The sequence below is a fragment of the Muscardinus avellanarius genome (genome assembly GCF_963383645.1).
Source record: "Muscardinus avellanarius genome assembly, chromosome: 2".
NCBI classification, from domain to species: domain Eukaryota; kingdom Metazoa; phylum Chordata; class Mammalia; order Rodentia; family Gliridae; genus Muscardinus; species Muscardinus avellanarius.
The window spans coordinates 178,702,377-178,990,734 of record NC_137787.1 but is presented as its reverse complement, the minus strand read 5'-3'; the positions used below and the strand labels follow the sequence as shown (position 1 = coordinate 178,990,734).

At 33.8% G+C, this 288,358-nt stretch overlaps 2 pseudogenes across 2 annotated transcripts; one reads left to right on the top strand and one right to left on the bottom strand.

Annotated features, from left to right (window-relative positions):
* The first annotated feature begins 60,788 nt into the window (after positions 1 to 60,788).
* On the top strand, positions 60,789 to 159,350 carry LOC308258874 (peptidyl-prolyl cis-trans isomerase FKBP3-like; annotated as a pseudogene). Its single transcript has 3 exons — positions 60,789 to 61,081; positions 63,805 to 63,901; positions 158,652 to 159,350. The product of its transcript is annotated as a peptidyl-prolyl cis-trans isomerase FKBP3-like (transcript).
* An 11,657-nt stretch (positions 159,351 to 171,007) lies between these two features.
* Positions 171,008 to 281,518, bottom strand: LOC308258873 (small ribosomal subunit protein eS6-like; annotated as a pseudogene). Its single transcript has 3 exons — positions 280,735 to 281,518; positions 199,697 to 199,932; positions 171,008 to 171,221 (listed from the first exon to the last, which is right to left on the bottom strand). The product of its transcript is annotated as a small ribosomal subunit protein eS6-like (transcript).
* Positions 281,519 to 288,358: the final 6,840 nt, after the last annotated feature.

The following is a 288,358-nucleotide window of genomic DNA, read 5'->3' as shown; positions in this document are numbered from 1 at the left end:
ATAAAAAGCATGAAATTTTGTTATCACTAATAAATATAATAATATATTCATTCCTGTTGATTTATAAAAGTAAGAGTAAATACATTTCATATAAAACCTAACTTGACCCCTTGGTTTTAAATATTTTTCACCTGTTAAAGTTTGACTTTTGTTCATATATAGTGACAGAAATAAAAATAATATTTTTATCTTGCTTGTTTTCTTTCTTCTTCTGCAGAATTTATACTATTTTTGCATTAAGTATTTTAGAATAAAAGTAAAAGAAAGTCAATAAATTAGCATCAGGAGAATAAAAATAATATTATTAATTTTTGTGTTTTGTTTCATATTAAATGGTGATGCCTGCAATGTGGTGTTTTCAAAAGACCATAGCTTACTACTTTACTTATATGATAAAGTAAATGATTAAAGTCATTTGGAAAATGATTTATTATTAAAGGAGATGGATTCCTGTTATGGTTTGAAAATAGGTCATTCCCCAGAAAATCTTAGGTACTGTCAATGTGCCAGTATTCAGAAGTAAATAATTAGAACACATACACTCTAACCTACTCAACTGGCTAGTCTATTTGAATTATTAATAATTCAGACTACTGGGTGCTAATTGTAGGCAAATAGTTACGACTAGAGACTATAGGTCATAGGGAGGTCATGGCTTTAAACTAAATTTGTTTTTGTTTTCTTCAACTATCTACTTTTTGGCAGTCATGGGCTGGGCAGTTGTCCTTTGACATGCCCTGCTGCCATAATACTTTTGTATTGGAGCTGGCTATTCATGGGCAGAACCTCTAAAATTGGGATCCAAATAAACTTTTGTTCCCATAAGTTGTTCTTGTCAGGATTTTTTAGTTTCAGCAAAAACAACGACAAAAATAAATCTACTAATATATAGCTCCCTAAGAAAAATATGAGTTTGCTGTACTACTTCAAAATATTTTTGTTATAAAAATAAAAAATAGTTTAAACATAGAAAATTAAGCATAAATAGCAAATAATCTAATTGCTCATGAACCATAAATGCATTCATAGTAATAAGTGCACCTAAAAAGTGAGTTGTGGCACAAGAACTTGGATTCAATAAGATAAATTAAATATATAGTAAGACAAATGTTAAATTGATTGTAGCAACACATAACTTGATGAAATAAACAATATTATTATTTTAGATAGAAACAAAGTCATAACTGAAGCACATCTGGGCTGAGAGCTATCTTTTTTAAAATTGGTTTCCATTTCTGGGAAGATGGTGATGAAGGGCAGCAGCACATACCAGTCCTGCTGACACCCAATCTCCATTGCCTCAAAAATAGTGTTCTACAAAGCCAGAAAATACTATCAGTAGAGGAATAAAAATGATAAATACAAGAGACAAGGAAAAAAGGTTAGAAAACTGACCAGAAAGCAGAAATGAAACCTGTTCACCTTCTTGGTGGTAGGTACCACAGAGGCACCATTTTGTCTAAAAGCACTGAATTCCAGAGACAAAAAGGAAAACAAGGACCTGAAGTGAGCAGCTACAGATCAATAGGGTTGTAAACCATCGGTTCTTTCTGTGCAAACACCGGCTAGAACTTCCATCAGTGGCAGGTAAGCCTACCACGACCTCCAGGACCTCCTTCGCTCTGGAGCAAAGCTCAACACCAGAAAAGAAACATGCTCACCTCATGGCTGAGAGAGCCAGGGCATCGCAGCAGCCCCATCTTGCCTCACTTCACCTGACTCCATGGATGATTAGGAAAGCATACCAGTACCTGAAGTAAGCTGCAGTTCTTCAAAATTGTAAGCCATCAGTTCTCAATGTGCAAACACTGGCTACAACTTGTTGCAATGGCAGGCAAGCTCACCACACCCTCCAGAGATCCAGACCAGTGCACACCAAAATCATAAGTGAAGCTGAGGTTTCCACAGAATGACCAATGCAACATCCCCAGGGACTTGCACACCTGAGAAAGACTCAGAGAATCAGACTAACAGCAGGAAAGGTGCCGGTGACACTCAGTATCTGCAGAGAAAGACTGATAGAGGCCCTGTATGCTGAATAATCATTTATTTATAAAGTTGCATTAATTTCTTGTTTAGACAAGATCAGAGAAAAAGTTTCCCACGCCACATAATAGTCACACAGAAGCCAAGAAGAGATTCTTAAAGGCAACAAAAACAAAATACCAAGAGACATTCAGAGGTAAACAAATTAGAATCACTCCTGACTTCCCAAACCAAGGCATGGAATGGAAGGGCCTGAAGTAGCATATTCCAAAATCTGAAAAAAATGAACAACTTTTAGCCCAAAATTTTCTATCTAGTAAAATTATCTCTCATAGTAGATGGGAAAATAAAAATCTTACATGACAAAGAGAAGCTGAAGGAATTTGTGTCTTTAAGACCAGCACTAGAGAAAATACTCAAAGAGATTAACCACAAAGAAAAATAAATAATACATGCCAGAACCAGAGAAACAATAATTTTCATCCAGCAGACAACTAAGCAAAGAAGAACAAACACTGTTTTAAACAGAAGTTAAATTTCAACATGTTAGAAATTAAAAATCATTTTTCAATAATCACACTGAACATAAATGGCCTCAATCCCCAATTTATAAAAACCCATAAAGTAGAAAAATGGATTAAAAATCAGAATCCATCTCTCTGCTGCCTGCAAGAAACATACCTTTCAAGTAAAGATAGTAAAAAACTTAAGATCAAAGGAGAGAGGAAGGTAGTTCATGCCAGTGAAGCTTGAAGACAAACAGGAGTAGCAACTATGATACCAAACAAGTTAGACTTTAAGCCCAAGCTTACAAAAAGAAACAAATCAGGTCATCTTTTACTTGTAAAAGGAGCAATCTGGCAAGAGAAAATAAATAAAAATTTATGCCCCAAACACAGGTGCAGCTACTTTCATAAACCAAACTCTTTGTGACAGTAAATCACACATAAATCCCAATACAATAATACTGGAAGAATTCAACACCCCTCTCACACCATAAGACCAATCTTCTAGACAAATGGTCAGTAAAGATGCCTCAGACCTAAAGAACACCATTAATCAAATGGACCTGTTGGACAAATATACATTATTCTACACAACTAGAGCAGAGTTCACATTTTTTTTCAGCTGCACATGGAAGCTTTTCTAAAATAGGTGAATCCTGGGCCACAAATCAAGCACTAGAAAATTTTAAAAATATGATGTATTTCCTCTGTCTTTACAGACCATAATGAAATGAAACTAGAAATCAACCAGAGAACCACATAAAAATGTGGAAACTGAACAACACACTGCTGAAGAAAGAATGGGTCATAGAAGAAGTAAGGAGTGAAATCAATACATTTCTAAAAACAGGCAAAAATAGAGATACAACATATCAAAATAAAACTTTTAAGGCAGCATTAAGAGAAAAATTCATAGCACTGAATGTTCCCATAAGAAAAACAGAAAATCAATAAATAACCTAATGAAACATATCAAATCCCTTGAAAAACAGGAACAACTTAACACCAAAGCCAGTAGAAAACAGGAAATTATTAAAATCATAACAGAAATCAACGAGGTAGAGAATAAAAAAATACAAAATATTAGCCAGGCGTGGTGGCGCACACTTGTAATTGCCGCACTTGGGAGGTGGAGACAGGAGGATCTCTCTGGTTTGAAGCCAGCCTTTCTGGCTTAAGAAACCGTGTTTCCAAATAAAAATATAAAATGGTCCTGGGAGTGTAGCCTGGAGGTAGAAAGGTTTCCAGGAACCCCAGTATCACAAAAAAAAAAAAATCTTAAAATATACAAAAAAATCAACAAAAACAAACAAAAGCTGGTCTTTCAAATAAATAAACAAAATAGACAAACCACTATCCAACCTTACCGAGAGAGAGAGAGAGAGAGAGAGAGAGAGAGAGAGAGAGAGAATGAATTAAGCCAAATTACAAAGATAAGAGATTAAAAAGGAAACATCAATACTGATGAGTATAGATATCCAGAGGATTATCAGAAACTATTTTGAAAATCATAATCCAACAAAATGGAAAATCTGGAGAAAATTAACCACGTTTTAGATAAATATAATCTGCCTAAACTGAGTCAAGAAGATATAGAAAATTTAAACTAAACATTATCAATCAAAGAGGTTGAAACAGCAATAAAGAGCTTACCATCAAAAAAAAGCTAAGGACCAGATAGTTTTCCAAAATGTTATAAAATCTTTATAGAAGAGCTAATTCCAATACACCTCAAATTATTTTATGAAATAGAAAAACTGAAACTTTCCAAACACATTCTATGAAACCATTATCATATTAATATTCAAACAAATAAAAACAGTTCAAGGAAAAAAAAATGACAGGCCTATATTTTTAATGAACTGGGATGAAAAACTATTAAACACTATTAAACAAAATACTAGTGATTCACATTCAAAACCACATTAATAAAAATCGTATAACTTGAGCAGGTAGCGTTCACCCCAGGGATGCAAAGCTGGTTCAACTTACAAAACTCAATCCATGTAATTCATCATATAAACATAACCAAAGACAAAAATTACATGATCATTTCAATAGATGCTGAAAAAGCATTTGATAAAAATCTAACATTTATTTATGCTAAAAGTACTGCAGAGAATAAAAATAGAAGGAACATACTTCAGTATCACAAAAGGCAATCTGTAATAAGCCCAGAGCCAACATCCTATTAAGTCAAGAAATACTTTGAGAATTCCCCCCTAAAAACAGGAACTAGCTGAGCATGGTGGTGCAGACAGGAGAAACACACAGGTTTGAAGCCAGCCTCTCTGGCTTAAGAGACCCTGTTTCGAAAGAAAAAAAAAAAAAAAATATATATATATATATATATATATATAATATTATATAATATTATATTATATTATATTTATTATGCATATATTATATACATATACATATAATATACATATATATATATATATATATATATATATATATATATATATATATATATATATATGATAGGTCTGGGAGTGTAGCCCAGAGGTAGAAGAGTTTCCAGGAACCCCAGTACTACACAGAAAAGCAGGAACTAGACAAGAATGTCCATTATCACCACTTCTTTTCAATATAGTATTTGTCTCAAGCCAGAGCAATAAGGCAAGAAAAGAAAATCAAAAGATTACAGATAGAAAAAGAACTCAAACTTTTACTATTTGCAAACGACATGATAATATTCTGAGAAGACCCAACAAAATCAACCAAAAGGCTTATAAAACTGGTTGACAAATTCAGCAAAGTGTCTAGATAATAAATCAATCTTAAAAAATCAGAAGCTTTTCTGTACACCAGCCATAAATCCACTGAAAAGAAAATTCAGAAAACATGACAGGATTTTCAAAAAAATATATTTAGAAATAAACTTAACCAAGGCGTTTAAAGACCTTTACAAAGAAAATTATAAAACATTGAAAAAAGAAATCAAATAAAACCTTAGAAGATGGAAACTAATGCATGTGTTCCTATGTTCATAGCTGCACAATTTACCGTTGCCAAACTATGGAACCAGCCAATATGTCCATCAGCATGATGAATGGATTACAAAACTGTGAAATATATACACAATGGAATTTTACTCAGCCATAAAGAAAAACACAATTACATAATTTACAGGGAAATTAATGGAACTGGAGGATATTATGCTAAGTGAGATTAGTCAGTCACAAAAAAATTTAAAAAACTGGATGTTTTCTCTAATATGTGAAAGCTAGAAAAAAATGGGGGTATAGCCTGGAAATAGAAGTCCCTGGATTCTGTCCCCAGTACCACACACACATGTACACAAAACAAAACAAAGCAAAACAAAAACAGCTGAAGTTATCTAAATTATTTGCAATTTTTATACGTTTTTTTAGGGAGGACTTTTTATGTTTCATGAAATGCGTAGCTTATAAGTGCAGATATTTCTTGTGGTGGTGGTGGTGTTAATAATGTTCTCATTTCTATAAGCTATTAAAAATAATTTGGTTAATTTGGGTAGCAAAGGCTGAAAACTTTAAAAATTAGTCTGTAAACTTTTACAACTTAAAATATAAAATAAACATTATTGTAAAGATTTACTAATTTCTAGCACATATTTTAGTTAAATATGGAATATTGTAAAGCACAATACACTGTCAAACATATAGTCATCATTCAATAAAATATCTAATCAAAGAACTTTACCCAGTGTCAAATTAAAAACAAAAATGATTCCCAATATATTATATAATTTTATTCAGTTACCATTGCTATAGTAGTAATACTACATGAAATAAAATATAACCAATTAGAAGTTTGTCACATAACAAACTGTATGATACATAATAATTTGGATAATGACATACAATAATAGAAAGAGGAAAACAAAACTACTTCTTTGTAAAATTATGTGTCAATATAGTCGTGTGTGTGTGTGTGTGTGTGTGTGTGTGTGTGTGTGTGTTACTAGGGTTCCTGGAAATCCTTCTACCTCCAGGCTACACTTCCAGACCTATTTTTATCCTTTTTAATTTGGAAACAGAGTCTCTTAAACCAGAATGGCTGGCTTTGAACCTGCGAGATCCTTCTGTCTCCGCCTCCCAAGAGCAGGGATTACAAGTGTGCATCATCAATATAGTCTTTAATACAGGAATTTTCTAGTACTGGAATAATAAATAATGTTTTAGGTATATTTCAAAAACTACATGGGAAAAATATGTGCATGAGCAACATTTAATGATTCTAATATTTGTGAAATTATTTTAAAATCGCATTAGGAAGAGACAGGTGTGGTAACACATGCTTGTAATCCCAGTGCTTGGGAGGCAGAGACAGGAGGATCACACTAGTTCAAATCCAGATGTGGTGGTTTAAGAGACCCTGTTTCCAAATAAAAATATGAAAAAAATAGGTCTGGGAGTGTAGCCCAGAGGTAGAAAGGTTTCCAGGAACCCCAGTACCACCAAAAATAAAAAAATAAAAAAAAATAAAAATTGCATTAGGGAGATAATCATATAACCATATCATATTAACATGTTTTTAAGTTTTCTAATAATAGCAGCCAACAATTTAAATAGAAGTCAGAACAAGTTTAGATATTTTTATTCTTATTTCTGGGTATTTTGATACTTGGTAATTAAATTGACAACTATATATGGCTAGTCAAAATAATCAATGAGAAAGAGGCATGAGATTAAGAAATTTACAGGCATATAAATTGATTGGAAAGTTAGAGAAAAATGTTCCATATCAATGACCAATAAGTCACAAAGAAATGCTGAGAGACCCGGAAGCCACAATGTAGTAGAAGCTGCTACAAGAATGGCAGTCTATGGACCTCTCAGCAAGTTGCACCAGGCACTATCAGAAGTGATGCACTTTGCTTCAGGCATAAAAACAAAAACAAAAAAACACCAGTCACTTTTTCTTTAAAGCAAGAGGAATAAAGAAAATACTTTTTCAGGCAGATTATGGCACGCTGTACCAGAACCTTAGAGATCTTTGAAGAAACAGTGAATTAGGAGATAAAATAGGATAAATCACTTAATCCTTCTGCATGTTCTGCTAATGATTAAAATGTAAATGGATGGAGTTTTTTCACTTTACTATAATCCAGACATAATTTTAAGTGGGAGAAGAAAAAACGAACTGGAGAGGACAACTAGAAAAAAAAAATCTGTCTTTACTCCATTAATCCAAACTCTGTGCTTTTCCATAAATGTCAAAACCATGTAAAGTGGGAGCATCATTGGTATTAAGTGTGATATAAAATAAGTCAAGGGTTTCTCTTAGAACACCATAAGAAATTTGATAGGTTTAAAACTTCAGATTTTCCTTGATATGCCAGCTAATGATTTTGATTCTGCATCTTCTGATACTAGAAAAGTTTATAACAGAATTATCCTAATCTATTACATCACTTAGAATCACTCTATTTCAAATGTCATAATTTAAAACTAGTGCCGGGCGTGGTGGCGCACGCTTGTAATCCCCACGCTTGGGAGGCTGAGACAGGAGGATCGCACAGGTTTGAAGCCAGCCTCAGCTACTTAGTGAGGCTTTCAGCAACTTAGTGAGACCCTTTTTCCAAATAAAGTATAAAAAAAGGTCTGGGAGTATAGCCCGGAGATAGAAACCCTCTGGGTTCCACCCCTAGTACCACCAAAAAAAAAAAAAAAAAAAAAACCAAAAAACAAAAAACAAAACAAAACAAAACAAAAAACTAATACTGACCTTGCTTGTTTTAACTCTTGAAAATGTCTCAGTTTGCAAGGTGAAGTACAGGGTAGCTATGGGCTTACAGTGTTTCTTGTGGGTTCCATGTTTTGGAGGAAAGAGTGCAGTAAAATACAAGTCAACTTATTAATAAATGTGAGTTTTGCTCCCAGTGTGTGTGTGTGTGTGCATGTGTGTTAAAGTAAAATATACAGCATGATGTTTTGGTTTAGTAGCAGGTTAAAAAAAAATTCTTGAAAAGCAGCAGAAATATAGGAGAGATTATGAAGCTGAGACAATCAAGAAAAAAAATAACTAATGATTATTTTATTTCTACAATAGCAGTTAAAAAGCACAGACAATAGACCTGGCACTTTCCTGAGAACTTTAATGGAAGTTTATCATTTAACCTTCATGTTAATTCTGAGTGATAGGTACTGTTAGTGATAGGTAATGGTAGGTACTGATAGGTTAGTGATAGGTACTGATAGTTATTTTATACAAAAAAAAAAACCCATCAAGTGAATCACTTTATGTGATTATCCAACTTTACACCATTAACAGACAACATGTTAATGCATAGTCTTTACAATAGTTTCAGCTTTTTTTTTTTTTTTTTTTTTTTTTATGGTACTGAGGTTCCTGGAAACCCTTCTACCTCTTGGCTACAGTACCAGAACTATTTTATATTTTTATTTGGAAACAGGGTCTCTTAAACCAGCGCGGCTGTCTTTGAACCTGCGCGATCCTCCTGTCTCTACCACCTCCCAAGCGCGGGGATTACGAGTGTGCCACCACGCCCGCCCATACAATTTTAAAGATATTCTCTCAAGCAGTGCTTTGCAATACGTATTCAACAAAAATAAAAATGTTCCTCTATATTACTCAGAATGGGGATCACTTGCTACATTCAATAACTGAACAATTAAAACATGAATGAAGAATGGAAATTTAACTATTTGAGAGCCAGGCATGGTGATGCATGCTTGTAAATCCCAGCATTCGGGAGGCTAAAACAGGAGAATCGCGGTTTGCAGACAGCTTCAATTACTTTGTGATGCTCTCCACAACTTAATGAGACCCTGTTTCAAAATAAAGAATAAGAAAATAGGGCAGGGGTGTAGCTTTGAGGTCAAAAATATATGTTTGTTTGCTACATACATAACATTTTGTAAAAGTGGATAAAAAGGAGGTTAAGTTGTATTACTGTCTAATAAATTTCATGTAAATAATTAGTCAAATTTTTTCTATTGTGTGAATTTCAGAATAAACAAAAAATGTAACTGCCACATTCGTTAAACATAAAAATGTAGCAGAGCTTGGTGGCACACACTTGTAATCCCAGCATTCAGGAGGTTAAGACCGGAAATGGTAGTTCATGGACAGCCTCAGCTACTTAGTAAGGCTCTTTGCAATTCAGTGGAACTTTGTTTTAAAAATTAAAAAAAGACTAAAAAATTTGGCTAGAGGTATAGCTCAGAGGTACAATGCCTTTGGGTTTCATCCCCAGTACAAAAGAAAAAATAAACATAGAAAAGATACACAATTTCATAGTTAACATTGCAGACTGACTATTTCAGTAGTGCTAAAAATAATGAACCATTACAGTAGTGTTGTCATATAATAAAATTTTATGCAGAACAAAAAATAAAATTACTGGTACAAACAAAAATTTGGTAAAAAATATTCTAAGTTATAGAAGCAAAGTATAATAGACTACTTTCTATATGGCTCCATTTATGTAAATTACAAAATGAGTAAAAATTAGTGTAATATAGATCTCAATACATTTAAGAAATAATGGATGATAAATTACCAACCTTGGTCAAAATATAAACTTGAACAGAGAGAAAGTTATTCAATCCAAATTAAACAGGTACAAAAGAAGATAACCAGGCACAACACAATCATATTAACATTCAAAATTCAACCACTGTGAATTGTATGCTTTAAAATAATTTTGTTATTTACATTTTATTTCATTTTGAAAAAATTGTATTTATCCATGTAAATAAACTATAAATAATAATGACAATAATATAATTCTAATGTAGAGAAAACATTTCAAAATTTCAACATTTACTAATGTTAGAAATTCTCAGCAAAATGCAATAGAAAGGAACTCCCACCTGATAAAGATGTTTTATAAAAATTTCTCAATTAGTAAAATAATAATTTATAAAAAATTAAAGCTGGGCATGGTGGCACACACTTGTAATCTCCATGCTTGGAGGGTGGAGACAGAAGGATCGTGCTGATTTGAAGCCAGTCCCGTTGGCTTAAGAGACCTTGTTTCCAAATAAAAATATAAAATAGGTCTGGGAGTGTAGCTCGGAGGTAGAAAGATTTCCAGGAACCACAGTACCATAAAAAAATAAATAAATAAATCTTATCCTAAATTGAAAAAATTGCTTTATCTGTGTTTATGCTATATGCATTTGAAGTGCATAAGAAATTTAAAAAAATAGAAGTTGAAGAGAAAAGTAAAAAATTTCTCATTTGCACGTAAACTTTTCATTTATACAAAAATAAAAATAAAAATTATTATTATTATTATTATTATTATTATTATTAATTTTTTGTGAAACTGCAAATTGAACACAGGGATATTTTACCTGCAAGCTACACTCTCAGCCCTATATTTTATTCTGTTTTTTTTTTTTTTTTTTTTTTTTTAGTGGGTCTGGGGATGAAACCCAGGGGCATTCAACCTCCGAGCTACACCTCCTAACCTATGTTTTATTCTTTATTTTGAAACTGGGTCTCACTGAGTTGCAGAGGGCCTCACTAAGTAGCTGAGGCTATCTGCAAACTGAGATCCCTTCGCCACCATACCCGGCTTATTCTTTTTTTTTTAAATAGATTCTCCCTGAGTTGTGAAGGGCCTCACTAATTAACTGAAACTGGCTGTGAACATGCTATCCTCCTGTCTCAGCCTCCCAAGCACTGGGATTACAATTGTGTGCCATCACACCTTCCTAGGAAATTAAACTAACAAAATTTTAGATTAGTAGGTTTACTGTGTATAGGACAAATAGACATATATATATATATATATATATATATATATATATTTATATTAGCCAAATGTTATAAATTATGATTTGGTAAACTAATATAAAATACTATAGAAAAACTATTAAATAAAAGCATAAAACATTGAAAATTTGTATATTAAAATCTGAAAAATATGCCAGGCCTGGTGGTGCACGCTTGTAATCCACGCCCTTGAGAGGTGGAGACAGGAGGATCATGCAGGTTCAAAGCCAGACATGTTGGTTTAAGAGACCCTGTTTCCAAATAAAATATAAAATAGGTCTGGGAGTGTAGACTGGAGGTAGAAGGGTTCCATCCCCAGTACCACACACACACAAAAAGACATAATTTGAGAGATGCACTATACTGATTTGATTGTAAGAATACATAGCATCAATGGTTATTGAATGAAGATGTAATGGCAATTAAATGTAGGGGGTCATCCAGATATGGTGACACACACTTGTAATCTAAGCATTTGGCAAGCAGAGACAGGAAGATTATGGTTTAAGTCCAGCCTCAGATACTTAGTGAGGCCCTTTTAAACTCAATGAGACCCTGTTTTAAAGTTAATAAAAATAGAGCTGGGATTGTATCAGAGGTTAGAATGCCCCTGGGTTTTATCCCCAGTACCACAAAAAAATAAAATAAAATAAAATAAAATAAAATAAAATAAAAATATAAATGGAAGGTGTATAATCTTACCAAAAAGTGGTTTTGGAGCAATGGTAAAGCCACATGCAAAAACAAGAATAGGGCTTCTTTTTTCCTCCATTTAAACATTAACCTACAATATATCACAGTTCTAGATCAATATTTTATATTCTGCACTAATTGACCTTTTTTCAATACTCCTTTAATTCCAAAGAACACTTAACATTATCTAGAGACACTTTTGTTATTACAATGAGAAAGGAGTGCTACTAGCATATATTCTTTATAGATAGAGTTACTAAACAGTAATGAAGAATAATAAATAGGATAAGAAATAATTATTTATAAAAATATTAAGAATCCTAAGGCTTTGGACCCTTGCCCAAGGTCTAAGATAGAAAACAATCAAACTTACAGGAAAAAAAAATCATAAGACAATGTCTTGGTTACATTGCGTTAAGTGATGAAAATTTAACTGAATAATAAACTTAAACAATAAATAGTTTTGTATTTCATAAAAAAATTTACATTTTCAATATTCATTGCTGAGAAACCAGAAAAAGAAACTACTGGTTATGGGGAAAATATTTTTAAATTTTTTTGTCAATGGAATTTTGTAAAAAATAATTTGAACACCAAGCTAACCAAAAAATATGTATGCTCAACATCAGTATTTACTGGAGAAAGCCTATTTAAAATAAAAATGCAATATCATTGTATATCACATATTTAAATACTAAAAATATCAACTGCTAACAAGCATGTGAAGCAACTGGGACTTTTATGTGTAGTTGTTGGGGATATAAGTGGTCACAATTTTCTATAGAAATATGATAATTTCTATAAGATGTGATCATTTCTTTTTGTGGTATTGAAGATTGAACCAAGGGGTGTTCTCCCTCTGAGATAGACCCCAGATCTATTTTATTTATTTCGAAACAAGGTCATGCGAAGTTACCAAATTTTTCCTCAAACTTGTATTCTTTTTTTCTCATCCTTCCAAATACTGGGATTAGAGGACTTTGCAACTGAAACCAGCTCTGAAAATGTTAAGAATATATTTTTTCATATATTTAATCCATTTCAGTGATACTTGTATAAATGAAAACAATTAAAACATAAAAGTTTATAGCATTTATATAGCCACAAGATAGAAACCACCCAAATTTTCATGAGTTGGTGAAATGCAGTGGTCCTCCTCGTTCATAAGAACACAGTACTGTTGCATATAACAGCACAAATAATCAAGATCCTAGTGCTGAATGAAGATACAAATACAGTGTATAACTCTAATTTTGATTACAGTAGATTATTGTGGCTAAGTACATTTAATGCTAATGAACACAATTTGATAAAGAGAAACATCTTTGTAATGGTTTTCTGTCTTTCCAATTTTTTTTTTTTTTTTTTTTGTGTGTGTGTGTGTGTGTGTGTGTGTGTGTGTGTGTTTAGCACTGGAGATTAAACCCCAGGTCATTCTACCACTGAGCTACAACCCCAGCCCGTTTTATGTTTCTTGGGAAAATGGTCTCTCTAAGTTTCAGAGGGCCTCACTAAATTGCTGAGGATGGCCTTGAACAAGTGATCCTCCTGTTTCAGCCTCCAAAATACTGGGATTACAAGTGTTTACCACCACTCCCAGATTATGTATCTATTTTAGCTTTAATCAAATAGTTATAATGCAACCTAAAAACACCAAATTCTAGCATAAATACAGATACATGCATATTTTTCTATTATAAATAGGCAATTATATCACTAATTACAATTTTAATTCAAATGATAAAAATAAATATTTTTTCTTGAAATCAACGTTTCCAGTTAATCTAGAATGTAATGTATTAGTGATGCCTCTTAAATGTAAATTTATTCTTTATTATAAGCTATGAGCTATAAAAGGATTTCTTCTTATAATTGTAATTTGGAAACAGAATAAACACAATTAAATAAATTGATAAATAAAATGAAAGTACTGAGACATAATTAGATAACATATTTAAGAATTTATGAAGATTATATTGATGAAATAATGGACCCCAGAAATCAAAGATACTTTTTTCTCTATCAGTTGTTTAATGTCCTATACTTTGAGAAATCCCAATATGCATGCAGCACTTTGAAAAATGTAAATTATATTAAAATATAAAGAAATTATCATAATTTACCTTTAGTTGCTCGCTCTTATTCCTACATGAGATTTTATTATAACATCGTGAATGCTTAAACTTGTTTTTTCTATGAAGTATTATTGTCTCTTGACAAAAAATAGTAAAATGTAAATAAGGATCATATAAAAATCTTCAAATGGCTAGTAAAATAAATTTTAGGAGTTTCCATAATCAGTGTTTTAAAATACATTTTTAATAACATGAGGCAATTTAAATTCAACTCTCTTCCTAAATATACATATTATTTACAACAAAATATATCATATATTAATTGATATTTATTCATTTAGCATTAAGTATAATGTTTGTTGTGGGTTTCAGTGTAAATTCCTTTACATGTAATAAAGAAAATTCCTTTTTAATCATTAAGTTGCTAAAATTTTTTTCATTAAATGTAGAAATCACTTCCATTGACATCGTGTACATATATGAGTCGATCAATGTCAACTTAAATATTCTGCCTAGAGCCAGGCGCATTACAAGAGATATCTTTAAGGTTTAAGAGATAATTAAGCTTTTGTTTTATTTGAGTCATGTTTTATTATTTTTATAGTGAGTTCTTACCAATATTATTAATTAAAAGGAATGCACACTGGAGTTAAAAGGAGTGCACACTAGGAGTAGCACTTACTAGAAGGTTCATAGGTTCACAGAAATGTAATATAAAATATTCAGAGTGTATAAAATAGATTTTTTGATGCATTTATTAAACTATATTTGGAAAATCCCAAGTGTCAGGTTCTGATTACATTGGAAAAACATAAATATAAACACAAATATGTTTTTTTGCTTAGTTATGTGATATATGAAGCTATTTTACCTATAGTGATATAATGTAATAATTACATGCAAATAAATTGAGTTGGCACATAAATTTTTATGGTTTCATAATATATAAGAAGAATGAAAAGAATGCAAAAACCTTACCAAGGTTAATTAAAGAAAATCTACAACTAAATTAGATAATATTAAGCAATTTATGTTCAAATATGCTCCCAAAAGAACAAGGAATAATTTGTACAAAACATAATTAATTAGTTCTGCTTCTGGACATTTTGTTGTCATGCTTTTATTTTGAAGATACTTTTCAATAATACAAAACAATTTTTGCATCGATACCTTCAGCAGATAAGAAATATGTTGTGAGCATTCTGGAGGTCATTATTTCCAAATTGCAAAGAATCAAGGAATGATTACCCAGGTACAAGAGTGCTTGATAACACAATCAAGAATTTACATAATTCATTCTGATCTCTTTATCCAGAAAGATGTAATGATAGCATGCAGTAGGGAGATAAATTATGGAAAATTGTCTGCTTACAGCTTCATACATATTTAAAAGAAAGATTATTTTTCTGATAAATCAGGCTTTGTGTTTTCAAGGCCATTTTTGCAAAGTTATTATGTTCCTGTTACAAACATTTAAGGGTTGCCTTGTTCTCCTAAATGTCCATAGATATAAGTATGTTAAGTATGTTTTATAAATATAATTTTACAAAACATGTGCATGCTTATATATGAATATAGATAAATAATAATATATAACATATAATAATTTTTAATTTAAAATTATCACTTGTAATTTTCAAAGCTAAAATAAAATATACTTTTAAATATTTTTATAAATGATCTTTAATTATTATTAAAATTGCATTATTATCCTCCATAAAAAACACAGTGATGATTTTAATGTCAATTCAAGTTTAGACTGGTATAAACAGATGATTATTTCTATTTTAATTCTAACTATAACAGTAGAAGCCTTTGTTATTTCAAGTTAGCTATTTCTTTATCTCAGTGGGAACTATCAAATTAAATATAACTTCAACTTTTAGCAATGCAACCCCACATTTATTGATATAATTACTATTTCACGAAAAGTAACAAAATATTATTTCTCATAGATCTTTATCAAATGTCAAATATTAAAAATATTCAGTAAGTTAATTATAATACAATACTTCTACTGAACAGTTCCACATAAATGCATGTTTTTGATATTTCTTTTTTTACACTTGATATTTTAAAATGTATTTTATAATTTTTTAAAAATATAAAAACATAAAAAATTATTTCCAGATAAAATTACTAAATAATAGTGGTTAAAAGAGTTTAAAATTTTATTTTATTCTTAAAACATGTTAAAACATGTTAGTTGTTCTCAAAATATTCACATTGCTCCCTAATTACTCTCTAGTCATATCAGCTTCTGCTTTTGTTTATTTGGGTACATGAAAAGAATACCTAAAAATTTTTATTAACCAGAAATATTTTAGACAATCTTTATTAACCAGAAATATTTCAGATAGTTTCAGATTATTCAGTTTTTCTCATCTCTTCCAATTATAAATCACATTAACTATTCTATCCTTTTAATGTTCTATGTCATGGTCTTGTCCATTAAATAAATCAGTGTTTATTACTTAGTTCTCCAGTATCCTGGCATTTTCAAATGTGTAGCATTTCAACTAAATATATATTTTCAAGTAAATATTCTTGCAAAATTCTCATTCTTCAACATGCTATCATGATGTTGTTCATGAAGTAATTTTTCGTCTAGTTAATATGACAACTGGCAAATTAAGGCTGAAGGTTCTTTTTTCTTTAGTCCACTTAATTCTTCACATTTGTGTTAGAGTGGTACAGAAACACAGAAAAAAAGATGAGAGAGAGAGAGAGAGAGAGAGAGAGAGAGAGAGAGAGAGAGAGAGAGAAGAAGAAGAAGAAGAAGAAGAAGAAGAAGAAGAAGAAGAAGAAGAAGAAGAAGAAGAAGAAGAAGAAGAAGAAGTAGTAGTGGAGGAGGAGGAGGAGGAGGAGGAGGAGGAGGAGGAGGAGGAGGAGGAGGAGGAGAGGGAGGAGAGGAGAGGAGAGGAGAGGAGAGGAGAGGAGAGGAGAGGAGAGGAGAGGAGAGGAGAAAGGGAAAAATATGAAAGGGGATTTTCTTTTTAGGTGAACTAGCTTATGAAGTTATGGAGGCTAATAAGTCCTACTGAGGAGGTAGAAAGGAAATAGGTAGATAGGGAAAAGTCCTCAGTAGAAAAAGCTAATTTCCTGAGTTTCCTGAGGGGTGACAAATACCTGAAATTTCAAAGGCTCAGAGATAAGAAGGCCAGAGCTTCACAAAGTCGTCTGTTTACTAATCAACAAACCCACAGAGCAAGTCTGGCATTCCTGAAAGGAGACCCTTCAAAGGACTTGCAAATACCCTATGCAAATCCTGAGAGCTGCTTCCCAGTATTCCCAAAAGTCACCCTAACCAAAAGCAGACTTGCAAGCGGTGGACAATGACCCTTGGGGATCAGCAATTGGAACTTTCCCTCTCAGGACCCCCTCCCCTTTTGGGGAGCTGTTCTCTCTCACAGGTCATGTTGGCCCTGAGAGAAGGCAGAGTGCATCTGAGGGCACGTGGCTCAGGCAACTCTTGAGTAGTGACCTGAAGGCCTCTGCTGGACATCAAGGCTGGCCAGGCCCCTAGGGGTGACCTGCACCTCTCTTCTGGCAGATCACGTGGACTCTGGGAGAAAGTAGTTTGCAACTGACGGGCACTTGGTTCGGGCAACACTCGGGTAGTGACCCTGAAGGCAGCTACTGGACCCTGGAGTTCCGACCACCCCTTTGGGGTGTCCAGCCACTTTTCTCTATTCCCTTCTGGCAGATCGCGTGGACTCTGGAAGAAAGCAGCCTGCACCTGAAGGCAATTCGGCTTGGGCTACTCTCAAGTATTGTCCTGAAGGCAGCTGCTGTACTCAGAGTTTCAGCCCCTTTTGGGGTGTTCAGCCACCCTCTCCCAATTCCCTGCTGCTTCCAATACACCTTTTACTCCCCTTCCTGAGGTCTGCGGGTGGCATTCTTCGCTCACTGTAGACAAGAATCCGGTAAGGAATTGTCTAGTTCCTTCTTAGGAAACTCTGTTTCATCTCGAGGAAACACCAGGTTTCCTCTCAAGAAACCCCTGTTTCACTACATCAGGAATTTTGCAAACTAAAGACACTGGATGGTGGTAGTTTCTTAGTCCAATTCCCAAAACTCATGAACCAGGAAAGTCAATGGTACATTTTTATTTCTAAGTCATTTCCTTAAGAGAGACATTGTCAACATGGCCCACATTATTATTTGAGACAATAGTGCATCAATAAAATATAAAACAAAAATTTTACATTAAAATTGTTTTCTATAAATAAAGACATGTTTCTCCTTTCTAATCTATATGCTTTTCTAAAGATTTTTTTATTGACTTATTACTTTGGCTAATACAAAGAGGTGCTGAATACAAGTCATCAGAACAGATCTATCTGGTGTGTTTCTGATCTTGAAAATTGTCATTTCATTATGGAATATTGTTGGTGTTATGTTTTCTTAAAACACTCACTCTGGTTAAAATGTTTCTTTCCAATTTTTGTATACCAAGTGTGGGGAGCCATTAAGTACTTCTCCATGTCCTTGGTCTTTGTGGGGAACCATTAAGGTCTTCCCCTTATCTTTACTAAAAGAGTACTTCTGACTGTCCTTGGCCCAGAGTCAACAAGGTATGTTGTCATGCAATTAACTTTCAGAACAATCTGGGGCTATTGTTTAGTCTGCTAGATAAAATTAGGTTTGTGTTGTACCAGAGTATTGTTTGACTTACCTATGATGTATGTACTATGTACTTGTCTGTCTTGAATTCCTGTGTAACTGAAGCTCAAAACTGTATAAATAACCACAAAAGAATAAACCAAGGGTCGGCTGAGTAGAGACTGGTGGCCCTCCCATGCTTGAATTCTTCAATCCTCACTCCTGTCTTCAGAACCCATACTTTTGCCGGCTGGCTGCAGCAACCAAGAGTTTTAAAATGATTTGATATAAAATTTTGTCAAATAATTCTACTACATTTATTGAGATGCTTATTTGTTTGTTTCTTTTCTAACATGTTAATCTTGTCAATTACTTTGACTTGGTTTTCATATTTCAAGACAATTTATCAATCTAGACTAAATTTCTACTTTTTCTGATACATTCATTATATACGTAATTGTAATTGATTTTCTAAAATGTTTTAAGAACTAAATTTAATTTTTATATCTATTTTTAGTGGATTGTGATCTGTGTATTCTTGTAAAACTTTACAAAGATTCTCATGAAATCAGTTACTCTTACCTTCAACTTGTGCAGTTTTTATACTTCTTCAAATTTCTACAAATTTCTGCATACAATATTTTTAAATGCTTGCTAAATTTATCAATGAAACTATCTCAGCTTGTGTAAGTAACACCACGAAATGAAACTACATATTAGAATGTGACACCAAATTTTATGTTCTAAAATGTTCTATGTCTATATTATATATCTTACTACTTTGTATGTGCTGCTTGATAATATAATACATATTTGACAGATGAGTTTCTTTAACTCTGATCTTGGTTATCAAATACATCTATTGTGTTTGCTGCCATTAATTTTATATGTACTTTGAAATTTCTGCTTATCTACTTCATTGTTTCTACTTTTATTGGAAAATCATAATTGTATACATTTATGCAGTATAATGTAAATTTTGATAAATTTTAAAAAGGTGGAATAATTAAAACAAGCAATTCAGCATATTTATCATTTTGCATATCTACCATTTTTTTTTCTGTGGGTCAGGGGATGAAAGACAGGGGCATTCAACCTCTGAGCTACAGCCCCTGTCCTATTTTTCTTTTTCCAATGGGATACTTGACTTTTGGAAAATTCTTCTTCTTCTTCTTCTTCTTCTTCTTCTTCTTCTTCTTCTTCTTCTTCTTCTTCTTATTATTATTATTATTATTATTATGCAGTACTGGGGGTAGAATCCAGGAGCTATACCCCCAGTCCTATGTTTTTATTCTTTATTTTTAAACAGGGTCTCACTGAGTTGCAAAGGACCCACTAAGAATGGTGAGGCTGGCTGTGAACCACAATTTTTTCTGTCTTTTATATCAGTTCAGTAACAATTATTGTATAACTAGCATGTATCAAATATTATGCTCTTACATTAAGAGTAAAGAAATTAATAATATATTGACCCTGTCTTGCAAAGTTTAAATTTTCATACAGTACCTCTCATCAGCAAGGAAAACTGGTAAGTGGTCTATATACACTAACAATTTCACTTAGAGATGTTTTCTCTGATTATGACTAATGTTGAATGTGTTTTTACATGTTTGATGATAATTCTTATTTCCTCTTATGGCAAGTTTCCATATCTTTTGTTCATTTTGTAGAGTTATTCTGCAGATTTTAATTTGAATGTAGAATTTTGCATAGCCATTATAGAAATCTTTTTTCAATAATCAAATTTTGTGAATAAAGACAAGTTTATGCTTTGCCTTTGGATATTATAGAATGTTTTGATTAAAATTTTTAATTTTGGGCTGGGTGTGATGACACACACTTGTGATCCCTGTCCTATTTTTTTTTTTTTTTGAAACAGAGTGTCACTAAGTTGCAGAGGTCCTCACTTAGTAGCTGAGACTGTCCGTGAACTGCAATCCTCCAGTCTCAGCCTCCCAAATGCTGGAATTATAAAATTATGGCCATGCCCGGCCATATCTACCATTTTTGTAGTTGAAAATTTGAAATTACCCTCTTAGTTATTTTATATTTTATAATACATTAATATTATCATTATTATTTGTGTATATACTGGATTTTCTTTATACACTAATTTGTTGATGGATACTTTGGTTGCTTTCATATCTTAGGTATAATGAATATGAGAGTGCAGACATCACTGTGAAATATTTATTTCACTTCCTTTGGATGGCTATCAAAGTGCAGATACTGGGTCTAATGAGATTTCTAGTTATATGTTTTGGAGAAAATTCCATAATGTCTACACTAATTTTCATTTTCATTAACAGTGTACATGACTTCCTTTTTTGGCATCCTTTCCAACACTTATTATCTTTAATTATTTGTATTAAAGCTATTTTAACAGGTATCTGGTGATGAGTCACTGTAAATTTAATTTGCATTTTCATAAGGATTAGTGGCACTTATAGTTTTTTCATATCTGTTTGCTATTTTATGTCTTCTGTGGAAAAATGACTATTCAAATTTTTGCCTATTTTTAATTGTGTCATTTATTTTAGTGCTGTTGAGTTAAATTTTTATATACTTTGAATATTACTTTCTTATTGGATAGTGGGTAACCAACTATTGTCTCCCATTTCATGGGTTTATTCACTTAGTTGACTTTTTTCTTTGCTGTGCAAAAGCTATATTTTTCAGTTTTTATGATCACAAAATAAGATATCCTGTACATGCAACAATCACAATTTCTAGTCATTTTTCTACACCACATGACACAAAGGTCTGTTAAGCAGTGTAGAATTTGAATATAACATCATTATAGAATTAAAATAAGCCCATACACTGAACAGTATAAACAGAGAAAAGTCAGAAGCTGTTAACTTTAATGCAATCCCATCTGCCTATTTTTGCTTTATTGACTGTGCTTTTAAGGTACTTTTATTGACACATAATAATTGTACATATGTACTAGGCACAATGCAATGATTTCATTCATTTAAGCAGATGAAATCAGGCACATTCAGGGTGATATGGCCATAGACAAGCATTGAATCCTGAACAAATTAAGGTAATTAGTATACCTATCACCTTAAAATTTTAATTTTTATGAAATCAGAATATCCAAAAGATACCTACATTTCTATATTTATCATAGCACTATTAGCAATTACCATTGAAGGACAAAATGATAAAATGTGATATATATATATGCACATATATATATATATATCATATAATCTTATGTAATCATACAAAGACTAAAGTCCTATCATAAGCTGCAGTATAGACAAATTTGTAGGATAATATGTTAAGTGAAATAAGCCCAACATAGACATAGAAAAATAAGCAGGGAATACTCTTCCACTACATGTGGAATCTGAAAAAAAGTGATCTTGCAGTCAACAGTAGAAAAATGATTACCAAAGTTTAGGGAGAGAAGGGGTAAAAAAGTAAGAGGAAAGTTGGTCAACAGTATTTTGACTGCTGATTATCAGTCCGTTTTATAATTTATCCCTTTCCACCCCACAAATTACTACCATATACCTGTTGAGGATTTATTAATGTTTTAATCTATAGAATATAACAATTAAATTTTTATACCAGTTCATATAATTATGAACATAAATTTTTCTATGATCTATTTTTAAATTTAACCAGAAATATGTCATGATTTTTATATGTTAAATTCCTATATAGAATTTTAAAATTATTCTAAGTACTTGTGAATTTTTATAATAACCTAGTCATCTAAAATATTTATTTTCCTATGGGTAGTAAAGAAAATAAAATTGAAAATTATCTCTCCAAAGTGTTTATAGTATATTTATAAGTTTGAGATATTGATTATAGTAGGTTTTCTAGGAATTATTCATCATAGGTATCACCATTATATATTTAAATACTGGTAGCATTTCTTTTAATCATATTTCTTGTTATTGACCTTAAAGAGTATTCTGATGCAATTCTGCATAACAAGTGATAGCAGAAATATTTACCTCAGTCCTGAGAGAAGGCTTCATATCTCACCATTAATTATCATGTTTGTACTAAGTTTTTTCCCTAAAGATATTCTTCTCATTAGGAGAAAGTTACTTATTTTTATAATTTAAAATAATTATATAAAATTTATTTTAAACTTTAATATGCATTTATTTATATGATCATAAGATTTTATATATTTTAAATGTGGTTAATTACAGTGCATTTAAAATTTAAAAATCACATTTTCATTTTCAGAATGACTAAGCCTATTTCTGCTGCAATTTTCTTTTGATGTACTTCCGAATTTCTCTTGCCTGTGTTTTAAAGAAATTTTCCATTCATCTCATGAATGAGATTAACTGATAGTTTCCATTCTCAGAATATTTTTGCCAAGTGAAAATGATGTTAGTCTTTATAAAACAGGTGGGAAATTTTCCTTATCCCATCATCTAGAATGATTTGTGTAAAAAATGATTATTATTAAAATTTGAAAGAATTCACCAGTGTAGCCATCTGGCCTGAGCTTTCTCTTTTGTTTGTTTGTCCTGGTTTGCTCCTTATTTTGTGGGACTGGTTCTATGTTACATTTGCCATGTCTTCAGTATCTGTAAGAATCTATTTTATTCTGTTTCAGTTTCACCAAGTTCTGACTTAACAAGGGTAAATCTACATTGTTTAAATTTTGCAATTAGTCAATCTATATACATTTCTAAGACTTTTAATTTACTTTTAGCATTTTCTTTCATAATGACAATGTATTTTTTCTGATGGTTATTAAATTAGGCCTTAGGCAATGATTTCATACATGTTTTTTATTCTTCATATTTTACTGAACCATACCTAGGTAGATCTTAATGAGAAATGTGATTCTTACGGGCCCAATGTACAATGTATTATTACAAATCATTTTCTATTTATCATTAAGCTGATTATATAATTACTTATGATCATGAACAAAGACCTAAAGTGCTTATAGTACTGGTTAATCTTATTAATTAAAACTCTAGTATACACTTCAATTAAGCAGTAATAGAGTGAAAGAGAAGAAAGTGAATGCCATGAGGCTGCAAGGTATCTAGAAGTGTGTCTTCTAGCATTGACGGATTTAAAATTGACACTAGCAGACAAGTTGCAATGTGCAACGAGAAAAAAATAAAAAAAAATACCTCATTTCTTTTTTCTATGCTTCATTAGATTTTAATAAATTCCAATAAAAGCATCAAATAGCTTTTTTGTATATTTAAAACTGTACTGGTATACTATACCACTTTGTGTATATAAATCACACTTTTGAATATTTGCTTCAATTTATTCAGTGAACCCTATTTTAGTTTTTGTTCATAGCTGTTCATTTTTATTTGATATCATTTCTTATACTCAAAATACACTAGTTATTATTTTAATCATATCTACATTTTATAATATACTACCAAAGTAGTAGAAACAACAATGCTAAAAAAACTTTAACTTTTATACATACTTTATCAATCTTTTTATGTGTTAAGCAAGTTTTTTGCAAAGAAAACATTATGCTATACTTGCAAAAACAGCAAAATGTGTCAAAAAGATGCAATAAAATTTCTGCATGATTTAACATCTAATAGAAAGGAAAAAGAAAATGATAATTATTTTAGATATCATAGGAGAAGCAGCACGCTGAAACCTGAAGAAAATATTTGCTGGGAACATTCAGTTCAATAGTTTTCTTCAACTCACTGGTTTAAGTTAAATTTGATCTCTTGTGTAAACAGAATCTTCCGAGATAAAACATTTATATTTAGCTTTTTATAGAAATTGGATATTAAAGTAATTTAATTTTTTTACCTTCTTTGCAATATTAGATAAAATACACATTAATTTTATATTTATGATAAATATTTCAATCATATATATTTCATAGATAAACTGGGTCAATTAAATGTGCTTCCTGATTACTCTTCTGTATTAATTTCTTGGTAATATAATGAGATGATATTATTTCTTTTAACAGTCACATCTTACCTGGAAGAGAGGATAAAATTTCCTAAAATAACTTTTAAATGATTTCTGTCTTAATGTAATTGCTCCTGTAAACGTAATGCCTGCTAGTTTATTGATCACAATTATAATGTGCTTTTTATACTCCTACACTGTTGACTACCCTTCACTGGTACATTAACTCAAACCATTTAAAACTCATTTTCTTTTCCCTTAACTCTATCCTAATAAAATCTAACAAAGTTATGAGTTCTTCTTTAATATCCTTCCTTACCAAACACGATTACTGATATTGCATAGTAGTTAAGTGCATGGGCTTATGGGACCTGAGGAATCTAGGTTTTCATTTAAATGCTACTATTTTAAAATGTGGTAAGATTAGTAATTTAAATTTAGTTAAACTTCACAGCATTAGATAACCATATTTCTAAAATGGTAATTAAAGAATATCATGCTTCATTTTATATACAATATGTATATCATGTAAAAGTTATTTCGTATAGTTCAAAACTTAGTGACTTTGCTTCTAGATGATGTGGTAGGTCATTAATATGTATATATTTGGACCTCTAAGTAATATTATAGTATTTGATAATTTTTACTGCCTAGAGAACTAAAACAACATCTACCTTTTTCTTAATATGTTCCCTTTCTGTTTCTGTCATTTAAACTTATAAATTAAGATTTTTCTTGCAAGTGATAAGACAAAATAAATATTTATCAAATAGCTTACCTATAAATGTTGAAAGGTCCTAAAAAACTAAAAGTTTTAAAACTAAAAGTTTAAAAGTTATCTAAATTATTATTTTTAAAGAAAATGCAAAGAGCCCTTAGGAAAGTTCTATATCCATGAAACTCAAAAAGTTGATTTCTTAGTTTTCTCATGAAGATGAGTAACTGGAAAACTTTTGCAAATATTTGCATTAGATGTTCATCAAGAGGTGAATGGTTTACAATATTATGGGATATATACACAATGGAATTCTAGTCAGTTATAAAAATGAGCAAAATTATGTCATTTGTAGAGAAAACAGATATAATTGGAGAGCAGTATACCAAGTGAGAGTAGTCAGTCACAGAAAAATAAAGTTTTGAATCTTTTCCTTCATATGTGGAAGCCAGGGGAAAATTCTAAGACAGGAGAAACTCCAGACAAAGAAGAAACTTTAGTGGATTCAAAGAAGGGACCTAACTGAAGGATATTGGAAGAAGGAGGAAAACTTAAACCTATCAAAGCCAATCACTGTGTTGAGAATGGGAAGGTGGGAAGGGAGAAGGAGTAAGTGGGGACTAGAGGAGGGGTTAATTCGTACTGTGTACATATGTCTGAACTGCATCAAGAAGTAAAATTAAAAGGCACCAGTAAAGAATAAAAATAAGAATAATTTTAAAATAAATGGAAACCAAACTACCAAATTAATGCATGTGTATCTATGTTAATAGCTGCACGATTCACAATTTTCCAAACTCTGGAACCAGCCAAGATGTCCATCAACAGATGAATGGATTCCCAAACTGTGGGGTATGTATACAATGGAAAGGTACTCAGCCTTAAAGAAAAACACAGTTATGTCATTTACAGGTAAATGGATGGAACCAAAGAACATTATGCTAAGTGAGATTAGTCAATAACAAAAAAATAAGAAATTAAATGTTCCTCCTAATATGCAGGAGCTAGGGAGAAAATGGGTCATAGGAGGAACTCTAGACAAAAAAAAAAAAGAGATACTATAGATGAGCAAATAAGGCGAACTAATTGAGGGGATGGATGGGTGGAAGAGGGAAATTTACTCATGTTTATGATGTACTTTAACCAACATATCAATGTCAATCACATGAGAGAAGGAAAGGGGAGGGAATGTGGCAGGAATTGGATAGGGGCTAATTGGGGGATGTGTGCAAGTGTGCCTTCTCCATTTTGTACTCCATTAAGATCTATGACTACAATAAACCAATGAAAAACTTTTAAAAAAGAAGATGCGCGCGCATGGGCGCACGCACACACACACACACACACACACACACACACACACACACACACAGAAGAACAAACTAATCTACGGTGATAATGACTTCATACAAACTAAAAAAAATCTGAAAAAATATTTTGACAGTTAATTATCAATTATTGAGTACACCAATAATAAGTGTTGGTCAACTATTAGTTATTTTATTTGAAAATACCCCAAATTCAGTCTCAGTTTATTCTTTGTGGCCATATCAAAGCACCATTGATTGCATAATTTATAAATAATACAGTTCTGAAAGCTGGGAAGTTCAAAATCAAGAAGTTGCTTCTGATGGGTGCATTCTTGTATCATCATTCCATGGTGAAAGATAGACAAGGAAGAGGATAACATGAAAAGAAAATAAAACTAAAAATATCCTTTTATCAAAAACTCATTACACAATAACTGACTTACTACCATAATAAAGACTTTAGTCGACTCGTGAAGGCAGAAACTTCAGAAATAATAATTTTTTAAAGGTCCCAACTTGCAACACCATGTACTGAAGAATAAGTTTTTAGACAGGAACTTGGGGGGACACATTCAAACTACAGTTCTCATTTATTCTGAGGCTCTCGAAATTAGAACATGTGCCAAGCTTAAAATACTCTGTCTTATTCTCACTAAAAGAAGCTGTCATCACTTATCTAAACATAAAATGCAATCAAGAAATAGTTTAAATTAGAAATGAAAATTACCCTTCCCATCCTTTCTAGATTCTGTCCCTTTCTCATTTGTCCAACTTCATGTTCTGTCTTTTGTTTAATTTCTTGGAGAAAGGATTTTAGCCATCACATCTTTGAAATTATTAGAAACAATTACATGTGGGAAGACTCAAAACCTGAGTAGTGAAACCTTCCTTGATGTTAACTTTTATAAGTATATCAGGGCTGAATAAACTAAAATAATATTTATCTATGCATTTCTTTTCAGTCAGTAAGATCTATGACTCTAGTGAGGTTTTTTGTTCATTTTAGCTTCTTGAATAATCACAGATTACTACTGGACAATTTTAACATGATTACACAGAGACTAGGTTGGCATTAGATTCAACAGTCATGAATGAGAGGCTGTAAGACACATGTACTCTAGATACTTGCCCTTTGTTTTTTATTTATTTATTTATTTATTTATTTATTTATTTATTTATTTATTTATTGGTGTTACTGGGGTTCCTGGAAACCCTTCTACCTCCAGGCTACACTCCCAGACCTATTTTTATACTTTTTTATTTAGAAACAGAGCCTCTTAAGCCATTGCGGCTGACTTCAAACCTGCGCGATCCTCCTGTCTCTGCCTTCCAAACTCAGGGATTACAAGTGTGCGCCACCACGCCCGGCTGCCCTTTGTTTTAAAGGACATTGTTTCTCATGGAAAACTGCAGGTTCGTGGCCAATCTCAACATTTATTAATAAGTCACTCACCAATTTAGCCAAATCTTATTTCAATTAAAAACGATTAAATAGGGCTGGAAATATTCCTTGGAAGTGGAAGGCTCCTGGGTTCATTTTTCAGTATGAAAAAAAGCATGACTACCAAAACATTGATTTATGTGTTCATTCTGTTCATTTTTCCTTTGAAGATTATGTATTCATAGACATCAACTCAATATACAACACCAACACTTAAATTTATATTTATAAGAATTAAAGTATACCATATTTATTAGCTTTATTTTTAATACTAATGCCAAAAATTATTTTAAGTTAATTTTAAAAACAAGTTTATTCTCTCTATAATTGCATGGTTAATATTAAATATTACTTTATTTAATTAATTTTTGTAACTGTTAATTGGGTAAGCTTTGGTTGTATGTAAATGATAATATTTCAGTGACATAAGCAATGATATTTATTTCTTAGATTTTATAAAAAATGATATTTATTTCTTACATTTTACTTTTTGCTGGTGTTATAATCCAGGCTGGGCTTAGTTAGACGTAATTTCAAGAGAAATGGATTCAAGTTTGCTTCAAGAGCCTATGATTATCTTCCATAGTAATAGACGTAGATTTTTTTTTCTTGTAGCTGTGAGAGAAGACAAGGAAACACCCAAGTGCATTTTTAGTGTCTGCCTGTGTGTGTTTCTATAACATTTCCTGAGTCAAAGCTAGTTACATGCCTGAATCCAGCTTCAACAAAAGATGGCAGGACACTGCTTCCACCAGAAAGAGGATGAGGAAAGGGAGTGTTACTTATTGAAATGCAGTCAAGCCAATCATAACTTTAAAAAAGACTTATAACAGTTTCATAGTGTTGTTTGGAGAACAAGAGTTTCAGAAGTTCTCTGAGAATGTAAAGTACTAAAGGATAAATATGGGAGCCACTATTGACAACTGCTTGGTTCAGAACAAAACAGAAATACTTTAGTCATTTTCCTAAGTATATTAGTTTAAACAATTGCAACTTGAGGACATATAAAGTATGGTGAGATGATTATTTTCTTAATGGAAATAGAGCATAAATTTATTGTAGTTGTTTATGTTGTTAACAATTTTGTAAATAATAACCAACAATATTGGGTATGAAACTGAATAAAATTCTGATTTAAGACAATAAAATAGGTAGGTAAATAGACTCTTGCTATCAATATGATACTGTAAAATAAGACTCAAGTGCATGCTTGAAATTTATTTTTAATGTTAATTTTGTAATATCAGTTTCTGGACTAAATTGTATAAAATGTAGTATAATGAATTTTGACTTTTGACTGTTAATAGAAAGGTATATTTATGAAGGTACTCATGTTGCTAGATATTTGCAGTCACTTTTAACTTTGATTTATATTTTCTTGTTTCTTGTTTAATATGAAGTAATACTTTAAAGCCAAATGATCATTTTTGCTTTAGAATTATTGAAGTATATCTTCTGATATGATAGCCAATATATATTATAGCCATAGGCTATGATATTTTTATTCATAGTGCATTGTATTTTAGTAGTAAATAAAACATTCTCCAGGCCCTAGACCTAATATTTATATCTCACAATTCTCTAAATGAAAACTAAATTATGTAAATTATGTTCATATTTTTAAAAACTCAAAATATATAGATTTTTAATATCCATACTTTATAATCTTCTGTGTCTGTGAATCATTATGGTTTTTTTTTTTTGGTGGTACTGGGGGTAGAACCCAGAGGCTTTCTACCTCCGAGCTATACTCCCAGACCTATTTTATATTTTTTTATTTGGAAACAGGGTCTCACTAAGTTGCTGAGAGCCCCACTAAGTAGCTGAGGCTGACTTTGAACCTGTGCGATCCTCTTGTCTCAGCCTCCCAAGTGTGAGGATTACAATTGTGAGTCACCACACCTGGCAGAATCATTAAGTTTTAAAATGGAATAATTTCATTTAGTATACTGTTTTCCAGTTTTATACATTTTCCTGCAAATCACACATTTTTTCTTCTTTACGGCTTAGTAGAATTCCAGTGTACATATTCCATAGTTTTATAAGCAATTAATCTGTTCATGAACATCTCAACTGGTTCTTTAGTTTGGCAATTGTGAATTATGCAGCTATAAGCATAGGTATATATGTATTACGATGATAGCTTGGTTTTCATTCTTTTGGGTAGATACTCAGAAGTGCTATAGTTGGGTCAAATTGTAGGTTCATTCTCTTTCTTCTGAGGAACCTCTAGACTGTTTTTCAAAGTGATTACACTAATTTGCAATCCCATCAACAGTGTATCAGAGTTCCCACCTTTCCATTTTCTCATGAGCATTTGTTATTATTTGTGTTTTTAATGATTGCCCTTCTCTTTGGTGCTAAGTAAAATTTCAGGGTAGCTTTGATTTGCATCTCTTTGCTTTGATTTGCTAAAACAGACACATAGACCAATGGAATAGAATACAAGATTGACAAACAAATCCACACACTTATAGCCAATTGATACTTGATAAAGAGCCAAAAACATACACTGGAAAAGAGATAGTCATGTCAAAAAATCAGGAACCTCAAGAGAGAGCTGACAGAATTGGAGCTCTTTGCCAGTTACTCCTCTGACAGAGGGCTAATATTCAGAGAACTCAAGAAACTCATCATCCAAAAAAAACCAAACACAATTTAATCAACAATTGACAAGCAAGCTAAACAGGTATTTCACAAAAAAATACAAATGGACAATAAATTTATAAAAATGATAAATTCTTATGATTGGTGTTTTTGGTGATACTGGGGATGGAACCTGTCAGGAGCCTTCTACCTCTAGGCTACACTCCCAGACCTATTTTATATTTTATTTGGAAACAGGGTTGCTTAAACCAGCTGAGGCTGGCTTTGAACCTGCAAGATCCTCCTGTCTCAGCCTACCAAGCTCAGGAATTACAAGCGTGCACCACCATGCCCGGCTTTATGAAATTTTTAATGAAGAAGGCTATTTTTAAACATGGGAGAAGAAGAAAAAAGCTACATATAAAATGTACAAAAATCTTACTGAGCAAAATGAGTTAAACTGAGGTCTTCTATTTCCAAATTGTTATTATAATCCGGATATATTAAGAACATACATGTAAATTTTATTTTTATGAATTACCTATATATCTAAAAAGGAGCATTATTATATTTTCCTATCTAACCAGAAATTGTTCTCTCAAAGAAATTCCTTCTAACCCTTGAGAATAAGTTTTGAGGAGGTTAGAATCAATTATTTACATGGTTAACTGACTTAATATATGATCTATGTGCTATAATATATACTCACAAATTACTAATAATGAAGAAATAAGACAATCATGTAATTCATAAGATTAGAGAAGTCACTGAGAATCTTGTTCTGAAATCAGGACCATAATATGCATATAGGAGCCACAGGCATAAACTCAAATACATGGGATGGATTTAAAATGCTGACTTTAATTCCGCAAGAAATTATGACTCAATAGGCAGGAAAGGTCTCTAAGTTTTTAGTTGTTAGGGTGGTGATGACTTCCTCATTCTCCTCCTCCTCTCTCTTTTTTCTTTTCTATGCTACCATATTGTTGTTTGGTATGTCTTGCCCAGAAGTTCAATTTATCCCATGCTGTAAAATGAGACAGAAAAGCCGAGCATGTTGGCGCACGCTTGTAATACCTGCTCTTGGGAGGCAAAGACAGGAGGATCGTGTAGGTTCATAGCCAGCCTCGCCTGGCTTAAGAGACCGGCTCCAAATAAAAATATAAAAATGGGTCTGGGAGTGTATCCCGGAGGTAGAAGGGTTTCCAGGAACCCCAGTACCACCAAAAAAAAAAAAAAAAAAAAAAAGAGAGAGAGAGAGAGAGAGACAGGTAAGATAAATGAGATTATTTGATTTCAACTTTGTTACAAAATTGCCATAAGTAACTTACTTGAAATGTATATCCATGAAAACAAGCTATGAGTTACTTAATAAATTTAATTGTAATTTTATTTGCAAGTGCTGAGTGTGAATACTTCACATAAAGCAAAACAAAGCAAAACTAAATTCAAGACGTGCATTGGTCCAAATGACCCATCTTGTCAAAGAAGGAAAACATTCCTTCACACATTTAATATGTTCGTCAATTTAATTGTCTGCAACTCTAGAAACTTCAGATTAATTTTAATATATGAACTTTCTGTAATCATTTTTCAAACAGTTGGATGTATCACCAGGATTTAATTTTCAGCTATTCCCTTCTGTAGCCCATTTTCAATTAGTTGTGTCCCACCATAATTATGCTTCATAATATCTAGCTCTGGTTCTACCTGTCAGACTCCTAAATGGGCATTTATGCCTATACTCAATTTTCCACATCAATTTCTCCTCCAGTGGTGGAATTTTCTTTTTATTATGGGCAATGTTTTTTTTTTTTTATTTCAGTCAATTTCTTTCAAATGTTAATATTCAACTTCTAATTAATAAAATTTTCTATCAGAAAATTAAAATGATACTCTTAAAGCTAAAGCATATTTTTACATCTGCTAATTCATCTTTCTTAGCTCCCCCATTTGCTGTTACCAGTTTGGTGTGTTTATACACAAATTTTTCCTTATGTGTACATAGTTCAATGTAGAAATCCATACAACTAGTGTTTTTGTTGCCTTTGTTTGGACAATTCAGATCATATTTTAAATTCAATCTATCCTTTGGTTATTGGTATATATTTTAAATATATCTTTTAATGCATATAATATATATATGCAAATGTATTTATGTATTGCAACATATGAGTGTATCCTAAATCTGCCCAGTCATTTTCTAATTATGCACATATATGCTTTCTTATCTTTCCACCGGTCAAAAAAATTGTTTTCCAGCCGGTTGTGGTGGTGCACGCTTGTAATCCCCACGTTTGGGAGGCTGAGACAAGAGGATCGCACAGGTTCGAAGCCAGCCTCGCTGGCTTAAGAAACCCTCCCTGTTTCCAAATAAAAATATAAAATAGGTCTGGGAGTGTAGCCCGGAGAAGGGTTTCCAGGAATACCAGAACCACACACACAAAAAAAAGTTTCCCTGGACATTTGTATACACACTGTATCATGCATAGAAACAAATATTACACAATAAACTAAGAAATAAAAGGGCTTAACAAGTAAAATATAAATATTTGTACAATAATAATAATTTTAATCTACTTTCTATAGACAAATTTCTATATCTACTTTGAACAATATTAAGTGCTAATGGTTAAAAACATTTAATGATGTTTTGATCTACATTTTCCTCTTATTAATGAGGCAATAAAACATTTATTTATTTATTTATTCATTCACTTGTTTATATTGTGATACTGAAGATCGAATCCAGGAGTCATTCCATCTCTGAGTTACACACTTAGAATTTTTCTATTTTTTTTCTGTTTTTTAACAGAATTTCATTAGGTTGCTGAATGTCTCCCTAAATTGCTGAGGCTGTCCTTGAACCTGCACTATTCCTGTCTCAGCCTTCCAGAAACTGGGATTACAGGCATGCGGCCCCCACACCTGGTTCATGATGCAGTGTCTTACTAATAATTTTCTCATTTTTTCCCTTGAACTCACATTTATAATTCTTTTTCAATTATTTAAATGAGTTGCTTTTATGTATTTGCTTTGTAGGAAATAAATACATTGTGCCTGGATATCAATTCTCTTAAAAAATTGTCAAGCCCGGTGTGGTGGTGCACGCTTGTAATCCCCACACTTGGGAGGCAGAGACAGGAGGATCGTGCAGGTTCGAAGCCAGCCTTGCTGGCTTAAGAGACCATGTTTTCAAATAAAAATATAAAAATAGGTCTGGGAGTATAGCCTGGAGGTAGAAGGGTTTCCAGGAACCCCAGTACCACCAAAATAAATAAATAAATAAATAAATAAACAAACAAATAAATAAATAAATAGCCAATGTTTACTCTTAGCATATTGCTTACCTTTTAACAATGATTTTGTGAATTGGAATATTAATTTTCATGGAACTGAGTTTAAAAGCTTTTGTGACATTAGCTTTTATAACTTATTAATTTTATATATTGCAGGATCACAAATATTGCATACTAATTTATTCTAACTATTTTAAAAATTTATTCAATACTTTAGAACCAAATGCTTTTGTTCAAATTTTCATATGTTAATGCTTTGTGGAATTTTTTAATAAAAATAATTTCTCATTGTTTAGCTTTGCTAATATATAAATTTTGAATTGTAGTAATAAATAAGAAGTTAATTGTAGTGATTAAGTGCCTTACTAGAGAAAAATGACTCATTTGAAATTATATGTGGCAAATGATACATATTGCATGTTAATTTTTAAATTTTTATGACATTTTACTCCTGATAAATTATAAATTTAAAATAAATTGAAATATATTTCTATATAATTTATAAGTGTCTAATCTGTACCACCATTACATTACATATGCAAATAAAGAAATCTAAATAAAAAAAAGTGAAACAATATAGTTCTAGACAAAGAGAGGAATTAAGGCGGCCAAATCATGAAAGGCCAAGTATTTAAAAATAATATCTAGTCATATGTGACTGCCAATGCTAAACCACACCTGAGTTTTCAAAAAATTAGAAAAGCCTTTATTACTCATATAAAATATACTATAAAATGCAATTTTAAATAGGTAATATTTTCCACAAAAGTCTTGGTAGATAAATACAATTGAATGAACACATATATATGTTTTCCCATTATCTAAATCATACTAATATGTCCACGTGTAGTTATAATTTTATAAATTTTATATTTTGTAATATAAAAATTATAAACATTGTCATAATTTATTTATATATATAAATAGCAAATAATTTAGCAAACACATACTATATAATAGAGATATGTCACATGCTATAAAAGCCAAGCTTAATTTTTAATAAAACTTGCAGATTTTATGTGATATATATATATAGTATAATATATAATCATATATAAATTATATATTTAAATGATTAAATAGAACCTGCCTTTCAGAAGAAAATATGAACATGGAAGATAGGTTAAGAATAGCAAATCACATTGGTTGATCATGGTCTAGAAAACAGTAACAACTTAGGTAGCAGCCACTTATTAACAGCAATAAAACTAATTATTAAAATCACATCAGAAAATACAGAAAAATTCTATTCAACAGAAAGAAATGTTTTTATTTTTTCTTAATAATTACACAATCCTTTGTCAATTATATTTGTATTTGTTTAAAAAATAATAAATATAAGTCTGCAAAATTTTAAGCTATATGTTGGGTGACTAAAGCTTCTTATGGGAAGTAATACTTTGTGTTATTTTTATAGTTTATCAGTAGATAAGAATGTAGATAAGAATGTAATTAACAAGAGACCATTTGTTGCTCAACTCTGCTTCATACTAAATACATCTATTAAGATACATATAAAACAATAGCAATCATTTTTGAAAAGTATATTTGTCAAGCACAATATAAATTTAAGTTTTATAAATACAAAGCTCTTTAATGTCATTTTAATTCAAAAGCCAAAATGTTAAAAGTCTGCTAGGCATTTGAGAATGGCATGCAAGATATAAGTGAGAAAAATTGAATTATTAAGCAATCACTTTAAACTATACAATCTACTTATTCAATCTTAAAATAATTTTAGCAGTAGTTTTAGCCACTAACTAGATTAATTTAAATTATATTAAATAATTGTAGGTAGAGAAAGGACCTAATATTAAAATGCATTTTTAAGGAATATGAAACAAGTATGAGAAAATATAAAAAATAAGTTTATTATATACTGTCATCAAAATACTGGCTTTAAGTATTGATGAAATATAATGATTTCATACTTTTCTTGGTGCATTACATTCTCACATTATAATGTGTTTCAAAGTAATCGTAACCTGCATACACTTTCATTTAAGTAATCAGAAATACAGTGGGCATTTACTAAGAGATATGTCTCATATTCAGTTTGAAATAATCATGATGAATTATCCCTCTACCATTATGTGCATATCTGAGAAAATCAATGTCAATCTCAATATCTCCTATGACAAATAGGGAGAAAGCTGGGAGAAAGGTTTCAACTGCTATGTGCATATATGTAACTATTACTAATGAGCTGCATTAAAATGTGAGACTACAATGCCCCAATGAAAGAATAAAAATTTAGAAAATTGAAGTCATATTAATTATAATGCAGAATCATATATTAAGTATAGAATTATGAGAATTTTAGCTTTCATTTATAATTATATACTTACCTTCACATTTCAAAATGGCTAAATGAGTTTTAAAAACTGCGTTTCTACCAGGCTTGGTGGCGCATGCTTGTAATTCCCGCGCTTGGGAGGCGAAGACAGGAGGATAGCACAGGTTCAAAGCCAGCCTTGCTGGCTTAAGAGATCCTGTTTCAAAATTTAAAAAAATATAAAATAGGTCTGGGAGTGTAGCCCAGAGGGAGAAGGGTTCCATCTCCAGTACCACCAAAAAATATATTAAAACAAACAAACAAACAAATACCCACAAAAAAACTGGGTTTCTAATTTTCTCGTTTTTTTTTTTTCCCTTCGGGTTTGGAGATGGAACCCAGGGGCATTTGACCTCCGAGATACACCCCCTGCCCTATTTTTTTTTTTTTTAATTTTTTATTTTGAAACCAGGTCTCACTGAGTTGCAGAGGGCCTCGCTAAGTAGCTGAGGCTGGCCACGAACCACGATCCTCTGGTCTCAGCCTCCCTAATGATGGGATTACAAGCATGCGCCACCACACCTAGCTTTCTCAAGTATTTGAGTGTCAAATTATGATTTACACAAATCAAAGACATTCCCAGCCCCAAGCTTCACCAATAGTTGTGTGTGTGTGTGTGTGTGTGTGTGTGTGTGTGTGTGTGTGTGTGTGTGTGTTTGGTACTGGGGATTAAACATAGGGGAATTATACTTAGAGTTACATCTCCAGACCTATTTTCATTTTATTTTTTAAGAGTGTATAACTAGATTTCTGAGAATCTTAGGAATTTTCTGAGGCTGTCCTCAAACCTGTGATGCTCCTATCTCAGCCTCCCGAGTAGTGGGATTACAGGCATTTGCAACCACAACTGGCTCCCAGTAGTTATGTAGGAGAGAAAATAACTACAAGCCACAGGTGAAAAGCAGATTAAAATGACTTACTATTTCATCACCACCATTTTTTCTTGTATTGGGATGCTCTCTGATATAGATTTAAGATGTGAGGTTCCAACTTTTTGTACAAAGTTATATGTCTATGATTAGATATCTCAATTTTTTACTCAGATTGTTCAATTGCATCAGTAGGGTTTTCCAAGTAGCCATGCCTAAGCAAATGAGGTACTGTGAAACTATAGTCAATAAATTGAAAATTATTATTTATTTACCAGAATTTTTTCATTTATACATACATAGGAATACAAGGCGAGTTCAGTACTATTATTAGTAGTAGTCCAGATATGACTTAAGAGTAAATAGATAAGATAAATATCTTTTAACCATTTATATCCCAGTGCATTAGAATTGTGGTTTTAAAAAAAAGCATTGGTAGTATCTGTCAAGGTTCTCCAGAGAAATACAAAAGCTTCCAGTAGTTTACAGAAATTGAGATTTTCTGGACAGAATTTTTCAAGAATATAGAATTACCTTTTTTTCTGATTTTCTAGCCTCCTGGCCTATACTAAGATTTTCTGATTTGCCAATCCTCACAATATGTGAACCCATTTCTTAAAATAAATCACTTCTGTAGAAAACTGTTAACCACCTCTACAAAATGTCTTCAAAGAAAATCCTAGATGATGCGTAATTACATAAGCAGGTAAAAAAGCACAACTTAGTCTTGTTCACAGAACTCGACAGAACAGAGTATGGACTCTATACAATTAGAAATGACTACTGTATTTGAGAATTTACTCTGATTCTGAAAAATCAACTCTCCTTGATAATGCATTTTAGTTGATAAGTCTGACATGGTCATGTGATTCATAAACTAAATTCAGATGCAATCAATTGCAAATATCTGTGTTCAATTGCATCAGTAGGGTTTTCCAAAAACCATTTCCAAAATGTGGAAATTATGCGAGGATGCATAGCCAATCATAAAAAAATTACTTGGAACTTAAGAGAATGGAAAGAAAAACTAAATAAAAAGTGACAAAATTTTGAGGGTATGAAAAGTACATTACAAGGATAGAATGTGAAGTAATATAATTTAATTCTTTAAAATAGAGAAATAGAGGCTTCATATATACATATTAATTTAGGGTATGAATGTCCTCAAAGAACATGTTCAAATTTCTTTTTTACATAGACCTGGCCTTTTAGAAATTTCTGAAATTCTTTTATAATTCAATATGCACTAACATGGTTATTCTTTTTTAAATGTTTCCAACTTCTGTGCTACACTTTGATGTTGCTTTGTATATATGGAAATAATTCCACATGCACGCATATATAGACCATAAACTTGGTGGAAACAATACTTGTGACTGAATACCAACAAGATTGAGAAATAGTCTTATTCTACTGTGTACAGAATTACTGTCAATCCATTTGGATAATTTTCTGGCTTCTTCAGACAAATGTGATTTTAATTCATTAAAAGCTACCAGAATTTCATCATCTGAAGAGTGCCAATAGTGAAAAATGATGGATTTTTTAAACTGAAGTATTTATCCTCACAGATGGCTTTAAAGAAGGATGTTTTACTTTATTTTAAAGCATAATAAATTCTGGATTTCCAAGAGAAGAAATCTGAGAAATATAGGAAATGATGAATCAGTTCTAGAAAGTTGGAGGAAAACAAAGTTCTTAGAAAAGGGGTTATGAAGCTGGGAGTGGTGGTATGTGACTGTAATCCCAGTACTTGGGAGACTGAGACAGAAGGTTCACAGGTTTTAAGGTCAGCCTCAGCAAGTAGTGAGACTCTCATCAGTCAAGCAAGACCATGTTTAAAAAATAAAAATAGGGTTGGAAGAGTAGATTAGGATATGCCTTGGCTCATTACCCAGTACCACAATTTTTTTAAAAAAGGAAAGAAAGGATGTTACAGTGAGAAAAGATGAAATTCCTTCACGACAAAGTTGAAGAGGGATTCAGTTATGAGAAGTGTGTCTCAGCAAAGGCACTTAATAAATTCACTGTGAACCAGAAACATTCTGGGGAAGACTGGGCTGGGGTTGGTGTCAGAACAATACCTTGCAAGAAGTGAGAATATGTTTGGGAAAGAGGACTTAATGTTATGAAGACATTTCATGTTAGTAAAGAGAAGAAAAACAGTAACAACAAACACAAATAATGCAGAAAACACTGAATTAGGAAATAAAACAGAGAAGTGAGAAAAAAAGAGAAAAGAGAAAGACTACTAATGTGATTTCCACATTAGTTAAAAATCATTAGATAGGTGTCACATATTCTCTTATTAATTATTCTCATACTGTTCTTTTGTCTATTTCCTTTGCCTCTCCACTTACATAAATGTCTGGCACTTTATCAATAGCATTTAGAAATAGCTGCTGCTCATGTTGAATTTTATTTAATGAGAGTGAATAGACATATCTATGCTTATGACATTTTACTCACTAAATATAAAAATAATAGAGCATATTACAAATGCCATCACTGAATGAGTAATTAAGAAATAATTGGTTTAGACCAATTTTGGAAGTTTTTTTTATATATTTTGTTGGTGCATTATAGTCAAACATCTTAGTGGAATACAAGACTTGTGAGGTTATACAAGCACACATCATCCAGTTAGCCTTTATCCAATCCCAATCCTATTCCCTCCCCCTCCCTCAATCCCATGCTTGATTTAGTGATTAACTTTGATATATTTGTTTATGTACATCATATGCTTTAAAGAGATTCCATCTTCCCCCATCACATCCCCCCTGATTGGTCACCTTAATTGCTCCTCCATAGGGCCCTTTCTTCAACTAGATTTCCTCCTATTACCCATTTCTTCCTAGTTTTTGCATATTAGGGAAAATATCTGATTCTTTATTTTCTGTAAAATTTCTCTGTGTATGCCACATTGTAAGTTCCGATCTCACTCTTGAAGGCTCTGGCACTGGCTGGGTCACCCGGCAGACTCTGGTCCCGGCCTCGCTGACTCTAAAACTGGCCTTGCCTCACAGAAGGCTCCAATCCCAGCCTCGCTGGCCCTGGCACCAGCCTCACCCCTTAGCAGGCTCCAATCCCAGCCTCGGAGACCCCAGCACCGGCCTTGCCTCAGCGCAGGCTCTGATCCCGGCCTCAGAGGCCCTGGCACTGGCCTCACCTCTCAGCAGGATCTGATCCTGGCCTCCTCCCTGGCCCCGGCACTGACCTCACCCCTGGGCAGGCTCCGATCCTGGCCTTACCACTTGGCAGGTTCTGATCCCAGCCTCGGCGGCCCCAGCACTGCCCTTGCCACATGGCAGGCAGGCTCCAATCCTTGCCTCGCTGGCCCCAGCACCAGCCTCACCCCTGGGCATGCTCCAATCCCAGCCTCGGAGGCCCAAGCACAGGCCTTGCTTCAAGGCTGGCTCCAATCCCAGACTTGCTGGCCCCAGCACAGGCCTCACCACATGGCAGGCTCCTATCCCCGCCTTAGAGGCCCAGCACTGTCCTTATTGTGCATTGGGCTCCTGTCTCTGTCACTATGAGCAGGTCATCTACAGATGTTCCCTTTTTTCTCCCCCCCCCCTTTTTTTTTTTTTTTTTGGTGGTACCCTGGACACTCTTCTACCTCCAGGTTACACTCCCAGACCTATTTTTCTTTAATATATTTTTATTTGGAAACAGGATCTCTTAAACCAGCAAGGTTGGCTTTGAACCTGCATGATCCTCCTATCTCCACCTCCCAAGCGTGGGGATTACAAGCGTGTGCCACCATACTGGGAATTCTTCCATTTTCTTAATTTCTTTTTTTTTTTTTTAATATGAGAAAGCAGCACATGTCTTTTGCAAAAACTGGGAGCCCAAATACCTAGTGGCAATTAATTTTGTCTTCCCTCCAAAGGCAGAGGTCCACAGCTTCACTTCGGAGAGCAGGCTCTGCTGCTTCTTGTGCACCCTGGTCTTCTGTTCTGCACAGAGAACTGTGGTGGCCCTGAGGCCTGGTGTTTCCTAAAACACGCAGTGTGGCAGCCCATCTTGACTATGCAGGGCTCCCTTTGATGTCCCCCAAACTCTTTTACCACTTAGCATGTTGTCCAGAATTCCCGAGCTTGTGTTGCAGGAACAGTCTACTTTTGGGGAGATTTCCTTAAAAGTTCAAGGTGGATTGGACTGGATCTGTCTGCCCCCTCAAATACTGGTCACCACCACCTCTGCTGCCGACACTGCCATCTCAGTTCTCTCCTGAACACCTTTCCCCCACTGTATGATTTCCAGAACTCCTGAGCATGTGTGGCAGTAGCAGTCTAATTTTGAGGACATTTATTTAAAATTTTAAAGTGGGTTGGATTGAATCTCTGCCTCTACCAAATACTGACCACTGCTGCTGCTGGCACAGCCATCTCGGTTCTCTTCCGAGCACCTTATTCACAAAGCATGTTTTCCCAAATTTCCAAGCATGTGTGGTGGTAGCATTCTGCCTTTGGGGTGATTTCTTCAAAGAATCAAGGTGGATTGAATCAGATCTCTGCCTCCCCCAGATACTGGCCACCTACATTGCTACTGCCTCCACCATCTCAATTCTCTCCCAAACATTTTTCCCACACAGCATGTTGTCAAGAATTCCTGAGCATGTGCAGTGGTAGCATTCTACCCTTGGGGCGATTTCTTCAAAAGATCGAGGTAGATTGGATCTGATTTCTACCTCTCCCAAATACTAGCCTCCGCCGCCTCTGCCACCACCACCACCACCACCATAGCTTCCGCCAATTTGCCTCTCCCAAATCATGGCCTCTGCCACCCCTCCCCTGCCACCATCATCTTCCTCCTGGTTCTCTGCTGAGCTCCTTCCTTACATGGTATGAAGTCTAGAATTCTTAAGCATGTGTGGCAGGAGCAATCCCCCTTTGCAGAGATTTTTTTCCCCAAAAGTTTAAGGTGGATTCGTTAGGATTTGTTGGCATCTACTGAATCCTGGCTGCTGCTGCCACCATCTTGGCCCCTCTCCAATAATTTTTTTTAAGAGAAGACAGAATGTGTGTTTTGAAGAGATTGTGAGATCTAGCACTCAGCAGCAATAAATTTTATCTCTCCTCCATAAGTGGAAGCCACAGCCTCACCATGTAGAGCAGGATCTGTTGTTCTGAGCAGATCCCAGCCCCCAGCACAGCATAGAGGAATGTGGGAGCCAGGCATGCTGAGCTCTCTGGGATGCGCGACTGGGCTTCCTGCCCGGCACTGCTGGGCTCACTCTACCACTCTCGGATCATTTTTCTTACAAGGTATGTTGTTAAGCGTTCCCCCGCATGCACAGCTGAAGCAGTCTTTTCTCTAATCTCTTCTGGGATGTTCTTCCAAAAATTATTGTTCTTGCTTGGCAGGCGCCTTTTTGTCATCTTGCTTCTAATTCCGATTATCCATTCTCTCTCCTGTATTCTAGATAAGAAGTCACAGCTGGAAATGTCTCCTTAAGTTGTCCCACTCAGATATTAAACCAAAATCTGATGTCCATGGGTTGTCTTAGGAATGCATGTCCTTATCGGTGGCTGCGGTTGCCACTGCAACCGTAGCTGTCGCCATCTTTCTCTCTGCAATATTTAAAAATAATAATATATTATAAACCTCTAAATACTGAGATTCCATAAAAATGCATTCTATTTTTATAAGAATTTAGTCACTTATAGTTAAAAAATATAAAAATGATGGTATCTTATGAATGTGTATCCTTGATAATTAATTTTTAAGCTGTTATGCCATCATTAACTTTTTTAATTTATCAAATTATTTTAAATTTTGTTTAAATTATGCATTATCAAGTGGAGACAATGAGTAATTTATTCATATTGCTTTATATCACAGACAAAATTCAATTAAATTAATGTATTTTAAGAAAAATAAACTATTAGAAATCAATAAATTTTAATTTTTTTTGTGAATTCTTAAACAATGGTTCAATGTAGAGAAGATGTATATGTAATTCAAGTATCTATTCCTATTAATGTAAAAGTAAATTGAAATTTTGGCTGTCTCATACACTGGGGCTTTAGAGATACTTGCTAAATAATTTCATTTATCATTAGCCATCTTTAAGTTTCTCTTAGTATCATAGGCCAATATAGTGGAGAAAGATTGTGTGTGTGTGTGTGTGTGTGTGTGTGTGTGTGTGTGTGTGTGTGAGTGAGAGAGAGAGAAAGAGAGAGAGAGAGAGAGAGAGAGAGAGAGAGAGACAGATAGACAGACAGACAGACAGACAGACAGACAGACAGACACTGGGGATGGAACCCAGGGGCATTCTACCTCTGAGCTAAAACCCCAGCCCTATTTTTTATTCTTTATTTTGAAAGAGTCTCAATAAGTTGCAATGGGTCTCACTAAGTAGCTGAGGCTGTCTGTGAATTGTGATCTTACTCTCTCAACCTCTCAAATGCTGGGATTACAAGCATATGCCACCATGCCCTCCTCAGTGGGGGGATTTATAATAAAATAAGATTTTAAAGAAAATAGAAAAACTCTATTCTTAGTTCAAAAGAAACAATAGAGACTGATAATAAATACCTTGAATTTCACTTCATATAAACTCTCACAGTAGACTGCCATAAACAGGAATTCAATTGTCCCTTACAAATGATACATGGATTAAAGAAACTGCATTTATTAAGAGCTTCTTCTAACAACTACATAATTGTTCAAAATACATAAATCTTAGTTAGGACAGAGTCTGAGAAGTATATTTGTTTTTAATCCCACACTAATGTGACTAACTTAAAACTAATACTAACAGTTCATAACAGTTCATGCTTGCTTCTATGGTTCAGAGAATTTTGTTGTTGTTGTTGTTAACAAATATAAGGCATTTAATGTTAAAGTAGCTTAGAAAAAAGGAAAAAATATGCAGGACATAACTTTGTCATATTTCCTGTTGATATTTCCAGGAGGAAGAAATAAATATTTACTACTTTCAATTTTATAGCATTATATAATTAATAAAGTATTTGTATAATTTTATCATGTTGAAAATTTAGTTAGCCTATTTATTGATCTTTCAGGCTTAAAAAGATAGAGATGAATTTACTTAAAGAAAATTCAATCAATATTTAGAGACATAGTTGCAGAGTTCAGTGGAATTGAATAAAATGATGAAACTCTCCAGGTGCATATACTAAAGATACTAAAGTTAAAACATAAACCATATTTACTTAATATTTCTATGAAACATTTTTAAATTGAGAAAAATCCATGTATAAGATAAAACAAACTTAGTTAAAATTTACTTTTAAATGGGTGCATAGAGACTTTTAAGAAATATAAAATTTATAGTCAAATATTTAGGTATTATATTTATTTTTCTTTTTAATTTTTATTATTGTGGTGTGTGTGTGGTGTGTAGTAGTAGTAGTAGTAGTAGTAGTAGTAGTAGTAGTAGTAGTAGTGGTGGCAGCAGTAGTAGTAGTAGTGGCAGCAGTAATACCAGAGATTGAAGCCAGGAGATTCTATGTCTGAGGAACATATCAGCCCATTTTTTTTTTTTTTTGAAACAGGGTCCTACTAAGTTATTGAGGCTTGCCTCAAATCTGGTATTTTTTTGTCTTATTCTCCCAATACTGGGATTATAAACCACTATGCTATCATATTTATTTGAAAAATAGTTGTCTAATGGAATTATAAAATTAACTAGTTCAATTCTAGTTTGCAAGCTATGTAAGATTCTATTTGTATAAAGAGAATAGAAAATAGTTCAGAATTAAGTGAGAAATTCATAGGATCATATAAAAAAGTTAATAAAATTCTGGTAAAAATGGAAATATGTGTTATATAATATTAAATAGGTACTATTCAAATTTTGCTTTAAGTAGTATCTAACCAAAATTTTCTTAGGTAGCTCATTACCATAAGAGAGTTTGATCCTGATAAAACATAACAATTTAATGAAACCAATGAATTAATCGGTGTCTGAGAAGATGTGCAATAATTACAAGAGTAAGATGTGGTTGACTTGAAAGCTTTAAGATATAAAAACAGGAAGACATGAGAGGTGAACAAGTAGGCAACTGAAACAAGTAAGCCAGCATGTTCATGGAGTTGAATGGTTTCAGAACAATGAATGCCTTAGCTTCTCAATGAAACAGAAATTTATTATATTTTTTCATTGCTTGCATGTTTTCATTATTAGTTATACAAAATTTTCTACCTTGTTTTTTATTTTATAACTTAATCACCTTAAATTTAGAAAGAAAAAAATTATAATCACCTAATCTTAAATTTACAAATAATTTAGGAAAGCGCAAAAGACAGAAGCAAAAACAAAGGAAACATACAAAGATGTAATGCCTAAGATTTTTTTTTGTCCAAAGGGAATTGAAAAGACTTATTTTCCAGAATTAATAGAACATCAAAAAGAGTCTAAAATCAGCCAGATAAGGGAATTAATCTAAAAATGACTAGGACACAAGATTTTTGAATGTCCATAGTACATTTCAAATAAGATCGTGATAAGATGTACAAAAGGTAAAGAAAGTTTAGGTTTTGCACATAATAATGAAATTACTTTTTTGTAAAATAATCTTTTTAATTAATATGTATAATACAGGAAACAAAAACAAAAGAAGCAAAGAACAAAGTTTTCCAGTCACAAGCAGCTTACTTGGTCATGGCCTTACAAAAATTCTGTGTATACATACACAACATCTTATTTGTGTGATCAAGATCATAGTATGTATTGTGTTTTGCCACATATCAATCAACAATATTCTCAATTTAAAACCTCAAAGCTACAAGAGTATTTGTGATAACAAAGATATAGTGCACCGACTTAATTGGGGAACAAAAGAATTTTTTTAAAAAAATAGAAATAGTGACAGGCCTTTAGATAGACATATTGTCAGAGTGACTATTAAAATATTGCATTTTATTACTTTTTATTGGTGCATTGTAGTCATACATCTTAATGGGGTACTTTTAAAGATATGTATAAAACAATGTTTTTCAAATTATCAAAACATTCCATCTTAACACCTTATTTTTTATTGGTGCAGTAGAATCTTCCATCATAATGTGAGTCATGTTGACAATGGCATATATTTACACAGTACTTTGTGCCCCCCCCCCTTTTCCTTTCCCTCCTTCCCAATACTGAGTGTCCAGGTTAACAATGTTATATTCACATATATACAAAGAGTTGCAGGTAACATTTCCATTAATGGACCTCTTCCTTCTTCCTCCTCTACGCTTCTTCTCTAGTTCCACTGAGGATCTCCTATATTTTCTGGAGTTCCTCTGGTATCTCAAATACCCACTAGCTGGAGTATATTAGAGTTCTTGGCTAATCTCACTTAACATAAGGTTCTCCAGGTCTTTCCATCTTCTTATGAATGACATGATTTTGTTCCTCTTTATTGCTGAATGTAGTTTTGATTTGCATCTCCCTGATAGCTAGTGATGCTAAACATCTTTCCATGTATCTTTTGGCCATCTGTATCTCTTTTTTTATGAAGTGTCTAGTTGTTTGAGGTTTTTGTATATTCTGGATATTAACCCTCTATTAGAATGGTAGCTGGTAAAGATCTTCTCCCATTCTGTGGCTTTCTCTTTAGATCCTTGATGGTTTCCTTTGATGAGCAGAAAGATTTTTAGTTTGATGCCATCTCATGTGTTAATTCTTGCTTTAATTTCCTGTGTTCTGGAGGTCTTGTTAAGGAAGTTACTATCTGTGTCTATGTGTTGAAACTATGCCCTCCTCTAATAACTTCACAATCTCTGGTTTAATTTCTAGGTTTTTGATCCTTCTCAAGTTGATTCCTGTGCACAGTGAGAGGTAAGATTTTATATGAGGCATGCTTACTTGCTAATATAAGAAAAGATATCTTAGAATGATGATCATAGATGCAATAAGGAGAAAGAGTAAAACATTTATTTTAAAAGCCTTGTCTAAAACCAATGATGATACTAAATTTTATGATATACACATATAATAATCATATTATTGGACATATATTGATTTCTTGGTATGTTAATATGTGACTTATAGTGTTAAGTATGGATTTATTTAATAAGTACTTAGCACTATTTAAAGGCATCAGGTTGGGGCAGATTAGAGTTCTTTAAAAGAAAGAAGAGGTAGTGATCTTTACCAACTTTCCAGACATTTTGTAAGTAGATATTGACTTTAACTAGTAGGTATCAAAGTGTCATCAGGTAAAAATATAAATAAAAATTTTCAACACTATTTAAGTAGCTGGGCATGGTGATGCTTGCTTGTGATCCCAGCATTCAAGAGGTGGAGACCAGAGGATCATGATTTGCAGACAGCCTCTGCTACTTAGCAAGACCCTTTGCAACTCAGTGAGACTCTGTTTCAAAAATACAAAAGAATAAAAAAAATAGGGATGGGGTATAGCTTGAAGGTAAAATGTTCCTGGGTTCCATCCATAGTACTGCAAAATAAATTATTTGAATTTTTTATAGAGCTTGGCCAGTGCATTTAAGAAATCTATCGGATGGTTTTATATTTCAGAAAACTTGGTGGTAATAATGAATTTAAATTTGTCAAACAAAAATTGGGAAGAAATTTAAGTACTGAGTGATCAGATTAAAAAGGACAGCTTTCAGGTAAATAAGTCAATGTGGTCAATCCATCTGTGATGATTCATTGGAGCTTATCAAAGTTGGGTTCCCACCCTCCAAAGAAAACTAGCAGACAGCAGAGTTACTTCTGAGCTATGAAACAGAGTAGCACTAAGTTGCTGGAGGACTTGTCAGGTTTCTGAGTTTGGCCTGGAATCTGAGGTCCTTCTGTATCAGCCTCCCAAATACTAGGATGACAGGCATATACCAACATGCCCAGCTCTCTCTTTATATTTTAAAAATAAAGCTTACAGTTTTTTTGTGTGTGAAATGTGTTTCTTGTAAACTTGAGACTATGAGAATAATAACATAGAAGGGAAAAATTATTTAAATTTTTCTAAAGTACATATCTATAAAATGAGAAGTTAAGCCGGGCATGGTGGTGCACACTTGTAATCCCCGCACTTGGGAGGTGGAGACAGGAGGATCATGCATGTTCGAAGCCAGCCGTGCTGACTTAAGAAACCCTGTTTCCAAATAAAAAAGTATAAAAATAGGTCTGGAAGTGTAGCCCGGAGGTAGAAGGTTTTCCAGGAACCCCAGTACCACATAAATAAATAAATAAATAAATAAATAAATAAATAAATAAATAAATAAGAAGTTAAATAAGAAATCTGTCAGTATTTCAGAGAATCTGAAAGAAACTAAGTTCACCTTGGTCATAATCTATGTGTACTTCAAAGAATCTGGTATTAACTGAAATATATTTAACCAATAGAGAAAGATAGTAGAAGTTTTGGAACTTTTCATGCCTACTCTTTATATTTATACTTATTTTGGGGGGGGGGATGGAACAAGATGGTGTTACCTGTTCAGTATGATGAGTGAGACATAAAGGAGAAATTTAAGGTTCTATTTTTCTATAATATATAATCTAGTGAAGTTCATAGGCCATGGTCTGTATTTTGAACAACAATTTGAACAGTCTTGGAAGTTGTCTAGGTATCTTTTAAGTCTATCTTAATTGATAAAACATCATCCAGTTTCCATTACTTTTTAGCCTCAAATGATATCATATGTTTTGCCTTAACTTTCTTAAAAGTGTCTCTTCATATTCAATTAAATGAATATCATTTTTAAATGTAATATTTTAATCAAAGCTTTGGGTGTATAGAAAATTTTGTTGATTGCAAAATATTAAAAAGGAAGATAGTTTTCTCTTAAATCTGTGAAAATTATCATGCTAATAATATTGATACAAAAATACTACACAAGAAGCTCTAAATTATCAAGAGGCCAAGAAAAAAGAAAACAAGTGAGACAATTGTTTTGCCTCTATTTATGAAAGCATTGTTTATTATTGTTATGTTAAACAACTTTGAATAGTAAAGAGAAAGATGTTATCCAGGCATGGTGGTGAATTCTTGTAATTGCAGCATTTGGGAGGCTGAGACAGGAAGATCACAATTTACGGACAGCCTCAGCTACTAGCGAGGCACTTTGCAACTCAGTGAGACCCTGTTTCAAAATAAAAAGAATAAAAAATTGGACTGGGAGTGTCACTCAGTGATAGAATGCTCCTTGGTTCCATCCCAGTACTGTGAGAGAGAGAGAGAGAGAGAGAGAGAGAGAGAGAGAGAGAGAGAGAGAGAGAGAGATGTATCTTGTATCAGAAATAAATATTATTTCAAAAGTAACAATCATTTTTCTTCAATTATAGTATATTTATTGTACATTTAACATTTGCTCAGAGTATCTGGGCATGCATATAATCCCAGTACTTAGGACAAAATAATTGCAAATTCAATGCCAGTGTGCATTACAGTAACATAACAAGACTCTGTCTCAAAATCAAAAAATAATAAAATAGGGATAGATGTAGCTCAGAAGTGAAACATCACTGGGTTCCATTCCAAGTAACACACACACACACACACACACACACACACACACACACACACACTGCTTAGACAAAAGATTTTAAGTGCCGGGCGTGGTGGCGCAAACTTGTAATCCCAGTGCTTGGAAGAGGAGACAGGAGGATCGCTCATGTTTGAAGCCAGCTTAAGAGACCCTGTTTCCAAATAAAAATATAAAAAACAGGTGTCTAAGAGTGTAGCCTGGAGGTAGAAGGGTTTTCAGGAACCCCAGTGCCACCAAAAAAAAAAAAAAAGATTTTAAGTAATCTTATCACAAAAATAAATGTGTTTATGAGAGTTAATACATATGTCAAATAGTTTTATTCAGTCATTTTATAATATATACATATATCAAAACATCTGGCTATATAATATGAATATACATAATTTTCTTCTTAAGTATTTTATAAAAATATATTAATACAATTTTATAACAGAGATGAATCCACAAATAAAAACATGTCATAAAATATGCTGGATTTAAATTAAACTTTGGTTAAATATTTATTTATTGATCTATTTATATATTTTGTTACTGAAGACTGAACTCAGGGGTATTCTACCTCTGAGTTACTCTTCAGGCCTGTTTTATTGTTTAATTTTAAAACAGAGTCTCATTAAGTTGCTGAGATTCTCGTGCATTAGTCTCCTGGAGTATTTATTCTAATAGTTTTGGGATAGTAAAAGAATAAGATTAACTGGCTCAATTCTACTTTGTTATCTATCTAAGATTCTATTTGTATAATTTTGAACATGGTCACACTAAGAAAATAAAGATGACCTCATCCTATGATACTCCTGTCTCAACTTTCCAAGTACTGAGGTGACAGGAGCATGCCACCATGCCCTGCAGGTTAATATTTTTAAATAACTGAGTTTATTATTCATAGCATTAGATTACTATTATCTAATATAAGACAAACAAGCTTAAGAATTATGATAAAAATAAGCACTATTGATAAGAAGGATATTGACATATTTTTATGAAATACCTATATAACATATGAGTCATAAAATGTTTATATTAATGATATTTAATTCCTATGCCTTTCACTTAGAAAGGCGAAAGCAACACATCTGGATTGAGGATGCTTAAAAAATACTTATTAATAATGATATAAGAATCAATTACTTCTAGAAACTCTCTTATTAAAAAGTAAAATATAAAGTTCATTGTTCAAGTCTTTACACTCTTAAACAATGAAGAACACCTTAAATTCAATACATAACACAGGAAATTATACCAATAAGTCACAAAATCTTTCATTCAGAGTATAGAAAAATTTTAAAAAACATGCAAAAATATGAACAAAAACAATATTTCAATTCAGTTGCCCATTTCTTGATTGGGTTGTTTGTTTTGCTATAGACACCTCACATTAGAAGAGATACAAATGGCCAATAGATACATGAAAAATGTTCAACATCCTTAGCCATCAGAAAGATGCAAATCAAAACTATGCTGAGATTCCATCTAACCTCTAACCTCAATCAAAGTTTCAAGCAAAAGAAGTCAAATAACAACAAATGCTGGGGAGGATGTGGGCAAAGAGGTATTCTTTTACACTGTCTAAGGGAGTGCAAACTAGCTTAGCCACTATAAAGATCAGTGTGGAGATTCCTTAGAAAACTGGGAATGAATTCACCATGTGATCTGGCTATACTGCTCCTGGGTATCTTTCCAAAGTGGTTGAAATCTGAGAACTACAGTAACATATGCATACCCATGTTCATAGCAGCACAATTCGTAATAGCCAAAATATCAAACCAACCTAGGTCTCCATCAACAGATGAATGGATTGCAAAATTATGGGAGACACACACAATGAAATTTTACTCAGCAGTAAACAACAAAATCATGTCATTCGCAAGAAGATGGAAAGACCTGAAGAACATTATGTTAAGTGAGATCAGCCAAGCACAAAAAGAGAAGGGACATATGTTTTCTCTAATATGCCGAAACTAAAGAGTACTGGGGATACCAGAGGGACTCCAGATAATGGAGGGGAAACCTCAGCAAAGCTAGAATGGGAGGTGAAAGGATGCAGGAAGAGGAGTCTTCCCCAGCATGAGAGTTTAGTTGGGAAGACTTTCTCTCCTAATGAGGATGAGGTGTGAAATAAGATATTGACAATATTAGTGTATGGAACCTATTAGAAATAAGAAAGTAGGATATTAGAATTAAGGTAGGACCCTTGTAGAAGTAAGAGAGTAGAATATAGAATTGAAATATAGAAGTAAGGTAAGATTGGAAACAGAATTAAGATCTGTGAGCCCAGATGCCCGGAGGCCCACCTTGTTTGTCGGACAAGGTCTCTGTCCCTGCCGAGCCCAATATCTCTGAGCTAGATCAACTCTCTCCCTCCCAGCCTCCTGAACAAGAAAATACTAACTTGCCCTCCAGGCAGATTCCTCAGCACAGAGGTCAGCCTGGCCTAGCCAAGGTGAGGGGGAAAGGCAGTCCCTCCTGGGACTGGGATTTTCCAGTCCAGGTTTGGAGAGGTCCTCCTCCATCCCCCCAACCCTGGGGTGCCAGGGCCGGGGCCAGGACCCAAGCCCAGACCCTCTGGAGGGATCTGGGTGCCAAGGCCTGTGTGGGCAATGGCAGGGATACCGAGTATTCCTGGCTCACAGGAACAGAGTCCAGACCCCGGCTAAAGGGCAAGTCTGAGGGATCAGGAAGAGAAGGGCAGAAGGAAAGGGCCAGGCGGGTCTAGGACAGCAGGCCTAGCCCAGGGAGTGGAGCAGGCTGCGGGTCAGGACAGCCTGGCCTCGCCCTTCCACTACTCCTTTGACGGCACAAAGCAGGGACCCCCGTGGACCACCATGGGCCACTGCCTTGGACCTGACCCCTGATTTCTGGCCAGGCTTCCCTGGTACTGTTAAGAATGGCTTTAGAGAATTAAGACATTGAGATGTAGGAATGTTCAGCAGGTCCCCCACAGGTCCCTGTGGGAAGGCCCCAGCGTGCACGGCCCTGTGCGGGGACAGAGCGGCTCCCGACCGGGCCCAGGGTGGCCGCAGGGCAGTATGTTGGGAATACACAGGAGGCCACATGTGGGCCTTCCTCGCCCGCTCTCATTGTAACTTGTAAGTCCCGGTCTTTCTTTAATAACTGCCCGCTCAAGTTCTGACTTCTGTACAACTGCTTATGTATATGTTCAACATTTGTTAGGTAGTAGTCTTTCTCGTTTCAAACTTGCTTGGTGTTTAAAGAATATTAGAACTTGCGTTTTAGGAAAAGTAGTTCTTCCTAAATTACAAGCCTATACCTGCCTGGAAACATCTGCATTCCACACAATTGGCCAGAGGTGATCCTAGTGAAGGAGCACATACCATAAGGGAGATAAGCAGTCTCTGGCAGGCTCAGACTCTGGGCAGGCTCCGACTTCTGGCGGGCTCAACATTATTGGTTGTACTTGCTTGTCCTTGTATCTGATTGGTTGTATTCTAAGTTTGGCGGGCTCTGGTGGGTGTATCCACTCCCTCCTGGGGCTATAAAGCCAGACCCCGAAGTGAGCCCTGGGTCGAATTCCGACCCGCTTTCCTTGCTGTCTACTGAGGTTAACGGTAGCTCGGCCAGAGCAGTCTTGCCCTGGTAGCCGCTGGGCAATTCCTCGATTGACAGTCAAGCTAGTGGAGGAATTTTGACCACTGGCTAGCCAGTAAAGAGCTGCAGCACAATAAAACTCTGCCTGTGTATCACATCCTTGGTGTGTTCTTCGTTATTTGGGTAAGAGGGGGTGCATCTCAGACCCTAACATCTGGGGGCTCATCCAGGATCGCCCCTTCCCCATCTAGCGAATGACCCTAAGGGCAGGAGTTTAACTACGACGGACCTCAGGTAACGAGACGTCATGTAAGACCTGGGAAGAGACAGAGGAAAAGGCGGGGGCAACGGGACGCCGTATAAGGCCCTTGTGACCTCTGTCACCCCTCAGGCGACAAGACATCGTGTAAGACCTGAGGAGGAGGAAGAAGGCTTAGGCAACGAGACGTCGTGGAAGGCCTAGGTGACCTCCATAGGAGACTTTTCAAGTCTCGTTGGAGAGAGGATTCTTGTGGAATCCCCTGAGCTAGCAACGAAGTCCTCCTGGCAAACGAAGAAGTTATCGAGCTGATCGATCTGCCGCCGGCGAAGTGGACACCATTTGGCCTCATCCAGGATCCTAGTAGTAAGTGTGTGAATGTGAAAAGGACCGGTCCATGGGAAATATTTTCATTTTAAAAGAAAAAATCAGATTGTCATTTTATTAATATATATTTGATAATAAAGTTCTTCTTGAAAATCTTCTTAATAAATTGTATTCAACTTCTCAAAACTCTTCAAAGTAAATTTCATTCAGCTTTAACCAGAAAAAAAATAAAACTGTCTTTCAAAACATCTTCTATAGCTACTTAATGTCCACTCTGGTTTTACATATTATTTTACCTGATTTTGTAATGCACAGTCTTGTTAAAGCATAAGTATTATTATTTTTAACAAAAAATTTCCTGTGAAGGTTGCAAATAAAGTTATTTCTTTCTGATATAGGTACTCTTATTCACATTCATTGGCTAAAACTTTTTTTTTTTTTTTTTTTTTTTGGTGGTACTGGGGTTCCTGAAAGCCCTTCTACCTCCGAGCTACACTCCCAGACCTATTTTTTATATTTTATTTGGAAACAGGGTCTCCTAAACCAGCATGCATGGCTGACTTCAAACCTGCGCGATCCTCCTGTCTCTGCCTCCCAAGCGCGGGGATTACAAGCGTGCGCCACCACACCCGGCTATGGCTAAAACTTTTAAGAAGCATAGTTTACCTTTCTTGGAGTAAATAAAAAGATGATTAATTGTAAACTATCATACACTATCATTGTGTAACAGACTAGAAAATTTTATGAATATACATCTCAAAAACATTTATAAATATACACGTCCTTTTATTAGACTCTATTAGGTAAAAAATTGAACAAAAACATTATCAGGCAAAAATATTTGTACTGTATACAAATAAGACATAAACAATGCATCATTTTATTAATATCACAAGATTTACATAGACAAATGAAAATACATATTGTATTTCTTAAAATAATTTGCAATTTTATAAAAGAATACATACATTATATTATATATATATTATATAATATATATATTATATATATATTTGATGGTACTGAGGTTCCTGTAAACCCTTCTACCTCCGGGCTACACTTCCATATCTATTTTTTTTTATATTTTTATTTGAAAACAGGGTCTCTTAAGCCAGCGGGACTGGCTTCGAACCTGCTCGATCCTCCTGTCTCTGCTCCCAAGCACGGGGATTACAAGTGTGTGCCACCATTCCTGGCATAAGAATATTTAAAATATCTACTTAGCTTAGGAGGCTGAGACAGGAGGATTCCAGGTCTGCAGCCAGCCTCAGTAACTTAGTGAATGTACTTAAAACTCTGAACTATATCATGATGGATGACTACAATGCACCAATCAAAGCATATTTTAATAAAATAAAATAGGTCTTGAGATATAATTCAGAGGTAGAATGTCCCTGGACCCAATCTTCAGTAAAACATAAAATAGTAATTGTAAAATAAATAAATAAATAAATAAATAAATAAATAAAAACTTTAAATTCTTGTTAGCTTCAGTTGATACAAATTCTCCAAAGCAAATTGCATGTTAAATATATTTAATGCTTTTATAGCTATAGCTTTCATGTTTGTCTTAGGAATGGATGTTTATACCAAACTATATGTAATTACCATATAATTTAAATAAAATTTTTGAAAATGATTTTAGAAAAAGTAAAACAAAGATGATTAACTATCCATTGTTTCATGTTAATTTAATATCAGGATTTACAGATGTTTCTATGATTTAAAAATAATAATATAAGGGCACTGCAAAATCTTCAAAAATATTGTTTAACATAATTGTTTAATTTTCACAAAATAAGACCAGCCAAATTTTCTACAAAGAATTCCTTTAATTTATGTTGTCATCAAGTTACAAATGAATCCCATAGGAAATATTAGAATTAATATTTTTCAAGTTTACTGCTGAGATGTTCATAAGCCATATCTAATAGTCTGTCTTGGGAATAATTACTGGTAATGGGTATTCAAAGGAAATTATTACCTGCTGCTATGAATTAGGAGTGCTACAGGTAGCGATCATCTATTGGGATGGTACTGTTGAGGAGGTAGAAAGGAAATAGGCAGATAGGGAAAAGGCCTCGGTAGAAAAAAGTTAATATCCTGAGTTTCCTGAGTTTCCTGAGGGGCGACAAATGCCTGAAACTCCAAAGGCTCAGAGATAAGAAGGATCAGAGCTTCACAAAGCCATCTGTTTACTAATCAACAAACCCACAGAGCAATTCTGGCATTCCTGAAAGGAGACCCTTCAAAGGACTTGCAAATACCCTATGTAAATTCTCCTTGGAAGTCACCCTAACCAAAAATGGATTTGCAAGCAGTCAGGCCTTTGCCTTACTTGATGGCAAAGGGAGACTTTCCCGCTCTGGACCCCCTACCCTTTTGGGGAGCTGTTCTCTCTCTCACAAGTCGTGTTGGCCCTGAAAGAAAGCAGAGTGCATCTGAGGGCACATGGCTTGGGCAACTCCCGAGTAGTGACCTGAAGGCCTCTGCTGGACATCATGGCTGGCCAGTCCCCTAGGGGTGACCTGCACCTCTTTTCTGGCAGATTGTGTGGGCTACTGGACCCCGGAGTTCTGACCGCCCCTTTAGGGTGTTCAGCCACTTTTCTCTATTCCCTTCTGGCAGATCGCATGGACGCTGGAAGAAAGCAGCCTACACCTAAAGGCAATTTGGCTTGGGCTACTCTCAAGTATTGTCCTGAAGGCAGCTGCTGGACCCAGAGTTCTAGCCCCTTTGGGGGTGTTCAGCCACTCTCCCCCCATTCCCTGAGGCTTCCAATAAACCTTTTACTCCCCTTCCTGAGGTCTGCGGGTGTCATTCTTTGCTCACCGTAGACAAGAACCCCCCGTTTCACTGTGAGGATTATAGTCAGAGTCAAGACTGCTTTTCCCTGGTTTGAGGAGATACTGTTTATGAATATTTCAAACATAAATTGATCACTTAAAATAATGACCTACATATTTGGGGGCAAAATAAAATTGTGTGTACATAAAGCAAAGTATAAATTTAGCCTGTAACATGTGAAAATGAAAGAATATGAAGATATTTCATATATCTTTTTAGGAAGATATCTGAGTAAATATAAACTACTATAAATGAGGTCACATTGTATATTACAGGTTGCCTAATTTATTTTCTCATGGAATTAATATAATTATTAGAATATTGTACTTATTAGTTGTTCCCAGATGTACATTTCCATATGCATATAAATAACACTATTGTTTTAATTTTAAGAATCTTGCAATTCATCACATTGAGAAAAATTGTAATATGTACTATTAATATTAAATTGCCAAAATGTATTCTATGGCTCAAAATACAAAACTCTACAAATACTAGTTTTCCAGTTCTTGCTTCTCAATTTAAAATACCTACCTTGCACCTTTATACTTTACTTCACTATAGACACCAGAGAAAATAAGATTTTGAATATTATCAATTTATATTAAGAGTATTTTCACTGATCCTAAATCAACTTTTCAAATAATTCTATGATTAAAAAATTCTTGGGAGAAGATATTTTAGCCAAAAATCAGGCCCTTCTACCAGTTTAAATCAGATAAAATTATCTGTTAGAATATTTTTATGACCACTGCTTGGGAGGCGGAGAAAGGAGGATCATGCTGGTTTGAAGCCAGCCTCAATGGCTTAAGAGATCCTGTTTCCAGATAAGAATCCTTAGTGGAGTGAAAGAGAGGACCTAAATGAGGGAGTCAGGAGGGAGGAGGACCACTTGAAGAGGTAAACCCTTCAGAGGACATGATGTACATGCACAATTATCAAAGCCAATCACTGTGTTGAATATGGGAAAGTGATAAGAAAGAGGGAGTGAGGCAGAAACTGGGGTTTTACAAGTGCTGTGTGCATGTAGGCCTCTATCACCCTGAACTTCATCATGATGTGTAATTACAATGTTCCAATACAGGAGAAGGAAGGCAGAAAATAGAGAAGAATAAAAGAGTAAAAGAAAAGGAGAAAGAAAAGAAGAAAGAAAAGAGAGAAAGAGAACAAAAGAGTCAAAGAGTGGTCCCTATAAAATGACATCCCTAAGCTTTAGTTATTAACTACTTCTAAAACTTTCTCTAGCACTGTAAATCTTTTCTGGATAGACTAAAGAACAATTCATTATTGTCAAATAATGATGCCACTCTTTTTAATTCTATATAATGACAATCATATAATATTATTAATGATTTCCTTCAACCTCTCTGAAGCTTTCTCCTATTAGAGAGCTGAGAAGTATTTGGTGACACATCATGTCTTTCCTTCAGAAGTGATGATTTTTTGATTTTGCTGGCTCCTGCAGATTTAACCAGTAGCCACAGTTGACCTTTATCTCAATGTAGAGCTCCCTCCTCATCCATAGTGACACATACAATGTTGGTAATCATTTTCTTTAGAAATCATTTTAGTCTGTCAAAAGGGCAGACATAAAGAGTAGGCACAAGCTCCCTTAGGAATACTTAGAGGTTGCAGGGACTGCCTTTCAGACTATTCAACCTTTTACTTACAAAGGCTGCTTTTGGACTGAAAGTCTCCCACCAACTGTATCAAAGAGGTGATGAAACAATGCCTTCTGTCAGTCATTTCCTTGCAGTGTTGAAGAGACCACCCATTAGGAGCTGACTGAAAAACAAATCTGTGGGGAGAATGTCACTTATGTAGGTTTCCCCCCCAAAAAATTAACTAAGAATTTGCAGTTTATATTAGCTAAATATTTTATATGCCCAAATTGTGGAAGAGACGTGATATCGTAAGAAGAACTGATTATGGCTTAAATTCAAAGAAAATTTATTCTTCCAATATCTAATTTAAAATATTTTTATTTAATATTATATATTCTATGCCTATTTTATAGTTTTGTTTGTACTTCTGGGTCCCTACATTATACCCATCCTATTTTCTGCAAATTTGAGATTTTATTTAATTTAAGATCTGTTTTTCTTAGATATTAAATTTATTTTAAACTGCATAAAAAGAAATTGTTAGGAAGAAATATTACTATCAAGAAAGAAAATGATGTGAGAAAAAATTCTGTTTGGATTAGAGAAAGGTACTATATATAGTTTCCTTTCAATTAATTAAGCACACTAGAAAACAAGAAAGGTGAAAACATAAATTATATATTGTGCTCATATATAGTGTTCCTAGACATATTTATATGAAATAAGTTTCACTTATTTTGATGTTGTCATCAAATCAAAGATATTTTGATGAATCTTCAGTCTACAATTGAAAGTTTTATCTTTGTGTGCAAAGCCAGAATACTCTGCCACTGAACAACAACAACATCACATGAACATTTTTTTTTTTTTGGAGGGGGAGGATTTTAAAACAGAATGTATTTGACATTCTCCTGACTCAACCTCCCAAGTAGCTCAGATTATAGATGTGGGACACTGCACCCACCCAAGTGAAGGTTTTATTTTGTATATAGAAAGACTATGTCTGAAATAAAATTTCAAGTAATATGCACAAAATGAATTATGTTGAAGGAGAATCATGTTGCTAGTATAGGACAGAATTTAAAAAGCTTATGAAGTGAGAAGAGCAGAAAGTTTTCTGTGTGAGTTTGAATTCAAGATTTCAGCTAGGCATGGTGGTACACACCTGTAATACTAGTACTTGAGATACTGATACAGGAGGATTGTGGGTTCAAAGCCAGCCTCAGCAACTTTTCAAGAATTTCAGCAAGTTGGTGAGACCCTGTTTCCAAATAAAAAATAAAATAAAAATAAAATAGGGCTGGGTAGGTAGCTTAAACACTCCTGGTTCAATCCTAGCAATACACACAAAAAAGTGTCCAATGACTAAGATTAAATTTTAATTCAATAGCATTGATGAACTACACTAATTGAATCGATTTTTTTCTATAATTGCCATTAATGGACAAATAAATTAAATTTCACTTCTTTGGAGAATGTGCTGTGATTAACAATGATGAATATATTGCATTGTTAAGAATCCACAAAGGTGCCACATAAACAGATCAGAATTATTTCACTTGGAATTCTGACTAGCATTTTTACAAGTCAATATAGATGATATTAGAAAACTGATTTACTAGTAAGTATTAAAACAAGCCATTTTAATAGAGAATTTCATAGTCAATTATAGTGGTTAAATAATCACCCAAGGCCAAACCTTGTCAACAAGGGTCATGTAACAATAGGACATTTTTTCTGTCTTTAACAACTTCACAGCCACATGGGAAAACCAATACAGACGGAGAGAAATGCAATGTAATTTAACAACTTCTTTATAAGAAGTAAATGTTAGAAAAATATTTTCTAGACTCTATTTTGTTTGGGAATTCTCAGAGAATTACAGATCACATACACAGTAGTGTCTACTTTTCTTATAGTTATCCAATAAAGTTCAAGAAAAAATACATATAAGATTATTTTATATATTTTCTAGCCAATCAATTTGAATCAGATGCTACATTAATCCATATTATATTAAATTTTGGCTCTAGTACATCATGCTTACATGAACCATATCTGTCATATTTCAAATAAATAATAATCAGCAATCTTATTTATATGCAGTTGTTACAATCGTAAGTGTACCAGTATTGGGAAAAGGCTTCAAAATGTATTAATGTACCAGTATTGGGAAAGATTTTCAATTTTCAAAATATATCTTTAGAAAAAAGGCCAGAAGATTTAAGGAAAGGGGTGCAGGTTACCAGGCCAAGGCAAAGGTAATTTTCAGGCCAAGGGTAATTAGCAAGAGAATAGAAGGAGCCCAAAAGCCTAGGCCTTTTTACATTTCTAAAAGAGACAACTTTTTCAAGGATGGGGGAGGGATCCCAAACTCCAGATAAGCAACTTAACACGTTTTGGTGTGTAACAAAAGATGTGGCGTCTGTGCTGGAGACAGAGCAGGTCATCTATACATCAAAAGACCTGCTGCAGAGATTTAGTCAGGTCAGAAGACTGGCTATAAAATACTTTGAATCCAGGAATTGTCGGTGACTTCATTTTGGGTCACCCCCTATACTATCCTGATAATATAGGGCTGTAACTGTCTTTTGTATTTCTATCTTTGTAATAATAAACTCATTTAAGTTTGTAGCAAGAGATTGGTTTAGTGTATATCCATCCTAGTTCTGGATAAGGACCCATGGTTATGGGAACAGTTTTCAAGAGCCTAACAGAGGTACCCTGGAACAATTCTCCCCCAAATCATAACAGTTTGGTGCCCACATGCAGCTCTCTATCTTTGGAGCAAACGGCGGTTCTAGCTGATGGTGGTCTTATTACCACTGCACCCAAAAGGTATGTGCCTTCCTGGAGCAATAAAGAGTTTCCCCAGAATGACTGTTGGTCATCCGGTGTCTGGGAGGCAATTCTGGTTCATGGGGACCGACCCTCCTCAGCCAAGGAACTAGCCCATGGTCAAACCCTCTTCAGGAAGTAAGCCCTTTAAATAGCATAGGTCAGGCAAGAAGGGATTCCAGGCCCTCCTCAAGATTATGGGGGACCTGCGTTTTCCCACTATTGTCTTGTTAGGTTGAAATGAGTGCCCATCCATTCTGCCCCTATTAAATATGGGACACTCTTTTAACAAGCCCTACAAACAGTTAAATCTGAAAAAAATACCCATAATACATCTCAAGAAAAATCCAGCCAGCCAGCAAGTAGTCTCTGCTAGATAACATCCAGGCATGCCTGCTAGGTGAATGGCTGCACCCTGTAGGCATTACCAGGATTGCATTCATCTGGTAGATTACACAAGAAAGCCCTCCAGTATGCATAATAAAGTCCTCAGGGAAGGAAAAGCTCAGTAGGGAGCCACTCACAACCTGTCATCAGCCTGGGATTCTTATTCCCACCAAAGTTGTGGAATATTTTCAAGGAGGCAAATTAATAAGATTTTTCAGAACTGCAATATTTTCTTCTGAAGAACCTCATCCAGATAGGGTGGGGGATCCATGGGGGGAAAAGCTAGGAGGGACAGGGTTAAGAGTGGCAAAAACCCATGCCCATAATACACTCCTGGTGGACTGTGAGGCCACTCTCACCATGTCCGTGCACACAGGCACCCAGCTGGATGCCCCCGGCTGGGCCACTCAGTTTCATAGGTGTATAGGAAAGGAGGGAGACCTTCTGCTTACTCTCCAATCACACCCTCTCTCTCTCTTGGATGTGGTCTCAGAAATCCAAACTGGAAGCCAGAAAAATAAAGTTCATATTTTTTCTGCACTCAAGCCCAGCCACAGTAAAGCTGGGCCATCCTAGGTACCACACCAGCAGCCTGGGATCCTAAGGGTTTTAATGCCGCCAGATTAGCCTTCAATCTGCTCTACCTACTGGCCTCCTGTAAAAAATGGGGAGGGAGAGTTAAAGTTTGATCTGTCCATAAGCACTTTATGGGCAGAGCTAAAAAATACCACTAACCTCAACCAATAGTTTCTGGCATTCAGGTTATTCAGTTCTTTCCTGGTAGAAGGGAAGGCCATCCTCAGACAAATTTTTAACTCAGTCCACTACTGCAGGCTGCCAATTTAGTTTATAATAATAGGGACTTGAAAAGGGAGGGACAAAAGGACAAACGCTATAAAAGAATTCTGGCTGAGCGCTATTCCCACAAAAGCCTGAGCTCAAGTCTGTTTTAAGTATGGAGAACAAGGTCATCTCCGGAGTAAATACCCACAACCAGGAGCCAAAAAAGGCCCTGAAAGGTCCTGCTCATGGTGCAATGGGGACCATTTAAAGTCTGAGCACCCCCAGGTCCGGAGGGTCCTGGGGTCCCCAGAGCCAGGTTCTCAGTGATAAATTAGAGGGCCATTCCTCCAGGCTCCCACCACTCGAGTTAAGACTAAAGATTATGCAATCACGGTGAGATCTCAGACCAAGGCCAGATGTAAGGTGTTACCCTTTTCTCCAGGCCCAAGATCCAAACATTTAGCTAGGGTGAGGGGCATATCAGGCCAGCCCCTAAAGCATTTCTTTACTCAGTATTCAGCCTGCTTCTGGGGTGACCTCCAATTCTCCCCTTCTTAGTTATACTAGAGATTCTGGCTCCTCTGTTAAAAAGAAGATATAATCTTAGAAAACCAACTGTTCTTTTCTTTCTCTTTTGCTGGATGCACTAAAGTTACTGCTCAAAGCTTTTTTTTTTTTTTTAATTATCTTCAACCAATATTAGCTAAAATTTAAACTCCTAAAAAGCAGTTCAGACTGTCATAAAAATTAGACCTCTGTAAGGTGTGATTAAATACAATATACATTGATTTTAAAGTTCTTTTTCTTTGACAAAATTAATGTTTTAAGACACTAGTGATGCTTATCTAATGGCTTAGATTATCTGTGGTAATTTATAATACAGTTATTAAGTTATGTGATCAAATATAATATGCATTGTCTTTAGTTTTATTCCTTTTATAGCATTAATGTTTGGGTGCTAGTGATGTTTACCTAATGTCTTAACTTTCAATGGTAATCTGTAATTTAATTACTAACTTGGGAAAATGTAAAATGCAATGCCTTAAAATGCTCTTAACTTTATAAGGTTTTAAATAATTGGTAAGTCTTTTATATGGATTTTTAGCTGTTGGTATAAGAACAACATTGTAAAATGGTATTGTTTTGGGTTCAGCTTGTACATAAGAACAAAAGACTGATGTAAAAAGTGGGTGAGTGTAAAGTTTTTGGTAGATACAAAGAAAGAAAATTTTGTAACAAAAGAAAGCATTTTGTATAAAGTAAGGTTCATCCTAAGATTGTCCCAAATGGGGAAAAAAGGACCAGAATAAAAATCAGAGAGTTAAAGCAAGTCATAAAACATTTGTAGTATTTTTTTTTTGCATGTGATAAAGATGGCTTTATTAGTTAAAAGACAGTAGGTTTCTAGTAAGCCTATGGCTTATTTATTTCCAGGAGGAAAGTGCTAAAGTTTAACAACAGTGGAGCACTATGGATAGTAAGGGCAGGTGGTTTACTTCTGACAATAAAATCTGGATACCTCAAAGTCTGCAATGAAAAATACTTAAAACTCTCCATTGGATGCATCATTTGGGGAGAGATGGTTCTTTAAGACTGGCTTCAATATTGTTTACTGGAGAACAGTTACAGGAGACTATGAGTGGTATCATAAAAGGATGTGAAATTTGCCTCAGAATTAATCCCCAAAATAGCTTGTTAAGTCCACCAGGTGGGCGATCTAGAGGCACATATCCAGGGGAAGATTGGCAGATTGATTTCACTCATATGAATGGTGGAAAAAGGCACCAGGTAATGTTAGTGCTGGTCGATACTTTTACGGGATGAGTAGAAGCTTTTGCTTATAGATCAGAAAAGGCCCAGGAAGTCATAATAGTACTACTCCAAGAAATTATTCTCCACTTTGGAGTTCCCTGCTCATTATAGAGTGACAATGGACCAGTGTTGAAATTGGAAGTCATCTAAGGTATCACCCAGGTTCTGGGGGTAGATTTCAACTTACAGTGTGCCTGGAATCCCCAGTCCTTGGGAAAAATAGAAAGGGCAAAAGGGATTTTAAAATGACACCTTCTCAAATTAACCCTGGAGGTGCAAGCCCCCTGTTGGCAATTACTCCCAGTGGCCCTGATAAAAATTCTCAATATTCCTGGTCAATTAAATCTCACTCCCTTTGAAAAGTTGTATGGGAGATCTTTTCTGACTTGGGACATAGTCCTGGATATAGAATCTCAAGTATTAACAGACAGTGTTATCCAATTGGCAGCGTATCAAGTTTTAAATAAACTCCAAACAATGCCAGAGGGAAAGTGGGAATCTTTGTTTTATCCGGATGACCTGGTACTAATCAAATCCATAGAAAAAAAGAAAACCCCTGGATAGGCCCATATCCTGTTATTATTTCTACCCCCACTGCTATTAAGGTACCTGGCACTGATTCATGGATAAATCATATTAGAATTAAAAAGTGGATAGCAGAAGACCTGTCACCTGCTCCAGCTTTGACCTCTGAAGCTCCAGATATCACCCCAAAATATTCCTATGAGCCACTAGAGGGACTCAGACTTCATTTTAAGAAGACACCTCCCCATAAGTAGTCACAATTAAGTGGGACAATTTAGTATGGCTCTTTCCCCACAGGAATTCCATAGGTTTTTCCTGGGTGTTACCCACGAGCTCACTTTGTTTCCTCATAGCCCCCTAAATACTACTGAACAACTCTTACAGGTGCTCCATGAGGAGTGGCTCCAGGAAACTTTCCAGGATTATACAGGCACTCTAATTTGTATCTTTTCACTCTTCCTGATTATACTCATTTTTCTTAATTAATTAAACAATGAGGCTGTTTATTTTAGGCCTTTTCCCAATTGTTATATATTCATTCGCTGAAGGATGCTATCTTACGGCCTCCAGCTACAGCAGTGACACAGCAGTGATAGGAGATTCTTTAATTTTACAGTGTTGGACAAGTTGAAGTCTCTCCATAGGACCCATAATATGGGTAAAGATTCAAAAACAATACTTTCTTATACTGCCCACCAGTCTAATTTAAAAATTTAACAGATAAGTCAAAGCCTTCTATTCCAATTTCTCTATTATTCTGCCTCAAGCCACTCTACTATATACTGGCATCTATAGGTGCATTGAAATTTAAAAATAGTACCCTAATGATATAACATATAAAGAACCATGTAAAATCTTTATTCAAATTATTCCAAAGACTATTTCAGATCTCCACAGTATGAATTTCTGGATTCACATGGTGCAAAATATACTAAATACATCCCACTTTTGTATTTTTAAGCCTAAGTCAGCAAAACAGGGTTTAACTTCTCATTTAATTGGTTTAGGTCTAACAGAACAGGATATCAAAAGACAAACAAACCTTAATCTAACATCCTTTTTAGGTTTTCATGGTTATAATTCTCATAGAAAAGTTCAAACAATGGTAGACTCCATTCCAACCTCGATAATTGTCCCTGGAGACTGTTTACATGTGGGACCTGTGCCATGTAATCTCAAATACAATCATACTACAGACAGTCTGGTCCCAGCATCGGACTTACATCTGCCCTTAAGCTGGTCAGTTTTCTGTTTTAATTTTTCTTATTCTATCATTCCTGCAGGCTTCCAAAGTGGCTGTTATGTTGGCAAACTCAGGATGATTTTACCTACTCCACCATTATCCCCCCATTTACAAGTTACTCATTCCCTTCCTTCTTTACCTCCTGATTGTAATGATAATTTACATCTTTGGCCCTCAGGTGTTGTTGCAGGATTATCTGTCACTTCACTAGCCATCCCTCAATTAATGTTAGGTGTTAGGTGCCTATATGTGAATTAATCAACTTGCCTGTTTATTCACTAAGACAGTTAATGATTCAGCCTTAGCTTTGGCAGCTATCAATAGAGAACTTGGTAAAGTATGCCAAGCCACTCTGGAAAATAGAGCAATAACTGATTATTTGCTCTTGCTCCAACATCTGGGGTGTCAAGAATTCCCTGGAATGTGTTGTTTAACATCACTGATAAATCAAAAAAGGTAACCAATTTAATGTCAGATGTGTAAAAACAATTAAAACATATTCAGCAATATGAATTTTTTTGGAGATGGTTCATCATGGATGGCATGGCTCCTGCCCTTTTTAATTCCCTTTATTCTTCTCTTTTTCATTTTGCTTTTTGAGCCATGCCTGCTAAGCTGTATTTTGAATTTTGTTTCTCGTAGGCTTGAAGCTTCAAACTTCAGATGGTGTTACAAATGGAACCAAAGATGAACATTTATGAAAGCCCTTTGGACTGCCATAAAGACTTAAGACACTCATCTGACTCTCTCAATGCCAAGCTGCATTCATGTATCTTAAAATCAGGCCCTCTTATGTCATCCCTGTTCAGCTTGAAGAAGTTAAGACTGAGTCGGCATCCTTAATTTTTTTTGGCTATAGGTGACACACATAGTAAAAATGGGGGGGAGGGATTGATGAGGATTGAATTTATGTTAATTGTTAATAAGAATTTTAAAACTCAAACTATGTTTCCTATGTTTATCTTTGGCCTGACAGGTGTCAGGAAGTTACTAGAAAGAGTGGGGAATGTACCAGTATTGGGAAGGGCTTCAAAATGTATTAATGTACCAGTATTGGGAAATATTTTCAATTTTCAAAATATATCTTGAGAAAAAAAGGCCAGGTGATTCAAGGAAAGGGCTGCAGATTTCCAAGCACCAAGGGTAATTAGCGAGAGACTAGGAGGAGAGCAAAAGCCTAGGGCATTTTTACATTTCTAAGAGAGACAAACTTCCTCAAGGATGTAGGGGATTCCCAGACTCCAGATAAGCAACTTAACACATTTTGGAGTGTAACAAGAGGTGTGTGTGCCTGTGCTGGAGACAGAGCAGGTCATCTATACTTTAAAAGACCTGCCAGGGAGATGTAGTCAGGTCAGAAAACTGGCTATAAAATACTCTGTATCCAGGAATTGTTGGTGACTTCATTTCAGGCCACCCCCTATACTATGCCAACATAGTATAGAGCTTTAACTGTCTTCTGTATTTCTATCTTTGAAATAATAAACTTGTTAAAGAGTGTAGCAAGATTTTGGGCTAGTGTATATCTATCCTAGTTCTGGACAAGGACCCGGGGTTATGGGAACAGATTTTGAGAGCCTAATAGAGGTACCCAGGAATGGTTCACCCAAAAACTATAACAGGCTGGGCGTAGTAGTGCTCGCTTGTAATCCCCGTGCTTGGGAGGTGGAGACAGGAGTATGGCGCAGACTCAGAGCCAGCCTTGCTGGCTTAAAAGACCCTGTTTCCAAATAAAAATATAAAAAATAGCCGGGTGTGGTGGCGCACACTTGTAATCCCCACACTTGGGAGGCAGAGACAGGAGGATCGCGCAGGTTTGAAGCCAGCCGCGCTGGCTTAGGAGACCCTGTTTCCAAATAAAAAAAATGTAAAAATAGGTCTGGGAGTGTAGCCCGGAGGTAGAAGGGATTCCAGGAACCCCAGTACCACCAAAAAAAGAAAAAGAAAAAAAATATAAAAAATAGGTGTCTGGGAGTGTAACCCAGAGGTAGTAGGGTTTCCAGGAACCCCAATACCACCACCAAAAAAAAAAAAAAAAAAAAAACCAAACAAACATAACAGTAAGCAAATTGCCTTGATAGAAAAATAATATGTAAATTCTATATATGTAATAGTAATTATACTCTTGCATAATATTCTATTCATTTTACTCATATATTTATGTATTCATCTCAATATATTAAACTGTTACAATATATAAACACTCTCTATATACAGGATAAAAATTTATTCCTGATAGATATGGCATTTATTTATAATATGTAAAAGGTATTAAAGAGGCCTAACTAGAAGTATATAAAATCAACTTCTTTTGATGGAGTTATATACAAACTGTGAACATTCAGACATGTGACAAGGAAAAAATTCACCTTTCAAAAATATTCATTTCTTGGCCTGGAGTTGTGGCGCATGCTTGTAATCCCCGCGCTTGGGAGGCAGAGACAGGAGGATCGCGCAGGTTCGAAGCCAGCCGCGCACGCTGGTTTAGGAGACACTGTTTCTAAATAAAAATATAAAATAGGTCTGGGAATGTAGCCCGGAGGTAGAAGGGCTTCCAGGAACCCCAGTACCACCACCAAAAACAACAACAACAAAAAAATCATTTCTTGTTCTATAATGTCTTGGCTTTAGGTAAAGTATCTAAGAGTATTGTATCCTTATTAATCTGTACCACAGAGACAGTGATTGAATCCATTCAAGTTGGTATTGCAGCATTTAATTAAGGCAAACATCAAAAAAAAACTTCAAGAAAAATTAATAAGAACATTCTGCAATATTGATTTTTTGTTTGGAAGCCCTTCTACCTCCAGGCTACATTCCCAGACCTATTTTATATTTTTATTTAGAAACAGGGTCTCCTAAGCCAGGGCGCGCGGCTGGCTTCAAACCTACGCGAAACCTCCTGTCTCCGCTTCCCAAGAGCGGGGATTACAAGTGTGCGCCACCACGCCCAGATTTGCAATATTGATTTTAATAATATATCTCACATGGTAGATTCAGCATATACAAAACAGTATTCAGGTCATTTTGTTTTAATATAAGCAGGTTTTTAAAACATAATTAAGTTCCAAATATTGTTTGGGGCATCGCTATATAAGCTTTTTATGGATGTCCTATATTTTATCTGTCATGAGTACCCCATGGTATCTGAATCAGTTAAGCTGAAAGGATTATATACTACCTGGGTCTGCCTTAAAAATCCAAGTGGCTTTTTTTTTTTAAACTTTTTGTATTTCCTTTGGTCCAAGTCACTAATCCACTTAGAGAAGAATAATGGTAGTGCCTAGACTTTTCATGCCCCACAAATAAATCCAGAAAACTTCTAACAATCATAACAATTATGAGCTAAGAACTGATGTTAACATGAATAATTCCCATGGCCAAAGTGAAATAATTTATCTCTTACAACCTAAAAAGAAAGTGGATTTTTTTTACCACATGATTCTCAGGATAGGTATAACAACCATCAGGGTACATCTAAGAAATGAGTGAGTTACCATTTCAAGAAAATTTAAGGAGTAAGTAAGCATTCCTACATTTTGTAGATCTTTACAATCATCAAAGACCTAGTGAGATGTTTCTTTAAAGACCTGAAATTTTTTATGACCATTCCTAATATGCTAATTCTTATGTTTTCAAGAGGAAGAGAAGTTAATATCTCGTTTCTATACATAATATATAGACCAGGAGTGTTAATATTACCCCCTAAATGAAAGGGTGATTTCTAACTTTCAGAATTCAGAAAGTGAGGAATAACAACAAAGACACAGTTTGACAATATCTCCTACGTGGGCTTTTGGAAATCTGGTAGTCCTTATGGTTGGTTCTCAGTGTAGATTTAATAATTGAGTTTAATCCTGATTTTTAGAGAGACCTTGCACCCTATATCGTTTCTGCACATATTCATCCAGTTGGTATATTTGCACCATTGAATGGTGTATAAAGGGCTTGAAAGGTATGTAGGGTAGAGGTTCAGGAACAGGAACAATCATTTCATTTCTCTAAAAGGTTTCTTTGGAAAGTGTAATAGAATGGTGAATAAACCATGATCAGAATTGTGTCACAGGAGATGAAAAATTTAATGGCCATAAAAAGTTAAAGCCTATAAACATCATTTTAAGAACTGATCCAGGATATTTTTAATTGAACGGATTGCGAAATTATGGGAAATATATACAATGAAATTCTAGTCAGCTATAAAGAAGAACAGGATTATGTCATTCACAAGAAGATGAAAAAATGTGGAGAACATTATGTTAAGTGAGATCAGCCAAGCACAAAAAGAGAAGGGACATATGTTTTCTCTAATATGCCCAAAATACAGACTATTAGAAATACCAGAGGGATTCCAGATAATGGAGAGGAAGCCTCAGCAAAGCTAAAATGAAAGGATACAAAGAAGGCTGAGGTTGATTAATGGAGGAGCTACATTCAAATATGTGTAAAAGTATGAATGTAGCATGGTCAACCTGGACACTCATTGTTGGGAGGGGGAAAGGAAGAGTGTGGGGGGAGAGGGCACCAAGCACAGTCTGAATGTATGCCATTTTCACATAAAAATAAAAAAAAATTAATTTTAAAATAAAATGGTAACATTGAATGACAAATATCATTGATGCCTCCATCTTCAGTGTACCTCCTAGGTTCTCAGGTACTGCCTCTCTACAGAGTTATTGTTTTCACTCTAATCACAGAATTGGTTTGTCTTATTAGCTAAAATTTAAACTTTTTTGCAAGAATCCTGTATTTGCATCTAGAAAATTGTTCAAGTGTTCAGAAGAGAGGAGGGAAGTATTAGGAATTAAACCCAGGACCATATGTACACTAGAAAACTACAACTGGGTTACATTTAAAGGCTCAAAATCTAAATCTTTTGTCTAAACATATTTGTTACAATTTTTTAAATAAAAACTATTATAAAATTGACACAGATGCATTATGACGAGAGAAAGGTGACTTGGTGAACAGTATATTGAGAAAAGTTATTTTTATTAACTAAGACTGTAATCAGGGCCAAGCATGAATACCCCCATTACAGAGACAGAGACTGTAGGATTATGGTTTACAGACAAGCTCAGCTACCTAGCGAGGCCCTTCACAACTCAGTGAGAATCTGTTTCAAAATTAAAGGACTAAACAATAGGACTAGGAGTGTAGCTCAGAGATAAAATGTCCCTTGGTTTCATCCTCAGTACTGTAAAAAAAAAAAAAAAAAAAAAAAAAAGACTGTAATCAGTTCATCAAAAGAATCAAGGAATCGAGGAGCAGAACCAGAATCATTAGGAACCCCTACTCTTTATTTGGCAAGGTTGCCACCATTAAGACATAACACTCTGGCCATTTTGAGTATTGTCATTTAAAGGAAAAGATATTACTGGACTTACAGTTAATGGAAACCCAAAATTTCAGAATTGATTTAGGTATATTTTTATTGCTTTTGTTCTGATATTAACTAAAAATAGGCCTACAAGATTTTTTTGGTTGATTTTTGAATAATAAGTAGCATGAAGGTACTTCAAAATCTGTATATCAAACCATTTTGAAGTGATAGTTCTTGTGCAAAGCACACCATTGTCAGCCTGAAAATGACTTTAATTGCTGAAAATATGACTGATTAGTTTAAAGGACTACAATGATGTGAGTTAAGTTGGATTAAATGACTAAATGACACTATAACCTAAAAATAGGTCTATTGAAATGAGCTTAAGAAGATGTCAAAGTATACAGGAAGAGAGAAAGCCACGTGATGTGGTCTCCCAAATTTGGGGATGCTCCTGTAACAAAAGTGACTAAAAGAATGAGAAACTGACTTAGTGGGATTTAAATAATTCTAATATTCAGTTTGCCACCCTGGAAAATTTCCATAACACTTATGCTGAATCAGATGATAATTTAAGTGATGTTATCATGAAAATGTGGTATCCAAATCAATATGAAATCCTCAAGTGATTTTTGGCAGGTGTTAAAAATCTCATACAGCATTTGAATGGTGAATAATCAAAAACTAGAGTCCTTTATCTGTTGTCAGTACGTAACGATGAATCTGTTTCCATGCCTGGCACTATGTTAAATCTATAGAGCAATAGTAGCCATGTGAGAATTCTAAGCTTAATAGCTAATCTTATGCTGGATATTCTCATTGGAAAATGAGGTCTTATTTTGGAAAAGTATATGATGACACAGATGGTTAAATTAGAAGTCACAATTTGTTTATAAATTTGTGGTCACAGAGAGGATGGATTTAGTCTGCCAGACAGTCTGTAGTTTTCCAAGTGGCAGAACAAATAACTAAGAATGTCACTACAGTCCAAAAATCAATAAAAATATGATGAGTCTTATATCAAAGGGTTAATGTTTAGTGCTATGAAAATGATCTTGTGTTTTGCCCACTGAGGAGTGTTGTTCTTATACATGCTTTATTCTGCAAAACTGGCTTTGAGATTAAATGTTCACAGCAACATGGTGGACATAATTAGGATTCAATTTAAGTAAACCAACAGTACATCATACTGAGATATTTAGAGAACTTGTGGAAGTCAAGGACTACTTTGATTCGAAGGATTGCTTCATGTAGTATAATATTTTCACCAAAAGGCTAATCATGTTTATACAATGCTAATGCTAATGGGCTGCTCTTTGCTCAACCAAATTGACTACTGAAGATTTTTGCCTACTTAAAACTTTATGTGAAGTAGCAGGGAAATTACTACTGATGTGATTGTTTAAGTTTGGGGAATTCCTCAACTCAACAACCCTAACTACATTACTTTTTTTTTTTTTTTTTCCAGTCCTGGAAATGAAACCCAGGGCCATTCTACCTTTGAGCTATACCCCAGCCCTAGTTTTTTATTCTTTATTTTGAAACAGGGTCTTAATGAGTTGCAAAGGTCCTTAATAAGTAGCTGAGGCTGTCTATGAACCACAATTCTCTTGTCTCAGCCTCCCAAATGCTGGAATTACAAGCATGTGCCACCACACCCAGCTAACTATGTTATTTTTCTGGTGTGTCTTTGTGATTGTTCTCATTGGTTAACTTGGGCTTGGTTCATTCAACAATGAAAATTTTTTCAGACTTTCCTTTATTTAGAGACATTTGCTACTATATTTTTATAATAGCATTTTAAAAAATTTTTCACCTAGTTTTAACATACAGACAGAGGAATTTGCCTTGATAGCTGGTTTTTTGTTTAGAATTTCTTAGATTTCTTTGGGTCAGCCTCTCATTTTCTAGTGGGTGACTTTTTTATAATAAGGAGAGATTCATTTTTTAATTTGTTTCTCACAATGTTCTTCTGTCTGAAAGCTATATCTGTTAAGGCCAAACCTTACTTAAAGAAGCAATTGTCCATTAAGATAACTCTAAGAACTTTTATTATTATGTTATTTACTGGTTCGTCACGTTTCTCCTCACTCAACCTTCACCACTGAATACAATACAACTTATCCCTGTGTATAACAGCTGACACCTACACAGTGAGCTAAACCTATCAAAATCCACAAAGATACAAACTTAAGAACCTGAAATGAGGGGAAGGAGGAAAAACAAGGAAGCAATAAGATCCCACAACCCAACAGTAACAGAACCTGACAACACAGAAATGCAGAGATTGCCACAAGGACAAATCAAATATTTAACAGTAGAAATAATAAAGAATTTCAAAAAGAACTCACAGAAAGCCTGAAAGAAATAAAGTAACAAACAAAGAATCTGACACCCTGAACTGGAATCAGAAAGAAGCTCTGAAGGAAGTGAAGGACACAATCACTGAAGTGAAGCTATCAATACAAACTATAAACAATAGATTAGACCACATGGGAAACAGAAACTTTTTATTAAAAAATGATCACTCCAAAAACAAACATGTAATATATAATTTAGAAAAAAATGTTGACAGCATAAATTGGACACCAAAGAGATATGGGCCCATTTTAAAAGACCTAACCTAAGAATAACAGGCATAAAAGAGGGAACAGAAGTTTCAACCAAAAGGATCAACAATCTCTTCAAAGAAGTAATATCAGAACATTTCCAAACATTAAAAGAGGTCAATACAAGCTACATAAAATTTAGAGAACCTTCTTTAAAACAAGATCAGAGAAGAGGGTCACTATGCCACAAAATAGTTATATCTAAATAGATTCAAATTGTAGAAAATTTTGACTTATACAAAGGCCTTCCTATTGTTCTTTGTTATTGTTTCTGCGGATTGAATTCAGGGGCATTTTACCATTGAGCTATACCCTCAGCCCTTTCTGTTTCCTAGGCCTTAAATCAGGAAAGATCTTGCTAATTTGCTAAATCTGGTTTCAAAGCTGAGATCTTTGTGTCTCAGACTTCTAAGTATTGGAATTACAGAAATGCATTACCACTGCCTGGCTTCACTTTCTTCTCTTCTCTTCTCTTCTCTTCTCTTCTCTTCTCTTCTCTTCTCTTCTCTTCTCTTCTCCTTCACAAAAAATGCAAGTCCTTTCCCCTTATCTACCAAAGATTCAAAGGCTATTAAGTTTTTGCATTTTTTGTCTCTAGAGTAGAAATTCCCCTCTCTTTACATCTTTGGAGGTACAATTCTCTATGTTGAATTTTTTTATTTTTTATTTTTGGTGGCACTGAGGGTGTAACCCAATGGTTTTTCTACCTCCGGGATATACCCCCAGACCTATTTTATACTTTATTTGAAAAGAGGGTCTCACTAAGTTGCTGAGAGCCTCACTAAGTACCTGAGGCTGGCTTTTGCCATCCTCCTGTCTCAGCCTTCCTCAGTGTGGCGGTACATGCCAGATTCTAAGTTGATATCTTTTTAATAGATAAAATAAAAATATCAGTATTTATTTTGGTGAGGATTTGATGCTGACCACAATATTGGTGAGGAAAGCTCCACCAATGAAAGAATAGGAAATAACAAACAGGGTACTATTTAGGCAAAGTTGCTTTATATAGTTTCTAGCAATTGTCTCATGGCCACCTTCTCAATTTTTCTCACTAAAAGCCTTTAATTTGAAGCACAGTGCATTGTCCTGTGAACCATACCATTCTCTAGCAGTATTTACCACCATTCCCATTTCAATAATTTCCTTTTAACTGCCTCACAAGGCCTTCACTCTTTCTCTTCTAGAACGTCATGTCCCTTAAGCATCTCATCCCTGTTACAAAATTATCAAGAAATATTAGTGGTCTAAAATTTTAACCTAAATATAAATTAACAAGTGAGACTGCCACAGCTTAATCCAGAATAGCAGAAGGCATACACGCTCCAGGCCAGGGACAAAGAGTTTCATCATTTATGAACATCACTGTACTTGTATCAGTTAGTTCCTCTTGTCCCACCCTTCTTCAATCTCAAGAGGCTAACACAGATGTCTCTAGAGCTTTGTTTGTGAATGGAGTGGATTATGGGAGAGGGACTCTGAGTTTAGTAAACCTGAAAATGCTGTAATGTCTGTGAGCGTGTTGGATGTTTTTCAGAAAGAAGACATCTTTTACTAGACAGTAAATATGTCTGTCGGCTCTTCATGCCACAGGGAGTCATTAAGTCAGTTTTCCACGATTCTTTGCTATAAAACTTTTTTTTCACTTGGAATAAACATTTGATGTTGTATGGAAACAAAGGTTCAGTATGTATAGAAACAATAAAAATAAAAAAATTAATAAAAAAATCATTTCAGAGCAGATTTCAATGTGAATATATATGCTATACAGCAATATTAATGATTTGTCAAAATTTTATTATGTATTAATGTGCATGTGTTAGCATAAAATTACTGTTTAGTTTTAGCACTTTTAGTATCTTTGTTTATACCAGAATCATAGCCTAGATCTTATCTTCAGTTTGGAACAAGACATTATTATGATTAAGACTTCAAAATAAATTATGTCTCTCTGGCACATACACACAAACACAGAAAAGATCAGTGAGCAGTTGTGTCCTATTACTGTTTACATCTTCTTTAGCATGCCAATTTTATTTTTCCTCAGATTTTACAAATAAGCTTCATATTTTAGCAAATATAAAAGTTTGAAATGTAGCTCTGATAATTGTTTAAAAATGGCAAGTTAATCTATGCTATTAAAATAAATTAACATTGCTTTAATGGGTAGGAAGAAAGAGAGCTAATAGCTTTCTTATAATTATAAAAATATGTTGAGAAATTTAAAAATGGATATTGTTTGATAAATTTGTATATGACATGTACTAGACTATATAATTTCAGTGTTTTAATTTTTAATTTAGCTGTTACTCCTTTACTTTAAAATTAGTGTACTAAAGTAGAGAGAGATCATACAAATTAGAAAATGCAGTTTGCTTAACTCCAGAGGGTATGTAGTAATGCTTTTCTAATGCATATCAATATGAGAAATTTTTCATGATTTGTGTAAATGTTGAATGTTATTATTGTTTAAAAATAAGTTTTTTCGCCGGGAGTGGTGGCACATGCTTGTAATCCCCGCGCTTGGGAGGCAGAGACAGGAGGATCGCGCAGGTTCAAAGCCAGCCGCGCGCGCTGGCTTAGGAGACCCTGTTTCAAAATAAAATGTAAAAATAGGTCTGGGAGTGTAGCCCGTAGGTAGAAGGGCTTCCAGGAACCCCAGTACCACAAAAAAAAAAAGTTATTTAACATTTAAATATTTATTAATTTTAAACAATTCTATTCCATGTTAATACTTTTTCATTTAATATGCAAAAAATTACACATCATAAGTTTAAAAATGTGAGAGCCAATTTATTGAACAACTTGTAGTATATTAAACTGACGAGAAGACCTATTTCAAGTTAATTAATGCAAAATTCAGAAGCAGCATTTAATGTACATACATCTGCAAATTCAGACCCTGTGCCATTCAAGTTAATTTACTGATACAGAGATTCTTCTCAGCAAGGATCAAGTATGCCTCTACTTCTGTTAGCTGAGCAAAGAGGAAAAGAGAGGAAACATAGGTTCTGGGCAAGTGCCCCTTTACTTGATTAGATATCCTCAGAGAAATACTAGACAGATATTTCAAAAGTGTCTATTATATAATCTTAATATAATAGATAAAAAATTATGCAAAAATAGAACAAAGTGTCACTGACAGAAGTATCCTATAAAATGAAAATACATATCTTTAGAAAAAATTTTACATGTTATTTTTCTACTATTGTAGGATGGAAGCTTGTTTCAAAAGTGATTTTGTATTAATGAAAAAAAATAACCTGAAAGATGCTTTGAATGTCTAGCAAAGATGAATGAATGACTGTGTATCCATGATCTTAGGATGCCCTCATGCTGCCACTAAATCAATTGCAATGTTTATATTTCTATTTTATAAAAATAATATTTTAAATTTATTTAAAACAGAATCAAGTAACTTCAATGGACTTACCTTTTCTCTTAAAAGGTAATATTTAACTTAATTTTACAAATAGACAAATATAATAACTCTCATGTAGATATAACTATAATATATATGTGTATATATACATATATAGACAGAAACCATCTATGAGTACATAAACATGGGTAAATATTTTTCTCTTCAATTTAGGCTAAAACTTACTATGTAAATATCCAGCCATTAGACTTGTAAGAGGCAGCCAGGGCAATATTATTTCTGTAACCATATTATCTAAGTTCAAATTAATTTTTATTGTTATTTAATATGTTTTGGACAACATGTTTTATCTATTTTTGTCTGAGTTTTTTTTTTCATAAGCTGTGAGGATACTGATATCTATCTGAAAGGTGGAAATTAGGTACTGGTTTGTTGTTAAATCATATTATAAAATAATAATTTTAAGTCTTTTAGAACATTGTCTTATCTTGATTATTTCCCCATGTTTTAGTTTCTATAATGAGACTTATGACATGGCAGATACTAGGAAAAGATTTGTGAAACAATAAATTTTTCAATTTTATTTTTAATTGACATAAAATTATATTTGTAGAATAGTTCATATTTCATATATGCCCTGTGTTTTAAGAAAGTATTTATTCCTGATGTCCCTAATTATTTGTAAATGAAAAAATTGTTTACTATAAAGGCCTTTTTTTGTGCATCTGTAGTTTAAGAAAGTATTTATTCCTGATGTCTCCAACTATTTGTAAATTAATAAACTGCTCACCACAAAGGCCGTGTGTGTGTGTGTGTGTGTGTGTGTGTGTGTGTGTGTGTGTTTCTGGGGATGGAACCCAGGGGCATTCTACCTCCAAGCTACACGTCCAGTCCTGTTTTTATTTTTTTTATTTTGAAACAGGGTCTCACTGAAAGGGCATCAGTATGTAGCTGAGGCTGTCCACTTACCGCTATCCTCTGGTCTCAGCCTCCCAAATGTTGGGATTACAAGCATATGCCACCACACCCAACTAAAGGCTATTTCTATTTTATTTTATTTTTTTTTTGGGGGGGTGGGTCTAAGATGGAACTCAGGGGCATTTGACCTCCGAGCTAAAGCCCCTGCCCTATTTTATTCTTTATTTTTTGAAACAGGACCTTACTAAGTTACTGAGGGTCTTACAAACTAGCTGAGGCTGTCCACAAACCATAATCCTCCAGTCTCAGCCTCCAAAATGCTGGGATTATGAACATATGCCACTATGCATGGCTTAAAGGCTATTTCTAATCAGAGTAATTTTGTTTATTTTTTCAGTTGTCTTTTTCTTCCTTTCATTGAGATTGACATATTTAGTAATACAAATATAATAAAATTATGTGCTTATATCTAATAATATTTATATGTTTGTACACATACTTGGATGTAGCTGTAATTAATAAAATTATGAGGCAAATAACATACTGAACAATTTTGCTGAAATTATTAAAATGCATTCCAGTACTTATTTATTTAGTGATACTGGAGAGTAAACACAGCTACAACCCTTGCCCTTTTCTATTTTTAATTTTGAAACAGGATCTGGCTATATTACTAATTTCTTTCTCAAACATGAAATTCTCCCCTCTCAGCCTCCCAAGTAATGGGATTATAGGCATGTGCCATGGCATCCCACCACAGTCCAGCATTTGACACATACTCATTGTTTTTTTGTGCTTGATACCATAGAATTATCTCAAAATTCATATTATGGTTTTTATTGAACATACACATATATAAGGAATAATATCAATGATAGGTTTTAATATCTTTCTTTCAGAAAAATGACTAAAATCAAGTAAAATTACCAATACTTTGCCTGCTGGCATCATGACTACAGGTATCGTATAGACATCATCTGACCGCTAATTTATCTTATTCATTGTTCTATAATTATTATTTGAAAAAAGATGTATTTTAACACAATATTGGACTAATCTTAACTTATAATGCACTTCAAGTTAATATTGATTTACTTGTAATGAGCAGCTAAAACAAAAAATCCAAGAAAGAAAGGTCATAACATGTTTGGATATATTTTTGAAGCTTCATTCAAAGAAGATCGCATCAAATTATTCATATTCAAATACATTTGAATAAAATTATCTTCTTAGATTATCTTATAAATATTAAATTTTCTCATTTAATAGAAAACATTCTAAAATGTAAGTCCAATTTTGATTGATCATAGCAGACATTGAGAATCATCTGGGTCTGTGTTTTACTACACAGACATGATTCTCAATGGTTAAGCATATTGCCTCATGTTGCCAGAAATGTCTCTAATTCACTCCACATCCAAGTATCACTGCCTTGACCACAGTGTCATGTATTCTTGGTTCCCAGTGGCTATCTTGATAAATAGTGCAAAGCCAAGAACTGAGAGTCTATAAACTTTTAGCAGATGAAATATTCATATAGAGGCAGGACAGAGGACCTAAAAACTGGAAGGGTTAAAAAAGGCCATCTGAATATAGAATGAAAAAAGAGAAGAAAAAGAGAAGGTTAGTAAGGCCTTGGTATAACAATGACCATGGTGTGCTATGGAAATCAAAACAGAACTTAAGTCCCTCTTGTGGTCTATATTATTAGGAAAATTTGTTTGAACAAGGGTGGGCAGAGGTGAGTAGCCAAGTGTGCCAGGATATGTAGAGCCCACCAGACCACACAACAACAATTCAAATTAAAGATTGAAATTGGGCAAAAGACATCAGTTTCCAAGATCTAATTCTGAACTTCACAAAAGATCAGATGGGAAACCTCAATAAGTTTTAAAATTTTACCTCCTAAAAACTGTAACAGTTATTCTTTTTCAGGGACCCATCACCCTGTGTGAGGGGAGATTTTTTTTTTTTTCAATGATTTAAACTTTCATATTTATATACCCTTCGTTAGTCATTAGATTTATTTATCAAAATCCACTGGACAGGAATCCAATAAAAAGAGACACACCATATCATTTATTTTCACACCCAAGATGTGACCATGAGGAAAAGACACAGTGAAGGAAGTGTTTGGTTACAATTGTCATTTATAGAAATTAATTACTCTGAATGATAATGAGAAGTTACCCTTTCTTTCAGGGCTATGGATATTTTCTGTGTTCTCTAGTGTCACCACTCTTATCTTCTTGAATTTATGTTTATGAAGTACAGCTATGCTTGTAGATCTTTGATATCCTATGCTCAAACTCTTTCTTTTCTATGTTCCAGAAATTTTATAAATTCTGTTTTTGAAAAAGAATAGAAATTATGCCACAAAAAATATTGTCTTGCTCTAGAACATTAGGAGCCTCTGCTGTGGCTCCATCATAAAAGCAGGTCATTCAGAGCACAAGCCAACCATACCCACCACTGATCCAAAGCACCTTTAGATGTGTTACAAAGCCCAGATTCCAGGGGAGCTGTACTGAAGCATACACCTCTTGCAGAGCCTAAACTTAACTGTGAAACTCACTCAGATCCTGATGCTCCCAAGTAATTCATTCAATGAGTCCCAAGATTATTCCAAAGTTTGCTTTATGCTCCTTAAAAGTCAAAAGAGCAAAGAAATGCATGGGCATCAAAAAAAAAAAAAAAGTGAAAGAAAGTGCATTGTTGTATTGTTAAGCTGAAGCTGTGGAATGTTGTGGAATGCTGAAGCAGGAACCATAATAAAGGGTGGATGTAGACTATCTGCTGGGTGTAGACATTATCATTCCTTTTCCAACCAATTACATTACTTTCAGCTGCTGCATTGCATGGAGACATTTTTATCCACATAAATTTCTATTCACAAATATTCTATGAAAAAATTTCTTTATGTCATTTTAGAATTGTGCTTCTGTACCACACTTTTAAATTATCATTTTATATTATTGTACTTTAATTCATTAAAATTGGATAGTTTTTTGAAAGTTAGATATAAGCTCATCATACATTTTTAATTGTAGATATCTTTTTTTAACTAATGAGTGACCCTTACTCTTATATAAAGTATTTTTTTCACTTTTGCTTGTCTCATTTAAGTTACTATCAAAAAGTATGTATTTTTATGTTTTTTGTTTTTCAGATAAAATTGATGTAATATAAAATTAGCTATTTTAAAGTATATAATTCTTTGCATTCATATTGCTTTGCACACACCACCTTCATCAGGTCCTAAAACATATTGTTCACCCCAGAAGAAAACTCTATATTCACTTGGCAGTCACATTCTATTTTTCTTACCCCCTGGAAAACATCTATCTATTTCCTCTCTCTATGCATTTACTTATTCTGAATATATCAGATAAATGAAATCATATATGATATTTTATGTGTGTCATGTGTGGGAGGGGAGTACTAGAGATTGAACCCAAGATGCACATCTGCAACCCTTCTGTCTCAGTCTCCCAAGAACTTGGATTCCAAACATGCACCACTATGACTGGCTCTTATGTCTGACTTGATACTTCAAGTTTCATTCATGTTGTAGGATTTATCAATACTCTATTACTTATGATAGGTTGTTTGACCTTTTAACTATTAAAAATAGCAGTATTATGAATATTCATAAGCAAGTATTTGTTTGAGTACCTGCTTAATTCTGTTAGGTATATACCTAGAAATAAATTTTCTGGACCATATGGTAATTCCTTGTATAACCCCTTAAAGAACTATCAGGTTGCTTTCTGTGGCAGCTACATCATTTTTCATTAAAACCAGCAACATAACAAGGTTTCAATTTTCTACATCTTTACCAATACTTGTTATTTTTCACTGATCTGATAATAGCCATCTTAGGGAGCGCTAAGTGCTATCTTACAGTTTTAACCAAGTATGTATTTTTGACCAACACAGTCTTTTGAAATAGGGTGATGGCCTCAGCAAAAATAACTCTATTTAGTGGACTTTTAGAGTGACTAAAAGATTCTTTTTGGAAAATAAATATGATTTTAAAACGAATCATCAGCAAATGTGGGAAGAGCAACTATTTCTTGAATAATTTTTTTTTTTTTTTTTTTTTTTTTGGTGGTACTGGGGTTCCTGGAAGCCCTTCTACCTCCGGGCTACACTCCCAGACCTATTTTATACTTTTTTTATTTTTGGAAACAGGGTCTCTTAGCCAACGCAGCTGACTTCGAACCTGCGCGATCCTCCTGTCTCTGCCTCCCAAGCGCGGGGATTACAAGCGTGCGCCACCACGCCCGGCGAATAATTTTGATATGAATTATCAGATAGAGTAATTATCATATTTGCACAGATTTGCTGTTATAGTTTGGTTATATACTATTTCACAACAGTTACAAACATCTCAGTCATTACAACTCTTAGTTTTTCAAGACGAATATGGGTACATGTTGGGGAGTAATATTGTACTAAAATAGAAATTTGCCTTTAAGTCTCAGATGTCCCAATTCCCTTTATTGCTATTGTGCCACAATCATCAATGTTTAGAATACTTGTTTTGGCATGAAATAACTAGCAGCAGAAAGCACAGCTTCCCCATTAAACTACCTGTACCTGCCATAATTTCCCCAAAGTGTTTTATTTTTTAATCTATGTCTAAAATGGCTTTTTTTTGTGAATGTAGTTTTAAATGTAACACAAAATATAATACAATGCTTACACTTTTTCACTGAAGACAGAGGCATGTCTAACTTTTATTAATGCTTTTATTTATTTAATTCATACTTATGAATTAAAACAATAAAATATGTGAAAACCATTGCACTAATTTGTTTATTTGTTTTCCATTAGTAACTCCCAAGACATATCATTTATGATTTTAATCTTCTACTGAAATATCTCCAAATTTCAGTGGGGTAATTGACAAGAACAAATCAATATTTAATTGAGCTGATACACTTAAACCCTTAAATGCATTCTTAAGTTTTTTTGAACTCTAATTATATTTAATATTGTCTACTTATTATGCATTCAAGATCATTTCTACACAATATCTACAAAAATTTCAAGCTAGTATCCAGCCATTTTAAATTAAAGTGCTCATTGCTTCCAGATTCATGACCCTGGGCAATTTGGTTAACCTTTTTAGAGTTCAATTACTTCATCTATAATATGATTATCTATCTCATGAAATTGTAAGACTTAAATGCACCAATTCATACAAACTGCTTGGAACTGTGCCTGGGATATAGTAAGCTCTGTAATATTGTTAAAGAACTTTAAAATGCAAAGAATATGGAAGGCAAGAATGTATTTGGAGAGTGCATCCCTGCCTCTCCCAAGAGATCTGCCTGGCACCACCATCACCTTCCACCTGGAATCTCAAAAGCATTCTCCTTCATTTCTGATGACATACATGTCCTCTATTCCCAGTGTGGTATCTACCTTGTAGCCAGATTTATTCTTGTAAAAGCATAAATTTATCTCTTTTTATTAAATGCCTCCAATAGCTTCCTATAAGCCTATAATTGAATCAAACATCTTCATTACATTTCTCAAAATGTGAAACAAACTGGCACCCTTCTCCTTCCTGAGTTAATCCATTTTACCCCGCTGCTGGAGGCAGTTACAGTCACACAGGCTACCTCTTCTTGCACCAACCTTGCCAATTACCTGCTGATTTTAGTTTTTTATATTTGTTACCTCTTTCTACTTTTAGAATTTCTAAAAGCCCATTTTTTGCCTTTTGTGTATGTGTTCGCTTTACATAATCAAAACCCAAAGTCATTTTCTCAAAAAGATCTTCAAGGTAAACACTTTAAAAAAATATTATCCCAACTCAACAGTCTCTACTTGAATTTTTCTTTTTCAATACTATCTATCACTTGAGATTATTCTGTTTGATTATTTGTTTATTGCCAATTTACTGCTGCAAGCCAAACATGAGAGGGAGAGCAATATCTTATTATATTATTGCTTATGTTAGTCATCTTTGAATTGCTGTGAAAAAACAACCTTAAAAACATTAAAGGAAGTCAGATTTATTTTGGCTCACTATATTTCAGAGGTGTCTGGCCATGGTCAGCTGACTCTATTGCTATAGGTCTATGGTGAAGCAAAGTACTATGGTGAAAAGGGTGAAGGGTGTGATGGAGTGAAGTTGCTGACCTCATGGCTACTGAGAGGCAAGAGATGGATGAGAGTAGCCAGTTACAAGATACAGTCCCCAAGAAACCAACCCTTCATTCAAGTCCCTTCTGCTATAGCTCACACTACCTCTCAGTAATCCACTCAACTGTCAATGAATTAATCCACTTATGATATTAAAGTACTTAGAATCCAAACACCTCTCTAAAGCCTCATCTCTGAACATTGCTGCTCTGATGACAAAGTTTTCTACATATGAACTTTCAGGGAATGTTTCGCTTCAAACTAGAACATTGTTAATACCTAAAAGAATGACTTTTACATGGGAGCTCAATAATGATTTTTTTTCTAGTTTTTGTTTTGTTTTTGTGGTACTGGGGGGTGGAACCCAGGGGTTTTCTACCTCTGGGCTATATTCCCAGACCTATTTTATACTTTTTTTTTTTTTTTTGGTACTGGGGTTCGTGGAAACCCTTCTATCTCCGGGTTACACTCCCAGACTCATATTATATAGCTTTTTGAAAACAGGGTATCTTAACCCAGCGAGACCGAATCTGTGCAATCCTCCTGTCTCCGCCTCCCAAGCGCGGGAATTACAAGCTTGCACCACCATGCCCAGTTTATTTTATACTTTATTTGGAAACAGGATCTCACTAAGTTGCTGAGAGCTTCACTAAGTAACTGAGGCTGGCTTCAAACCTGTGCGATCCTCTGGTCTCAGCCTCCCAAGCATGGAGATTACAACTGTGCGCCACCACACCTAACAGTAATAATTATTTTAAAAATTAAATTTTTTACCTATTTAAAAACAATCCTAAACTTGATTATAATTTCCACAGGTAGAAATAATTTTAATCAGATTTTATAATATAAGGAAATATCTTTCAAATATGGTATTTTATTACTGGCAAAAAAAATCACATTTATTAGCAGTTCAGAAAAAAGAAATTAAATTGAATCTAAACATCCTTTTTTCCCTCACATAAATTAAAAATGAAAAATGAAAATTAAAGCTACATGAAATATGATTTATTCTCTATTGGATTTATGAAAAATCAATATATATCAACAGACATACCTAATGAACTGAGAGAAAATAAATACATGTCACTTCTGGGAATGCAAAAATTTTTAATCCTTGTGAAAAAAAATTTTTTTACATCTCACAAAATTATGACCAAACATTTTTACTTGTCAAGCTAAGCCAAACATACTACCATAAAAATTTGAAATGGATATACATAGCTTCATCAAAATCACCTGTATCATATTGTTAAAAATAGATGTATAATGTATGGTGCATTTCTTCTTTTTTTTTTTTTTTTTTTTTTTTGCAGGTCTGGGGATGGAACCCACGGCATTTGACCTCTGAGCTACACCCCCTGCCCTGTTTTTTTTATTCTTTATTTTGAAACCGGGTCTCACTGAGTTGCAGAGGGCCTCACTAAGTAGCTGAGGCTGTCCGCCAACGGCGATCCTCCAGGTCTCAGCCTCCCAAATGCTGGGATTACAAGCGTGCGCCACCACGCCCGGCTGGTGCATTTCTTATGATAGATTATACCTATAATAAAAGGAAGTATATTTAGATACTACTATAAACATCCTATTAGAATATTTTATTAAGTGGTCAAAGGATATTATAATTAAAGAAAATTTTGTTGGGCTCTAATATTAAGAAATGCAAGCTATATAGAAAATTTAAAAATGTTTGGCTTAGTGATGACTTTGATATATTTGTGAATGTGCATCATATACATTAGGGAATTTCCCTCTTCCCCTCTCTTATCCCCATCAGGTAGGACACCTTTTTTGGTTATCTATGGTTTCTCCTTCTTTGGCTTGAGTTCCTCCCATGGCCCGTTTTTCTCCTTAGCTTCTACATATTAGGGAGAATATCTGATTTTTTACTTTTGGGGACTGACTAATCTCACTTAGAATAATATTCTCCAGTTCCATCCATTTCCCTGTAAATGATATAATTGTGTTCTTCTTTATGGCTGAGTAAATTTCCATTATGTATATAACCCATAGTTTTGTAATCCATTTATATAGCCATAAATTTTTATTTGGTTTCTGTCTTCAAAGTATATTAGCTTTTGTAACTTATAGACTATGCCTTAAATTCTGTCCCCTTATTAATCACGTATTCCCAGGCAGAGTGGTGCATGCCTTTAATCGCAGTACAGGAAGGTGAAATAGAAAGATCACAGGTTTGAAGTAGTCTCAGTCGTTAGTGAGGTCTCTGCAACTGAGTGAGACTTTGTTTCATAAATATTAAGTAGGGCTGAGGATGTTACATGGAGGTAAAATGGATCTGGGTTCAATTCTTAGTACCACAATCATCATCATCATTATTATCACCATCTTGACTATCATCAACCGTAAATGGTCTTCACTCTAAAGGAAGCTTGGATCCATGCTTTCTATATTGTTACTTTACTTAACGTAATTTGATATTTAATTATAGGACTACTAACAAATTTAATTGCTCTATTGACATTGACATTCTGGTTTAATAACTTTATCTTGTCATAAAGCCAAACTTGCAGGTTTGGTTTTGTTTTTCCCTTGTAGTCAATCTGTAATATTACCTGACTCATAGCTACTTTTCTGTAAAATTTTGGTTTTTAAAACTTAGGTATAAAATCACTATTACCTTTATAATTGATATTGTGATATAAGCAGAAGACAGATGTTCTACACTATTGAAGCAAATAAATGTTAAATGTTTTACTTTTTTTTTTTTTTTTGCGGGTCTGGGAATGGACCCAGGGACATTCTACCTCCCAGCTACACCCTCTGCCCTATTTTTTATTCTTTATTTTGAAACTGAGTGTCGCTGAGTTGCAGAGGCCCTCACTAAGTAGCTGAGGCTTTTCGTGAACCGTGACCCTCCTGTCTCAGCCTCCTGAATGCTGGGATTACAAGTGTGAGCCACCACAGCCGGCTTTTAAATTTTTTCAAGTAAGAAAATTTGATGGGCCCAGCTTGGTGGCATACGCTTGTAATCCCCATGCTTGGGAGGCGGAGACAGGAGGATCACGCTGGTTCGAAGCCAGCCTTGCTGGTTTAAGAGATCTGTTGTTTCCAAATAAAAAAATATAAAATAGTTCTGGGAGTGTAGCCCGGAGGCAGAAGGGCTTCCAGAACCACCAAAAAAAAAAAAAAAAAAAAAAGAAAGAAAGAAAGAAAGAAAGAAAGAAAGAAAGAAAGAAAGAAAATTTGATGGAATTTTGCATCATTAAACTCAGTTAATGTGATAAAAAATATTAGTTCTGCATATAGCTAAAGTCCAAAATATTGGTTTAGTTAGTAGTTTTATTCATCAAAAAAAATTTACGTGCTGTTTTTTCTTGTTGTTCAACTTTTGATAAAGTTATTCAAGTTTGTTTGTTTACCAAGAATTATAAATATGTCCTCCTAGTTTAAAAATTTATAACCTTGAAAAGCTGACTTCAGATATTAAGCAATGCGCCGGGCGTGGTGGCGCACGCTTGTAATCCCCGCGCTTGGGAGGCAGAGACAGGAAGATCGCGCAGGTTCGAATCCAGCAGCGCAGGCTTAAGAGACCCTGTTTCCAAAAATAAAAAAGCATAAAAGAGGTCTGGGAGTGTAGCCCAAAGTACCACCAAAAAAAAAAACAAAAAACAAAAAAAACCCCAAATATTAAGCAATGCTATCTATTATATACTTTTAAAACACAATAAACATCAATATCATATTTTGGATGATTTGATTGATTCCATAAATAAAAACAGAAATAACATTTATATGTTTTACCTCCTTCTTTTACATTCAAAAAATGTGGTCAAAGGATACATTTTGATAGTATGATACCATGTGATATAGTCATGAAGTTTTGACTAGTATATATTGCAGAGATTAAAATATCAAAAAACTTAACTCATGACATTTATAAAGAAATATGTAAAAATAGAAATATGTACAAGAGTATTATTCATTATTAATAAAAAAGAAAATTTTGTAAATTGGGAATATGTTGCTACTCTCAGAGAACATTATGTTAAATGAAATAATCCAGGCACCAAAAAAACAAATATATCATGATCACACTTATATGTGCAATCTAAAAAGGTTGTTTTCATAGAAGTAGAGAGTAAACTAGTAGATATAATTCTATGAGATAGTGGTGGGGGGATAGGGTAGATTAGGCAAATATTGATCAAATATGCAAAATTTTAGTTAGAAGAGATAAATTCATGATATCTATTGTATAGCATACTGTTAAAATTTGAGAATTAAAAATGTCACTTGTCCCCCACTTAATCATTCAACAAAATTTCATGATTACAAAGTCATGAACAGAAAAAAGCCTTAGAACTCTACCAAATGAGTCATATATGAACTAGTAAGATAGTAAACCATTTTATAAATGTTTAAAAAAACATTATGAACTTAATAGAATACTAAAGTGTTATTTTGGAATGAAAATATATATTTATCTATTGAAGAAAAAATAGAATTAAATTTTATAAAGTGGAATAAAAGTGTCCCAAATTATATATATAACACACACACATATATACATATATTTACATATATATAGGCACATACATGTATATGTATATACATATTTATGCACATATATGTATATATACATTTCCTCCTATACACCTAAAAAGAAAATTAAGGCAAAAATGAGATAAGAATATATAATTATATTACTTTCATAATGGTTACAAAATATAAATGGAAGTTAGAGATATTACAACATTGAAATTGATTACAGTCAGATTGCTTAAAATCTATATTTATCAGGAATACATAGCTTTAATGCAAGATGGCCTGAAGCCATGCTTGGTGGCAAAGGTTTGTAATCCCACTACTTGGGAGTCTGAGGCAGGAGGATCACAGTTTCACAGCCAGCCTCAGCTACTTAATCAGGTCCTCCACAACTTAGTGAGACAATTTCAAAATAAAGAATAAAAAATAGAGCTGGGGTGTAGCTTGGAATTAGAATGCCCTTGAATTCAATCCCCAGTACTCCAGAAGGAAAGAAAGAAAGTCTGAAACATTAGACTCATTATTTAAAATTTGACTTTCCAAACTGGAATTTAACTACTTAATTCATAATTGGAGTTTATGGTTAAAAAATAGAACAGCCAACATTACATATTCATGAAACACATATGCAAAAATAACACTAATATTTATGTAAACTTGAATCATTGTGTGTAGTTTTTATGGTTAGCAATAGAACAAATCTTGAAGAGTTCATGTATTAAGTTTCAGAGTTGATATAATTGACTCATAAAGGTTGTAATATTTTCAGTAGATAAATCCATTGTAATGAATTTACTAGTTGGTAACCGAGGCCAGTAGATTATGGTTGGAGAAGGTGGGTCCCTAAGGGTGTGGCCTTAAAGTCTGTGTTTTTGTCTTTGAATCTCCTTGCTTGCTCAACATTCTCTTACTTCTAGTCTCCATGATGTGAATAGTAGAGCCTTGCTCTCCCCTGTCTGCTTCCATCGCCCTGCCCTGAGCTGTAACATTTACAATCTACGCCATCTTAGCTCTTTGGGTTTCTCTTATATGCAACTTGAGAGTCTCTATTAACAATTACATGTGTTCAAAGAGTGGTGTTCAGGAAGGCATTCATATTATCCTTCGTTATCCTCATTTATTAAAGCGAATCTTCACATAGATATTGCGGTGTTAACTATCCTTTAACTGCACTTATTACTTTTTACAGTAGACTCAGTCCACTATGACAAGATGGCAGCCACAATCCTATAATCATATTAATACCTTTTCCATCTCTGTCTCAGTGCCAGCTATGAGAGTTCTGTGCTTAAAATTTCTTTAAAAAGGTATAATTTAACTGCAAATAATACATTTATGTGGCAACTTCCAGGTACAGCATTTTGGGGATCTTCACAGAATGCCTAAATTAAGGTCATTGTCTTAATTGTCACCTACCAAAGACTGAACACTACAAAGTCCCTGGGACCTGGCCATTGCTGCCCACCATGAGATTCCATCGCGTCAGCCATCCCTTGGAGAACCTACGCAGTTGGCTGGGACCGTGCCAGGTCTGCTCTGTGTATGAGGTCGCTGCTGTTCACATCGGCTTCTTTCACATTTTTTCACATTCTTTCACATGCATGAGTTACTTCGCTACAACCTTTTACTCTTCTAGTTCCATCTCAGTATCTGCTTACTGAGAAAAGAATCTGGCTTAATAACTAAAACTTGTGTAAGAGCAGAGCCCAGGTTTGTAGAAGGAAGTAAAACATTTAGATAAAACATTTCACATATTTATAGGGGCATTAGCTCCCTTTAAATCCTCCCATTACTTTGTGTGTTCTGGTTTGAAGCAACTCATCTGATGGAAGAGCAGTCCAACATGAAAGAAAAGAGATTATTTCCAGGTGGCAACCCGTATTATTTTTGCAGTAGATGGTTCTAATATTTTATAAGGCTGCAGTTTTTGGGTGAAGGATTAATATGTCAGAGGCAATTCTGTGCAGGCATCATGCCAATATGCACAGACATAGCATGATGCTGAAGACTGACAGAGAAAGGGCAAGAAAAGCAAATTCAGGTCCATAATAGTTTTTGTCACATGGTTGCTGGCTAGAGTCTTTAGATGTGTGCAATAATAGAATTCCAGAATGGGTTTTTGCTACAGTTTAATTGTATATACAGGTGGTATTGCACAGGTCAAATGCAATCAAGAGAAATTCATAGTGGCTGCATGGATGAAAGCATATATTCCTTTCCCACATTCAGTAAGAGGTTGAAAACATCATCACTCAGCTTCAGGATTGAGGTGGTCTGTGTTTGATCAGCATATTTAGAGAAATTAAATCACCAATATATCTTAGACTTCTAATCCAGACATTTTCCTAATTCATAAAACAATCAAGTATTTCATTCAAAGTTGTTCATGGATTGTGTTATTACCTCAGAACATTTTCTTTCCTGGCAATGCAAATGAGTCCTACAATTCAAACTGTTAGATTACTAATCATGCATGCCCTCCATAAAGAAAAATATAAATTTTTCATGCTTGCTCAATTGCGTATTGAAAACTTTATATTGTTTGAGAGGAGGTTTGAAGGCTGAGAGAAAGTGAGTGTCCTGAATATCTTTTTCATGTATTGCCAATCTGCTCTGGCTTAGTTGGGGCCCTGAATGTATAAATTGTATTTGAATTCAGAACTTACATGGCATGAATTATTTCTAAATACTATAAGGTATAGTATAGCATAAAGTTTTCTGATGAATGAGTTATAAAATCAGACTGCCTATGATCTAATTATAGATCAGACAGGGCATGTTACTTATTTTTTGTGTGTAATTCCCTTATGTTTAAAATGGGTATGATAATACTATTTACCTTACAAAGATTATATATTCTGCAATCAGATATGTAAAATGTAAAATTGGCCATAGAAATTATGTTTATCACCAAGTATATACTCAATGGGTTTAGCTTTTGTTAAGGAGACCCTGACATATATTAAATATATTCAAATAAACTATCACATGTATTTTAAATAACCTGAATAAGATAATCAATGATAGTTAAGGCATTACATATTTAAAATATAGGAATAAGCTGAGCATATAAGCATAAGCCTAGAATACCAGTGACTCAGGAGGCTGAAGCAGAAAGTCATGAGTTTGAGGACAGCCTGGGCTACTTATTGTGACCCTGTCTCAAAATAAAAAAATGAAAGCAGCCAGGAATGTAAATCTTTGGTAGAGCACCCCTGACTTTGAGCGTAAGGACTAAAAATATTGACTAAAATAATAATAAAGTATTAATTAAGTACTGATTACTATTCTCTAGATATAGTAAATAAAATGCAAGTAGCCAAGTAATTAAAAATGTCAATAATAGCAACAAAAACCTTGAAACTGAAAAAGGTTGATTATTTATTGAAAGCTGCTATATTTACTCATAGTCACACTCATGCAAAGTAAAACCAAGAGGATGATATTATACTTACCAGAATAGGAACATTTTTACACCCTGATATTTTAAGTGATAATGAGGGTAGCAAACAATGGAATTTTTTTTCTTTTACTTTTGAAGGAAATGTAAAATGGTTCAGCTAGTTTGAAAAGCAATTTGGTAATATCTATTAATGGAGATCTGTATGTGTCCTAAGACAGTGATTTCACTCCTGAGCAAAGGAACAAAAGAAATTCTTTTACCCATTTATATGAGAATATGCTTGCAAAAATGTTCATATAAGTATATATTCAGGACATGATTCTCTGTGGGGAGTAGGAACCAGGACATGATTCTCTGTGGGGAGTAGGAACCACAGGTGGAGGATGTAATTGGGAAGTGATATTGACAAGAAGGGCCAGCTCTGAGGTTATGATTTTATTTCTTCAACTGGATGTTGGGTATATGGTTAGCTTCTTCTATATTATTAATAGCTGCATATAGTCTTTCATTCTGTAAAATATTTTAATTAAAAGAAAAGTTATGGCTTTCATAAAAGAAGTATGTAAGGACTGTAAAACATTACCTATAAATATTTAGAAGCTAATAAATATTAAGGAGTTAACAAAGGAAATGAAAAAATGAAAGCCCAATCATGCTGCACAGAAACTTGATTATTGCCTGTATTTCAGAAAGTATAATATATACTTTAGCTAAATTCAAAAATACAAGGTTTCCTTCAACTCCCACTTTTTAACTTCATTGAGAAAAAAGAAAAGTGACTTTGAATATCATGAAAAACAAAAGTTTCTTAGAACTAGATAGAAACTATAAATGACTCACTTACTGGTTGCTTTGAAAATCATAACAGAAGCTTGTGATTACCATAGGCAATTCACAATGAAACATGGGAGGTTGGCGCTGGGAGAGAGGAGAGTTTGGGTTTATTCAGCAGAGTATCAGAGTTTGTAATATAGCAATTCTAGAGATCTTCAAGGGACCTTCTTGAGAAGAAAGGTTAGACATTATTAGATTAAGACACCATGAAAATATACTGCGTGTCCTGTGCAAGTCCATTGTGCTTTTGCAAGGAAGCTTTTACCACAATCATAGCAAGTCTGTTGGATTATGGTGACTATTACTTGTCATTGCAGTAACATCATCGACAAAAAAAGATTATATTGAATTACAATGTAAATCTTAAGGCTTCTGGTTCAGCCAGGCGTGGTGGCACAAGCTTGTAATCCCCGCGCTTAGGAGGCGGAGACAGGAGGATTGCGCAGGTTGGAAGCCAGCCTTGCTGGCTTAAGAGACCCTGTTTCCAAATAAAGTTATAAAATAGGTCTGCGAGTGTAGACCGGAGATAGAAGGGTTTCCAGGAACCCCAGGATAAAAAAAAAAAAAAAAAAAAAAAAAAAGCTTTTGCTTGGAAATGACAGAAACATTTTTGTCAATAATTCAATCATAAACCTTATCATGTAATTTTATTAATTTCAAATGAGCACAAATATGCAAATCTAACATGTGCCTGGATTAAGAATCAACATCAAACAACAACCTTAATGACACCACATGTATAATAAATTCACTCTCAGATTTGAGAAGTGCAACAAGGCCCAGAGTGATAGCTCATGCCTGTAATCCCAGTACTTGAGAGACTGAGACAGGAAGATCTCAGGTTTGAGGCCAGATTCAGCAATTTAGAAAGACCTTAAGCAATTTAATGAGATCATGTTTCGAAATAAAAATTGAAGGGACTAGAGTCTAGCTCAACAGAAGAATGCTTCTGGGTTTGATTTCTAGTGCAAAAAAAAAAGAGATGCAATAAATACATATCTTTTTGCTCCCTATCTTTTCAACAGTCCACTACCTAAGATTTACATTTGTTTCTGTTTTGGGGACACATAAAACTGATCACAAATGCAAAATTTACCCAGACAGTTTATACTGTTAGTTTAGTATAAACCATTAAAACCGGTCATCACTTCAGCCCCAAACATTTTATTCCTTTTCTGTCAAGCATATAGCTATGTTCTGGAAGATGAAGAACCCTTGTGAATCTACAGAATGGAATGTGAGGAAAGAGCCCCAAAGAGTGGCGATCTACAATAGAAGTAAAAGACGAGGCAAAATATATGCTAAGAAAAATGAAATTATGTTAAAGACCTTCAGGCAAAAGTTATTTTGTTATCTTTTAATAATTCAGCAAATGTTTAATTATTAAAATTATAGATTTATGGAATGTTCAAAAAATATAATTGTACTTGAATAAAAAGTTTCCCATGACTCTTTAAAAAGTCAAATTAACTCAGCATTTGATATTACATTTTTCTATGTATATACCTCTACGTATGCATTATAATTTCATTATATCATATATAGAAAATAACATTTTTGGCTTTAAACATTTATTATTTTAACATAGAAAGATAACAAAAGTATCAGCACCCAATTGAGATAATATGATAAGATTGAAAAACAATAAATGAAGCAAGTTTAAGTGCCTCTATGACTATTGTTGCGCAAAGCAAACAATAAGACACTGTACTATCTAGGCATTAAAAATTTTATTTTCTTTGGCTCTTAACTTAGATGGTAAATTATTATAAATTTGTGCATTTAAGAATTAGTTACTATTACTGCAAGAATCATAATGAAACAAAGTCAAACCTGATTTTAACAACTGTTAGAACTAAAGCTTATAAAAATGAAGGTTATAAACACTGTTGTAACTGTTCATAATTCAAGATTCAGATTTCATTTATTATAATATCATCCTTAGTTTTATAAAGACACATAATTTTTTAAAGTATCTTCTTACTCTGGTAGCAATATAGATGTTATTTGTGTTTCATCAGGAAACATAAATGCTTAATACATAATTAGTTTAACAATGTTTTTGAGAAGTGCAATGTAGAAAATGTAAGTAATAATATAACATTGAGGTAGTTACCACAGAAAACAGATGCCACTACTAAGGTTGAAAAAAAGGGAAGAAATTGGATTTCTATAATTTTATTTCAGAAGGATGTACTCATTGTGATTGAATTCAGACTCCTGAGGGCTGTATATTGTTTAGTTCATGCAAATATATACATTGTAGAAGGAAGCAGCCCTGTAGAACTAGCACTCAGATCTAGGATGACGGTGTGCTCCTGGAATTCAGATCATCAGAAAACAGCAGTGAATGGCAGATGCTGGTCCATTCGGAGCTGAGAATTGGGTCCCTGAAAAGCTGGAGCCCAGTTCTCTGTGGAGGAAGTTAAAAAAACTTGTTCCACTGAGGGAGAAAATGTGCCAAATGGAACTCGCTACTGCTGTGGAATAAAGAAATTTAGCTAAAAGGATACAAGCAAGGAAATAAATTTAATATAAAGCGTTTGTCTTTGTAAGCCAGTCATTTAGTCTCCTTCTACAATTTCTAGTGACAATGCTCTATGAAGAAGTCTCTTGACAAAGGAAAAGTATGAGGTGCTGCATCCCAGCCTGAAAAGCAACAGGACAAAACACTCAAAGGTAGTTTTGAGCAAAAATGTAAATTGCAAATTCCCCATTTTTCAATTAAAAACTTATGTTCTTAACTGATGCTTAAGAGCATAGCCCGTATATATTTGTGAAATATCAGGTGATGTTTCTAGACATGTATTTATCATATAATATTTATATTAAATTAAATGCATCTATTTGCTCAAATACTTTTCTTTATGTGAAAATGTTCAACATATTTTTGGGGCTTTAAAATATATAGTGAATTATAATTTTCTATAGACACCCTACTGTAGAGTAGTTTTTCTTTATCCTATATAACTATATTTTTACCCATTGCTCAATCTTTCTTTGATCCTTCATGTAGCCTACTCGCCCCAGCTTCTGAGAAACACCATTCTACTGTCAATTCCCATATTATCAAATTTTTCTTTTATGTTTTACATATGAGTGAAATCATATGATAACCATCTAATGTCATTTTCTTAGATTTATATTCAGTAGTCGGGTTGCTGGATCATCAGAATGTTAAATTTTTAATTATTTGAAAAAATGGTATAATGTTTTTCATAATGATTGTGTTATTTTGTGTTTCCATCAATAGTTTACAAGATTTATTTTCTTCTACAAGTTCACCAGAAATTGTTAAATTTAATCTTTTTTATAATAGTCATTTTTTTCTGTAGTGCAATGCTGTCTCGCTGTGATTTTGATTCTTTATCTGCTAATTAGTGATGTTGAGCATTTTTTATACCTTTTGGTCATTTGTATGTCTTCTTTGTTTGATAAATGTCAATATAGTTCTGTTGCCCATTTGAATTTTTATTGAGATTTGGAGTTTTGAATATGTTCTTGATATCAATATCTTGTCAGATATATACACTACAAATATTTCTTCTGTTCAGTAGGTTGACTCCGCGCTCAGTTGATCGTTTTGTTGGCTTTGCAGAAACTTTTATGTGTGATAGAATCCTACAAGTGTGGTTTTGCTTTTCTTTACTGTGGCTTTGAGGTCTTTTCCAAAATCTCCTGGCTTGCTGTAATGATTTAAAATATTTCTTCTGTGTTTTCTTTAAGTAATTTCATAGTTTTAGTTGTGATACGAAAGTCTTTAATATTTATAGAATTGATTTTTGTAACATGAGAAATAGGGGTAAATTTCATACTTATACCTGTTCGACAGCCAATTTTTCCTGTGCTATCTACTGAATAGGTTGTATTTTTTCCAATACATGTTCTTATGAGTTTTGTTAAAAATCAATTGACTATAGATACATATGGCTGCTCTTAGGCTATTGGGTTACATTTCTTTCTTTAACAAGACTAGATTTAGGTTGGTCTTTTTTAAATCACCAATATGCAGTAATTGTTTGAGTATTTCTACATATTTAGTGTAGATATTGATTCTCCAAAATAATTTTAGGCATGGCTTTTCTTTGGACTTCATTTGCAGGTAATGTCTGATTACATCTCTTCATTTTCAGTCTGTGAATGTCCTTAAAGATGAAATGCATTTTCTTTAAGCAGCATATAATAGGGACTTATATTTATATCATTTAGTTTTTCTAAGTATTTTAATTGGACATTTTAAACAATTTAAGGTAATTATCGGTAGGTAATATTTTGTAAAACAAATGTTACAATTTGTTTTCTAGATGTATTATAGTTTCTTCCTTTTCTACAGTCTTCTTTCATGGCTATTCAGTTTACTCGAGAAGTGTGCTTTGAGTCCTTCTTATTTTTATACATATTCTGGTTGTGATGTCTTCTGTTGTTTTTTTAGTCTCAGTATGTGAATTTTTTAATGCAAAGATTTCTGTTTGTTTAAAATGTTTGTCTCTATCTCTGTAGTGTTACTTTGTTAGACTAGGAAGCCTTTTTCTGTGTTTTATTGAAGCTCACAGAATTTACTTATGACACTCACTTTAAAAACTTCCATTAAAAATTTCACTTATATCAGTTACTATACAGTCAGTTTCTGGTGCCTTTTCTTTTTGACTGTTAAATGAAGTCCTGATTTCCTAAATGTCCTTAGTGTTTGTTGGTATGTTAGATTATTTGCTTATTGATAGATTGGGCATTTATTCCGATTTTTATATTGTGACTTTGTTTGTGTCTGACTTGCTAGAAATTCCAAAGAGGCAGCTTTTGCCTCTGGTCCTGAAGTCCGTGTTACATTTAAGCACTGGTCCTAAGTCAGGTGTGCTGCAAATTGGTTATTGGTGTGTTGTCCCTTTTTCAGGATTAGGTTGCTACCCAAATCTAGGTTTGCCTTACTATAATATATATATTTTTTTTTAATTTTTTTTTTTTTTGGTGGTACTGGGGTTCCTGGAAGCCCTTCTACCTCCGGGCTACACTCCCAGACCTATTTTATATTTTTGAAACAGGGTCTCTTAAACCAGCGTAGCTGGCTTCGAACCTGCGCGATCCTCCTGTCTCCGCCTCCCAAGCGCGGGGATTACAAGCGTGCGCCACCACGCCCGGCTATATATTCTTTTTAAATAATCCAAATATTAAGAGTTTAATGATGGATGATGAACATCTCATGTTCTCAGTAACTTAACAAAATATTCTATAAGTACAATAACTTTATTAGTAATTTTAGACCAAAGAACACATTTAAACATGAAACATTATGACATATATACTGATGCCCCATATTTGGTGTTGACTAAAAATACATTGAATCTGGTATTTAACTCACATTATTTGAATTTCTGTAATAATAATTAGTTTTAAGAACCCTGTGTTAATACTAGGCAAGAAAAGTTCAACAGTTATGAGTACCACTAAACTCTAAGATAAGTTTTTTCATTCTTGGTTATAATCTTTGAAATACTGAATGATAAATTTTATTTTTCTTATAAATCTAAGTAAATGGGTTACAATATGCAAATTTGGTTTTCAAGATAATTATACAAGATATAAATCATATTATTTGCCATACAAATAGATTATGCAGAAACATATTCAGTTGTATATAAGAATATAAAGATATGCTTATCAGCATGTCAATAAGATTCATTCAGTATTACAAAGCATTAGTTTCATGGTGCGGTGGTTAATTATTTGACATTCATTTAAATTTTCTTACTGGACAATCAAATATTGAAGAAAGACCAAATGGAAAATGCTATTATTATAGAATCTAAACTTATAAACTCTTTTATAAACTGAATAAAGAATATATTGTGACTTACATGAAAAGTGAATAACTTATTATCAAATTTTAGTTCAATGAAACATGTTGAGATAAAGCAATTATTTTAGTCAAATTTTACTATTTTAATTTTAATATATATGATATTTTCTTTTTTTTCCTATAGTACATAGCACACACATTTTTAGCTAAGGAGCATATTCATTCTAAGCATTCTCAAGCGCAAAACCTTATTATGCGTTAGTAATTAAATGATTCTAATGGTTCACAGATGACAAATTAATGTAGCATCTGTCCATTTTTACGACGACCATTAATGCAGCTTAATTGTTGGTTAGTTTCATTACTCATTAAAGATAATTTGTGAAAGATTTTTATAATCAAGACTATCATGAGCAGGATGTGCATAAGATCATATTTAAGCTGGGTATTTCTGTACCTAATAATTAAATAGTTTCAGTGTGCTCAAAATCTATTAATTAACATCTATTAATAAAATTTACTTTCTAAGAGTGTCCATTTAGGTAATAGCTTTATAATAGTTCATTTATAGCTTGAAGAGAAGTAATGCTTTATCAATAAATAAATCTATCTATAAATGTATCAGTAATTTTCTTCTTTCTTTCTTTATTTTTTTTGCGGTACTGGGGATGGAACCCAGGGGCATTCTACCTCTGAGCGATATCTCCAGCCCTATATTTTATTCTTTATTTTGCAACAGAGTCTCACTGAGTTGCAAAGGGCCTCACTAAGTAGCTGAGACTGGCTTCGAACTTGCACGATTCTCCTGTCTCAGCCCCCCAAATGCTGGGATTACAAGCGTGCACCACCACACCTGGCTATGTATCTGTAAGTTTACATAATGATATTTCATTTCAGATAAAATGAAGCAAAATTATAAAAACACCAATATACAAATTTGTAAGGATATATCAAAAGAAGGATTATAAAAACACAAAATAAGGTGGACTAGAGAATAAATATATTCAGAATCATGACATAAATTAAAGACCATATATTATTTATTTGGGATAACCTATTCTTTATTTATAACTAATATGTTTTTTTAATTTTTAAAGGTCCGCAAGAAATATATATATATCCTAAAATTTATTGCAACAACATTGATGAAATATGAAATATCAGGATGGAATACCAGGATATAGACTTAATCTAGTGTCTGAAATATCCAAACATAATACAACCAAGTAAGATCTTTAATAGGAAGGACATAGGAAACAAGCAAGGTGATGGTATACTTATTCAAATGTAATACCTTCAGAAAATTTCCTGAATGTTGATCAGGAAGGGAAAACCTAGTAAAGGTCAGTAAATACCCTAAGTAGAGAAGATAGAACTGAGAAGAGCTGAGGCATCTAGAATTCATGGGACAGAATAATGGAGAGAAGACAGGTGCACACCAAGAGAAACTGAACCATGTTCAGGCCACCCAGTATTCAATGGAGTGTTGATGAAAATAAGTGTGAGATAGCAACTTGAGGCTGAATAAGGGAAACATGAATTAGAATTAGTTTCCCAAACTAATTCTAGTTTGGGTATGATGCCTGTTTCCAATAGCCAATCAGAAAAACCTTATGATTTAGATGAGCAAGAAGCTCAAAAAATTCCTAAAACAGGTTATATTAAGAAAACTCTATTAGCTGAATGTGGTGCCATATACCTATAATCCCAGAACTTGGGATGATGAGACAAGAATATCACAGTCTTGAGGCTAATTTCAGTGTTCAGTGATTTAGTGAGATATTGATTCAAAATTAAAAAATAAAAATTACTATGATGGGAATATAGCTCAAAGTTAGAATGTCCCTGGGTTCAATTCTCAGTACAGAGAGAGAGAGAGAGAGAGAGAGAGAGAGAGAGAGAGAGAGAGAGGAGGGAGAATTGTACCAAAATACATCATAAGTAAACACTAAATAGTAGTATTAAAGAAAAATGCCAGGCATGGTGGTGCACTTGTAATCCCCGTGCTTGGGCGGCTGAGACAGGAGGATCATGCAGGTTCGAAGCCAGCCTCAGCTGGCTTAAGAGACCCTGTTTCCAAATAAAAATATAAAATAGGTCTGGGAGTGTAGCCCGGAGGTAGAAGGCCCCTGGTTTCCATCCCAAGTCCCACCAAAAAAAAAAAAAAAAAAAAAAAAAAAACAAACAAACAAAAAAACTATTAAAAGCGGCCTAAGTAAAAAAAAAGGAAAAAAAAACTTCACTAAGGTAATGGTGGGTAAATTATTTGTTTACAATTCCCCATGGTAAGAGTTATATTAATCAAGAAGTACTGCATGTAGAGAAATGTACTCCTTATGACCCCTTTGAGCTGCAGATATAAGAGACTTATGATTTTGTTGATTGGAATTTTTCACAAAAGAAGGCAGCTTCCAGCTAAAGGGGTCTTTTCAGAATTGAAATCTTTGCTTTCATGATGCAAATAACTCATTAGCTTGTGAATTAGGTCTTTTAAAAACAAAAAATGCCAAGACAAAGGCACCCTTTGATTATCTGTCATGACAATGTAATTCTTATGTTGGATGGCAATAATTTATAGAAATGTTTGTGTTTGCCTAGAAGTAGATGGTCATCCTAAACACACCATTTTGGAAAGAGAGCTAGTATTGTCATCTATAATTCTACTTAGAAGTCATTTCCCAGGATGCCCATGACAATGGATCATATAAATGTCAACATACAGAAATTTCTTTGAATATTCACAAGGTTATATTATCTACTTGGCTTGAGCATATCTTTAGAGATTGCTTAGGATATCTGATAGGCAGCTGAGTAACAATAGATCCTTTTAACCAGAACCAGCTGAAATGTCATCAACTTAGAGGACTGGTATATTGCTGTGAAAAATGTCAAGAAAAGCATAGTTACTGTGTATTGTTACTTGGAAGACAGAAGGACAATTAAAATAAACTTAGGCTAGACAGTAATATGTTAATGCCACCTTTATTTCTTTGGAAAACAAACTTCTTTGATTTCTTAGCAGAGGATCTTCAAAAGAACAGTTATGAAATCAATGGAGCACAGTATGTACATTGATTTGTGCCAGTGAAGCTACTTTTCCAGCAGATACAACAGTAAGGGACAATACTTGTGTTTATAACAATCACCATCATCTTCTTTGACTTGTCTGGATTTTTCATAGAACCAACAGGTGAAGAATAAGAACACACTGTGGAGAGAAGAAATAGCATCATTAAAGAGCTCTGTGGTAGCCATCTTTTGTAGACAAAGGCTGATGAGAAGAGATACTATTACAAAGCTGAGTTTTCTGATAGTAATGGGCAAGATAAGATCCAAAAAATAATAAGGGCCAGGTGGTGGTGCTTAATCAAATGCAACCAGGCAAATCTAATTATTGTAATGAGAAGAGCTATAAAACTCACAGTTAGGAAGGCTTGACCCACAAAAATGTATAAAGCTATCTAGTGAAATATAGAGTTCCCAGGGGTGAGAGATATGGGCACTCAAAAAGGATAATGTTCTGTGTAACAACCCAAATCAATCCAGGATGGGTGATCAAAAGGTAGTAGGTAGTCTCACCAATAAACTGTCATAATCTTTCACCCTATTTTCATACTTGAACCAATTTTTGTCTTAATATAATTTAATTGGTGCATTATGTTCACACATCATAATGTAAATCATACTGATAGTGATATACATAAATATAGTACTTGGTGTGCTTTCCCTCAGCTCCCTCTTCATCCCCTCTCTTTCATACACGTACTGAGATTTTCATTGGTGTTCTCACATATGCACATAAAGCCAATGGTAGTAATTTCTTTAATGATCCTCACTCATCCTCTTCGCTATCTCCATCCCACCTTCCAGGCTCCACTGAAGTTTCTGGAGTTGCCCTGGTATCACAGCCCAGAAACCTATCAATTAAAAAGAAGGCTGGGTCTCTATGAGAATGGATGTAGAAACAATAGTGAAAATACACAATAATAATTCTGTAATTCTTTCATAAAAATGGATCATAGCCTTTTACTTATGTAAACATTTAGCAAGAGAAACAAAATGTTAAACCATAAAAAAAGTGGAACATCATTAACAACCAGAGATGAAATAAATACTACTCTGAGATTTTCACCTAACTCCAACTAGAATGGCAATCATTAAAAAACACAAACAACATCAAATGCTGACAAGGATGTGAGGAAGTGGGAACTCTTAATGCATTTTTGGTGGAATTGCAAATTAGTGCAATTACTTTGGAAAAGAGTATGGAGGATCCTCAGAAGAATGGTAATGAACTTCCCATATAATCTAGAAATACCACTTGTGGATATCTACCCAAAAGAATGGAAATCAAACTACTAAACTAATGCATGCATATCTGTATTCATAGGTGCACAGTTCACTATTGCCAAACAATGGAACCAGCCAAGATGTCCATTGACAGATGAATGGATTACAAACCTATGGGATATGTACACAGTGGTATTTTTTTTTTTTTTGGTGGTACTGGGGTTCCTGGAAGCCCTTAAACCTCCGGGCTACACTCCCAGACCTATTTTTACATTTTTTATTTGGAAACAGGGTCTCCTAAGCCAGCGCGTGCGGCTGGCTTCGAACCTGCGCGATCCTCCTGTCTCTGCCTTCCAAGCGCGGGGATTACAAGTGTGCGCCACCACGCCCGGGTACACGGTGGAATTTTACTCAACCATAAAGAAAAACACAATTATGTCATTTCAGTGAAATGGATAGAACTGGAGAACATTATGCTAAGTGAGATTAGTCAGTCACAAAAAATAATAAATCAGATGCTATCCATAATATGTGGAAGCTAGGGAGAAAATGGGTCAAAGGAGGAACTTTAGACAACGGAGAAACTATAGATGAGCAACTAAGGTGACCTAACTGAGGGATATGGGATGGGGAAAGAGGAAAATTCCCTAATGTACATTCACAAACATATCAAAGTCAATCACTAAGCCAAACATGAAAAGGAGGGAGAGGGGAGGGTATGGGGTGGAAATTGGGGAAGGGCTAATTGAGTGATGTGTGCATGTATGCTTCTACCTTCATGTACTCCATTGAGATGTATGACTACAATGCACCAATAAAAAATCACTGGAACATGTAAAAAAAACTGTTGATAATAATAACTGGTAAGCATCATTATGGATTCCTTGTCATAAATGGGAGAGCCCAGTGTCAAGGCAAAAAATTGAAGTATAATTCCAGGTCTCATTCACCATGAGGGCACTGTGTTGATAACACAATTGGTGAGAATTTTCTTAGTGTTTGACTATGTAGCTGAAATGGACATTCCTGGGACAAATAGAATCTCCACAATGGCTCCTTTGTGTGTTGCTTTAGAGTTATTATGGTAGAGAAGATGTAGTGAAACCTAGTGAAACTGAATCCTCTTGTTATGACTATAAAAAGAACAGTTCTATCTTTAGAGAAAGGTGGTGATTACTGCCTGTTAATAGTATCTTATATCAGTACGACAATTCCTTTCAGATTCTCCTACAATATCACTTTGGTAGCAAGATTAATGTAATAGATCCATGAGGAGAATAGTAGACTCTCACATATCCAATGGTTTCTAAACCTACTGACAGCTGTGTTGCCAGGTGTCTTTGTGCAGCTGGTTAACACAGCCTCTGGTACATGGCGCATGGCAATTACATTATTATTTTCTATTACTATCAGACAAAAGAACTGATTTGTTATTACATGAGAAGACAACCACATGGGAAGCTAGTTAACTGTTCTCTCTCACTACCTCTACTTTAGAATGATCTCAAAACCCTGGAATATCCAATGATCCTATAGGCTATCACACAGTTTTATATTATTATATTATTACTGTTTTTTTTTTTTATAACTGGGGGTTGAACCCATGGGCATTCTACTTCTGAGCTATACTCCCAGCCATATTTTTTATTTTTTATATTGAAACAGGGTTTCACTAAGTTGCTGAGGGCATCTTTAAGTAACTGAGGCTGGCCACAAACCTGCAACCCTCCTGTCTCAGCTTCTCAAATACTGGGATTACAAAAGTGTGACACCACACCCACTTAGTATTATACTGTTATAATGACATTATATTATCACATAATGCAAAAATAGGGGAGTGGAAAGGACCCCGTGGTCCGGGCCCCTGGCCCCCGACCCTGGGCGGGTGGGCAGGTACTGGAGGGGCGCCCCTAGACGACCCCCCCTCTCCACCCGGAAGGACACCGTGGTCTGGGCCCCTGGCCCCCGACCCTAGGCGGGTGGGCAGGTGCTGGCGGTGCGACCCTAGGCGACCCCCCCTCTTCACCCAGAAGGACCCCGTGGTCCGGGCCCCTGGCCTCCGACCCTGGGCAGGTGGGCAGGCGCTGGCGGGGCACCCCTAGGCGACCCCCAGCTCTCCACCAGGAAGGACCTCGTGGTCCGGGCCCCTGGACCCAACCCTGGGCTGGTGGGCAGGTGCTGGCGGGGCACCCCTAGGCGAACCCCTCTCCACCCGGAAGGACCCTGTAAAAAAGGAAAAGAAAAAGAAAAAAGGAAAATATCAGAGAGAGGTCAAGGAGGTGGCGGATACCAGGATACTGGAGATGCAGACAAAACTTATCCAAATGAACTGAAATTATTGGAAAAAATTCCCCGCTAAGGAGGACTGCTTCTTCTCTACATTGTTAAGAATCTTGGACATCACCTGTAAGAAGAGAGACTTTAGCGGAGACCAAGGAGAAAGGCGGTGCTGAAAGCAGTCTCCGCGTTGGCGGTGGAGACTTGTATTCAGGAGAAGCAGAAATCGGAGCCTACCAACCTTACTTTTTTTTTTTTTATATAAAGAAATTACACCAAAGGTTGAATGCTACCAGCACGCATGCTTAGGAAGACTGGATAACATTCAGAGTGGAAATAGAGCTTGGGAAAGATTTGAAATGGTGGAGGCAGTGGCCAATACTCAGAGGAGGCAGAAATCTGATGCATTACACCTAGAACCTTTGAAGTAATGACCCCAGAGGCAGAATGCTACCACCACCACGCACCCTCGAGAACGTGGGACAAATAGTTGGGCGAAGAGGGTGCTCAGATTAGAGCCTGCTGAGGGGTGAGGCCAGCGACGGACACAGCAAAACTGGGATCGGAGCCTGCCATGAGGCAAGGCCGGTGCTGGGGCCTCCAAGGCCAGGATTGAAGCCTGCCGAGGGGTTAGGCTGGTACTGGGGCCAGCGAGGCCAGGATTGAAGCCTGCCACGAGGCAAGGCTGGTGCTGGGGCCTCCAAGGATGGGATCAGAGCCTGCTGAGGGGTTAGGCCAGTGCCGGGGCCACTGGCCAGCATTGGAGCCTTCCGTGAGGCAAGGCCGCTATTGAGGCCTCTGAGGCCGGGATCGGAGCCTGCCGAGGGGTTAGGCTGGTGCTGGGGCCTCCGAGGCTAGGATCGGAGCCTGCCGATGGGTTAGGCTGGTGCCAAGGCCAACGAGGCTGGGATCAGAGCCTGCCGTGAGGCAAGGCCGGTGCTGGGGCCTCCAAGGCCGGGATCAGAGCCTGCCAAGGGGTTAGGCCAGTGCTGGGGCCAGCAAGGCCTGGATCGGAGCCTGCTGAGGGGTTAGGCTGATGCCGGGGCCATCGGTTAACACGGAGCCTGACGTGAAGAAGGCCGGTGCTGGGGCCTCCGAGGCCGGGATCGGAACCAGCTGAGGGGTTAGGCCAGTGTCGGGGCCAGCGAGGCCAGATCTGGGGCCTCCCATGAGGCAAGGCTGCTGCTTGAGCCAATGAGGTCTGGATAAGTCCACCGGGTAGCCAGGCCACAACTGGGGTCATCAAGAGTGGGATTGGTATTTGCAACGCGGCATGCATAGAGAAATATCGCAGAAAATTAAAACCAGATGCTTCCCCTATGTCGGGGCCCACTCGGCAACGCACACTGCAACAACAGCGCATATTGGTGCAAGCTATGGCAGCCCTTGAAGCTGGCTTATCTCCCCATGTATGGCTCAGTATGCTGGATCGGTAGTCAGTGACGGGTAAGATCGTCCCCGGGACCTTTCAACCTAAGACAGGGAAACAATCATGCTATTGTTCTCCCAATGACGGGTAAGAATGGTCCTTGAGGGTCGGCAACCTAAGACAGGCACGATCCCGAGCCTTATTTTAATAAAACAAAAAGGGAGATATGTCGGGGCCCACTCGGCAGGACTGAGGTGGCACCCAGGCTTGTTGCCAGCGTGGACTCAAGATGGCGCCTGGGCTTGCAGCCAAGTCACGAGGCTCACGAGGCTGGCGGTGCCCTGAGCCTGCGCAGTGAGCCCTATCAGGCGCCTTACGGATGATTAGTGACGCAGCGCCTCGTGCTACCACCTGCCCGCCCAGGAGAAGGTTAAAAGCGCGCATGCCCTAGCGGGGGGAGCTAAGAGGGTTGGTGGAGTGATGAGGGAGGAGATAGAAGACTGATGTTGTTTTTACCTGAGAGGGCGTTGAGAGAGCATTGAAACTGGGGTAATAAAACTGCTTGAGGAAGATCGTGTAAGAGTCGTCACTGCGTGCGACACCCCTAATCAGCAATAACTAGGAGAAAACAGGCAACAGGAAGTGGTCAAGATATAGAAAGGGCCCTATAGTGAAGCAATTAAGGTGACCAATCAGAGGGTATGGAATAGGGGAGGTTGGAGCCACTTTAAAAAGAAGGAGGTACATAAACATATATATCAAAGTTAACCACTAAACAAGCATGGAATCAAGGGAGGGGGAGGGAATGGGATGGGGACTGGATGAGGGCTAATTGGATGATGTGTGCTTGTATATCCTCTCAAGTCTTGAATTCCAATGTGATATATGATTACAATGCACCAATAAAAATAAATTTAAAAAATAGGGGAGTGGTATTGTAAAGAAAGTCAATACAGAATATACAGATGTTTTCAGACAAACTGAAAGAAATATTATAGATTTACCACATAAGAAGAAATGTTCAGATGCCCAGTGGTACATCCATACATGCTCTCTAAAGTAAAAAAAAAAAAAAAAGATATACCACCTAATAAAAGAAATGCAACAAGCAGAATGCTTCTTTGAGTTTAGGACCAAGTATGTTTCATATTTGAGGATAATGTTGCTTCAGTTATTGTTTTGTCAGTGTGACCACATTATCTGAGAATAACAATTTAGAGGAGGAAATGTTTACCAATTTATGGTTTCAGAAGTTCAGTCCATGATCAGATGGCAGCATTCCAGAAATATGATGACAAGGCCTTTTGAAAGGCAGCTGTCCATCACACAGCAGCTGAGAAGCAAAGAGAAAGAAGGGCCATATATAGGCCATAGCCAAACCACATAGTGACCTACTTCCTGCAGCTACAACTTTTTTGCTCTAGTTATAACCAATAATATAAAATTATGAATCTATCAAATAGATTTATGCACTAATAAGATTATATTCATGTTTCTTTGATTTTACCTCTAAATATTATTTAATTGCCAGCGCATGAGTTTTTCTGGGGGAACATTCTATAGACAACTGGCTCTACTAATTTATGAGAAAGACTATTAGCTTTCAGTGCTACCTGTAGGAGAAAGATCTCAGCAGGTACAAACTGTGGTGAAAGGAGATCTGCTGCTTAGGCCAAGATGTTAGCCAAACTACAGGGTATCAGATAATTCTAGCATGAAGTAAGATGAAATAGGCCATTCATGCCAAGACCTAAAAGTTTAATCACGAAATAGAATTCAAGGGTATTGGAGCCAAGCCAAGCCAACTGTAACAGAGAATATTAGACTGTTTTTTAAAAGCTCTTGACATACTACTTGGCTCCGTGTACAAGTGAGCAAGTGATCATACTAGAACATCTCTTGATGAGCTCGTTTCTCTCAATCCAAACAAAAATACTGACACATCCAGTAGAAATTCATCATAAAATGATGCATGTGACATCAAGCATATACAAAGACAGAGTGCAAAAGGAAGATTCCTATTTAGTTGCTCCAGATTCCTATGCAATTCTTCAGTGTATCCATAACAACTCTGCTTCTGTTAACAGCTACAGTCATATAGATAAATAATTTGTAAAAACTGGCAAAGGAGAAAATAAGCTAAGCCTAGTTCGTGCATTGGTCAGCTCAGGATACAGATGAAAGTTGAAATTGGACTACTTCTCTTGTCTCACAGCCGAAAAGCTTTTAAAGAGTAAACTTCAGAGATTTCCTTGCTCAAGAGTTTTGTTGCAATCACATTACAATTCAACTTCTCCCATTACTCACAAGTGCTGTTCTCAAATAATATCCCAACTAAACACATTCATGCTAATCTTAGAATTTCAAAGCTTATTTAAAGTCACTTAAATGTATGTTTAATTGGTACATTGCCAACATATACCTTAATAACATTTAGAGTGATAGGGGCACACATGCACACAGGACTCATTGAACACTACCACACTTCCTACCCTATTTTCTTCTCCTCGCCTTCTTCCTGTGCTCATCACAGTAATTGACTTTGATATGTTTGTGAATGTACATCATACACAAAAGGGAATTTCCCTATCCTCCCTCCCATCACCCTCAGTTAGGTCACCTTCTTTGCTCTTCTAAGTTTTTTTTTTTTTCCTTCTTCATCTAGAATTCTTCCTATAACTTTTTTTTTCCCTAGCTTCTTCATATTAGGGAGAGCATCCTATGTTTTACTTTTTGTGACTGATTAATCTCAATTTGAATAATGTTCTCTAGTTCAATCCATTTCCCTGCAAATGACTTACTTGTATTCTTATATACAGCTGAGTAAAATTCCATTTTGTACATATCCCATAGTTGTGTAATCTATTCACCTGTTGATGGGCATCTCTACCTAGTTCCATAGATTGGCAATTGTGACTTTTGTACCTATAAACATAAATATGCATGCATTACTCTGGTAGTTTGGTTTTCATTCTTTTGGGTAGATACCCAGAATTGATCTAGCTAGTCAAATGGTAGATTAATTCCCATTCTTCTGAGGATCCTCTACACTGTTTTCCAAAGTAGTTGATCTATATTAAAAAAAAAAAAACTCAATATATATTTGGCCACGTAAGTTACTTTTTAGAGTTAATATTTTCTACTTTTAGATCTTCTGTATTATTACTATATTCTCTATGAGACTGTAGTTTGGTCTTTATTCTGTTGGGTACATACTCAGAAGTGGTGTAGCTGGGTCATATGGTAGATTCATTTCCATTCTTTGGAGGATTGTCCACACTGTTTTCCAAAGTGGTTGAACTATATTAAAAAAAACTCATTATATTTTGGCCACATAAGTTACTTATTTAGAGTTAATTTGTTCTATTTTTAGGTCTTCTGTATTACTTTTAATCAAAATACAGGCATCATTACTATATTCTCTATAAGACTGTATCAATAAATTAAAATATTTATGTGTAAATATATTTTTCTACCTTGAAGTAGGTATTCAAAATTATCTTTGAGTTTAAGAGTTGAAAACAAAACTGGGCATGGTGGCCCAGGTTTGTAATCTTAGCATTTTGGGGGATGAAATGGGAGGATCATGGTTCAAGGCTAACCTCAGCTACTTAATGAGGCCCTTGTCAACTCTGTGAGACCCTGTTTCAAAATAGAGAATAAAGGAAGAGATTCAAAATGGCGACTGAGGGACATAGCACTTCTCAGTAGCTAAAATAAATAAAATTCAACTACTTAGAAGGCAGAGTCATAACCAAAATAAAGAATAAAAAATAGGGCTAAGGGTGTAGATTGAAGGTGCAATATCCTGGCTTCCATTCCCAGTACCACACACACAATAAAAAAAGAGTTCAAAGCAATCTAGGCATACAATGTATGCCTGTAACCCCAATATGTGGGAGGCTGAGAAAGGAGGCTTAGAGGTTTGAGGACAGTCTCAGCACATAGTTAGACCCTCAGCCCTTCATCAAACTAGTGAGACCATATATCAAAATAAAAAAAAAAAAAATAGGAGTGGCATATATCTTGGAGGTAAAATGATCCTGGGTTCTCCAGTACTGCAAACAAACAAATATACATGCACACAGTTTAAGGAAAGACTACATAAAAGAGAAAGAGAAAGAGAAAAATTTAATTTTCAAAACAAAGGATGTGTGTTTTTGTAATAAGAGAAATAAGAAAGACAATATGCTGAAAAAGAGAAATTATTTGTAAACTATATCTTTGATAGAAGATTAATGCCAGAATAAAGAATGGTTATAACTAAACAAACAAAAAAGGACAAATATCTTGATTAAAAAATAGGCAAAGAACAGGTTTCCCATCTAATGATGCAATCTTGTGTAGCAGCACTAATCTGTGGTGTGAAACTCCAAATTAATATACATGAAAGGAAGTGGATTTCTGGGGATCTTAAAAGCCCATCATGAGGCAGAACTAACTCTCTCTCTCTCTCTCTCTCTCTCTCTCTCTCTCTCTCTCTCTCTCTCTCTCTTCAGCTCTCTCTTCCCTTTATTCCATTCCTAGATCCTTCTGTGGAATTTATTCAATAAAGCTTTTCATGGCTGCCCTACAAAAAAAGTAAGAAAAAACTAAATAGGTAAAGGATTGAATAATTTGACATGCATCTGAAAAAGAAAATCTACTAAAATGTTTACGACAAGATGCTCTCATCATCACTAATAATCTGAGACATGCAAATCAAAACTATAATTTTAGGTACTACCTGACACCCGTTAAAAGGGCTGCAAACCAAAAAAATAAAATAAAAGGAGGAAGAAGAAAAGAGATGCAAAAGGAGGAGGAGAAAAAGAATAAAAGATGAGAAGAAGAAGAGACAAGAAGAAAAGAAAAAATGGGGTGGGTATTGAAAGAGCATGGAGAATGGAAATCCTTGTCCACTGATACAACCACTGTGGAGAACTCTGTGGTGTTGCCTCAAAAAAAGTAAAAATGGTGGTGTATTCATTTGAGTCACCCCTCCATGCCAGTCTGGTATGGAGCTGTACCTATCCTTTGTATTTCTATCTTTTAATAAACTTCTTTAAATCTTAAAAAAAGTAAAAATAAAATTATATTATGACTCATTACTTCCATTTCTGAATATATAGTCAACAGAATTTAATGCTGAGTCCTATATATATATATATATATATATATATATATATATATATATATTTGCAAAATCATGATCATAACATTAGTCACAATATCCAGGAGGTGGAGGCAACTTGTCCATCAATAGATCAATAGGTATAAATGATGTGGTAATGTAGAACACACATGAAATGGAGTACTATGCAACCTTTGCAAAGAAGAAAGTTCTGATAAATATTTCATTATAAATTAGTGAAAACATTTTTATGTTGTTATATAAATTGTCATAAATACCACATAATTGTGCTTATATAACAGTATGACTTACAAAATGGTAAATAACTCTTAAAAATATTTCTAGAAACTTAAAATATATTTTCTGTTTTCATATTTTTCACCTATTTCTAAAGTAAGAATATATTTATGCTGATGATTTGGGATGGAGCCCAGTGGTAAAGTGCTTGCTTTGCATGTGCAATGCCCCGTGTCCAAACTCCAGAATCAAAAAAGACAAGACCAAAAAAAAAAAAAAAAAAATCAAACTTAAACTGATAATATAATAATGAAGTTTGCATTTAAAATTGAATTTGATTTTAGATTCATTTAAAAACATTCCCCAGGCTATTTGAGTTATGCAGAATGCTGACTATTATTTGCTATGTGATACTATCAGTATAGTATAGGATATCTAACATATCTTGCCTCTGTCTACCAAATGCCAACAAACAATTCAATTATTGCATCAAAAATTCACAGATTTGTATTTCCAACATATCCTCTTATGGATATATTGTACATTGCAAAACATTTCTCTCCCACTCTGCTTGTCCTAATATATTGTGATTGCTGGTTCCATTGTAGAGCTCATCTACAAGTTAAAAATGTCTTTGAAAATGGGTAACATGGTACTCAATTTTATATCCATGGCACTGCATAGCCTCTGACCGAGGGCTGAATCTCAACAAATGTATATTGAATCATGATCATTTAGGAAAATCAATTTGATAAGTACCCTCCAGAGTTATCTGAAAGATCACATATCATTTAACTATATTGATTTCCGTATTCTTAATGCCCACATTGATTATATTTGAATTCAAATTCTGTGGAGGTTGACATCCAATAACTTTCTCTAGTCCCAGTAAGATATTGCCTAATTTCCATTTTGTTTCTTGAGTTTCATGTTGAGGATAGAGACTCACAGAAAAATTCATTTACTTTATTAATTTATTTTTAACATTTTAAGGAAGATGTTACCACCAATCATTGCAAGGAGAATGCCTAAGTTAATTTTGCCCACAAATTCTCTTTCATCATCAAAGACAAAAGTCTACAATCATATTTGTATTTTTTATTTACTATATTCCCTGTATGGCACACAGTTTAAAAGGTCTTGCATTCATAGGAAAATTTTATCATTATACTTCTTTCCTTAAAATTATGAAAAAATTATCTATCCATGACAAATATTTCAGTGGGATCTGAATTTCATACAAGAAGCAATTTTACTTAGAAAATCTACACTTTAGTAATATCTATAGTATGCTAAATGAAAAAACACATTGCCCCACAATGCCAACATGACAAATTGAATTGTTAGCAGACATTTTAATTCCAAATTACACTTTGAAACTCTTAAAGAGTCCCTGTTTCATTTTATATTACTAACAGTGAGGACAATGCTAACTTATTTACATTCTACGTTTAATAAATTGTCAAATAAAAAATGTTATGACAGTTGTGAAACACAAATGGCCTTAATGTCACAATGAATTTTCTCCCGACAGTTGATAAAGAAACTACTAATCTAGGTCAGGAACACTGTGCCACAGAGTCCCGTATTGGAATGCATATGCTAAATAGCGAGATGAGGTTGTCCCAAAGGTTAATAAAATGTCTTTAAATGACACTTAATAGAATTTTCTCATCTTTATAATCCAGGTTATTAAAGTTGAAAGTAAACAGAGGTTTTGTTCAGCACTGTCCACTGCTATATATCATCCTGGAAATTAAGATCAGTTAAGGCTTCATTTTGACAGTTCTTGAAAGCCATCACGATGATATAGGAAGCAGTGTGGGGATGCCAGCTCTCCTTGGTGCAGCAAAGCTCCAACTGATTCTGGTAGATGTAGATACAGTGTATCTCCCTTACAATGTCTTTGCCTGTCACTGCTACTCTCTTATCTGGTTTAATTTCCTATTTTTATATTTGCGTGTCACAGTGATTTTATCTTCAAGAAAAAAATTTTAAATATAATAAGTTAATGTTCGCTATCTAGGGGAAGTAAAACTGGCTACTCTGATGCAAATTTAAACAATTTCAATATTTCCCAGTATCTTGCCATTATGATTACAATTTTATATCATTGACAGGAATCAGAAATATGATTTACCTATTAGAAAAAAAGGAGATAACTGTAAGCATATCTAAATGGATAACATAGTCATGTTAATGTTAGAATATAAGCTATTTGCAAAATATTTAGATTGTATATTTAAAAGGCATATATAATTTTATTTCAGTAATATAATTTTAGAAAATCTAGACTCAATAGAAAATAGTCATTAATTTTAATATAATATTCTATTATTCTCTGTTATCTTACAAACAATTTAATAAAATATTATCATTCCTCAAAATCAAAGTTTCAGTTAAGCCAATCTAGGAAAACAAACAACATAATTATGGTTCTAGAATAGATCATTAGCCTTAAATACAATATATTAAATATTATGTATTTAAAATATTAGGTAAACTAAACATGTATCAAATTACATTTACAAAGTATATGAATAAACAATAGCATTCATTAATATATGAAGGGCTGTCATCAATATTTTGAGAAAAATAACTAGAAATAAAGAACATGAACAAGTAGTTTACATTAAATAGAATTATAATTGCTACACACAATCATTTAAATGTTTCCATTTTTAGAATTAAAGAAATTATCTCTGAGTCTGAGTAAATGTATTTCATTGATATAAGATGATATTATAAATTTTATTGTTATTTTAAGTATTAACAAATAAACCACCTCACCTAAAGATGACGACTACCAATTTTACCAGGATGATCCTCTCCACTACAAGAAACAAAGAAGCTTTAAGGCACCAAGCACAGTCTGAATGTATGACATTTTTAATATGATCTACAGAAAAATAAAAAATAAAATAAAATAAGAAATAAAAGTATTTAAAAAACATTTAAATCTCATTTAGAGCGAAGAGAGAGTAAAGAGGAAGCCGGGAGAACCTCACCAAATGCTGTGTGCATGTATGCCACTATCACTTTCAGCTACTTTATGATGTGAGACTATAATGAACCAATAAAAGTATAAAAATGAGCTGAATATACAATGAAAGCCACTGGGAAATATGAAATATTTAAAAAATGACAATCGTAATTATGAAAAGATCTTAAATTGTTTTTATTAAAGAAAAGTGAACAAAAATACTGTGCACATTCGTTCATATATATGTATATATACGTATATATATATGTATACATACATGCAAATTTGAAGTAAACAAATATCTGATCAAGAGTTTACTTTGGAAAAGTCATTTTACAGTGTAGTTTTTGTGTGTATTCCTTTCTCCAATATTGATTGTCAAAATTCTAATGTTGCTTTTGAAAATAACAAAATGCTTTTTGTTCCTGAAACTTTTTATGTAATATTTTTGTTCCTTTGTTTGAGTAATTCAATATTCTGCCATTGTTATGAAATGTCTAAATGAGCACCCATACAGGGAGATTCACAGCATTCGTGTATATAGTTTATAACCTTTTACTCCAGGAACAACTCCAGGAGAAGAAATTCTCTCCAGAAATGTTTGCAAAATGATCACTTTCTATTACCATGTGCGTAGATTGTTTTTAGTATTTGATATGTTTAGACCTTTTAAGGCTGACTGCTGGAATATGATTGGACACTTCTTAGGGTGGAAAGAGAAGTGGAATTCCTGTTTCTTTTTCCTAATTGAAATGATAAACAAATTGTATGTACTTATGGGACACAATTTCATGAGTTGGCACAGTTTTTTCTTATATACTATTTATGACCAATAATTGAAATTTTAGAAAATTTTTATCTTATTTTTTTCAGAAGTATAAAGGAACTGCAAGGTTTGATAATTTTGGATTTTGGTAGCCTGACTTCTCACTAGTGGGTTAATGTTTCAACTTCCTTCTTTAATGCAGTAAATAGCCACTTTAAATATTATTACCCTTGTAATTTCCTCATATTCATTTCAATTTGTTAATGTTTATATTATTCTATCAAATCATGTATCCATTATTCCATTTTACTAACCTTCAAAGCTTTCAAACAAAATGTCCTTTAATTTATTCATTCTTGAATGAAGGAGAAACATATCAATTTTAAATTTAAATAAACTGATAAAGTGAACTAAGTAAAATGACAGATTATTGAATGGTAGAACATTTATCAATGAAAAGCAGCAGTCTATACAGTTCACTACATGTCAATTAAAGATGAAAGAGTATGTCCAATAAATGAAAATAGCCACTTAGTTAAGAATGATTTATTAATTATATTTTTCTGATTTTTAATACTTATGATTATCCTTTCTTATTTTATTCCCATATTGATCCCTTTAGATCCATATAATATAGAGAATTATTCTATTTAAATAAAAAATGAGACACAACAGCCTTTTTAGTTTAGTCTAAAAATATATATTGAGTCCTACTATGCATCCAATTATCCCCTGGATTCTCAAAGAACAAAATCAATGTTTTTTCCTTTCTATTAAGAAGTTTATTTAGTTGGGAAGTCAAACAAAAGATTTCAAAATATTTTAAGCAATATAATAAAATGTAAATAGTAGAGAAAAACAGATACCACTAATGTTCTGATAGTTCTATCTAAAATATTTACTACCACTAAAAACTTACAAATGTCCTATTTTTTAACATAGAAGACTATATTGAATGGATGGATGTTAAAAATTATTCAGTGATTTTGTATGCAGAGGGCTGACATTTTCTGTGTGATTCTTCCTATTGTGATTTATCTTATCTTCTCATTTGTGCTCCAGTCATTACTCTGTGTCCCTGAAATGTAACCTCGAATGACTGTTGGAACTCAAATTCCATTGTCCTTTAGTCTGAAGCTTCACTACTTCCAAAGAAGGTCTGAAAAGAAAAGCACAGTGATTTTTCTTGGGTTCTTTCTAGGGTAGATGGTTAGGCCTGGGCTGTGTTTATACACAGAAAGTCACAGCTATTGCCAAACAAATTCTTACCTCCAGCTTCAATCACTACTCAATTTGTGTAGCTCCCCAGAAAAAGGTAGCAATAAATTTATGGTTTTTTTTTTTTTCCTGTGGGAATGCTTTCTCATTACTTATTGGTTTCCTGTCCTTTTCACTATCACTGAAAAAAAATAAAATCCCATCTATAAACACTTTCAATAATTTTTGAGGATAGGTGTGGCACACCTCTTAGGAGGCTGAGACATTAGATTCAAGCCTGGAGACCGGACTCAACAACTTAGTGAGGCTTTCAAAAAATTCATGAAACCTTGTTTTAAAATAAAAATAAAATAAAATAGGGCTGAGGATGTAGTTCAGTGGTCCAAGGTGCCTGGATTTAATCCATAGTAATACACGAACACATCTTTGAGGAATATGGCTCCACCTTTTTATTTTTAAATAGGAGTAGCAATTTAAATTGAAGTATAATTTGTATCATAAGTGTTCTGTGAAATATACACCCAAAATTAAATTACATGTTTTGTTCATATTATACATTATATTTCTATGATCTATATCAATATATAGATATTGGTATACAGACTTAAATACATCTTCTAGAAGTAATCAACACTGGCTTTGAATTGAGATTAATCTTTACAGACAGACTGAATTTATGGGCTATCATTTAGAGTAAAGACAGATAGCATTTACATCATAGAGCCCTGGACTACCTATATTTGCCTCTCTTTTTTCCCCACAGTCTTATCCTTTATACATGATGTGATATCTCTAGTCTCAGGGTGCTGTGTTAAGGTGATATACTTAGTTTTTAAAATAGGTAAACTTCACACACTGAGTTTCTTATCTGTAGAGTTAGGGGAAATTAATTTAGTAAAATGGTGATTCCATGGAAATGTAGTGTACTGATGGGAGAGAATAGAAAAAAAGAACTTCAAAATTTTTCAAGTAAATTATCCTTGTGAAGTGAAGATATATTGAGAATCTTGATTTTGGCATTGTTTTCTTGGGTGTGAGATAAGAGGGAATGAAATTCTGTGCTTCGCATATGTGCAAATTATGTCAGTTTAACCCTAAAGGAGTGCTTCAAATAAAACATCCTGGTTGTTGTTTTTGTAGTTGTTTTGGTTTGTTTTTTCTCCAGAAGGAGAGGAACATTAAATATAAATTACAAATATCAATCAAATAATATATCACATGCAGGGAAATGTAGAAAAATATTTCAATTAAAAAATTAATAGAAATGAATACCATTAAACTCATATTTGTTTGTAATGTAGACATATAAAAATAGAGAATAGATAAAAATTATTAAATATTTGAAGTTTTTTTGTTAAAAATAAATAGGCCAGTTGTGGTGGCACACACTATAATAAAGTACAGGAAGGCTGAAATAGGAGGATCTCAGGTTTGAGGAAACCCTCCGCAATGAAGTGACACTCAACAACCTAGAATTGCCTTGTTTCAAAAAAAAAAAAATGTAAAAATGGCTGGAGATATGGAGATAGAGCTTGGAAGTACAGTGTCCTAGATTTGATCTCCTGTACTACAAAAAAAGAAGAAAGGAAAAGAAGGAAGAAAGGAAAGAAGGAAGGAAGGAAGGAAGGAAGGAAGGAAGGAAGGAAGGAAGGAAGGAGAAAAGTATATTCATCTTCAACATTGAACTGGAACTCCTGGCAACTACTTCAGTTACGTAGTTATTTGAAATAAAAGTATAGAAAATTATTATTTTACAAAGGAGAAAAAGCCAGGGATGGTGGTACACAATTGTAATCTCCGCATTTGTGAGGCTAAGAAACCATTCAGTTTGCAGACAGCCTCAGCTACTTAGTGAGGCCCGCCATGACTTAGATCTTATTTCAAAAATAAAGAATAAAAAATAGGGCTGGGAGTTTACCTCAGAGGTAGAATGCACCTGGGTTCCATCCACAGTACGGAGAAAAAAACGGAGAAAAAAAACTCATGCTTTGCACATGATTTGTTTACTTAGGCACCCTAAGAATATTAGAGTTTGTAACAGTGTTTGGCAAGGTTTTAAAATTGACTTGCATTGGCCAGGCGTGGTGGTGCACGCTTGTAATCCCCGCATTTGGGAGGCAGAGACAGGAGGATCGCGCTGGTTCGGAGCCAGCCATGCTGGCTTAAGAGACCCTGTTTCCAAATTTAAAAAAAATATAAAATAGGTCTGGGAGTGTAGCCCGGAGGCAGAAGGGCTTCCAGGAACCCCAATACCACCAAAATAATAATTAATAATAATAATAATAATAATAATAATAATATCTATGTGCTTTGCAAATGTATATCAATCATATATCTATCGTTTAATAACAGTGTTTTAAGTATTTTCTAAATATAATTTTCAATAGCAAAAGAAACATGAGGTATCTGTAAATAAGTCAATAACAGACCTTTAGCGGGCATGGTGGTGCCTGCTTGTAATCCCTGTGCTTGGGGGGTGGAGACAGGAGGACCGTACAGGTTCGAAGCCAGCCATGCTGGCTTAAGAGACCCTGTTTCCAAATAAAAAAATATAAAAAGGGGTCTGGGAGTGTAACCCAGTGGTAGAAGAATTTCCAGCAACCCCAGTACCACCAAAAAATAAAAATTAAAAAATAAATAAATAATAGACCTTTACCTTGTTTTAATTATGATGTTTCAGATTTTAATGAAAGAATTGAAGACCCAAACAAATGTGTATAGAAAGACTATTGCTAAAAGGCAGATTTCTCCAAAGTTTAATCTATATCTATATCTATCTATATCCACATCTATATCTATCTACCTACATTGCAATGATGTTCCATTTAAAATCTGAACAGTATAGTTTTTGTACTTTTTGTTCACTTTTTTTTGTGAAGTGACATTACTTGGAAAACTAATTTTAAAATTGATTATAAAAGGAAAGAATGTCAAGAGTAACCAGCATGCCGGGCGTGGTGGCGCACGCTTGTAATCCCCGCGCTTGGGAGGCGGAGACAGGAGGATCGCGCAGGTTCGAAGCCAGCCGCGCTGGCATAAGAGACCCTGTTTCAAAAATATAAAATAGGTCTGGGAGCGTAGCCCGGAGGTAGAAGGGCTTCCAGGAACCCCAGTACCACCAAAAAAAAAAAAAAAAAAAAAAAAGAAAAAAAAAAAAAAAAAAGAGTAACCAGCACACTGTTAAGGCAATATGATGAGACTTAACAAATCGTGCAGCTATAAGAAAAATAAATAGATCTTTTCACTTGTGCAGGAAAAGAAAAACACAATGTGCTGTGTTAATTCCACCATGGCTGGACTTGGCTTCTGCCATTTGGCTAAAATAAGGAATCAACCTGAGTGGCCTTGACCTCTAGTGAAGGCATAAAACCTTCTTGATTAATCATGTTGTTTTGTAACTATGGGTCTAAAAAATAGTATTGCACTTTGTACCACCTTTTCAAACTTGCTGGTAACAGTGAGAATGATTATTTACATGTATCGTTGTTGAGAAACAAGGTCTCTGCTGTCGAATCCGGCAGCACAGATATTCTTGTATATTGAGCACGGAGTAAGTATTCTCAGAAAAGAGTTTATTTTTCTCTTTATTTCTCATCTTTTCTCCAATTTGTGATTCCAGGTCCAAGAAAAAAATATATATATCCAGTTTAACCCTTATAGAGAGGATGAATAACTGGAGTTTAAACTGAAATTCTCAGATTCTCTGAGAAGCAGTCTCTAATACATAGTCTTACTTTAAAATTGTTGCTATTTTGAATCTTTTACATGGCAAAAACTATAGAAAATGGGCAAGTAACTTAAATAGGAACTTTATGAAAGAAGAAATTTAAATGGCCAATAAATGCATTAAAAATGCTCAACATCATTAGCAATCAGAGGGATGCAAATCAAAACTACCCTGAAATTTCACCTAACTCCAACTAGAATGGCAATCATCCAAATTCAAACAAAAACAAATGCTGGTGAGGATACAGAGAAGTGGGAACTCTAATTTATTGTTGGTAGGATTGCAAATTAGTGCACTCACTTTGGAAAACAGTATGGAGAATCCTCAGAAAAATGGTAATGAATTTATCATATGATCCAGAAATACCACTTCTGAGTATCTATCCAAAATAATAGAAACCAAACTACCAAACTAATGCATGCATATCTATGTTTGTAGCTGTACAATTTACCATTGCCAAACTATGGTAGTACCAGACAAGATGTCCATCAACAGATGAATGTATTAAAAAACTATTGGATATGTACACAGTGAAATTTTACTCAGCCGTAAAGAAAACAGTTTTGTCATTTACAGGGAAATGTATGGAACTGAAGGACATTATGCTAAGTGAGATTAGTCAGTCACAAAAAATAAGAAATCTTTCCCACAGTGTATCAAAAAGGTTCACAAATTGCATAATTCCTTAATTATCCACTTTTAATATACCATCATATAACTACAAAACAGTAATATTTAAAAATCACTTTATCTAGGTGATATAGACTACATTATAAAGATATGTGTTCAGGGATATAGTATATAAATATATTACATTCAAAACACATTAAATTTTAATATTGTTTCTAAATATAAATAAAATAATAACCTTTTAAATGTCAAGTTCTTCTTACATTTATTTCTACCCTCAACAGAAGATATTGCTTTTAATCCTTTTAAATGTCAAGTTCTTTTTATATTTATATCTACCCTCAGCAGAAGACATTAGCTTTAATATCTCAACTCTGTTTTTATTTATTTACTCATTTTATTTACTTTTTTGGTACTAAGGATTGAACTCACAGACAGTTGACCCTTGAACTATGCCCTAGTCCTTTTTCTTTCTTTCTTTTCCTTCCTTCCTTCCTTCCTTCCTTCCTTCCTTCCTTCCTTCCTTCTTTCCTTCCTTCCTTCCTTTCCTTCCTTCCTTCTTTCCTTTCTTTTTTTAAACAGGGCCTCATTGTTGCTTAGAGTCTTGCTAAATTGCTCAGGCTGGTGTTGAACTCACAATATTCCTGTCTCAAGTTCCCAAGTACTGGGATTACAGCTATACACCAGCATGCCCAGCTCTTATTGTAAAGTTACAGCATCATTTTAATAGTCTTCTTGAACTAGTAAACATAGACTAAATGTGAACAGATATAGAAATTCAAAGGCATTTATTACATTTTCAACTAAATCTGGGGTGATATATTGCCAGGACCAGTGTTGTCCCTTCCTTAATTCCATGTAGAAGGGTACATACAAAACTATTAGTTTTATTCAAATACAAATTTACCCAAAATGTCTTATAAACTTCTTTCCTTTTGTTTTTCTAAAAGATATATTTGTATACCTCAGCAATATGCAGTTGTTGGATTCAGTTTGGGAATGGGATGAGGTAGAAGGCATTACCTGTTGATGGACACCTAGATTGGTTCCATATTTTGGCTATTATTAATTGTGCTGCTATGAACATGGGTATGCATATGTGGCTGGAGTTCTCTGATTTCAGCCTCTTTTGAAAGATACCCAGTAGTGACAGCCAGATAATATAGTGGATCCATTTCCAGTTTTCTATAGAATCTTTGTACTGATCACCATAGTAACTGAACTAGTTTCCTCCCCCACCAACAGTGGTGAAGAGTTTCTATTCTTTTACATGCTTACAAACATTCCTTGTTATTTGACTTCTTTAAGATGACCACTCTGATTGGGATTAAATGGAATCTCAGTATAGTTTTGATTTGCATCCCTCTGATTGCTAATGATGTTGAACTTTTTTTCATGTATCTGTTGGCCATTTGTATCTCTTTTTTGTGAAGTGTCTATTGAATTCAATTGCCCACTTCTTTGTTGGGTTTTTTGTTTTGCTAGTGTAGTCTTTTGAGCTCTTTTTATATTCTGTATGTTAGCCCTTTATCAAAGGAGTAGCTGGTGAAGATCTCATGTTCTGTAGGCTTTCTCTTTAGATTCTTGCTGGTTTCCTTTGATGAGCAGAAACTTTTTAGTTTGACGCCATCCCACTTGTTAATTCTTTCAATTTACTGCACTTTAAAGTTCTTGTTGAGAAAGTTACTACCTGTGCCTATATGTTTAAGTGTCAAAAATAAGCACTCCTCTAATAGCTTCACAGTCTCTGCTCTGATTTCTAGATCTTTGAGCCATTTAGAGTTGACTCCTGTGCATGATGAGAGGTATGGATTTAGTTTCTTCTTTCTATCAGTGAATAGCCACACAATGGAATTCTACTCAACAATAAAGAACAAAATTACGTAATTTGTAAGAAGATGGAAAGGTCTGGAGAACATTATGTTAAGTGAGATTAGCCAAGCACAGAAAGAGAAGGGGAATATGTTTTCTGTAATATGCTCAAGCTAGGGAGTATTTGGGATACCAGAGGTACTCCAGATAATGGAGGAGAAATCTCAGGAAAGCCAGGGAGGAAGGGTAGGGGAGGAAGAAGAATGTGATTCATTAATTCATTAATTCATTAATTAATACATGTGAATATATGTATACATGTGAATATAACATTGTTAACCTGGGCACTCAATATCAGGAGGTAGGAAAAAGAGGAGGCTGAGGATGGGGAGGGCACCAAGTACTGTGTGAATATATATATACTATTGTCAACATTATCTACATTATAATGTGAGACTATAGTGTAACAATAATATATATTATACTATAAAAATGTACAATATTAGTATATACTATATATATATATATATATGCATTATCTTACCTTTGGTTCTACCTCCTGTAATATTACTCATGCCGTTGTTGATTTTTTTATTAACTACAATGCTCAAAGACATATATTATTAAGTTACTTTATGAATGTTCTAAAAACCTGTCAATCTTCCATGCTAGTTTAACACTTTCTCCAAAGTTAATAAAATACCATTATTAATTTAAGGTAACAACATAATTAATGTATGTACATCCTCATTGGATGACTTTTGTATCTGAGAAACAAAAATAGTAATCTTTCTACTATAAAAATAGAACAAATATAAGCCAGCTTTAATATTTTATCATAATATGGAAACAAACATGACCATGAAGTGCACTGTTTAGAATAATTCCATAATAGTTTATTCTTTATTAATATCTACTAAAAAGCCCTTTTTGGTAGATTCTTAAATTATCACTTGAAATATTTTATTTTATTCCAAAGATACCAAACCAAACCATTTAATTTTGTTCAAAAGATACCAAACCGGTATCATTTGTATGTTTACTTAAGGGATCCTCCTGGCATTTCTGTTTTCTATTTTGAAAGCTCAGTATTTAATTTGCATTTTTTTAGTTTGGATATCCTATAGCTTACATTTACCTGAAAAATACCCTTTGGGTTACTTTGCTGCTAGAACCACTGTGCTTTGCATACACTGGCAGTGATTTTCCATAGGCAAACACCTGCATGAGAAACACCTGCAGTTTTCTGCCTTTGGGATGTAAAACACTTTTAAGAAAAAGCTTCTAGGGGTGTGGATGAGCATTTCCAAACTACATGATTAGGCAAAGGAAAAATGGACTTTGTAAAATGTGACATCTATTGTCTTTTTATTCATTTATCTCAATGATGATAGTGGAGGATTTAGTAAAATACTAGTACTAAAGATCTAAATAATCAAATAAAATAATAAAATCAGGTTAATCTTGAGAAATACTTGAGAAATATAAATACAAATATAATCTTTGAAATAAACACATACGAACAATTTCTCACATTTCAATCATATCTATATCATATTTTACATATTCACAATTTTAACCATACGATGCAGATAAAAAATTAAATAAATACATGTATAAAATATGTTTTGAGAAAAAGTCTTTCAAAGCCAAATTATACAGGATATAAGATAAGCCACTTTTAGTTTGGGAAAATAGTTATTTTAAGGTAAAAAAGAAGTTTATGGTTTTAAAACATAGATAAAATGCAACTTTAATTATATTCTGATTAAATAACTTACTAATTTTAAGATAATGAAAAAATATCACTAAAATGATTCATTGAGTTCATTTGTTAAAACAAAAAATTCTAATTTTAATATACTTGGCATGAACTTCACCTACACACAATACACTCTACTATTCATTCTAAATATAATAAGCTAAAACGAAGATCATAAAAACAATGCCAAGAAAAAATATTACATTATAATATCAGTGTTGCCAAGATAATAATGATAATAATAATAATAATAAATGTTGTACTCCTTAGAAAGCTCTATATAGCTCTAATATATAACTTGTAAGTTTGAAATTGATATTTCATATATTTTACTCTACTAATTAATAAACTTTAAAATTCTGAGACTATCACACTTAAAAATATTTAAAAATCTACACAAAATCTAATGTATTACTTATTGAAAAAATATAAAACCACAAAATGACCCCCTGCTCTGAGGAGATGATTAAATGTCTAATAATGATGAGAATTAACCTTTATAAATGTTTAGAATACAAAATCATATGGGTCACTATCATTCTGTGACAAATTCTAGAATGTTCCTGAATAAACAGTGGCATTGAAATAAGATAACCATTATGTATAAATTTATTCCTACATATTTTATTGAAATAATTGAATGTCTTTTTATCTAATTATTTTAGTGCAGTTTTAAATTTTAGAGCTGGTATTTTATATGTATATAATACATGTAACCCAGCATATTTTGAATGAATATATTGAATTAGAAACCAATTTAACTAGATATTTTTGCTTACTTAACATTAAGTATATAACCTTGATACTAAAATTTGGCTCATGGACCAGCAGTTAAACTATCACTGGGGAACAATTAGAAATTCAGAATCTCAGTCCCACCTGACATCTACTAAAATCAAATCTACTAAAGTCAAATCTACATTTTAACAAGTTTCCCTGGTGATTTGTAAGCAAAAAAGAGTTTGAGAAAAGTAAGAGCAGACTTCATAATAAAATATTAATCCTACAAAGTTTGTATTCTTTCTTAAAATAAATGTATTAAATGTATGTTTGTTTTCTATGTATGTATGTGTATATATATATATATATATATATATATATATATATAATCTCATATTCAATGTAGTACATTATACTATATTCAAGAATGTGTTTTCCTATTTTTTGGAACAATCATTTTAGATAAGTATAAATGTATTTACAAATATTTAAAAGTACATATAATTCAGTACATCATTGCTCAGATTTGCTTAAGACATTTACTCTAATATTTCTGTTTAAAAATTACTTTTTAGTGATGTGTTCAAAAAGTTTATTTTTCTCTTGATGAACTAATATAAATGGTCATCATCATTGATCATTCAATAATTATTTGCCAGTTCATCAGCAAATACCAAACACTATTTTAAATTCATTACAAAAACCTTGATGTTATATTCCAGAAAATGAGTTAAAAATAACAAAATAGAATAAACTAATAAATCATGTAGCATATTAGATTATAAAAAGAACTATGAAGAAAATACATGTAGAGCAAAGTATTCAAGGGAGAACCAGAATGGATGTGGTACTTTGTAATGTCTAAAGCCCAATTAATTCAGCATTAATGGATAGGAAACTTAGGATAAAAAACAAAGAAGGAGATGAGAGAATATCTGAAGATGAAAAGGCCAAGCAGTGTGAAGCCAAACAACACCCAGTGTGAACAGCCCAACCTGTGGAAGCATTACGAGGCAGCTAATGTGTTGAATTGAAATGAGCAAAGACAAGTTTAGGACATGGTGCCATGGCATGGGAGCCAGATCCTTTCTGGTTTGTAAGCTACGGCTGGTACAAGCCTTGTGTTACAAGCCATGTCAACATTTGGACACAGGAGCAATTAACATAGAATATATTAATTTATTTTTATACTATTTTGTGCATTGGAATTATGTAGCATGGTGAGGCTCAAAGTCATACAAACAAACATGCTCTCAGATCTTGGGGTGTTTCCCTTTAGCTCCCATCCAGCTACCTTCTCCACCTCATACATAACAGCAAGATAAGTAGAGATATCATCACTCATGGGCAAGGCCTAATTTAAACTGTTTCCTTCATAGTTCCTCCTTTTCCTCTGTCCTCCTTTCTTTCCCACTCCCTCCCACTATTCGATTGGTCACTCTCCAAGGGTGTTTTACTCAATCAAAAAGAACAAATTATGTCATTTGCAGAAAAAAATAGATGGAACTAGAAAACATTATGTTAAGCAAGCTCAGCCCTTCTCAGAAAACCAAGGATTGAATGTCTCTTCTCATATGTAGAAGTCAGAGAGAAAAATAAGAAACAAAAGGGAATTTAGATAACTCATATTGTTTAGAAAATCAGTTCTGCTGTTGTGTTGACAATGCACCACTGTGACAATTCTATTGAGAATAGTTTACAAGAGAATAGTGGCAGTAAAAGTCAAGGAAAAATGGTTTGTTCTATAATCGGGTTGCATGTTGAAGATAGGACCAACAGAATTTACTGAAAGACTAAATTTATGGGATATGGTGGGTGAATTAATGACCTACAAAAAGTTATGTACTTCCTAACTTAGAACCTCTGAATCTTACTTTAGATGGAAAAAGGATTTTGCAAATGTTATTAAATTACGTATTTTGAGACAATGATATTGCACTGGATTATTGCCACTCGGAAAGTATAATAACAAAAATCCTATAATAGCGAAAAGAAAGATTATTGTCAGAGAGGGAGAAGTGATGAAAGAAGAAGCACAAAGATTTATAAATGATACAGTTATGAATTTTAAAATGGAGGGAAGGTATCAATAAAATAAAGGGGGATGAAGAGAACAGCAGCCTCAAAATGAAGGCAGACTCTAGAAACTGGGAGAAAATGGATTCTTCCATTGCAAATCTAGATGGGGTGCAGTCATGAAAAATCCTTAACTTTGCTGAGTGAGGCTAAACTTTGGAATCTTAAGCTACTAATTTGTTATAGTAGCAATAATAATCCAACATATGATAAATGTGAGTAAATATTAAGAATTATTAGCATATGGAATTGTTTTTTCAAATGAGATGGTTATTCTAAAAAGGACAGAAATATGGGTTAGACATTTTAGGTTTGAAATATCTTGTTTATATCTATACAAAAATATGGACCAGAGACTAAAAATAAAAATCTGGAACATATACAAGATGATTCAAGCCAGGCATAGTGGTACACGCTTGTAATCTCAGTACTTGGGAGTCTGAGACAGGAGGATCGCTACTTAGTGAGGCCTTTTGTAACTTAGTGAAATCATATTTCAAAATAAAGAATAAAAAATAGGCCTGAGGTGTAGCTTGAAGACAGAATGCCCCTGGGTTCAATCCCCACTACTAGAAAAAAGTAAAAGATGATTAAAATAAATGTTAAATGATTTTTATTAGAAAGACAAAGCTGTTGAAGTGAAAATGGCAAGGGGGCAGGATAAACTGGATAGTCCTGAGGACACTTTATAAATCTTACTATTAGTAAAAGATAAAACAAAAATCAATCAAAAGCATCTTACAAGAAAACTTAGGGTTTCAGGATACCCTTAACTAACAGTCAATCTTTGGAGAAGCCCTGACATGGTCTGATTTAGTACACCTGGTATTAGCTTTGAGCAATCAATGGGAAAAGATACCTGGGCAGTAATTTCGGGAAGGACTTCACAGTGCACAACCTGAGGTCCTTGATTAATTATAGATGTGTATCTGAATCTGAAATCTCATGGATGACACATGAAGAATAGTATTAAAAAGGTAAATTTCTACTTTGTTTGAGGGGCTACACTTGGTTTTGTTCTACAAAAGAAAACATATTAAGTATTGAAAAACTGCTTCATGCACAAGAAAACAATCCTAACTCCTACTTATATTTACATTTTGTTGTAATATAATATAGAATAAGAGGCTTTTAACATCAGTTTTCAGAGAAGAGCAAGTCTAAAGTTAGGTAGTTGATAACATGACCCCAATTTTGTACTTAAATATTTGAATGATGTATTAAAACAAATTGAAACTGTTTAACTATGAAAATATCTGAGAGATAAGGCCTTAAACAAATGGTTGAACTCAGGTGAGGAACCTGATAAAATTTGATTCCCTTCATGTAACAATCTGATAAGCGCATACATAAATATGTATGTATATGCACATATAATGAACAATATACATATATGTTACTTAGAAAATTTAATAAGGAAATTTTCACATACATGAAACAATTAATTTTCACATACATGAAATAATTAATTTTTTAAAAAATCAATGAATTAAAGCTGTCTGGGAAAGCCAGATGTTTGAAAATTTAGCTATTTCTGAATAATAATCAAAACTAATAGGAATCATAAACATGAATTTACCAAAGGCATTCAAGATATCCACACACACAAAATAAAATGTGCTAAAATAAATTAACCTATTTTTGAAAGCAGTTAGATGGTTACTATATTTCTATGTGTATTTGTGGTACTAGGGACTAAACTCAGGGTCATTCAACCTCCCCCACACACAGCCCTATTAAATATTTATTTATTTATTTATTTATTTATTTATTTATTTATCTATTTATTTATTTATTTATTTTTGTGGTACTGGGGTTCCTGGAAACCCTTCTATCCCCAGGCTACACTCCAAGACCTATTTTTATATATTTTTATTTGGAAACAGGGTCTCTTAAGCCAGTGAGGCTGGCTTCAAACCTGCCCCATCCTCCTGTCTCTGCCTCCCAAGCCCTTGGGAGAGGGGGGGATTATAAGAGTATGCCACCCTGCCCCTGGCTTTTTTATTCTTTATTTTGAAACAGGTTCTCCCTGAATAACAAAGGGCCTCCCTAAGTAGCTGAGGCTCCCAGGAACCAGGATCCTTCTGTATCAGTCTCCCAAATGCTGGGATTACAAGTGTGTGCCACCATGCCCAGATTATATTTTTATTTTAAAACGAGGTCTCACTAGTTGATGAGAGTCTCGCTACTTGATGAGGCTTCCCTTGAACCTGTGATTCTCCTGTTTTACTTTTCTACTACTGGGATTACAAGAGTCTGCCATCACTTTAACTACCCAGGTAGTTAAAGATTATTCTTTTCTTTGTTTTTTAGATTTTTTCACTAGTGCTTGGTCATGTTATACTTAATATTTTGTTTGTTTTGTTTTTTCTCTTGAATTTTGTAGTGGTAATTGAAACTGTAACTTATTGTAGTTTTCCATTTGGAAATATTATCTATTATTTCTTCAAATGTGTTTTACCATGTTATTTCTACCCTCCTTTTGTGACTTAAAGCACACATGAATTATATATTTTCCTATGTCCTATATGTTTACTTTATTTTTTAATGTATTTTCATCTTTGATCTATTTTGTACTCATGTTTGGGTTTTTCTATTTGAAATATATACTATTTCACCAACTCTTCAACTGTGCCTCTTCTGTAGTTAAGAGAATTAACTCAATTAGTAATTTAATAATTTGTATTTTCAGTTACATAATTTTTATTAGTTATATTTTATAGTTTTCAATGATGTGCTGTAATATTCTATTGCATAATATCAGTTCTCTTACTATTAATCATTGTTATTTTAACTTGCATGGCTGACAAATCTAATATCTGGAAGCTCTTATGCACCTGTTATATTTTACTATTACTTTTCTAAAATTAATGTTTATGTGTCTGCATGCTCTATTTCTATAAATAGGAATTTTAAGCAATATAGATGAGAAAAAAGAACATGAAGCTCTAGATAATGTTCTTTTGAGTAGATTTAGATTTACTTTCATTTCTGGAATAAAGACAAACTTTCTTAATAAACTCAGGTATAAAATTATTTGATACTAGAGTTTTAGTTCATATGGGAGGTTATATTTACATTTCTTTATTATTCTCAGTGTATGATTTTTAAGTTCAAATCACAAAGCCTGGAGTGTTTACCAGGGCTCCCAAGTTAGTGAGAGAGATGAAGATTCTAATCACTTTCTCCTATCAGTAGATATATTTTCTTCTCAAATAGGTCTTTTAGGAAAAAGGAACCACAATTACATTTTTGCCTTTTATCTTTCTAAAATATTATAAAAATTCATCTATACTTGGCCTCCTTTTAAATTTGACCTTATTTATAATTTAACTTCATCCATATTAGTAACTGTATTGGTTATTGGCTTAATAACCAAGGGTTTAAATGGTCTTCAGTTTTCAGCTTCTAAACAATGAGTTGGTAATTTATTGTGTGGTATTAGAGTGCATTTAAATAAAAGTGATTTTGGTTCACACTTTCATATTAATGTAACTAAATGCAACTTTATTTTAGTTGTGGATCATAATTATATGAGACAATCTTTGTAGGTAGCTACCTCCCATATAAATTGATAAAACCTATTAAGCCTTAGAATTAATTATTACTACCATGTATTTCTTTCTATGCCTCTGATCTGTAATTCTGAAAGAGATTTGTCATCCAACAAAAACACAGGGAATGTAACATGCACAGATAGCATAATAGAAGCTAGAAGGCTTTTTGTTTTTTTAACAAAAATGTGGAAGAAAAGAATATGTTTCCACTTTGCTGTGATAATAAAACTTTCTAGTCTTCTAGGAAAGAAAGATTACCCATCCCCTTGGCCAAGGTAAAATATAACCATTAGAATTCATTTTATATTCGTTTCATAAATCAATGACAATTCACTGCAGTAGCCATGTTCCTGGAAGTCAGCCAATAAGCAAAAGCAGCACTCCATTAAACATACTTCTATAGTTAAAGGTCAACCATTTCTAAACACTCCTGCTTTTGAAAATTTGCCAGCTCTTGAGCTTCAAGTGTCTCCAAATCCCAGAGAAGATCAGCACTCTGGGCTTTGCTCTAAGAGACAGCAGTACAAGCCTAACTTTCTCTTTATACAAAAAAGAACATTTTGTTGTTATTGTTTCTGATATTGGAACATCAAAAATTGGGGAAATAGGCAATCTTTCACAAGATCATCACTTTGCAATTTTACAACAGGAGAGTCACAGCGGGAAAAAGATGTCTGTGAGTCGCTTTGTCTCACAGTAGTTTTTCAGACCAGCTTTAGTGACACAAACATAATTGGAGCACTTTGTTATTTTATTGATGATGTATTTCTTATTTTTTATTTAGGGATTTATGAGCAAATAGATGCAAGCATACATGTGTTTTATCTTGCAATCAGAAAAACAATACTTTTAAATAATAATGGCATTAATCTTCCATTTTAAATGAATTTCTCTTTTCTTCCTTTTTTTGTAAAATAAACTTAAGTTTAAAAGAGTCAAGATTCACAGAAAAATGCAAAATATAAGTAAAGAATTTCCATATCCCTTTACCTTATTTTACCTACTATTATCATCATCAATATTAGTATATGACACAATGGTTATAATTCATTAACCTATATTAGTACATAGTTTTTTACCAAGTGAAATACCTGTTTCAGAATCTCATCTAAAATAAATTGCATGTAATTATTGTGGTTTATGGCTATCATAGCTAATGCTTATTTATTAATGGCTGGTGTAAAATTGTGTTTCATATATTTGTATCAGTATTCAATTTTTTCTTGAGTTAGTGATGGAATAGTATATAAGGAACATCATATGAATATGTAGAGTTTATGACTTTCCAAAATATATTATTCCAAAAGGCCAATATTTTAAATATATTCAGCTGAAGATAAATTTATATAAATAGTCAATAGGTCAAATTTTGCCTTGATTGTCCCATGAAGACTTAAGAATATTCTCTGACAAATTAAACACACACACGCACACACACACACACACACACACACACACACACCACTTTTCTTACTCTGTATTTTAAATCAACGATAAGAAAGATCATAAATCGCCAGTTTGCTTAAATACTGAACTTTATTTTTTCTTACAGTTAGCTCATTTTTATCATTTTAATAGATATATTACATATTACTTGTGGGATAAGACATTTTTATTATAAATTTCAAGTATGATTGCTTGTGTCATTCTTAGGTATTTTTTTCCATTTCTTTTTCTATTTTATGTTCTTTTCCCCTGTTTCTTAAGTTCAGCTCTGGCAAGAACTTTATGCATAGGTGCATAATATATGCCAGAGGTGTTTTGTAGGTATAACCTCCATCACAGAACAAAATCCTCTGTATTTCTTATGGTTGAGATCCAACCTCTTTTTTCCGTCAGATTGGTATCTGAGTGTCTGTTCTGGGGAAAGAAAAATGACTCAGTCAATGTGAGTTGCAAAAAGTCTCAGACCTGTCACAAATAAATTCATCACTGAAATCTTTTTCTGAGCCATCAAATTGAGTCTATTCAGAATTGAAATGAGTCAATTAAGCACATTAAAAAGCTCAGAAATTGCTAAAGATTTCAAACCTTTTTATGGAACAAAGATGATTTCATAATTCAAATTAATCACATGTCTGGCTAGACAAATCATTTTACCTAAAAATAATAAGACTTGTGAAATACATATATTTTTGAGTCCATGGAAGAGTATGTGAAATCTCTATCTTTCCCTCAAAATCAGAGATGAAGAACAATAGATACCATGGTGACATGGAAGAAGATGTAGCTATAAATATAATAAACTGTACAGATGAATTATAATACTTTTAAACTGGTTGCAGTATCATTTTACTTATTAATAGAAATCCAAATAGCCACCATTTAATTATATTTCCATAATTAAATAACACATTACAAGAATATAGTCCTACCAGCTATACTTTCTGTGGTTTAATAATTTATTAGAACCTTGTGTTGGGAGTAGTGTCACATACTTGTAATCCCAGTACTTAGATGGCTGAGATAGGAGAATCACGCTTCTTGGCCAGGCTTAGCTACTTAGTGAGGTTCTCACACAAACAAGTGAGACTCTTTAAAAATCAAGAATGCAAAAATAAGGTTAGGGATGTACCTTGGAGGTAGAATGCTCCTGGGCTCAATCCCCAGTACTGAAAATATACCTTTACAATTATGAATGTCAAATATAATTATAACTACTCAACAGAGATATACTTTCTACATGTTAGCACACAGAAACCCAAGCAAATACTATAAATATATTGTGTAAATGGCCTTATTTACACAAAAATCCAATTTGTTATGTATTTTATTATAAATATTACATCATATTAACTACTAATTTTACTAACCATAATATGCTTAAAATCAGTCACTTAAAATATTTTCAGTATATAATCTCTTTCTTTGGGATATTATGGCTTCTTAATTTAAATATTACATTTAATTTTGCAAACTTTAAGTGTTTTAGTTTTCACATTGAACTTCAGAATTCAGAAAAAGAATTCCTGTATCAATAACATTAAATATGCCTTTAATATTTTATAGACTTTTGCTGAAAATTTTTAACATGTGTTATATAGACAATGATCAAATATTTTAATTATTGTGATAATAAATATCATATTACTATGAAAAATGTTTTCAAAAATAATAATATTTCTGCAAACATAATCTCATATAGTCTAGACTACTTTTCTATTTTCTATCTCTATAACTTATTTTCTTTAAAGTATCTTTAAACTCTTGAGAAATGATTGCATATTTCAAGGACAATTTTAAGGGCATATCTTTACAATTTTAATTTTGAGTAATAAAAATATGTCACAGAAATAATAGTATTATGTCAAAGGAAATCAAAACTAGAGTGGATTTGAATTTAGTGAATGTCTGCCCAAAGGACACTGGATTCTGTACTTGTGCTTTTAAGAACCATTTACTTACATTTAAGATTGCTCTCTTGATCCCTTAAGTTGAAGAAATAATGGCTAGATGGAAGATTAATATACTGATCTCAAATGTCAAAAATGACTTATTTAGCTAATGAAATTGATTTTGAACAGAAAAAGTTAAGTTTTCTTGAATATGTACTTTGCAAATTTTACTCCAGAATGCCATGGACTAAATCTCATCTTCAAATGTCTTAAACTCCTAAATGCATATTTTATATTTATATTTTATAAAAAAGAGGGGTAAAAATGTAAAATAGTCTATTTCCCAAGCTTATGTGAAGTATTTATAATTAACAATGAAAAGAAAATTTAAAACATAATAGGTTAAATCAACACAGAAAAGAGAATGTCAGTGCAGACTTTAATAGAGATCTTATTTTACTAATAATTTTAGAAATACAGAGAAGAAAGAGACTTAGTAAAAGAAAATAATGGTCAATGACTTCAAGGTCACTTTTCTAAATGTGTTTCTTCCCATGTATTTTAGACCATAATAATAAGAGGGACTTATATTACATTCATTATACGAGGAATTGTCCCATGTTGTGAATGTTTCAACTCTGTATTAGCACATTTTCTGTTACTATAATGAAATACCTGGGGTAAGTTATTTTATACAGAAAAGTAGGTTATTTAGAGCATAGTCTGAAGGTTCAAAGTTATGGTGCCTACATCAGTTTGGCTTTGGTGAAGGCCTCAAGGTGGATGGTATCTTAATGGTAGAAGCACATTAGGGAGAATAAAATTATATAACTATACAAAGAACAAAATAAAAGCTAGAATCCCACATCTTTTGTGTTCATGCATCCCATTCATCTAGTAATTTCCCACTTAGCATCACCTCCAAGATTTCCATACCACTTGTCAAAATTGTCAACTTGTGGCCAGTTTCCATTTTATAAACCCTTGAAGACCATATCTCACATATGTGAAGATTCTGAATTATTTATTAGAACATTTTTGTGTGGCTACATCTTATTAAGAGTGTTCTTTAAGTAAGGACTCTACTGGTAATTTTAGTGTTTAGTCTATCTACACAGAGTTTCAGTGACTATGTTGACATATATATATTGATGGACCAATTGTCTTCACTTTTTTCTTTCTGGAGCCTGTTCCTGGTGATTGAAGCAGAAATAAATAAAAAAGCAGGTTAATTAACTCCCTTCTTTTCAACGTTTACAAGAGTAATGCTGTTTATGTTTTTAAGTGCATGTATTTTTAAGTTATGTGATGTGTAATTAAATAGGGTTTGTGAAAGTGTAGTTTAACCTTTTAAAATTGTTAGTTACTAGCCTGGCCTGGTGGCCCAACACTAGTAATCCCAGCATTTTGGAGGGTGAGACAGGAGGATGGCAGTTTGAGGACAGCCTCAGCTACTACTGAGGCCCCTCACAACTGAGTGAGACCCTGTTTCAAAATAAAGAATAAAAACTAGGGTTGAGAGGTATAGCTCAAAGGTAGAACGCCCCTGGTTTCCATCTCCAGTACTTCAAAAATTTTTATTTTAAAAATTAATAGGATTATTAATTTTAGTTACTTTTTTTTTAATAAGTATTTCAACCAACACAAACCGCTAGGGCCATTATTGTGATGGCTTCTGTTTTAGTTAGCTTTTCAGATGCTCCGACCAAAACACCTGAAAAAGACAACTTGGAGGAGGAAAGATTGATTCAGGCTCACTGTTTCAGAGGTTCACGCTAAAGTCAATCTGCTGTGTGACAGTAGGGGAGGTGGTGGAAAATGATGCTCTAAACCAAGGCACTTCTCTCTATATATATAGTTCTCAGGGTCCCACTCCCAGTGACCCACCTTCTCTGGCCATGACCCACCACCAAACCTTTCTACATTGGGTACATGCTATGATCACCTGAACTTTTAAGAATCATTCTAGACACAAATCATAACAAACTCTAAATTCTACATCTCTGCCTACATTTACGTATGTTTTTTGTTTACCTCAATATTGTGATCTTTAATTTCATTATACACATTGACCTTTTGTTTCTCCCAGGCCTTTGAACATGGTCTTCTTACAAGTCTTTACTTCTTCATCCATTTATTCGCAGTCAACTCTTGATAACTCATTCCTCTATTAGTCTTTCTCTTCACATACTTCCTATGATAGTTTGGTTTGGTAAATATTCTTTCTTTCCATATTGTGTTCTTTTTGTGTGTGTGGTACTGGGGATAGAAATCAGGGGCGTTCTACCTCTGAGCTAAATCCCCTTCACAGGTTTCATATTGTGTTATATCTCTTTACATATTCAGCAAGTTTTAATGAGTTTACCTATATATGATATATAAATATATTATACATATAGTATGTTTATCAATATTTATACTTTATTATGTCTTATTCAACAAAATGCAAATAATAATAAAGGTAAAATATTGTATGTGTATGGCAAATTAATAAGTAGAAAATAAAACTATAATTTTTGGAAAAGTAAAAGAGTAATTTAATCTTGTAGACATTTGATAATTATGGAAAATAATTTTAGAAAGCAGAAAATTAAGATAAATAAAACTAAATGAACTAAGTTACAACTTTATAATATTTATATTATATATTGTATATTATATAATATTTTATATAATAAAATGTGTGTTTTATTCTTATATTTCACCATTTTAAAATTTGAATGGACATTGGATGGTATTTTATTGTGGACCACATTACACTTTGTAAATCTAAAAAGCATGAGTTTGCATTCAAACTTCTTCATTAAGTGACTAGGTCATTGGACAAGAAACATTTCTGAGCTTTCTGTGTGTGTGTGTGTGTGTGTGTGTGTGTGTGTGTGTGTGTGTGTGTGTGCATTATATCAGTGCATATTTTGGTGCACTATATTAGTGCATATATTGGTGCATTATATTCTCACATCATGATGTAAATTATGTTGACAATAACATACATTCACATGGTTCTTAGCACCCTCATCCCTATTTCCTTCCTCCCAATAAAAAGTACCGAGATTTTTGTTGGTATATGTTCATGTGCATATACATAGTCTATGGTAGAATTTCCATTAATTAATATCAGTCTTGCTCTGCCGCTTCCCTTCTGGCTCCTCCCTAGCTCCACTCAGGTTTCTCCTCTATTATTTATAATCTCTTTTGTATCCCAGTTACTCTGTATCTTGCACATATTAAAGAAAACATATGACCCTTCACTCTCTGTGATTGGCTAATCTAAATCAACATACTGTTCTCCAGGTCATTACATTTTCTTGCAAATGACATAATTTTTTTTTCTTTATTGGTGAGTAGAACTCAACTCTGTGTATTTTCCATAGTTTTTTTTAATCCATGAATTTGTTGATGGACACCTAGGTTGGTTCCATAATTTGGCTATTGTGAATTGTGCTGCTGTAAACATGGGTATTATACATTACTGTATATCTCTGGTTTCAACCTCTTTGGAAAGATATCCAGTTGTGGTAGGGCTAGATCAGAAGATGGATCCATTCCTAGTTTTGAGGGAATCTTCACAATGATCTCCATAGTGGCTAAATTTGTTTGCAATCCCACCAAGAGTATAGAAGAGTTTCTCTTTTTCCATAGCCTTGCCAACATTTATTGGTATTTGACTTCTTTATATTTGCCCTTTTGTTTAGGTTTAAATAGAATCTCAGTATCTTTTTTGCAGATATGATTCTATATTTAGAAGACCCCAAAAGCTTAACCAAATTTTACTAGAGTTGATTGACCAATTCAGCCAAATAGCAGGATACAAAATCAACTTAAAGAAATCAATAAATTTCTATTTGCCAAACATGAATCCACAGAGAAAGAAATACAGAAAACAATTCCATTCACAGTAACCTCTAAACCAATAAAATCCCTAGAATACACCTAACAAAAGGTGTAAAAGACCTCTCCAATTAAAATTTTAAAACAATAAAGAGCCGGGTGTGTTGAGGTCTTCACAACCGCCTGACAGAACTTCTGATGAATCAGCAACATGTAGTGCCCAGTGGATATGGAGGGCGTAACTACTCTCCTTGCCCCCGCTAGCCCAATTTGGTAATGATGAGCCTTATTGGCTCATATAAAGCTTCCGTGCTCATGAAACCCTCGTGCATTGGATAATGATTGGCTGCAAGTTATGTACTTTGCACATGCAAGAGTGACCTTTAGCTTGATAGGTTAGAATAGTTTCCTGTTGGAAATCCCCCTTGTGGTTTTTTGCTTTAAATTGGGTTGCCTGAGAAAAATAAACGAGATCCTGCCTGACTCGACTCCCGGCTGTGTGCTTCTGTTCGGGCCGTTGGCACTTTCCTTCCTTCTCAGCCCCACCACTAACGGGCTGGACCCATCATGGGCATGGTGGTGCACACCTGTAATCCCTGCACTTACTGAGACAGGAGGATCTTGCTGGTTCGAAGCCAGCCTCACTGGCTTAAGAGACCCTGCTTCCAAATTTAAAAAAAAATAATAAAGTATTTAAAAAATAGGTCTGGGAGTGTAGCCCAGAGGTAGAATGGTTTCCAGCAATCCCAGTACTACAGAAAGAAAGAAAAAGAAAGAAAGAAAGAAAGAAAGAAAGAAAGAAAGAAAGAAAGAAAGGAAAGAAATTGACAAAGACCTTGGAATATGAAAAGATCTCATTTGCTCATGGATTGGCAGAATAAATATCATCAAAATGATCATTCTACCACAAGTGATCTACAAAATCAATGTATCTAATAAAATACCAATGTTATTCTTTGTGGATGTAAAGACTTAGAGTAGCCAAAGCAATTCTCAGCAACAAGAACCATGCAGAAAGCATCACAATTCCTGACTTTGAATTATACTACAGAGTTATAGTAATTAAAACAGCATGGTGTACTGGCACAAAAACAGGCACACAGACCAATGAAAGAATAGAATAAACAAAACTAAACCATACACTTATAGTCAATTGATCTTTAATAAAGGTGCCACATACATATGCTGGAGGAGAAACAGCCTTTTCAACAAATGGTGCTGGAAAAAGCTGAGCTTTTAAAAAATTTTAAATTCATTATTTTGTAGATTATTATTATTTATTTTGCCTTTATTAATTAAAAATATTCCAATCATCATTTCTCTAAAAGTCTTCTGATTTTCTTTCTGTTAGTTTGTTTCTTGTTTGTTATGTTTACATTTTAGATATATTATTATTTGGCATTCTGAAACTTTAAAACCATTAGGCCTTGCATGATTTTTATATGCATATTGCTTTGTAATTTTTGAGATTTCTGGGTACATATTTTACATTCATATATAGTTTTATATATTTATATTCACTTTTATTTTGAGCTCCCTTCAGCTATACATTATTAATTTATTTTCTATATTTCTTTATTTCTTATTAAGGTGTTTTATACTTTTATTGCTCTATATTCCTATTTTCACTGTATCTTTAGTTCCATCTTTCAATTTACTAGTTATATTTTTAATTCATTTTTTAAGTTTACTTATGTCTCAAGCTTATAGTTGTAATGTTTATTGTTCCATATATAAACATTTAAATAATCAATCATTCTTAAATTTGCCTATTATTTTAAAATATTAACTATTGTTTTTATTATATTTATTTAAATTATGTACTTAATGATTTCCTCAGAATTATGTGGTACATAATGAGTAAGAGAATACTCAAAATAAAATTTATGTTGTTATGTTCTAATGATGCTAAAATAGGATATTATATTTAGTTTTTAAATTTTTTATTTGTACATTGTAGTCATACATGAAGTACAAGATAATAGAGATATACATGCACATATCACCCAATTAGCCCTTACCCAATTTCTACCCTATTTCCTCCCCACTCCATCCTTCTCATGTTTGGCTTAGTGCTTGACTTTGATATGTTTGTTAATGTACACCATGTACATTAGGAACTTTTCCTCTTCCTCCCTCCCATTCCCCTAAGTTAGGTCACCTTATTTGTTCATCTATAGCTTTTTTTCTTTATTTATAGTTCAACCTTATAAGTTCATTCTATGACCTATTTTCTCTCTAGCTTCCAAATATTATTAAGAGCATCCAGTTTCTTAATTTTTGTGACTGACTAATCTCACTTAACATAATGTTCTCGATAGATTTTTTTTGAATTTTCTGGATAGCCCAGACACTAAAAAAAATTAAACATCATAATTATGTTTTGAGTTTCAGAATTTTTAGCCCTATATATTTAATAAACTGGGATTGAATAAACATAATATCATTGAAGGTCATTTGAGTTGCTAAAATTTATGGGGCAAATATTTCCATTAACCAAATTCCAAATCATTTTTTTAACTTTTCCTTTTCTCTTTTTCCCTCCTCTTTTCTTCTTCTACATGTTCTTTGTATATATCACTCTGGTTTTATTTGTTTCTTCACAACCAGACTTTCAAGAAAAGTGAATTTTTCTTCCTGGATGAAAGTTTGTATTGTTTCTTTCTCTCCCAACATACCCTCCCCACCTCAACCCAGTCCATCTCAGTTTTTAGGGCAGCCATTATTTCAGTTCATGATTACCACTTAATACATTGTACATTGTAGTCATACATCTTAGATTTTATTATCCTCCTAGTCATTTGACTGTGTCCATTACCACAAAAATTTTAGAGAATGTTTGCTATATTTAACTCAGCATATTTTTTTAATCTGGTATCATTTCATATTATTATTGAATAAAGAAAAAGTCATTAATTCCTAAGAAAAACTTTTTTCTAATTATGAAATTTTGTTGGTCTGAATAATTCTTTAAGACTAACTACTTTTACATAATACACTGAAAATCATGTCTAATGTGAACACTTACAGATATAACTACCATCAGCAATGTTTCTTTGTAGGTTTTTATGACAAAGACAGAATAAATTATTTCTAATTTATTTTTGTCTGATTGGTATTATATTGTATTCTTACTAACCTGTGGAATCCAGCTAATGTTCATAAAGCTTCAGATACAAAATGAAATTTTTTCTTGTTGGAAAAAGTAGATATATTACCCAATTTGTCTATTGCATTATTCTATTGTATAGATTGAGTCAACTGGTAAGGTTAAGTGGCTTTCATAAAGTTTAAGAGCTAGTCTTTTAAAATAGATGACCAAATTTCCATCATATTGTGCCCTCTGTCCTGCGTTAGTTCCTCCTTCATTGGAAATTTAAAATTTATTTCACTATTCCTGCATTATAATGGCACCTGTTCTATATAAATTAAGAAACAGAGTCAGAAAAAAGTTAATTGCCTTGCTCAGGGACACACAATAAATCAATGAGAATCAGTTATAAATGGATTCCATGGTCACAAATAACCACTCTCGTATAAGAACATAAAGCTAATGTAAATTAAGCTTTAGTCTGCCTAAATAATAAAAAAAGCTCTAAAATCCAATGTGTTTTAAAACAGCTGTGCCAAGTAGAATAGGCTGTTTTAAAATATATTCTATACTTTTATTTTAGAAATATCTTTGGCATTACTTCTGAAAAAAGTGTTGTTTTATTTTTATTGTAAAATATAAAACAAAGTTATATTCATTTTACATGCTTATCAGGCTTAAATATTAAACTGCCTTTAATAAGTGCTGTGATATTGTTAAATATATTTTTAAAGTTTGTCTCTCACCTCATTATGGTTCAATGTATATTTTACAAATTGACAATAAAAATTAATATAATTTAATACTTTCTATAACTGATTTTTTGGTTGTATTTCCGATGCTAATTAATTCAAAGAAATTAGGGTGCCAAATTTGTCAGATTTTACTGAATGCTACATTTTTAAAAGTCTATAAAAAGAAGACATGCCAAGAAAACCTTCTTTTTTTTAAATTTATTTAATCTACATAATTTGTTGGAAATAGAATGTCCACCAAAAACACTCAGGATTTGGCAATACAGAAATATTTAGAAATCAAATAATTGAATCAGGATTCCAGCCTCATTAGAGGGTGAATACATTGACAGATTAATAAAGACAATGTACTTAACTGGGTAGTGACTATAAATGTGTAGAATGTGACCAAAGGGGGTTGTTCATTTGGACATGGCTTTGAAGATTATCTTTTACTCTGGTCCCTTCCTCTTGCTTTCTCTGCTTTCCAACTGCTTTAAGCAGCTGACCTTCACAAAACCTTGCCTGTGTGATATGTCTGCTTTGGAGTGCAATGACTATAATAAGAATGAAACTCTAAGTCAAACAAAATGTTCTCCTTATTAGGGTTAGACAGAAAGTATCCCCAGAAAAAGTTCATATATGATAATGTAAAAATGTTCAAAGGTAAAATAATTGGATCATCATGGTCCAATTTTATCAGTGAATAAATCCATTACTGGATTTATTGGATGATAAAATAGGCAAGAAGCTTATGGTTTGAGGAGGCAGGTCATGGGGGTGTGTATTGCTCAAAGAATTTTTCATGTCTCTCATTCCCTTTTCTTGGTCTCTTTGTTTCCACCTGCCATACCCTGAGCTCTGGAGATTTGAAGCAACATCACATGGGCTAAAACTTCTGAATCTCCAAAATTGTGAGCAAATAAATCTTTCTTTCCTTATGTTGTAGTAGTCACAAGATATTTTGGGTCACAGCAGTGAGCACGCTAACTCAAACCCACCTCTAAGTTGCTCTTGACAGATATTTTGGTTACATCATATATAAACTAACAAATACATCTTACTTGGGACTAATTTGTTTTCTCCTTTATTCATATTTGGTAAAGCTAGTGTCTACTAACAGTAATAAAGCTTTAAAATTGGCACAATATTTCAAATTCATCATTTCATGAGTTCTTAGAGAAAAATTATTTATTTTTTTTCTATGATATTTTTTAGACAAAATGTTCTGGATAAGTATTCATATTCCTGTATTTGGCTACCTTTAATTTTTCTTTCAAGTTTAACATAATGTCATCTGCATATCTTATTTTCTAAACTTTTGAATTAATAATCACAGTATTAGTGTATATTATAGGAATATTTTATAAATTTTTTGTTAACTGAAACATAATTATTTTATTTCTGTGCTTTTCTCTTTTCAAATATATTACAAAGAAAAATTTAAATAGATTGCTTATATAGTATTTTGATTTTGTCAAGGAACCCACTTTTCTTACTTATTTCCCATTCCATTTTTCTTATATAAAATTACAACATTTAATGAAAGACAAAAATGTCTTCTTATTTCATTTTTTATTAAAATTGTTACTCTTTTGGGTATTGGACTTATTAAAAATGCTTAATTAATATATTACTATTAGGAATATTTTACCTTTCCTGTTATATATTTATGATACTTAATTCACACCTACACATCTTCTTAATATTACTTAAATATTCACTTTTTCAAAAATTTAAATTTTAAAACATGCTTTAAAGTAGACCTAAGTTCCAAAAATATACTGTCTTTAATCAGCAAAATTAATTTTTCAGAACTGTAATTTTCTCAATTTAATCACATAGCATATAGTTAATATTTTAGTAACCTATATAAATCTTTATTATACTCTCCAATATGTGTAATAAAATGGTGTCTGAACTAGAAATTTCAAAGGCTATTTATCAGTATCAGTCTAGAAAGGATAAACACAAAGTCCTCTCATTAGTAAAGATGTTCATATATGGCAAGCTTATCTTCTTTTAGAATACTTCTTAATTTCAGGTTTTTAATTTTTATTTCATAAATTAAAATATCACATTTTTCTTTATATTTTATATCTTTCTGTCATCATAACAATTCAAGTCGTCTTTCATCTTTTTTTAATTTTTGCTTTAATTTGCTCCATCTTCTTCTAGTACACTAAAACATATTTTGTACTTCATCTATAATTTTACAATGCAAATTTACTAAATGGTGCAAAGTAAAACTTTTAATTACTCTGAATATTTAAAATTACTATGGTTTAAATATAACTTGAAGTTACTGACTTAAAAAACTAAAATATAGTGATTTTCATGTTTAGATATGAATTAAATATTATCATATAGTCTTTTCTTTTTCTTTTGATTGTTCCTAGTTTAAAATGGCTCAATTTTTCATTTAAATTGTCAGGATCCAGCCCGACAGCGGCGGGGCTTGAAGAGATGATGAATACCAACGGTCCGATCACCACACGGAGCCAGAAGATATGTCAAGCAAGGTCTCGTTTATTCCTCTCCAAGCAATTATATATATATCAGAAAACCACAAGGGGAATTCCCATGGGAAATAGCCTAGCCTATTGGAATAAAGATCACTAGCACGTAGTTCACAGCCAATCCCAGGGCAGTACATAAGCCATTCATGTGTGTGGAAGCTCCTTTAAAGGTAAAAAAGGAAAAACTGCTCATAATGAATGGGGAAACTACGCCTTCATAGCTTTCTCCAGGCACCATCATAGCCCCTTTTCTGCTGAATCATTTTACTGCGGAAGTTCTTAAACTTTACCTAAAGCTTTGCCTTAGGCTGCAGGCTGGTCAGGCTGAGGGAGGCTGCATCTCTTTAGGCACTGTATGGACACACCCCATCATTAAATAGTAATTATTTAGTAAAATTATAAAAGAATATTTTTACAAGCAATGCATATACTGCAAAATTTTGAGTTGATAAGAAGCATTACAATTGAGCATACTAAACAGGACTCAATTTCCACATACACTTACAATCTGTAGTTAAAAGTCTTACTGGGGTTGAGGATTTAGCTCGGTTTCAGAGCACTTGCTTACTATATGCAGTGCCCTTGGTTCAGTCTTTGGCTCTAGGAAAAAAGCAAAGCAACTCTTGCAGTATGAAAGAAAGACCTACACATAGGTAAATGATTAGTAATGACGGCAATAATTTCATAAGTAAAAATTAAATGTTCACTAAGAGATAAAATATTAAATATTGTTTAAACAAATTATACTGCTTAAAATAAATGGAGTTTACCCATATGCTAAACTTCTGACAAATTTTAGAATCACCACATAAATGATATTTAACAAATTACACAAGGAAAGATACTATAACACATTAAAAACATTAAGATTGTGCACTGTGGGACATACCTATCATCCCAATACTCGGGAAGCTGACACAGGAGAACCACAGGTTCTAGGTCAGCCTTAGCACCTTAGCTCTGACACTATTTCAAAATAAACAACAAAATAGAAATGAGGATGATAGATGGAGGTAAAATTCTTTTGAGTTCTAGCTCTAGAATCAATAAAAATTATAATTAAACATGATTAAGATTATTATTATATATATAGTAAGCATATATGGTACATATTAGAAATATATACACCAGCTTCTGGAAAGTAATTAGATCTGATTAGAGATTTTCAACACTGTATAAAATGAAAAGTTGTTGACAATGTTTAATTATTTTGTCTTACTTCATATATTTTCTAACATTTGATATATACTGCTTGGGAATACTGATTTTTACTTTTTTTTATGCCTCTCATATATATATGTATAGTATATATTATGCACTATATGCAAAGTATATATTATACAATATATATAAATGTATATATAGTATACATAGCATATGTACTACATATAGTATATATAGTATACATATGTATGTATTCATATATGTTATGAATTATATATATTCATATATGCTAAATATATTATATATGAAATTATATATGCATAGTAATAGACATAATATTTATCCTCAGAATTTGTCTGCATTTTAAGAGTTTTCTATAGAATTTTTTGATTGATTTGTGTGATTATAAATCCTGAGAAATTCCATGATCTGCTTGCTGTAAATGGAGCCCCAGAAAAATCAGTAGTATAGTTCAAAACCTTAGAGCTGTAGCACCAATAGTATAGGCTCCATTCTTTCTCTTAATTTCTAAAAAAACAGGAGTGGAAGGAGAAATATGCATACGAGCTCAAACAATCAGGCAGAGTTAATTCACTTCCTTCAACTTTTTGTTCTGTAATAGTCTCCACTCATTCAAAACTGTACTTTTCACTTCTTTCTATTACCCTTAGTCAACAATAAGTGTGAGTACAAAATGATCATGATATTTTTTGAGACAGAGAGAAGCTCCAATTAAACTAAAGTGATGTTTGTTTTTTTCATATCTAAAATCAATAATAGCAATATGCTGAATATATGTTTCTGAATTGCTATATGATAATTAAGATGACATAATCATCCTATCATGACTTTCCAATACTGTCACACTAATATTCAGTTTCAGTTTTATAAAACTAATGCTGCCTTAACTTGGGAAAATAACCCTAATAGCAAAAAACAAATTATAGCATCTGTTATACAAACTATAAACTATTATATTAGTCATATTTACAAAATGGGAAGATGTTATAGAGTGAAGAAATTGCAGGTACATTTTGACAATAATAGTCAAATATTTATATTTTGGTAATTTCAACAAGAATAAAACTCTAAATATTATAAAACATTTATTTTGAATTGACAATACTTTCAATTTTTTTTTATAATTTTTCTGGCATAGTTTTTAAAATGTGTACAATATTGTACTCTAAAGAATGTTGAAAATATTTACATGACAAAATTTAAAGAACCGGCTTAATTTTAATTTTAGCTTAATTTTTTAAAGCATATGATATTTGAAAGCATATGATTCAAGAAAAGATAGAAGACAAACTCATTCTTCACGGAGGGAGGAGAGGGTTGCCAAACAATAGTAACCAATGAAGTTCTTGACATGTGAGCCTTTACTCCTTTCAATCCTGCATTTTCTCTTTTATGATTTGTCAGTGTTATGGTTATAAAATGTTTCCTGAAGAGCTCATGTATAAGGGTCAGAGTTGATATAATTAAGAACTCATGAGGATTGTGATCTCATCAGTAGATAAATCCATTATGATGGATATTTTTAGAAGAAAATCTAGGCCATGGGCTCTGGCTGGAGAAGGTGGGATTTTTGTGGGTGTGGCCTTAGGGATTGTGCTTTTAGCTTTGAATGCCTTTACTTGATCTCTTTGGTTTCTGAACTCCATGATGTGAAGAGCACACCCTTCCCCCCCCCCTCTTTGTCTGTTTCCCATTGTCATGCTCTGAGATTCCTAGACCCCAGCATCTTGTGGATTAAACTAAAATCTGTAAATATGTGAGCAAATAAATCTTTCTTACTCTACATTGTGTGGTCAGTGGTTTTAGATTATAGAAGTGAGAATGTTGATTGAGACAATCACAATTAGGTATTGGGGATCTAATATCTTTTAAACAACTTCAACATTTGATTTAAATTGTTATCTTGTAGTTTTATGGGCTCTAATCTGGTATTACTTGGCTGTTCGTCTCTTCCCCAACACTTGAGACTTTTTTCCCCAGTATTTTTCCTTATGCAGGTTGTTATCAGAATGCATCACATACAAGGGAATTTTGGGAAATCACATAGAAGGGAAATTTTGATTGAATATTTATAGTCCTTGCCTGGTTTTTATTACTCTTATATTTTATTAATGTGTCTTCTTTTTATCTTTATACACATGGACTCTTTTAACATTTTGTGTTCCAAGTCACTCTGCCCGGACTCAGAATAAATTATTTACTATGAAGATAATTGGCCTTATAATTAAAATATTTTTCCAGAACTTTATCTTCCAGAAAAAATAAATATACAAATTTGTTCTGAAGAAAGTAACACACACTGCAAGTGATACCACAAACTAAAATTTAAGAAATTTTGATAGTATAAAATTGGCCATATATTTTCAAGTATAAAAAGTAAATTACAGGTGTCATAAAAATAAGGTCTTAAAATTTCCAAAAAAAAGCCCTAAATACAATATACAAAAGATAATATACTCTGAGCCAAAATAAAAAAAAAACATAATGACAAATTTAAAAGTCTTTTCTCATGATAATTATTACAAAGAATAAGATTAGTAGAAAATTTTAAATTAAAAAAAAGTATTTGCAATACAATGACAGAGTGTTTCAAAAGGAGATAAGTCTTCAAAAGAAAAATAGGTAGAAATTTAAAAATTCAAGTTATATAAAAGAAAATTCAAATGACCAGCATAAATGTGTGAAAGGATACTTAAATTCATGGCTAGTCAGGGAAATGCAAGTTAAAGTCAGAATGAGATATCACATTATACCTATCAGACTGACAAAATTAAAATGAGTGATAACATCTATTGTCAGCTTGAATGCAGAAAAAAAATACTCTCCTACATAGCTGGAAGAAATGAGAATTGTTAAAAAACATCTTAGAAAGCCATCTGGCAACTGCTACAAAATTAAAAATACATTTACACTTTGTTCCAACAATTCCATTTCTGGAAATCTATTCTTCTGAGTAAAAAAAAAAAAAATATGCACTTGTGCATGAGAATAGAAGTTTAAAGATGTTAATTTCCATGTACTTTGCAATGGTAAAATGTCTATAGAGAAATTCAATTGATCAATGGATTTATAAAACCATTGTCAAGAATGAATTGGACCATTATCAATTTATTAAATAAATTAAAGCTATCTCTGAATGGTAAGTTCACAAAACCATGCATAATGATAAAACAATAAAATGGATAAAGCATATGTAAAAAGCTGTTTTGAATCTGAAGCAAATTATTGAATTGAAATTACTTATTTTGCTAGACAAAGTCTCTGCTAACAACAGTCTAGCAGTAAACACATCATCAGCTTTCTTTAAGTACCAGACTTTGGTTTCCCTTGGTGACTATAGTCTTTAAATAGAACATAATTCTTGAGCAGAAGCTTAAGTCTTTGAACAAAGATTTAGTGGATTTTCACAAAGTCTTTCATAGATAAATCTCTCATCCTCTATCTGCATTATTTCCTTCATATTTGTACAATTAGTTTTTTAATTATTATATCCTATGTGTATCCAAAGAACTTTTAGTTTAAGTTGAATCATATTGTTAAAAATAAGAACTATGCTGATAAATTTAGTACAATCATGTTTATCTTTTTACATACATAAATAACATTTTACTTAATATTTAGGTTTTTATTTGTAATAACTTAAAACAATGTTTTTAAAAATATAATAATTTTGTTTTCTAGGTACTTTAATTTCTTTTTTTATAAACTAAAAGGTATTGCAATTGTAAAAGCAGTCCTTTATAAAAAATATTTTATCAGCAAGTACATAATAAGCCTTATTGTGTGTTTAGAAGACACAAGCGACCCAAGTAATAATCTCTTCAGGAATTTTTAGCAGTGTTTGACAGGAACACATCTAACATAATTTGCAAATATATCAAAATCTCATTTTCTAAAGTATGCTTTTTCAACTCCCTCAGTACAGCCTAGGAAAGAAAACAAGTATTATGAGGCTTTTGAAGGAAACATTGTCACAAATGAGATTCCTACTTAAAATATAATGTTATATCTGTTAGAATAAGACAAGCACAATTAAAAACATTATCAAAAGAAACTGAGTAGTGAGTTCAGATTTTTAGACAAACCAATTACAATCCATGTTATTCTGACATCCATTATTTTTAGAAAATAAAAACATGATATTTAAAATATGAAATAACCCTTTTCAATATGATCCACATAAAAATAAAAATGAATATTTTTTAAAACCTCAAAAATATAAAATTTGAAGTAAATATTTTACTTATTAATCTTACTAATTATAGAAACCTTCTGATAAAATAAAGTGATAAAAATTCAAATACTATGAATACAGAAATCATCAATAATAAAAAAAATTACAATATTATCATCTACCTATCACTCTAAAATTCAACTAAATAAAGAAAATGTTTCAAAATTAAAGTTCTGATCACCTTTTTGTTCTGAATTAGCCTATATATTTTACTATTCTCATTCTTATATATTTGTATATCCATTTTAGAATTATGTCTTTAAAAAGTAAAATTTTAATAAAGGTGAATGGATACAATCAGATGTTATGAATGTGAAATTGCCACAGGAAAAAATTTTCAATTTTCCTTAAACAAGACAATCTGAAATATAGAATATTTTAAAATATTTATAATGAGAGTAACTGTCAGCGATTCTATAGAGATTGATAAACCTTCTACCACAGTCCTTAGATAAATAATCTATAGATATGTATATGTTAATGAGGCAGGACAGAGGACTTGGGAACAGAAAGAATTAAATAAGACATCTGCATCCCCTTTCTTTGAAATTGGGGAAGTAAGCAGGGAGGTAGAAACATGATTCAAATGTCCAAAACTTCTCTCCAGTTAAGTCTTTATAAGATGCTGTAAAGTTAAACTTGCCATTTTTTAGATTTTACAGGTCTTGTACCACAAGACACTAAAAATGTGAAAATTCTATTTCTTTAAGTGCCTAGAGAATCTAAGTCCAAATCAAATTCCTATAGACAACAAAACTTATTTCAACTATGTGAAAAACAAAATACTTGTTTGTTTTTCAGACAATGGGTTGGCTACCTGCTCCCGATTTAAAATGGTAACAGTTGAATGGCCCAAACTAATGGGCTATAAAAGAAGCAATTATGCTGAGATATCTTGATTATTGTATAATGTACTAATATAACCATTTTTCATGTGGATAACCACTGAATCACCACGAATGACTTTGAGCTAAGATAACCAGTCTCCTTTAGCTTTACAGCTCCAAATGATTATGAAAACAATTTGTCATATAAATAATTCCCTCTTCTACAGTCCTCCAGATCATCCATTTCCTGAGATCTTAAACTGCAACACCCTGACAGTGCTCCCTACCAGAACAAAGCAATTAGAGCTGTCATCATCCCATTTTCCTAGCAGCAGTTAGGGGCACATCATCAGAAGGGGGACATGAGGCAGGGCAGAGGACCTGGGAATAGGAAGAACTGAATAAACCATCTGCATCCCCTTTCTATGAGGTTGGCATAGGTAAGGAGGGAGGTGGGAGACTGATGGGTGCCAGGGAATTAGGTCCTGACTGGTCTATGGATAATCATTCAAATTATGGACTGAAATTGCAAAAGTCATTGGTACCCCAAACTCAATTCTAACCATCATAAACAAAGAAATAGAAAACCTCAAAAATGTTTAAAAGCCTATAGCCCCAAGAGTTTCATGGTCACCCTCTTTCCAAAACCCAATGTTTTGGGGTGGGGGGGGCTGCTTTGTCCTCTATTTTTTCCTAACTTAAAAATAAACTTTCATATTTCTAAACCCTTTGCTAGTTCTTGAACTTCATTCATTGAAATTCATTGGACAAGAAACCAGATAAGAGGAAACATCCTCATTTCACTATTAAATGTTATCAGTCAAGAAGTAGCTATGATAATATGTAATAAAATATGACTAAAGGCCCTTTAGGAAAAAGTGAGAAAATAAAATATTTGTGTAGTTGTAAAAAATATTTTTTTAATTTACATTTAATTTTTTATTAGTGCACTGTATTCATACATCAAAATGGGATAAAATACTTGTGTAGACATATGTGCACACATTGCCCAGTTAGCCCCTACCCCACATCATTCTCTCCCCCTCCCTCCTTCCCATTCTTGGCTTAGTGGTTGACATCTAGTATTATAGCAATTTATCCAAAATAAACAATGATAATCTTACATAACAGATTCATTTGTCTGATACCAAACTTTTGATCACTTAGAGATAACATTTCAATATTTCTTTTTGCTTTCTTTCTTACCAGAGGATATTTTTTTCTTTTTTTTAAGGTGAAACTATCATACATTTTTCCAGAAAAAAATCCATCCTAATACGAAATATGAACTCTAAATACCCAAAACAATCTCAAAAAAGAACAAAGCTAGAAGATGTAGATTTTCTGATTTCAAACCTTATAAAGCTACATTAATTGAAACAGTGTAGTGCTGCTATAAAGGCAGATATATATAAACCAATGGAGTAAAATTAAAAGCCTAGAAATAAATTCTTCCATATATGGTCAAATTATTTTGACAAGGTTTCCAAGAACATTTGGTGAAGGAAATAATGATCCTTTTCACTAAATATTCTTGAAAAATAATAATTACATGAAAAAAATAAATTTGGACCCTTATCTAATACCATATACAAATATTGACTCAAAATAGATAAAAGACCTAAATGTAAATATTAAGATTATAACCTTTTATAAGAAAACCTGGGTCATAAGACTTCACAACATTGAAATTGGCATTGATTTATTGGATATAATTTCAAAGGCACAGGCAACAACAGAATAAACAAACTTCCTAAAAGAAAATATTGTACATCCAAAGAATGTAAATAGAGTTAAAAGTTACTGATAGAATGGGATAAAATATTTCCAAATGCTATATCTGAAGGTATATTAATATTCTAAATAGAAATTCTAAAAATTAGCAACAATAAAAGCAAACAATACAATTTAGAAATAGGTAAAGGACTAAAATAAATAAATAATCTCCAAAGATTTTAACCAATAAACACATGAATATATTCTTTTTTGCTTAGTTGTCTGTTGGGTGAAAAATCTTATTTCTCTGGTTCTGGTCTGTATTACCTATTTCTTCTTTGTAGTTAATCTCTGAGTATTTTCTCTAGCGCTGGTTTTGAAGATATAAATTCTTTCAGTTTCTGTTTATCATGGAAGCTTCTAATTTCCCCATCTAATTTGGTAGATAGTTTTGCTGGGTAGGACGTTTTCGGCTGGAAGTTGTTTTCTTTCAGAGTTTGGAATATGTTACTCCAAAACTTTCTGTCTCTCATGACTTGGTTTGGGAATTCTGGAGTGATTCTAAATGGTTTGCCTCTGAATGTCACTTGGCCTTTTGTTTTTGTTGCCTTTAAAATTCTCTGCTTGGGTTTTACATTGGTCATTTTGAGAATTATGTGACATGGGGAACCTCGTCTCTAATCCTGTCTAAAGGGAGTTCTATAAGTTTCTTGGACCTGTGTATCGATCTCTTGCTCTATGTTTGGAAAATTTTCTGCTATTATTTATTTGAAGATATTATCGATCCCTTTGGTTTCACCTTCTTTTCCCTCCTCTATTCAGATTATTCTTAGGTTAGCTCTTTTAAAATGGGCCATATTTCTTCAATGTAAGATTCCTGCTGTCTGATATTTCTTTTCTAAGTTATAAATTGCACATTTGTTTTTGGAGTGATCCTCTTCTAGGAGCGAGTTTATATTCTCCATGTGGCATAATCGATTGTTTATACTTTGAATTGAGGACTTTACCTCAATGATTGCATCCTTTATGCCTTTTAGACTCTCTCTAAATTCTTTTCAAAGGTCCTGTATTATTTCAACAGTTATATTCCTGATTTGACCTTCTGGAGATCTCTGAATTTCTGTGTTATCAGGTTCTGATAATATGGGGATGTGGGCATTCATTGCTCTATTGTTGTTCTTCTTTCCCATGATTTCAGAAGTTTGTGCCTTCCCTGGATCACTACGACTTCACTTAGGGTGCTCTGTATCTCGAGTCTGTGGTAATCTCTGCCACCGCTACTCCTTCACAGAGTTGGACTGCAAAATCTCAGACCCAGGGAGATTATCAAAGTCCCTGGGCATGCAGTACAGGTATTTCTCCTTTAGGGGCCGCAATTTCACTAACTGTTATTGTGCGTGTTGATCAGGAGCTGACAAGGGTGCGGTGAACTCGCTGTCGCTGCTGGCAATATGCTGCCGCTGCCATGCCCTCGGCTGTGAGGCTGGCATATTTCTTTTCTGGTTTTGAGCTCTGTTCTGAGTCCCTAGAGGCGTGATGAGCTTGACCACTGGGAGTTTTAGATGTTCTTTCCGAAAGAACTGCTGAATTGCACCTGAATAATCCGCAGCTGCTCACTTTAGCTCCTTGTTAACCTTTCCTCTCTGGATCCTGGTGCTGTGGGGGAAGATGGCACCAGCGCGGCCCCACTGGTGCATTGTGGGCTTGATTTCTGGTCTCTGGTTGTTCTTACAGTCTTCTTTTCCTATGTTCCTTCTGTTTACACTTTTTATTTCTCTGCTGATGGTGTTTTCTGGCTATGAAAAGTGCTGATTTTGTGGCAATAGAGATCAGTTTTAGCAGGGCTCATAAATGCTGCTTTTCTTGGTCACCATCTTCCTGGAAGTCTGTAAAAAATATTGGCAAAAGAAAAAGACATATAATTTAGTATAAGTAAATACCTAATCATAATACACCTTTTATGTCTCAATGAAATTCTGGGATACTGTTAAGTACAAGAAAGAGAAAGAAGAAAGAAAGAAAGAAAGAAAGAAAGAAAGAAAGAAAGAAAGAAAGAAAGAAAGAAAGAAAGGGAAAGAGAAAACCTTAACCCAAGAGGCAGATTACAATAATTTTGAACATCAGAAACATGATAGAACCTTTTTCATAAATCTATGAGAGTTTAGTAACAGAGAGATAGATGTCTACAAAGTATTTGTCAAATATATCTTTAATGGCTCTTATATTGTTCACAATAACTTTTCTTTTACTGACGGCAATCCATATATCTTGATTATTCCCTTCCAAAGTTTACAATTCAAAATCTTTACTATGTTTTCATAATAGTGCTGACATCACCATTACCTAATTTACAGTATTTATATCACCCCCCAAAATAAACATTTTTAATATTCTGTTACTTTCCAGTTTCTCCTGCTTCTTTGCATCACATAACTACCAATCTGTTGTCTGTTTATATGAATTTGCCAATTCTGAATATTTTATGATTCTATACTCAAACAATATTTTTTGGGAGTGTTTGGCTTCTTTTTACCTAACCTCATTAGCCCAAAGTACATTTATTCAAACATAATTAATACTAAGATTTTTTTAAAAATTTTAATAGTGGGTCAATAGTTTTCTTCTTAAAATGGAAATTTGAAAGAAATAAAGAGTATGACTGTTATCACTTTTATGGTGCATTGTTAGTCTCCTATCATAATGTTGTTCAGTATTTTTTGTCTGGACTATTACCTATCTTCAGAATATGAGAAAAAAAAAACATACACACCTTCACTTTTTGTGAATGGCCATTTTCTCTTAACATTTTCCATCTCCAGCCATTTTCTTGCAAATTACATAATTTTGTTTTTCTTTGTTGCTGAGTAGAATTATATTGTGTATATAGTCCATAATTTTGTAATCTATTTATTCTTTAATGGACACCTAAGTTGATTCAATAATTTGGCTATTGTGATTAGTGCTACTATAAATGTGAATATGTATGTGTCACTAAAATATTCTGATTTTAGTTCCTGTTGAAAGTCTTTTTGTTCATCATCTCTAAGGTCACCTTGGTCTAGATTGGAAAGAAAAAAACTTTCCACTCAAGTGGAGATTGTTTGCATGCAAGCAAGTTTCCAAGGACCAAATGGGACTCATAAGACTCTGACAGATAGGAAGAAACCTTGTTTTATCTTTCTCAATCTTGTTTCTCTTTTTCTTCCCCTACTCAGCTGTGATTGCTTTACTGTCTTTCCCTGAATCATCCTGATTGTCTTGTTGTTTATCCTTTATTCACTCTATGATTGATTTACTGGTTCCAGTGATTAAAGTTTTGATTTAAAATATCAAAAAGCTAAGGCACTGGTTGGAAAAAAGAAGACAATTTCTCTCTTCCCCAGCCATCCTGTTTCTCCAATTATTCTGACTTTATGTCATTAATGAGAGAGTATATATTTTTAAGTATTGTAAATTTTGTTTTATTTTTGTGCATTAATTGGTGCATTACAGACTCACATTACAATGTAAATCACTTTGAAAATGACATATAAGCACACAGCACTTTGTGACTCTCACCTCTCCATTTTTCTACCTCCCAGAACAGAGTACCAAGATTTAAATTGCTACATTTACATGTATACACATGGTTAATGGTATTATTTCCATTTATCAACCTCATCTTCCTCCTCCCCTACCTTTATATTTCCTCCCTGGTGGCACTGAGATTTCTCCTTTATTATCTGGAGTCTCTCCCTATTCCAATTACTCCATATTCTTCACAGATTAAAGAAAAGATATGACCCTTCACTTTTTGTGATTGGCTAATCTCACTTAGCACAATGTTCTCCAAACTTTTTCATCTTCCTGCAAATGATGTCATTTTGTTCTTCTTTGTTGCTGAGTAGAATTTTATTGAGTATATTTTCTATAATTTTGTTATTTACTCATCTGTTAATGGACACCTAGGTTTGTTCCATATTTGACTATTGTAAATTGTATGAACATGGGTATATATTACTGCATTTCTCTGGTTTCAATGCATTTTTGAAAGATACCCAGTAATGGTATTATTGGATTAAATCAGAAGGATAATCATGGAAGAGCACTTCTAACAACATCCGCAACATCTGTGTTAGCAGCAAACTGCTACAAGTGGCGCCCAATGTGGGGAACTTGCTCTTTTCACTGATGGTAGTTTAAATGGAATAGCAAGCTTTTGTACTTCACAGCAAAAAAATAATATTTTTTTCTTTCCTAAAACTTCTCCTTAAGTTGCAGAATTGGCTGATGTTTCTGCAGTTTTCCAAACCTCTTCTCATCTTAATATTATTTCAGACTCAAAATATGTTTAGGAGTTGAATCTCTATTAGAGATGGCTCAAATTTAAAAGTTCAATAATGAGCTTATCTCTAATTATTCTCATAAAATAAAACAGGTAATTAGAATATATGTTCATTTCTTTTATATTAGTCATATTATATCATATTAAAATCTACTTGATTTTTTATATAAATGCAGAAACTGATCAATTTGTGGCCACTAAATTTAAATCTCCCCAAAATTTACATGCACTTGTTGCACCAAAATGCTCATTCTTTTCTTCATTTATTTCCTTTCCTTACTTACTCACAAGCCAGAAACTCCATTTGTACTTGTTCTACTAGTGCCTATTTTACATCATACCCCCCCTTCTTATGGAACTCTTAGTCATGGACTTTCCCCTAATAAAATGGAAAATGGATATTGGTCATTACCACTTATTTGATAAACAAAATTTATTTATGTTATTGCATGGGTATGTTGGCACTTGCCTATAATTTCAGTACCTCAGAGACTGAAATAGGAAGAAGGAGGATACAAGATCTTCAGCAATTTAGTGAAACTCTTAGCAACCTAAGAAGACCTTTCTTAAAAAAAAAAAAAAAGAAATAAAAAGTAATAGGAGCCTAGCTAAGAGGTAAAATGCCGTTGGGCTTAATTCTCAGCTTCAAAAATATGTAAATAAAATAACACTATAAAATTATTAAAAATTAACTGAGTTAGATAAAATAATTTTGTAATTTTAATAGCCAGTCTCCCAACCAAATAAAACATATTATTTGGGTAAAAAATAAATTAACCAACAATCTATTAAAATAAGATAAAAATTCAACCAAAAATAATCAGTTATAGTTCAATTAAAATATGGCTCATAATTATCTTTCAAAATGGAATCTTGCATGTCCGTCTGCCTTAGAAAAAACAAAAGCTTTTGTTTAGTAACTAAAAATTTGTTACTTTCATCCTTGATGCTATATTACTATATACCACCAACATTTTACATTACCAAGTCCTCCTAAAACAATCTCCAAAGGCTCTCTTTTTCTCTGCCCACATCTTTTTAAATTAAGGTCACTATGATACTGCAAAGCTGTATGACCAGTCTCCTGTTTTTTTTTTTTTTTAATTTTTTTTATAATGTTCCACTTTAATCAATTCATCAAAGTCTGGTGGGATTTAATCAAATCTAGTATCTTGACTCACTATACAAGAAACATAATTCTGGTTCCTTCTTTTTTTTTTAACTGTTAAAACAATGGGTAAGCCGGGCGTGGTGGCGCACGCTTGTAATCCCCGCGCTTGGGAGGTAGAGACAGGAGGATCGCGCAGGTTCGAAGCCAGCCGCGCGCGCTGGCTTAGGAGACCCTGTTTCCAAATAAAAATGTAAAAATAGGTCTGGGAGTGTAGTCCGGAGATAGAAGGGCTTCCAGGAACCCCAGTACCACCAAAAAAAAAAAAAAAAAAAAAAACAAAAAAACAATGGGTAAGAGTTTTTACTTGATTATAATTTAAGCCATGGTTCAAGGTATCTCAAAACAGCTCTGCATGCACATCATTTTTGCTCCCACCTTCTTTCCTCTTTTTCTTGTTAGTCTTGTATCTTGCTAAACTTCTACAGTTATTGCTGGGAGTTTGGATTACTGTTTCTTATTTTTTAATGTTCATAATTCACCTACTTAGGCTGCAGACTCTCCAATGAAAGTTTTGAGCCTTTTTTTTTTTTTAATATAGCAAATGATAGAGCACAGGTGGTGGGGGAAGATGGTGGCGGTCGTTGCAGCAGGCTTGGACCATGGAGCAGCTGGCCCCCAGCAGCTGCTTAAGAAGGACATTATCAAGTTTCTTCAGGACCATAGTTCAGACTCGTTTCTTGCAGAACACAGATGATTAGGAACTATTAAGAATGTGGCCAAGACAGCTAATAAGGACCATTTGGTTAGAGCCTATAATCATCTTTTTGAAAGTAAACATTTTAAGGGTCCTGAAAGTATAAATAAAGTGTCTGAGCAAATGAAAATGTGAAGCTTAATGAAGATAAACTCAAAGAAACCAAGTCCGAAGAGGCTCCAGAGGAGGGTCCACCAAAATATACAGTCTATTCTAAAAAAGGGAGATAAAAACAAACTTTCCCAAGAAGGGAGATGTTGTCCACTGCTGGTATACAGGAACACTTCAAGATGGGACAGTTTTTGATACTAATATTCAAATGCATTCAAAGAGTAAGAAAAATGCCAAGCCTTTAAGCTTTAGGGTTGGAGTAGGCAAGGTTATCAGAGGATGGGATGAAGCACTCCTGACTATGAGTAAAGGAGAAAAGGATGGACTGGAGATTGAACCACAGTGAGCTTATGGAAAGAAAGGGCAGCCTGATGCCAAAATCCACCAAACGCAAAACTCATTTTTGAAGTGGAATTAGTGGATATTGATTGAAACACCAGTGCTTCAGATCTATAGACATCAGCAACAATGATAGAAACCTGGCCTTGAAATTTACTAGAGCTTGTTGCTATTACAAGATCCAACTGGAAAATTCAAGGAGTGAAAATTTGTGTACTTCATCCCAACTTTTGAGAAATATAATCCTTTATAAGTCCCTGAAGTTGAAAATATTTTGCTCTAGCTGTAAAATATTGGGTAAGGAGAACTGTTTTCCTTTTACCTCATGTTACAAACTAAAAGGCTCAATAAAAATGTATCCACTGTCAAGATAAAAAAAAAAATAACAGTAATAATAAAGCAAATGACATTTACATTTCCAGATACTAGAAACATCCTTATTTAAAATCCATTCCAGGACTCAAATTTTACAGTTAGCATGGTCAAATGCTCTTCCTTCTATGCTGTGCATTCTTATATCACTTCAGTTATTTAAGCAATGTTCTGTCCAATGAGCATTCACTAAATGCTAGTCAAAAATATACCTCAAATTCTACAACTTCTATACCCAATTTTTTCTATTTATACAAAATAAGCACTTCAAATTTTTCCCATTATCTTTAAAGCCTTTTTTTTTTTTTTGCACGTCTGGGGAGGGAACTCAGAGGCATTTGACCTCTGATCTACACCCCCTGCCCAATTTTTTTATTCTTTATTTTGAAACAGGGTCTCACTGAGTTGTGGAGGGCCTCATCAAGTAGCTGAGGTTGTCTGTGAACCGTGACCCTCTGGTCTCAGTCTCCCAAATGCTGGGATTACAAGCGTGCTATAACACACCTGGCAAAACCATATTTTTTCATGAATGTAATAATTCTCCATAGATAAAATTACATCTTCATAGTAAATTGGAAAGAAGATAAAAGGATGATCAATAATTAATATTGCATTAAGCTGAAGAGCTTTTGTAAAGAAAAAAAATCAAGAAATGCAACATAGAGCCAAGAGAATGGGAGAAAAATTTTGCCAACTATTTCTCAAAGTACTAATATCTAGAATTTACAGAGAACTCAAGAAACTTGACTTTAAGAAAACAATTCAACAAAAAACTTGTCAACTAAATAATACTTTATGAAAGAAGAAATTCAACTGGCCAATAAATGTATAAAAAAACTCTTTAGCATAATTAGCAGAGAGATACAAATTGTAACTAAGCTGATATTTTACCTAATTCCAATTAGAATGTCAATCATTAAAAACACAAACAACAACAAATTCTGGCAAGGGTGTAGAGAAATTGGAACTCTAGTGTATAGTAGGTGAAATTGCAAATTAGCAAATCCACTTTGAAAAACAGTATGGAGGATTATCAGAAGAATGGAAATGAACCTACCATATGATTCAGCAATATCACTTCTGGGCATCTATTAAAAAAATGGAAACCAAACTACCAAACTAATGCATGCACATCTATGTCCATCCCCTCACAATTCACAATTGTCAAACTATGAAATCAGCCAAGATGTCCATCAACAGATGAGTGGATTACAAAACTGTGGAATATGTACAAAATGCAATTTTAGCCATTAAAAGGAACAAAATTATGTCATTTGCAGAAAAATAGATAAAACCAGAGAACATTATGCTAAATGAAATTAGTCACAAAAAGTTAAAAAATCAGATGTTCTTCCTAATATGTGAAAGCTAGGGAGAAAATGGGTCAAGAGAAGAACTTTAGACAAAGGAGAAATCATAAGTGAGCAAATAAGGAAACCTAATTGAGGGTGATGAGAGGGGGAAAGAGAAATTTTCTAAAGTACATAATCCACATTCACAGAAATATCAATATCAATCACTAAGCCATGCATAATAATAATGAGGATGATGGGAGTAAATAGGGTGGGAAATGAAGAAAGGAATTAAACTTTAAAGGTTTCCTATATTAAAAAAAAACTCAATTTAACTGCTATTAGTATTGCTCCTTCCTTTCTCTTTCTTGAATCAAAATTGGTGTGTCTGAAAACATTTTCTATGATTAGTGACGTTTGCTACATTTGGTATCACTTCTCATTTCCATTTCAGTTCCTCAAAGCTTCCTTCTTATTATATTTTTTATCATTAAGACCCTGGACCTCTCTTTTTTCTTAATCATAATGTTGACCAAATAACAAATTCCTCCAGGCCATGCCTATATCTTGCCTTGATATTACTTTTACTCCATCATTTGAACTTTCCCTCAAATAATTTTCAAAACAGCTATTTGCATATGTGATCTTCTATTGCATACATTTATTTACTATTCAACATTTCACATATATCTCTCCACCAACTTTTTTTTTTGGTGGTAGGACTATAAATAGAACCTGGGGGCCTTTTACCCCCAGGCTACACTTTCAGAATTATTTTATATTTTATATGGAAACAGGGTCTCTTAAGCCAGCTGAGACTGGCTTCAAACCTGCGTGATCCTCCTGTCTCAGCCTCCCAAGCCTGGGGATTACAAGCATGCACCACCATGCCAGCTCCGCTAACATTTTTATGACACTAAAATATAGGATATATTTTTCAGTTTCTGTCCTATATGTAGATTATTACAATACTGATCTTTCTTTACTAAAGTACTTTCTACATTATATCTGAAAAAATACTCCTTTTTTTTTTTAGAAATGTTTAATTATTCTTAGTCTATGCTTGGTGTCTCCTTTTCTTTACATTTAAAAATTTTAGTACCCCTTCCTAGTTTTTGTGTTCTACTACTTCTCACTTGAAATATTCACATTAATCAATCTTGTTACTTTTCAATTTTTTCTTCACAGTTGCCAAGCTTTTAAGTTGCTAAGTTTATATCTCTACATTGTATCCCAGAAAACCTTCTATTTTAAATTTTTCTTTATCCATGCATTTTTCTGATTACTGCAATTCATGCACTAGATCAGGTATAATCAACTTTTAATCAGATCATTCAATAAGTCATACTAATCTCTCTAACATTATGCTACTTAAATATACTTAAATGTTTAATTTTATAGCTAAAACAAATTTATTATGCTTTTTACTTACTATAGAATTGTAATTGACATATTATCAATGAATTAAAATATAAATCTTTATTAAATATAATCAAAACATGAATTTTAGGTAACCTAACACCCTTATTTCTGTTTATTTCATGGAAACAATTTGAGCATAATGCCTTGATGACTCCTAAGCAAAGGATTTTTGTTGTTGTTTTATAAAAGGACTTGATATGGAAAGATATTAATATATTTTTCAAAAGTGTAATTTCTTTCAGAGTATAGATTTTAACATAGAGCAAGAAAATATAACAGGCATATCAGAGATATAATCTTATAAACTTTGTAATCTATGTTCCTAGTGGTTTAATCTTCCTCAATTGCTTGGCATTCTTACATAATGTATAATTATTTGAAAGCAAGCATCTGGAATATTATTTAATATTTTCATTGCTTAAATGGGTATCAAACTTCTTCCTATCATCAGAGAGAATTCTACTTAACATGTCCTAGATATATAAGTCCTAATGTATACCATCTAGCAGGTGTCCCTCTGTTTAACAGTACAGAGAGATCATTGTAAACACTATTGTTAGTTGCATTATTCTGCTTGCTATCAGTAGCTCAAAATGTTTGTGTGTCTCATGTGGAATATATTAGAAAAATCTTTTAAACTTTAGATATTGTGAATTATAAAACACCCTGAAAAGTTTAAATATCAAAATTAAATGTAGCTCCACTAGGTTTCATTAACAAGAGTAAAAGCAAGACACACGATGTTCATATATTAGGGCAAGAATAAAGAGACTCAGATAAATACTAAAAACGGTGATGAATTATTTGTATTAGAGAAAGTTTATGAACATGATTCAGTAGAGAATCAACCTATTATATAAGGTATATTTTTATTTTCAAGTGGTAGAACTTAGGAAATTATATTTCTCGTGAAATATTTTTGCATAAAGATGATAATGTGGATTGACAAAAGGAACACATCTTTTTTTGTAAGAATGCCCATTCTTATATGGTAAAAATCTCTTTAGAAGTTTGTTCTGCTTTGACAACCTTCAAAAAATCCATATCCTGAGAGCTGTTCCAGCAATGAGCAAGCCTTTCAGCATGGGACTGTTATCTCTGCTCACACAGCTGATAGCTCTGCTTGCAATGAATAGCTACTGCTGGGAAAAAGCATGTCGTAGTCTTGAAGCTTAAATCCCACTGCCAATTGTAGGCTGTTGTTTGAGAATGCACTGGGATAAAAGATTCCAGGTAGTAGATAGGAAAGAGCTTACCTTCCTACAACTAAATTTTGTAGAGGGGACATTCAAAGCTATAGTATATTCCACACACTCTTCTCAATATTTTATTTTTCTGCATCAAAAATACTAGATCTCTCTGTCACATTATAGCTTTTATAGATGGACAAGGTTACTATTTGATTATTCTGACCTCTTTTAGTTTTGATACTTCAGAGATCCACCCACAAACTAGGCAGGGTGCTTTGTTGATGATTAATAGTGCACATTCTTATTAAGGGTTCTGAAGGAAGAACTGAAAAGAATGTCAAGTGATTCATCACCACATTATCAGCCAGCTGTCTATCACTTATGTTCAGGGGCACTATTTTTGTATCTTCACATTTGAATCTTTTAAAGAAACTTCTGAAATTTTGTTCCTGGGTGTGTAAGAACATCTAAAAAATCATATTATATTATCATTTGTTAATTCTTTAGGATTCTATTAGTAAACTCATCAGCATTTATTCAGCCTAGAGTATTAGCCTATTTCTGACTGAAAATAACTACAGATTTATAAGAAACAAAATAATGTTTCTGATTTAAAATCTTAAATGTCATAGTAAAGACAACACAGATGATCAAGAAATAGAAGGTACTGTTAGCTAAGCATTCAAATGCTTAGTAGAACTATATCTAAGACTCTTCATGGAGAAGAAGCAACACAGTCTGAAAGTAAATATTGGAATGGTGAATGACAGCAAAAATTTAGAGCATGAATTTGAAAATAGATCTGATTTAAATAAGAACATATATATGGGTAGATATTTTAGGTTTTGAAAAAGTGAGAAACAAGAAGGTTAGTAAAAAATAAGAAAATAATTACTTACTTGACAAATACTATGTGATGGTTCCAAGTGTCAACAAATAGAGGCGTGGTTCTTAGGTAGTGACAATAGCCTGGAAAATATTTAATGTAATAAATGCATTATAGGTAAGCAAGTAAAATGAACTATAAAACACACAATATGAGGATTAACAGTGGAAAAACGACAGCAAATACTTTCTAAAGAGTGAAAAAATATATTCATAGAATGACTTTCATGTTTACTCAGACAATTGTTGATTTTAGTTCCAGGCAGTAAACAAAATTATAGCGGTAAAGTGATATGCCAATGTGATAGCCATAATGACATTGGTTAAAAAAAGGATCTTAGGGTATAACAGATAATAGAGTAAGCAATGACAGGGAGGAGGTAGTAATGAAGTGATGCAATTATTTAGTGTCATCCTAAACTATTTCAATTTCATTTTCAATACATTTGAGAATCTTGGAGGTTCTTTTTTATGACAGGAGTAATATCTTCATGTTGAACAAGTAAAAATTGTATATTCTGAGTAGATATTTATGTAAAATTAACACTGTGATATTGTTTGGTGATTATGACAACAGACAAACACAAAATTAAAAGGAAGGATATATTTTAACTTTTACTTTAAAAAGAAAACAATTGAGAGAAATAAATGGTGAAGAGGAAGAATTAAAGAATGTTTAAAATGAGGTAAGAGAAAGATGAGACATTGTTCTATATTTTATAAAAGTGCAAAGAATGACATAAAAAAGAATAGAGAAAAACTTTTAGAGCTATCACTTATTCATAAATTTTATAAATTCTGCCATATACAGAAGTTCACTAATATTGAGCCAATCACTACTTTTAGTCACATAATCCTTTTACACCATGTAGATAATTTTTTTAAAAAGTCCCATTTTAAGCACATTTAAATCAACATAGTATATTTAACAAATTTTCTAAAAAAACAATTATAAATTAATTGATGCACATCATTGAGTTTCTGGAATACTAACAGGAATTCACAAAAATGAAACATTTTTTTTATCAGCTTTGATTTGATATTTTTCCCAAAAAAAGTTACTTGTTTTTCAAGTTATAATATTGATATTTTAGCCATAATTTCTACATAGTTATGATGCTATGTAACAGAAAGAAGAAAAAGGTGATGCATAAATATGAAAATAGCATCTGAACAACCCTTTTAATATTTTTAGAAGCTCAAATACAACAGGTTAAATATACAATGCAAGGCTCACATTGCCTCAGGAAAGTAAAAATGTTGACCAAAAAATACAATAGTGCAAATTAGCATTAACTCTTTATATACATCATATATAATACCTGTGGGGGGGGGGAACTGCAGAGGAGAAGTACAGATTCAGAGCTCACTTATCAGGATGGTTTGAGGAAAAACAAAACACAGGGCCGTGTGTGTGTGTGTGTGTGTGTGTGTGTGTGTGTGTGTGTGTGCATGTGCACACACATGTGCTCTATGCAAAATACAGACTGACAATGTTAAGCTTCATAAGCCAAACATCTTTGTAAACCATAAATGTGCTTTGCTGTAATATCTTCACAATTCAACAAACTACCACTATATACTATAGTATTATATAATATTATAGTATTATAATAATAGTATTATATCTATTGTTATTTCTTTATTCTCATCAGAGAAGATGAAAAATTTCCATCTTTAATTATTTAATGATTCAAGTTGCTTTAGAAAATAAAAAGAACCAAAAACAAGCTGTATATCTCTTTATATACTGATGTATACCTAAAAAAGATAAGTGATAGATTGAAAAGTATTTTAGGATAGCAATATAATTGCATTTATATTATTCTTCTAAAATTTTAACAAATAATTAATTACTTACAGTAAATAAATATACCTCTATAAAGATATTTTTAGTATTCAACACTAAATTTTATTTAGAATGTTAAGATAAAATTATTACACTTTGAATAATTCAGAAGGCATTTTAGAAAAATTATTTTAATTATGAAAACCAATGTGTACTAGTACTTGTTCACAAACAAAAAAGTACCTATAACAAATAAAAGAAAAAGATAAAATTTTAAATAAAATATGGACTTAGCACCTATATTTTAATTTATTAAAGATAATTTATAAAGCTTTTATTTTCATTTTATAGAATCCAATTCAGATCCACTGAACAAAATATTTTTCATTTGAGAGTAAACATCTCCCTCTTCTGGATTTTTTATTAAATTCAGAAATCTACAGATTTAGCTGAAAAAAAAAAACAAAAAATTTAGCTCATCATGCAGTCATATAAAAACTAATTAACAATTTCTAAATATAGTTTAACTTTGAAATTCTGCAATAAGAATATTTATTTTTGTAGTTTTAGAGATTGAACCCAGAGACATTCTACCTCCAAGCTACACTTCAGCCCTATTTTATTTTTTACTTAGAAACAGAGCCTCATTAAGTTGTAGAGGGTCTCATGATGTTGCTGAGGCTGAACAAGAACAATTCTCATGTCTCAGCCTTCTAAATACTGGGATTCCAGGGGTGCATCGTCACATCTGGCTTTGCAATACAGATTTCATTAATTGAACATTTTGCCCATTACTTCTAAATTTATTCTTTGTTTTAATATTAGAATATTTAAGTAAGAAGATTAAACAATTTTAGTAATAATTTGAAAGATTTATTGATTAATAATACACATTTGTTTTATTTAATATTTACTTGTGTGAGTATTTTATAGTTTTTATATTTTTATTAGTTTTTCTTGTACTTAGCCAAATAAATCTGACTCATTTTCATGGCACTTGTAACTAAGATTCAAGATATCATAAAAACAAATATAAACATAATCATTAAGTCAATTAAAAAGAAAATGATTAAAATATTAACTTTTAATTCTATCTCAAATTTTAATAATGTAAAAAAACCTGTATTTACAAAAGAGAAACCTTAAAATCCAGCTTTTTCATAATTTTTGGAAGCTTTTTCTTTCTTAACCCAAAATTAAATGTCTCAAAACACATTAATAAAACATTAAAAAACTACAAAACAATTCTAAAAAACTTTGCAGAAATTATTTTATATACATACAAATGAATCTTTAAAAAAGTTTCAATAGATTCATGTTAATAAAAAGACAAAATTTTTAAAATTGCTCATCATGATGGTGAATGCTTGTAATCCCAGCATTTAGGAGGCTAAGACAGGAGGATCTTGGTTCCTGGACAGGCTCAGCTACTTAGCAAGGCCCTTTGCAACTCAGGAAAACCCTGTTTTAAAATAAAATTAGAAACTAGGGCTAGGGGTATATCTCAGAGATAGAATGCCTCTGGGTTCCACACACAGTACCGCAAAAAAAAAAAAAAAAAAAATATATATATATATATATATATATATATGTGTGTGTGTGTGTGTGTGTGTGTGTGTGTGTGTGTGTGTGTGTATTAGCAACAATTTTGTTTGCTCCAATTATAAATTTCTTTTAAAATCTGAATAAAAATAATAAATTTTATAAAACTATACATTAGGAACTTCTGTGAAAATGGCGACTGAGAGAAGCAGCACTTATGAGTCCTGCTGACAGTCAATCTCCATTGCCTCAAAAACAGCATTCTACAAAGCCAGAAAATACTGTGAGTAGAGGAATAAAAGTAATAAATACAAGAGACAGAGAATAAGAAGATTAGAAAACCACCTAGAGAGCAAAAGTAAAACCTGACCACTTTGTGCCTGAGGATGCTATGCCAGCACCATTTTGCCTCACAGCACTAGAATCCAGAGACAAAAAAAAAAAAAAAAAAAAAAAAAAAAAAAAAAACAAGGACCTGAAGTGAGCAGATCAACAGGTCATAAGACATCAGTTTTTTTTTTTTTCTGTGCAAACACCAGCTACAACTTCCAGAAGATGAGCTCACCACGCACTCCAGGGATACAGAGCAGAGCTCAACATCATAAAGACACCTGCACCCCTTGCAGCTGAAGGTGCTGCAGCAGTGCCATTTTGCCAGTGGTGGCCGAGCTCACCATTCTCTCCAGAGATCCAGACCAGTGTGCATCAAAATCATAAGTGAAACTGTGGTCACCTCAGGAAAACTCCCAGTGCTGTGCCACCAGGGACTTGCATAGCCACAAGAAACTCCCTGGGTCTGAGATTTAGTAGTTGAACCAAGTAAAGGATTAATTGTGGCAGGGATTACCACACCCTCCAGAGATCCAGAACAGTGTTCAATAACATAAGTGAAGTCATGGTTTCTGTGGGAAAACTCCCAGGCTGGCATCCCAAGGGACTTTTGTAGCCCTGATAAACTCCCTGGGTCTGAGACTTTATGGTACAATCCAGTGAAGGAGTAGTGGCGGCTGAGATTGCCACAGCCTCCAGAGATCCAGAGCAGTGCTTTAATATAGCATAAGAGAGATTGCAGTTCCTGCAGAAAAATGCCCAGCCTGGCGCCCCCAGAGACTTGTCCAGTCTTGATAAACTCCTAGGTCTAAGACTTTGTGGCACAATCTGGAGAAGGTGGGAGTAGGGTCTGCTGTTGGATATAGCAGAGGCTTAGAGAGACTCAGGCTCTGATCAGTGGAAATTGTGGCGGAAGACCTATGCTTAGCACTCAATCCAGCTAGTAGGATCTACAGGATCACCACAGACATCTCAATCATGGTGAATGGGAAGAAGTCAGACAAGTCCCATCCTAGTTGTGGAGTGATGGGGTGTGTCTATATAGCGCCTAAGGAGATTTGGCCTGAGCAAGCAGCCTACGGCCTAAGGCAAAACTTTAAGTAAAGTGATTCAGCAAAAAAGGGGCAAAGATGGCACCTGGAGGAAGCTAGGAAGGCGTGGTTTCCCCATTCATTATGGGTGGGGAGACTGAGTGGTTTTTCCCTTTCTACCTTTAAAGGAGCTTTCCACACACATGAATGGCTCATGTACTGGCCTGGGATTGGCTGTAAACTACATGCTAGTGATCTTTATCCCGGATAGGCTAGGCTATTTCTCATGGAAATTCCCCTCATGGCTTGGTGCTATATAAAGGACTGCTTGGAGAGAAATAAATGAGATCTCGCTTGACTTGACTCCTGGCTCGTGGGTTTGTGTTCGAGTCGTCGGTACTCATCATCCCGCCAAACCCCGCCAGCTGTCAGGCTGGATTCCCTACAGTCTGGTGCCCCGTGTGAGGCCCCCCTCTTCACCCCCTAATGAAATCGCTGGTGAGCAATCGGTCTTCGGGTGAGTATCCCCCCATGTATTAATGTGGATATTAATATGGGGAAGTCCAGTTCTAAACCTGACCCTGCCCTAGAATCCCTCCGACTCTTTCTCAAGAGCCAGGACTTAATCTTGCTGATAACCAAGCCACCCAGGCCTGGGGGTACCTTCTAAAAACTGCCCCATGGCTCCCTGAAAGTAATCTTTATGATTGGGATACCTGGAATCAAGTTGAGGGGCTGGTTAGGAGAGCCCAGACAGAGAGGGGGGAGATCCCCCCCCTTGCCGTTCTCCCCACCGTTTCCATGCTTAAAAGTTGTTTACCCCCGCTACTCCCAGATAAACTCGCTGAACATATCCCCAAGCCAGCGAAAAATGGGGCCGCCGAGCATACACCCCCCTCTGGTCCTGAAGCCCCTAAAAAACCTTCCAATCATTTTGGGGACGCCAAGGACTCCCCATAGCCCCTTTCCCTGGCCAATTCATTCTCCATACCCTCCCCTCCGCCGCCATATGCAGGCGAAGCGGGAGCGGGAGGAACCCTAGTGGAAGGGCTGGCCCAGCAGGCTGCGCCTCCCAGGCTGCCTAGTGGCTGCACCTCCCTGCCAGCCCCAGCCCCAGCCCCAGCCCCAGCTCGGAACAGGGCTGCGCGCCCTGCCGCCACCCTAGCTTGGTGGCTGCTGATCCTGGGCTCTGCCTGTTGGCTGTTTCTTCTAGGCTCAGCCCTGCTCCGAGGGCGCAAAGGGGCCTCCGTGATTATTTATCCCACTTTTGTAGAGAGTGTATAACAGCCTTGGGAGGAGGTTTCCAGCCAGTCCACTGGGAGACAAGTTTGTCAAAAAACTAGTGTGGAAGGAGATGACAGCTGATCATAAGCTGGCCTGCGTGGGATTGAAGGGGCATACTTTAGAGAGATGGATCGTGGCCTCTCGGGTCGTTGGCTCTATGAGCCATCAACTCCAAACTATGGCAGTTGCGGTAAAGGAAGGGTAACAGGAGGGCATTCAGACTCTGATACAGGCAATGCAGCAATCAATGGTTGCCCCCGCCACGTGTTTCAGATGCAGAAAGGAGGGCCATTTCCCCGAAAATGTGCGTCCCAGGCCACGCCTCCTATGGGAGGAGGAAAGAAAGTGGAAACTCCCTGGATGCCCTGCCCCAAATGCCTTAATGGCTTTCATTGGGCCCAGGACTGCCAGTCCAAATTTAACTTAAATGGGGGAGCCTTTAACCGCCCAAGGGGGCTTCCCCCAGCCCCCTTATAAAAGGGGAACAGTTCCACCAAGATTCATTGGACGGTACCTCTGGTAACCGGGTTAAGACCCAAAATGGTCATCACAATTGGAGATAAAAATTCTAAGTATTTAATTTATACTAGAGCCGATCGAAAGGGAGTTGGGTTCAGATCCCCAAGTCCAAAGTGGAGGAGATGGTCGCCGCAAGGTGTCCAGTACGGTAACTCGACCAATCCCGGAAAAGCCGGAGAAAGCCTGGGGGAGAGTTTCCTTTTCTTAGTGAAGGGCAGGGCGCCAGGGAATGGGCCCCTCCCAAAAGAGGGGCCTGTGCCTTGGAAAGCGTCGTGGTTCCAGCGGCGTCCGGTGAGCTCTCACTGGCACTTGAAAATCAGGGGAAAAGGGTATAAATTTCATGCTGGGCCGGAGCAGGTCTCCAAGGTAAACAGCCTCTGGCATGCTGGAACAACAGCAGTTGCACATGGGACAATAGATCCTAAAGAGATGGGCGAGTGCCCTTCAAAAGGGACGGGCGTTCAGAAGGGACAGGCGATGGCCTGCACAAAGTTCAAGCCCTATCTGTAGAAGAGGCCATGGAGAGAGGATTAAAATACAAATATCCTCAAATCCCTACTAAGGATTTAAAAGGTATTGTTCACACTTGTAAATTGTGTCAACCCTTCTTGCAAATACCCCCCCTTTCAATCACCCAGAGTCAACCCGAGAGGACTACGCCCCAATGGATTATGGCAAGTGGATGTAACTCATTTTCAACCATTTGGAAAACTCAAGTATATTTTTGTTTCCATAGATACCTATTCCAGGGCTGCTTGGGCCTCAGCTCATTTGGGTGAAAAGACAAAACATGCTATAAGTTACCTTCTTCAATGTTTTGCTATTCTTGGTATTCCCGAACAAATAAAAACTGATAATGGCCCTTGTTTTATTAGTCAACATTTCGCCTCCTTCCTTCAATTATGGAAAATTATTCATACTATGGGCATTCCATATAACCCAAAAGGACAAGCTTTAATAGAACAATATAATCATACCCTAAAAGTTCAATTACAAAAACAAAAGGGGGAGTTGCTACACCTACATGATCAATTAAGGAAAGCATTATTAACCCTAAATATTTTAAATTTTTCAAAAGACTCCAACCTGTCCCCTTTTCATAGGCATTGGACCACAGAGATTCCCTTTTCCTCCATCAAAGTAAAATGGAGAGATCCCCTGACGGGAATGTGGAGGGGCCCAGATCCCCTCATAACTGCAGGAAGGGGCTTTGGGTGTGCCTTCCCCTATGATGATAAAAGACCACTTTGGGTCCCAGCAAGAGATATCAAACACCTGCCTACAATAACTGGTAATTATGATTCCAGGGAAGAGGAAATCCCTGAAATTAGTCCTTTGTTTTTTATTTTAAAAGAAGATAGTCATGAGAACCCTAATGTTCATCATCCTGTCCCTGCAAATACGGTATAGTATGCCAGACTTTGGAGACGCAGGTAAAGCAAGGGAAATATTAAATGCAGGCCTTTGCAACCTTGCCTCCCTGCTCTCCGATATAAATATTATCCTTGAGGAGAAATCAATGCCCATCCCCCCCTTTTTGATTGGGGAGGGCGAAAAAGGAGAGCAGTACAAGCCATTCTGCTCTTAATTGACCTAGAGATTACTGCCAGAACTGTCATGGGTGTGGCTGGCCTTGGGATGGCCTTTGAGTTACATAGGAGACTCCCTCCCAATAATTGATGATGTTAAGTCTGTCTCAGAAATTGTCTGAGACTTACAAGCCCAATTAGATTCCCTAGCCTATGTGGTATCACAAAAAAGATGGATATTGGATTTATTAACAGCTGAAAAGGGAGGCATCTGCTTATTTTTGCAGGAACAAGATAAGATTAAGCAGCTCCAACATGATCTGGAGAGGTGGCGAGGAGATCTTCAGGAGAATCCGTTCTGGACCGGCTTTCATGGACTTTTGCCTTATTTTCTTCCTTTGTTGGGCCCCTTGCTGTTTATCATAGTTTTGTCATTGGAGACCCCTGTGATTTTAATAGATTAGTCCAGTTTCTGTTAAAATCAACCAAATGGAAGTGCATTACCAAAGGCTTGCTAGCACAGAAAATAAATCTTAGGATTGGCGCTCTGAATATGACCACCCCTCTCCCGCCTTACGATTTCCCCAGATGGGAAAAATCAAAGCATGTTGAAGGGCTGGTAGCCAATGACGGGTAAGATTCCAAGGGGCCATGGAAACCTAAGACAGGAAGTACAGCATCGATCTGTACTATCCAATGACGGGTAATCCCTGGTACTCAATGGGGACAACCTAAGACAGGCACAGTCCCGATAAAATAAAAGAAAAAGGGGGATATGATGGGGTGTGTCTATATAGCGCCTAAGGAGATTTGGCCTGAGCAAGCAGCCTACGGCCTAAGGCAAAACTTTAAGTAAAGTGATTCAGCAAAAAAGGGGCAAAGATGGCACCTGGAGGAAGCTAGGAAGGCGTGGTTTCCCCATTCATTATGGGTGGGAATACTGAGCGGTTTTTCCCTTTCTACCTTTAAAGGAGCTTTCTGCACACATGAATGGCTCATGTACTGGCCTGGGATTGGCTGTAAACTATATTCTAGTGATCTTTATCCCAGATAGGCTAGGCTATTTCTCATGGAAATTCCCCTTGTGGCTTGGTGCTATATAAAGGACTGCTTGGAGAGAAATAAATGAGATCTTGCTTGACTTGACTCCCGGCTCGTGGGTTTGTGTTAGAGTCATTGGTACTCATCATCTCTCCATGCCCCACCAGCTGTCGGGCTGGATTCCCGACAGTGGAGAACAGAAACTCTTCTGTTTACTTGTTTACTCCTCTAAATTTCTACTACTAAGATTGAATCAGACAGAATACCCACAAAAGTCAACATGCCAAAATATCAGAAAAACAAGCCTGAGAACACTGAAATATGAGAACTAGAAACAGTGAAGAAGTAATGGAAATTATGAGTACTGACATACAAGAAATTAAAGAAGAGTTCTGAACTCTGATCTTTAATATAATGAAAGGCATCAGAGCAAGTGGACAATAAATGAAAGAGGAAATGGAGACAGTAAGAAAAAATCAGAAAGAGGTCTGGAATAAATGAAAGAACAAATGAAATGAAGACAACAATAAAAAAAAATTCTGGAAGATTAGATGAAATTGAAAATAGAATATAACTGTTAAAAGACAGTTTATTAAAATTGAAAGCACAGTCAACAGCATACAGAAGTCATTACAGCAACAAGACCTAAACATTCAACAACTATAAGACAACATGAAATGTCTTAAACTATGGATAAAATGCATTGAACAAGGGATAGAGGTACAGACCAAGGGTATTTATAATCACTTAAAAATATAATTTTGGAGAAATTTTCAAATATGGAAAGAGACTTGAACTTACACGTTCAGGAGATATACAGAAAACCATTAAGTTTTCTTAATGGTTTTAATGGTTTTAATCAAAGAAGGACCTCCCCATGCAATGTAATAGTCAAAATGACCAACATAGAGGCCAAGGAAAGTATCTTAAAAGCAGTGAGAACAAAAAAATGGGTAGCATATAGGGGCAAAACAATAAAGATCACCCCAGACTATACAACCTAAGCCATGAATGTCAGGAGAGACTGGTATGATGTGATCCAGACCCTAGAAAAAAACAACTTCTAACCAAAACTGCTCTATCCAGAAAAGTTATTAGTCAAAATTGAGGGAGAAAAAAATTGTTTCAAGATAAGCATAATCTAAAAAAATTCATGAATACAAAGCCAACACTAGATACACTAGATACTTAAATAAAACATAAAGAAGATAAAAGAAGCAGACTTCAGAACCAGAGAAGATGTGAAGTTGATCAGTGAGGCACCTAAGTAAAGAAGAAATGACATTATACCATACAGAAGATAGGACACAAAATGACAGAAAACAAAAATCATATTTCAATATAAACACTGAATTCAAGATTTAATCTATATAAGGCCAGTGTCTAATATCTCAAGGCATGGTGGAAGAAAATAGAGAGAAAGAAAGTAGAGGGATAGAGGGAGAGGGAGAGGGGAGAGAGAGAGAGAGAGAGAGAGAGAGAGAGAGAGAGAGAGAGAGAGAGAGAGAGAGAGAGAGAGATATCAGGGGGAGGAGGAAGTCTCTATATAATGCCTAAGGTAACACTCCAAGGAAACACCCCCAACCAACCTGGCATACAATATTGCTATCTTGTTATCGTAAGGGGTAGTGGGATATTCTAAGTTCAAATACTACATGCTACCTCTGGCTCCATAGATTTCATTGCCACCTCACAATAAAGAATAAATTTAAAGCCAGATGTGGTGGCACATGCTTGTAATCCTAGTACTTGCAAGGCTGCAACAGGAGAATTGCAAGTTTGCAGATACCCTCATCTACTTAGTGAGGTTCTCTGCAACTGAGTGAGACCCTGTTTTAAAATAAAGAAAAAAATAGGGCTTGCAGTGTAGCTCAGTGTTAGAATGCCCCTGGGTTATATCCCATGTACTGCAAAAAAAAAAAAAATGTATTTAGTCTATTTTCAAGAGTTTCCATACTTTTAACTTTGGACTTAGAAGTCTGAAGTCTTCTCTGTGACTTAAGGTAAAAAACTCTTGACTGTGAGACTCTGAAAAAAAAAGTAAGCTACACATACCCAATGAACAGTGATGCAAAGAACATTTGCATTTCAATAGAAAAAATAGGGCCATAGAAAGAAAAAATTGGACCAAAGCAGCCTTGAAATCAAGCAGGGCAAGCATTGGATCCCACAGCTTTACTTCTGGCATTCAAGGGACTTGGTAGTAAGGTGTAATTTCCATAAGGCCTTGGCAGCCCCTCACCACCACCACCGTGGCCTGGTTGTTTGCAATAGCAGCATATTTGATCCTCTAGCTGATCTCTGTGGCTTGCAGCTTGCAGCCTTTTCTGGTTCTTTCATGTTTTGGGCATCTTAGGGTTTTTTATTGTAATCTTGGCTTCATTCTAACAGCTTCACAAATTGCCCCATTTGAGCTTACTTGCAGGTATTTTTTTACCCTACTATACGCTGTTTGGGTTTTCAGTCCTTTCAGTAAAATATAAAAAAAAATCCATAATTTCCTTTTTTTTTCCAGCAAAGCCAGGTTTACATGAGCACTGAAATTGATTTGCCAGCAGGAAAGGTAGTCATACCCTGCCTAATCATTGTTTCTGAAACTTTTTAAATTATAGTTGTGTGGCTGCCTTCATCCTGCCCATCACTGGGCCTGCCTCCTTCTGGCCACTGTGGCCCTGTCCTCATCGTGGATATTGTTGGCTTTGTCTCAGTCATGGACACACTTGCCCTCACCTACATTACAGCTATTACTTCCACTTTCCTTTTATCTATCTTACTTTGTTCTAAAACATCATCTCTCTGGGCTCTACTTTGACACATAACGTTTTAGCCAAACAGCAAGTTTACAAAATCTCTACACTTTACCTTACATTCCTGAAAATCAATGTATAATTCACTGAATGTAAAAAACAACATTATTAATGCATTTTGGATACTTTGCTGTTTTGAAATTTTATATGCCTGCATAATCGGTCCAAAATCTTTAAATTTGACATAGCACAAAGTTTCAGGACACGGGCAAAATGCAGATAAGTTCTTTTCCAGATTGTTACACATGTGGCCTTTACTCAATTTCCTTATGCAGTCTTTTTTGCCCTCTGAAGTTTTCTGAGCACATTCTCTACCAATCACCTATCTAGCCATCTTCTGGTTTTTCCAATGTCCTCTCACAAACCAGTTCCAAAGACTTATTAAAACACATCCTCAGACTTAGATAAAGCATAAACCTCACACCTGATTCCAATTTCTGTCTTGGTCCACATTCTCATTGTTATAAGATATCTGACCCCAAACTTATAAGAAGCAAGATTTATTTGCTCACCAATTTTAGAGATTTGAGGTTCAGATCATGTGAGGCAGTGTTTGCTGTCTACAGGAATTCAAGATATGGCATCCACTCTCAAATCAGACGTGCCAGGCAGAAAGCAAGCAGGTTTGACAAGAAAGTATATCTAATTTTCAAGTCCACGCCCCCAGGAACCCCTCCTTAGCAATAAAAGCCTACTTCCAAAATCACTACCATGTTTCCATGAGAGCTAAGGGGACATTTTTTTTTTATTCAATCCTTTATACTCCTGTCTTAGGCTACCTGTGTTGATATAACAAAATATCTGCATCTGGTTAATTTTACATTTTATATAAAAGAACAGATAGTTATTTCTCACATTCTTGTGACTGAGAGGTCTGAGATAAAGGCACTTGGCAGTTCATTGCCTGGTAAGGATCTGGTTTCTGCTTCCAGGAAGATGTAAAAGAGAACACAGCTTCATTATTTGGCTAAAAGTAGAAGGCCAAAAGGGACAAATTGCTTGTATCGACTTTTTTCTTCTTTCAAAAACAGCTAATTGTATTTGCAACAGAGAAATCCTCATAACTTCTTCAGGCTTCAGCACTTTAAACTACTACATTTATAACACTTGAATGTTGAAAAAGGTCCCATTCAAACAATGGCACTTACACTGCAATCACGTTTTTTGCCTTTCTTCTTTTTTTTTTTTTTTTTGGTGGTACTGGAGTTCCTGGAAACCCTTCTACCTCCGGGATACACTCCCAGACTACTTTATATTTTTATTTGGAAACAGAATCTCTTAAGCCAGAGAGGGTGGCTTCGAACCTGCATGATCCTCCTGTCTCTGCTTTCCAGGTGCAGGGATTTACAAGCGTGTGCAACCGCCTCCTCTCAGTTTTACAGTTTCTACTTGGACTTCATTCAAGGATTCCAAAGTAGAATCGAGGAACTCATTTTTTAACACCCTATCACTAATTCAACATATAAAATTCTAGAATGTTTCAAAAACATATACTTATTTTGAGATTTATAGAATTTAGTGCTAAATATTAACAATATTATTTTATATTATTAAAATGAAATTTTTATGTAGTGTACCTGGCACTTTATAGGCACTCATTACACATGTGCTAAAAAAGTGACTAATTCAGAGAATAAAGAATTGTTATTAGATAATTATATAATGAAGACTAAAAATGTTTTAGTTTGCAGGTTTCTCATATATTATACTGTCTCAACATTTGAGAAAATCTCTTGTTTTCTCAAAAATTTTCTTTCTTTTTTTTTCTGCGATACTGGGGATATATACCAGGAACATTCTACTTTTGAGATACATCCCCAGTCCTCAGGGTCTCACTGAGTTGTGAAGGGCCTCGCTAAGTTTTTGAGGCTGTTCACAAACCACAATTCTTCAGTCTCACTCAGCCTCCCAAATGTTGGAATTATAAACGTGTGCTACCATCCCTGGCTTTTTTTGTCAATTTGCATAGGTTGCTAGGATATATTTCAATGATAAACCAAATAATGTAGTACTATTACAAAAATAATTTGGCCCAACACCATCTCTATATTTTTAAAACATGAATTTCAAATTTGAGCGCTACACAATTTTTATTCAAAAGAAGCACTTTTGAATAAAAAAGTGTTTAATAGTGGTTACAAAGAAAAGATATAATAAAGATTCATTTTAATAGTTACTATAAAGACAACTGTATTGAGGATGTCCTTTATTATTTGGGTAAACATTTCTCATAACCTTAAATCACGTACAAATAATTCTATGATTATCCTCATAGCATGATGCCTACGCACATGTATTAGAGTCTATTATAGGTCAGTCATGCTAAAGCCCTATGACAGGCCCTGGCAGTAACAATGAAAAGTTTCTTCTAATTTACAAGTTTAATTTATGAGTAGTCTTACAATGGTAATGAGAAGATATCAAAAAACTTGATCAGGCACGTCATTTGTAGAAATAAAGCAGAGAATAATTTTAACCTTCACACTACTAAAAATTGGCAGTGTTAGAGAATAATTTAGGTATATTTTGAAATTTCAACTATAAACTCAACATAGATGACTACATAAAATTTACAAAGTTGTCAACACTATAATGTAAGAGCTTTTGTTAAGCATTAGTTTTTAAAATGTTTACAATATAGAGAATTTCAAAAAGATATTGTTGCTAAATAATAGCCTGTAGCTGCAAATTTTGAGTTTAAAATAATTTTAACATATTTAAAATTAGTTGTCTTGTGGCTTTTATAATAATATTAGTACATTACTACATCTCTAATTTAGTAAACTAGTAGAAGTCATTTTATATTGTAATAGATTCAGAAGGCTCATTTTTCTGTGTCTAGGGCAAGATAAATGAATTAATGCCTTTATAGTTTCTACTATAGCATATTCCTATAATCTCTGTGACTCTAGTTTCCAATTTCAGCCTGCCCACAATCAGCACATGATTTACTGAAGTTTTACTTTTTTTCTCTTTAACTAGTTTAAATGTATGTAGGATGGTGCAAGGACATTTGCTATACATGTTTATGATTGTCAGTTATCATAGTCTATAACCATTTGTAGCAAAGTAATATAGCTTTATCTGCCAGAAAGATAAAAAAAATATTTCTCTATATCAAGGTTGAAAATACACATTTTATGAGCCAAGGAGCAAGTACTTTCAAGCCATTTGAAGAAAACTTTAATTTGTGAGGGAAATAAGCATTTTATTTTATTTTTATGGTTTGTCATTTTTATAGTTAGATGAAACCTGATAAAGCCAAGTACAGATTCAGACTTTTAGTTGATTTTTCTTTCCTCAAGGTCAGAAAAGTCAAATCACTGTCTTCTTTCTGTTTTGCTTTTAAATAACATTTTTAAGCAAATGGAATTAGTTAAGAAGTGGATCCCATGTTAATAAAAATTGGTAGAAATAACTGACACGAATAAATGATAAAAATAACAAGGTAAAGCTACAATAATATTCTCTGTTTATTAAGTGAGGCTGTGGCAATACACAGTCTGCTCATAAAGTAACTTTGTGAGATGAAAACTGCGCATGGAACTTATGAAATTTAAGCTTCAATGCAAGAAAGTTTTCATATTTCATGATAAAATTTATGTCAATACAGTGGTGTAATGGCCCATTTATATTGGCTTGTTCTGTGTTGAGAATGGAGTTTTGATAAAGGTAGGTGACTGGACTGATTATTGACTGTCCTTATTTCTTCAAAATAAATGCTACTTTTTGATGAATATTATTAATATTGTTGAATTTCAATTTTTACTGCTATCTTACAAAATTTTATAAAAATTGCTACACTCACTCTTATTCTGCAATATTTGTAATTAACTTATATAATTTTAAACCAGTCTCTATGACACATCTGAGAAAAACTTTAACATGCTTTTACTGAAAGCACTAGAGCACTAGACAGAAAGGCATTTGTTTTATTTTGACTTTAATTTTCATTCTCTGACCACTTATAATTCAAAAACAAATTCTTTGTCTCTCAATATCCAAAAAATGTATTTAATTGGAGCAATTTGATGTTTGGTGAAAGTAACTGATAGATACATAACACAGATATGATAAATCTATGCTTTTGTGGAAATGAAGAATGTGAAATGACATTTTCCCAAAAGAAAATTGATTGCTCACCTTGTTAGAAAAATAATCCTGAAAAATATAGTGGATGTGGGTGTATCTCTTGACAAAAAAAAAAAAAATGTGAATGCAAACAAGGAAAGATATTCACTCCAAATTGATGGGATTACTTTTTTTGTTGTTTTCTCATACAAATCATTGTTACTGGTCCCACTTGACCTTTCAGACAGATGAGAAACATGAGCCTGCCCCAAATGCTCGAAAACAGAAGTCTAACAGCACTTTCTATCTCATTTGTACTACAATGGTCCTAAGGGAAATACCACCAGAGTAAATTGCTGTGCTGCCTTTAAAGATGAAGTTTAAATCAATAATCTAAAAAAAAAAAAAATCCCTGTAATGTTACAGTCAGTGACTTTGAAAGTGGATCTTCCAGACCATAAAATCATTGCAGGCTGGGGATTTTGCTTAATGATAGAGGCCATGTCCAGCATGCATGGGGTCCTGAGTTCAATCCCCAGGACTACAAATTTTTAAAAAAGTATAATTACTGTAAAGTCAGCAATATGCTAATCCTGGATTGGTCACTGACTTCATCTTGTTGACCATACATACCTTCACAGTCCATGCTCATCTGAGTGGCTATAGCAATGTGTGAATGGTGGTGGGCTCCACATTAGCCCTATGATAAATCGTCATTTGGGGCCCAGCATCCAGGTCTATCCAAGGATGCTGTATTTCCAGGTAATCTTTTCCACAATGTTGAAACCAATCAGCCCTCATCTTTTATGACAGAAAAGACTGAGTTTTGAAGCATGATTACCAAGACAAAATTATATATATATATATATATATATATATATATATATATATATATAGCATATTTTTCCAAGAACTATTCTTGAGTTTAAAAACTATTTTGAACTTTATATGCAGATTGAACAACTCCTTTTAGGTAGTGGTGATAGCCTTCTTTAAAATGGTTAAAGACAGTATAGAAACAAAGATAGTTTGGTAGTACATTGAAAATGTATTACTGACTCTGTAGTGATATATAAAAATTGCTTTGACATATATATATATATATATATATATATATATATATATATATATATATATATGGAATATTTTTTCAAGAACTACTCTTGAGTTTAAAAAATAATTTTGAACTTCTATGCAAACTGAACTGAACAGCTCCTTTTAGGTTTTGGTGATAGCTTTCTTTAAAATGGGTAAAGACAGTACAGAAAAAAAACATAGTTGGATAAGACATTGAAAACGTCTTACTGACTCTGTAGTATATAAAAGATGCTTTGACATTTATATGCTATAACACTTCAGTGTAGGGGGAAAAAAAGAGGTGATTCCTAATAGAGCTTATGTTTTAGTTCTCCATCTAGTATATGAATGATCATAGATCTGAGTAAACATTAGATCTGCAACTGGGCCATCCTAGTTGTCACGACAACAGTGAAAAAGAACCAAGGTTTCAAAGGAGCAACAAAATGTCAGATATGTTCTAGATTAAATGTTGTTCACCCCACACACTATTTAAATATGGTAAATTGCATTTTATCCAAATGTTAATAATTTTACAATTTATACCATGACACTTATAGTTACTAAAAATAACTTTTAACCTTACAAGGAAAAAATTTTAAGATAAAAGAGTATTTGATATAATATTCTACTGCTTTAGTTAAAATACATCATATTTAATATATATGGTGGTATAAAAATATAATATATATTAAAGTAATACCAATAATATTACTAAAATTATCACTAGTATTTTTGTGGCTATGTATACCATACAATATGTAACAAGTAGTGTTTTGGTAAGAATTTAAAATATCTATTTTATTAACTGTAGTTGTATAACTCAGTTTGTAATTATTGAGTTAATTCCAGATATCTGTGGGATATCATTAGAAAGGTGTTGGTTTTTATAATATGCTTTGAGCATAATAGCAAACTATTCTTAAGGTAAACACCAGACAAAATATCTAGTTTAAGCTTAGTAGAAAAATAAAAAAAACTTGTTTCTGAAGATGGAATTTATTTTTATGTTACTCTATTGAATTTTATTTTATTTGGTACTTTGAAGTGTAGTAAAATATTATGTGTATGACTTGCTGTGAGCACATAAATAAAGGGAGATGAATTGGCTAATGGGGCTGATAAGGGAACTTGAAAAAAACATAGAAAAAGTGATCCTCTATTATCTACTCAAAAAAATGAGTGTACTTAAATTATCTTTATTGCTCATGAATAAATAAGTTTCATTTTTCAAAATAAGAGGTATATGTCCAATTATGAAAGTGCTGGGTAAGGGCATAACCTAACCATTGACAGAACATATAGAAAATTGGATATGCTGTGTAGTGGCCCATGCTTGTAATCCCAGTATTTGGGAGGCTGAGACAGAAGGATCGTGGTTCATGGATATCCTCAACTACTTAGTAAGGTCCTTTACAACTCAAACCTTATTTCAACTCAAACCTTATTTCAAAACAAAGAATAAAAAATAGGGCTGGGGGTGTAGCTCTGAGGTAGATTGCTCCTGGGTTCCATCCCCAGGACAGCAAAGAAAAAAAAAAGGATAAATTACCAAAGTCCTTTGTACTCAGATTTTTCTTTTTTTTTTTAATTTTATTTTATTGGTGCACTGTATTCATACATCATAGTGGGATACAAACTTTTGTAGACATACATGCACACATTGCCCAGTCAGCCCCCACCCAATCCCCACCCCATTCTCTCCCCATCCCTCCTTCCCATGCTTGGCTTAGTGGTTGACATCTAGTATTATAGCAATTTATCCAAAATTAAAAATGTTAATCTCACATAACAGTTTCATTTGTCTGATACCAAGCTTTTGATGACTTAAAGATAACATTTCAATATTTCTTTTTGCTTTCTTTCCTACCAGAGGATTTTTTTTTTGTTTTTTTAGGTGAAACTATCATATATTTATATATTTATTTTTCAGAAAAAAAATCTATCCTAATATGGAATATGGATTCTAGATACCCAAAACAATCTTGAAAAAGAACAAAGCTAGCAGATATATATTTTCTGATTTCAAACCATATAAAGCTACAATAATTGAAACAGTGTAGTACTGTTCTAAAGGCAGATATATAGACCATTGGAGTTAAATACAAGCCTAGAGCTAAATTCTTCCCTATATTGCCAAGTTATTTTTGACAAGGTTTCCATGAACATTTGGTGGTGGAAATAATAATCTTTTAATTAAATATTGTTGAAAATAATAATTACATGGAAAAGAATAAAATTGGACCCTTACCTAATCCCACATACAAGTATTAACTCAAAATAGATAAAAGACCTAAATATATATCTTAAGACTATAAACTTTTAGAAGAAAATCTGGGTCATAAAACCTCGCAACATTGAAATTGGCAGTGATTTCTTGGATATGATTTCAATGGCACAGGCAACAGAAGAATATACAAACTCCCTAAAAAATAATAAAAAAAAATATTGTATATCCAAAGACAATGTAAACAGAGTTAAAAGTTACTAATAGAATTGGATAAAATATTTCCAAATGCTATATCTGAAGGTATATTAATATTCCAACTAGAAATCCTAAAAATTAACAACAATAAAGGCAAACAATACAATTTAGAGATAGGTAAAAGACTAACATAAATAATGAATCTCCACAGATAAACAATCTTAGTTGTCTGTTGGATGGAAAGTCTTGTTTCTCTGGTTCTGGTGAGTGTTACCTATTTCTTCTTTGTAGTTAATCTCTTTGAGTATTTTCTCTAGCGCTGGTTTTGAAGACATAAATTCCTTCAGTTTCTGTTTGTCATGGAAGTTTCTTATTTCTCCATCTAATTTGATAGAAAGTTTTGCTGGGTAGGACATTTTTGGCTGGAAGTTGTTTTCTTTCAGAGTTTGGAATATGTTACTCCAAGCCCTTCTGGCTCTCATGACTTGGTTTGGGAAGTCTGGAGTGATTCTAATTGGTTTGCCTCTGAATGTCACTTGGCCCTTTGTTTTTGTTGCCTTTAAGATTCTCTGCTTGGCTTCCACATTGGTCATTTTGACAATTATATGGCGTGGGGATCCTCTTCTCTGATCCTGTCTAAAGGGAGTTCTATAAGTTTCCTGGACCTGTGTATCAACCTCTTGCTCTAAGTTTGGAAAATTTTCTGCTATTACTTCCTTGAAGAGATTGTTGATCCCTTTGGTTTCACTTTCTTTTCCCTCCTCTATTCCAATTATTCTTAGGTTAGCTCTCTTAAGATGGGCCCATATTTCTTCAATGTCAGATTCCTGCTGTTGTATATTTTTTTCTAGATTAGAAACTATGCGTTCATTTTTGGATTGCTCATCTTCTAAGAGCGAGATTCTGTTCTCCATGTGGTCTAATCGGTTGTTTGTGCTTTGAATTGAGGCCTTTACTTCATTAATTGCATCCTTTATCTCTTTTTGGCTCTCTCTGAGTTCTTTTCGAAGCACCTCTATTATTTCTATAGTTATTTTCCTGATTTGATCTTCTAGAAATCTCTGATTTTCTGTTTTATCAGGTTCTGATGTTGTGGGGTTGTGGGCATTCATTGCCCCAGTGTTATTCCTCTTTCCCATGATTTCGGAGGTTTGTGCCTTCTCTGGGTTCTTCCCTTGGGTCACTATGACTTCATTTAAGGTGCTCTGGATCTCGAGTCTGTAGTATCTCAGACCCCACTACTCCTTTACTGGGTTGTATCACAGAGTCTCCGACCCAGGGAGTCGATAGAGGCTGCTTTAAACTATGGGGGGTGCCAGGTTGCACGTTCTCCTATGGTGTGATATCTCTGCCACCCCCACTCCCTCACTGGGTCAAGTCCCAGGGGATACAGTACTGGGATTTCTCCTCTGTGGCCCACAATTTGACTCACTGTTCTTGAGTACGCAGATGTAGCTGTACTGGACTCGGTGAATTCACTGCTGCTGCCGCTGGTGGCAATATGGCGCCTCTGCCACGCCCTTGGCCGTGAGGCTGGCGTATTTTTTCTTCTCTGGTTTTGAGTTCCACTTTGAGTTCCTGCAGCGTGTGCTGAGCTCAGCCACTGGGAGCTCTAAATGCTCTCTGCGCCGAAAGATCCCACCTGGCTGTTCCGCAGCGGCTCACCTTGACTTGCTGTAGCCGTCCGGTGAGTTTGCCGCTGCTGCCGGCAGTATGGCGCTGCTGCCGCGTCCTCGGGCATGTGTATCTCCTCTGTGGCTCTGAGCTCTGTTCTCAGTCCGCTTTCTCTCTGGAGCCTGGTGGTTTTTTTGTTTTTCTGGTGATGGTGTTTTCTGGCTATGAAAGGCGCTGGTTTTGTGGTAATGGAGATTGGTTGTTAGCGGGGCTCTTAAGCCCCGCTTTTCTCGGTCGCCATCTTCCCGGAAGTACTCAGATTTTTCATTGGTACAATGAAATTATCTGCTTTAGACTTTAAAAAATAACAGCTAAGTACATGTATTTAAACAAACATATCAAAGCCAGTCACTAAGCCAAGCATGGGAAGGAGGGATGGGGAGGAAATGGGGTGGGGATTTAGTATGAGCTAATTGGACAATGTACCAATAAAAAGAATTAAAAAAACAAATTTTTCAGACAAATAACTAAAAACAGGTGCCTAAAAATAATTCACACAGTGTAAATTATGTTTTATATTATTTTTAAAGTTGCATTAAAAATAAATGTATATACTCAATATTTTATCTGATTTTGATTTTGTATTGTTATAACAAATGTATTTGATATAGCACGTGGAAATATTGTTTGTTAATGTTTTAATTGTTAAATATTAATCAGGAATATGATTAAAAGTTATTTTGAAAAACAAAAAAATTATAGGATTGGGAGGCACATATTAATTAATTGATACTTATGTGATACTAATCTATACTTAAAGAATATTAAATAAGCCAGCATGGTGGCGCACACTTGTAATCCCCGCACTTGGGAGGTGGAGACAGGAGGATTGCGCAGGTTTGAAGCCAGCCTTGCTGGCTTAAGAGACCATGCTTCCAATTAAAATATTAAAAAAAATAGGTGTCTGGGAGTGTAGACCAGATGTAGAAGGGTTTCCAGAAACCCCAGTACCACAAAAAAAGCATATTAAAAAATAAAATAAATGTAAATAGCACTGAACTAAAAATTATATTGTAAGACCCCAATGAAAAATTATAAAGCCCCTAGCAACTAGCCAAATGCAGAGCAAATAGTTCCTCATTCCTATTAAAGTGCAGATTTGAGAAATCTTTCTGCTACAGGTTAAAAGTGCAAGCTTAGGATATATTTCTGCTGCAGTTTGAAAAGTACAAGCTTAGGAAACATCATGATTAAGGGTACAGTGATAAAAAATGTGTGTGACCCCCAGGTCAGTGTGACCCCCAGGTCAGCCTGCCTTGTTCCAGAAATCTGCTGACTACAAGATGGACACACCTAGCATCTTGTCCAACGTTTGACCCCAGAATGTGCTTTTCAAATGGTTTTGTAATTTTCCTGTGACGCATGTAATCTGGCCCAATCCCCTCCCCAGCTTGCGGTTTTTCCCTTTAAATAATCCCAGCCCCTAGCGCTCGGGGTCAATCACAGCTCCTGTGTGAGTCATGAGACGACCCCAGTGCTCACTGGCTCCTTAATAAACCTTTTGCACATTGCATCAAGGATAAGTCTCTCGTGGGTACTTGGCGTCGCTAATCCCAAGGCTTGAGGGTCTCCCCTCCGCAAGGGTCTTTCAATATGCATTAATATTAGTGTTCTAGAATCATAAACTTATGTAATAATAATTGAAAAAAGAACTAATTTCTTCTTGTAAGAAAAATCTTTTCTGTATAAAATAATTAGGTAAGACTCCCATATCATTCCAGAGTAAAAATATAAAAATTTTTGAAAGGTAACATTTAAAATGAAAATTACCAAAATGTATTGAATATATATTATTTAAATTTAAATAAAGCCGGGTGTGGTGGTGCATGCTTTTAATCCTTGCACTTGGGAGGTGGAAACAGGAGGATTGCGCAGGTTCGAAGCTAGCTGCGCTGGTTTAGGAGATCCTGTTTCCAAATTAAAAAAAAAAAAATAGGTCTGGGAGTGTAGCCCGGAGTTAGAAGGGCTTCCAGGAACCCTAGTACCACCAAAATAAAATAAAATAAAATAAAATAAAAATATGTATTTATTTAAGTAAGGAAATTTGGTCTCCATGTTTCTGATAGTTTTGCAGGTTTTATCATTTTATTGCATTTTGATAAATTGTACCTGATAAATATTTGCACCATTGATGTTTGAAATCTTTGTGTATACTCTAATAAAAAGTTTAAACACATATGTGCCCGGTTTGTTAAGTATCTCGTAAAAATAGTCCATATTTCTATTATCTATCAATCACCATTTTAGAGACATGTTAAAACATCATATTCTAGGCAGGTGTGATGATGCACATCTGTAATCTCTTTGCTTGGGAGGCTGAGACAGGAAGACTACAGTTTTGAGGCTAAAATTTAATGAGACTCTAAGCAACTTAAAGAAACCATTTTTAACATAACAAATAAAAGGATCTGGGGTGCATCTCAGAGGCAAAATGGTCCTGGGCTTAATTCCCAGTACTAATAAAAAATTATATTCTAACAATAGGTTTGTCAATTTATATTTTTAATTTTAAAATGTTGATTTATGAGTATCAAATTTTATTCTTAGCTCTGCACATGTAGTGCTTTTACAATGAGTAGGCCTTTCTAAATATGTCAAACTTTTATTACAATGAAAAATAACAGCATTTTAGAAAAATATTACACATTCAAACTAAATACATTACTGGTTAAAATATTGATTACAACCAAGCTGATATTTTACAATGTTTAATTGTAATTTATGGATGGTGTTATGGTTTAGTAAACCAGATTTCAGATGGTCCATAATGGGCCATAAGTATGAACCATAATCACTTGGTATTTTGATGGTCAGAATTTTAATGATCATAGACTTTTTGTCAAACTCCCGTAATCTTTACTGTGATATTCATATTGAATATGAATATCACAGTAAAGTAAAGCTTGGCAAGATCCTCAAATTCATTTCTATCTACCTATAAAGAAATTTCCAGTAGTATTAATCTTACTAAGACAAAACATCAAAATGTTAAGACACTTTATATCACAGTCTGAACGTAGTAGGAAACCTTTATTTTTCACAACATAAAATTGACATTCTAATGAGTCACTTCACTCAGATGCGGGAGCAGCAGGTCTATGTGGAATATAGTCCAATCAAAGAGAAAGATAAGGGTTTCTGAGCCTTTGGTAAAAATGGGGTATTTGCTGATGTGATCTCCAGCGTACAATATCTTATCTCATGTTTAACAACAGGAATTTACAAAGACTCTTCCAACCTGTGCCCAATAACATCTGCAATTTGATTGAGATTAAATCATCTGCATTTCCAAAGTCATCATATTTTCTAATATTTCAGACAACCATTTAGCTATTTCTCATAATATTGAATAAATATTCAACATTTGATTCAGTTGATTTAGTATTATGTTTTGTGAAATCAACAAGGTTTCTTCAGTTTATGCTTTGACACAAACTAGAGAGGTCAGGTTTAAATCATATGTTGGAGCCAGGAGTGGTGGCGCACGCTTGTAATGTTCCTCTTCCACTTGGGAGGCTGAGACAGGAGGATCAGATTCCAGGTCAACCTCAGCAAGTTTGCAAGACCCTGTTTAAAATAATAAATAAAAGGGTCAGGAGGGATAGCTCTGAGGCAGAATGTTCCTGTGCTCAATTTAAATACCCAATATCAAAATTTAAAAGGAGAAAAGAAAGCACTCAGATTCCATCCTGGCAACCATGATTAAAGAAGGAATAGTTACCATTCCTTCTGGTGGTCATTCTTGGCACTCACATAATGCTGGCATTTCTGGAGTTAGAAGATATGAAGTCTTTCCCTACACACACACACACACACACACACACACACACACACACACACACACATTTTGAAGGAAGGCCTGGGGGGGCCAGGCAATGTGTAGATAGGGTCAGAAACCCTGCAGGAAGTCCTGTTTTTATTTTAATCATGGGGGCAGAACAAACTTCTTGAATTCCAATAAGACATATAATTTTAAAAAGCTGTGAGGCAACAGATATGAAATTTGATAGAAAGTTTTGAAACTGGAGGAAGGCAAACAAGAGGTTCACAGGTTGACTTCACTTTGCCTTTTTCTCTGATCTGATGCCATGAATTCCTCTGCCTGAAGTGAACTAAAGTGTCTTTGATGTAATAAGTGTTTCCTTCCTAGAACCAGAGAAAATTTGAGTTGAGTGGAAAGCAACGTGAAAGACAAGTCACAGCAAAACAGCAAATATGACTAATTCTTTTACACTGGATTATATGTAAATAAGCTTATAATAATTTTTCATGGAAATACTTTATTTAGTTTTACATTTGACAAACATTTCCCATTTAATTTTTTCCATTTTTAACTTTCAAACTTTGAATGTGCTTATATTTATTTATGTATTTTCTACTAGGATTGTATAGCTTTTTTTTTAATGTGTGTGTGCATGCGAGTATGTGTCTGCATGTGGTACATATACTGAATTTTTACTTATTTTGAAAATTGTTTTTTTTTTCTCCAAAAGACAGGAGCATTCTACCTCCAAGCTGCACTCCCAGGCTTTTTTGTAACTATTATTTTGAAATTTTGAAAATTTGCTAATAGTACCCTTAAGTTGCTGAGGTTGGCTTGGAATTTATTGATTGTTTTTTAAACATACATAGTTTTTGCAGACTTTCATCTAGTGTATAAAGTGTCCTTCAATTTTGCTTTCTCAATCTTTCAGTATTGAATTCTAAGTACCATTTCAATAGAGTGAATAATCTGTTATGTTTTATGTGTTTATAGAAAAATACACACAGTAAATACCATATTATAGGATCTATGCCTCCTAAATATTTGAATCAATTAGCCAGTGAAATTTTTAAGTAGTAAGTTATTATTTTTATAACCAAGTTTAGATATATAAGAAAATAGAGAAAATAGTTTAAAGGTTCTTTTTTATCACTTAAACATTATAACATATCTGTCTCTAATTTGTTAAACACTGGAAAAATATAAGGTTGTGAACATCAAAATTTACGTCAACAAATGTTTTAATTCCACCACAAATCTCAGAGATAAGTATCATGATTTTTTTAATCAATACTTCACTCCCTGTAATCAGATATTTGAGATCATCATAGGTAAAATGCCTTGTGTATGTGGTATCTTACTTAATGGAGTAAATAATCTGAAAAGAAAAACAAAACAATGATTCTAGTTTAACTGATGAGACATTTAGTTTCAGTTTTCCAAACATAGAAGTATTAGTATTATATTTATGTATTTTGGAGTTTTTAAAAATTCATTAAAAGAAGTTAATGGTTAGAAGTAATTATATATTTAAAATCAACTGTAGCTAAATAAAATGCAGAATGTGATTTGAAGAACTAAATAATTGACAAATTTAGTTTTTTAGAATCACTTGGGAAGCTGAAATAGTATTGTATGTTTGACGTGAGCATGAAATAATAAGAACCTGTTCAAAATAGAATCGGGCTGGGGAAGAACATCCCTGTTTCCATCCTTCAGACCTATATACACATAAAAAGAATAGTTATATTGCTGCACATATATATTTTGGATGCATGCTGTGTTGCTTATTATAGTTAAAAATGATGAAACAAAGGTAACTTTATCTTTTTTCTTATATTTTTATATTACATTGGCAAAAACCTTAAATCAGCAAAATCTCTTAACAATAAAGACAAAATATAGGGCTGGGCGTGGTGGCACACGCTTGTAATCCAGGTGCTTGGGAGTTGAAGACAGGAGGATCGCGCAGGTTCGAAGCCAGCTGTGCTGGCTAAAAAGACCCTATTTCCAAATAAAAATATAAAATAGGTCTGGGAGTGTAGCCCAGAGATAGAAGGGCTTCCAGGAGCCCCAATATCATCAAAAAAGGAGAAAGAAAGAAAGAAAGAAAGAAAGAGAGAGAGAGAGAGAGAGAGAGAGAGAGAAAGAAAGAAAGAAAGAAAGAAAGAAAGAAAGAAAGAAAGAAAGAAAGGCGGGAGGGAGGGAGGGAGGGAGGGAGGAAGGAAGGAAGGAAGGAAGGAAGGAAGGAAGGAAGGAAGGAAGGAAGGAAGAAAAAGTATAATATTTCTAATTTTTCTTTAACAATGTAAAGAATGTTAGGATTCCTAAAGTAGACACCTAGGAGTGAATATTAGTGAATATATGCTGTCTGTAATACTTAGCTTTTTGAAGTGGGGAACCTTAGAGAAATTAAATATATTTCAAAGGCCAAGGCAGGAGGTCCACAGGTTCTAGGCTAGCATGCAGTGACTTAGCAAGCCCCTGTTTTAAAATAAAAAGTAAAATGGGGCTGTTGTATAACTCAGTGGTAGAATGTTCCTATGCTCAACCCACAGTATGACCAAAATATAAGTTATATATAAAACATAATAAATTTATATACAATATAATAGATATATAAATGTTTATTTTATATTTTATACACAATAAATATATAATATTATACATAATTGAATATATGTATATATTATTCTATTTTGATAGAATTATTCTTTTGATCAGTATAATAATATTCTAAAACAGTCCTAAACCATTATGTGTATTGAATATAATAAAATGCACACAGGTGTTCCTAAATTCTCTGTCATCATTTTAGATGATTTATACAATTATTTTTATTACATAATCACCTTACTGATCTTCCGTACCAGACTGCTTATTTTAAAGATGTATTCTGTCAACATGCAAATAGTCAGTTAGGATTTCAATGTATATCTATAAAATTACCAAATTTTATGCATAGGATAGTATACAAGATGAAAAGTTATGAAAATTAGAAAGCCTTGCAAAAAATAGAATATACATCAGACAAAGATTTTTATGTCTATGTGAAAACTCATTAAGTCTCAAGTTTTCAATCCTGAAAATATTTTAACAAAATCAACATAGGGAACAGGGCGTGGTGGTCTATGCTTGGTGCTTGGGAGGCAGAGACAGGAGGATTGCGCAGGTTTGAAGCCAGCCGTGCTGGCTTGAGAGACCCTGTTTCTAAATAAAAATATTTTAAAAAATAGGTGTCTGAGAGTGTAGCCCGGAGATAGAAGGGTTTACAGGAACCCCAGTACCACCACCAAAAAAAAAAAAAAAATTAACATAGGGAATTAAAGAGTAAAAAGTCATTATCTTAAGTTTATACATACCATGTATTTATATAAAATACAAATACCATAAGCTATGCCTATATTTTTCTAAAAATGCTAAAACTTTAAGAACATAATATTTATTTCAAAATGACCAAAAGTGGTATATTTGTTGTTCATTTCAAGTTTATATAGATGTTCTGCATCTGGGAGAATAGAAAAAATAGGAAAATACAGCAGAGAAAGAAATATGAAGGAACTCAAATGAGATGGAAAATTTGCAGATCCATTTATTTATATTTTGATCCCATTGACTGACTTAGATGATTTTCTTTAAATTATAAATCATTCTTGATATTGAGTAATAAGTTTTTAGAATTTGTCATATCATTTCAAGATGCTAACCAGAAATAGCACCTGTCAGGCGACATTTTTAAAGTGATTGTATTTCACCCAGCAGTTAGAAAAAGGTTTCTATGTTCTAACTCAATAATTATTTTTGACACAGTTATATTCCAGTATTCAAAATTTTAAAGAAACAAAACCAATAATCTGAGTTAATTAACATCACATTAAGTCTGTTGTTTTGACTTCTTTTGTCATTAAAGTAACACAGAGTAGTACACAATAGATGGAATGAAGATTCAATTAGTAGTAATGTCAGCCACATATGACACATTTCTCATAAAAGGAAACTGGGTCATGTATACAATAAAGCACAGAAAAGAAAAAAATTGAGATTATAATGCATTTAAAATTATACCCATAAATTTGGTAATAATATGAAAACTCAATTGGCATTATCCCAGAACTGGATGATCAAATAATTAAAATGCTCAATTAATTAATTGGATTTTATTCACCATTAGTAATAACAACTGTAATTGTATTATACCAGGGAATTTGAAAAACTTGATATTGTTATAATGATCAGATAGGAAATGCCAGGCACCATTTAAATTCAGAGGAGTGATGAAAAGAAAACCCTATTACTGCTGCTACCCATGTAATCTCCTTTTTTTTATATACACTATGTTTAAATTTATTTTATTTACTGAAAAAATTATTTTAATGGTTATAAAGACAGGTTGCAATGTTATTCTTTTGATTTCTACTTTTATTTTTGGACTAAAATATTTCTTTTATTATCAGTGTATTGTAATTGAACGTCTTTGGGAGATTCAAAGCGATACATTCATATATGCACACACTTGTGTATATATACACATTTGGTGTGGCAAACTTTTCTAAATACTTTTCCTTTCTAACAGCTTTGTAAATAAGCTTACATATTTATAGGTACAAATTTTAACATTTTTTTATTTTTATGACAAACTTTTGTAGGATGTCAGATTTATTATGGGCTCAAATTTTGCCTACACTAAGGTGTAGGCAAATACGGATTTTATATGGTATTAAAGTCATAAAATGTAATTCACTTCTCAAAAGTAGTTGTTAAGCCATTTCTTTGCTATTCTAAGATATGAATTGATTAAATACATTGCTTTCTCTTTGAATAAATGGGTTGTCAGAGTATACTTTATCTCAAACACAGAGCACTCTAAAAACTGAAGTATTTAACATTTATTTATGAGTTTTCTCCACCACACAATGTCTGACCTTGAGTATTACTGTTACAGTGAAACATTTATATTCTCACAATTGAAGAAAAACACAGAATACAAACAAAAATACGACCTGTAAAATATATTAAACATACTTTAAGGAACATACTAGGATAATTTTAATCATGAAGAGAAAAAAAATTTAAATTGAATCAATTTTATTTCAATAAGTTTCTTTTTATAAATAATCTTTGTAGTGTTATTGTGAAATTATTGCTATATATAAACTTTTGAATTATCACAGGAAATCATATATTCCTTAATAAAATATTTTATGACAGAACGTCAAAAATCATCTTTTACTTATAAATTTTCTAAATCATAGAAGGCTTTTTTACTTTAAAAATGCATTAAAGATTTCTCTACTAAGAATTAAAATATTGTCACACCAATTTAAAAAATCCTGCAACAAAAGGCAAGCTATAATATAACGTTCTAAAAGCATAAATTTATTGTTGTTGACTAACCACATGAGTTTATTGTCATCTTTCTTTTATGATGCATTTTAACTTTACAGAATAATAGATTTTATTGATATATATATACAAAAATCTCAAACATGATCTATATTTATATTTTCTGTATAGTATAGATTAGCCCAAAACCTAGTTGCCTTGAATGAAATTCATATATTAAAATGAGAACTAAAATGTTGTACTTTAAGTTGTATGGAACATGTAAGAAAATCTACATGCTATGTTACTTAACTAAGTTATTACATTAGGTATTACAGATGCAGAGAAAGAGCAAATATAAAAGAAATAAATATCTAAGATGATATAAAACTAAATATTTTTCTTGAGTTTTACATAGAAGCATATATTCAGTTTTAATAATGCCATTTTTTAAGAAACAAAATAACCACATAGACTGAGGCTTGGAGACAACTTAGCAATGCTTGGAATGTCATGGAGAGGTAAAAAATTGTAAACAAAACATGAAATCAAAACCAGCAATAAAAATAATCATGAACAGTGGTTCTAAAAATGTTTATATTGTAGCTATTTAATAGGAAGAAGCAGTATGTCACAATAATAAAACCATTATTTATCATAGAAAATACTATCTTTTGAAACCTAAACTCCTTAATATCATAGTGTTGATTTAAAAAATTACTAAACATGTTATGCATGAGAATATAAAATAAGAGCAAATTTTAAATATGTCTACCATTCATGCATATCTCAAAATACAGTTTGTGAAGTATATACTCTTCTTTTGCAGAACCTTATAACAAACTGTAAAATAAAATCATTTTAAAATATAAATATAAAATATGGTTGAAAGTTTAAACAGTTAAAAAACAGATGATCTAAATATAGGAAGACATATACTTCTACAGTTAATGTAGTTCAGTGATTAATGGCAGAGCCTAGCAATCAAATAGACCTCAATTTAAATAATTCAAATAAATTCACTCTGCTAAACATGTCACCTTGGACAAGGTTTTTAAAGAACTTTAACTTTGGTGACTTAATTTGTAAGATAAGAATATTATCATCTGTTCTTCATGTAGTGGTAAAATTTAAATGATAGGATAGATGTGAAAGCTTATCACAGGTAGAGTCTGACTGATCAAGTGCTTAGAAAATGCAGTTAACATAGGGAGAAAGCAGAAAAAACAGTGCCATAAAAATGTTGTAAATCTGTTTCCAAACAGATTTCTTGGCAACATGCATTGTACAGCACGATCTTAAGCAATACTTGATAAAGAATAATATAGAAATAGGGTTTTGCAAAAGTAGTTTGAGCTCAGAAACCACAGTGCCTCTCCAGATATACCTTCTTAAACTATAAAAGCCACATCTATTACAGAGTTGAAAATACTTTAAAAAAGAGTTTGCAGTTGTGATTTTCACTGTTTATTTCTGGAATTTGTTTTAAAATCGCTTTTTATGCTGTAAATATTGACACACTATATCTCAAAACTAAAATATTAAATTCTACATTTTGCATAAAAGGCAAAATTGGTAATCTTTACTCCTCTTTTGAATATAAAATTGAATGTAAAATTTAGACTTGTGCTTATTTGAATTAAAATATTTAAGAAAAAATTGTATGTTATCAGAAAGACAACCATTTAGAGTTACAAACTATATCAAAGAATTCAGTAATATTAGTAGAGTCACTCATGCTGTGGTTTCCCATTTGAAACTAATTTAGGAGCACTCATATACTGCAAAAATAACGTGCAACAAATAATGAGAATTTTTGGGGGGCACAGAAATTACTATTTTACACAACCATCTATACTATGTATTTTCCTTGATTAAAATATTGAGCAAATCTACATTCATTTTAAAAATAATCATTTGTATGATTTCAAATCTTTGAAAATTAACAAAAAGAATTTGAATTAGCCAAAACATTTTCATGAAACATTTTTTTACAAAACTTGATACCTGTTATGCTGAATTTTTACCTTGTTTTTTTAAGCCTTTTAATCCTTTTTTTTTGACAATTCTGCCTATTTTTCTTTCTGATTTATTTTTCTATTTCTGTGTACCACTGTTTATCTTTCTTCTTTTTTCTCTCTCTGAAACACACACACACACACACACACACACACACACACACATGACAATGCATCATTGTATCATATGATTATAATTATAAAAATATCTACTTTTGTTATGATCATTTTATTGCATATTTGCATATATTATTATTGTCATCATTATTATTATAAATTATTTTTGCAGCACTGGGGATGAAACCCAGGGGCTTCTACCTCTAAGATATTCTCTCAGCCCTGTTTTATTTTTGGGGGGGCATTTATTGTGTCTATGTGAGTCCCTAAAGGTTCTATTCTTTTCCATTATTCTGTTCTCTATATTGTAGAAACAGTTCTTTGCAGATTAACTAAATTTCTTCCCCTGCTTGAAAACTTTGTCAAGGCATTTCACTGATTAGTTAATGAAAAAGGGTTTCTTTTCCATTGTTAGCAGTCATTACTTACTAACCTCTTACCTCTCATTACATGTCTTGAAAAATACTGTTTACCTATTTCGACAATGTTGAAGATGCTAAAGGCAGAAGTGCAATTTCAGTTCTTACCAGTAACTGTCTTTGTTGAATGTGGAAATTCCAGAAGATGATTTTTTTTTATGAATGCATTTATTGGCACAACATAATTTAGTTCATAGTGATTATGATAACCATGCATACAGCAGTTGGTGGGCTTTCCCCTGACTCCGTTTCCATACAAAATTTTGTGATTGGCACTGGTATTTTTACATATGTACACAATGTCAGTGGAAGTGTTTCAGCCAATATATTTTACAGATTAAGTAGATCCCTAAATATCAGTGAAAATAAAAATTTTAAATTTTATTAGTGCATTGTACTTACACATTATAGTGAGATTCAAAGTGATAAACATGCATGCACAAAACACTTGGTGTATTTTCTCCCCCATCCCACCTTCTTTCTTCTGCTCACTTCCCATATATGTTAGTGAGATTGAAAAAATATCTTCATATAATGCCATTGCAATATTTGAACTGTTCCTTTCTTCATTTCTTTATTTTCTTTGTGGTATTTTAGATTAAACCCAAAGGCATTCTACATCTGAGCTATACCCCCAGGCCTATTTTTAATTTTTATTTTGAAACAAAGTCTCACTGACTTTCAGAGGGCCTCACTAAGTAGCTAATGCTTGCCATGAACCATGGTCTTTCTGCCTCAGCCTCCAAAGTACTGATATTACAAGCTTGTGCCACTATGCCCAGCTACAACAACCAATTTTATTTATTTTTAAAATAATTATCTATAGGATTCAAAGTGTCCACTGTGGGATGCAGCACATCTCAGTAGCTGAAACAAATAAAGTTCAATTACTGAGAAGGCAGCATCTTTTTTGTGGCAATTATTTATTATTATTATTTTTTGTAATCATATATCACTTTGGAATACAAGACTTGAGAGGCTATACAAGCACATATCATCCAATAAGCCCTCATCCAATCCCCATCCCATTCCCTCCCCCTCCCTTGATCCCATGCTTAATTGATGATTATCTTTGATATAATTGTTGATGCACCTCATGAGTTTTAAAGAGATAACATCCTCCCCCATCCCCTCCCCTCTGATTGGTCACCTTAATTGCTTCTCAATAGGGCCCTTTCTACTACTCAACCTCCTTCTGTTACCCCTTTCCTCCTAGTTATTGCTAATTAGGGGAAGCATCTGGATTTTATTTTCTGTGCTATTTCTCTGTGCATGCCGCATTGCAAGTTTCGATCCCACTCTTTACGGCCTCAGTAGTGGCCTGGCCACCCGGAGGACTCTGATCCTGACCTCACCAGCTCTAGCACCGGCCTTGCCTCATGGGAGCCCCGGATCCTGGCCTCGCTGGACCCTGCACTGAACTAACCCCTTGGCTGGCTCCTCTCCCGGCCTCAGGGGCCCCAGCACCGGCCTAGCCTCACATCAGGCTCCGATCCTGGCCTCACTGACCCTGGCACCGGCCTAACCCCTTGGCAGGCTCCTATCCTGGTCTTGCAAGAACCAGCTCCATCCTTGCCTCACAGTAATTTCCAGTCCCAGCCTCACTGGCCCTTGCACCAGCCTTACACCTCTGCAGAGTCCAATCCCGGCCTCATAGGTCCCAGCACCTGTCTTGCCTCGTGGCAGGCTCCAATCCCGACCTTGCTAGCCCCGGCACCAGCCTAACCCTTCGGCAGGCTCCTATCCAGGCCTCTGAGGCCCCAGCACCGGCCTTGACTCACAGCAGTCTCCAATGCCAGCCTTGATGGCCCCAGCACTGGCCTAACCCCTCGGCAGGCTCTGATCCTGGCCTCGGAGGCCTCAGCACTGCCCTTGCCTTGCAGCAGGCTCTGATCCTGCCCTCGTTGGCTCCGGCACTGGCCTAATGCATCAGCTAGCTCTGATCCCTATCTCGGATGCCCCAACATCAGCCTTGCCTCACGGCTAGCTCTGAACCTGGTCTCGCTGACCCCAGCACCAGCCTATCCCCTCTGCAGGCTCCGATTCTGGCCTCAGAGGCTCCAGCACCGGCCTTGCCTCATGGCAGGCTCCAATCCTGGTCTTGTTGGCCCTGGCACTGGCCTAACCTTTTGGCAGGCTCCAATCCTGGCCTCAGAGGCCCCATCTCTGGCCTTGTCTCACAGCAGGCTCTAATCCTGGCGTCACTGCTCCCAGCACCAGCCCAAACCCTCGGCAGGCTCCAATCCCGGCCTCAGAGGCCCCAGCACCTGCCTTGCCTCATGGCAGGCTCCAATCCCGGCCTTGCTACCCTGGGACAAGCCTTGCCTCACGGCAGGCTCCGATCCTGGCCTCGCTGACCCCAGGACTGGCCTAACCCCTCGGCAGGCTCCAGTCCTGGCCTTGGAGGCAGAAGGCAGCATCTTGACAAACAAAATAAATAAATCTCATGAACCCAAACAGAGGAAATAATCCAGAACTGTGAGATCTACTGCAAAATGTGTGAGCATGCGACTGACCTACTGCAGATTTGGCTCAGACCTCAGCACCATCCGCTGTCCCGAACTGTTAGTCACAGCTCTGGCTGACAAGGTAGCCCCAAAAAATTCAGAAAAATAATTTAAGAACTTGAAAGGAGCCACAGAGCTCCAACATCTTAAACGACCAGCACAATGCTTCATGGACACAGAAAAAGACCCAAAAGCCCGTGCACTCACCAGAGGTGGCAACCACAGTGGAGCAGAAAGCCCTCCAGATACCTGCAGCAGAACAACCAGGTAACCACTTGCCTTACTCAGTACTTGGCAGAAGACTGCCCAGAGCAGCCATGGGACCTGGCAGGCTAGTCCAGTTAGAATCTCCAGAAACACAGGAAAGATGCTAAAGGCACAGTACCTGCACAGGGTCACAGGGCATTGCTCCAACTACACTAGATACCCACAGCTTATGTGAGTAGGGAAGCACAGGTGCAGAGCAGAAGGCCTGAGTCCTGGGCAAAGATCACAGAGGCCCAAGGGTGTGCAGAGCACAGGGTGAAAAAACACAAAACCCTGGACTTATTAACAGTGGCACCCAGTACCTTGACACCTAAACACAAAACTATCAGAGGCAAGAGAGGGCCACAAACACTCAGAGTGGGTTCAAAAGCTGGAAGTAGGTTACAGAGTAAATTGGAATATTGGAATATACTCCAGAATCTACCACAGTGAACAGACACACAGATATTGTACAGGACCAGCCCTATGTACATGATTTAATAGCATATTTTCTTTTCTTTTCTTTGTTTGTTTGTTTGTTTTGTTTTGTTTTTCTCTCCCAAAGTCACTAGTTTATTTTATTTTATTTATATCCTTTATATTTTTCTTTCTTTTCTTCTTTTTCTTATTTTATTTCTTTTGGTTCTGTTTTGTCTTTGATTTATAATTTTTAGTTTTTGTAAATTGTTTTGTTACTTTATTCATGTTTGTTTGCTCCTTTCCCCCATTCCTTTCACAAACTTTCTCACTCTAGCTCATCTACTGTCTTCTCTCAAAACTTTTCTTTTTCCCCTTACTATACCTTCTTGTTTTATATCCAAGGTGTTTTATATATCCATACTCAAATACTCTATTAACTACAAATGTCCTATTATCTAACTTTCTCTCATTCTCAACCAGATACTAATTTATTATACTTAAATTCTTAATCAACCTAATTATATTCTCTAGTTTACCCAATTCCTGTGACCATCAACCTAGTTCTTCCTCCATTACCCATCTCTCATCATTGAGAAAAGTACTGCTTATCTGCTGACACCTCTAAATTCCTACTACTAAGATTGGAGCAGAGATAACACCCACAAAAGATAAGATTACAAGATATCAGAAAAACAAATCTGAGAACCTTGAAAATATGAGAACTAGGAACAGTGAAGAAATAATGGAAATCACAAATTCTGAGAATCAACTCAAATTATTAAAATTAGAAATGCAAAAGGAGACATCACGACAGATGGTGGGGAAATTCAAAGGATTATCAGAAACTATTCTGAAAATCTATACTTCAATAGACAGAAAAACATGAAAGAAATCTAGATTTCTTACCTACCTAAATTGAACCAAGAGTACATAGCAAGCCTAAACCAAGCAATAGTGAGCAAAGAAATAGAAACAACAATAAAAATTCTGCCATCAAAGAAAAGCCCAATCCCTGACAGGTTTCCATCTAAATTCTACAAAACCTTCAGTGAAGAACTAATCCAATATTTCACAATCTAAATTCTACAAACCCTTCAGTGAAGAACTAATCTAATACTTCACAACTTGTTCTGGGAAATTGAAAGAGATGGGATTCTCCCAAATTCTTTTTTCAAGGCTAGTATCAAATTAATCCAAAAACAAAATAAAGATACCTTAAGGAAAGAAAATGATAGACCAATATCATGGATGAACAGATGAAAAAATTATAAACAAAATCTAGCTGTACACATTCAAAACTATATTGAGAATTGTATACCATGACCAAGTTGGTTTCATTCCAGAAAAGCAAGGTTTAGCATACTCAAATCAATACATGTTATTCACCACATAAAGAAAACTGAGAACAAAATCCACATGATCATATAAATATATGCTGAAAAAGCATTTGACAAAATCCAACAATCATTCATGTTAAAAAACACTGCAAAAAAGTGGAATAAAAGGAATGTATTTAAACATTATTAAGTTAATATACAATAAACCCAAAGCCAACATCATATTGAATGAAAAAAACCTGCCAGAATTTCCACTAAAATCAGGAACAAGACAAGGATGCCTACTATCACCACTCCTTTTCAATATAGTCCTTGAGACTCTTGCTACAGCAATAAAAGAAGACAAGAAAATCAAAAGAATTTAAATAAAAAGAAATTAAAACTATCCTTATTTGCCAATGACATGATAATTTATCTAGAAGATTGAAGGAACTCAACCAAAAGACTATTAGAGCTGATCAACCAATTCAACAAAGTTGCAGGATACAAAATCAATCTAATGAAATCAGATGCTTTTCTTTATGACAACAATGAATCCACAATGAAAGAAATAAAACAACTCCATTTACTATAAACTCAAAACCAATAAAATACCTAGGAATAAGCCTAACCAGAGTTATAAAAGACCTCTACAGTAAAAATCTATAAAACATTAAAGAAAGAGTTTAAGAAAGATATTGGAAAATGGAAAGATCTCTCTTGCTCATGAATTGGTACAATAAATATAATAAAATTGGCCATTTTTGCCAAAAGTGATCTACAGATTCAATGCAATCGTTATCAATACACCAACAACATTGTCCATAGACCTAGAAAAATCAATCATGAATTTTACTGAATTATTTCAAAAAATTTATTTTATTTTATTTTTTATGTGGATCATATTGAAAATGACATACATTCAGACTGTGCTTGGTGCCCTCTCCCCTTCCACTTTCTTTCCCCCCTCGCAACAATGAGTGTTCAGGTTAACCTTTTACATATAACCTTTTACATATATTTGAATTTAGCTCCTCCATTAATCAACCTAATCCTCCGTCCTCTCCTATGCTTTCATTATAGCTTTGCTGTGGTCTCTCCTCCATTATTTGGAGTCCCTCTAGTGTTTCTAATACACCCTACTTTGAGAATATTAGAGAAAACATATGTCTCTTTTCTTTCTGTGCTTGGCTGGTCTCACTTAACATAACGTTCTCCAGGTATTTCCATCTTCTTGTGATTGACTTGATTTGCTTCTTCTTTATAGCTGAGTAGAATTCCATTGTGTTTATTTTATATAATTTTTCAATATATTCATCTGTTGATGGAGACCTGGGTTGGTTCCATATTTTGGCTATTACAAATTGTGCTGCTATAAACATGGTTATGCATGTTACTGTAGTTCTCTGATTTCAACCCCTTTGAAAAGATACTGTAGCCTAAGCAGAGTGGGAGGCAAGGCCTGGGAGCTGAGAGACGGTGGCAGTAATTGCAGAATTGGTGCAGGAGCAAAGCACTCTGTTGGGCCTAAAGGCCTAGGGTCTGGTGGACTCCCTGCACCAGGTCTGGCAGATAGTCACAGGACTCAGATGTATTAGATGAATGCCACCACTTGAATTTGGGTGCTTGCATATGTGGTCTTTTCATCTCTTTCCAGTATCCCAAAGGGAGGCATCATTTCTCTCTCCCAGATATTGTGTTTTTATGTAGACATTATATTAGATCCCAGAACTTTTTCAAACCTATAGTTCCCCCTAAAATTTTGTCTGATGACTTATTTGCAGCCTAGGTGCCAACAAGTATAGCAATGATTATACATCTTACTTAGACTTCAGAGCTACCTACTAACTATGATGGATGAACATGCCATCCAACTCCCCCTCCACCCCTCTGCTTGCTGTCCTGGAACAGTGCTCTCCTCTACAGTACAGTGTTCTGAATTTTGTTTTTCACTGGCTAAACTAATATGTAATGGCTTTCACTCTGTGCTGATATGTGACCATCACTTTGTTGGCCTTCTGTGTTCAGGAAGAATTAGAGACACTACCAAAAAGAGCTCAGAGCCTCAGTTCACAGAAGGCCTGTAGTTATACATCAAATGAATTTTGGACCATTGCAATGACTTTCTGCTTCTCTTTAGCCAGTAGTTGAACTCATATTCTTGAACAACCTACTCATGAGGAAGACTCTTCCTTACATGCTGGTCTAATGTGCAACTGAATTGAATAGACACTTCACAAAAGAACAGATAAAAATGACCAATAGATATATAAAACGATGTTCAACATCATTAGCCATCAAAGATATAAAAATCAAAACTACACTAAGATTCCATCCAACCCCAATCAAAGGGGCAAGCATAAAGAAGTCAAATAACAACAAATGCTGGTGAGGATGTGGGGAAAGAAGAACGTTTTTACACTGTTGGTGGGAGTGCAAACTAGTTCAGTCTCTATGAAGCTCAGTGTGGAGATTCCTTAGAAAACTGGGAATGGATCCACCACATGATCTGGCTATACCACTTCTGGGTATCTTTCGAAAGGGGTTGGAATCAGAGAACTACAGTAGCATATGTATACCCATGTTCATAGCAGCACAGTTTATAATAGCCAAAATATGGAGCCAACCTAGATCTCCATAAACAGATGAATTGATTGCAAAATTATGGGAAATATACACAATGGAATTCTACTCAGCTATAAAGAAGAACAAAATCATGTCATTTGCAAGAAGATGGAAAGACCTGGAGAACATTATGTTTAGTGAGATCAGCCAAGCACAGAAAGAGAAGAGACATATGTTTTCTCTAATATGCCTAAAATAGGGACTTATTAGGAATAGCAGAGGGACTCCAAATAATGGAGGAGAAACTTCAGCAAAGCTGAAATGAAACGGTAGGAGACAAGGCTGAGATTGATTAATAGAGGAGATACATCTGATTATGTGTAAAAGTATAAATGTAGCATGGTTAACCTGGACACACATTGTTTGGAGTGGGGAAGGGGAAGTGCAGGGGAGAGAGGGCACCAAGCACAGTCTGAATGTTTGCCATTTTCAATATGATCCACATAAAATAAAAAAAAAATAAAAATGGATTTAATAATAAAGTATAGAAACTCATCACCTCAAAATAGAAACAATACATTTACTCTATTGAAGAATTCTATACACATGGTTACATGCATTGGTCATTGAGTAAGTCAAAATTTCAAAATTGAATAAAAGAATCACATTTTTGGCATAAGATTTATTAGAAACCTAAAATAAAATAGCCAAAAAACCCACTATTATTACTAAGTATTTACATGTGTCAGAAAATTATAAGACTCTCCAAAAGTTTAGAAATATCTCATTATTGGGCAATTGCAGACATAAAAGTTAAACTTTACTATTAATAGAGAAACATAAATATTAACCTTAATTTTTGCATTCTAAAGTTCATGATTAAACAGAAAATATAAAGCTTGTGTTCTACTAGTTTGATTACATATAGTCATCTAGAATGTAATATAATGTCTCATAATGTGTAAGCACTTTTAAAGAATCATGTCAGAAAATTATGGTGCTATAAATGAAGTTTTCACTTTTGACACTGCAATTGAATTAAAATCTAATCTCGGGTAGAACAGAATCAATATGATTAAAGCTTGACAGTATTTGCAGTGTATAATAATGCTTTCTTATTTTTATAACTTTTTTTTATTTGTCTGGAAATGACCCCCTTATTTTACTCTAACTGTACTACAAAGAAAAAAACAGAGCAAACTATTTCAGCTGATGTTAAATGCTTTACATAGCATGCATGACAGCATAATAGGAGAGTTGATGTTTAGTAATTGTCTGTCCTGAATAGTATTAGTGCTGCATAGAGGTGGTATAAATGGATAGCTGCTCTTATTATAGAGGCTTCTATCTGAATTATCAAAATACAAGAAACAATTTGGCTGTTCGACATCTTATCTTCCCATTCATTTTACTTGTCTCTTGTTTTTAGTAGTATGTTTTTTGTACATTCTTTTCTACTTTCATGAAGAGGTGAATATATGGCCAAAAGAAATGACTTGGATTTTAGCTCAAAGGGAGTTTTACATTTGATGGAATTTTATTCTAAGTATTATAATTTATATTCTCGATCACAAAAGAGGTCTTAATGTTACAACATAATGTTAGTAATTTCTCCCAATTTTGCAGAATGGTTAGAGCAATGGTAAGAAGTAACTTGTTTTTGCAGTCCTGGGGATTGAAAATATATTGAATGCTAATATTTGTCAAATATAATTAATTTTATTTGTTGTAATATATTAAAAATTATGAAAATAACTATATAGCAAACTATTTCTTCATTAATATTTTGAACTAATTTTAATATAAGAGCTACTTTTATTAGAAAACAAAACAGAATATGCAATGATACATTGGCTATTAATGACATTATCTTATCTAATCATATGAAAAGAATATAATGTGTTATATTAAATATTCATTTCATAGAAAAATTATTAACTAAGTTAACATTTGTTTAATAAGATATATCATTAGAAATCAATAAGGTACTCTGTATAATTAAGAAGGCAATACAGAAAATAGTATTTTATATACTTTTTTTGGTCTGTGACATTTCTAAACTTAAGAAAATAAAATAGCATTATTCAATAACTTGGCAAGTTGATGAATGAATAGTCTTGGGGCACATGTTCGTTCAAATTTAAATTTTTACTTTTTTATGGTATAAATATTTTACACTCTACTACAGGAATGCTTTTATTTTTTCCCTTTTTTAATTGGTGTATACATCTTAATGTGGTACAAGATGATAGAGGCATACATACGCACATTTTCACTTAGCCCTTCCTCAAATCCACCCTATTCCCTCCCCACTCCCTGATTCTCATATTTGACTTAGTGATTGAAATGTTTATGAACGTATATCATGCACACTAGAAAATTTTTTCTCTTTTCTCCTCTCATTCCCCTCAGTTAATTTGCCTTATTTGCTCATCTATAGTTTCTCCTTCTTCTAGAGTTCTTCCTATAACCCATTTTCTCCCTAGCTTCTACATATTAGAGATAGAATTCAATCTTTTACTTTCTTGAATGACTAATCTCACTTGAAATCATGTTCTCCAGCTCCATCCATTTCTGTGCAAATGACATAATTTTGTTATTCTTTATGGGTGAGTACAATTTCATTGTGTACATTACATAGTTTAATAACCCATTCATCTGTTGTTACATATCTTGGCTAGTCCATATTTTGCAATTTTAAATTGTGTAGCTATGAAAATAGATGTGAATTCATTGGTTTGGTAGTTTGGTTTCCATTCTTTTGGGTAGATACCCAGTAGTGGTATTGCTGGATTATATAGTAGGATTATTTTCATTCTTCTGAGGATCCTCCATACCATTTTCCAAAGTAGTTGCACTAATTTGCAATTCCACCAAAAATACACTAAATGTCTCATTTCTCCACATAATCACCAGCATTTCTTGTTGTTTGTGGTTTTAATGATTGCCATTCTAATTAGAGTTAGGTGAAATTTCAAGGGTTTTTTTATTTGCATCTTTCTGATTGCTAATAATGTTGGGCATTTTTATATATTTATTATTCATTTGAATTTGTGTTTCTGTGATGTGTCTATTTAACTCGCTTGCTATTTATATATAGCAAGTGAATATGTGAATATATATATATATATATATATATATATATGTGTGTGTGTGTGTGTTTGTGTGTGTGTGTGTGTATGTGTGTGTAGTGCTAATACATATTGCTAATATATATTGCATTATAATCTCACATCATAATATAGATCATGTTGACAATGGCATATAGTCACACAGTACTTGGTGTCCCCCTCCTCTGCTTGCTTATTTTTCTCCCACCCAATACTGACTGTCCAGGTTAACAATGTTATATTTACATATATATGCATAGTTTCATATAGGATTTGCATGAATAAACCTCAGATTTCCTCCTTCCTTTCTCCCTGATTCCACTGAATATCTCCATTATCTGAAGTCCCTCTGGTAATCCAAATACTTTCTAACTCAAGCATATTAGAAAAAATGTATCTTTCTTCTCTGTCTATGCTTTGCTAATCTCACTTAGTATAATGTTCTCTAGGCCTTTTCATTTTCTTGCAAATGACATAATTTTGTTCTTAATTGCTGAGTAGAATTTTATTGTGTGTATTTCTCATAATCTTGTAATCTATTTTTTGATGGACATCTAGGTTGGTTCCACGTTTTGGTTATTTTGAATTCAGTTGCTATGAACATGGGTATGCATATGTTACTCTAGTTCTCTGATTTCCACCTCTTTGGAAAGATACCTAAAAATGGTATAGTTGGATCATATGGTTGATCCATTCTCACTATTCTAAGCAATCTTTACATTGATCTTCATAACAGCTGAACTAGTTTGTACTCCAACCAACAAATTAGAAAGAGAGTATATTTTCTCACAACCTCTCCAACATTTATTTTTATTTAACTTCTTTATGCTTCTCACTCTGACTTGGGTTAGGTGAAATCTAAGTAGTTTTGATTCAGATCTTCCTGAAGGCTACTTATGTTGAAATTTTTTATATATCTATTGACAATTTGTATCTTGAACACTCCAACAAATAAGCACAGGTAGTAACTTTCTCAACAAGACATCCAAAGCTCAGAAAATTGAAACAATAATTAACAAGCAAGATGTCATAAAACTAAAAAGTTTCTGATCATCAAAGAAAATCAAGAATCTAAAGAGAAAGCCTACAGAATGAAAGAAGATCTTTACCAGCTATTCCTCTGATAGAGGGCTCATATTAAGAATATACAAAAAACTTAAAAGACTTTCACCTAGCAAAATAAATAGCCCAATTCAGAAATGGGCAACTGAATATAATAGACACTTCACAAATAATTATTTGTTATTTTAGCAGCAAGTTTTTGTGTTCTCTGTATATTCTTGATATTACTACTCTGAGGAATATTTGTTAAAAATTATCTTCTATTCTGTCAGCTCTCTGTTGAGATTTTTGATAGTTTTCATTGCTGTACAGCAGCTCTTCAGTTTAATGCAATCCCACAGATTGATCTGCCTCTTGATTTCTTGTGCCTTTGTGGTTTTGTTAAGAAAGTTTTTAACTGTGCCTTTATGTTAAAATTTTGAAACCTTAACATCTTTAGAAGGCTGTAAGGTCTCTGGTCTGATTTCCAAGTCTTCCATTTTGATTTGACTCTTGTGCAGGGTAAGAAAGTGGGGTTTATTTCCATTTTTCTGCACAGGGTTGACCAGTTTTTCCAACATCATTTGTTGAACAGACTATTTTCCAGTATATGTTTTTGGCCCCTTTGTCAAAAATCAAGTGTGAAGATTTGTTTCTGAGTCTTCTATTCTGCTCCATTGGTCTATGTATCTGATTCTGTGCTAATACCATGCTGTTTTTATTACTATGGCTTCATAGTATGGTTTGAAGTCAGCTTTTGTGATACCACTTGCACAGTTTTTGTTCCTGAGAACTTCTTTGGCTATTTTAGGATTTTTGTTGTTCCAAATAAATTTAAATACTGATTTTCTTTGTCTGTAAGGAATGCCTTTGTTAATTGGTATTGAACTAAATCTGTAGATCACTTTGGGAAGAATTGACATTTTGATTACATTTATTCTGCTTTTCCATTATCTATTTAAATGATGCTGTAATTTTTGTCTGGTTCTGTTTATGTGATGAATTACATGAATTATTTTTTGCATGTTGAACCAGATTTGCATATTTAAAATGAGCCCTGCTTGGTGGCAGTGTATAATTTTCTTGATGTGGTTTTGAGTGTGCATTGCTTGTATTTTGTTTAACAGTTTTGTGGCTACGTTACTCAACAATATAGTTCTTTAGTGTTTTTTTTTTTCCTTGAGCTGTCTTTATTTTGTTTTGGTATTAATTTGAGGTTGACTTTTTAGAAGGCATTTGGGAGAGTCCCATTTCTTTCTATTTCATGGAATAGATTGAGTATTATTGAGAATAGCTCTTCTATAAAGATTGATAGTAGTTTTTTTTTATTACTGCCTCAATCTGTTTGACTGATATTGGTCAGTTTAAATTTTTATATTGCCTTGGTTCAAGTTAGAAAGTTTGAATATGTCTAATTTTTAAATTTTTAATATTTATTTTGAGCATAATTTTTAAAGTAGTTTCTGATAATCCTCTAGATTTCCATGCTATCAGTGTTAATATCTTCTTTTTCAACTCTTATATGATGTTGACTGTGGCCTATTGTAGATTGCCTTTATGATGTTGAGGTATATTCCTTCTATTCCCATTCTCATTTAGCATAAAAGGATGTTGAATTTTATAAAATACTTTTTTTATTGTTTATGTAAATGATTATTAGATTTTTGTCTTTGGTTCTAATTATATGATGAATTACATGGATTGATTTTTGTATGTTGAATCAGCCTTCCATCCCTGGGCTGAACTCTACCTGGTCATGGATTATGATTTTCTTAATGGGGTTTTAAATGTGTGTTGCTAGTACTTGTTTAGCAATTTTTGCATCCAAGCTCATCAAAGATATAGGCCTGTAGTTTTCCTTCCCTGAGCTGTCTTTATTTGGTTTGGGTATTAATGTAATGTTGGCTTCATAGAATGTATTTGAGAGGGTCTCTTTTTTTATATTTCACAAAATAGATTAAAGAGTATCAGGATTAGCTCTTCTATAAAGGTTTTATAAGATTCACTTGGGAAACCATCTGGTCCTGGGATTTTCTTTGATGGTAAGCTCTTTAGTGCTGTTTTAATATCTTTGATTGCTATTGGTTGATATAAATGTTTTTATATATTCCTGACTCAGTTCGGGCAGGTTGTATTTATCTAGAAAGTTGTCCATTTCTGCCAAATTTTCCATTTTGTTTAGTTTTTCAAAGTAGTTTCTGATAATCCTCTGCATTTCTACACTTTCAGTAGTGTTATCTTCTTTTTCATCTCTTATCTTCGTAATTTGGGTTTAATCTTTTTTTAGTAAGTTTGGCTACTGGTTTATCTATCTTATTAATTTTTTCAAAAAACTAGCATTTGGTTTTATTGATTTTTATATTGTTTTATATTCTCTAATTCCACTCATTTATCCTCTGATTTTAATAATTTCCTCTCTTCTACTGGCTTTTCAGTTAGATTGTTCCTGTATTTGAAGGGCTTTGAGGTATGTCATTATTCTAAATATGACTTTATAATTGTTTTTCTTTTTTTATTTTATTGGTAGATTGTAGTCTCACATCATAACATAAATCATGTTGACAATGACATACATGCACACAGCACCTGGTACTCTCCTTGACTACCAATTACTCTTTCTTTCAGTATATAGTACACACATTGTTATTGGTTTATTCACATGCATACATATAATTGATCATAGTATTTCCATTAATAACCTCACTCTTCATCCTCCACTACTCCACTTTTCCTCCTCCACTACTACACGGAGAAGATTAAATCTTCTGTCTTATCCCTGAGTCCACTGTGATTTCTTCTCCATTATCTGCAGTACCTCATATATCCCAATTACTCCCCATCCTGTATATATGAGAGAAAACATATAACTCTTCACTTTATGTGATTGGCTAATCTCACTTTACATAATGTTCTTCAGGTCATTCCATCTTGAAAATGATGTCATTTTGTCCTTCTTTGTTGCTAAGAATTATTACATTATGTGTATTTTTATTATACTGCAATCCATTCATCTGTTGGTGGACACCTAGGTGGATTCAATAATTTAGCTATTGTGAATTGGGCTGCGATAAAAATGGGAATATATACATATATTTCTATAGTTCTCTGATTTCAAAGCCTTTGGAAAGACACCCAGTAGTGAGATAGCTGTATTATACATTGAATCCATTCCCAATTTTCTAAAGAATCTCAACACCATTCTCCATAGTGATTAAACTAGTTTGCAATCCAACCAAGAGTGTAGAGAGTTCCCATTTCCCCACATTTTCACCAACATTTATTGTTATTTAATTTATTTATTATTGCCTTTCTTATTGGGGTTAGATGAAATCTTTGTATAGATTTGATCTCCAACATATAGGCACAGAAATAAACTTTACCAATGGAACCTCCAAATCTCAGTAAATATAAATAAGAATTAATAAGTGAGATGGCACCAAACAAAAACTTTCTGCTCATCAAATGTCTGGAAAGAAAGCCCAAAGAATGGGAGAAGATCTTTACCAGCTACTTCTCTGACAGAGGACTAATATACAGAATATATAAAGAACTTAAAAGACTTTACACAAAACAAAACAAAACAAAACAAAAACAACCAAAAATGGGCAACTTAATGAAATACTTCACAAACAAATAAATACAAATGGTCAATACATACATAAAAATAGTCAACATTATTAGCAATGAGATCGATAAAAATCGAAACTTAGCCAAGTTCAATAAAAATCGAACTTGGTGTGGTAGTGTACTCATAGCACTTGGGAGGCTGAGAAAGAAAGATTGAGGCCAGCCAAAACCTTCACAACTTAGTGAGACTCTTTAAAGATGCCAGGTGTAGTGGCACATGCTTGTAATCCCAGCATTTTGGAGGCAGAGACCAGAGGATCATGGTTTTCAGACAGCCTCAGCTACTTAGTGAGACCCTTTGCAACTCAGTAATACTCTGTTTCAAAAATTTAAAAAGTATATAAAATAGGACTAGGGGTGTAGTTTGGAGGTACATGTCCCTGGGTTCCATCCACAGTACCGCAAAAACAAAAAAAAAAGTCAAAACTATTTACTGTTTTTCTAAAGTGACTAAGTAAAACTAAAATGGAGAGTAGTTCAAACAGTACTTAAAAGTATCAAGAATATTTAGCTTAAAACTAGCTGAATATAGTAAATTTTGAGATCTTTTTGCTTTTACTAGTGTGCAACATCTCTTTTTTACTGGCTTATATTATTTTTGTAGTTAAAACTGACATATTTAGATTTTTGAGCTTTTACATTTTCTGTGTTGTGATTTTGTTCATATAAACTGGTAGTTATTGCAAAATATTGCCATACAGAATTGGCCTGAATACATATAATTTATTCATTTTTTACCAAGCCTTTTAAAAAGTTCCTCCAATATTAGACTGTTTCTAATTACAGTATAATCCTACGTCTCTATAAATAGAACAGTTGTTACAAACATGGCTTTAAATATTTTCATTGCTTCCAAGATAAAAAATTATAAGTCCATGTTAGAATCACTAAAAATTTAATGAAATTGTAATTTCTTCCAATTACATGAATAAGTATCTTCAATAAATATATTAATCTAAGCCATATATAGATTAAAGAAAAGATCCCAAGTATCCAAGTAAAAGCAATTCTGGACACACAGAAGGATAATGAGAACTCATGGAAAAAAATCTGTGCTTTGCATTTAGCTACTAGATTTTTGCTAAATTGGGAAATTTCAAAAATAATTTTGTGCCAATGTCTTTTTTCGCAAAAACACTAGCAGAAATATGACATAAAAGCTTCAGCAAGCTTTTAGTTTTTTCACTCTGAGTAACCATGGAAATGATATAACTTGTTATAAAATTATGTTACAGAATTTAAAAATACATTATAAGACTCTTTAATGACTATAGTTGCAGTTTATTATTTCTGTCATTTTTTTAGAAATAATTATAAAATATGTGAATTGTATAATCATTTCTACCAGTCTTATTAAACTAGGCTTATTTTATGATTATGTTCTATATGCAGTGTCCTAAATGTGAGTATACTATATTTATCTTGTATTTAAATGCTATATAAAACACTACAACAACACAAAACTATTATACATATATGCCTCTTTTACGTGCATTATATCAATAAAAAAGATGAATAAATTTACTGTAATAGCTAAAATATTTTAAAAATAACTGCAAATGAAAAAAATGGTTTCAACAAGTTACTGTGGCAGCCACCTAGGTTCAATGCAAAATTAAGCAGAACAAGCTCTCTATGAATAGATATCAGGGCATAAATTTGAGGCAGTTTATTAAACCAGAAAGCCAAGTAAGATAAAAAAAAAAAACTAAATATGCAGCTCAATAACCACTAGCAATGGCTGGAACAATCACTACCTCCATAATTCTAGAAAGTCTGAGGATAAACCAAGAAGCTATTAATAATTACTATAACAATCACTACCTCCATAATTCTAGAAAGTCTGAGGATAAACCAAGAAGCTATTAATAATTACTATATTTCTCAAACCCAATTCAAAAGACCCAGTAAGAGATCTCTGTTTCTCAAATCCCTTTGCAAAAAATAACTTGAGACACTTTAATTTTTTTTCTGAATTGCTGTTATTACCTTACATGTTGATTTAATAGTTTAGTTGATATTTAATAGTTTAGTTTAATCTAATTTATTTGTTATATATTATATCGTTTTAATGTATTATTTGGATTTATTATCTTTATTATTTCTTATTTTTATACTCTACTTTATTCTTCTTGTATATTCTACTTTTGTCTCCTCACTTTCTTTTTTATAGCTTATATCATTTATTAGTTAATTTTACTTTATTATGTAATATTTTAACCTACTGAAGAGTATTAACTTTATTTTCCACTTTTAGACTAATAAAACTGTAGCATCTTCAGTGATTTTTTATGGTTTGTTAGTACATAGCATACTCTAAAGTGTTGCCAGTTACTAGTGATTAGTATCTCCTCTCCAATTGGCGCTAAACATTGATCAATGCACTATGATCATACTGAGTAATTTTACACTGAGATAAACTCCCATTCAAAAGCATAGAGTAAAGTGAAAGTGGCTCATCAATAAAACCCTTGCAATACACTAAGAGATATGCATCTCAACACAGGCACATATTTTGACACAGAAATATAAAAAATGTGAGAATGTATTAAGAAGATTTTCAAAGCAGCACTTTAATAACTGAACCCAAGAACATTGAAGTTAAACACTGGAAGAAGAATTTTAAAAGTTGGTTTTAAAATAATCAGTGAATTAGTCAGGCATGGTGGTACATAGCACACCACTGTAATTCCAGTACTTGGGAAGTTGAGACAGAAGGGTTGCAGATTTGAGGTCAGTTTCAGCAACTTTAGAAAACCCTATTTAAAAAAAAAAAGAATAAAAACAAGTGTAATTGAATCTCAGAAGTAAAATGTCCTTACATTCAACCTTTAATACAAAAAAATCAAATAATTGAAATAATTTCTAAGGAGTAAACTAGGAGAGAAAGTGCAGAATATGGGAGAGCATTTCAATAAAGATTCTGCAAAAATGCAAAGCAAAGTCATAAAAATTAAAATTTCAACATATCAAATAAAATCACAATATAGAGTTTTTATAGATCCAGCAGAAGAAATAACATCAGTTCTTGATTAAAATTGTGAAGGAATTAGAATACTCAAACAGTAATAAAGAAAAATAGAAAGTTAAAAGCAGAAAGATGAATATACAAGAGCTCCGGGTCAACATTCAAAAAGTCAAACTTAGCCGGGCGTGGTGGTGCACGCTTGTAATCCCAGCATTCGGGAGGCTGAGACTGGAGGATTACGGTTCGCGGACAGCCTCAGCCTCTTAGTGGGGCCCTCTGCAACTCAGTGAGACCCGGTTTCAAAATAAAGAATAAAAAATTAGGACAGGGGGTGTAGCTTGGAGGTCGAATGCCCCTGGGTTCCATCCCCAGACCCACACACATACACACACACACACACACACACACACACACACACACACACACAAAGCCAAACTTGAGACTCATAGATTTTTAAAGAAAAGGAATGCATACTAATGTCATAAAAAACATACTCAGTAAAATAATTGCCTAAAACTTTTCTAATCTTGGGAATAAAATGGGGACACAGGAACTGAAGGCATCTGAAATGACAAATAAAACCAGAAATGTTAAAACAAAGAAAGAATTTTAAAAGTTACAAGAGAATAGATACAATTCTGAACATTTTTAAAGCCAGAAAGCCATAGAGTAATATATTTTAAGTAATTTAATAAAACAACCATCAACATAGATTACTAAATTTAGCAAAGCTATCCTTCAGAATTAAAAATAAAAAAAAAAACATATGCATACCCATGTTCATAGCAGCACCATTTGTAAAAGCTAAAATTTGGAACCAACCTAGGTGTCCACCAATAGAAGAATGGACTGCAAAATTATGAAAAATACACACTTTAGAATTCTACTCAGCAATAAAGAAGAAGAAAAAAATCCTGTCATTCTCAAAAAGATGCAAAAACCTGGAAAACATCATGTTAAGTGATATCAGCCAATCACAGAAAGAGAAGGGACATACATTTCTCTAATATGCCCAAACTAGGAAGTACTAGGGATACCAGAGGAACTCCATATAACAGAGGGGAAACCTCTGCAAAGCTATAAAGGAAGAGTAGGAGAGGAAGTAGACTAAGGTTGATTAATGGAGAAGCTACATTTGAATATGTGTATAAGTGTGAATGTAGCAAGGTCAACCTTGTGGCTCATTGTTGGAAGGGGAGGAAAGCAGAAGTGAGAGGGAGGAAGGCACCCAGCACTGTGTGAATGTATGCCATTTTCAAAATGCTCCACATAAAAAGAAAAGAAAAGAAAATTATAAATGAGCATAAAATAAAGAAGTTCATGACCCCTAATCCAACATTGTTAAGGTATTTAAATAAACATAAAGAATGGATGACCAAAGTAATCAAAACAGTATAGAAAAATATATCACATTAGAAAAATGAACAGATTATGATTAGAAACAATTCAAACATCTAAAGTAAAATGACAGACAGTAACATTCTTTTCTATAATAAAACTGAATATAAGAGAACTTAATTATTCTAACAGACTACTAGATTAGATTAGAAACAATGTTCAATTGTATTTTGTCTTGAAGAAGTACATCTCATAGGCAAATATATTCAAAGGCCGAGAGTGAAAGAATGAAAAATGACATTATATGCAAATGGAATCCAAAAGCATGCTGGAGTGACTACTCTCTTAACAAACAAAGTAAACTTCATCCCAAAATTAGTAGAAAAGACAAAAATGACATAACATATTGGCAAAAGGAAAAATAAAACAAGAAGCTATAATTATTATAAATGTAAATACTTATGTCCCAAAAGCCTGTGTATCCAATTTCACAAAATAAATATTACTTGACATAAAAAAGACTGATAGGCCCCAATATAACAACAGTTTGAAACTTTAAATAGATCTCATTCAGACAGAAAACTGACAATGACACATCATACTTATACCATACCATTTATCAACTGTAGTTAAAAGACATCTACAGAATATTTTAACAATATCTATATACATTTTTGTTTTAGCTGCTCAGAGTACTTTCTCCAATAATGTAATATATTGAATTATACAATAAGTCTTAGAAAATACGACAAATAAAAAATAACTGACATTTTCAGATCATAATTAAGTTAGAAATAAAAAAGAAACACTAAATATATTGTACAATGCTTAGAGATTGAACAACAAATACCTATAAATAAATATATCCAAAGATATAAAAGTCTTCTAGAAGCAAAATTATGAAATAATGAAGAAAAAATGGAAAAAGTCACTAAAAGATGGACAAAACTTACATGCTTATGAATTAACAGACTTACTATTGTTAAGGTTGACACATACCAAAAGTGATTTTAGATTCAATTTAATGCCCTTCAAAACACAAATAATATTCTTTATAAAACTAAGAAAAACAATTCTAAAATTTACTGCCAACAAAGGTGCAAAATATGCAAGGAAGTTCAGAGTAAAAATTGTAAAGCTTGAGGAATCAAAATACCTGACTTCAAAAATATACTAAAGAGACAGTAACAAAACAGGATGGCAATAAAATAAAAGCAGACATGTGAACTAATGGAACAAAATAGAAAACACAGAGACAAATTCACACAGTTGTTGACATCTGATATTTGCCAAGGGGGCCAAAAATATATAGCGGAGAAAAGAGAGCCTTTTAACAAGAGATGTTAGAAAATTTGGACATTCATTTGGGGAAAAAATAGAAATAAATCTCTATTTCTCACACTGTACAAAATTTAAGTCAAAATTCATGAGAAATGTATTGGAAAACTAAACATTTGCAACTGTCTGAAGAAACTACAGGGGAACTTTCCAAAATATAGTCACATTTAGGAACATTCTTAATAGACTCTAAAACTTTAAAAATAATAGCAAGAATTAACAAATGATACACCTATAATTTTGAAATCTTCAGCTCACCAACAAAGACAAGAGTGAATGCAGCTAATAGAATGGAAGTCTTTTCAAGTTATTCTTGTAGAAAATTAATATCCAAAATATATAAGTAACAAAAAACAATAGGAATATAACACATTCAATAAATGGACAAATAAAATAAACAAATATTTCTCAAAAAAACTACATGTTCAACAATTATATAAAAAATGTTCAATATATTTTATGATTAGAGAAATGTAAATCAAATTTACACTAAGATTTTACCTTATTCCAGTTAGAATATAAATATCAAGAATACAAATCATAAATGCTTGTGGCAATTCCAGAAAGATAAACTTTTACACACTGCTGATGAGAATAAAAATAGTATACCCACCATGTAAATCAATGTGAAGTTTTCTTTAAAAGCTAAAATAGAACCACCATGTAATCCAGCTATATCACTTATTAGAATTTATATAAAAGCGTTAAATAGCATAATTTAGAAATATATGCATGCCCGTGTTTACTGCAGCACAACTCCCAGTAGCTAGGCTATAGAAACAGCCCTGTTGTCTTTTAAGAGATGAATTGATAAAGAATTTATGGTATACACATAATTGGGATATAGCAGCCATAAAGAAAAATAAAATTGTGTGATCTGCAAGTAATAAGATAGAACTAGAGAGCATCATATTAAGCAAAGTAAGCTAGACTCAGAATAAAATACTGCACGTTTCTTCTCATATAAGAAAATCAGTGGAGAAAAAAAATTATGAAAATAGAAAGGAGACCTAAATAGTAGAAGAGCAGGGGGAGGGATAATTGAAAAGTAAGCAATGCTATTTGGACTTAATCAAATGCCATATTGCAGGTGACAATATGATTTAATGAAATGTACCATTGTTTGTAATTAGTATTGACAAAATATTATTTTAAAATGATGCATGCTCTAAATAAATGTGGAAATGAATTCAAAATTTTAATAATACACATTTTCTTTTGTGATACAAGAAAAACTGATTGCATATTCAAAAGTAAATGTCTCTCTCATGTACATAAAACACTCTAATAGTCTTTAGTACAGGACACAAAGCTATTTCATGTTTTAGAAATAAATGTTTCCAGTACTGTTCTTTCATCCTGAGTATACATTGGCTTATATTCAGGTTAAAATCTTGGCATACAAGGTGACATGACATGATTTTTTGACTATTTGGAACCCTGCTTTCTCAGAGCAAATTACGGAATGATGTCTTTAATTAAAAAGGTCCAAATCAGTAGTTACCAAAAGAACCTATCTCAGAAAGTCTGGTAAGTAAATTTGAATATGCTTAGACTTACTATCATTAAAAGTGCCAGACAATATTTAGTTCAGCTTTACAGACCATCAGACCTTTATCACAACAATGCAATAATACCTCTTTTGCATAAAAAGTATAGAAAATGCACCCAAAAGTCAATACATCTTTGTTCCAATAAAACTTTATTTATAAAAATAAGTAGCAGCCCATATTTATCTAATGATCTCTTTTGCCAAGTTCTGCCTTAGAGGCTGCCATGCATAATATTGAAATTGTGAATGTCAGAATGACCTTTTAAAACAGAACTGCCTCTTCAGGATAGACAATTCAACTCTATACGGTTCTATGAGGAAAAAAAAAATCAGTCTTTTGAAATGCTAAAACATTTTGTAGTCTCTTAGTTATAGCATTTAAACCTGTCCTGATGTCTTTATACATACTTACAAATTAAAAGAAAAATTAAGACATTTTTCAAACAAAGCATTCCCTCTCTGGAATTGCTTATTGCTCTATAAATCCTTTATATTTAGAAATATATTTCCTCAGTCTCTTCTACAAATTATGATGTTGTATTAAAATTATACAGACATTACTAGCTATAAAACATTCACATAAGCTTTAAATTACTTAGCTATATACACCAAGTATTATCTCATTTGCTAACATTGAATCAGGACTTTTGATCACATAAAATTTTTTAAATTTAAAATATACTTTGTAATCCAACAGAAGCTTTAACCTATATTTTTAATACTCAGCCTCTAGATCAGTGTAAATGATACTATGGTGGGAAGCATTTTTTACTCTTTATATGGAAGACATGGTATATAATTATTATTCAATGATAAAATAATTAATATTTAAGACAAAATTTTAATTGATGTGGATACATCTATATTCATTCTAAGGATATTGACAAAAGAAATACCAGTGAGTGAAAGAGCTAGTCCTTCATGGGAAACACTGAAGCAGCCAACAATTTACATTTATTATGTTTTATTTTTAGTAAATTAAATGTTCCTAATCAATTAAATGGCATTTCATATGCATTAACTAGACATAAAAATTCAATAGTGTTATAAACTATTATTTTCAAAGCTTAATAGCACCATCTGCCAAACTTTTAAGACACCAGAGCTATATTTCAAAATATGGATTTAAGGCAATTTTGAAAAATGTATTTTAATATTTTTCTTATTAAAACTTAAGAAAGTTTCATAGAACTAACAAATATTAACATTATTCCATTTGCATTTTTCAGTCTGTCTACAGGAAGCCTCTGAGGTTATTCTAGTGTATTCTTTAAAATGGATTACCAGGCCCACCAGTCACAATTAACTGGAGCAATCTGTCACTTTTGGTTTGACATCGCCCAAGGCAACTTCCCTGTTTTATGAATGGCTTAGAGATAGAATGAGTATCAGAGCAGGAACTGTTTTGGTATTAGGACCATTTCAGAATTGCTGTCTATTGATTATGCCTCAATTTTTTTTTGCTTTAGTATTTAGAAAAAAAACATATGTATAAGCTCACAATTTATAAATTTTAAAAAGCCTTGACCAAAGTAACATGTTAAATGCACATTTTAAAGAAGAATGGTGTATAGGACTTTGTGTGACATTTCCATTTTATGAAAAAGCAATTGAAGTACCCAAACTTTAAACTGTTCCTTTAAATATGTCAAGATGTGTGTATGGAAAAATGCAGAGGAAGAAGTTATAATTTATCAGTAATTCAAGCATTCACATTATCAAGACAATGGATAAAAAGACTCAAAACGAGAATAGAGACATAAGACAAATAGTAACAATAAGGAGAATACATGAAAAAAATAATAAATCCTATGTATATTTGTAAAGCTATCAATATCTATATTAGTATTATGAATTAGGAGGAGTAGGGGACAGGGTGAGATCCAGAAAGAAATGTGCTGGATGTTATGTAAACATGTTTCTACCACACTAAATTTTAATATGATGTATGATTATAATGTACCAATGAAAGAATATTATAAAAATGAGTCTGGATAATATCTTAAAACATATCTCAGCTGGGCGTGGTGGCGCACACTTGTAATCCCCACGCTTGGGAGGCAGAGACAGGAGGATCGCGCAGGTTCGAAGCCAGCCGCGCACGCTGGTTTAGGAGACCCTGTTTCCAAATAAAAATGTAAAAATAGGTCTGGGAGTGTAGCCCGGAGGTAGAAGGGCTTCCAGGAACCCCAGTACCACCACCACAACAAAAAAATCTCATCTTTTAATAATACCAATGAGTCATCTGGTATCTTTTTTAGTTATTCACAGTAATCTGCAATTGATTTAGAAAATAATACATGTGAATGGAAGAAAATTTTACATAAGGGATATGTTTATTTATGAAACAGTAAACATAATTTTAAAATGACCATTTTTGTTTAGGCTACATGCTGAGAAAAGACACACATTAACAAAGAGATAAATTTCAAATTAAAAAATACATAAACCAGAGCAAACCATGGTACAATAACTATAAGCCTTAGTTGTGTTATAAACTAAAAATATAAGTTGTTTTCCAAACCCTTCAAAGAAACATTAGTAGTGAAGATAATACAGTTGACAACCTGAAAAATTTATCTATGATAAGTATTTTGAAATCCATTAGCCTATAATTGTTTAATTACTTAATTCAAGTATGTTAGGTTGGGTAAAGAGGCAATTTAAAACTACTACAAAATAAGAACAGTGTTAGAAATGACCTTTCTGAAAAAATTGGAAATGCAATATATATGCTCTAAAGAGACTATAACAATTAAGAGTTATAGTAATGAGCACATTTTTATTATACCCATGGTTGTTAAATAACAAAAGTCTTGGGTTTTCAAGTTGTAATTTATGTTCTGTTGAGCTCATCTAAGTTTTGTTTTTTTTTAAACTCTTTGCTTATTTCTTTCTATAAAAGTTCATTATAGGGAAAGTCACCAAAAATTCTTTGCGGACTGGACAAAACTGTTTTGGTATCACAGTGATTAAATATTATTTAAAACCTGCAATTAAAAAAGGTGAAAATTTTAGACTTCAGTTTGTTTTATCATTAAATAGAAGGTATGTCAAAGAAATTACTTAAGCTGGACTTTGTTTATGTTGTCCTTGTGAAGAAAATATTTTGACCCTATTGTACATATTTTAAGTTTTAATTAATCAGGAAAACTCTTTGGGTATGCAATATCAATTATAACTTAAATTGACTTTAAGAAAAATCAAACACATAGTATCAAAACAAAATCATTGACCCCTTAAAATGTGGTTATTGAAACTTAGTTGATGCATTTTTATTTTTACCAAATTTTAGTTAATTTACTGACTATGTATGATTAGTGGATAGAGTGCTGGGTACCATAGACTTAAACTCCTTTTTTTTTTTATTGGTACACTATAGTTTCACATTATAATATGGATCATATTAATAATGGCACACATTTACATGGTTCTTGGTTTGAAACCATCCCACTTGTTAATTCTTGTTTTAATTCCCTGTGCTTTGAAGGTCTTGTTGAGAAAGTAGTTATCTGTGTTTCTATAATGAAGTGTTGAGCCTATACCCTCCTCTTATAACTTCACAGTCTCTGGTCTAATTCCAAGTCTTTGATACATTCCAAGTTGATTCCTGTGTACCACGAGAGGTAAGGATTTAGTTCCATCTTTCTACAAATGGATAGCCACGTTCTTCCAGCACCATTTGTTGAAAAGGCTATCTTTTCTACAGCGTATGAGTTTGGTCTCTTTGTCAAATATCAATTGACTTTAAGTGTATGGTTTTGTTTCTGTATCTTCTATTCTGTTCCATTGGTCTTTATGCCTATTGTTGTGCCACTACCATATTTCTTATTACTCTTGCTCTGTAGTATAATTTGAAGTCAGAGATTGTGATGCCTCCTTCATGGTTCTTATTGATGAGAGTTGCTTTGGCTATTCTGGGTATTTTTTATCTCCATATAAATTCATAACTGATTTTTCTAGGTCTATGAAGTATATATTGGTACCTTAATAGGAATTGCCTTGAACCTGTAGATCACTTTTTGCAGAATGGCCATTTGATGATATTTATTCCACCAATTCATGAGTTTTTTGGATCTTCTAGATAAAGAATCATGCCATCTCCAAACAGTATTTTAATTCATCTTTTCCTATTTGAATTCCTTTGATATTTTTCTCTTGTCTTATTATTGTGGCAAGTCTCAAATACTATATTGAAAAGGAGTGGTGATAGTAAGCATCATTATTTTGTTTTTAGAGAAAATTCTTGCAGTTTTTCCCCATTCAATATGATCTTGGTTTGGGGTTCATTGTATATTGCCTTAATAATGTTGAGATACATTCCTTCTATTCTAATTTTCTGCAGTGTTTTTAACATGAATAGATGTTGGATTTTGTAAAATGCTTTTTCAACATTTATTGATATAATCATGTGATTTTTGTTCTCAGTTCTAATGTGGTGAATAACATGTGTTGATTTGCATACTTTGAACCAGCCTTGCTTTTCTGGGATGAAACCAACTTGGTTGAGGTGTTCAACTTCTTGATATGGCTTTGAATGCACATAGCTAGTATTTTGTTTAGAATTTTTGCATCTATGTTGATCAAGGATATTGGTCTGTAACTTTATTTTCTAGAGGTATCTTTATTTGGTTATTATTTACTTAAATTATATTTTGAGGGTCTGGGAATGGAACCCAGGGGCATTTGACTTCTGAGCTACATTCCCTGCCCTTTTTCCTTATTTATTTTGAAATAGGGTCTCACTAAGTTGCAGAGGGCCTCACTAAATATGTAAGGCTGTCCTCGAACTGGGAACCTACAGTCTTAGCCTCCCAAATGCTGGGATTACAAGTGTGTGCCACCATGCCTGGATGTAGAAGGAGTTTTAAAGAATTCTATTTTTATTGATTTCCCGGAACAAGTTGGAAGGTATTGGAATTAGTTCTTCATTGAATGTTTCATAGAATTCAGCTGAATTTCCATTTGGGCCTGGGCTTTTCTTTGATGGCAGAATTGTTATGGCCCTTTCTATTTCTTTGCTTGCTATTGGTTGGTTTAGGCTTACTATGTTAGATAGATTATATGTGATTTATGTAAGTTATATCTATCAATTTCTTCCATGTTTTCCATCTATTAGAGTATAAAATTTCAAAATAGAACAAAACAAAACAAAACAAAAAGGCAGTCCTGCTAACTTACATATATAGACCCCGGGCCCATATAATATTTGTATGTCTGTTTACTGTGGTTGATTCTGGAGTATATTTCAATGTCTCTCATTTTGGACCCACTTTATGAGTGTCTATGCCCCTCTTTTGCCTCTGATAGTTTTGTGCTCAGTTGTCAGTGTATCTGGTATCATTGTAAATGAGTTCCTTGTAATCTCAGGTTTCTGCATTTCCTACCCTGGGCTCTGCACTCTCTGGGCTTAGGCTCTGTTCTATCTGACCCTGTACTCAGGGCCCTCTGGCCCTGGACTTTGCACTCTGTCCATGGGCTCCACACCCTCTGGCCCTGGACCCCATGCCCTCCAGCTCTGGGTTTCATGCTCTTCAGCCCTAGCTCTATGCTTTCTGCCCTGGGCTCTGCAATCTCATGCCCTGTGCTTTATGCTTTCAGGTGCTTACCTCTGTGCTTTCCAGGCTTGGCCTCTGTGTGTTCCAGGCTTGTGTTCTGCACCTTCAACCCTGGACTCTGTGCCTTCTGACCCTGGACTCTGCACTTTCTGGGCCTGGATTCTAAGCCTTCCTGCCCTGTGCCTGTGCCTCCCTATCCACACTAGCAGAGGGTTATCTAGTATAGTTTTGGAGCAGCCCCCTGTGACACTGTGCAGGCATCATGCCTTGAGCACTATGGGCCTTTCCTGTGATTCTGGAGGTTCTAATTAGACCATCTCCAGGATGGGCCACCAAGTCTTAGCCTGCTGAGGTCCCTGCGGCTGCTTTAGGTGGTCTTCTGATGAGTAATGTAATGAGGTTACTTTGTTGTTCTGCAGGCCAGGTCTCTGGTACCAGTGCGGCTGCTGGTCTCTGGAAAGCACACAGGCTTTTCTGCATCCCTGAAGCATGGTGTTGGTCACTTAAGATGTTGAAGCCCTGCCGCCACTTTCTGTACTTCATGTTCTTGGATTATTTATCAGGACTAATTGGGGCTGTGTAGCCTAAGCTGGCAATTGCAGTTCAGGCCAGTGGCATGAGATGGCGCTGGCTGCCACACCAGGTCAGTTACGGGCTCAGGCTTTTAGCAGTGGATTTGGAGTTTAGAGAATTGGATTTCCTTCCACTGTGGTTTCCATTTATTTTTGTTCATGAATATCTTCCACTGCTTTGTGTTTTATTATTATTTTTTTGACAAAACACTGCCTTCTTGGTAGTTGAATTTTATTTGTTACAGCTATTGAGATGTGCTTAATTTCAACAGTAGCCATTTTGAACAGCTTTAAATTCTTGAAGGCAGCAAAACTTCAGCAATGAGATAAGTAAGAAATTAAATACTCAGCAATTCTTTGTAGCTGTACAAGATTATAATTGATAAGTATTACCTTCTTACATTTATAAATTAAGGAAAATCTCTGAATTACCAAAATGTACTTTCAATCAAGAAAAAAGGGGAACTTGATGAATTCTGTTCTCAATTATACTGATCAAAACTGAACATTAAAATGCTTTGTGATAACTATAAAATATTCTAAGATATTTAATATAATTATATAATTAGTGCTAGTGTATGGGACTAAGTATTAAATATATTAAAGTTGAATTAATATTACCAATAGTCTCTGTAATATGATGATTTAATTTTATGTTGTACAATTTTATTTAAATATTTTTATTAATTCTTGTTTCAAGTAGTTATCAACTTAAAATTTTAAATCAGAAGAGAAAGTGAACCATTTTTTGTGTCCTTATTTAAAAGATAGCTATTAAAAAATATACAGCTTATTATTTCCAAACTGCCTAGAAATTTATCCTCAGTTAAGACATTCAGTAGGTGTTTATTATATTACTCAATATGTTAATGGCATTGTCTGTACTATGTACCATTAGTAAACAAAGATATTTAGCCAGTATTGATGATATAGCCTTATAATCTTAGTACATGGGAGACTGAGACAGAGAATCACAGATTTGAGTCAAAAATAGTAATATCTGTTTCAGAATAAAAAATAAAAGAGGGAGTGAAGTATATCTCAGTGGTTAAAAAAAATTCAGGTTCAATCCTCAGTACTATACACAAAAATAATGAATAAATGAAAATCAAGTATGATTAACACCCAAAAATCTAACACATTAAATATATTACCTTGCTTCAAGAAAAAAAAAATCTGCTCTTTGTTATTTTTAAATACTTAACCAAGAAGATAGAACACCTTTACAAAAAAATTAAAAATATTGAGAAAGAAATCAAAGAAGACCTTAGAAGATGGAAAGATCCTCCATGTTCATGGAGAGGCAGAATAAATAGCATCAAAATAGCCATACTTCCAAAAGTGATGTACAGAATCAATGCAATATCCATTAAATTATCAAGATCATTCTTCACAGACATAAAAATATCAGTCCTTAAATTCATTTGGAACAACAAAAATATCAGAATAGGCAAAGTATATCTCAGCAACAAAAACCATTCAGGAGGAATTACAATACCTGACTTTAAACTATACTACAAAGTCATAGTAATAAAACAACATGATACTGGCACAATAACAGACATACAGACTAGTGGAGCAAAATAGAAGACTCAAAAACAAATCCACATACTTACAGGCAATTAATTTTGACAAAGAGGCCAAAAACATACACTGGAAAAAAGATAGCCTCTTCAACAAATGGTGTCGGCAAAATTGGTTAATCATATGCAGAAAAATGGATAAAAGTCCCAGTTTCTCATCCTGCACAAGAATCAATTCAAGATGGATTGAAGACTTGGAAATTATACCAGAGACCTCGAGTCTCCTTGAAGAGGGCATAGGTCTAACTCTGCAACACATAGGCACACACAAAAAAATTTTTCAACAATACTCCAAAAGGCACAAAAAACTGGAAGAAGAATCAAGGCATAGGATTACATTAAACTGAAGAGCTTCTGTACAGCAAAGAAATATATCAAGAACCTCAACTGAGAGCCAACAGAATGGGAGAATATTTTTTCCAACTACTCTTCCTATAGAGGACTAATATCTAGAATATATAGAGAACTCAAGAAACTCAGCACCCGGGCACAATGGTGCATGTTTGTAATTCCAGTACTTGGGAAGCTGAGACAGATGAATTGCACAGGTTGGAAACTAGCCTCAGCTACTTAGTGAGGCTCTCAGCAACTTAATGAGACCCTGCTTCCAAATAAAATATAAAATATATCTGGGAGTGTTACTCAGAGGTAGAAGGCCCCTGGGTTCCATCCCCAGCACCACAGAAAAATAAAATAAGAAAAAAAAGAAAAGAAACTCAGCACTAAAAAAACATATAACCCAATCAAGAAATGGACAAGTGAACTAAATAGATACTTCATGAAAGAAGAAATTCAAGTGGCCAAATATACATGAAGAAATGGTCAACATCATTAGCAATCAGAGAGATGCCAATCAAAAGTACCCTGAGATTTCACCTAACTCAAACTACAATGCCAATCATTCAAAACACAAAAAACAACAAGTAATGGCAAGGATGTGGATAAATGAGAACCCTCATACATTGTTGGTAGAATTGCAAATTAGTACAACCAGTTTGGAAAAAAGTATAGAGGATTCTTAGAAAAATGGGAATGAACTTACCATATGATTCAGCAATACCACTTTTGGGTATCTCCCCAAAAGAAAGAAAAAAACAAACTATCAAACAAATGCATGCATATCTATATTCATAGCTGCACAATTCACCATTGTCAAACTATGAAACCAGCCAAGATGGCCATCAACTGATGAATGGATTACAAAACTATGGGTTATGTACACAATGGCATTTTACTCAGCCATAAAAAACACAGTTACATCATTTATAGGGAAATGGATGGAGCTGGAGGACATGGACATTATGCTAAGTAAGATTAGTAAGTCCAAAAAGTAAGAAATTAGATGCTCTCCCTAATATGTGGAAGCTAGGGAGAAAATGGATTATAGAAGGGACTCTAGACAAAGAAGATGATTCTATAGATGAGCAAATAAGGTGACCTAACTGAGAGGATGGGAGAGGAGAAGAGGGAAAATCTCTTATGCACGTGATGTACTTTAACAAACATATCAATGGCAATCAATAAGCCCAACATGAGAAGGAGGGAGAAGGAGGGAATCAGGAAGTGGGTAAGGGCTAATTGGGTGATGTGTACATATATGTCTTCACCATCTTGCATCTCATTACAACGTATGAATACAGTGCACCAATAAAATATTTTAAAAAATAAACCATTTACAGGAATAAAAAAAAGACTTTTTTTCATCCAATTTAGTAATGGAATTCATGGGAAGAACTTGGGTGTTCATGAGGCATCCTACAGAGCAAGGTATAATTGTGGCCTTGGTGAAAGACAATTTAATGACCTTTTTCCAGCAAATGCTTTCCTCAGTAAGATAATCACAAAATTTTGACGAAATATGACAAACTAAAAGTTGTAGCACAGTTTATCTGGCTCTTCCTGTCACTGCCTGTTTCAAGCAACTCCATTTGTCAAACAATAGTGAATACGACAAAGCAAATAAAAAGAAAAGAAAGAAAAAAAGACAGTGAAAGTGAGGGGAGCATGTTGAGTCTGCAAGTGCTCATGGCCTTCTTCAAAATAACTACTGTTGTTTTATAGAATTTAATATTAATCTCTCAATGCTAAAATAAAACAAAATAAATTACATAGTTCAGAAGCACTACCTATATGTCCTTTTTTCAAAAGCAGAAAAAAATTTACTAATGCTATTTTTCATGCATTTTGGGCCATTTGAATTTCTTACTTCATGAAGTATTTATTTTACTTGCCCATTTTTAATTGGGTTATTAGTTTTCTTAGGGCTGAGTTTCTTGAGTTCTCTGTATATGCTAGAGCTTAATATGAAGCTACTGCTTAGTACAATTCTATTGCAGTAAATTAATTTTTGATCAAGAAGAAAAAATTGGGAAGAAATATAATTTTCTTGGACATTAACCATATGCTTACAAAGGTTTAGAACAAATTACTATCCATTAAACAATATTCTATCATGTATTATTGAAAAAGTGCTGTTTTCAGGTGCAAATTAAATTATGACAGCAATAGAAGTTATAGAAGTCCTCAAAAACTATGTTTAAAATGACTTCTGACACTTAAATTTCTGAGACTAGCTTATCTTGTGAATAATTTTTTCTCATAGGCAGAAACTGAAGAAAATAATAAACAAAAGGGAGAGACAAGTAGAGTAGTGGAAGTACTTTGGGAAAGAAAAGTAAAGGGGAGAAAAATGAGAAGCGATGAATTAATGAAGGGAATAGTTAAAATAATGCTATATCTCTATATGAAAGTATTATCATCAATCTTACTAACATGCATCAGGGTGGGGGTAGGGTGGGATCTTGAGAAAAGTATATGATATGTGACTATATAACTTTAAACCTAGGATATGTAATTACAGTGCACCAACACAAAGATTTAAAAAGAACTTCTGAGGATTTAATTTTTTTTTTGTTCTTAATATTAACAGAGTTCTGAGAACACCTTAACCTACTACTTTTCTCAAGAAGGTAGTATTGTAGTGGCTACCTTTAGCAATAAATAAATAAATTTGCATTTAGAAATAATCATTGATTTTTAGTTCTTATACTTATTAATATGTTATGTACACAAGGATCAAAATTTTTAATTTATTAGAATCTTAAGAGTGTATATTTAAAGTGAATGTGCTAATAAACTCAAAATTGATTAAAATCTTAATATAAGATTAAAATTTGAAAACATGGGAGATGGCTTTATTAAATTAGATTTCACAATGACCTCTTTGTTTATTTAAAACACTTAATTTTGCATCATTTATCAGAAAACACACACACTTATATGGGCACATTCCCAAACACAACAGAGAAACAGAAAAAGAGTAACAAAATATGTGTTTATACTGAATATACTTAGTATCTAACAGAGAAAATGAATTAGAGAATTTTATTTATGAAATTTTTGGATTACTTTATATGACATTTCTTTTTTACAGACAGGTTTTATAGTAACCTTTTTTCTAAGATTGTCAAAGAAAAGTTATTCCAGACAGTGTTGAGCAGTTAAAAATGTTACTCAAGACTTTTGCAAAAGGGAATAGAGATTAAGTTCAACACTACTGAAATAACAAGTGGAAGAAGTTTGAATGACTGGAGTTTTTAGTAGAAAATCTCTGAAAGACATAACAAGGGCAGTGAACAATGTGATTAGTCCATTGGTATCTGCCAGTCTGTCTATCACATTAAGCTACTACCCTCTCCCAGAGACTGAAAGACATGGGCTTTACCTTTCATAATGATTACATTTCATAGAAATAACTCTTAGGTCCTTTGGAAAGATAGTCCTGGGTCATAAAATTTGAAGAGGCTAGGAGATTTACACCTCAAAGGTATAGGGGAAGAATTTAAGGTCAGACATTTTGTAAACTAAATACTATAAGAGAGATCTATAGAATTTAGTCTGAAAAAAAAATGCCTACATTATAGTAAGCTGAGAGGAATCCAAGGATCAGGACTGGTGATCAACTCTTTATGGTGTTAAGTATCATGAGAGTGCACTGCAGTTACCATGAAGGATAGGTATAGAAGTGAAATTTGTCATTTTATGAAGTGTTAATACCAAATTTGTAACCATATTATGTAGAAGAGCCTGAAGCTACATGTATGACAGAATTGAAAATATTTTAAGATTACCACCTGTTAATATTCATAATGTCCCATGTAGTGTGGCTTATTGAAAAGGTCACACATAAATTTTTACATATTTCTGTAAAAATTATAAATTGCCATACAATCTTTAAGTAAATGAGATAAGAAAAACCTATTGTTTTTTATTATTTAATTAAGATGTTGTAATAGGGATTGCTAGGAAGAAATAATGCATCACTTAAAAATGTAATAATTGAAATTATTTTAACAGGGGGAAGTGAGTACAATACAAATCATAAGAAGAGTAAGCCATTTATTTTTCTAAATAATTCTAATCCATATCAAATAGGTAATCTACTTTCTTATTAAGTTACTGCTTCTTCTGCTGTCATGTGAGCCTTCACACACACTTATTCTCTTAATAACATTTTCTCAGTCTCTTGCAGGCACTTGTATCTTCTTTACATAAGACCTTATGGTGTGGTGAGATATAAGATAAAACCACATAGCAAAGAAAAGTTATAGAAAACACTTTCCTGGCATTCTTATTTAGAAGGACTGGAATTTGTTGTCAAACTTTCAGCTTATACATCAACTGAGTTCCTATCTCATTACCTAAAAATAACTAGAGAAATCTAAAAAAAAAAAACTTTCACCTATACCTAATTAAAGACAAAATGTGACTACTTAAACCGTGATATATTACCCTTCTCATTAGTATGACACCCATCTAGGGGCAAACCACCAATGTGAATTATACAAGTTACATTAAAAGTATAATTATCTACTTTTATGACTAAAAATTTAAAAAAAAAATTACTGACCATTTGATGGGGTGTGTCCATACAGTGCCTAAGGAGATGCAGCCTCCCTCCGCCTGAGCAGCCTGCAGCCTAAGGCAAAACTTTAAGTAAAGTGATTCAGCAGAAAAGGGGCTAAGATGGCGCCTGGAGGAAGCTATGAAGGCATGGTTTCCCCATTCATTATGGGTGGGGAGACTGAGCGGTTTTTCCCTTTCTACCTTTAAAGGAGCTTTCCGCACACATGAATGGCTCATGTACTGGCCTGGGATTGGCTGTAAACTACATGCTAGTGATCTTTATCCCGGATAGGCTAGGCTATTTCTCATGGAAATTCCCCTCGTGTCTTGGTGCTATATATAGGACTGCTTGGAGAGAAATAAATGAGATCTTGCTTGACTTGACTCCTGGCTCGTGGGTGTGTGTTCGAGTCCTCGGTACTCATCATCTCTTTAAGCTCCGCCGCTGTTGGGCTGAATCCCAACAACCATTCAATTATTTATTATTTATATTTACTGAGCACAAACTACACATTAAGTTCTGTGCATCTTGCTGAATATTTACAAGTGAGTTGAAGAACTCCAGTTCATCAAAATATAGTCTCCTAAAAAAGATAGTTATAAAATATATCATAATACAAAGATACAAAATTATGGAGAAAACAATAGTTAATGATGCAGAAATAAATTTTGAGGAGGTTTTTCTCTAGCAGAATGACAAAAGTAGACCTCTTTTGACAATGAGCTATTAAAGCTGAGATCTAGAATCTAAGTGGGTGGTGGCCATAAAATGTTTCAAGGATAGCCAGCCTGTGTCTGTTTTAAAATTATAACCCTAGAAACCCAGAGGCAAAAGAAATAAGGACATAACATTTATAATAATTGGAAAGAAGAAAAGCTTCCACTATATATATGAAAATAGGACTTGAGCTAAAACAGTGTTATGGAGCTTCTAAGACATTTGAGCTTCACACCAATGGCGATAAAATTATATTAATGGTATCCACAGAAGGTCCTGATGCTTATATTTGAGTTTTAGCAAGATTATTTTGCCAATTGTACAATATTTACAGAGATACGTAAGTAACCATGGTCAAGGAGAAAAATATTTAGAAAGAAGTAATGTTGAAATTGTGTAGTTTTATATCAATTTAGATATTGATATTTGGCTTAAGTGAATTAGTCAGATATATGCTTAGAACTGATTATTTCAAAACTGCACAATTTTTGCAGAGTGCTATCTTGCTGTCTCTCTTTACATGTATAATATACAATTTAATTTATCATTCCATACTTTATATAATACAATATATAATTATATATCTTTTAATTTTGCAGTTTTTATCATTCTCTAAGTTTTGCTATTATATCTGTTAGCATTGTTGCAACTATAATCTAAGAATTGACCATGTAACCTGGAGGAGAAAATAATTATTTTTATAGTCAAGTTCAGTTCATATGAGGCCAGAAATTTCAGATCTCAGGGTAATAAACCAGGAAGTTAAGAGAGGAAGAGCAAGAGGACTGTCTGTGCTCATATCATGAAGGACTGAAGCGACAGGAAGAGCACATGGGTTCTGCTGGAGGCAAAAGAGAGATTAGGGGAGTAGGAATCATATAGAATACAAAAGCTTTACTCCCAGTGACTATTTCCAGCTACACTGTACCAGCCTACCAAGTACCACCTAGGTAAATCAATTTTGATTAAATTAGTCACTGTTGGGATTACAACCCTCATGACACTGCTATATCAATCTTGAATATTAATGAATTAGCTTTTCAAGGGACATTTATATCTAGATATAACAACTACTGATTATTTAATTACATATAACTGATTATAGAGAGATTTTGAGAGAGAGAGAGAGAGAGAGAGAGAGAGAGAGAGAGAGAGAGAGAGATGGAAGCAACAGGAAAAAGAAAAAAGGAAGGACAGAAGAGAAAATAATATATATACTATGCATTTTTATAATTTTATTAGCAATTAAAATAGTTCATCATAATTGTTAGTGTGGTTTTGATACAGAGATCTTACTTAAAAGTTTATAAACCATAAGCAATTAAATGTATGAATAAAATATTAAATAAAATATAACTGTGAGTTCTCAGGGATTAGACACTGGGAAAAAAAAGCAATGTCGTTGATGTGAGAAGCAAACATGAATTCAAAACTCAAAAGAGATTGTAAGTTTGGGGCTATGAATTCTCCATTTTAATAGTGAGACCTCCAAATCTTTCATGGGGGATTCAGTTATCAGTTTTGAACTGTTACTTCATCTTTTAAATAAAATAATTAGATTTGTCACACACATCCTAAGAGAACTTATTATTTCCTTAAGAACCCATTTTGTAGTATACAGAAGCTATGATAATATAGGCAAATAACAACTATTGAGGGAAAAAATTAATACGTGGCATAAAATAGAGAATGCTGTAGAAATTTTATTCTTATTCATTACACTGCCACTAATTCAATCATGCTAGTAATTGTATGGCAATCTTAAGGATGTAGTTAAAATCATAATTTTACAATATTATTCTCATTCACATAATTTAAGTTCACTTGTCAATTGCAATTTTGACTATCATCTAATATCACTCTAAAGTCTGTATCTCTAAAAATGCACATTTATACACATATACATGCATAAAATTCTATAAAAACATTATCAATACAGTATATGCTCTACTAAATAAATAATGCTTTATAATATCCACTGATATGAAGAAATGATTACCATAAGATATAAACCATAAATTTAAAAACTTTTAATACTTAACATCTTTATAATTTTTTATTCTTAGCATAATAACTTTATGCATGCTATATTTAGAAGCAAATGTATTTATCACTCCCATGAAACAAAACAGTGCTATAATTTTTATATAACCTTGCCATATAAAATAGGTACTTTATAATCCAAAGTATAATCCAAAATATATTACAGGAAATTTTGACAAATAATTTACTGGGTTATATTTTATTTTTAAAGCAATGCAGTTTCTAATTCTGTTTGGGAATTACTTCTAGCAACTGGTTTAGTTGTGTTATCCTGGTACAACTTCCAAAGAAGTACAAATTCTGTTTTCTTCCTAATTCCCCCATGGAGTTTATGGAACACAACATGAGCTCTATAATCTGTTAAAAAGCAATACTGTATAAATGATGTTTACCTGCATACATTTTTTATGACCATTTGGAGACTTTGATTCTGTAGGGAACCCATTTTGCTTTTACCCTGGGATCTTTTTTCATTATGATTAAACAAAGCCTCCCTCACTAGTACAGCTGAGATAAAAGGATTTTGGGGGCCTCTATCACATCAGGCAGGTGATGATGGATCCCAATCTATTTCAGGCAAAACCTTTAAACTAGCCACAGGTGGTTTTCTTTCAGTCCTGAATGGCACAGCAGACATTATGTTTCCCACAACAGCAATCTCTGGCATATTATTTAGCTCCATGACAGAAAAACAAGTAAAACCTAAAAGATTTTAAAATATAAGAAGACACAAAGAAAAAGAATTTTACGTAGTTTCCTCAAAAATTTTAAGGATATTTCAACAAACATGCTAAATTGTATTATTAATTATGCAATTTTAATGGTGTATTCAAAATATAAAACAAAGATTGGTGGATAAATATGTAGATATATATAAAATCAAAGCAGTAATTGATCAGAGAGTGATAAAAATTACATTTCTGAAGTTAATTAAAATAATCAATCTACTTACTCCACTCATATGCTAAACTTGCTTAAGCATATGACTTGCTTAAGTCTGTAAATTGAGGGAATAGTTAAAATATATTTACAAAGAGTCTTTAAATGAATCTTATGTGACTTTGATATTTTAGGAGGCCATAAGAGAAATAATTCTATTTTAAAGTTCTATAATCAGCATCATCATAGCAAAACTGACTTAGATTTACCACTTGTTGGCTTCTGTGTTATTTGTATTTAAACTGGCATTTATGCTGTTCTAATCTATTTGAAGTCTCTTAAAAAAATTCTGAAAGCTAAAGTTTGTAATGAAGCATCATTTTGTTTCCTTGAGAAAAAAAGCATTATTTATGATATCCTGGATTGATTATCTTTAATATTAGTTTTCAAATTCTTGCATTGTTTCGAGAAATATGGGAATTTTTTTTTTTTTTGGTGGTATTGGGGTTGCTGGAAGCCCTTTTACCTCAGGGCTACACTCCCAGACATATTTTATATTTTTATTGGGAAACAGGGTCTCTTAAGCCAGCGTGCCTGGCTCCGAACCAGCACGATCCTCCTGTCTCTGCCTCCCAAACTCAGGGATTACAAGCGTGCGCCACCATGCCTGGCTAGATATATGTTTTATTTAAGTATATATTTATATACATTTGTAAATGTATATAAATATTTAATAAATAAATATACAGTATATATAATGGAGTATGGACATTAGGTAATTTTATGTAACCATAAAATTAATGCATGGCTGAATTGAGATCTCTGCCAAAGAATTGTGATCCTAGGACTTACAAACACTGCATAGGCTGACACAGTATGTGCCTGAGACATTTCATGGAGATTCTCAGTGTAAAGTACTATTACCTAATTTTTAAAAAGGTAGGAATTTTGTTTGGATACAAGAAGAAGGGCATTTTGGAAGAGGATAGTAGAAGGCATAAAAATATTTTGCTTTATCAAATTTTAGCTCTAAATTATAAATTTTAACAATTCTGAAATCAGATTACACATTGCAGTTGATGTACAATATTCTAGTTTGAAGAGACTTTTTGTGATAAATACAAAATACACATGTAGATTTAAACTGATGACATAAGATCTAAATAAAGAACAAAAAATATCAAGGTATTTTAATATATGCTATGAATGTGGGAAACTTGCAAGTGATAACACTGAACAAAAATTTGAGAGGAAAGATTTGCTATTCATATTTATGAATATGTTCATTAGGGTTTAAATATCATATAATTTATGCATTTTAAAGCCTCAGTAGTTACTATAAATACTGACAAATAAGTTACTTTATTCATATTAATGCCCCTTAAAATCATGATGAATGCCCTGTTAAATTTTAGTTCACTGACTACATACAGTACAAGTTAAGATACATTTAAATAAAAACAAAAACATGATACTTGATTTCTAGATTCTTGGATTTTGAAAGGTGAACAATATGTGTACAGTCTCTGAAAATTATATATTTTTAAGAACCAAGTTAATTGTAAAACACAGCTAAGCAAGGTGGTGCATGCTTGTGACCCAAGTACTTGTGAACTTGGTATAGGAGAACAGTAGTTTCTCAGCCAGCCTTAGCTACTTAGTGAGGGCTTCCAAAACTTTAAGACCTTGTTTCGCATTAAAAAATAAAATAGGACCTGGGCAAGGTGGTGCACACTTCTAATCCCAGTACTTGGGAGGCTGACACTAGAGGATCATTAGTGTGTGACTAGCCTTAGCTACTTAGTGAGACCCTCCACAACTTGATACATTTAATTTTAGTTTAATGAGGAATATATTAGTAAATTAGAAACATTTCAAGGTAGCTGATGACATTTTGCAATGTAAGATCTAAAATAATTTTATTCTAGTCTCTTAGGTTTTCTTGGTCAATTAATCACAAGCCCTTTATATTACATGTATAAATCCTTATGTCTATACGTGTAAGTCACTTCTTTTCTTAAGGTGTCACAAGAATCCCTTATGTGCTTGACATCTATTGATCTCATCTACTTAATAGCTTTCTTTTCCACTATAAATCTGTCTTGGTGTTACTTCAGCTTTTGTCTTAGAATTGATTATGACATTTTAACATTCATTCTGAACAAGAGTGTAATTAGGTATTATTTCAGAAAGTTTCAAGTAAATGATCTTGCTTTTCATAGGCATATCTGCTCAAATATCCCAGGGAAAACAACCAAATATTTTAAAATAGGTAAACATTCATTTAGTATGGGTTGGAAAAACACTAAATGACTAACATATACTCATGTCTCATGAGTGTGTCATGAATGTTTGAAACTTCCTCTTTACCTTTTTTTTTTCTCTTGCAGTACTGGGGATTGAATTCAGGGGTGTTTTACTCTTCCAAGCTACACACCCAGCCAGATTTATCATATATATATATATATATATATATATATATATATATATATATATACATACACACACATACACATATATACATATATATCATATATCATATATATCATATATATACATACATACATATATATACATACATACACACATACACATACACATACATATACATATACATATACATATACATATACATATACATATACATATACATAAATTTTTTTGTGTGTGTGGTGGTACTGGGGCTCCTGGAAACCCTTCTACCTCCGGGCTACATTCCCAGACCTATTTTATACTTTTTTTTATTTGGAAACAGGGTCTCTTAAGCCAGCAAGGCTGACTTCGAACCTACCTGATCCTCCTGTCAACGCCTCCCAAGCGCAGGGATTACAAACGAGCGCCATCACGCCCAACTATTATTATTATTTTTGAAACAGTATCTCACTAAATTTCAGAGAGCCTCACTAAGTACCTGCGGCTGGCTGTAATCCTGGATCCTCCTGTCTCAGCCATCCAAGTACTGGGATTACAAACGCACTCCACCAGGCCTGGCTACCATTTTTTTTTTTTTTTTACTTAACTCTCATTCAGTGTCTATTTCTCACTGGCCACTCACTCTTCTAACACTTCTTTCTAATTATGAATAAAGTAAAGATGGAAGGAATGTCTAGAGAACTTTCCTTGTTGTTTGAATATTTATAGAATAAAGTTATATAGAAAATTAGAAAATATAGAAGGTCTACCAAGACTTATCCAAATAGCATTGCAAACTCTATTACCATTGTATAATGATAGGTTTAGGACACACATCTAACATACTAGATACTTCGTTTTGTTTGTTTTAATTTTTAAAGTGTTCTTTTTTGCCGGGCGTGGTGGCGCACGCTTGTAATCCAGCGCTTGGGAGGCAGGAGGATCTAAAGCCAGCGCGCTGGTTTAAGAGACCCTGTTTCCAAATAAAAATATAAAATAGGTCTGGGACTGTAGCCCGGAGGTAAAAGGGTTTCCAGGAACCCCAGTACCACCAAATAAAATAAAATTAAATGTTCTTTTTGACCATATATAGGAAAATATGTATACATCTTTCAGTTTGTTTCCCTTAACCTTTGATTTCTTTTCTTTTTACATTTACCTCTAAAATAAGGCTTCTGACATAAAACTTATCCCCATTATTCTTTTTCAGAAATTAACATATATTCTACAATTTTATGCCACAAATAGTGGGAAAGTTGCTAGAGAAATAAAACATACATGTAAAAAACAAAAACTTTTAAAATCTTTTATATTTTAAATATTGTCTCCACTACATATAGCTTTTCCTTTCATAGGAAACATGTCCTTTAAAAATAAAAATATTGCCGGGCGTGGTGGCGCACGCTTGTAATCCCAGCATTCGGGAGGCTGAGACCTGAGGATCGCGGTTCGCGGACAGCCTCAGCTACTTAGTGAGTCCTCTGCAACTCAGTGAGACCCGGTTTCAAAAAAAGGATAAAAAATAGGGCAGGGGGTGTGGCTCGGAGGTCAAATGCCCCTGGGTTCCATTCCCAGACCCGCAAAAAAAATAATAAATAAATAAAAATAAAAAATAAATAAATAAATAAATAAAATAAAAAATAAATAAAAATAAATAAAAAATAAAAATATTGATCAGGGAATAGCACACAGAGATATAAAAAAACACATTAACAAATGAAAATAACCTGACAATAAGACAAAACTACATTCTTATAGTAAGTATATTGATAAATATTCTACCTGTGAGCCACACTCCCTGTCCTATTTTTTTATTCATTATTTTGAAACAGGGTTCCACAAAGTTGCAGAGGGCCTCACTAAGTAGCTGAGGCTGTCAGCAAATGTGATCCTCCAGTCTCATCCTCCTGAATTCTGGGATTACAAGTGTGCGCCACCACTCCTGGTTTGAGATTTTATATTTTATTTTTAACAAATAAAACCTGTTACTTTTTTGCATTCTAGTTAATGATATTTTACAACAGTCTTTAACAGAATAGTGAAACTAATCCTGAAAGTATAAATGATACAACTCAAACGTTAAAGACAAAAATAAGCTTTTCAAGGTAATTGATGTAATTTAACATTTTAACTTTTTTTTTTTTCCGTGTCTTTGACCCAGAGGCATTTGACCTCTGAGCTACAACCCCTGACCAATTTTTTTATTCTTTATTTTGAAACAGGGTCTCACTAAGTTGCAGAGGGCATAAATAGCTTAGGGTGTCTGCAAACCACGATCCTCCTGTCTCAGCCTCCCAAATGCTGGGGTTACAACATGCACAACCACACCCAGCTTAATTTAATATTAATATAAATAAGTTGGATTTGTGGACAAATATAATGGAAGAAGAGTAGTATTTATACATTTTAATAGTTTTGTCTTTTTATTTATTTATTTATTTTGCAATGCTGGGATGAAATCCAGGAGCATTCTACCTCTGAACTACACCCCCGGTCCTATTTCTTAGTCTTTATATTTTTTGAAACAGGGTCTCACTGTGTTGCAAGGGTCCTTGCAAAGTAGCTGAGGCTATCTGCAAACCACGATTAATCTTCCTGTTTCTGCCTCCCAAATGCAGGGATTATAAGCATGCACCACCATGCCAGGCCTTGATTTAAATCTTATTCTCTGCCAAAAATACATTATAATTTGCAAGTGGGTAACTTAGGACAATGATTAATGGTACCATTTCTGTTTCCATCCCTTGGTTTCTAGCTATATGTTTAACAGTACCAGATATTGGATGTTGATTTAAAGAATATAAAGCCTTCTCAGGAACCTTGTTCTATATAAGTAAGATATTGCCACCTAGCTAATGATGTAATTATATCTTCAAAAGGCCATTCTAACATTATATTAAACAAGTTGCTTCTGGATGGTGGAGAACATGGTAAGATAGGTGAATACCATGAGCATGAGACCACTGTTGTACTTTGTAAAGTGGGTTTCTTGATAAGAAGCAATGCTGTGTGGAGTGCTGTGATGGTGGATAAAGTATTCTTTAACACTATACATGGTAGTTTTGGCAGATTTGGACAGAGACATTACATGTAGAAAGGACAGATCTATAACCAGAGCAAGTGTCTAGTCCAGGAAGGACAAAGAACTGTTTTTCCATAATGAAAGAGGTCCAAAGTAATCAATTTGACAAATTTTTGACTAATTACCTTGGGAAAAATTCCATATCTGTGAATCATTGTTGGCCTCTGCTGCTGCCAGATTGGGTACTCACCACTGGCTGTAGCCAGGTCAGCCTTGGTAAGTGGAAATCTGTGTTACTGAGCCCATGCAGAACCTTTATTTTTGCCACTCTGCCACCTTGTTCCTGATCCTATTGAGATTTTGAAAGGTATCTGGAGAAAAAGGTTGACTACTAATCACAGTCTGGGCTATCCTACTCACTTTAGTATTAAAATTCTCCTCTGCTGAGGTCACTTTTTGGTGAGAATTAACATGGGACATGGGTATCTTCATATTCTTTTCCCATTTTGAGAGATCAAGCCACATATGTCTTCCCTAGATATCTTTATCATCATATTTTTTAGAAATTTAAATTATTTTATTTAAAATTACTAATGTTGCAAAAATATGAGGTACAATAATCAGGACACAATTATTGTATTTCTAAAATATCAAAGGAAAAGAAAACATTACAACTCCTTAGTAAGCCATGAGCAAACAATGACAGTTTTTTTTTACCAGTACCACATCAACATCTAGCACTTACATATCAAAGTTAAATTTCTCATACTCAATTGATAGTACTATGGTAGTAAACATCATCTTAATAGCAAAAAAATCACTGTATATTGTTTAAATGATAGGTTGTAAACTTGTGATAAAAATATTTTTGAAATACATATCAAAGTTCATTAGTTTCTAAAAACTTGAATTGTTTGATGAGTACTGCCCCAAGGGCTGTGCAGATCTGTGGCTCTGAACACCACTAATATTTATTAGCTAGGTTTTTGTAAATAAGTGATTAAGAAATCACTAAAGGACTATACCAAGTCCATGTACAAAAAGTACAATGGAATACATAATAATGTTATTTCCAAATTCCTTCTTTGTCAAATTAATTTGAAAATTCATTAAAAATTTTAAATATAAATGTTTTAACCTCTTGTACAATTTTTGGGGGGTGGAGCATACTTAGGATGGAACCTAAGGGCATCCTATCACAAAACCACACTTTTAACATTTTTTTTTTATGTTTTACAGGGCATTACTAAGTTGTTGAGGCTATCTCAGCTTTGCATGTATTGTAATCACAGGCATGTATCACTAGGCTAGGCCCAGCTTGTAACACCATGGTTTTCTATTGAACACAGCAGAGGCACAGAGTAGCATACAGCCCCCAGAGCCAATAAACAAAAAAGAGATTTATAGTCTGCGTGGAGCAATTACTTATTAGGGCCTCTGGAGATCAAGAGGTCACACAATTTTTGTGACTCGGGAGAAGTTTGACAAACTCAGTCCTACCTGTGGAGAATATGGATTCCTATGTATGTATTCCTATGGATACACTGGATCTGGCTTCAGTAGCACCCACCACCTTTGTAGGTGAGAAGAAATGCAGGCTCAGGATATGTTGAATTTAACCTCAAGGCCTTTGATGGTCTATTAAAAAAAAAAGAGTAGGAAAAAACAAACTGGAGAAAGATAATTATACATTTCTTCTCAAAGATTTATCATAACTATTAGGAGGTAGAAAGAAAATAGGTATACAGGGTCGATGAGCCACAGAAGGAAGAACAAATTTCCTGAGAGTCAGAAGGACAGAATTTCCTGGTGCTAAGATTAAAACCTCCTGAGAGTTAACCAGATGCTTACGAGACTCCAGTTTTTCCCAGCAATACGTGAACATCATCTACATCCCATAAAACAATCTCTGGAACCCCAGTTCAGAGAAATAAATCAAAAAAGGATATGAACCCCTAGAAAAGCCACCCAAATGGGTTACCTACTTAGAAACCTTTCCCATTAAAAGTTTTTCTCTCTTTGGAGTGAAATTTGGGAGAAAGCAGTGTGTAATTAATTGAGTGTGGCTCAAGCTCCTCCTAGGTAATGACCCAAAAGGCAGCTGCCTGACAATGAAGGCCCCAGTGCCCACAAGGTAATCTGTCTCAGATTGTCCTGCTTTCTTTACAATAAACTCTTTCTGTTGTCTATGAGTATCATTCCTTGAACTGCATCAGACAAAAAGCCAGTAAGAAAACCATTCAATTCCAAGGAGAAGAAAAAAAGAATAGTAATTGAAGAAATAAAATCTTATCAAGAAAGACATATTTCATATTTAAAATGGGAGAAAAGCTTTTTTTTTTTTTCAAAATGGCGACTGAGGGACACAGCACTCCTCAGTAGCTGAAGCAAATAAAGTTCAAAAACTTAGAAAGCTGTGTCTTAATCAACTAAATAAATACATACCAGGAACCAAAACAAATCCTGGTACCTCGGGGGAACTCTGAACTTGAAGAAGAAGAAGAACATAGATCGGACACTGGACCAGCTGCAGATACAATCGGACCGGATCGGCGGCGGCGGGCTGTTTTCGCGGGCCGGCGGAGCTGCCTGCCTGATAGTTCCGATAGTCCCGCAGCAAGATAATCCGGGACTGAAAACAGCGAGCAGCACCCACGTCAGAATTCTGTGTGCTCACCAGCGACTGGATCACAACAGCATAGAGACTCCCACGAATCCTGAATCAAGGAAGACAGGTACCTGCAGGCGCCCAGGGAAGTGCGGACCCTAGCGTGCGCTGCACCCCAACCCCCCAGCACGCCCAAGCCTCAGACCCGAGCACTCCCCTCTGTGCACTTTGTCTGCGCCCTGATCCCCTGCTAGCAGTCAGTGCCTGTCCCACTCTCTCCACTAAAGTGGAGCCTGCCTGTGTGTCTAGCCCCCCCCCCCCCGCCACCTTGCCAGAGACTGCCTTCCAGGCTGCGAAAGCCCTGGGTAAACCAGAAATCTCCTTGGGGCACCCCCAGTTTCTACATCCCGCAGGAGGCAGAGACCATTACTGGGCACCACGCACTGGATCCTTGAGCACCTATCCTGCACTCCTGGCCCACCGCTGGGTGTTCCCACCCTCCTGGTAGCCAGATGCTTAGTTCTAAGTGAGAACTCAGCTAAATACACCTTGGAAGAGCATACCAGCAGCAACAGACAGCTGCATCCACTCACTCCTGGGTCCAGTAAAAGCATCACACCCAGCCTGCACTCCTGGAATAGGCAGAGCTCTGGCAGCAAGCGTGGGCACCCAGGAACCAGCACCCATTTGCCCAGGGTATATCTTGGGACCACACCGGCTAACCCAGCTGGAATTTCCAGAGACACAGGAAAATCCATCGGGCCACAATATCTGCACAGGACCTCAGGGGGAGGTTCTAATTATACCTTGTTCATGCTCCACCCATGTTTTAGGGAAGCACAGGCTGGAGTCTAGGGCGGTGAGTGCAGAGGTACTGACCACAGGTTAGAATTTCGCAGAACCTGTGAATTGTACAGAATCAAATAAAAGTGAAACCAGACATCCGGACACATAAACCTAAAGCAGCTAAAGGAGAGAAGGTTTCCAAATACCCAGAGTGACCTAAGAAGATAAAAAATAGAGTACAAAGAAAACTAAGAGACATTGGATGGTATTCTGAAAGTTACCAAAGCAATCAGATACGCACATATTATATAGACCTGACCCCATATGCGTAAATAAGGAGGACTGTTTATTTTACTTTTAATGTGGATGTTTTGTTTTATTTTGCTTTTACAGTGCTTTTGTTTTGGTATGGTTATTGCTGTTTTTTTTTTCTTTTAACCCACACTTCTCTTAATTTCACATGTTGTTTTTTTTATATATATATATTGGATAGTTTGCCTTATTTTTTTATTTCACACAGCTGCTAGTTCCTTTTATTTTATTCTTGTTCTTTTTTCCTTTTTCTTCCTCTTTCCTTCCTTTATTTTCATTCTCCTCCTTTGATTGGTTTTCCTCCCTTTTTCCTGGATTACATAATAGTCTTGGTATCTTGAATGGATTTTTTTTTCTATTCTTTTTTTATGTCTGTCTGCTCCTTCCATCACCCCTATTTACAAACCTTCCAACACTAACCCTACATACTTTTCTCCCCCAAAACTTTTCCACATAATATACCTCCTGGTCTAATACTCTAAGTATTTCCTACATCCATAATTACTCCACGAATGACAAGAGTCCTAATAGTTAACTCTCTCTCATTCCTAGCAAGATTTCACCTTACCATACTTAAAGTCTTTCTCAACCTAAACATATCCTCTACCTAATCCGACTCCTTTACTAATCACCCCAGCTCCTCCCACATCACCCACCCTCAACACTGGAAAGACTCTGCTGACTAGCCGATACCCCAACTCCTAATATTAAGATTTGACTAAGCATAATACTCACGAACGATGGGTAGAAACCAGAAAAACAAGACAGAGAACGCTACAAATATGAGAACCAGGAATTATGAAGAGACAGCAGAAATCACGAATACTGACCTACTAGAAATGCAAGAAGGGGAGTTCAGAATCTTGTTGTTCAATATGATGAAAGGATTTAAAACAAGTATAGAGGAGGTTAAAGGTGAATTAGAAACACTAAAAAAGAATCAGAAAGAGGTCTGGAATGAAATGAAGGAGGCAATAAGTGAAATGAAGACAGCAATTGAAAGAAACTCTGGAAGATTAGATGAAATGGAAAACAGAATATCAATATTAGAAGACAGTACATCCCAAACCGAAAACACAGTCAGTGATATACAGAAATCTTTACAGCAACAAAACCTAAACATCCAGCAATTATGGGATAATATGAAGCGCCCTAATTTACGGATAATAGGCATCAAGGAAGGGATAGAGGTACAGACCAAGGGCATCTGTAATATCTTCAAGGAAATAATCTCAGAGAATTTTCCAAATATGGAAAGAGACTTCGATCTTCAAGTCCAGGAGGCATACAGAACTCCACTGAGACAAAACCAAAGAAAGACCACTCCACGCCACATAATAACCAAAATGACCAATATAGAGGCTAAGGAAGGAATCTTAAAAGCAGCGAGAACAAAAGGACTGGTGACATATAGAGGCAAAACAATAAGAATCACCCCAGACTATACAACCCAGGTTAGGAATGCTAGGAGAGACTGGTACAACGTGATTCAGACCCTGGAAGAAAATAACTTCCAGCCCAAACTAATCTATCCATCAAAACTACTATTCAAGATCAATGGTGAATCCAAAGTCTTTCACGATAAACAGAATCTCAAAAAATTCATGAATTCAAAGCCAACACTAGAGAAAATTCTTAAAGAAATAAACCATAAGGAAGAAAAAAGAAGCAGACTTCAGAATCAGAGAAGAGAGGAAGTTAATAAGTGGGCCACTTAAGTAAAGAAGAAAGATCACACCACCCAAGAGTAGACAGAACACAAAATGGCAGAAAACAAAAATCATATTTCAATAATATCTCTTAATGTCAAAGGACTTAACTCACCAATCAAAAGACATAGACTGGCAATGTGGATTAGGAAACATAATCCAAATATATGCTGTCTGCAAGAAACACACCTCACAGCCAAAGACATTCACAGGCTGAAGGTGAAAGGATGGAAAAAGATATACCATGCCACCAGTGACCAAAAAAGAGCAGGGGTAGCAACCCTAATATCCAACAAAACAGACTTTAAACTAAAACACATCAAAAGAGACAAATCAGGGCACCTCCTTTTACTAAAAGGAACAATATACCAAGAAGATATAATGATAGTAAATATTTATGCCCCAAATATGGGTGCAACCACATTTGTAAAACAAACCCTTCTGGACATAAGATCCCAAGTAGACCCAAATACAATAACTCTGGGAGACTTTAATATGCCTCTCACACCACTGGATCAATCTTCAAGGCAAAAGATGAGTAAAGACGTTTTAGAACTAAAGGAAACCATAAACCAAATGGACCTAATAGACATTTTCAGAGTATTTCAACCAGGAACTACAGAATACACTTTCTTCTCAGCAGCCCATGGAACCTTCTCCAAAATTGATCACATCCTGGGACACAAAGAAAATACCAGCAAATTCAAAAAATGTAATATAATTCCTTGCATCTTTTCAGACCACAACGGAATAAAAGTAGAAATCAACAACAGGAAACTTGAAAGAAAGTATTCAAATTCATGGAGAATGAATGATACACTATTGAATGACGAATGGGTAAGAGCAGAAATTAGGGAAGAAATAAAGAAATTTATGGAAACAAATGAAAACAGAGACACAACCTACCAAAACTTATGGGACACCATGAAGGCAGTACTAAGAGGAAAGTTTATTGCACTGAGTGCCCACAATAAAAGGACGGAGAACCACCAAGTAAAGAACCTAATGACACAACTCAAGGATCTAGAAATTCTGCAACAGTCTATTCCCAAAGCCAGCAGAAGGCAAGAAATCATCAAAATTAGAGCAGAAATAAATGAAATAGAGAACAAAAAAACAATTCAGAGAATCAATAAAACAAAAAGTTGGTTCTTTGAAAAGATTAATAGAATTGATAAACCCCTGGCCAACCTAACCAAAAGAAAAAGAGAATCAACTCAAATTATCAAAATTAGAAATGAAAAAGGAGATATTACCACAGATAGTGAAGAAATTCAAAATATTATCAGAAACTACTTTAAAAATTTATACTCCAATAGACTTGAAAACCTGGAAGAAATTGATAGATTTCTAAGCACAGTTAACCTTCCTACACTTAGCCAAGAGGACATAGCAAGCCTAAACCAACCAATAACAACCAAAGAAATAGAAATGGCAATAAAAATTCTTCCACCAAAGAAAAGCCCAGGCCCAGATGGGTTCCCAGCTGAATTCTACAAAACCTTCAGTGAACAACTAATACCAATACTGCATAACATGTTCCGGGAAATTGAAAGAGATGGAACTCTTCCAAATTCCTTCTATGAGGCCAGTATCACATTAATCCCCAAACCAAATAAAGATACCTCAAGAAAGGAAAACTACAGACCAATATCCTTACTGAACATAGATGCAAAAATTCTAAACAAAATACTAGCTATACGCATTCAAAACTATATCAAGAGAATAATACATCATGACCAAGTTGGTTTCATCCCAGAAAAACAAGGCTGGTTCAACATACGCAAATCAATACATGTTATTCACCACATAAATAGAACCAAGAACAAAAACCACATCATCATAGCAATAGATGCTGAAAAAGCATTCGACAAAATCCAACACCCATTTATGTTAAAAACACTGCAAAAAATTGGGATAGAAGGAAAGTACTTCAACATCATTAAGGCAATATACTGCAAACCCAAAGCCAACATTATATTGAAAGGGGAAAAACTGCAAGAATTTCCGCTACAGTCAGGAACAAGACAAGGATGCCCACTATCACCACTCCTTTTCAATATAGTCCTTGAGACTCTTGCTGCAGCAATCAGACAAGAGAAGGAAATCAAAGGAATTCACATAGGAAGAGAGGAATTAAAATTATCCTTATTCGCAGATGATATGATCCTTTATCTGGAAGACCCAAAGAACTCAACCAAAAGACTTCTGGACCTGATTGACAAATTCAGCAAAGTCGCAGGTTACAAAATCAACCTAAAGAAATCAGTGGCTTTTCTTTATGCCAACAACGAATCCACAATGAAAGAAATAAAAACAACAATTCCATTCACTATAACCTCAAAACCAATAAAATACCTAGGAATAAACCTAACCCAAGATGTAAAAGACCTCTACAACAAAAACTATAAAACATTAAAGAATGAAATTGAAGAAGACCTTGGAAGATGGAAAGATCTCCCGTGCTCATGGATAGGCAGAATAAATATCATCAAAATGGCCATTCTGCCAAAACTGATCTATAGGTTCAATGCAATTCCCATTAAAATACCAGTGACATTCTTCAGAGACCTAGAAAAATCAATCATGAATTTCATATGGAGAAAGAAAAGACCTAGAATAGCCAAAGCAATTCTCAATAACAAGAAACACGCAGGAGGCATTACAATCCCAGACTTCAAACTATACTATAGAGCAATAGTAGTAACAACAGCATGGTACTGGCACAAAAACAGATATACTGACCAGTGGATTAGAATAGAAGATACAGAAACAAACCCACACATCTTTAGTCAATTAATCTTTGACAAAGGGGCCAAACACATACGCTGGAGAAAAGACAGCCTTTTCAACAAGTGGTGCTGGGAGAACTGGCTAACCATTTGTAAAAAGATGAATCTAAACCCCTATATCTCACCAAACACAGGAATCAACTCAAGATGGATCAAAGACTTAGAAATTAGACCTGAGACTGTGAAGCTAGTAGAGGAGAGCATAGGTTCAACACTACAACATATTGGCACAGGCAATAACTTTCTCAACAAAACCTCCAAAGCTCAGGAAATTAAAGCAAGAATAAACAAGTGGGATAACATCAAACTAAAAAGTTTCTTCTCATCAAAGCAAACTATCAGTAACCTAAAGAGGAAGCCTACAGAATGGGAAAGGATCTTTACCAGCCACCATTCTGATAGGGGGCTAATATCCAGAGTATACAAAGAGCTCAAAAGACTCTACACTAGCAAAACAAACAACCCAATCAAGAAATGGGCAAATGAACTAAATAGACACTTCACAAAAGAAGAGATACAAAGGGCTAATAGATACATGAAAATATGTTCTTCATCACTGGCCATCAGGGAGATGCAAATCAAAACTACACTGAGATTCCATCTAACCCCAGTCAGAGTAGCAAGCATAAAGAAATCAAATAACAACAAATGCTGGCGAGGTTGTGGGGAAAGAGGAACTCTTTTACACTGTTGGTGGGAATGCAAACTAGTTCAACCACTATGGAGATCTGTGTGGAGATTCCTAAGAAAGGTGGGAATAGATCCACCATATGATCCAGCTATACCACTCCTGGGTAACTTTCCAAAGGGGTTGAATTCAGAGAACTACAGCAACATATGCATACCTATGTTCATAGCAGCACAATTTGTAATAGCCAAAATATGGAACCAACCCAGATCACCATCAACAGATGAATGGATAGCAAAACTGTGGGAAATACACACAGTGGAATTCTATTCAGCCATAAAGAAGAACAAAATTATATCATTTGCAAGAAGATGGAAAGCCCTGGAGAACATTATGTTAAGTGAGATCAGCCAAGCACAGAAGAAGAAGATACATATGTTTCCTCTAATATGCCCAAACTAGGAAACACAAAGAATACCAGTGGGACTCCAGATATTGAAGGGGAAATACTAGCTAAGTTTGGATGGTAAGATAGGAGAGGAGGAAGGCCGGTCTTGATTAATAAGGGTCTACACTTGAACATGTGTAAAATTATGAATAAGACATGGTTAACCTGGACAATCATTGGCGGGAGGGGGGAAGGGAAAATGGGGGTGGGGGGGGAGGGCACCAAATATAGTGTAAATGTATACTATTTATGTTCAATAAAAAAAATTGTTATATAAAAAAATGGGAGAAAAGCATTTTTGGGTTAATGTTAGTTGAGTGCAATTAAAAGGAGACCAAAGGAGACTGACAACAATACTGAAAAAGAGTGAAGATAGTGATAACATACAAGTAAGAGTGTTTATATTTGTGGTTTTGAGTAGCTTATGCATAGTCACCAAATTTGATTTATGGTGAAAATGTATAGATCTGTTATTGCTGGTTTTTCAAAACAAAACAAGAAATCCACCTAACAATTCAAAAATCTAGCTCATCTTTGACTCATTTTCCCTTCTATAGCCTTTTTAAAATTCCATATGATTATTTTTTTGCCCCAACAAATAGAAAAAATATTTGATTTAATGACAAAATTTAAATATGAGGAATTTAAAAAATAAATTGAGACTCTAAAAAATATTCACTTTTAGTCAGTCAATATAAGAAGGAGTCAATATCTTATAGTCCAGTCAGGTAGTGATCTGGTTTGAGGATTTGTTTTTAGTTGTGTGTGTGCGTGTGTGTGTGTGTGTGTGTGTTGTATATGTGTGTGTGGTGCTTCTATGTAACTAGAAATGCTGGCATAAGCTTTACTGCAGTATTAACTAAATATTGGTTATCTTTACCAAGAGTTCTTCTTACTAGCTCTGAACTTGGAGTATGACCAGATTTATGATATTATTATAAGCTCAATTAAAACTCCCAGCTTCTCAACAACTTGTCTCTACTTTCAATCTTAATCAATGAATATAATAAAGAGAATGTGATAAAAGTTTCAGTTAAATAGGTAGATGAATAGATAAATGAATTGGTAGATGGATGGATGGTTGGTTATTGATAGAGTATAGTCTCAAACAGTAGACTCTGGTGTCTAAAATGGACTACTACTCCACCATATGTAGAAGTAGAAATGTATTATGTTAGTATAAAAATTATGTTATGGCACTCAGTTATGCAATCTCTCAATAGTTCTCATTTTCAAAGTTATTTGTCATTTTAAGTTTACATATTTAACTTTTACAGATAAATGTTTTACTCATTTTTCAAATTTTCTTCTCTAGATTTACAACAAATCTACCAATATTTAGTTTTGAAATTTTATATAGATGTCTATATGTAGGAATTTTCATGATATGCTGCATGTATATTTATGTGCCTATGTATGTACATATATATGTATATCTGCAATTCTTTGAACATTACTATGTATTGAAATATTTTCACAATCTTGATTTATAATATTTCTGTTAACTAATTACCTTCTCAACATATTGGATTTGAAATAAATTTAAATATATTATTAAAATATTTACCTTTTACAAGACTAAATTTTTATGTATTTTGTATTTCATAATTGTCTCACTTTTATCCTTTGAAAAGTTATATGCTAGTGGGGCTTGGTGGTTCATGCTGTAATCCCAGCATTTGGGAAGGTGAGTCAGAAGGATTGAGGTTTCTGGACAGCCTCAGCTACTCAATGAATCCGTTTGCAACTCAGTGAGACCCTGTTTCAAAATAAAGCATAAAAAAGAGGTCTGGGGTACAGTTTAGAGGTAGAGTGCTCCTGGGTTCCATTGTCAGTCCACAAAATGTTACTTGCCTATTCTTGAGAATCCTGGGTTTGGCAGGGCATATACGTAGAATGATAAATAATATTAGCATAATTATTTTGCAAAGATGATATGTACATTCTCAAAATGTTCCATTTTTTTTAGCTAATACTTGCAAGAGCACCACTTGATGTTAGTTACCACTGTCCCGGAGCCATGCTATATACCCTATAGTTTCCCCACTATTTCACCTTTTATTCATGGTCATTAAAGTTGTTTAAAATTTCTTAGCCTATATAGAGATGTAGATTGCCAAGACATCCTGCTGCCTCGGCATCTATGTGTTGAGACCCCCCACTCCACATAGTTAATCGGCAAAAAGCCCCGAGAAAGAGGTATCGTCTCTGGCCAAAATATCCCCCACTTTTACCCTTCATGACTATTAATGATTCCTTTTAACTTTCTACACGAATTGCTCTGATGATGTGAGATTAGGACTATGAAAAAGAAATTGAGTCCGTGGATATAAATTTTCTAATAATTTGTCTAAACGTCCTTGGCTTTGCTCAATAGTAAGGAAAAAACTGGCCAGAACTCAGATGCTGTGATAAGCATTCCAGCTGCAGCAATCACAAAGGGTCTCCGATCCTCACTCCTATCACTAGGTTAAGCTATTAACTCCGGTAACCGGTAACCGATAGCTCAGTTTAAGGAAACTTTGTTTACCCTTGAGATCCTGCCTAGAGACAGAGAAGATAAAATTTTGTGTGTGACTTCGAAGCAATTTAGTTGATGAACAACTTAGTTGCCAAAATACAATAGAGCCAAGGAGAAAGATTGTTGACCTTTACGCCCAGTGTGAGCGTTCCCCGAGACAGGGAGAATGCTGCATGGCTAGAAATGAAAATGACAAAATAAAGGACAGATATTCTAAATATATATGTATGAAGGAAAGGAAATACCGTAAGAGTAAGAAAGCACTTTTTCATGAAGAAGAGCTTATCATAAGAACGTCCCGACTGGGAAAGAAAGGAATTAGAAAGTTAGAAGCAGGTTTCAGAGGGTTTGTGATAAGGAAATGGATTATTAGAGACCAATAGGCCTTTAATAGGCTTTTTGTCTAAAAAAGAGTGTTCAGCAGTTAAGGAAATACATCTGACAACTAAATCCAAGAACTTCATGGTGTTATTTGTGGTGTCTTATTTGCCAAGCTGTGTTGTGAGTTTTTGTAAGCTTTCAGACTTCAGAAGGCAAAGCGGATGAGATCTGAGAGACTCCCATCGCATCTCCCTGGACCGCCACATCTCCCCATGCTTGTCATATGGATATAGATGGAAACTTCAAAAAAGAAAGCAAAAGAAGATTCCATGAGAAGGCGTATTCTCCAAGCCCTGGGCCTTGGGCATGCCTGTATTGCCTTTGGAATTTACCTTTGGACCTGCCCTGCTGCAATATCGGAAGAAAGATCCGGAGCTTATCTCCTAAATGCTGGACTAGTCATTTACTTTGTTTATATGTAATTTACTATTGTTTTGCTGTAATTGCCCCCCTTCCCTTTCTTTTTTCTCCTATTATTAATCTCACTGGTGAAGGGTATAAATTTCTCTGGGTTCCTGTAATAAATTGTCATTGGCTCAAGAAGCCTTTGTCCACCTCAAATTCTTTCCCAAGCGCCGTACCTAAAAACTTAGGGAATTCATAGAGGGGAAAGAATTGCTGCAGATAAGTTTCTGCAGAACTCCACCTGCCTTTTGCCCCATCTTTCTGAGGCTCCCGGTCGCGAGTGGACTTGCCCCCACAGGACTGAGCCCGTCGGTAACAGTAGATTATGTTAATTATATGTTATTATGTGTAACAAATGCTACATACGATGTAGGGATATTATTTACTAGATCCTTAGTAGTGTCAGGTGTCAAGTGTTTAGGGTTTTGAGGTATAATTGTTTTATGTACCCTCAATAGATCCATGAACAGCTAATTCTTGACCTTAGGTTTTCCAAATGCACATGATATTTCTCTTCAAATCTCAGGTACCAAAAGCGACTGTCTTCCTACATTACTCCTTTCTTAATCATAAGGCTCATTTCATAAGCAAATGAAAGTCATCAACTGGTAGCCTCAAAGTTCTGAGTTGCTAAGTACTCTCTGGCAACTAAGAAAAATCTGATTGTATCCACAGCTTCACTGCTTGATCGCTTGGCTCTTATCACAAAGACAATCTAAATAAATCTGGTAAGCACATATGTATGCTCTGATTTCTAAGTGGTGGATGCTCCAAGGAGGAAGTAATGAAAAGGGCCTCTGTGGAGAGGAAGAAACTCAATATCTTGAATACAAAACACGTATTTTTTTAAAATTCTCTTCCTGATAATTGCTTTTATGTTGGATTTAAACACTAAATTTCTGCTAAAATTTTGTATGAAGTATCTTCACTCTCTGTTCTTTTAAAAGAAATGGAATATTTTAGTTATTCCTCTCATTCTAAAGCCTTGTTTTGCACAAAGCTAACCTATCTGCAAACACTTTAGATGATATATTGCCTGTATTCCTCAACTCTTTCTTGCAAGAGATTTCTGTGCTCATATAATGAACAAAAGTTATTTCAGTTTCATTATTCAAATAAAACTTGATAACAGAAAATTTGAGTCTGAATTAAAATTCTACTACTTACTTACTTGATATAAAGCCATGAGTAACTCCAAACAATATTCTTTGCAGCTAAATACTATGTATCATGAGGATAAAAAAAAATAATGCTGAAGTTATATTTTTGTGATTAATGTAATGCAATAAAAAGTAAAAAGCTTATCTCTACTATAGAAACCATTGAAAATGCTTTCTACTTACAATAATCAGCTTCCTATTCAACTATCTAGAAAAGACCCAAACTGTAAAAATAATATTTGCAATATAAACTCTAGTATATATTTAGTAGGGAGCAATTATAGTTAAAATTTATATTTAAAGTTTATGTATCTATCCAATGACTCAGTAAGAGATACACTTTCAGTATAATAATCTGAAATGTCCATCAAGTGTCATATTCTGATTCAAAGTCAGACACATTATCCATTGTGCCTCTGGAGGCAGAGATAGGAAGATCACAGGTTTGAGGCCAGCCTCATAAACTTAGAAAGAACTCCAGAAAATTAGCAAAAACCTGTTTCAAAATAAAAAATAAAAGGGACTAGGGTACAAAAGGAAAAAATTAAAGCTCTCATGGTAATGTTGGGTAGGAACAGAGAGGCATGTCATGTAGACAACTAAACTTTTAAACACACTCATGGCTGGGCGTGGTGGCGCATGCTTGTAATCCCCGCGCTTGGGAGGCATAGATAGGAGGATCGCGCAGGTTCGAAGCCAGCCGCGCGCGCTGGTTTAGGAGACCCTGTTTCCAAATAAAAATGTAAAAATAGGTCTGGGAGTGTAGCGTGGTGGTAGAAGGGCTTCCAGGAACCCCAGTACCAGCAAAAATAAATAAATAAATAAAAATAAACACTCATGGACTGTTTTGAAATACTATTATTTGCATATATTCATTTAAAATTGTATTCTTGAATTTTCTATATGAATGTAATAAAATAAATTGTCTCAATAATATTTACACTTTCCCAGAGTTATAAAACATCAAAACTGCTGAAAATTTTAGGGCAAAGCCTAACTTACTTTATTGTTTCATAGTAGCTGAAGAATTTGCTTTTGTTACTTATAACTTGTTTTTGTAGACTAATATCTAATACAGTTTCAACTAAAATATTGGTTGTCCTCATAAACAAGTATTAATTGGCCTTATGCAATAAAAGTTTATATAGACTCATTCAAAACAAAATACATAAATGATAAAAACTTCCATTTTAAAAAACTCAAATACAAATTTTAGACTATTTTATCTTTTATTTTATTTATCAGAGAAACTTGCTTACACAAAAAGAGAAAAAATTGAAAGAGCTTTTCTTATATTGGAAACTGTACATTTTGTGTGTAAGCATAATGTTCTTACATATTTAGGTTATAGCTTATAAAAAATATAAATTTTTAAATGTTTCTAATATAAAAGCTGGGCTATAAAAACATAAGGAATGCTTAAAAATATTTAATTAGGTAATTCCTCAAATTTTTTGAGTTTCAAAAGACATTCTGTTATTTATAAACTCTGAAAAAAAATGTCACAATTAAAAGTGAAGCAAGAATTCGTAAGAACATAACTAATATTTAACATTTTGGAACTCACGCTCTAGAATAAATAATGTTAAATTAAAATATCAGTACAAATTGCCAATAGATATATAAAGAAATGTTCAACATCATTAGGAGATGCAAATCAAAACTATGCTGAGATTGCATCTGACCCCAATCACAGTGGCAAGCATAAAGAAATCAAATAACAACAAATAGTGGTGAGGATGTGGGGAAAGAGGAACTCTTTTACACTGTTGGTGGGAGTTCAAACTACTTCAGCCACTATGGAGATGAGTGTGGAGATTCCTTTGAAAACTGGGAATGCATCTGCCTTATGGTCCGGTTATACCACTCTTGGGTATCTTTCCAAAGGGGTTGAAATCAGAGAACTACAGTAACGTATGCACACCCATGTTCATAGCAGCACAAATTGCCGTAGCGAAAATAAAATTCTTTTTAAAAAGAGCACCTTGGCTGCTATTTTGACGAAGAGTATTTTAGGAACTCAGAACTCAGACAAGGAAGCAGGGAGTCAAAATAGAAGTCATGAGGGAATTTTAAGGACTTTGGACTAAGGTGGTGGCTATTCAAGTGGGATAGTGAAGATGGATGTGTAATAAGCTTTGTCAATAAAGCAAATGGACTTTGAATTTAGATTGAATTTATTAGGGTTTAAGGAGAAGATAATATTTATGCTCACTTTAAAAATCAATTGTTTTCAAGAGACTAATTCATCTTATGAAGTTTAGTTTTATATTCTGCAGGGTTTGTATGTATATATCTAATAATATATAATAACATCAAATTATATACATAACAGAAATATATAAACTAGAAAAAAGGAAAATCAAGACTGGAATTTTTTAATTCTGAGAAAAATGCTTCAGATAATAAAAATTTGTAGTTTAGATATATAGATATAAGAAAAGTGGAGAAAAGTATCAATGATTAAATATAAATCTAAAAAAAATGACAATTGTTTTTCCCTCATAACAGAATAATAAAAAATTGGCACAATTCTGTGGAGTCATTCATCTAAAAAATGCCAGAGTATAAAACATTGTTCTTCCACCAAACATGGACAAACTTGCTTGATTTTACCAGTTTGCCTTTGTATACAATTTTCAAAGACAAAAACTGTGACCAAACTCCCAATAATTTACTGGACATTGCATGATGCTCTTCAGAGAATAAAAATAAATTAGAATGTGTCTAAAATAACCAAGATTCTCACCATTATTAGTGAAGTCCTGATAAAATTTAAGCTGATAAACATACAGTTAAGGTGATAATATATTTGGTTCCATTAGAAAATGTATCTTCACTTGCCATGATATTTTTAATTAATAATAATGTCAGTAAATACCAGTTATCAATTTCTGTTTAGTTTTTGCAGATTGCAGAGGATATGCTGTCAATTATTATAATCAAGTATTAGAAAATTATTTTAAATTGTTAAAGGATAAAAAGAACTGTTAGTGACATAAACTGGATACTTTGCTTTCACCCTTACAAATGGTATAAGCAATTAATTTCCCCTTCACACTCTACAGTTATCTTCAAGGATAATAGAATTAACAACCATGAAAATATTCATAGACAGTCCTCCATAATAAGACAATAAATAAGACCAGTAAAATGGACCAAATGAAAATCTCAGTGACCTTTCTTTCAATATTTTTTCTTAGTGTTTCAGTTTGATTACTATGATCTGACATAGATTAATTGCATATATGTGTATATATAGTTAAATTATTTGAAAATTAAATCAAATAAAGTATGTGAATGTTTTAGTCCTGCGATTACTAAAGTTATAGTGAACATGAGGAAAATGATGACAGGTGTAACCTTAAATGTGACCAATTTTAAGAAATGTTTTGATTGTTCAAAATGAAAATAGTGGCTCCATTTTGAGCCATCCTCTTGTATTTATTAAATCCCTTTCCTTTACAGAGTAATATTATGTATTAATTTGGAATTTTCTACCCTCTCTATAATACTCCCCTTCTCTTTATATATGGAAAAAATATATCAGATTATTTCTTTCTTGTTTCAGATGTTGGCATAATGTAGATACTTGGTGTGGGAAATAATTTAATAATGGGCTAAAATTGAATGAAAGTGAGGAAGAACAGAGGGAAGACATTGGATGGGGAAAAGAAAAGAAAAGAAATATATAAATATATCTCTATTTTTGCCTACCATGTGCATTTCCGTGCCTTTATCACACCATTATGCATATTCTGCAGTGCTATATCGCTGTGGAATTATGCACAGTTGATGGAAACAAGTTAGATACAAAGATAATCTTCAATGTAAATAGAAGATTATCTTCGAAGTAAAGCATGAATACCCTGTCCAGAAAGAGAGGTCATAGCAAAATTCTCTTTCAAGCAAGAGAAAAGTATTGAGAGCTAAATTAATGATTTCCTTAAAAATCTATATAAGAGTCTGTCATGGTGGCACACATTTATCATCCTAGTACTTGAGAAGCTGAGACAGAAGGATGGTAGATTTGCCTCAGCTACTTAGTGAGGTCCTCTACAACTTAGTGAGACCCTGTTTCAAAATAAAGAATAAAAAAATAGGGCTGGGAGTGTAGCTTGAAGTTAGAATGCCCCTTAGTTCAATCCCTAGTGCCACACAAAAAAATCTATATGCATTCAAACTGGGCATGGTGGTATTTACCTGTAATCCCAGTACACGGGTGATGGAGGCAGTGCTTGGCACTGTGTTCACTATTTAGCATTGAACACCCACAAAAAGAAAAACCATTATAAAATTTATGAATTTTTATTTCTGGAATTTTCCACTTAACTACTTTTGTACCATAGATAAATATGAGTAACTGAAACTATAGAAAACAGAGAACTATTATATTTATATGATTACCACTTAAACCATTTCTTTATATTTTTATTTTGACATTGGATTTAGTTATCTGATAACTAAAAGTTTCTTCATTGTGCATAGTACTTCAAAAAAGAAAAAAAATCTAAATAATCTTTATGTTTTCCATATATTCTATAATGTCTAAAATATGAACAAGTTTGTTGAGTTTCAGAAGTGTATTCTTGGCCAACTCAAAATGTTCCCAAATAGTTCATTTATAAAGCTTAATTTGAAAGGTCCCAATACTGCTGATACTTTTACTGCTACTTTTTGTTTTGTTCTTGCAAAACTGGGAAGGCACAAGGGAATGATTGCAATGGATCAGAACATGAATATTTTAGTACTTTAAAGACTCTTTGTCAGCATATTGCAGAATGAAAAACAAAGTGCTATTTAAGCTATGTCAAGGAAAATAAATAGCAAGTGAAAATTTTCTAAACTGATGCCAATCAGTACCAAATGCTTTTCTTAAAGAACACTTCTTATGAAAATCTATTTGTGTAAAGCATGATGGCTATAAATTGCACCTTTTGACAGTTTTAAGGAAGGGATGATCATGAACTAAGCTAAACTTTGTGGAATGGAGATTTTTGTTTTTGGTGGTACTGGGGTTCCTGGAAGCCCTTCTACCTCTGGGCTACACTCCCACACCTATTTTGTATCTTTTTTTTATTTGGAAACAGGGTCTCTTAAGCCAGCGCTGCTGACTTCGAACCTGTGTGATCCTCCTGTCTGGGGGTATAGCTCCGAGTTATAATGCCTCTAGGTTCCATCCCAAGTATCCCCTCCCACCCTCAAAAAGGACAGGGTAGCTGAGAGAAACTCCTGTTGCATATTTCATCAAGAAACTCTCATTAGACAGGACCAAGGCCGGGGGGAGGTCCAATGAACAAAATAACCTCAGTGGTCACTGGTCACAGAGCACAGATATCTGTAGTTTGGAAAGTAGAGGTTTTGCTGTATGAACAAAATGTTCTATAGAAACTCACCTTCCCTTACACTCAAGTCCCACAGAAGGAAAAATTCTGATCTTACTTGTAAAAGATATTTGAAACCTATGGTAAATTTAATCAAATTAACCCTCTGAAAATATTTTTTAAAAAAGTAGTTCATATCAATTCAGCTTTCCACTCAAATAACCTCACTCAAGAAATGACAGGCTCTTAAAAAGAGTAACAATATTACCTCAGACCAATGCTGCATGAATAAATAAGAAAATAGAAAATACGTTCATATGCAAGTGGTTAATAGAAGCAGATCCAGGGACTTAGTACTAAATTTAAACTAAAATTATAAGAAAGTGAAGACATAAAAAATTCTATCATTTCTCTTTGTTTCTCTATGAAACAAAGAAGAAAATAAAATAGAATACAATGATAAATAAAATAAAATATAATATCATAAATAAAAATCACTAATAAAAATATAAGACTGGATTCAGCAGGTGGGAAATAGTGAACTGGAAGTTAATAAAAATATTTTTAAAATCTATTAATAGAATCACCAGATGACCTAGGTAACCCACTTCTCAGTATCTTTCCAAAAGATTTAAAGTCAGAATTTTGTAGTGATGCATATATATTCATGTATATAACATCACAATTCACAATAGCCAAATTATGGAAACAACTGCAGTTTCTATCAAGAAATGAATAGATAACAACACCGTGGTGTATACATACAGTAGAATGCTACTCTGCCATGAAGAAGAACAAAAGTATGTCATTTGCAGGACAATGAATAAAACTAGTGCATATTATGGTGAGATCTGCCAGTTTCAGAAAGTCGTCAAGAGTTGCATGTCTTTTCTCTTATATGTGAAAGATAGAAAGAAAATACAAAACATAAAAGACTTCAAATAATGCCAAGGGAGACTGGCAGAGAAGTTGAAGGAAATTGGCAGACAGAAAAAGGAGGGATTAAAGAATGAAACAGCCCCAATAATACTATGCTGCTATGTGAAGGTATTACTACTAATTCTATTAGTAGATTTGTGAAAGTTAAGGGGAATGCAATGAGATGTGGAGGGAAATGCACCAAGAGCTATGTGCGTGTGTGTTTGTATCACATTGAACCTCACTGTGATGTTTACTAGCAATACACTAATATAATAAAAAACTATACTTGAAAAACTATGAAAATGTTGAAAAATAAAACAAGCTTATCTGAATGACAAAATGAAATCTTTTGACAAATATGTCATTTAGTTAGCAAAAAGAGAGAGGAAAAGGAAAAATTAACATAAGAAATAAATAACTGGCAGTGATTTCAAAAAATGAAGACTTTTACTATTACTTTTAGAAACTCAGAGAACTTCAAACACAATAAATACAAACACATTGCCTAGAAGTTGGCAGATACTCAGGTGTACATATTTGCCAAATCTCATCAAACTGAACATTTTAGAATGGTGCCCATTTACAAAGTGAAATCTAGAATTAATTTTGAGTGTAGGAGGGAGCATGAAGACTAGAATATTATAAACACATATTAGAATTCTGTAGATTTCTTAGTCTGGTATATTTTCTAATTCACAGAATATATTGTCTGATATAAGAGAAACTCAGACAATTTACATTGTACTGATGATAAAAAAATTAGAAAGATATATGAACAATGAAAAGCAAAAAGAAGTCAAACACTGCAATAAAATTGAGTCTTAAGTTAAAGCAGTCTTTCCAAAGGAATCCTTTAATGTGAGGAAAACAAAGGAAATGTCACTGAGATAGATGTAATTTATTCATATTTCTATTCTTTCTTAGGCATGCAATGCTAATATATATAGATATAGATATAGATACTTGCCTTCCTGACAGTCTGATGAATTAATAAATGCTTAATTTTCTCTTCTGACAACTGATATTAATCAATCTACAAAATGAGTAACTTATGCCTGTTTGATACAATAATTTTCCTGGACCTTAAGATCTAAAGGAACTATATATGAAGTGGTTATACTATACTGGAAGCTTCATATTATTTCTGAAACAACAGTTTTGCAAAAACTACTTATGGATAGCATAAATGTTACATAATTTATGTCCATTCAAGATAACAAGAAGCTAAAAAGCATTAGCTATTGAACCAGGTCACGACAAAATAGTAAGGTACTTTTTATTTCTAAGTATACAGTTGATTCTCTTTTTGCTGATCTACAGTTAATATTTATCTTCTACATTAATGAAGTTTTTTTAAATAAAATAACCTCTGTTATACCATGAACTCTAAGGAAATAAGTAATTTATTTGTTATGGGGACCATTTTATCTACAATTTGAGGACAAATGTCAAAGAGTTGCCAAATAAATAAATGAATGATTGCCAAAAAAAAAAAAAAAAAACAAGTGGAAGCCAGTTTTTTACAGTGGTTGGTCTCTATTACTACAAGAACATATAGAATATTTAGATCCTGAAGAAGTAGAGATTGCTTTATTTCTAATCACATTATGATGTTTGAGATTTAAAAACATCCCATGTAGTCCGTTTTTACTCTAGAAGTCAAATTTGAGTATATTCCAAACTTGAGTTTATTTTTGTCCTCTTCTTTGATAATTATCCCTGTGAGTAAATATCATTGTCACAAAAGTACTTGAGATAAGATGAAAGTCATTTTACTGAAATTATTCTTTGTGTGTCTGTGCACATGCATACACATAAATGTGTGTCATACCAAGGACTGAACCCAAGAGCATTCTACCACTGAGCTACATCCCCCAGACCTTTTAATTTTTTTTTTTTTGAATAGGTTCTATGTTCCTGCATTTTAGCTTCAAACTTGATACCTTTTTGTCTTAATCTTCCAAGTACTGGAATTACAGTTTTGCACCACCTACCCTACCCAGCATATGGTAATCATGTATTTGTTTACATAATATCTGATGGTGTATAATTACTCTCTTTCTTTAGTTTTCTCTGTATTTATAGTAAAAAAATTAAACCTTTTTCACATAAAAATTAAACCCCAAATTATAAGTTTTGTTGTTTTACTCTATGTCTCAAAGTCTGAAAAGGCACTGAATTATTTCAATAGGAATTTTAATGGGTATTTTTCTGAATTGCTGGCTTTTAAAATGAACACAGTGTGCAAAACATATAAAACAAGAAAAGGGTAAGTACAGTTTTGATGTATGGTTTCAGACAGCCCTAGAGTAAAATTATTCAGTAATTGTAGTGTCACTGTGAAAGAAAATGTCAGTGTCTTTTGCACCCATAAAAGAGTAGTTATGAGATTTTGAAAGATGGCCGTGACTTTCTCTAGATTATGATAGAAAGTCTGAAATGTTGGGATACATACTATATTGAATCATACTTAGCAATTTATTTCCAAGAATTCACTAGATAACTATCGGGTTTTAGATTTATAAATAAAGGACAATCCTCTTATTCTGCAGAAAAGTGGTAGAAAAAGAACAGTTTTGTGTTTAATAAATATATAAATGCTTTCATGTTTTTAATTATACTTGCTCAAAGGCTTGTTGTCTTTTTCTTATGAAATTCTAAGAAACAGCAGCAAAGACATTAGACTAAAGAAAGAATGCTCCTGAAAGTCAGCCATAATACTTAGCTTTTTCATTATTATTATTCTGCTTCAAACAAACAGATTTATCAATCCTTTGAGGTGGAAGTGTTTGGGGGAATATATCCATCACTTTTATCTGAAGAACAGGACAATTTAAAGATATTCAAGTATGTAGAGGTTAGAGAAAGAAGTACTCAAGGTAAAGTGTATTTTATTCACACTTTAATTTTGCTTCCTGCCTTTTTTAATGGTGTAAATTCCTCCTTTTCACAGCTGTTCTATCTGTAAGTAAGAATGGCTTACGGGCTTTTGTTTCAGAGATCATAAAGTTGAACATGGAAGAAAAAGATGCAAAATAAAGATTAGAAGCTAGTTTTACATGTTTTTATGGTTTGTGTTAAAACATTGAGAAGAAAACACTTTAAATCATTCAGAAATAAGCACAGTAGAAAAAGATAAGGTAGAATTTTTGCTGAACACATGACAATAAATTATAAACCTAAAGATATGGGTTTATAAAAGCTGCTGGTAAGGAATTACTAAAAAAGTACTATGGAATAATACAGTGACACCTGGATCTTATTGCAACTAGCAAAGATTAAAAGCAAAACAAAATTATAAATCAATATAATTAATAAGATTCCAAATATATTTTACTCTAAAATGAAAATAAATTATAAAATAAGTCTAGGTATTTTAAGTAATAGATATTAAAGCTCTTCTATTTTTTAGAGAAACAACAAAAGAGAATTTCTTTGGAAATGTACTTTAAAAAGTACTTTGAGAAAGATTTCTGGTTAACTTAACATGATTACACAAAAATTATTATAAGTAGACTGATTCTTGTTTTATTTTTTTCCAGGTTTATTATAAGTTTTCTTATAAAATATAATCAATTAAAATTAAACAATCCATCTAGTTTAGGTGTGTGTACATGCATGAAAAAATTATAATCAAGAATAAATTATTTTCATCATTTCAAAGATTTGTTTACAGAATTTTATTATTTTGCCTACACAAAGCATCCAAACATGTGTGTGTGTGTGTGTGTGTGTGTGTGTGTGTGTGTGTGTGTGTGTGTAGCTTGTTGGATAGGATACCAAAGAACTGTAAGACACTAAGGTCCATCAAGATTCACTAGAATCTGCTTATACTGGATTAAGGACTTAGATTTTAAATAAAGTTGGTAAGCATGTCCATAATCTTCAGAGTATTGAATGAAACCTAGTCAATTACTCACATGATTCTTATTGCTTCTACCTTGAGAGCCTTTATATCATAATGGTGCCAATAGAAGACAATATTTAAACTACAGTTTTCTTCAGAATGGTTTGAAATTTAACATCCTAACTGCAATCTAAATAAATGCCATCACTCTATCCCTTAACTCTAGAATCATTCTGATAATAAAATCAACTGTTTCCCTAAATAAATCTGAACTTTTTTTCCTCATCATGGTCAAATATAAAAAATACTATTCTGATATAGTCACATGGCTGCTTAAGAATATCACCGTATAGCCAGGAGTGGTGGTGCACTCTTATAATCCCAATACTTGGGAGGCTGAGGCAGGAAGATCGCAGGTTTGGAGCCAGCCTTGGTGACTTAGTGAGGCCCTCTACAACTTAGGGAGACTCCAAGTATACCTACGGGTGTAGCTCAAAAATAAAATGCCCTAAATTAAATTCTCAGAACACACCACCATTAAAAAAAAAAAAATCACCTTCTCTTTCTTGCTTAATCAAAATTTAATGTATGATTTAGTGGCCAAGTTATATAGAAAACTAATATTAAATCTCTGGTATTATGTGCAGAGATTAAGCAGAGCAGATCAAATTACCTTTGATCCTTTGGAGAACTTTTAGAAAGCAATAACAAATCCTCTCTTAAAAACATTGCAGAAAGTCATACACTAAGATTTCAATTTCATTTAGCTCATTTCATTCATTCATACATTTAATGAAAGAGTACTAATTACTTACTATATGCCAAGAATCTAAATTACTTAGGAGTTTAAATGTTATGCCTTATATAACATTTGAACATTTTAAGGTTATTGTGATAGACACATTTCTAATTACTTTTGATTTCTTAACTGATGTGAATTTTATCCAACAGGAGACATTCTTGTTATTATTTATTTTATTTAGGTTTTCTGTTTTTGTGAAACTAATCAAACAGTTTTTCCAAACCATGTATTATTATATTATTTTCCTGATGACAACAAATATGATCTTTATTATAATTGAAAGAAGATGGAGAATTATGATTATAGGTTTGAATTTTAAAGTCAGATTTCCTAAGTCAAATCAGAGTACATATTTGGTAAGTATATTCTGTCAGGTTTTAAAACTTTTTTTGTTTTGGTTTCCTTATTAAAAAATAAAACAGTTCTTGCCAGTTAATGTTTCTTACATAATATACCTATACAAAATATATAGAAAAATTCTGATATATAAACAAAAGATATATATTTTTATTCCTAGATTTTCATGTATTCATGGTTCTTTTCTGGGTTTTTGGTTGTTTCATTTCTTTGGGGTTTATGTATTCCCACACAGAATTTATTTTCACTTATAAGATTCATTCTTCTCCCTCTCATTCTCCTTTTTCTTTTGCATTTATTATTCTAGCATGTGTAAATCTCTATTATTCTTTATTCTATTATTTTGGATAGAATTAACATGTTTTAATATTTTCACTTATTCAGAAACATGATGTTTTAAATTAATACAAACACTATTAGCTATCCTTTAATAATAATTGTTTTAAATAATTATTACACAATTATTTTATTGTTTATTGATATTCATTTTAATAGGACAGATATTAGAAATAATCATGCTTTTTATATACTTTTATATAAATTCTAAGCATATTACACATTCTTTAAAATTATGGTTTCCAAATTAATCTTTTAGATCTGCATGTAGAATATTGTTTCCTCTGAGTACTTATTTTTTTGTGCTGAACATTGAACCCAAGGGCATTTAATCTCCGTGCTACACTCCCAACCCTTTTTATTTTTTATTTTAAAACAGGGTCTCTCTAGATTGCTGGGCATCTCCTTGCTAAATTGCTGAGACTGTCCTCAAACCTGAAATTCTATCCCAGCCTCCTAAGTACTAGGATTATAGACACATGCCAATGAATCTGGCTCTTCTCCTCTACTTTAAATAACTTATTATGTTGTGAAGCTCTCTTTGAGTTTACTTGCTTATGAAAAAAAGGGAAATCAACAAACTCTCATGCATATGACAAAGAGCCTAGTACCCACTTTGCTATCTGTGGGCTATCTGGACCTGCAAACCATGGTATAGTAGCTTTAAAAAAGATAGTGTCAGTGAATTAAAGGGCTTACACTAGTTAAGAAATGTTAATAAAATCTATAAACTTAAACCTGTGTGAAAAATGCATATGTGAGTCTTATTGATACAACAAATAAGGTTAATTGTAAAAAGAGAAAGTCATTCATATAATTTGGGATTATTTGCTCATCAACACAGAACTGGCAACTTAAACTATCTAATAAAATTTTCATTCTATATTAAATACCATAATTTTACTAGAGTGCTAGGAAGTGTAAAATTTGATTTCTGAAGAACAAACAAAACCCTAAGACATATATAAATTGCAGCCTATGAAAGTGTACAAAAAATAAAATCATAAAAATACATTTAAATTTATTATAGTCACCACTCTCACTCTTTGTATGCTTTTTGTTTTACTTGTATAGTAATACTGTGCCTATGCTTGATTTTATGAGCTTTAAAAAGTGTATAGCACATAGAATCAGATTCATTCTATTTAAAATTTTAATTAAAGATATAGAAGACTGCTGAGTAGTTTCATAATCAATTCATAGGTGTTTGGGAAAGATTAGAACACTTAATGAATAGTCTCTGTTTAATAGAGTATTCATTTAATATTTAGAAAAAACTTAATTCTTCTGCATTTAAGTAAATGTTAATCACTTGGGATTCATAAACCTAGTTAATTCTGTATTAACAAAAGCCCTAATAGTGATGAATATTTTTATTTTTATATTCAAGCTCTCTGTACATTAATTAATCCTTTAAAAACTTTAATATTAATAATTTAAAACTGCTGGGTAGTGGGGCATGAAGACTAGAACTGCTTCGAGGAATTGTATTTCTTCTGACAAATGCAAGTGTACCTGGGTTTTACCACATTTTCTAATATATTTTCTATATACCATATTTAATACCAAAATCATGGCACTGAATTTAACATGATGAAAATCCAGTAGACTAATCTCCTTAAAACCAAGTCTCATAATACAGACTCAATGAGTTGTGAATGCATGCATAAAACAACTATTGCTTTGTTCTGCTTCATATAAGCTAGAAATTAGTACTAAATTTCCTAATGCTCAAACATTTATTCTTCGGAGCTGAATATGGGAAGAAATGTTTTTAAATTATTTTAAGAATAATGACTGAAAATAATATATTAAGTGCACGTTGGTGTTTCTAAGTTTTATAAACAAAATATCTAAACAGAAAATCCTGAGGAAATCCTATGTTTTAAGACTTATCTGTGAACTGAGAAAAGTCTATAGTTAGAAGGAAAACTGGGAAGGCACAGTGCTTTAGCGTTTCAGCCAGCATTCTTACTGCCATGATCCAAAAGGACTGGCCACACACCATAAAGGAAGGAAGCTTTATTTACTCACAGTTTTTGGAGACTGCAGGATTCAGTCCATATGAGGCTGGGTTCATCAGCAGATCTCAGGGCATGGAGGCAGAAATCAGAGAGAGGGAGACAACAAAGCTCTGCTCTCCTATCATGAAGATCAGAAGGAGAGAGAACAATCCAACAAGATTCAAAGAGAAAAGCACAGTCCTTAAGGTCATATTCCTAACAACACACCTTCAGCCACATAACACCTACCTAGATCATCACCCTGCAAATCCATTACACTGGTTCTACTTACTGAAGCGATTACAACTTTCAGGACCACACTATATCAATTCTGAATATTAATATGTAAGCTCTTTAGGGGTCATTCTATGTCTAACTATAATGATAAGGATATACAGATCACAAATATTCTGTAATTGAATTTTCTAATGGTGTTCTTCTTCTGTCACCCAACTGGGCAGGGTGAAAAAAACCCATATTTTGATGTGAATGAATATGATTAAAATCTCCAAGTAACCATGTAAATATTTTGGTACCTTTGTTGGTTTGTTTTTAGTTTAAAGATCACTCATTTAGCTACCTTTATCTCTTTCTAGATAAACTATACTGTCTGTGATGTGGTCATTTGCCTATTGCTACTATAAGAAAGAATTCTAATGTCAAAGTATAAAAAAGTTATAGTCCTAAGAAAACAAAAAGAGCTCTAACAGTGACCTACACAAATGCTATTTTAAAAGGAGAACTATGAAGTTATAAATTCAATGCTCCAACTTGATGGAGAATAGCACAAGGGGCCAACTATCAGAGAAGAGATAGATAGATATTTGCCGGAGCCAGCCTGCAAAAGTATGGGTTCTGAAGAGAGGAGTGAGGATGAAAGAATTCAATTCTAAGAATTTAATTCAAAGAATTTTAATTCAAGCCTGGAAGGATCGCCAGTCCACTCCTGGGTTGATATCTCTACTGGCCAAACCTGGGTTTATTTCTCTTGAAGTATTTATACAGTCCCAGGTCAATCAATATCCTCGTGCTATCACTACCTGATCTTCTCTCAGACCCTTTACTTTGAACTTTCCATGACCCCAAACCTTATTGACTCTGGGCAAAGGGCAGTCATCTGAGTCAGAAATATTCTTTTAGGGGAAAACCTTAATGGCTCCCCACAGATATCCTGGTGCTTCCTAACAGGGACAACATTCCACTGAAGATTAAGAATGATTTTAGGGCAGGCAAGCTGACACATGCTTGTAATCCCAGGTTTTGGGAGACAGAGGCCAGAAGATCATGGTTTAGCAGCAGCCTCAGCTACTTAGCAAGGCCTTGGCAACTCAGTGAGACTCTGTTTCAAAAATAAAGACCTCTCTCACCGTGCACAGAAATAAACTCAAGATGGATCAAAGACTTGTAAATTAGACCAAAGACTATGAAGGTATTAGATGAGGGCATAGGCTCAACACTCCAACATTAGGCACTTTCTCAACAAAACTTCCAAAGTGTAGAAAATTAAAACAAGAATTGACAAGTGGGATGGCATCAAACTAAAAAAGTTTCTGCTCATCAAAGAAAGCCATCAAAACCTAAAGAGAAAGCTTACAGAATGGGAGAAGATCTTTACCAGCCACCAATCTGATAGAGGGCTAATATCCAGAATACATAAGGTGCTACAGCACCAAAACAAATAACCCAATCAATAAAAGGGCAACTGAGTTGAACAGACACTTCACAAAAAAAGATATAAATGGCCAATAGATACATGAAAAAATGTTCAACATGATTAGCCACCAGGGAGATATAAATCAAAACTACGCTGAGATTCCTTCTAACCTCAATCAGAGTGGCAAGCATAAAGAAATCAAATAACAACAAATGCTGGCAGGGATGTGGAGCAAGAGGAACTCTTACACTGTTGGTGGGAGTGCAAACTAGTTCAACCACCATATAGATCATTGTGGAGATTCCTTAGAAAACTGGGAATGGATCCACCATATGATCTGGCTATACCACTCCTGGGTATCTTTCCAAAGGGGTTGAAATCAGAGAACTGTAGTAATATATGCATACCCATGTTCAAAGCAGCACAATTTGCAAGAGCCAAAATATGGAACCAACCTAGGTCTCCATCAACAAATGAATGGATTGCAAAATTGTGGGAAATACACACAATGGAATTCTACTCAGCAATAAAGAATAACAAAATCATGTCATTCACAAGAAGATGGACAGACCTAGAGAACATTATGTTAAGTGAGATCAGCTAAGCACAGAAAGAGAAGGGACATAAGTTTCTCTAATATGCCCGAGCTAGGAAGTATTGGAGATAGTAGAGGGACTCCAGATATTGAAGGGGAAACCTCAGCAAAGGCAGAAATATAGTGTAGGGGAGGAAGAAGACTAAAGTTGACTAATGGAGGAGCTACATTCAAATATGTGTATAAATGTGAATGTAGCATGGTCCACCTGGACACTCATGTTGAGAGCAGGGTTAGGGAGAAAGGGAAGATGAAGGGGCAGGGGCACCAAGTACTGTGCAAATATATGCCATTGTCAATATGATCCACATTATTATGTGAAACTATAGTGTACCAATAAAATATAAAATAAGTAAAAAGACTAAGAAATAGGGCAGGAGGTATAGCTCAGAGGTACAATGCCCCTGGGTTTCATTCCTGGTACTGCAAAAAAAAAAAAAAGATTGTTTTTACTGTCAGAATTTTTAGGATACAGAGTAGATTAATCTTAAATTCACATAACTTTGGGACATTCTTTTTTTTTTTTATTTTGTGGTACTGGGGCTCTTGGAAGCCCTTCTACCTCCGGGCTACACTCCCAGACCAATTTTTTTTATTTCTGGAAACAGGGTCTCTTAAGCCAGTGTGGCTGGCTTCAAACCTGCATGATCTTCCTATCTCCACCTCCCAAGTGCGGGGATTACAAGTGTGCGCCACCATGCCCGGTGTGGGACATTCGTTTTTAATAATTTTTTCTTAAAAAAGACAACTTTAAAATTTTGTATTTTTAACCAAAATAATCCCATAAAATATCCTGATCAGTACATTTGTGTGTATTAAAAACTAAGACTTTGATAATACCAGAGGTAATATAAATCATTTATTTTCTAAAAACAGTTATCTCTATGAACCCATATATATTAGTTATAAAGTGCTTTCTCACTGAGCTAGGCATTATCCTTGTCATGAACTCATTTCTGAAAATGTAATATTTTTGTTAGAATATTTCAATGTTGTCTTATTCTGAAAAACAATTTTTTTTTAGCTAAAGGTGATGACCACACCTCTAATACCAGTATTTGGGAGGCTGAGAAAGGAGAGTCACAGATTCAAGGACAGCTTCATCAACACAACCTCAGCAACCTAGTGAGACACTATTTCCAAAGAATAAATAAAAATGACTGTGGATATACCTTAAAAGTATAATGCTCCTGGATTCACTCTCTAGTACCACAGAAGAAAATAAGTAGCCGGGCGTGGTGGCGCACGCTTGTAATCCCCGCGCTTGGGAGGCAGAGACAGGAGGATCGAGCAGGTTCGAAGCCAGCCGCGTGCACTGGCTTAGGAGACCCTGTTTCCAAATTTTAAAAAAATGTAAAAATAGGTCTGGGAGTGTAGCCCGGAGGTAGAAGGGCTTCCAGGAACCCCAGTACCACCAAAAAAAAAAAAAAGAAAATAAGTATAACAATGACAACAAAAACAAAAACAACAACCATCTTTTTCTCAAGTGGAGAGGAGGTATAGGTAGATGACATCTTACCCAAAGATTTTGTTTTTAAAATGTGTACATAATTCAGAAAATAGCCATTTAAACAACAATTACAATCTTCTAATTCCCAGAAGAATGGGAATTAACCTACAATATGACCCAGAAATACCACTTTTGAATATCTATTAAAAAATGGAAACCAAACTACCAAGCAGATGCATGTGTATACCAGTACATTAAATTACAGAACCAGCCAAGATGTCTTTCAACAGATGAATGGGTTATAAAACTATGGGATATATATATATATATATATATATATATATATAATGAAATTGTATATATTAAGAACAAACCTTAAATGAGTAAAGAAGGCAACCTAACTGATAGCAATGAGCTGAAGAGGGAAGAGCCCTAATGTACATGATGTACATTCATAAACATATCAAAGTCAATTACTAAGCCAAATATGAGGAGGGGGGGGGAGGGGTGGGTAGGAACTGGGGAAGGGCTAAATATGTGCTGTGTACATGTATACCTCTACATCCTATACTTCATAATGATATAGGATTACAGTGCACCAATAAATTGTAAAAATGTGCTATTACTATTATTATTATTATTAGTAGTAGTAGTAGTAGTAGTAGTATTTACCACTTCTCTATGGTCTACAGGCATTCTACTTAAAACTAATTCCAATTAAAGATCCACAACTATTCAAATAGTAGGAGCCATTCCTTTTTTATTTCTGAGGCAGAGTAATTAGTATTTCAGTTACAAGTTTTTACCTATAGAATCAGGATTATGAGAGTATTTCCACTTTTAACTATCACTTTATACTTTTTGTAATCATTGAGCAATACTATCTTGGAGTTGTAAAATATAAGGTATCTTAGAATTCATTCAAATGTTGATAATCTGCATTGTTGGCAGGCTTGCTGGAGACCTTCATGCTGTGTTACCTAGCTGGGTCCCAGGCAAGCATTAATGTTTGGTCATCTCAAAGAGGGCAGTATAATGAGGAATTAAAGCAGTGAAGCTTTGAGATTGAACTGTATTTTCCTCCAGACTTCTCAAAACTTTATTTATATGACCTTTAGAAAATAATTTTTTAAGCTTTAGCATTCTAATGTAAAATGTATTATAGAACTTCTATATAAACTATAATTATGTAGGGGAAGAAAGAAAATAAATATGTAAAGTTTATACTTCTTATTAAATTCCAAGTATTGACTAGCTTTGTTGAGGTTATCATTATAAACATTGTTAAATAAGTCTCAGTTATATTAAGTGAGACATACAAGAGTACATAGATAATGATTATTTAATAGAAACATCTGCATCAGCTGGTTCTAAAGTCAGTTTGGTTTTAACTCAACATTGCTTTTGAAATAATTTGTGAATATATCCATATTTATAAGTCTTAGAAAAGCTTAATCTTTCCAGGCACATTTTCTCTTTGCCCAAAAGGGTTTTGAATAGAAAATAATTCCCTCTTTTCTTATAAACTATATTACCTAAAAGTAGATAAAAGACATTTTTTTATTCTGATGCCAGAGTTTGTATGTTTGAGATCATCCGATATTATTATCTGTAAAATGCCAAAAGTGTGCTTCTGGTAGTAAAGAAGTTGGAGTCTCATGAACAGTCTCAAATTGCTCTTTGGCACAAGTCTTTCCTGACTTAGCTTTAACATGTTTGCTATCGGTGTCGTTTGAGATGCAAGAGTAGCCTCAGACACCAGCTTTAGATATATTTTTGAATGATAATTTATTTGGCATGTTTACTTTATCTGTCCAAATCATACGATGTGCCTTTCTCACTGGCCTATTCAATAATCACTCAGTATCTTATTATATGTGCACTTTGACCCACAGACCATGAAAACACAAGCTCAACCTCAATTCTCTGCTGCTAGTTTTCTGAAAATCAGGTGGGTTTCAGTGAGTACTCGGAAAAGACTTGGAAGATGAATCAAGTCGGAAGCCATCTTCCTACTGCGGTTTTGGTGCCAAATGAGTTTAAGACAGATGTTGAGAAGCAGCCGAATCACTTACTCTCCGTACTCCAATGTCTGATCAGAACTTTGCAATTATGAGATAAGAAAATTAAAATCATATCTATGGTATTTGGTCTTTAACTCTGGTTCATTGATAGCCCCAGATTTTCACTCTTTTAACCATTAGAGACATTTAAGTCTTCCATGCCTCTTATTAATTCCTTTATTTAAATTTCTCTTGGGTTTTGTTTTCTCCTCAGAATTCATATTGATGCTTTCAAAGAGTCTGTCCCCATAATCTATTAAAGACTTCTCTAGGCTTTCTAAAGGAGCACATGGTCAGTTCATAACAAATACCTCACCCATCCTATTAACTTTTGCTTTTCCTTTTCTTTCCTCTCTCCCTTTCTTTCTTTCTTTCTTTCTTTCTTTCTTTCTTTCTTTCTGTCTGTCTGTCTGTCTGTCTGTCTGTCTGTCTTTCTTTTCTTTCTTTCTTTCTTTCTTTCTTTCTTTCTTTCTATTCTTGGTACTAGTGATTGAAACAAGGAAGGGGGGCATTCTACCTTTGAGCAACATCTTCCCATTAATGAATGAATGAATGAATGAATGAATGAATGAATGAATGAATGAATTGTGATACTCAGCACTGACACTTCCAGCCTTGTTTTATTTTTTAATTTAGCCACAGGTCTCACTAAATTATCGAGAGCCTCACTAAGTTGCTGAAGCTGCCCATTCAGCCTGAGATCCTCTTGTCTTAGCCTCTCAGATACTGGGATTAATTTTCATTTTGAAACAAAGCCTAGCTTCACAAAATTTCTAAGGCTGGCTTCAAACATGTGATCTTTCAATCCCAGTCTTCTAAGTATTAGCATTATAGGCTTATGCCTTTGCTCCTGCCATATTGGCATGTTTCTTGAGTAAATAGTTTTTCATTCCTATTTGTAGTCTCTTCTCTTTATTTCCTTGTAGTAGTTTTCTGAAACACAGAAAACTTTACACATTCATCCATCTGTTCCCTTGCTATGCTCTTTATCTGTCTGCTATTCTTTTCTCTGTTTAAGGAATGTTCATCAGAGTAACTCTACGTTTATGATTCTTGCATATCTTTTTCAGCATTCATTTTTCGTCAATTCTATATATCTTTTGTTAATAACAATACATTATGAACCTTTGAGATGAGAAAAAATAAAATAGTTATAGCTCTGATAAATTGCAGATGTGATGGTTTACCTGGATCCTTTGCTTAAATGTCTTAATGTTGTATAATAATGTATATTGTGGTATACTAATATACTAGTATGTATACTAGTATGTATTGGTATGTGTACTAATGTGTATTAGTATATTGTATATACTAATACACAATATATTGGTGTATATTGACATGAATATTGTCACTACTGTATTAATCATATTTTATTGACATCAATTAATTTCTTTTTACATTTATGCTGAAATACTACCTTAATTTGTAAACTGTTTTGTCTTCAGCCTATCCCCTCTCAAATTCCTAGAATCTCCATGCAATTTAATATTCAAATATTAAATATTAAATATTCAAATAGCTTTAATATTCAAATATTAAGCATTTGCATAGATGAATCTGAACTTAATCAAGTAGAAACCAACTTATATTGCTAATATTACATTTCACCAACTCCCTTTACCCAAATCAATCATATATAATTTTATTTTTCCTTATCATTGCTTTGCTTGTTAATATGCACAAGGATTTGATCTTGTACACTGATGAATAAAGAAAATGTTCTATATAATAAATTTAGTAATCAATACGTTAAAATTATCTTAAACATTCTTCATCCACATTTGCCAGCCTTATAAATCCTGTGAGAGACATTTTTATCCCATATCTGATTACTGGTTTTCTACATCTTGTATTGGATCAGGTAGACCATGACATCTTTCATGGCGCCTCCTTCATAATTCTAAATTTCTTCTGAAATTTTTCTTTTTTTTTTTTTTTTTGGTGGTACTGGGGGTGGAACCCAGAGGCTTTCTACCTCTGGGCTATACTCCTAGACCCATTTTATATTTTATTTGGAAACAGAGTCTCACTAAGTTGCTGAGAGCCTCACTAAGTAGCTGAGGCTGGCTTCGAACCTGCGCGATCCTCCTGTCTCAGCCTCCCAAGCACGGGGATTACAAGCATGTGCCACCATATCCGGCTATCTTCTGAAAATTTTCAGTGGCTAATATATCTAATGTTTATTTTGTTGACCTTTGTTTTAGCCATGTTAAATTATAAGGTTTTTTAGTAGATGAAAAAAGTTATAATCATTCATTTTTCAAAATGCTTATATTCCTCCTTAGTGTAATATATTATACATGCAATTCACAATTTTGTTTGGACTTTATAGTTTCAAAGATCTGTGTTACTTTAAATAGTGATTCCAAGTTCAAGTTATATATTAGGAACTTGTATTAATTGCTTCTACCTGATATTAGAGTTTTGGACCCTATACTAATATTTTAGAGGATTTTTTGCAATAATTTATTTTGGATTGGTAAGCTTTGAATGTTATTTTTAATTTATTCTACTTTGATATTTTTAAAGAGTGAATTTCTTCCTCTCCCTCGGTTGCTAATAAAGTTCTACTTTTTTCATAAGTAGTTTAATTGTAATTTAATAAATTTTACAGAAAGTGGATCATCATTTAATAAAGTATCTACTCAATTTTAATCATGAGATTTACCTAGTGTATTTAGTGAAAACTTATTTCATTCTTCTAGAATTAAAATAGTCAGTCTGACTTCAACTAAGTAATGAATAATTATAGTTATTTATTATATTTCACAAGTTAATACTTAAATCACTGTGTTTACTTTCTGCTTTCTCTCATATCCATTAAATTTTTTAAAAGATTCTCAATATTGCCATCTGGTGGAGAAATTATTTTGGTTTTCGTGGTTTTTTTTTTTTTTGGTGTGTGTGTGTGTGTGTGTGTGTGTGTGTGTGTGTGTGTGTGTGTGTTTGAGCCTTGGACCTAGGGCCTCCCACTTGCTGGTTAAGCATTCTAACACTGAGCTAAACTCCCAGCTCATGATACTGTTACAAATGTATCATTTTAAATTGACAAATAAAAAACATATATGTAGTGTATAACATTTTTTGAAATAAAGAGACATGACTAAATCAATATAATTAGATATTCATTATTTCAGATAATTATTTTCCCTGGGGGGATGAGAACATAAAACTGATTTTCTTTTCAATTTTAAGGATACAATGCATTTTATTAACTATAGATCTGCAATAGATCACTTAAACTTATTTTGCTAATTTCACTCAAGTTCCATACCCTCTGACACAGCCCCACTCCTTCACCTGCTAGTCATCACCATTTCTCTCTACTTCTATGAGTTCAACCATTTTTTAATCCACATAGAAGTGTTATCACCTGGTATTTATCTTGGAATGCCTGGCTTATTAATGACTTATTCATTAGAGTCTTAAAAGTATAATATTAAACATTTTAATATTCCAAAACATCAAAATGGAAAAATACATTGCAATTTATATCACATATGCATGGAATTCTCATTATAATTAATGAATTAAAAATTTTAGGATTAAAAAACATACCCATACATAGATCATTATCATAATAATTTTTCTGATTGATAACCTCTCTATGTAGAATAAAGAAATTAGTCATTGTTAGATATCCTCAAATAATTATTTTAAGGATTCTTGTGGATACGCAGAGGGTCAAGGCCCTTAAATAATAATAACTGCATATCATTTCCAAATTATCTATGCACAACCTCCTATATACTTTAAATTATGTCTGGATTACTTAGAATACCAATACTATGTAAATGAACTGTTGTGATGACACATTGTTTAGGAAATAAGTGAAAATTTTTGTGCATGTCCACTACAGATGCGATTTTTAAAAAATATTTTCAAAACTCAGTCAATTGAATCTGTGTATGGAGAACTTGTGGATACAGAGGATGACTGAATGAATGTATTACACATATAAATTTTAAGTATTATAAACAAGATTTTTCAACTGGGAACATGACTTCAGAAATATATATATATATATATTTATTTATATTATATATACATATACATATATATACATATACATATATACATACACACACACACATACACACACACACACACACACACACACACACACACACACATATATATATATATACTTTGTTTTTGGTGGTACTGGGTTTCCTGGAAGCCCTTCTACCTCTGGTCTCCTAAGCCAGAGCACGGGGCTGGCTTCGAACCTGTGCGATACTCCTGTCTCTGCCTCTCAAGCGCGGGGATTACAAGCGTGCGCCACCACGCCCGGCCCAGAATAATATTTTTAATGTCCTACAGACAGTGAGCCATGATAAGTTGGTGACATCAATCATATTCATAAGACAGCTATTTATTGATTTTATAATATCGAAAACTAATTGTACACTAGCTAACTCCTGAGAAATAACAGTACAATTCATTGAAGTTGTTTGGATGTAATACTGTTTTCACAGCCAAAAATTGCTGGTGAATTGATATAATTTATAATAAAAATGCCTAAAACATTAAAATATTATAAAATCTCTTGACTTCTTAGTCACTCAATTTTAGAAGTTGGAGTTAACTTGGAGTTCTAACAGCATTCTCTTACCAAAGAGAATATATTATATTTTGTTATGCCATGGCCATGTTAGCTTTCGTCCAGCAGATGGCAGCACATGCAATAGTATGCATTTTTAATTTTAAAAAAACTAAATGATATTCCAAATATTGAACTCATTTAGAAAAGAATTACATAAGTTCAGCTATGTTAGCATTGGTATTGGACTTGGTAAAATTTTAAACTCAATTTTCTTAAGCCCATTAAAGAATATGTTTACATATCTTACTGAAATACTCAAGATCGCTATTTCTATCAAAACATAGTAAAATTATACGTAGTTATGCTTACCAAATGTATAATAATTTCTATTTTTTAAATAAAAACAATTATTGTTTATTTGTGTAGTACCTTCAAACTGTCACTTGGCAAGCACAATGAGTTGTCAAAAAATCTTGCTAAAAGTTTTGTTTAGTAATGAAGTGAATATAAATTTGATCTTTTCCCTTGATTTTTCTGCCCTTCTCCTTATTTATCTTTCTTTGTTTTTTCTTAGATTTTTGGCCTGGGAATGGGGAAGACTTTGTGGTCTTTGCCCTATTTCTTTAACCCCCCTCCGTGTTTTGTGTGTGTGTTTTTCCACCTTGTTTCCTTGAAATGGGAAGGTCCTGTTAGTCTTTCCTATTCTGATATGATTGCTTTGCTTGTGCTACTTCAGTGTATTACTGTTCTTTTTTTTTTTAACCACTTATGTATTTAAGAAGTCAAACTGCTAGCAGACTTTCCAAATCCAAGATATCAGAAAAGAAAAAATTGACTCTATGAGACATTTGACCTCCTACCCAAGACTGGCCATCTTAGGCCGAATGCCAAAAAACTTACCTCAGTGACTTCACACAAAGTTCAAGCAGCTCTGCCCAAATAAGGGAGAAAGCCCGAGGCCTCTCTCTGAGTTCTCACCGTGGAGCGTATGCATTGCCCAGTATTGTGCCCTAGACCAGCACTGCAGAGAGGCTACTGACAGGGCCTTCTGGCTTTACTCGGAGGCTGCGATTCCCCTGGCCAGGTGTTGTATATAATTTTTTCTTTCCTGATTTTGCATTGTTCTGTGCTTTTAATTTTTATTGTTAACACTATCTTGGGTGCGAGAAAATCTCCCAAGATGTGTTGTTTTAATACTACAGATTTCATATATTGAAGTGGGATTTTTATTTTGTTTTGACTATTTTTCTATATTAAATTATCTGGTGCTTGAGATTGTGTGAGAGTGGCTTCATTTTCATCTTTAGAACAGAACCATATTAGCAAAAGAGTATTTTAAAACTATAGCTCAATTATTTTATTTTATTTTATTTTATATTTTGCGGGTCTGGGGATGGAACCCAGGGGCATTTGACCTCTGAGCTACACCCCATGCCCTATTTTTCTATTCTTTATTTTGAAACAGGGTCTCACTAAGTTGTGGAGGGCCTCACTAAGTAGCTGAGGCTGTCCATCAACCGCGATCCTCTGGTTTCAGCCTCTCGAATGCTGGCATTACAAGCATGCACCACCACGCCTGGCTGCTTCAATTATTTTAAATAACATTATATACCCCTCAACAAATACTGCTTAACCATAATAAAATAAAAATATTCTAAATCCCTTTAGAAATAGTTCCACATAAATCGTTTTATATTACGTGAAACTATCTAGGGATATTTTATATTTTTATTTTAAAATATGACATTATTATATACATACATTATATATACACACATATATTTGTATTTCCCCTAAATAAGATTGTCCCTGCAAAAACGCATTTAACTGTTTAGAAAAATGTGATATGATAATAGATGGTTGAAGCAAATGGTTTTATTTTGACCTTTTTAGTAATACACCATCTAGCAAAGAAAGATCCATAACTAAAACTTTTACAATCCCAAGACATATACTGCTATTTAAGGAATCCTACATTTAACTTATTTGAAAATTAAGACAAATCACCTAGTTTCCCTAATTCACATTCCAGGACACTGTAATAACCCCCAAGTCCCTGTTGATTTGTAGAGCGTCCTATGAAACTCATAAACAAGTCTGTGGAAGTTACTTAAGGTGGAAGTTACTTAAGTTTTCTTTTTTTTTTTTTTTTTGAGATCTAAGGAAGGTCTGATCTTTATTTGTTACACTTAAAAATTCTTGTTTTTGACTGGACTCAGACTTAAAAGTAGAAGCTCTCAGAGAGGACAGCCTGAGTCCCTTGGCAATCTGTTCCTGGCGTTTATCTTTGGCTTCCTTCATTCTCTTGGACAAAAGTTTAGCATATTCTGCAGCCTCTTCCTTGTTTTTCTTAGTACGCTGTTTCTTCAGAGCAATACGCCAGTGTTTGTGTTGCAGGACAGGTGGAGTAACAAGATGCAGAATCTTAGGTGCTTTGGTCCTGGGTTTCTTACCTTCCTTATTTAAGAGCTTTCTGACAACATATTGGCGGACACCGTCTTCTTTGGAGAGACTGAAAAGTTTTTTAATTCTGCTGGCTCTTTTGGGCCCCAGGCGACGAGGCACAGTGGTATCCGTCAGTCCAGGAATATCCTTCTCTCCCTTTTTTTTTTTTTTTTTTTTTTTTACAATAACCAAGTTGAGAAAGCTCAGATTGGCACCCACAATGCAACCCCGAACAGATTTGCGCTTTCTGTCTCCAGTTCTCCTTGGTCTGTAACAGGAATGCCCCTTACTCAGTAGTAGGCGAACACGACCGTGGGTCAAGACACCCTGCTTCATGGGGAAACCTTGTTTGTCGTTCACACCACTGATCCGGACCACATAACCCTTCCATTCTTCACCCAGAGCATCAGCGGCAACTTCTGTGGCCATACACTTCTTTCTTGTAAAATGTATGAAGTTTGCGTTCATCGTCCACTTCGATGAGTTTCTGGCAGACAGTGGCTGGGAAGGAGATATTCAGCTTCATCTTGGTGCAGCTGATCGCCTACCCGGCGCCACGAAAAAGAGCGTTACTTAAGTTTTCTTTTCTTCCCCTGTTTTTGTAGCTTCTCACTTTCAGTGCTCCAGATAGTACCATGAGTAAGCCCTGTAGTGGTCATTGTTCAGTGTTTCTTCAGCTAAGCATGTCTTTGTTATCTGAGCTTTGGAGGAGTTACGTATTCTTTTTAGAAACGGGGTTTTATTGTTTCTCTTCTGATCCAGGCATTGGTATATTATCAATAAACAAGAAAACATATCACTACACTACAAATTAGGAGTCCCTCACCTAAAACATTGTACAACTGTGTTCTCTGTGAAGACAACACCTTCCCATTTTGCCCATAATCTATCTATAGAATACCAACAATTAGCACCCTCCAAAAATAAATAGATAAACCATAAAGGAGTCATGGGGTCACATTCGCTCAGTGGAACATCATGACTCTACGTTGTCTTCATCGCTCCTGTCCAGTCAAGGTGGACATCCTGATTTGGGTGTAAATTTTCTTCCCCAAACTCAAAATTATTTTAGTAATTATTCTTCAATACTGATTGCAAACATAGCCAGAAAATTCTAAATTCCTTTTATGTACAACTCTATTAACAAAGCACTTAAAGCGTGGACTGAGCATCAGCCAGTATACATGCCTCTCATTCTCCATATTAACTTCTCTCAGGTAACGTGAGCATCTTGCAAGATAATCCATTTGATTTTACATCCTCACTCTTGTCAGCAGAAACTATGAAAATCTCGGATCAGAAACAAATCTATAAGGGTAATAAGTAATTAGGTTACATCTTTGGTCTATTCCTCAAGACCAATCCACAGAAGGTTCTACAATGAGGACCAGGTATTGTCTGCACTCACTGTGGAGTGTTAAGTATACTGATGCATCCCACCAACAGTCAATTCTAGAAAACCTGCTTATCCTTCAATCCAGTGAAATATACTAGATATATTCCTTGGGGTATTCTCTTTACTGAAATGAAAAGAAACATGTTCCAGTGTGGTGAGGAATCTCTGTTTTCCAAAGCTGTCTGTTTATAAGAAATATTCTAAAAAGATAATATGGGCTGGGTGTGGTGGCGCACGCTTGTAATCCCAGCGCATGGGAGGCGGAGACAGGAGGATCATGCAGGTTGGAAGCCAGCCTTGCTGGCTTAAGAGACCCTGTTTCCAAATAAAATATAAAATAGGTCTGGGAGTGTAACCCAGAGATAGAAGGGTTCCATCCCCAGTAGCACAAAAAAAAAAAAAAAAAGATAATATGGGCCATCTTAGTCACTAATGTCTAGACATGCATATAAGTTAAAGACCCATAGATTCTATTTATTTAAATAAAATTTTTATATTCCAATTTGTGACAAATTAGGTATCATTTTTTGTAAATAATCTGAAAGTTCTTCAATTTTTTTTAATTTGTCATCATATGTTACAGTTCATTACACTCGGTATCATGAAGCAATGAGTAGTTTATTCCTCATATGCTCTTCCCAAGTCCTCCTGCTCCTTGGGGATCCTTACCTCCTCCGTGGATAATCTTCTGTATCTGTTTTTGTGTGCCCAGCACACTCAGAAGCCAGTCTTAATTTTGTTATTAAATGAAATCTCTGTTTCTTCAAACAAAAATAGAATATTGTAGTGTTTCTGCATGTTTTATATTATTGATTTTATCTACTTCACCAGCTCCTTTTCCAGAAAGCATTTGTCCTCTAACAACAAATACCCCACTGTTCTACAATAATACACAAATACACACCAAAAAACCACAAAGAAACCAATCTATTTTATGACTAAGTTTTTGGAAGTGTCAGTATCCATTTCACTTTTATGTAAAGTCTTCCTTAAATTTTCAAATTTGATTAGGATTCCATATTCCAAAGCAAACTACCATACTTATAATTAGAAACTGTTTTTTAAATAGTTCCCAGTGCTCTTTTGAATAGGATAAAATCTAAATAAGCTAGAATATTTTTCTTATTCATAATTATATTCAGTACGTACTAGTCATCAATGATCAAGTTCTGAGATAATTTTTATATATTGTCATGTGGGAGTTTTAGTCATTGGCATTAAGTAAGCTATAGAAAAGGAAAAATAGTAACTACAAAATTTAGCTTTCAAAATAATCAAAACAAAATGATGGCAAGAGTAAAAGGTTACAGATAAGCCAGGTGTGGTGCCACATGCCTGTAATCCCAGGACTTGGGAGGTTGAGACAGGAGGATCACAGGTTTGAGTCCAGCCCCATCTACTTCATGAGACCCTCCACAATTTAGTGAGACCCTGTTTCAAAATAAAGATTAAAAAATAGGCCTGAGGGCATTCCATCTGGAGGTGGAATGTTCCTGGGTTCAACCCCCAGTACCAAAAAAAAAAAAATAGCATACAAATGTACAGAATTTTTTAGGCAGAAACCTGTGTGTGTGTGTGTGTGTGTGTGTGTGTGTGTGTGTGTGTGTGTGTTGGTTTCAAGTTGTGAGGGAGTGATGGTATGTTATCCACTGAATGACTGACACAAAACTACACATTTTAGTATGTTACTTATTGTTAAATGTGACTCTTGTCGTTTTATTTGCCACTCTTTCTCACAATACCAACATAGATTAAAGATGATTATATATTGGAAGATGTGTAGCTTGCCAAGAGAGAATTATTTTTTAAACATACCATGCTTTAAATATTGTTGCCTTAAGGATGCCTTCATTAAAGGGAAGAAATAAGCCTCCAGGACAGAATTACTTAGAATTACTCACATTTGTCAATCTGAGGCTTTTGGATAGAACTCCACATTAAGTGTAGGGACAGATGGACAAGTATTATTTTTTTGGGCAACCTGCTTTTCATTCTATAAGCTGAATGAACTGTTTTGCATATGTGTAGGGAAGAGTACTAAGTACCTCTTTGATCTTTCCCGTGAAAATCCTGAATGTCTGTTATGCATATATGTTCTTTTAGAAGATATATTAAATTAGCTGGTGTTTATTCCAGGCATTTTGGTACTGTGATAAGGCTTTTTAAACACATTATAGTATATATGCAAAACAGTCAACAATTTAGTTAATCACAAGTTACACTTCAAATTAAATTACTCATTGAGTTAAAATATAATACCATATATTAGTATACTTTTAGCCACAAGAGTATATAATATTCTACAATCCACTCAAGTCTGTGCTTAGTTTTATACAGAGCAACATTTTGAAATTAAAGATACAGAAATAAATTAAGAAATTTTATTGGAAACAGACAAAGTTTAGTAAATTGAACAGAACATACTTTAAAATACACAATATTTTCTATGGTTACAGAAATAACCATTAAAATTTTAGAAAATATATGGATATAAATGAATATTACTATAATGGTTTAATATGTAATTTGTTTTTCTTTTTCTCGGTGGGGGATACTAGGGATTGAATCCAAGGGCATTCTACCTCGGAGTTACACTCCCAGCTCTACTTTAGTTTTTTACTTTGAAACAGTCTCACTAAGTTCCGGGAAGGCCTTGCTAAATTGTTGAGGCTTGATGAGAACTTGAAATCCTCCTGCCTCAGCCTCCCAAGTACTGGGATTACAGGCATGTACTACCATGCCTGGCTTACTGCATAATTTTTAAAATGAAACTTAAAATTTAAACATATGCCATATTCCAAGATAGGTAGACATACTCGATGTAAGAATGCATATGATTTCAAAATTACTTTATAATATTAAATTTATTATAATCACAAATATTAGCTTGATCATTAGAAATATATAACTAGACAAGAAAATGTGTCTAACTAAATTCAAGAATTGTAGTGGAAATTTTTCTTTCACAGACCAAAAAAAAAAAAAAAAAAAACAACACATGCAGGACTTCAAATTTTGACACAAAAATTGAAGACACAAGGCTCACTTAAATATCTATGAATTAGCTCACAAGGGCACCTGAGAACCTCAGCGTCCCTTGACAAATCACAAGAAGTATTCAGTAACGAGTGTATATTTAGACTCCTATGTCTTTTGGCCTCTTACAGTTCCACGTGGCCCATCCTCAGAGTTACACCTAAAGATTTTCATGAAGATTTATGACCTTGTCCAGATCACACCTGGCCAGTAGTGTTACCTATTCCATGACCTTGCATTATTTGGACTTAGCTAGAATATACAGTCTCCTTCCTGAAGGTTATCCATGGATTGAAAATGGAAGGATGGACGGAAAAGAAATCTACAATCTGACTTCCTTATTTTTCATTCCTTTTTATACATCTTCAGTACAAAAGTGAGGCTTTCCATACACGTTTCTTTGCAGGATATCCATTTAATCATGCTGACTTTCTACTTTAGGCAAAGCAAGAACACTGTTGTATTAGAAGAAGACCTACAAAATCCTTATTGATCGAGAAAAATATGAAATGTAATTCCATTGCCATTCAAAACCAAACTAGACAGACGCAAATGCAAGAATGAAAAAGAAAGGAGATAAGTAAGGTGGCACATACCTGCAATCCAGGGACTTGGCAGGCCAAGACTGGAAGATCAAAGATTCAAGGCAGAGCCCAGTAAGTTAGCAAGATTCTGTTTCAAATGAAAATAATAAATAAATACATACACACATAAATAACAAGTAGGGCATGGGTGTGGCTCAGAGGTAGAATACCCCTGAGTTAAATCTTCAGGAAAGGAAGGAAGGAAGGAAGGAAGGAAGGAAGGAAGGAAGGAAGGAAGGAAGGAAGAAAGAAAGAAAGAAAAAACTTGTGGTGACTTTTGTACAAATATCCATTTTCCCAGAAATCCAATGTACTATAGCAAAAGACTCTTCTAAGGCTGGCACTAAAATGGTTGGGTAAGTCTCCGGATCTCTTACTTTTTCCCTGCATCCACAAATAGAAAATTAAAAAGACTTAAAGGCACTAGAAGCTGAATAATTGAATTGAGACTTTTTAATCATTGCTTTCTTGCTTTCACACAAAATCCATTCTTGGTCAGAAGAAATTGCTTTTGAAGTCTGTGCAAGTGAGAAATTAATTTCTATTGTATGAAACTAAGAGGAAAAGAATTATAAAAATTAATTTTATGTATATATATAAACATATAAGGTTTAAGAATAAAACTGTGGAGCAAACAATTGAAGATTAAGCTTGCATTATGTGACAGCAAGTGACATTTTCCATAAATAATGTATTATTCTAATTCTTAAATAAATTTCATTGAATTATAAATCATCTTACATGCTTTTCAAAGCATAATTCAAGATCTTTATAAAATATTTAAAATAAGGTTTAAAATATTTAAAATATTCAAAATATTTTAAAATGAGATATTTTCATAAAATCTCAGAATCACATTTTAAAATATGATGAGAAATATTAGAAAACTTTATATGATTTTTATTGTTTAAAATGAAAAAATACATTGTATGAACTGTGAAGACATGTTTAAATTATTTTCATTAGTGTTTGCTAACAGTAGAGGGAGATATTGAACTATAAATTAAACTTTCTTTAAAAAAATTTATACTATGTCTTACATCATATAGATAAATGTGATATATTTTAATAAAAGGAAATTAATAGAAATAGGTTATGTTCTATAACTTATTAAAATTTACCCAGGAAAATAAATAATTAAATCAAATGTGTGCCGGATATTTATAAGAAAATAGAAATCCATTTTTTTTCAACTTGTGTGCCCATCGCTCATCCTCATTAGCCAGTCAATAACCAATTATGTCAGATTAAGGCACTTGAACATGTTATTAACTCAACTGCACCTAAAGCATATTACTGAAATTGTAAACAAGTTTTTTATAAACCTCATACAGACTACTGGAAAATACAAAATGTTTCAATATTCTGTTAATACACAAACAAGAAAAGTTATGAGAAAATATTGTTGAATGGGAACTCTACATGAAGGAGATTCTGTAGATGAGCAGATAAGGTTACTTAACTGAGGGTGTGGGAGGGGGGAAGAGGGAGATTCTCTAAAGTACATGCTATATTTAAACAAACATTAAAGTCAATCATAAGCCAAGCATGGGAAGGAGGGAAGGGGAGACAATGGGTGGAAACTGGGTAAGGGCTAGTTGGGTGATGTGCGGATGTATGTCTCCACCATCTCTTATTCCATTAGGATGTGTGACCACAACGCACCAATAAAAAATTTTAAAAAGTAAAAAAAAATTATTGTTGAATAACTTTAATATGACAAGACTCAGAAGTAGGCATTATGAGATAAATGCATGGGAAGGAGAAAAGAGGCAAACTGATAGTTTCTGAATAGACATATACTTTATAGGAACCTCAAGTGTTTTGTTGCAGCTATCAACAAGTATTTTGATGAATGGAGAAAGAAAAGATTGAAGAAAATAAAGACATTAAATGCTAATGGTCTCTGAGCAGTCAAAAGAATCAATACTAAAAACAGAATAACAATGAATTCAGTACTTATACTGGGTATCTTTTAGCAGTAGAGAGATAAACTCAGAAAATAAGAATTGTAGCAATGTGTGTAATTGATTAGTAGAAGAAAAATTGAATCATAAAAATTATCACAAATAGCTAGGCATGGTGGTACACACTTGTAATCCCAGTACTTGGGAAGCTAAGACAGAAGGAACACAGATTTTAGACCATCCTCCGAAGTTCAGCAAGATGCTCAGAAACTTAGACCCTGTTTCAAATTTAAAAACAAAAAAAAATATAAAAAGAAAAAAAAAAGAAAAAAATGAAGCAGGGCTGAGTGTGTACCTCAGAGGTAGAATGTCTCTGGGATTCAATCCTCAGTGTCTCTGTTTCTGTCTCTGTCTCTGTCTCTCTCTCTCTCTCTCTCTCTCTC